At 36.8% G+C, this 254,591-nt stretch overlaps 8 protein-coding genes across 10 annotated transcripts; 1 reads left to right on the plus strand and 7 right to left on the minus strand.

Moving 5' to 3' along the window:
* Positions 1–5,178: 5,178 nt before the first annotated feature.
* On the minus strand, positions 5,179–30,451 carry LOC121312733 (methionine synthase reductase-like). Of its 2 annotated transcripts, XM_041244456.1 has the most exons (15): positions 29,136–29,442; positions 28,062–28,218; positions 27,471–27,624; positions 26,762–26,879; positions 26,213–26,606; positions 24,460–24,576; positions 24,153–24,306; positions 23,321–23,409; positions 22,705–22,885; positions 19,442–19,484; positions 18,453–18,648; positions 15,789–15,907; positions 8,790–8,882; positions 6,868–7,050; positions 5,179–6,055 (listed from the first exon to the last, which is right to left on the minus strand). In XM_041244456.1, the coding sequence occupies exons 2-15, from the start codon at positions 28,203–28,205 to the stop codon at positions 5,911–5,913; spliced, it is 2,130 nt and encodes a 709-aa protein (XP_041100390.1). In that variant the 5' UTR covers positions 28,206–28,218; positions 29,136–29,442; the 3' UTR covers positions 5,179–5,910. The 2 variants fall into 2 exon arrangements, with proteins under 2 accessions (XP_041100390.1, XP_041100391.1); XM_041244457.1 differs by lacking the exons at positions 28,062–28,218; positions 29,136–29,442 and adding an exon at positions 30,100–30,451.
* Positions 30,452–31,015: 564 nt separating this feature from the next.
* LOC121312734 (T-complex protein 1 subunit epsilon) lies at positions 31,016–38,571 on the plus strand. The gene is made up of 11 exons (XM_041244459.1): positions 31,016–31,252; positions 32,122–32,182; positions 32,266–32,430; positions 32,607–32,805; positions 32,987–33,179; positions 33,262–33,411; positions 35,733–35,852; positions 36,258–36,443; positions 37,224–37,361; positions 37,821–38,001; positions 38,288–38,571. Exons 1-11 carry the CDS (start codon positions 31,148–31,150, stop codon positions 38,413–38,415), a joined length of 1,626 nt encoding a protein of 541 aa, XP_041100393.1. The 5' UTR covers positions 31,016–31,147; the 3' UTR covers positions 38,416–38,571.
* Positions 38,572–42,788: 4,217 nt separating this feature from the next.
* Positions 42,789–52,667, minus strand: LOC121312735. The gene is made up of 11 exons (XM_041244460.1): positions 52,391–52,667; positions 50,968–51,313; positions 49,965–50,213; positions 49,246–49,476; positions 48,077–48,391; positions 47,781–47,863; positions 47,497–47,597; positions 46,673–46,816; positions 46,003–46,122; positions 45,082–45,351; positions 42,789–43,195 (listed from the first exon to the last, which is right to left on the minus strand). The coding sequence occupies exons 2-11, from the start codon at positions 51,207–51,209 to the stop codon at positions 43,001–43,003; spliced, it is 1,950 nt and encodes a 649-aa protein (XP_041100394.1). The 5' UTR covers positions 51,210–51,313; positions 52,391–52,667; the 3' UTR covers positions 42,789–43,000.
* A 2,720-nt stretch (positions 52,668–55,387) lies between these two features.
* LOC121312736 (inactive ubiquitin thioesterase OTULINL-like) lies at positions 55,388–73,629 on the minus strand. Its single transcript, XM_041244461.1, has 8 exons — positions 73,080–73,629; positions 64,897–65,053; positions 61,944–61,975; positions 61,756–61,847; positions 59,973–60,122; positions 59,560–59,688; positions 57,864–58,133; positions 55,388–57,254 (listed from the first exon to the last, which is right to left on the minus strand). Exons 1-8 carry the CDS (start codon positions 73,150–73,152, stop codon positions 57,075–57,077), a joined length of 1,083 nt encoding a protein of 360 aa, XP_041100395.1. The 5' UTR covers positions 73,153–73,629; the 3' UTR covers positions 55,388–57,074.
* A 4,313-nt stretch (positions 73,630–77,942) lies between these two features.
* Positions 77,943–88,361, minus strand: LOC121308171 (E3 ubiquitin-protein ligase MARCHF11-like). The gene is made up of 4 exons (XM_041240449.1): positions 87,473–88,361; positions 82,119–82,274; positions 80,293–80,485; positions 77,943–78,626 (listed from the first exon to the last, which is right to left on the minus strand). Exons 1-4 carry the CDS (start codon positions 87,827–87,829, stop codon positions 78,301–78,303), a joined length of 1,032 nt encoding a protein of 343 aa, XP_041096383.1. The 5' UTR covers positions 87,830–88,361; the 3' UTR covers positions 77,943–78,300.
* An 8,906-nt stretch (positions 88,362–97,267) lies between these two features.
* On the minus strand, positions 97,268–106,042 carry LOC121312737 (zinc finger protein 622-like). Its single transcript, XM_041244462.1, has 7 exons — positions 105,916–106,042; positions 104,005–104,604; positions 102,333–102,563; positions 101,591–101,753; positions 101,275–101,390; positions 100,700–100,843; positions 97,268–100,425 (listed from the first exon to the last, which is right to left on the minus strand). Exons 2-7 carry the CDS (start codon positions 104,600–104,602, stop codon positions 100,292–100,294), a joined length of 1,386 nt encoding a protein of 461 aa, XP_041100396.1. The 5' UTR covers positions 104,603–104,604; positions 105,916–106,042; the 3' UTR covers positions 97,268–100,291.
* Positions 106,043–109,671: 3,629 nt separating this feature from the next.
* LOC121312738 (reticulophagy regulator 1-like) lies at positions 109,672–140,030 on the minus strand. 2 transcript variants are annotated; one of them, XM_041244463.1, is made up of 9 exons: positions 139,710–140,030; positions 137,530–137,636; positions 133,400–133,430; positions 117,527–117,653; positions 116,277–116,361; positions 115,602–115,736; positions 115,036–115,100; positions 114,412–114,538; positions 109,672–114,079 (listed from the first exon to the last, which is right to left on the minus strand). In XM_041244463.1, the coding sequence occupies exons 1-9, from the start codon at positions 139,967–139,969 to the stop codon at positions 113,586–113,588; spliced, it is 1,431 nt and encodes a 476-aa protein (XP_041100397.1). In that variant the 5' UTR covers positions 139,970–140,030; the 3' UTR covers positions 109,672–113,585. The 2 variants fall into 2 exon arrangements, with proteins under 2 accessions (XP_041100397.1, XP_041100398.1); XM_041244464.1 differs by lacking the exons at positions 133,400–133,430; positions 137,530–137,636; positions 139,710–140,030 and adding an exon at positions 127,761–128,511.
* Positions 140,031–143,304: 3,274 nt separating this feature from the next.
* On the minus strand, positions 143,305–243,479 carry LOC121312739 (unconventional myosin-X-like). The gene is made up of 41 exons (XM_041244465.1): positions 243,082–243,479; positions 224,131–224,229; positions 199,967–200,125; positions 190,838–191,025; positions 185,710–185,844; positions 184,858–184,982; positions 184,429–184,442; positions 184,227–184,311; positions 184,013–184,116; positions 182,135–182,264; positions 181,713–181,831; positions 181,374–181,520; positions 180,974–181,074; positions 175,932–175,998; positions 175,639–175,731; positions 175,090–175,158; positions 174,828–174,910; positions 174,368–174,476; positions 173,571–173,651; positions 164,407–164,531; positions 163,740–163,854; positions 162,340–162,446; positions 161,061–161,279; positions 160,919–160,958; positions 159,906–160,784; positions 159,558–159,681; positions 158,587–158,830; positions 157,730–157,825; positions 155,026–155,119; positions 154,777–154,832; positions 154,337–154,479; positions 153,608–153,799; positions 152,961–153,118; positions 152,531–152,654; positions 149,371–149,668; positions 148,670–148,877; positions 148,316–148,452; positions 146,666–146,786; positions 145,749–146,204; positions 145,068–145,259; positions 143,305–144,786 (listed from the first exon to the last, which is right to left on the minus strand). Exons 1-41 carry the CDS (start codon positions 243,100–243,102, stop codon positions 144,673–144,675), a joined length of 6,171 nt encoding a protein of 2,056 aa, XP_041100399.1. The 5' UTR covers positions 243,103–243,479; the 3' UTR covers positions 143,305–144,672.
* Between the last annotated feature and the right edge of the window lie 11,112 nt (positions 243,480–254,591).

The following is a 254,591-nucleotide window of genomic DNA, read 5'->3' on the forward strand; positions in this document are numbered from 1 at the left end:
AATTGTTATCTATCATAAGGCAATGACAGAAGTGCAAACATTTTTTTTTTGTATTTTTTTTTTCTGCAAAGTCCATTCAAAATGGCTAAGGAGTGGCGGGAACAGGTGCTTGCCCTGGGTCACACCATATCCTGGGCAAGACATCTGGGGACTAGCAAAACCTTGAGTAAGATTGCTAGTAATTGAGTAAGATTGCTGGTGTTTTTTTTTGTTTGTTTGTATGTTTTTGGTCGAGCTTGTACACAGACGTTCAGGCATTTTGCAGAGCCTGTCAGGAATGCCAACTCACCAGTGGGAAGGCAATAGCATGTTTCACATTACAGCCATTGACAATAATACAAGTGCCTTTTACAAGGTCAGGGTTGGATACAGTTGGTCCCTTGGAGAGGATGCAGGCAGGGAACCATTATATTCTAGTAGTTTGCGATTACACTACTCATTACCTAGAAGCTTTTCCCCTTAGATATATCAAAGCTAGGCAGATAGCTTATGCCCTGTTACAACTCTTGTCTAGAGTAGGAATTCCAGAAGAGATTTTAACAGATCAGGTGGCTAGTTGCTTATCCCAGACTCTTAAACAAGTTTACTGACTGTTAGGAATAAGAGGTATTAAGACCACTCCATACCATCCCCAGACAGACAGTCTGGTCAAACATTTCAACTAAAACCTCAAGAATATGCTGAGAAGATTGCCCAGGTCGCCCAGAATGTTAAAGACTAGGACTGCTGGTTGTCTTTCCTGCTCTTCGCCTACCGAGAGGTGCCTCAAGCTGCTACAGGTTTCTCCCCTTTTCAAACTATTGTATGGGAGGCCTTTGAATGTACTTAAAGAGTCATGGGAGGGTTCGAGCCAAAAAGAGGGAATGAGCTTGATGGGTTATGTGCTGTAAAATGAAGCAAAAATTGAAAAAAATGAGAAATGACTCTGGAGAACTTAAGAAATGCCCAGCGAGAACAAATTGCTTGCCAAGTGACAGGGTCCCTATACTATTTCCCAAAAAGTAGGGACTGCTACTTATGAAAGAGTGGAGATGCCTGCAACAGCAACTATTTTTGCAGTCTACTGAGAACAACTAAGTTTATTGTGCCAAGCAGTAATTCCCGGGGATCCTAAAAGCAGAGATCTTGGATTGAGCCATCTTAGTGGACAGCAACAAAGAGTTGGAAGCAGTTATACTAGAGGGTTTATTCAATGAAAAGCCTGGATGCACCAATGTCACACAACAGACTGCTCCAGGGCTCCCAAAAATGTATTGGGTCCCAGAATGGTTGCTGCCAGAGCTAAAGAGAGAAGTTGAAACAATGAAGGAGCTGGGATTCATCTAACCATCACACAGTGAGTTGTCTAATCCTGTTTTGTTGGTCCCAAAAAAAGAATGGGAGCATCAGATTTTGTATGGACTTTTGAAAAGAATGCCCTGTCTACTTTTGATGCTTACCCCATGCCAATGAACTGATTGAGAGAGTAGGCCAGGCAGAGTATCTTACCACCTTGGACTTGTGCAAGGGTTACTGGCAGGTGCCTCCAGCCTGTTCGGCCAGTCCATATACAACATTTTGCACCCCAGCAGGCCCGTACCAATTCACAGTAAACTGTTTTGGTCTGCAAGGGGCACCGGCAATATTTCAGCGGATAATGGATTGAATGTTAGTGGGTAGCTATTAATTTGTGGCGGGCTACCTCGATGAAATTTTCATTTACAGCAGGACATGGGAAGAGCATCTGCAGCATCTGAGGTGTTAGTTCGCATTGAAAGAGCGGGGCTTACCCTACACCCCAAGATAATGCTCTTTGGCCCACAGGGAAACAAAGTATCTGAGCTAGGTCATTGGTCGGAGAATTATCCATCCCCAGCTGGAGAAAGTGGAGGCCATTCACAACTGTCAACGGCCATGTGAAAAGAAGAGAGTCCTGTCCTTTCTTGGGTTCATCCTGGACTTCATGTCCAGAGGAGCGACATGAACGGACCTAACAAGGAAATCAGGTCCCAATGAAGTAATATGGACAGAGGCCTGTGAGTCAGCCTTTAATGACTTGAGGGAAACATGCCAACAGAAAGACATACCATGGTTTATTGCCTGGGAAAAGATACCATTCACAGGTAATGCTATGTTATGTTTATGTGGTGAATAATGTCTCTTACTGGCTTTCTGTCTATGCTTAGAGCTAACTTGGATTTGGTTTTCATTGCAGCGCTCTGCAGTTTCAATTTGTCCGGGGCTACGCGCTGCTGTGAGTGAAAGAGGGCCCGCGTGCATCCCTGTCAACCTGCTTGAAGCTGTGGACGCACACACAATGTAAAGCATAGCATTAATAAGTATTGTACTTAGGAGAATATTTATGCTCAGATTTAATGAGGGTAATTAGCATTATTGGGTTATTCTTGTAAAAGTGGTTTGGCTCTAGGGAGGGGATAGCACTGGGGAGGTAAAAAAGTAGTCAGTATAGACCAGACAAGGGTTATTTTTGTTTTGGTGGAGGAAGTTGGACTGAGTGTCTGTATACTGGGAATAAAAGTAGGTCTTGTGGTGAAATAATTAACTTGGTAATCAGTCTCCATCTGTTCTTTCCAGTGGTGTAGAAAAAGGTATTTAATGCAATTTTCAGATATCTAAATTACAGGTACAACTCCATGTGACACAATGTTCTTGAAATCTGACTTAAAATTAAATGGGCAGAACAAATATTGATTTTATGACATGTTTTCGAATGAGTCTTGTGATGGAGTGTGACTTACTGTGGACTTAGTGGTCCATTTATTCAATGCTTGTCAGGCACGTCAGGTCCAATTTATTTTCACACTCGCTGTTTAATATATATATAGAGTAAAACAAGTTTAAAAGGCACTGCATGGCAAAAAAGGACATCAGTACTCATCTCCACCCAAGCCCCATCCCCTGTTCACTGTATTTCTCACATCCCTCTTCATAGTTTTGCACACTGATAAATCCTTCCCTGATCACTTCTTTGTGTTGTGTTCAGAGAATGTGAGCGGAGTGAAGCGGTTACAATTCCGTTCACCCCTCATAATAATATCCTCTGCTCTGCTCGACTCTTTCTTTCATTCTGCTCCGCTCCCCTGCGCCAGACAAAATGGTATTAAAAAAAAATTAGATAAGTAAATAAACAGCTGATTTTCCCCCACTGTGTTGCCGATTGCAGATGAAAAGATGTATTATACATTCAGAAAAGAATACCATTTAATTGTACTTATTAATCGCATACCTTGACCCAAGTAAAAAAACAAAAAAATCCCCAGCTATGACCAGCAAAGAAAAATGTGGAAAAACAGTGCTCAGAGAAGTTATCTAATTGAATTCAAAGATGCTTTCTCATTATTAGTGTTTCATACTGAAAAAATGCTTACAGTTCAAGCTTTGCATATGATTTGTATCAAATAAGCTTTATACAGGGCTTATTTGTATCTGAATATCTCAGAGGGCTCAAAGCAACCCACGAGCACATCAGTGAGTCGACTGGGGTGACGGACCAGTCTGTACTAGTGTATGAACAATCCTTAATTTAAGAGTTCAGAAAATATAAACCTGTTCACAGCGCTATATGGCGCATAACCGTAGAACTGTAGAAGAACAGTAACTGCAGAGATGGACACACACACACGGATGACGTTTCTCACAAAAATACAACCTCCCTTCATCTCCCTTGCAATGCCAACCCCACTTAGTGGTGTTTTACGATTGTGTTCTCCCTCTGCGCTGGATGCAAAGTTTATCCTTTTAATTTACTGAAATGCGTTGCATCTTTAGAAGTGTAAAGTCATTTTACAGAAGATGTCATTAGCAAAAGGGGCTGGTTGTACTAACAAGGTCAAACAATAGGTCACGTTTTAAAGCTAATAAACAGACAACTACCCTAATAAACACTGTCATAGTGTGTTGCTTAAATCATAATAACACAATATTCGTAATAAAGTTTAGTGCTTATCTACGTTTAAAGCTTAAGACTCGCTGACTGGAGCTTGATGTGGTTTACATTACCATCAGCGTATCTTAAGAAAAAACTCCACACTTCTTATATCAATACAGTACTGCTGACTGCAGTATTTCTTATATTACTCTACTTATTACAGTTTGTCTATTTACCATACACATTCTCAAATAGCTTTCCCTTACTTTATTCATTATTTCATGAAGTAAAAAAAAAAAGAAGTGAAAACAAAACATCTGTTTAAAGTGGTGTTATCAAACACAAAAGCCCAAGTTAGGAGAAGCAATTGGGGCAACCTTGTCAAGCATCAAGCAAACAGGCACAATTGGAAAGGTGCTGGGGCCCAACATTCACACAATTGTTGCTTCTAATTTGGCTTCTTTATCAGCTGAGTTTAACCAGATTAAAGATGCTAAGACACATGTGCCAAGGAAAGTGCTCAACAAAGACTGAAGTGTTCTTGGTTATCCTTATAAGCACTACTACAGAGAGAAAGACAGGCAGGGAATGGGAGAGACATCATCACAGGCGCAGACAAGTACGCTTTGGGAAGACAAACAGACAACATGCAGGTAAGGCACAGGTAGATCAGGGTACACATGGGCAGATATTTAGCCCATACATACAAGAATACGTGAAAGAGCATGAAGCAGTATATTTCCAACAATGACGCTGATGAACAAGACCAATAATGGCAACGAGTGTAAGGGACAATGAGAATGCAAGGTAAGTGTATGGGAAGTGACAGTTGATGGGGCAGGCATTGCAGATCCAGGGCTGGAGTGTTGGAGCCTTTTACTGGTTGTGCATTGTCAATGTTTTTTATAGCAGATGTGACTTTTGAGGTGATAAAGGAATGGTCACGTTTTACAAAGAGCATTTCAATGTAAAGTGGAGCAGTTAAAAAAAGACATGTTAGAAGCAACAATTGTGTGAATGTTGGGCCCCAGCACTTTTCCAACTGTGCCTATTTGATTGATACTTGACAAGGTTGCCCCAATTGCTTCTCCTAATTTGGGCTTTTGTGTTCGATATCACCACTTTAAACGGCTGTTGTTTTTTTCTAACTTGTTTTTTAATATTGACAATTGTTTTTGTTATAGCTATTTATATACACCCATACCAGTGATAGCGTACCACAGTTTATCCACACAGGGTACAGGTTTATAACATCAATCCAATATGAGAATATTGAATACAGAATACAGAACTCCAAGAAATGAAACATGTCAGGCACATCATTTTATTTCATTAAAAAGCATATAAAAGTATCTGTCAAAAGGAATTACCAGTTATGTTATTTCTATAGAGTATTACTGATTTGCATTAGATATTTATGCCACCACACCAATGGGGTTTACCATTAGATTGTATCACAAGACTCTTTTTAATATTGCACTGAGGACATTAAACGGGTAATGTCAAACTTACAGCGGAAAAAACACCCACAGAGATAGAAAATAAAATCCCAGCCACCACAGCATGATAAACATTCATAGCACGTTTTATTCACCCCTGCCTTCTTAAATGCCCAGTGTATGTGTACCAACGATTACCCAAATAATTGTGGGTGAAGAATGTCCTTATGTAGGACTGAATGTCTTATTGGGATAAACAGAACTTCATAGGACATTTTCACTACCTCAAAAACAAGACCATTCAACTGGAAAGCTATTACTATTCTTTATGGTTACTCATAAAAAGTGTCCCACATTAAAATCCAATATACTTATTTCCATACACCACCACACATTTTTATTATATAACGAACCAAAAAGCCTTTATCTCTCTGCATTATTTTTAAAAATTGCACAGTATTAAAAAACTTGTTAAAGTTGAAGGCTTGATTGAATTTCTGTATGAAATGTCATAGACTGTTAGGCAAAGCCTGTTTACTGAAGATATAACTATATATGTTATTTTGTGTTTTCAAGCAGTTATCTTCTCTTCATTATTGAATTTCAGCCCCATATATCTTGTAGGTAGCATTTCTTATCACGTAGACCTGCTACAATGTTCATAGCCTTCAATTTATCTACTTGCAGTTCTTTGACCATAATATCAATCAGGGCCTCGTTTACATCTTTCGCCATGTTCTTTGCATCACTAAAACAGGGAAAACAAAAGGATGAGTCAACAGAAAAAGATTTTAGATGATGATGATGACAAAATAATTCCATATTTTTTTCAATACCATGCACATTCATTTACTGGTCTCAAATGTGTCGTTCTGAAGGAACTAAGTTTTACCAAACATGTATTTCCATTTTAATAGTGTAATAGTCTTGAACTTTCCTACATCATTTTAATAAATTGCACTGGTAGAGGAGGGCACACAGTTAAAAGGATACCCATATATATAATATATATATATATATATCTATATATATATATATATATATATATATACTGCGATAGACTTCTTTTAGAAAAAAGGTTCTGTACTTCTTCTTCCTTAACCCTTTTGTACTGACTTCTGAATGGACAGAGGAGACCTACCCAAAATTTATTACCTTAACTAAAATCAACCCTATTATTGTTCTCTACACAGTCGACCCCCGTAGGTAAATAGGAACCTCAAATAACCACCCTTAATCTACGGGTACTGTAATAATAGATAAATCAAACGTCCGTTCGGTTCTCGGTGTTTGGTAGACAACCTCTGACATTATCTTATTTAGTTGCAGGCAAGCCACAAACCCATCTGTTAGTTCCACTTTGTCGACATTTAGAGTGGTTCTAACTGCATAATGTATTAAATGGGTGAAGAAAGACATATATAACATAAATAATACATTTACATATATAACATAAATAGCTTGTTATGATTTTCCTCACAAACTGGTATAGTAGGAACTTCAGCCTGACTTTTTATTTTATTTTTATTTTATTTTTTTTAAACTTAAAGACATACTTACCCACAAACATAGATGCAACCATTTTCTTTAAGCAATATTCTGGTGAGATCTTGAGCACAAAGTCTTAGATTGTCTTGAACATATTTTGGCTTTGCTTCTTCTGTACTTCCCAGTGAATCCCTGGAGAAGCAGACTTTCAAGTGGGTTAAGGTGCCATTTTCCAGAAAATGTCTCAGTTCATTTCTGCAACACAAGAGAAAATGATTCAGCAAAGAACCACAAGAGCACAGTCTACCTATATTGGCCACAAGCCTGCTCTGTATCATTGTTGTTTCAAGACATCATTAATATATTTCTGGACATGCAAAAATATACCAGCAATTTTGCATCCTTTATCGGTAAAGTCATCACTAAAATAACATTTACGACATCTGAACTGTGCTATGCTTGGAAATCAGGCTGCTGAATAGCCACTCAATACTATACATAACCTATTAGTGTCAGTGGCACTTGAGAGTTGAGATATTTCAAATAAGGACTTGAAAAGGATAAATATTTTTTGAAAAACATTTTCTTGTGACACTTGATCTTTAATGGGATGCCATCTGTAATCTAAATCTATGAAAAAGCTTTAACAAATTAGTAGGAGAACTGAGCAGCTGTCTAAAGTATTATCTATGTCTGTGCTTTATGGATTTGCAACTTTTTCAATAACACGCTGGCTTTGATTAAGGCTTACAGCATCCCATAGGAAGACACAAAGAACTTTTTTTGTAGCGATGACCTCCAATGCAATATTTTATTTAAATACCATTACCCTTCAGTGTTGCGTACATTCCCCCTACAACTTTTCTTGGAATCAATAAACATCAAAAAAAACTTTTCATAATAAACATGCGTGTACAAAGATTGCCTTTAACATGTCTTAGTTTGGCAGGTATTAATTAAAATATAGAAACTTGTTAAAAATGTGTTAATAACACAACAAGGAAATCTGCCATCCCCTCATTTGTCCTCATCTACACATCTGAGTACCAAGCAATGGCAATGAAGTTTTGCATCTGACAGAATTATCAAGCGGTGTCGTACTCTGAGAAAGTTGAAATCAGAGGTTAAATCTTTCCCTGGACTACAATCCCACAAATTCACTGCAGAGATGTTGCGCACATTGGGATGCATTTTTGGTGAAACGAGCAAAGTAAACCAGAAGTATTATTTTGGCAGATAAATCTGCTTAAATGCTCATTACTTATTCATTTAGAACAGCAGAAAATTCTGCATGAAATGCGATCAGCCAGCAGATAAAACAGAGGATCACGTTAAAAAATAGGTGGATATTTCAGCGGATTCTGTCGTTTCTACCAAAAATGAAACCCCTTTCGAAAATCAGGCCCATTATGTAGTGTTGACCTCTAAAGGAATATTTTATTTAAATACCAATACACTTCAGTGTTGCATTCTCCTCACTTTCCCCTTTTCAAAAATCAAACAACATCAAAACTATTTTCTAAATAAACTACTGTAAAATGTCAACGTCTTGCAACTTCAACACATCAGCCTGCAGAATTATTAGTGTTTTCTATGTGACTATATGTGAGAATTTTTTTTCTATGCAAGTGAAAACAGCCTAAAATAAAGGATATAAAAGTCTAGTGATAAAAATCATACAACACTGCCCTCCAACATGCCTGTGCTACCTTCATAATGTTTGTCAACACTATCCACCTTTTTTCGATTTATTTGAATAGTTTTATAGCAAGTCTCCATTCACTGCTCTATCATTTTGCTATAGGCCAGTTTAATTCAATCTGAGGAAATATGCAGCCACTTACTAAACTTTGTTATTAAATTACATTTCTGTTGTCGTATGATATGAATGTATGCAGTGTCGTTAAGACAAACACAGTAGATTTGTCACAAAGAATGAGTTACACACAATCAGTAAAAAAAAAAAGAACTGTTCACGTGGGAAATGCACTTACCTAAAAAGAAAATCTTTGTCTTTATGCCGGCAGCCAAAGAAGAGCCACGTCTCCCCGAAATGAAAATCAGGGTTTTCTTGTCTCTGCTTTTCCCTGTAGAACAAAACAGTCATGTTATACACTGTAATTAAACGAGGAATCAGAGAAAATGTAAAAGGTAGGGGATTTTGTGTGGACAAACCAGTTGTCTACAGGGTGTGCTTCCCTGGGAACTCACTAGAAATAAGACATCAGTCTCTTCTGAAGTATGACAGAGAGCAAAATAACAAAGGCATTGTATGACTTCTACATGTAAGAGTCCAAATTTCTTAGTAAATATGCAAATATGTTTAAAAATATTCAACAAATCTATGGTATCATCATTCAAATGACTTTTCCCATACTGTGAATGTTTATTTTTTCAGCGCTGGAATCCACTCTGTATCTTTCACCAAACATCTTCATCTATAGAAACCAGATTGATCGAATATTCATGTCTTTAGATTTCTTTCAATAGTCCCGTCACAGTATAGATATTCTCCGCATAAAAATACAATAAAAAGAACATTACAAGGTGAGAAAAAGTAGGTCTAATATTTCAATCCACAGCAGTAAATTACTAATTAATTACAAAAATCTCTGAAATAGGAATTTTGAGTCTCTTAAAATCAGGGCTATCAAATTCCATTCTCTGGAGGGCAGATAAGCCAAGTCCAAACCTTGGGGAGCCACAGGGCGCTCATGATGTCGTACCAGTGGGGGGAGGGGGGTTGTTTAAACAGTTATGAAAATCGGACTATCCAATCACACTTTACATAACAGAACATTGCACCTAATACATGTCAGAAATAACTACTTACAATGATACAATGTCTGATCACCATTTAATGATAAAAATAGAAAGCAAATATATTGTTCCTGATATTTTTCTAAAAACATTCACACGACATCTTGCAAACAAATATTTATTCAAAAGCCCACTAATCCTATTAAAACAGCATGCTTTTAATCTTAATTTTATATAAACTATACAATTCTGTATAGTTTATATAAAACAATAGACAATCTGCAAATTACTGTGAATCAAGCATTCAAGCTAACTAATGAAAGCACGTCAATTATGAATCACTTTATTCAGTCTCTTAAGCATCTGATTTAAAACCATAGCACTGTCTCTAAATATGTATCAACATGGTCTAACTCCAATGTGTTTAAATGTAAATGAAAAATTTCTAACTTAAATACATGGCATAACAAAACAGAGGGAAAATAAACTTAAGTGCATATTTAATGTGCCATCTTTGACAGTGCTGTAGGTGCATTTCTTACTGGTGCCAAACAGCTTGGTTTTTTCAGCTAAATTAGTGTGCTTGAACAGTTATTTTGTCTCACTTTCTCTGGCTGTTTGTTGCTTTGTCTGTATGTCTGACCCTGAATCATTCTTTAAAAGAAAGTGCAATCATAGTTCTCTATGTAACTAAACTAACTGTTTATCGCATTAAGTCAGGGGAGGAAGACACCTTAAGGAAGGGTTTCCTGGTCTTGAGGACTCCATGTGTCTTCTGGTTTTCATTCTAACTGAGTTTGCAGTTACTTAACTAAACCCTTAATCGAACTAATAATTAGCTTAATTAGACCTTTTTAATTGTTCTCAGCTCCTACAAAGTTGCAGAGTGCGAGTTACTGATAAAATGTTATAGCTAACCTGAAATATGCCACTGTTTAAGACCTGGAAACAAGTAAAAAGGTCTAATTAAGCAAATTATTGGTTCAATTAAGGGTTTAGTTAAGTAATTGAGAGCTTGGTTGGAATGAAAATCAAAAGACACAGGGGTCCCCAGGACCAGGGTTGGGAAGCCCTGCCTTAAGGATTGATAGAAATTACAGGAGAGGAGTAATTATTTTGAGAAGTTAAATAATAATAAATTGTAAAATAACATTCACCATTGGGTTATGGAATATACTGATACGAATAGGAATGAATGTGCACAGAGTGTCTACATAAACTAAAGTTTATTGATTTGAGGGTAGCTTGCATACAGTCAGTTGTAAACAAGGAAGGAGAAGGATTATTAACAGATAAAGTGCAGTGATCACTTGTTCCTGTACTATGGTGTGTTGCCAAAAAAAAAAAAAAATGAACACTTGTTAGCAGTTTTTCAAAACATAATCTGTGAAACAGTGATCCAGAGTTTGTAATCCTATATTTTGTGATCGAGATTAAAAAAAAAAAAAAACATTTCTTAATTGTAATTATTTGTAATCTGGATAGGTAATCCAGCATTGATTCAGACTACAAATTTTAAAAATAAGTAGATAGCAAAAACTCACCCACTTCTTCCTGAAAACCCGCCCAGTCAGGAGCGTAAATTATATCACAATCACCTCTGATGTTGTTTCCCATTGTAAAGAAATACTAAACTACACTATTTGCAATTGTACTTTTTTATTGTGCTTTATGTGCGTAATTATTAAACAGTCACCTGAAATACTAATCACTCATCATCCCCTTTATTTAAGCAAGTAAAACCCTTGAGAACAAATTCTCATTTGCAATAGTGCCTGGCCAAGGCTTACAAATGTATTGTAGCGATCCGTGCGTTTGTGTTTTGGTACTGTAATTCCTGCTGCAATCGTGTTCCCTTCCCACTCTGTATTTTCCGCCGCTGGTTTTGTGTGCCTTTGTCTGTGTCAGTTGTGCTGCTCGTGGTCTGTGTCTCCCCTGTGATTGGTCCTCTCTGTTAACCACTCGTGTGGAATTTCCATGCCAAATCTACCTTTATTGGATAACCAGTTCTTAATGCTTTTATAAAAAACGTAAGTGTAATGCAAGTTCATAAGTGTGATATACCCAACTCTCATCCTGATCATTTCAAAAGCTTATCAAGTGGGTACTTGTTAAGTTTGAGCAACTATAACCCAAACTGCATGACATGACATCTCTTATATAATGACAGACAGCCTACACCCAACTTACTTACAGAACAATTCTGTGACTTCAGACTCTGCTTGTTGTTAATATTGTATACCTGTTCCTATATCAACTTGTATTTTATTTCCCAGATGGATAGGCAAGCTTATTTTATTACTATATCATCTAAAAAAGCTCTGCAAATGTTTGTGATATTCTTTGAGCGCTGGATGCAGAAGCAGAACCTCCTTTGTTATGTCCATGTTATCGCTGCAGTGGACGGGGCTATCAGATACGCCCTTTTCTCGGCGTCATTCGGTTCCTATCGGTCTCACCTCGGCCCTTGAAAGGTTTTCTCTGCTTTTTCCGGAGAAAAAATGACTAGAGACCGGTGCTTTATGTCTTTTTGATGACATGGACAGGATCTGACATTGGACTGGAAAGGGAAAATTGTACTGTCGGACCTGGTTCGACATAGGACCTCAAAGGGTTAAAGTTCCTTAAGTCAAGAATTTCAAATATATTTTATATAAGAAATTCAAATGGTATGATCCTTATTTAATATTTAAACGATGGCAGTATTTAGATCAGCCACTGTTTTATATCAATTAAACAGACCACACTGTATTGATACATTTCAATCGGTAGGCCTGAAATATCAGATGGAACAGGTTTTTTCTTTGCAGGTTGAGCACATTAATCTTGTGCGTGACTCCTAATTTAGGCACAATCTAGTTTGATTGTACTTTGTTTAAAATTACGAAAAACTAATTAAAATTGTCAAGTGGAGCTGCTGAAAGCAAAATCATTATCCTCTTGGAGCCCAAGTTCAAATATGGATAGCTGAAACTGAAATGAGCAGAGTGGTTTCTACTCTGTCCCAAGGGCAAGGATATCAATATTAACACCTGAATTCAATTCTATGACATTAGTGGTGTGGAGTGGTGTTTTAATTAATACAAACTACAGGGCAGAAGTATCCATTATATCCAAAGAGGGCCCTGACAGAAAGTGTTTAGTAATATATTCAGAAACAGCTTAGACTGAAGCCATATAAGAAAAGAATTGTTACAAACGAGAGGCCATTAGACCCATCAGTGTTTGTCTGTTCCTAGTAGCTGACTGACCTCAAAACTGCAAGTGGAGTCTTAAAGGATGCCAATGATTCAGAATCAACAGGTAAATCATTCCATACCCTTATGACTCTCTCATTAAAGAAGTACCTTCTGCCAGCTTTCCTACTTCTATCTTCTCTTCCTTTCTCTGTCCTGTAGTTCTGGTTATTGTACTCCACTAAGTATTGGTTAGGGGTAACTGTGTCAACTACTTTTGGGATTTGATAAACTGTCATGTTTTTAACTTTGTCAATGCATGGCAATGAGACATCATTGTTGATTGAGTCAATGGACATGCCTATTCATTTTGCTCAAGAACTCTATAATTGTGTTCATTGGTTATGTCTGGAGAGGTAGACTGCTGCTCTGTATGTCGTGACATATTGTAAATGTATTGGCTTTCAATACCATGTAGTTTACTTTTCCTAAAATATGTTATATTGTGGACTATTTCCACTGGCCATTCCAAAGTTGTCTTTTATTGAGCCACTGTAATTAAAACACTGGTGCACAACTTAATCAACATTTAAAGCATTTCAAACTTATTTTGGTATCATCTGCTGTTCATCAGAACTCCTCTAACTTTGTGGAATGGGAAGGTGGCCGAGCAAGAAACCTGGAGCTATAATTAACCAAGACACATTAACAAGAATCACAGGTTTAATGTGCTGTCTGGAGCTCTACTAATCTACTGGTGTGGCATGCTGGGCCATGTGAAGATGAGTACATCTTGCCAGCAGGGGTTAACCAATAACATGTTGTTGCAGAGCACAGAATGTCAAGCAGACCCTGCAGCCAGCACACACCACTTACAAATAATAGCGACCATTTTCCATTATTACAGGAAGGAACCATGCTGTTAATTTGAAAGTGGTTCTTGTTCAATTCAGCATTCAGCCTGGCAAGCTGCATTTACAAAAGGGGGTTCACTAATCATTATCTAAAAAAGGAATATGAATCAGTCATGCTGTTAGATGTTAAAAGGTAAAATCTCACTGGTAAAGACTTTGAGAATATAGAAGACACAGCATCTTCTTTTACCTATTCTTTGTTTCACAGGGGACTAGGTAACACAGTAGGCTTACTAATACAATTGGATTTTAACTGTGGAATACAGTTAAATATAAGGAAAGCAGCAGTGCAGTTTCAGTTCACACTTGAGTATTGAAGGTTGATCTGTGTATGTTTTAGTATTGAAGTTCTTTAGTGGAGCTGGGAGATGCCAGTGTGCTGTTCCTGCACTGAGCCTGCTCTGTACTGGCCTTTTTTAAAGTTAAAGTCATACACAGTCGTAAACAGCATGAACTTGTGCCATTACCAATTTATCAGTCTCTTATCTACTGTTTTGCTACACTGTATTAATCATTCCCAACAATACAAACTGTAGCTATGTTCGTCGGGATGAAAAAACGAAAATACAAATAGAAAACACTCACTATGCAGATAGTGTTTTTTAGCTATGGTCGAACTCACTGAAATGTGCATCGTAACTCCAAGCAGGTCCTAAAGGACTGTGACAGCTCACATAACACTGAATGGCAAGAAATGCAAAAGTTTATACATTTTTTGTTGGATGAGTTTCGTCTGAAATGAATGGTAAAAAAATGTGCTTCCTATTAATTCTTTAGAAATGATAATTAGACAACAAATCAGCTATACAGCCCGCGAAGCACTGTGACTTACAATAATCTAACTGATGACCCCCAAAGGTTACCAAGTAAGACTTATCAGGATAACCGTTAAATACAAGTATTAACACTTAAACAAACATGACAAGTCCACTTGGACTAATTAGCCATCAGTAGCTTAACTCCATTAACAAATTAAACTTCCTTCATAATAGCTAATTGATTATGTTTTAACCAATACCTAGAAAACTTAATGACAACAAATAATAGTTTATTTATAGCAAATGCTGACACTTTAGTACAAAAAAGTATGTAAAAAGAAAGACTTTGCAAAGTTTGATCGGTTGGAGGTTACAGGTTGAAGAAAGCTAGAAATCGAGTCAATAATACATTTCTGCTTCACCTGTATTTACAATCCTTTGACTCATATTTACGATGTACTGACAGCTTCTTGGGCATATCATACACCGTGCTTTGGATCAATACCTCTCTTCTCCTTGTTTGATCTGTAATTGTCCCTTTAGTTCTTGCTGACATAAAAGGCGGCTTGCAGAATCCACCAATTTCTATTTCGAATGTGCTGGACATATATAAAAGAAAACCTTCCCTGACAAAGACTGGTAGTGTTAATCAATGAAGTCAGGCAACAGTAGAGCTGTCACAGGATTCAATTACAAGCAAGCAGGTGAGTGACTGCAAATCTGTGTCTACATAATTCACTGCACAAAGGGTACAGTAGCTCTCAGTGCATTGGTAAAACAAGTAGAAAGCAGCCTGGTTTGCACAGCACAAATATGACATTGATAATTCCACTCAAACCCCAGAGAACACTAATCTTGCTAAAAATCACAATTAAAATTATAAACACAAAAGTTTCCCATTTTATTACTAAATTCCTTTTTAGTTTTGCAGTGAAACCTCACCATTAAGTCAGTAAAGGGACCAACAACATGTGCCGCAAAAAGGAGGATGGCTATACTATACTGACGGCACATAGTCAAAACATTTGTCAAATAATTCTAGTAAGATTTTATTTTCAGTAGTAATGAGCTCATACGGTATATGAAAACAAAGTATGTTAAAATTGAAATGAAACAGTTGAATTTGGAGAATTCACCTGGTCTATTCTTTCGTTGGATTTAAATGAACTGAAGACAGATCCCGTGTGAGATCTGGTAAAAAATTATATTGAATATGAACAAAGTTGGTCAACTCTACAAATTTTGTTGTATAACATTATTTTATGAATTTAAACATATGCTAAAAACATGATTTAAATAATGTAAATTTTAATTGTAGTACTATGTTGCTGTCTTTTACCATATTGAAAGAATAAAAAAAATAAAAAGACAACACAAAACTATACCTGTGCTGGAGGAAGCCAATGAAGGGTGCGACCCCTGTGCCTGGTCCGACCATGATAAACGGCACTGACAGATCAAAAGGCAGGTGGAAAGTTGAATTTGGACGACTACAAATAGACACCTGGAAACAAAATCATCATTTAAAATGGTTGTAGCCAAGTACTTCCCTAAATCTTACCTGTCATGCACTTTCAGTCACTTTAAATGACACAAATGGGGAGTTTTGAAGGAAAGAATTTTGCAAACATGTTTTTAATTGTAAAACAGGACATCTGGTACTAGAATAGGTAAAAGAAAGTTCACAGTTTGCTAACCTTGACTTTCAAGAAATGTGTTAATTGCACAAACGTGGAGTTCAGAAGGAAATATGTGACATCACAATTTTGCAAACATTTTTTCATTTTAAAACATGACATCTGGTACTAGAATAGGCAAAAGAAAGGTCTCAGGCAAGTTTCAGGAAATGTGTTACACCTGCACTTCCATTTTTAGCTCACTTATCTCAGCAAGACTATCTGAAAGCAATGTCTGCAAGCAGAGATTTCCTAACATAGTGCAGTACCAGAAATCGTGGTTTAAAATGAAAATTCCTTGTTAAAAATTGAAACTGCTTCAAGTCCGCAAACTGCAGCTTTGCTCATTGAATTACATCTAACAAATAAGAACGTCAATTTAACTTAGCACTTTTTTAACTGTGCTGCAATGGACATATTTTCGTGTTCAATAATCAGGATATTACTTTACCTGGAGACTCATAAAACTATTACTGTATGTGTTGAATATGAAGCCATATCTCAAGGAGTTTGAACTTCAGCATAAATGAACCAAACAGTCACATGACCACATTATGGCAGCCATGTGTCACAAGTGAAAGGGTACTGTTAGCGTTTTCATTAGTGTTAATACAGTGTTAAACAGATGTTTGGAGAATATCAGACACAATTGACTGTTCTTAATATTGTGATCAGTAGGCTTTATCAAGTTTTTTTTTTTTTAATTGTTTGCAGATATGACCTCATATCAAAAGGTAAGGATAATGGCCAACATTTTAGAAGGTAATATAAATTGAGTTTTTATGACCAGAATGCATTTTACAGCAAATGTATTTTTAATGACTAATTTGCCATTCTACAGAAATATTGTTGTATACAGTAGCATTATTCACTTATCTCTGCTAAACGCCAGACCTTACACTGAAAATCAATAGGCTTCACATTTTACTAATGTAGGGGAGTTTTGTTTACAAATCCAATACACCATTGGACTGGGTTGACTTATTTTTACATTTTATTTTACATCTGTTGACTTTCATTTTGAATTCAGCAGACAGGCTGCTCCTTCTAATTTGTTATCAATAGTAATTGCATTTACAGTATGGTGCAATAATGCTAACACATCTGTAATGTATGCTCTTCTGTTCTTTTAAATACTCGTCACTCTGAATGGTTGGAAAAAGGTTTTCAAGAGCTTAGTGTGCAGAAGCCTATATACATTTCTGAATGAGTTACTTATGATTTACTTCCTTAATGATTCATCAGAACTAAATCATTAATCATACCTTATTAAAATGCTATACTGCTCAAAATGAACTTAAGAACATAAGAACATAAGAACATGAGAAAGTTTACAAATGAGAGGAGGCCATTCAGCCCATCTTGCTCGTTTAGTTGTTAGTAGCTTATTGATCCCAGAATCTCATCAAGCAGCTTCTTGAAGGATCCCAGGGTGTCAGCTTCAACAACATTACGTGTTGTACCTTCTTCCAGATAAATATCAATCTAGGCTTGCACAGACCTCCAAAGAAAGATCAACTCGTTCAATGTTGCAAAAAGATGGGGAAAAATCCATCAAGGGAGAACAAACAAAAAATATTTAACATCTTTGTATAAAAGCTACAATGTCTCACAATCATAAACAACTGTAAAGACTACTGTATTTCTGTAATGCCTATTAACTTAATTTGTTTGTCTATGCAATCTACTATATTATAGTGCAATCCCTTTTTCCTTTCTAGTTTATTAGCATTTTTTGATCCCCTGAAAAACTAGCATGTCACCAGCATTCATCCCTCCCACAGATGTAAGTTCAAAATGTAGAGCTATCAGCAGAATGAAAAATTGATTAGTGATTCTATGCACATATGCAAAATTGTAATTGTCCCCAGAAGCCAGTGTTTTCAATAACTTAATCCAAGTAATGTTAATACCAAGTTCCATGACAATTGTATAAACAGCTCTCCACATATGTGAAAATGTGAGTGTCACACACAGATGGACAGAAGTATGAACAGACAGACACCCCTCCATATTTGATAATCTCAATAACTTTAGCTAAATAATGGAAATATCATGTTTCATGAAACCTGAATAAGCGGTCCTCCACATTTATGCAAACTGTACTTTACAGACAGGCAGATGCTCCTCCATATCACAGACTCTCATATTCTCAATAACTTATGCAAAATAATTTGAATACTAAGTTTCATCACAATTGTATAAGCGGTTCTCGAGATATACGTGTGACATGAGACTTGCATAGTTCTGACCGCCTCCACTATATCCCCTTCTCAGGGGATTCCATCTCCAGCATGGGATAGTAAACGCAGAAAAGGAATACGTTTAATTGTACTGTTAAATTAAACTGTGCTTTGGGCAAGAAAGGCTCACCTTTGGAAACAGGGAATGGTCTTGTCCCACCTCAGAAAGCTTTCCTGGTGTCTCAGAGATCTGGAGAATTGGCGATACCAGCTGTGACAGCCAGCCTGTGCATACACCCCTTCTCGGAATAGGTCGCTCAGAACATGAGGGAAACTCCACAATATTAAACACAAAATGCAGTTTTCCAGGATGAAAGCTACTTGAACTGCAAAGAAAATAACAATATTAAAATATTGTTTCATTTATTCTCTCCATTATTTTCCTCTATGGCTTTATTTGGCTTCTTTTTTATTAATCAATCAATTCCTCTACCAAATTTCAAATACCAATTCAAATTTGTCTGGTCTCTTTGCACAAACCCTTCCATCTGTATCCTTTCTTTTATTATGAGTCCTCCTGAGACCCCTGTAGACCACACTTCAGCTATTTATTATTCAACATCTGAATAATGTTAAAACCAGATTTAAGACTTCTGAATTAACACTCAGAGCCACATATTTTATAACGGTGATTTCTCTGTGCTCCAAGCAGCTTAATAAGAACATCTGCTCTAATTTGTTTAAAGGTTGACATGTTGTGGCATCAGACACAAAATACTGCTGGGGGAGATTAGAATGCATGTGAAATCTTTAAAACTACTAAATAAAAGGATATAATGTTTAGGTGTTTCTTGCAAAATATGTAAGCTCCCAATTTGCCCCATTAAGACAGATTAGTTACTGTATAAAATCTTGGCATTCCTGAACAGGTACAATAATAGAATGGTCTTCAAATATATAGCGAACGACTGGGGTAGCTATTGCCCATTTAACACCAGCCACTTAAAATTAAGCAAATATTTTAATAAGCAAGAAGTGCAACAGAATGCCAAATGTTATTAAATAACATTCACTTTTTACTTTACCCCAAAAAGGGATTTCCTGAAGTGCTGACTATCAAGGCTGATTCAAATACAATATAAAACAACAGATGCACAGTATAATAAAGATTACCATTACCTGGCTGCTGAATAGGATCTGGGTTGCAATTTCGGCAAATGTTCTAAAAAAAAAAAAAAATTATAAGTGAAAAATACATTTACTGTTTTTGAAGACTTTAAAGATATTTAACAGTGCAGTAATATGACAGAATATAACTTGCAGTCACTATAAAACTGAAATAAAGCATACAGCCATGACCAAATGTTTTGCATCACCCTATAGAAATAAATCATTTTGCTTCATAAAGATGAATGAAACCTGATGAATAATGTTATGTTAACTAACATACAGTAAAATGTGACATTTTGAAGTCTAACATGGAATTCTATTATGACTTCCAGTAGACTTTTGCAATGTCATTTTGGATTATCTTTGACTAAATGGTGTTAAATAAAAGATCAAAATTATGTTCACATAGGTTTTTTTTTCTCAATCCTAAAACTCTAGGTGAGTACACCTAGCAACACATTCTTATGGATGCCTGCCATTACCACACTAAGCAGGCTACTTTATAGAACAGCTGTATTCATTTTTCATCATTGTGTTGAAGAAATGGTTCCACCTGCTAAAATAATCCATATTACATTGCTTCTGTAGTATAAACTGAACTGCCTGAAAATGCTGAGCATCTTAACCTTGGTAAAGTCTAAATGTCTGAAAACCTCACACAGCTGTATTAAATTAAGTATTTCCTTTTTTGGTTAATGAATTCATAGAAGCGCCTTATGCTGTGAATAACCCCAAATTAAAGCCATTTGTTCTTCGCCACCAACCTATCAAATGTCAGCATTAAATTAACCACTTTATATGTGTTAATCAACTTGTTACCATGACAATTTGCTTCTCAACAGTACCCTTTATACTGACTGCTTTATTATCTTTTTGCATAGTACAGAAACACATACAAAGAGAGAGCATAGAAGTCTGTCAAATTGGCTTGGCTTAGTAGTGCACCACAGTAATAATATCAAAACGATATCAAGTTACATTTAAAATGGCATTACCTAAATAACTGGAGAAAATAAAATAAAAAAAACTTCTTGCCAAAAAAAAAAAAAAAAAAAAAAAAAAAAAAAAGCTCTACAGTGCTTTAAAATGCTACCAAAATATAACACTGTAGCATGCTGTTCTGAAATAATTACTTATTTCATTACCTTTACTGATCAAATGAATAGAGGTTTAAATAATGACCTTCTGTTCGTTGTTTAGGGTTGGAACAAATATCAGGGTAATGCCTTTTTTTAATGGAATATTTATAAGTGTGTTAAATAGTACTTATACATTATGCGGAATTTTCCAGAAAACATTCCTAAAATAAACAGTTTTAGCGTGCATTACAGTTGATTGCTTTGTGTCTACTGCCCTCTCCTGGAATGTGTTTGTACAGCAATAAACCCTCCCAGCAAACCCTCATGGTGTTAGAAACGGTGTGCTTCAATTCTACATTACTAAAGCAATGCTCCTCTATAGTAAATATACCTAATATTTGAAAATGAACAGTTAATTACAAAGCTATGTGTTTACTTAAAAAATGTACATGTTTATTAGACTAAAAATGAACTCAGAGGATGAAGACTAACTACAAAAACAACCAAGCTAGCTTCCATAAGCACTCAGCCGAGACAGAGATGGTGGAAACTTTACATTGCATTGAGCAGGAAGCGGTACTGCACTGCGTGCGTGCGTAAAACACAATCTGTGTGCACACTGTGTACACTGGGAAGTTAAGAATTGATTTTAAACAATAAACTTAGGCTTTTAACTTTACGTCATGGTTCCATTTTGATAATACATTGGTAAAGCATGACTGGTTTTCTAACATAACACAAATATTGTTTGTAAAATTGAAAAAAACACAAGCTCACTGTAAAATAACTAGAAAAGTGGAACGTTGGACTATTAAACATTTTGACACAAGATATATATATATATATATATATATATTTTTTTTTTAACGTAAATTGAACGTAATTGTAAAAAGAAAACGACAAAACTAAAAAGAAAACACAGCCATATGGAAACGTCTAATATAGCCCAAACAACTTTGTTGCTTCATTATTTTAAACTAAACTACACAGTAAAGACATGAGTACTAACTATACTGCAGCCTATGCATCACACTGGGAAAATAAGCTTGTATATATCTGTTCCCAAGGCGTTGCTACTGTGACAAAGGGTAGTTGCATAAACAGAAGAGTTAACTTTTAATGGAAGGACAGGCAGTTTATAAAACTGACTTGTTCACCAGGCTACAGTCTGACGCGTGCGTGCCGTGGTACCTGCGTCCACTTCTGACACCAATGTAGCGATCTCGGTTACCGCAGATAGGCGCATCACACAGGGCGAGGCAATCCACACACATGCGCGGGGTGTGCGTGAACCCGGGACCTCTCGCACTGAAGCATAGCGCTGATACCGCTGTACAAGAGTCGGCTCCTTTGCAAGGAGCGTATATCGGGCTTATGTCTTTGTATGTGATTACGTCAAATACCAGCTCTGCTGCTGCCTTCCCCTGTGCACGCTACAATATACAAATTACAATAGGTGTATTTTTATAGTGGGCATACTGTTTGTTCTGGGCATCCACCAGAAATTTTAAAAAAACTGTAATCGATAGCTAAAAATGTCATTACCGTCCAACCCTAATACATTACGCAAACTCATACATGCCAACAGTTGCTATATAGTTGGGACAGTCCTGATTTCCTAGCAAATGCCTGATCGCCTTTGTCCTGATGCATAAGAAGAAAGTCCCAATATTTACCCATAGAAAAAAAAAAAATGTATTCTGCACAGCAGTTAGTGAAAACCGCACGCTGTGCTCTTCGTGCGGCTGACACATCTGCTGATCACTAACTTATACAAAGGTAAGAACGCTTCATTATGTCTATTTTTACTGTCATGATGGTCTTGTCGTGTAGAGTTGGGGGGGGGGGGGGTGTTACGTCTATTATATGATAGAGTGTTTTTTGCATATGACCAGAGTCACCCGACCACCTCCCGGAGACAAGAGTCCCGCTGAACAGTTTCTAAATGTTAGCAAGTATGCTAATTACAACCAAAAGTCGAAACGTCCTTTGAAAGTCGTGTCCCATACTTACGAAGAGAAACATTTCCCCCCTCGTCATAGCCCTAGTGCAGTCACTGCCACATAACAGAAAACAAGAAGAGTACGTTTATCCAGTGAATCAACATCATTATTTAAAATCCCTTCAATAATTCAAGAATCAGACAGAAGTGTAAATAGAACTAGGAATATAAAACAAAGAGGCGACGCATACCTATGAGCAGACGAAGTGGCGGGGCACAGGATGAGAAGACACGAAGTAAATCCAACACACACAGGCTGGGGTCTCTAACAAAACGATTATAATCTGCAGACCCCTGTTTGCTGCACAGCTCCTGAAGCCTTCGTTTTTCACAGGAATCTGTGGTGTACTCTACCAATGCTCGAAGAAATGCCTAGATGTGAAAAAAATTAAGAAAAAGTAATTATAGCTAACAAAACCTTCCCTGTTTTGCACGTCCATTATCTACATAGGCCTCAAATGTGTAGTTTTGAAAGAAGCAAGTTATAGCAAGTGTAGCATTTATCATGTTTAAAATAAGTTTACTCAGCCATGTCTCTCTTTCAAAACTACAGATCTCAGACCTATAAAACAAAAGGGAATGCAAAAGCATTCATGTGTTCGCTATGATCAGTGCAAGACAAGGATTTGCTTTACATAAGGATCTGTTTTTAACAGGTTTCAAAATAAAGATGTTATCTCATTCTTAATTTACTGTCAAAAATGTACTGTCTGGCAAAATAAAAAAAATACATGGTAAAAAGGTAATTCTTTATTAATCCTATTTAAATATTGTTTTTACAACACAAGAATGATTCAATTTGGGCACCTTCTTTGGAACAGCTCTTATTTCCAAACACCAGGTCAGAAGATAACGTAGCGTGCTGTTCTCAGGAATGTATGCTGGAAGCTGTGCCACTGTTGAGAGAAATCTCTAAGTTAATACTTATTTATATTATGTCTGGATGGATATTAGGGGAGGTAAATCTATAAGTAAAGATAATACAGCATGGTGTGCTGGCATTTAGATAATTTTCTGAATCCCTGTATAAAATGAATATGTATCAAACACTGGGGTCTAGGTCAGTGATCTGAACCGTGGTGAACTGAAACTCCAGCTGGTCTTTTCCTCCAGGGGTGATATGTTAAACTACTTATTAACATTAATACATACATAATAAACATACAATTCATAAAAAAACAGGTTATTAAGATCTGCCAGTACTTATATTATTAAACAGACTCACTGTGCCTTAAGTTATTTGGTTTCTGATTTTCATTATATCCTTAAGTTTGTGCTTAGCAAGGTTCATAGCAATATGTTCTCTACTGAAGACCATTACAATATGCATCTAGTTAGTACCCCACAAGGGCTTTTTGCATTATTAAATGGGAGGTAAGAGGTTGAGCAGATTCTTATTATCACCTCAAAACCTGTCCAAGCATCTCTGTACTGGAAAAAAAAACAAACATCAGACTCAACGCATCTCGTTAGCATCAGCAATTAACTCAAATAATGCTACTTTCGGCAGGGAAGCAAAGGTGTTGATGGTAAGATTCAAATTATATGAATAGAAAAATTAGGTGCTCCCTATTAAGTAATGATTCTTACAACAGGCAGACTTTAACTGTACTTGTACTTATTTTTTCCTACAGCATACCCTTCTTTTTGGTGTCTGGTTTAAGTTTTAGCTTAACACAGTAGTCCTTCTTTTCTGCAAGTTCCAGTCTCAAAATGAGTTGTTCCACCTCATTACTGCTGTTTGGGCAGATCATATTAAAGGAATCTCCAGGCTGGTATGAGATTGGAGTTTTCTGCAAAACAAATATTGTCCTTATAGACTATTCTTTGGGCAGCTTATTTCTGCTAGCATTTCATAAAAAGAAACAATGGAAATCTTGCAATGCAAACAGAACTACATAATTCTAAACTCAAAATATTTAACAATGAAACAAAAAAATACATACAGAAAGGTCCAGTTGAAGTAGTAGGGCTGTTTTCACGGCATCCTTTTGTGTGATTTGCTGAGCTCCAGTAACTGGGACCTGGTATACAGTTTCCTGGGTACTCGGAGGACAAGCTTCCTACAAAAGTAAACACACATCAGATGAAGAGGTACTGCTTTTACTATATTACTGTACTCTTCGGGGTTAACCATACAGGAATAACATTCTTTTTGCTGGCTCTTATTAAAGTGCTTGTAGCTGTTGGAGAAAATGGGTTTTAGATTGAGTTAGTATTTGGGTTTGAGTTAGTTAGACAACTTTGGGTTTAATATTGCTTGTTGGAGCAGGAAAATCAGACGGTAAGAACAGAGCTTTGAAGTGCACCACATGGCGATTTAAAGGGGGACCCTTGTTTTCTCAGAGATAACATTCTGGGGCTGAAACCTTCAAAAGAATTACAATCTCCCTCCTTCCTCACATTATGGTTTCCTGAGTAAAACATCAAAGAGGCTTTGATGTTACATTCACTTACGGTAATAAAAGGAAGGTGGACTGATATCACTGGTTGATAAAAATATGCATCAGTATGTAACTGTCTTTTCTGATAGGTTAAGGAATAAGTAGTGATGTCATAAGAGAAGCTACATTACATTACATCTGAACATGTGTATCAATTGTTGATTCTATTATAACTTGTGCTTAAGGAAAATAGAGCATAGTTGCTCTACTAAATTCGGAATCACAATAATTTTATAATCACGGATGCACAGCGAAAAAAACAACATTAAGAAACGTCTTAAAGGGTACATAACAACCTTTTTTATTTTATTGTGTTACATGTTCCCATGTGTTACTAGAGCTGTTTATGTAAGGTGTGTGCATTGTTTTACATGTTGACCACTTTTTTGGAAAAGGATAATGGGAAAAGCAGTTCTGGAGAGGTCCATGTGGGTATACGGGAAGCTATCTTGAGGCAGGGAATGCAATTTAAAAGTTTAAAAAAGTGGTCAAAATGTAAAAATAATAATAAAATAATAATAACAATAATAATAAATAATAATAATAATTAAAACACACACCTTAAGTAAACAATTGTAGCAACACATGGGAATATGTAACACAATAAAATAAAAATGTCCTTTGTATTGTACCCTTTAAATTTCTACAACCAAATAGCTTAGTAAATCTTACCCGCCGTGCACTCTTTCATTATGTAGGTTTTAAATGTACCGTTTTGAAAGAAAGGCATATCAGAGCACTCACTTTAATTTTAAAGCATGACATCTGCTTCTGCACTTGGCTAAGAAAGTTACCAGTTTGTTTGCCTTGCCTCTCAGGAAGTGTTCATGCTTTACTTCCTAGGTCATTTCACTCAAGTGGTCTCTTGGGAGTTAAAGAGCATATGACAGACTGTAAAGCACTGTGGTTAAAAGGGGTGCAGCTAGTTCTTACACATAGGCTTTAAAGGGGTCAGACAATGTATGTTTACTGCATGTCAAAAACCTGAGCTTGTGAACACTATTTTTTGTATCAATAAGTTAATCTATAAATGTTGGTGGAGGAGTGTCAAAATGCAAAAAAACCAAAATGGTCCTGTATGAGTGTTTAAAATATGCAACATGTTTAATAAGCATAAAAATTCTGGCACGCTGTGCAATCCGTTTTGTTTGTCATTTGCTATTTTTATTTAATGGTTTACTAATCGGTATGGCAAACAATTTACAAAACTGCAATACCTTTTTATATTTTAAAATATAGCAATACAATACCGTACCTGTTCCGAAGCAATGAGAAACTCCACATCCAAGTACTCTGCTGGCACTGCAGGAACATTAAGCGCAGACTCTGCCAGTGGTGGGATAGATCTGGACAGAGAATGCTCTGATGAGGTTGTTTCAGGCACTGGTTTGGGTTTGTCCGAAACTGGCTCTGGAAACTTGGAACCCAGGCCTCCTGAATCGTTTAACTTCAGTAGATGTAAGTTCAAATGTGTAGCCGAGTTATCCACAGTCTCTTTGTCAGCGAAGGTTTCACGCTGTCCGTTTGGAACCACACCTGCATGGTCGCTTGCCTCCATTTCGTTCAGGGCAGCAGAAATGCTTGATGTTAAGGCTTTCTTTGTTGCACTCCACAGCCCATCAATCCAGGGCTCAACTACCAACTCCAAGCTAATTGGACAGAGGAAAGAGAAAAAAGCCCCCTGGATAATGGTTCTGCATCCCATAGTGTCCAGCAGTTAACACTGGGCACAACGTCTTGCTAAGCTACCCTACTTACTATTTAATGTCAACAAAATAATATGAATAATATGTTCTTCTCTTACCCCACACCATCATCTGCATGCCCTGTTGCATAGAATCGCTGAGCTCCCAGTTCTTGAAGACGCCTGTCAATGGTTTTTCCACCGTTGCAGAAATTTGTATAATTTGAATCTCCCAACCCTTGACAGGATAGAAGTTAAAAAGTTAAAACAAATAAAAACGAACATTAATCTACCTACCATATGATAATTACCAAGTCTCTAGTAGCTAGTAACCAAACTAATTGCTGAACATGTAAATAAAGCAAAGTGATTCACCGTAATTCATTTACTGTACCTATTCTGTATCTCACTATACTAGTTTGCTGATAAAAAAAAAAAAAAAGCCTTGCGCATTATTGTATGTTTAACTACATATATGGAACCTAATTACAAATGTCTGGCGTACAGAGCAACACCTCCACTTATCTTCACACTCTGATACCCCCAATGCCATGTGCTCAATAATGTTAATACCAAGTTGCACTCCAATTGGATAAGTGTTTTTCCAGATATATAAAAAATGTAAAGTGTGGCGGATGTAGTGATGTCCAGATCTACCTACAGCAGCTTCCATTAGAATTGCCAAAGATTTCACCTTCTGCTTTTATTCTGAACTTAATGACAACTAAGCTTACAACACAAACAGTAGTGTTCAAATCATTGGGGTAGCACTTATCTAACAATAATAAAAAGAACACACAAGCTGGTCACCAGAGGGCATACATCTTACCTAAAAGAGCATAGCGCAGATGTGCAAAGTGATCAGGAGGGAGCGTCTTGGCCCTTATGCTCTTTACAAACTTAATGGCTGTGTCTGGTGGTTCACCATCCCCAGTGGTAGAGACAACGATAACAACAGGTGAGGTTTCTTTTTTCAAGTTGTACTGTAGAAACAAAGTAATCAACGTCATAAAATAGGGGAGCAAGTCTCCTAAATGTTTAAACTTTAGGATCTAACACATTTAGCCATTTAAACTTTACAACCTTGCAAATGAATCTAACCAATCAAAAAAGCAATCATTAGAAATTATTGCAACATGTATCTGTGTTCTCAAGTCCAAGAATCCAGGCAGCATTGAATTGTATATAAAAGGACAGTGATGAGATGTTGAATATGTGAAGAACAGTGTCAAATCTAAATACAGACACTTCTTCATTACAATTAGAGATCTTTGTGTCCTTGTATTCAGAAACACCGTAGTTTAGATCAATTGAACACCCTTCAATTATCTAGAGCAGATTTCTGCCAATGCACATATGATGTGGAGTTACTGGTGTGCAGTTCTGAAAAATAGAAAAGGGTGGAAATGTACATGATTACCTTTTCTTGTTGGCTCATACAACAAATATCAGCTACAAATTTATATTCATTTGCTTTTTCGCAAATTTCTTCAGCAATTGCTTGAGCCTGTCCACGCTGTGAACCATACAGCAGCAAGAAGCGGTCTTTCACCTCACATGGCATGACAGGAAAACTCCTATACAAGCAAACACAAAGTACTGACAACACAACTATCTACTTTTAATACAAAATACAAAACACTGCATTACTCACTAAATGATGACACAGCAACAAAAACAAAATACAGCATTTTAAATGGTACAGGACGAATCTAAAAAGGACTCCACTTTTTAAAAAGGAAAAAAAAAACGAAATGTCATGGTGCAAAATAAGAAATAAATAACCTAACTTAATTAAATACTTGCTATGCTTATTTCTAGTTTTCTAACTTTAATGGGTGTATTTACTCATTTTACTCGAGTAAAAGGCTAGGAAAAAAGAACATTTTCAGTCTTGGAATGGAAATCTTATGTCAGTCCTACAGGCTTTGTACTATAGTCTAGCAGGCAGTAACACAGCGCCATCTGCTGACAAAAACAAACATACAGTACAACATATTATGCAAGCGTGGGACACCACTCCAACCTCACCCCCTGGGGCTACAGTATCACCCCCAAGATTCAACTACGTAACTGGCACGTGTAAACGGAGAAGAATTATTACCCCAAATGAAGGCCAGTGTTCTAAATGTAATAGCAAGGTAGTCTGTCTGGATCAGTCTATAGCTTTGATTCAGAACTGAAGTTTCAAAGGAAGTTCTTACAAATAACAATACGCTGCTTAGTTAAAAGGACTAGTTTATGATTTCACATTTGAATTTCAAAACAACCCTATACTGCTGTTAATATTCTAATTTTGCCTTGTTGTCAGTCAAACTATAGTAGCCATCAGTGCTTACTGTGCAGTGGAAACTTATTTTAAAACCAGAACCATATAACGCTGCAATAACTTACAACTTTTACAATCAAAATGTAAGACATAAATAATCACGCACCGTAGTGCAATCGCCTATAATATTAATCCAGCCGGAAAATAGCAAAAATAAAATCTTACCAACAGTATCTAAATGTGCCCAACTGCGGAACCACACTACTCCTGACTGTGTTGTAATGTGGCACAGCAGCACTGTAAAGCGGAACAGCACACGCTGTTCTTCCGATTGACGTACGCAAATAACATACTAGCCAATCGACTTTGTATAGAGGCGGGATGAATGGCTAATGACATCTTCCTGTAATAAAAAAAAAATGACGCTAATCTCGTTCTTGTCATAGGATGAGAAGAACAGTCTGTCACTTAAATCCTAGGGGATTTTGGCAAATTATTTATTTTTATTTTTTTCTGCAATTTAAAAAATAGCAAATGCAACCTTTGTAGCGTTTTCAGATATTTTCTTTTGCATACAACACACCGTGTACCACCCTAATGTCTTTCAGTGCACTTTGAGTTTATACTACGTTTATATTGTTTTTTTGTGGGGTTTTTTGTTTTGTTTTGTTTTCATGGAACTAATTTTACCATCACAAGCATCTACCACGTACTAGTATTCAGTTGTCTCAGTACCATGTTCACGTTTACAATAACAATACAGTATGCCAGATGCTTGCAACAGTGGCATGTTATAAATTCATAGACAAAGTCAATAAGTTACATTTCTATATATCAATAAAAACAGTGGGAGACAGGGCATAAAAACACGTCCACATCGATCTGAGGCAGATGTAACCAATGCATCCCGGTATGACAATATTTTTTTCTTTTTTTTTTAACTGCAATTTTGCGCAGAACTTTAAAGACATGCGCAGAGGGCAAGAGCAGTCAGTACTGTACAGTGTTTATCGGGAAAATGAACAGCCTGCAGTTTGAAGCCTATTAGTTTGTCAGATTATATTTTGAAATAAAAACAACAGATTCTGAAGCGTTATGATAGTTAAGACTAAACTGAAGTAGCTATTTTAGAGGTATACAACTAACATAGCTTCATAAACGTACGTTTACAGTGCATCACTCGACTTACGCCTGTATAGCATATCCCCTCAAAGATCTGCATCCCTGCCGCATTGCGCATGAATAACATGAGATCGTCCCTCTCCACCTCTGATTCTTTTTCTCCTGTCTGAGGTAAAGTACGAGAGATGTGTAAGCGCAGCACTTTCGTCAGGATGGCGTGATTTATTTGTGATGTGATAGTCAGCTATGGTCTGTTTTCATTAAAAACGTCTTTGACTTGTTCTTTAATACGCAGCTTATCACAATGATCTTACTTGAGCAACCTGTTGAGTTTTTTTTTGGCAATACAAGCCAACATATTACTCGCAGCTAACAATGTACTTATGAGTAACGAATTAATTTGTAGTGAGTTAACTATACAACCGACCTGTTATATAAACAGATAATATCTGCTGTTTAATATCTGCTGTTTGAAAGTACAAAGTATATATATATATATATATATATATATATATATATATATATATATATATATATATATATATATATATAATATATATATAAGTATCGTCATTATCTTAAATTTTATCTTTCCTTTTCATCATTCCATATTTACAATCAGAAAATGAAAAACTTTTTTTTTTTTTTTTAATTCTCTGCTCAAAAACAAAAAAGTAAAAATAAGTCAGTTTCCCATTTCACATGAACACAACATACACTACCCAGGAGGAACACAGAATCTCACAGACAGCGACAGACAGACCATTCGCCACTCCCCGCGATAGAGGATCAAACCATTTCATATTGCACAATTCTCTTAAATAAGAAAAACTTCATTTTATTTTATTAAACAATTCACTAGCTGTACAATTAGTTTACTTATACCACGATCGTGTCAACAAATTGTCGATTATATCAATATATAATGCAATTAAACAACTTTTAAAGACTGTACCACCCCCTTAAATGTCATTGGCATCGCCGCCCAGCCCAATGACTCTTCCAGAAAGTGCCGGTTGTTCAGCGCGGGGAGCTGGCGGAACAGAGTGCATAGAAACAGATAACTGCACTGATTTCAAAAAGATAGAATAAAATCAAGTAGATTTGCGTTCAGTATGTCTAATTTGGGGACTCTCGCCTTTGACGAGTATGGCCGGCCTTTCATTATCATCAAGGACCAGGATAAGAAGTCTCGACTGTCGGGCCTGGACGCACTGAAGGTACAGCAGATGAAGTACAATGAGAAGGAGTTTTCTTGTTAGCCTGCTAGCATCATATTTATTTAGTTCATACTTCTCTGACACAGTTAACACTAAAATATTTGGTATAATAAAGATGTATTTTATGACATAGATGAAAGATACGAAATAGAAGAGCAAGTTAATTGAATAATCTGCGAAAAGCAAAGAGAGGCATTGTACGCAGTACCACAGTAGTGGCTTCCTTTCTTTTGACAATAGCAAAAAAAAAAAAAAAAAAAAAAAAAAAAAAAAATGTTCGAACCGTAATTTTGCACGTTATTAAAGTTTAGGATGTAGCAGGATAAAGTGCGTTTTGGAACTGTGTTTTCACACCAAATATGGAGTTTTAATGTGTACTGCGCTGCTGGCTGTTAACCCATGTGCTCACATTGTCACAATGATGGCTCTGCGTGCTGGCCTAGTAGATCAGTCAGTAAACTGACTGACTCGCTCCCGCCCCCTTTGTGTGGCTGGCGTGCCTGTCTCTATCATGTTCTGTCAGTTCATGTAAGATAGAAATTCGTTTATATTAAAAAAAATAGTATAGTCATTTTTGTAACTGTGCTATATTTGTCACCTCCACTATTACCAGTACACATATTATGACTTGTAACTACTATAATTTTCTTGTATTGATTATCAAGTGGTTTTTTGAAGCATAATTTAATAGTGCAATGTGATTTTCAGTGCATGTGTGGCAACCAATAGCTGAGTTTAGCTAAAATATATTCTATTTGGACGTTAGTTGAAGTTCTTTAAAAAATAAAGTGATTTTTAGCATTTCAGTCATACATTGTTCCATCCAGGCAGTTTGATAAGTATAACTAACTTGTCTGTTTTATTTTCAGTCACATATTATGGCAGCCAAGGCAGTTGCTAATACATTGAGTACATCGTTGGGGCCTAATGGTAAGAGTCTGTTTGTGCTTGTGCAAGAATTGTGACGACCGTATGAAAGGTAGCAAAATATTGATTGCATATTACTGTTTCAGGACTTGATAAGATGATGGTTGACAGGGATGGTGAAGTGACTGTAACCAATGATGGTGCCACCATTCTGAGCATGATGGATGTGGAACACCAGATAGCAAAACTAATGGTTGAGCTGTCCAAGTCCCAAGACGATGAGATTGGAGATGGAACCACTGGTGTTGTAGGTAAGGGGACCAGTAGAAGTACTTGTGTTGTAATTAATGTATATGTTGCTAATTTCATAGTGATATACCAAGAAATACATCCTCTGGGCTTGAAACTCATTAGCAGCCTCCATTTGTCCATACCTGCAAAGAATGCATTCATTTTAAAAAGATAATTTTTTTGTTTGTTTTCCCAGTTCTTGCTGGTGCACTCCTGGAACAAGCTGAGCAGTTGCTGGACCGTGGTATTCATCCCATCAGGGTAGCAGATGGTTATGACCAGGCTGCTCGCATTGCTATTAACCAGCTTGATAAGATCAGTGACAGCTTCCCAGTTGATCCCAAAAACACAGAGCCTCTCATTCAGACCGCTATGACAACACTGGGCTCCAAAGTGTAAGTACTGTGAAGATTCTAATGTGTGTGTTATTGGTTCTAATCTGCTGTTTGCCCAAGTAATTACATCATACAATTGTATTTGTTTACAACCTTTTTGTGACACACAAAAACAGGTGCTACTTAATTTTCTTTAAACTAATCAGGCTTATTAAATTTTAATCATTCCCTGTATTTTCAGTATCAATCGTTGCCATAGGCAGATGGCAGAAATTGCTGTAAATGCCATCCTTACAGTCGCAGATATGGATCGTAAAGATGTTGACTTTGAGTTAATCAAAATGGAGGGGAAAGTTGGTGGAAAAATGGAAGACACACAGCTTATAAAAGGAGTGATTGTGGACAAAGAATTCAGCCATCCACAGATGCCCAAGGTTAAAAGTTGCTTCCCTTTCATATAGAGATCCTGTTTTACAGCTTTCTTGGATTGCTTTTAATTCTCTCTGTACTTCCCAGGTTTTGAAAGATGCAAAAATCGCAATTCTTACCTGCCCGTTTGAACCACCCAAGCCCAAAACTAAGCATAAGCTTGATGTGACATGTGTTGAAGAATACAAAGCCCTGCAGAAGTACGAGAAGGATAAATTTGAAGAAATGATTCGTCAGGTCAGTATTGTAGGGCCAAATCATTATTCGGCTTCCAAGCCAAAGGCTGGAAACCCTATTGTTAAGATTTTTTTTTTTGGTGTTTTTTTTATTATTTTTTTTCTTCCCAAAACTTTAAACTGCTGCTGCTTCGAAGCTGTGTGACTGATCAGGCTCTGAATTGGCAGCTAACAAGCTGGATATTTTGGCTGTCTGATACTGAAAATTATTTGCTGCTGCTTCCTTGCAGTTGGCGCCGTGACACATTTTTCGATAAAACCTTTCAAAATCTTCTTGGGAACCGATGAAGCGATTTGTCTGAAACTTGGCATATATCATCAGCATCCAAACCCGCATCAAGTTTGCGAAGCAGAAGTTGCTGTGATAATGTCAAAATGGCTGCCATAAATCTTATCGAAACATGCCCCTAAAAACAAACTTCTGCTGTTTGAAAACAGTTTGTCCAATAAACTCCAAAATTGGTAGTTATCGTCCCAGTAACAATGTGATACAAATATGTGAAAATGGTGATGTTTTATAAAACAAAATGGCCACCACTTATTTGTTTGCATTTGAAATTTAAACCTGCGTCAGTTGACAAACGATTTACTTTACTAACTCCAGACTTCACAAGCTTCTTCCCTGATACTATATCAATACAACTGACTTTTAAAAAATTGTGTTGACCGGAAACGAAAATGGCCATTTGATGCATTTTTTAGAAAACTTTCGAAATCATCCTGGGAATAGGTGAAGCGATTGATCTGACACTTGGCATATATCATCAGTATCCAAACCCGCATCAAGTTTGCGAAGCAGAAGTTTCTGCAATAAATAAATGTCAAAATGAATGCCACAAATCTTATCAAAACGTGTCCTTGACAGCAAACTGCTGCTATTGAACACCGTTTTACCAGCAAGCTCCAAATATGGTAATTATTGTCCCAGTAACAATGGAATACAAATGTCAAAATGGTTAGGTTTTATAAAACAAGATGACCGCCAGGTGTATGTTTATATCTGAAATTTAAAACTGCCTCAATTGATAAACTGTTTATTTGACTAACTCGAAACTTCACAAGCATCATCCTTGACACTGTAGCAATACAACTGACTTAAGAAACTTGTGTTAAACAAGATGGCTGCCTGGCACATTTAAAAAAAAAAAAAAAAAAAAAAAAAAAAAAAAAAAACTTCAGTGGAACTGCTGAAGTTGCTGATTTTAAACTTGGCACATTGAGAACTAAACACGCTTGGACGGGTACTGATACTGGGGCTTGGGAGCAGTAAAATTGCCTGGCAGTTCTAGATTATTATTATTATTATTATTATTATTATTATTATATTATTATTATTAATGTTTCGCAGAGTCATAAAAATGAATACGTAAGTAGATGCCTATGTGTGGACAACCAGCCTGGCGTCCCAGAGTGGAAAAAGTTCACAGTTTGGCCCCTAGGTTAGATCTCTTGAAAATACTGGACAATTTTCAAAACTCTTGTCAACAAAAACAACTTAAGATGGAGATCTGACAATGTCAGCATATAGCGCATGAATGACCTATAAAAAGAAAACGTTGAAACGAAATCAATTGTACGATTGGTTTGCTTGGTTTTCATAACCAGTGTTTCTTCTATGCAGACCACTTGCTTTGACTTAGGGGTCTTATAGTTGTCACATATCAATAAAATATAGCAAAAGCTGAAAGCACAGAACTTAAGTAGCTAAGGCTAAATCGTCATTGCTCACTGACTTATTCACATACCTTTTTAAAATAAAAGTTAACAGCACATTGATATTAAAACCATTGTTTTGTAAACGGGGGTATTTCAGAATGAAAGAAGCTGCAATACCCATAGCTACCACTGTAGATGGACTGATCACTATAATTTACAATGGCACAAAGCCAAGCACATTTCATCGAAGGGTTTAGATGAGATCCAACCTCCTGGTAAAATCTGGCAGCCGACAATTCTCTTAATCATTACAAGAACTATGGTGAATCGCGTTGAATCACTACCAGTTAATTTTGAAAACTTTTGTATTTTGTTGTTCCTAAATGACATGCTACTGCTGGAAAAAGGAAAACAGTTTGATGCATCACAAACAGCTGCAAAACGTCCTTTAAGAAATTTGGGGACTGACATATTGATGAATAGAGCCCAGGGTCTTTTCAAGCTGTATTCTGTTCTCTTGTTAGATAGATTACAAGTTGTGTCCACTAAAACTGCCACATTGCTTTTAACCTCTCTGGACATCAGTGCTACAGATGTCTGATTTTTTTCATGTTTGCAAACTATTTGGTTGGTTTTTGTATTAATATTTGACCTTTTGCTTTACAGATTAAAGATAATGGGGCTAACCTAGCAATTTGTCAGTGGGGCTTTGATGATGAAGCAAATCATCTACTGCTACAGAATAATCTACCTGCTATCCGCTGGGTTGGTGGGCCTGAAATTGAGGTGAGTAGAATACTCCAGTTTATATAAAGGGATGAAAAAATGTTCCTGCATTAAATAGGAATTTTCCTTACTACCAAGCCATATATACCTGTTCATAAACTAGACATCTTAGTAATACTAAAATGAGCTTTGCATAACATAGTTTAGCCTAGATTGTAATATCCATCAATCAGGATTTACAAAGTTTATGCACATTGATAAGAAAAAGCACTGCATTCTGGATTTGGTTGTGAATTATTTGTACAAGTTGCCATACAAGATGCCAAAATAAATACATTGCATTATGCAAATCGTAATTAAACCAATCCCTACAAATAAATACTTAACTGTTATCCACTTTTGATAAAAAGTGAAATTTGTGAAGTGGGGCTAAACATTCTTTTTTTTTTTTTTTTTGTCCATTAGCTCATTGCTATTGCAACTGGTGGACGCATTGTTCCGCGATTCAGTGAACTCACGCCCGAGAAGCTTGGTATTGCTGGAATTGTCAAGGAGATCACTTTTGGTACAACAAAAGATAGAATGCTTGTAATTGAGGAGTGCAAGAACTCAAGAGCTGTAACCATCTTTATCAGGGGTGGAAACAAAATGGTAAGAGGTTTTTGTTTTATTCCCTTGTAAACCATTAACCCTTTGCAGTCCATTTATTCAGTGCTTGTCAGGCGTGTCGGGTCCAGTTTATTTTTCAGAGTAAAGCTGGTTTAAAAGGCTTTGAATCGCAAAAGGACACTCGGTACTGTATCTCACGTACCTCTTTATAGATGTGCATACTGGTAAATGCTCTCCTGATCACTCGTTTTATCACCAAACTCCTCAATAATGCGATCCAAGTCATTATTTTATTACTACAACATCTCAAAGTGCTGCAAATGTCCGTCATATTCTTTGAGTGCTGGATGCAGAAGCAGCTATCTCCATTGTTTATGCCCGTGTTCTCTGTGGTGCATGGGGCTATCAGATATGCCCTTTTTGTTTTTGGCTTCTATCGGTCTCACTGTGCCATTGAAAGGTTTTCTTTGACTTTTTCCAGAGAAAAAATGACCTGTGCTTTACGTCTTTTTGATGTTGGATAGGGTCCAACATCAGACTGGAAAGGGAAAATTGTAATGTTGAAACCAGGTCCGACATAGGACCGCAAAGGGTTAAACACGTTGCATATTTGTTGGATTACCGCTTTCCTGGTTATCCATAGTGGCCTACTCTTTTAAAGGGTATTTATTGGTAACCAAGACAAATGTTTTAAGCAGTCTTTTTCATTTGTAATTAGTATTTCTAAGTTTAGCACCACTGAGTGTTTCAGTAGTTGTGGATGAATAATCTATTTGATATTTAAAACATTTGCATTTCTATGTCTCTCTTTTCCCTGCCCAGATTATTGAAGAAACTAAGCGAGCTCTTCATGATGCTTTGTGTGTAATCCGCAACTTGGTCCGTGATAACCGCATTGTGTATGGAGGCGGTGCTTCTGAGATCTCCTGTGCTTTAGCAGTTAACCAGGCTGCTGACAAGGTAAAGCTAGGGGATTTCTAAAATAACTTTCTTTGTTCTTTGGTGTAGAACAAAACCGTGCATTTGAATTGTTTGGAAACTAATTACACTTGAAGACATTTTCTAAAGAAATTGAGTGAATTTTGAAACTAACATTCAGACTAGATAATTCTATGGTATATTTAATCAGAGTGAAAACATTATGAAGAAAACAAATCGTCAGACCGTCATCTGCTTGGAGAGGTACAACACACTGTACTTTAGGTGGATATTTGCCTGATAGAACCCTAGTCATAGTCGGACCTCAAAAGGGAAGCATTTTCAGTGTGCAGAGTTAAATGTCATTTATTGGAGAAGATTACTTTGCTGGAAGACCAAGAGATTATCCTCCTATATATATTATTGTTTCTTGTAAAAGGTTATCAGCATGGAAAGGAACACATTTTTTCTTTTTGTCCCCCCCCCCCCCCCCCCCCCCAGTGTCCTTCTTTAGAGCAGTATGCCATGAGAGCATTTGCTGATGCTTTAGAAGTCATTCCGATGGCACTAGCTGAGAACAGTGGCTTGAATCCCATCCAAACGATGACTGAAGTTAGAGCCAGGCAGGTGAAAGAAGACAATGCTGCACTTGGTATTGACTGCTTGCACAACGGCACAAATGGTACGCTTTGATGTTTATTACGGCTTTATTAACATTCTTAAAATCTGATGTTTTAAACGTTGGATTTGTATGCATATTCATTTGTATGTACTTTAAACACCTGAAAATACCATGTTTTGGTGCATAACTATAATATGGCAATTTTAATTTTATATGTGACTAATGAACTGTACAAATATGGTATTTGGTGGCATTGCTATATAAATTCACATGTCTGACTTTTCTGGATAGTTCTGTAACGATAGTATCTTCCCTTATTTTTAATTGGACTATTTTTCCCATACAGATATGAAACATCAACATGTGATTGAAACTCTAATCTGTAAGAAGCAGCAGATTTCCCTGGCAACTCAGGTGGTAAAGATGATCCTGAAAATTGATGATATCCGCACCCCTGGTGAATCTGAGGAATAATAGCACACAAGCCATTGTCAGTTTTAAGGCTGCTTTGTCTTGAAGCGCTTCTGGAGAATTGTCAAACCAGTACAATTATTTATTATTTGATACTGCAAGTTGTCTCTCGGAAGAACTGTAATTGTACTGACTGCATAAATAAAACATTGATCTGTTCAAGAAGTTTGTCTGATTTAATGGTCATCAGTAAAGGTTTATGGCTGCTATCCTGGATTTAGCATGGTGACTAATTTATCATATTTACACTACTCGGATTGCAAAACTAGTTGTGATGTTAGTAACCTGAGGCATTGTGAGTGTTTAAAAGTGCTTTTAGTCACCGGCAGGAATAGGCTTAAAATAAATTATTTTAACCCTAAAATGTAGGTGAATAATGTTGGTAAAGTCCCACAATGCACATGTACTTGTAATAATGTGTTTAACAAGATTTGAAAAACATTATTGTTAAGTACCTATGTTAAATGTTATGGCATGTTTTCATAACCATACGCTACTTAACATTGTACGTTATAAGCCAGCATTGTCTTATTTCTGTGGCTGACCTGAGGTCACAAGCTAGAGCCCTGCAGCAGGACTGGGTTCCCATGGAACCCACGGAACCCACGGACATGATAGGAGCGGGGAAAATGTACTTTGTTGCAGGTGGGCACTCATTTCAGATCGCAGTAATTTGCAGGAACAGATTAAATATCACCTTTTTACAAAGAGTAGGCTAATCAGAAAATTCCTTTTGTTTTGAGCTTTTCTTTTGTATAAGTATTTAGCTCCCGCACTCTGAATCCGGGTCTCGTTCTGTGATGTTACATACGCAGAAATGACTAAATATTGCACAGTCAATTGATAGCTGATTGAGTTAACTGGCTCTAAGAATATAAAGTTTACACTCCTACACATAGTGAAGATGTCTTACAGTAGCAAAGCATTTTTGTTACATGGTTTGAGCAAGATTTGTTTTACTTTGTACCTGCTTGCTAAAACATGAAAATTCAGCCTGGATCCCATTTGTTAAACTGATTAAAATAAATGAGTAAACCATTATGTAGTAGTTTTTTTTTTTTTGTTTAGAAGAAAAAAAACAAAGTAGTATCGGGAAGATATTTGCATTTGGAGAAAAAAATGTGGGAGTGGGTTTTGCAGGGCTGGCTGGACTAGTTAAAGGCACTTTCACTTGAACTGCCCAAGGTATGAAAAAACTGGAACGACAGCATGTGCTGTTGTGCCTAAAAAGTGTTTTTATTTTATTTTTTAAATCTAAAATATCTGTTGGAACGGATCAGGAAATGTTAAACGTCAATGGACGTGGATGTTAGTGCTTGGAGATTGGTGTGAACTGGGGAATGCAATTAGTATGAACCCAGCATCACTTAATGTAAATTTTATTTTCTTTTAAGCTCAGCAACAACGTCTTACTTATAAAAGTTGCTTGCACAATATTTAACAAACTATGTAAATAACAACTATGCTAATTGTTGAAATCATTTGTAGTGGGATTGACTGAACCAGGCAATTTTAAAATTAATTTCCAGCGCTTTCAAATTTGCTGTGAGTTTGCAATTTACACTGAAATGACTCAAAATACTAGCAAGGGATCTCATGTCACCATGCATCTGAGGAAATTCAAATAAAGGTTATTAATCTATCAACCCTGACAACAGAGAAGATACACCTCCCACGTTCTAATAATAATATACTTTTATATTCAGCGCCTGATACCTCTATTTAAATAAAAAAGAAGTTCCTTGCTTTTGGCTCTGCATGCTTAATTGTGACTGCAATCAGTTATCTTATAATAGTGCCTGTTATGTTGAGTGCTGTTTAATGAGGTCCTCAGCAGGACTAATATGTTAAGCCACAATGCCTAGATTTGTATAAAGTGCATGTTGGTATTGTAACTACAATGTACAGGCCTAAATATAAACTGAAAGTAAGACTTTTTAATTTTGTTTTTAAATAAGCTGTAAAGTCTATACTTGCTATAATACGATTAAACATGTAATATGTTTATTATTATGTCCATAATTTGTGCTGGGTTGAAATTATGCTTCACTGAATAATGTGATGTACTGTCTATTTTCCTCTTTGTAACACACATTCATTGAAAATGACCTTGAAACTTTGCTTAATGGTTTATGCTCAACACTGTTTGGTACACATATTGTTTTTACAGAATACATAACGAAATCCAGTGGTCAACTCATATTTAATTGCCAAGATAAAGCATTATGGTATATATACTACTTAAGATGTCACACTATTAAAGTAAGTAAATTATGCTTCAATACCTTTTCTTTTATAGTTCTGACTGCACAAAATTGTAATGGTGGCCAGTAAAATAAAGCAGGTCCTGTTTATTATTATTTAGATCAATCCTTAAGTTAATATGGGTACCAGCTTGTATGTAGTTTACAGTGGTGGTATAGTTCACAATACTTTATGATTTCAGGATCATAAAGCTGCAGTTTAGTAAGCACAGAGACCTTGGCTGCATTAATTGTCCTTAGTTAATCTTTGTAGGATGAATTAAGTACCTACCTATAAACCTCCTTTAACCTTGTACATAAAACAACCACAAATGTACATTGATTTTAAAATTCTATTTATAATTTAGTAGTAGCAATATTCATTAAGTAACGTAACAGTTCACAGCTTGTTCATTGAATGTTTTACAGAATGGTTCTTAAGATGCTGCAAGATATAAAATTACGGTTTTTAGTATCATGAAAAAGTTGATCACCATGACCTACATCTACAGTAGGTACAGAATAGCATTTTTTTTAAAAAAATGGAAATGCACACCAAAACACTAGAAAAGGGATTCCCAATATATAACCAGGTGCCTCCTTAAATCCCCATATTTTGATATGCTCAATAACTTGTGCTTTTTAATTACAAAGTTTTCTAATTACAATGCAGGCGTTGAATACCCACATACAGGTGCCTCCATTATATCCCTGCGTGGGATGTTAAAGCACCAAGTCAAGAATTTTGATGTTAAAAAATATTTTATTGTCACTGAATCATTTAGAGTAAATGTAAACCCATCCACCTTAATATACATAATCTTAAGAGCAATACTTTACATTGTTCTGTCAGATTGTGCAGTTGAGAGCTTATTTATTAAAGCTCCAACTGTTTTTTTTTGGAATCCTGCTTCAATACACACACCTTGTCTGCTTTTTAGGAATACAAAATGCAATGCAGCTCAAGCCATGCTAGATTTAACCCCCCCCCCCCTTTTTTGGATGTACCGTAGGTGAAAAATGCATCAGACCCCGTTAACACTTGTGATTTAAAGCGGCCATGGGCGGCTTCAGGGTCGCCTTTTCTCATGTGAACGCTCCAAAAAAGAAAAGCAAGCCCTGGGCCCGCCTATATTTAGGTCGCCATTTCAATGCAGCCAAGGGCCTGCAATGCAGGACCAGGGGCGGCCTTTACAGAAGTATGAACGCAAAGCAGACTAGGGCTGCCCTTCTATCACATTACCAATTTGATTTTCATGATGTTGGAGCTTTTTTTGTTTTACATTTGGAGAGGGGCAAAAAACATGCAAGAATTTTTTTGATTGTTTGAGAACCAAGTCAATACAAGTACCATATATAAACATTTAACACAGTCAAACTTGTTTTTTTTAAAAAAAAAAAAAAAAGCAAGGAACTAATTATTACATTTGAAGTAAAAAAAAAAAAAAAAAAAAATGTATTTTTTTTTTATTGATTAATGGCACTGGTAAGCTTGTAATTTGCTTAATCTGAAAGTGTAACAAATTGTATTTTCACTAATGTGTAATTTCAATGCCTCTTATATTGTTAGTCTATAGCCATATGTTCAGTAATATTCCAAGAAAAGGGGTAATGCTGATGTTCAGTCTTTACTTGTAACGATTAGGAACTAGAGCATAACAACGAGTAAACAATAGAATAGTTCAACGATCCATGTTTGTAAACAGACAGTATTCATGCAGATTAACAAATACATATAAAAATGAGAAGAAACACAAATAATGTATTTAGCATTATTTAATGCCATGTCTTTCCTCAGGAGGAAGCAGTAGTACCAATAGGTGGTCGTGAGTTTGTCTTGTAAATGTCAGTCATTGTGTACAACCTGGTAGTCATTTGCAATCCAAGTGAAGTATCCATTACAAAAATAAATATTTATACCTGCGAACACTAGCAAGTTGCTGTTTCCCGCATTCTAAATACCTCTGTGTTCTTGAGAGAATAATGTGATTGTGGGTGGGGGTAAGCGCGGCCCGTCACCCCGTCACACAAGTCATTTTTTTTTTTAAAACCATAAAATTGCTTCTGTGCGGCACTGAAAAACAAAAATTAAAACAAACATCTGCAACAAAAAGGATTACTGTATATCTCAGTAGCGCTTCCATTCTGAGTGCAGGCTATCGTTCCATAAAAAAAAATTAAAAAGATGTTTGCCACATTTTAGGCCTACTTTTCAGTCACATGTGAATGCGCAAAGTCGCCTTAAAAAATGCAAATGAGAACAGGGTTGCAGACCTAAATATGGGGCAGGCCAGGGCCGGGCCAGTAGTGTGAACAGGGTTAAAGTTGTGAAGGCCCAGAGCTGCCTATAACCTTGTTGTATTTTGCTTTTGGACCGGGACATTGTAGTGTCTGTCATCCTCTGTGATGAGACACACAGCTGGCCAATCTTCCTTGTGATCATCAGGGTAAAATGTGATAAACTCATCAGTTTCAAATTTGTAAAGCCTGTACACATGAATTGTCAGTTCCAGCGCGTAGCCCAGGAGGAACATCTCGACCTGTAAGAAAAACAGCATTCTGTTATTAGATCAATGCAGCAGGTGCTCGGTCTAATTGCCCTCAAGTGCTTTACTTTTGTATATAAAATTCTGTGCCAATTGAAATGGCTTTTATTTTATATATATATATATATATATATATATATATATATATATATATATATATAAATTACACTATGTAACACAATTTTTGTTCCTGGGTAGGACGTGTTATTTCCTAATTGCTTATGCCTCAAAAGTATAGAAAATGGCTGTTATTCCCCAAACTTTGCTTTTGTGACCAGAACAGTGATATTTTGAAATATCACTATTTCCAATGGGAAAACGGGCAAATGTGTGTCTTTTCGTTCACATAAAGTCAGAAAAAAACACATGAATCCAAATTAACATGTATTTATACTAAAGTAATACAAAAATGACTACAAAAGATTTAGAAGTGAGTAGTTTTGAGAGTTACAATTATACTGTATTTACGGTGTATATAGACATGACATACTAAATAAAATGAAAATAATTTCATTTCTGAGTTTCTCCTGTTTGTTTAAATAAAATAAAAATAATTTTTAAATTTCTGAGTTAGTGTGCATCATTAAGGAATATTAGAGTGTGTGACCTTAATGCAGAATTGCTTCAACTTAGTGACATTTGTGGGTTTTCGAGCATAAACTGCTCGTTTCAGGTCCTGCCACAACATGTCAATGAGGTTTAGGTCTGGACTTTGACTAGGCCATTCCAAAACTTTAAATTTCTTGTTCTTCTACCATTCTGATGTAGACTTGCTTGTGTGTTTCGGATCATTGTCTTGCTGCATGACCCAGCTGTGCTTCAGCTCACGAACAGATGGATGGCCCGACATTCTCCTATAGAATTCTGATACAGAGCAGAATTCATGGTTCCTTCAATCATGGCAAGTCGTCCAGGTCCTGATGCAGCAAAGCAACACCAAATCATGACACTACCACAACCATGCTTGACCGCTGGTATGATGTTCCACTTTTGACTCATCTGGCCATAGAACATTGTTCCAGAACTCTTGAGGATCATTCAGGTGTTTTGTCAAACTTCAGACAAACACTCATGTTCTTAGTGAGCAGTGGTTTCCACCTTGCTACTCTGCCATGAATCCCATTTTTGCCCAGTGTCTTTCTGATGGAGTCATGAACACTGACCTTAGCCAAGGCGAGAGAGGCCAGTAGATCCCTGGATCCCCCCCCCCGGAGGTCTTAAGGAATTTCTTTTGATCGTGGCATGATGTGCCCCTACAACCTGTATGCTGACAACTTCACTCTGATTGCAAGGGCTAAAGTTAGTCAGATTTATATTGGGCAGGGCTGGCCCAAATCAGGCCTGATTGTTAACCAAAGCACCAAACTTGTGTCATTTTTTCTCTCAGACTCCCTCTATATACTACTACAGACCATAAAAGATCTGACCAAATTCAACATGAAAAATGTAGAAAAGTCAGACAGGAGGCAAATACTTTCACAGCACTGTATGAGATGAGATTTTAATTGGCTCAATTCTTTTTTTCATCATTTCAAAAATGTGGTTTGTTTACAACATTCATACATTTGTCTTCTGCCCACTCGACTTGAACAGAAGGCAAAGTTTGCCTGTATTTCTCAAATAAGTATGCTCTTGCAGCAGAAAGAGGTTGTACATTACATTAAATTGTTAAGTTACTCAAAAATTGGAGATGGGAATCTGTTTCAAAATGCTTTGTTTTACCATTTTGTTAAGAAACACTGGAACCGATATGAACATTTTAAATATAGAAAAAAATATAGAAAATATAGAAAAATACCCTGGGAGCTCAAGATGTTACTGATACTGCAGATGAAGGAAGCAGAGAAGTAAGATTAAAGACAGATAGTAGCCTGACTGACCTGCTCGAGTCCACCGCTGAAGCCCACTTGATTGAGGTGGTTGCTGAGGAATGTGCAGGGGGTATCAGAACTATCCCGAGCAAACAAGAGCCAGCAGAAAATGGGCACATCCTTCTCCTGCTGCATGTCATTGTACAGTTCAATAGCAGTATTCAACATCAGCAATTTCACAGCCTCCAGCAAACTGTACTCCTCCTCTTCATTCCTGAAGATCTCATCACACACGGCTTGTCTCTCTTCTGCACTGGAGGATTCCACCACGGCCAACCACTTTACCATGGAAAAATAAGAGAACATGAAGGAGCTTTCTGTGAAGATCTGAGGTTTTAAATACAGTAGGCCTACCATTCAACTTTTTGTGATGACATTTGGGACATCATCACTAGCTAAATTAACCAATCAAAGCACTCCATTTCATAGTTCTGAGTACAGGTGATTTTTTACAACACAGATCAAAACCTCACAGGTCCCATGGTTTTCTGAGCCCCGAGTTTAAATTTTAAAATTATAACAATTAAAATGACAAAGAAATGGAGACACCTACAGCAAATGTCAATACAGGCATCACATTTTGGGGGGAGGGGGTTACTTTATGGTAAATTTCTGAAATGGAACAAATCTGATATTCATATGACTTATAAAAAATGTTTTGATTTTATAGTGTCTTGCGCTAACATTGCCACACTTGTGACTACAATAACATAAAAGAACAGCATTCAAAATGAATATCAAACAATATAAACTTTGTTTTCATCACCACTAACAAGAAAACAAATTGTATGTGGCCAGAATCCTAAAGAAGTTTATCCTATGCTACTGAAAACTGAAACAGAGAACTTATTTCTTCAGAAATATCCATCTTGAAACTATTAGACTAGATAAAAAAGCACCATCTTAGAAACATTAAGAACACTTTCTTACCTTTTTCTTTAGAAGCTGCATATGTCCTCTTAACAATTCCACCAAATGTCCATTTTCATTGTCTTGTGTAAACCTCCACTGCTTCATCCAGTCATAACAGGAGGCTAACTTTTCAGGTAGCTGAAAAAAGGCAGGAAGAAAAGTTGTACAAATGTCATCATTGACCACTAGATTGATCCACAGAAAACTAAATACATTTCCATCCAAAAGGCCAGCTAAAGTGTGATAGTTTGGGCAGCACCTCCTGCAGGAGAGGAGTGAAACCTGTCACACATTCAGAACAGCAAATGCTGTAGAATCAACACACAGAACATGCTGCACTGACTGCCCTGGTTGATCTCCCCAAAGCCACAGTCTGAGTCTTACACCATGTATGGATCGTCCTAACAGGCAATGCTGTCGCAGGATACCACATCCTGGCAGTCTGTAGGAATGGAAGGATATTGTCCGATTCAGGCCCACTTCAGTAATGCAAGGACAGTGACGGATAGTAACTCAATAAAAAGCTGTGCATACGTTTATCTTCAAAGTGATTTATATTAGCAAGGACATGGATATCAACAGCAGCCACTAGGTAAAAATCTTAAAGTAGTTTCAGTAATCACTACACAACAAAAAAATGAAGTTTGATTTGAGGTACAACACATTCTGTACGTATACTGGCTCGTACCTGGATAAAGTCTTCTCTCTGAAGCCAGGCTGGTGCTTTGTTACTCTGGACCAATGCCTGGAAAAGCGTTGCTCGCATCGCACAGTAATTATCTCCTCGCACTCTCCGAAGCCCACTGAAATTTGTATAAACTTCTTCATATCCCTAAAGATAGGAAAACAGACATTTATTTGGTCATTCAGGACTTTTTGATCACTGACAAAATATAAATCTCGAAATAGATAAATGTGAAATAAGCTGTTCATTATACAAACAGTGTACCAAAACAATTATCCAATAGTTTAGCGCCTCATCAGGGAAAATACAAGAGCTGCTTTTGAATGAGTCCCCCAGACCAATTCCAGACACAAGCCAAGTAACACTGATGCTGATACTGTATACAACGGGGTACATGCCTGACAAATAATGCTTCTTTGAGGGTCTGCCAATAAAGCAGATGGGTATGAGTTATGGATTGTCTTTACAAATGGGCACAGAATAAAAATAATTAACATTTGCTAGTCTTGGCATGTTTAATCAAGCTCAGACATTTCCACTTGCCAATCAGTTTTAAATAGCTTCCAGTTCTCATCTGATGAAGAGATATTTGTGATCTTCATAGCCTGTATAGTTAATACACTTCAGCTAACCCTATTAAAAAGTCTTCTGTCAGCTTTGCATTTACCATATCTAGATTCACTGGGTATTGCTACAGAATAATATAACCAAAGTGCAAGACATCTACAAAGTTCTTGCAACTTATTGTGGAGCAAGTGTATATGGCACCCCAAAGTAGCTTTGCCAATTGGTCCCTACACTATATATACCAATTCTGAGTGGCTCACCTTTTTAATCAGTGCACTTTTGGCTGTGTTTCCTCTCCACTCATTTTCACTGTACTTTAACATGTCCACTTCTGGACAGATGCTGCACTTATCATGAGAAACTGAAAAAAAAAAGAAAAGAACTGAAATTGAGCTGTAATTTAAAAATAACACTTTCTTCAAAAGATATAATTTATATTCAGTGATCAAATATCACATTGGATCACGGAAGCAACAGAAATAAGCATTGAGCTATGAGTAAGTTACATTTTGGAATACAATTAAAATGCTAAAGAAGCACTCACCCATCAAATCAACACATTTTGCTCCATTTTTTTCCAGCTGATCCTCTTCTATCTCTTCAGCACCTCGATATAGATCAACTTCACTGGGAGGAAATCAATAAGGCTTATCAAAACAGCAGAGAGTATGGTGTCCCAGTGGTCTAAGCTAATTGGTAACAAAGCATTCTCCTCAGATGTATGTATTTATGTATTACACTGGTTTCACTAGCTGAAACGTGTGTCCACTACTAATTCTTTTGTAATGCCTTATTCAAAACATTAAAACAGATTATATCATATATAAAAGGCATCAATACCTTGTGTTATCCTCATCTTCAACAGCAGCACTCATTTCTCTCATTGGCTCTTCATTCAAAGATTTCACAGGTTTTGGGGCACTTGATTTTTCTTGGGTTTCACTTTGGCTCTCCGGTTCCATCTCTATGCTGGGAGTCCTTTGTGCGTCTTTCTTGTCAACAGCACTTTCCTCAACTTCAGCTTTTTTGCCTCCTTTGGTTAGATCGTCTCCAATGTCTTCCAGAGACTGTACTATATTTATCTCCACAGCACTCTCCGGTTGATCTTGACTTTCAAACGCTTGTGTATCTGCAGTGTTTTCTTCCTCCATGCAGCTGGGAATACAAAGCTTAGTTTTAAATGAGTAAAACACTAGACCTGTGGCTGAACAGAAACTAAAACTGCACATGGTGTTTCTATGGTATTTATATTGGTAAATTCTGCTGGCATAGTCTTCAGACGGGCACAGCTTATTGCTATGAAGACAGATACAATGTTGTGCTTTTTGCACAATAAATATATAATAAGGTTTCTGTTAGTATAAATGGATTGTCACAAGCCCCCAAATATTCTGCTGCAAATCTTTGTTTTACACTGTGTGGTGCTTTATTCCCAATGGCAGTGCTTGATCTGTGCTCTGTACTAACTTCCAGCGTTACAGGGAAAAGGAACCCTCTGACCTTACATATTTTTTTATGAGTAGCATATTACATGAGCATAACCCTCAGCTGGATTGCCTACATTGCAAGACAAGAGTGAAACAAATGAAATACAATCTGAAAACAATTAATATATAGTGCTGGGACAAATGTTTTAAATGTATTTGTTATGTTCTTCCTATCACTATCTAAATGCCATAACTATTACCTGTACTTCCATTAGTTACACAAATCTCAAAAGTAAAGTTTTTAAATAAATACATGTTTATACATTACAGAACTACATAACGAATGGAAGTACGTAAAAGGTAGAATTTATGGAATTTTGTTAGCTAATGTTTACATATTTTGTAAACGTTTTCAAATCTCAAAAGTTTCTAGAAGCTTTTATAGAGTTTCTCTATAACTTTGAGGTGGGGGTGCAGATACTGTGAAGATGGACAACAACATTTTAAAGCAGCAAAACCCCAAATCGTTGAGGGTAGGATTGTGTGTAGTTATTTTGTTAAACCCAGACATTTTCAACATACCTCTCACTCCTCACCGACTCCTCTGCAAGCCTGGGTCTCTTAGCTTTGACATAAGAATTGATGGCCGAACTGCTATTATCTTTACCCTCTGTCTCCGTTAAACCTCTCTCGTCTTCCTGCACTGCATCCTTGACTAACTTTCCAATTCCATTTTTCACAGTCTGCTGCTCATAATCAATGCAAGCAGGGTCATTGATTTTCTCTGTGGCAATAGTTTTCTTAGATTTAGTCCTGTAAAAAATGTATACAAATAAATACAAGTGTGAGAACCTCACTAATAATTGTTAGTATACCTCTACACTACATTAATATATATAGTGATTTGTGAAATAAAACATTTCTTAATCCTTAAACTTAAACCTGTATACCCAAAAATAAATCAGTACATTATAAGTGGAATGAGATTAGGTGGTCATAGGGCTTCTGTAAAATTGCTGGTTCTTTGGTTGTTGTTTTACAATGTATGTATTTAGTATATGACCATCTAATGCCACATTTATCTTAATGTGAAGTGTGCACCCTAATAAATTAAAATTAAAAATAAATTCTGATTGATCGTTCAAGGAGGGAGTTCTCCCTTTTTTGTGTGAAGCAGCAAACCAGTAGAGAAATCCAAGGAAAGAAATCTCGAGTTCCATTACCCTACATCTCCCTTTTTTATTATAGAAGGTGAAAGTACCAGCCCATTATAAAATAGACCGTTTACAGTTAAACCTTACTCTGCATTGCTGGCTGGCTGCTTTTGTTCTTCCTGGGTTATCATGGCTTTAGTAACACTTCCTGCAAAAGCTGTATGTGCTGTGAGCTCCGGGTCAGCTGCCAGTGTCTCCAGCTCTAGCAGACGGACAGATTCACTCTCCTGGTGCACAGCCACAGCCTCCTCAGCACACGTTTCAGAGCACGGGGGCTTTACTACACCACCCTCTAGCACCCTGTCGACTGGCGTGACTCCGTGATTATTCTCCTGGCTGGGAAAAACAAAGGGGTTGTCTTTTGAGTCTGACAATCCAACTGAATTACTTATTCAGCACGTTGCAAGGAGTTGATACATTGAATCCTTAGTAAAATGTATTTTGGAAGTCACACTTCAGTTTGGTACACTTTTGTACTGGGTACATACTACATTACAACAGCTGCATCATACTTAGGCCTACAGTCTCAGGCAGAATGTAGACAACAAAACAATAACATGATATATTGTGACATTACACTAAATTGAGAATACTCCCTTAAAAAAAAAAAAGATTACTTTAAAACTAAAATTAAATATAGCCTTCCAATGAATAACTTTTTTTTTAATCCTTTTAAAAACTACAATCCCACAATGCTCATTCACACCGTTCGCTGGCCTTACACTTCCCTATTGCAACAAGACAGCTGTTTTTTTAGTTCATTTTGTTTTACAAAGTGTTTTTTTTTTTTTTGTTTAACAGTATTTGCTGCATAAATTCAACCATCACCCAATTCTTTCCAAAAAAACAATAACTTGCTACAAGCTACAGCTTCTTTGTGGTAAACAATATAATAACCATAAACAAACTACACATTTAATAATAATGGATCCATAATGTCATGTTCTTACATTTCTCTATATACTGATGATAGATTAAATATATAAACTGTAACAATACAATCTAATACATTCCACATTTATTTTTCAGTTGTAAAAACAAACATGAGTTAAAGTTTTAAATTGTGACTTTTAAAATTTTACTTATTTACCTTTTGTACACACCAACACCAGTAGAGACATTTGGAAGGACCTTTACAGGCATTCTAGTGTCTTTGAAGTTCCCTCCTGCTTCTGGTTGGGTCTCCACAATATCATCCTTGGTGATGTAATCTTGCTTATTTTCAGCTTTATGCAACAATTCTTTTGTTTCTTCCCGCTGGTGAAGTTGGTGTGAACAGCAGCTTCCCATTTTGTGTTGCTGTTTTATTGTGTTCCTGTGGGTTCTTTTCATCTACCAGAAAGGGGCGTGGGTCTTAACTTTTCAAAGTGTAGGAAATGGATCGATGGTGTCATGTCATGACATAAGAACTTTACTGCTCGTTTCCGGGCTGCACACTTAAAAGAAAAGGAAATAACATTGTAGTTTGACAAGACCTGCATTGCGAAGATCACACTGATGAAGTAAAAGCGCTTGTCTAGTTTATACTATAAAATATAGAATAAATTGTATTTTCTTCAGGAAATAACGATATATAAACGGCAAATTGTAAGAAAATATAAAAGTAGGAAACTAGAAAGTAATAAGTCCAAGTCATTTCTAAGGAGTACACCTTTAAAAAATTGGTTTATGTCGTTGAAAATATTTGCCTTTTGCCCCAAAGAGGTGCGGGTGAAGCGACTAAAATGTTACAGGTATGATTATGTTACAATAATTTATTAGATTAAAGAGAGAAGTCAAATTGCTCTGCTCTATGAACTGTCTCACACACACACACACACACACACACACACACACACACTACGCATGCGCAGTAACTAAACAACACCTTGCCAGAACTACAGTAATTCTCCAACAGAAATTCAATTCTATCTAGTTTTAACAAAGACAAAACAAAGGTAAAAATAAAAGTTTTCACATGCATAACTCATTCGCCATGGGTCAGGCCACTTTTGTGGTCAAACTATTTATTTATTTTTTTTTGGTTTGTTTGTTTGATATTTTTATGACAAAACCTGTTGTGTCTATTTTACAAATTGCTGCAGATTACTGCACACGTTTCTTTAACATTACGTTTTATATTATTAACAAACTTAATTGATAGTACAAATGTTTATATTTAATTTATAATGTTGTGTACGTGACAACCTCTGTAACCAGTACACTTCCCAGACTTATCCAGTAAAATCCCCTTTCTCCCATCTCAAAACATTTCCTAATCCTTGGGAAGTGTGACGTACGAAAATAAGAATCTTAGAATAAAAATTATGATAAGAAAAAATGTAGTGTTACAAGCCACGTCTTTCTCTATACCTTATCAAATGGAAAACACACCCTGTTCTTAAGTACTTAAATGTGGCGTGTTCGATCTGCATGCTTCTGCCGTTTCAGCAGATTTGTTAATTACTGGGCAACACAAAGCAACAGGACTTTGGAAGCAACTGTAGAAATAAAACAGTTTTTTTTTTTTTTACCTTTGTATTTGGTTATGGCGCTAGCGGTTCTTTCCAAATGCACAGGTCAGGAAGCACACCGAGTCTGCTTTAGTTTCACTTTCCTTATTTATAAACTGAAGTGTGATCTGCAAAACACTGATCTACAAATCACATGACGAATTCCCAGAAGCACATCAAACTGAGGTCTGCTGTTTAAACATCATCTCATTATCACGTGTAAGAGAGCGTAAATAAATAATTATTAGTATTATTTTAACCGAGCCCCGTTCCTCATAGTTGGTTACGGCCTTGAATATCCGTGGTCAGTTCTTTTGGGTCAAAGCACGTGAGTCAATAACGGAAGGAAGCAGCTGATTGGTTATTGACAGGAATGCAGCCCGTTTATGAAACTATTCTGTCATCAGCCACAATTACTTTAAACTTGACATATTTCATTGTGAATGCCTTAAGAGGCTACTTATTCTATCAGATTGAACACTTTACTTGCAAAACCTTATGATTCATTTATTGACCAAGGTTTAAGGACTCTTCTGGACCTAGCAACTCTTGCCAGCACAGAACTGCTTACCTAATCAACCCAGGCATTGCTAAAGTTAGTCCCTCGTTATTCTGAAAAACAAGCTGCCATACACTCTACTATCTTAATTGATATGTATGTGGCTGGGTGAGTGTGTGCGCATTTAATCGCCTATTAGTACAGTGTACGGCTTTCAAATATGGCGTTCATTATGCTACAGTGTTGTTACTGATTTCTAAATGATAATGGATGAATGTATAATGTTATACCAACAATTAAGCAGGCTAAGGTTGTCATTCCTGAAGATGCAATTCTGCAATAGCAATGTATAATTTATTTCCTGACTGAGGTTTGAGACAGAGTAGCAGCATATCTCTGCAGTCATTATCCAACCAGCACCAGTTCACATTCACACGACTCACCTGTAGTTCACCATTTTACCAACAGGTGGCACCGCAGCAGTATAAAGCGCATATGGGGGAAAAACAATATACAGCATTCAATTGATATTAAACTATTTATCAAAAGCTATATCCCACTGAAGGACTGTACCTGGATTTCTATCAAAGCTCTGATATGAGTTGCTTGTACCCTTTCAGTGTTTACAGCAGTTCTCCACTACTGAGATTTTTTTTTTTTTTCATATAGCAATCTCTTTCTGGCTTTCAGCTTACTGCAGGGATGATTGGGGGATTCTAAGCAACTGTACTGTAGGAGCACCTCATTCCTGAAAGCCATGGGAACTGTGAACTTCATTCAACTTAAAAATAATGTCAGCCTGTGTTTTTACTGGGTTGAATTGCTAAGAGAGGCTGGTACAATGGTTCTCCTTTTTAGTGCATCTAGACTTTTTAAAAATGATTCTCAAGTTGTACAGTATGGAATGACTGCCAGAAAACACTATTGTTAAAAAAATAAATAAAAAGAAACAATGGCTCCATAAGCACTCTATTGAGGGGGCATCTCTTCCATCTGAACACACAATAGAAGAACTGAGGAATCTTTTGTTTTTTTTTGTTTGGCAGTTTTACATTAATGAATTAGAAATCAATAACAGGCAACATGTTTTTTTTTTATTTATTCATATTGTGTAATATAATTCATGTAGTACTTGTATACAGACAGAACATTGGAATTTCAAATATGGCACACACTTCTGTTTTGTGTTTTGTAAATGGTCTGTCCTTGTGGTTTTCAAATGCAATCACTGGCAATATATAAATGTTGCATCTCCCTGTTTTATGTCAGTAGACACTATTTTGTGTGAATGTAACCATAACTGCCTATAGCAGGCTTACATACTTGGTCCAAATGTGCCACAACAGTTTGTTAACAGTTAACTGGTAAATAAATGACTTGACATAGTTTGCAGAGCCCACATAGTTTTATAAAGGGGTTTCCAAACAGAATGCAGTTTGTAAACACTGGCTTATGTGGTTTCGGTGACCAAAAAGCTCTACATCTAATTTTGTATTTTTTTTTTTTTTTTTGCATCAACAGTTTAATTTAAAGAACACAATCTGTTTTGCCCTTTTAAGATTGCCCTATGGTACGGTACAATATTAAAACAGACCTTCTTGTTAGTATAGGGAATCAAATCTTACACATTTCCTCATCATGGCGTTTACTACAAGTTAGAAATAGAGAGAATATTGAGAATATTGAGAAATAGAAAATGTGTTTTATTGGAATGCCAAACCCACATGTTCTATTATTATTATGACTATTATCACTACTACTCCAAGGGAACTCAAATCCGGTACACAATGTTGTATTTAGGATACCAAGGCATTTTAAAAACAACTATCTTACAACATTATACTGTACGTAGGAAAATATAGCAGAATTGAATATTCCCATTGTTATCAATGGCTTTATTCCAGCCATGTAAATGCTGGACTTAATCTGACAGTACTGAATACAGATACAGCACAGAATATCGTGATAGAAGTAAACTCCAGAAAGCATTATGAATGTCATAAGTATCTTCAGGTATTAATGATATAAGTCCCTTGAGGAACAGTACAGTGCTTGTGAATGAATCACTTCGTATTTGAGAAATATGTAGTTGCCACGGTACCCTAGAATTCAATACCCAGGACCGCTGTTTGCTGTGATAAGTTTCTGAAATTAAATGGAAAACTTGATGGCATATAAGATGTATTGCCCTGAAGGCTGAGATAGTTTGCACCAGTATTTCATTATGTGTGACATGTGATTCAAATTCAGGGCACAATCCTGCTATGCTTAGTATAAATAGTACTGGTTTACAGTTTACAGCTGAGGTTACGGAATACTAATACCCAAACCCTTTCTCCAGGCTTCCCTGGTACTCAAATTACGTGATTTATTTCTGATAAGTTGTCAATAGAGAATGAGGGTCTGTTTTTTGTGAAATGCTGGACTGTGTGTACATAGGGTACTGCTTCTGCCATCAACATCACATGCCTTAGAGACTAACACTTGATGTGTTACTACTGAAAACACACACAGCAGTGGGCAATACAGCACATATTTATTCAGTTCTCAAATGTGAAAGCAAAACAGCTGTAATATATTACATCTGATTAAATGCAGTTGGTAAAAAAACAAACAATACAGTGTGATGCGCTACAGGAACATTTACATAAACATCTAAATGTGTACTAACATGTCAATAAAGGGAAAACACGGTTTTAATGCACACTAGTAAAAACAAAAACAAAAGTACATGTATGTTTCGGTAATGTTGTAGATTTGGTCCCTAACGACACAACAATGTCATGGAGTGTATTTAATGAGCGTTTTCTAGTTTCAGAAAACCTGGGACTTTCAGTTTTAATGTTTCAGTCATTTTTTGTCTTTTTTTTCAGACACAAGATGAAATTAGATAATGAAAGAAAATAACAAATCTGTGGTTTAAGGCATGTGGACACTTGGCCTTGTGCCTCACAGCGCACCAAGACATTCCCTTAATCACAACAACACATGCCATGTTGTGGTTTACATTTTTCACATTATTTCCTTATATGATTAAAATTAATTAACATTAAAAAACAAATCAGAAAACATATTTTACAGAAAATAAAATAAAATGCCATCCACCACTTCCACAGTGCACAGGGTAAGCATTGCTCCATAACCCCAAGCAAACTTACTGGCTGATCAATTCCAATGAAAAGCTTCAAAGTCTATTAACCTGTCACTGGGATGAAATGCCTTATGGCCCCTGAGAATTTTTTTGCATATTTAAATGAAAAGTCAAATATTGACCATTAACATTTATAAAGGGGATCGGAAGCTTTCCAGAACGGAACTCTTTGAATAAAATCTCAAATGATATTCATGCGCGATACAACATATTGGACTCCATTCAAATGATCTAAACGATGGTGGAACTACTGCTGTCCATTAAACAACTAAATGCTGTATGATGCTCCCTGCTACTGTACATATTTTTACAGCCAGAGAAGCACATGCACTGTTAGCTGTTCCATTTTCAAAAATAATGTCAGTAACTTGAGAAGCAGCTTTTTTTTTTTTTTTTAGATACGCCACTGTTTAGATAAACTGAATGGACCCTGTTGTCTAAAAGTCCAATCACATAAATGACTCTTTTTCTCCCTCACTACAGCACCTATGTAGGAGGTTGATAGGAAAGGTTAATTAGTACCTGTTCTTTATGGCTCTCTGAGTAATGACCCCCTCACTACTTTAATATTCTGTATCATAGCAGACCTTCTGATCAAAGGATCATTCCCATTAGAGATGCTTTTAACAGCAAGGGCTTGGACTCAATGACACACTCACTGCTGGAGTATGTGGCACTCAGTTAAAGTTATTAAAAAAGTTCAAATCAAACTGGATACTATTAATTTAGTATTACTACCCTCAATTCAAGTGCATTACCTGTGTTTTGTTTAAAATATTTAACAGCATTTTTTTTTTTTTTTACACTCTCCTTTCCAAATATATACATTATGACTTCATAGTCCTACGAAGATTTGTCAAAAAAAGATTCCTATATTATGTGGTTGCTACTGTACCTAGCAGGAAGTGCTGCCACAAGGAAATGTTTATAGAACCACTATATTAAACAACTTAAAAAACAAACAGGGCTGTGACCTGCTCCATCATGACTCAATACTGACTATCACCAGCACCAAGCATGATTTACTCAGAGGCTCTTGTGGTTTCATCCTCTACCTATTGATGGGTAACAGGTATGTTATAATGTCTGTCATCTTCTGTCAGGAGGGTGATCTTGTGCCAGTCCTTCCCACATACATCAGTGAAACTAACTTCAAATTCCTCTGTGCCATACTTGTACAGTCTGAAGGTTTGGATGTGCAGCTCTAAGGTGTATCCAAGAAGAAACATCTCAATCTGTAACAAAAAAAAAACAAACATCCTATTTGTTTATTACATTAACAGATTTAAACATTGACATGTTTTTCAAGTTTTTTTTTTTTGCATTTTATAAAGCCAGTGAGTTGGGGAGGGGGCAAATGGGTAAATCCCACCTGTTTCTAAGCAGAAAGGGTTAGTGCTCTTTACTGAGATTTCAACTGGGAGAGCTGGCAGCTTTTTAATGATTTGATCGTAATAAAGTACATGAATAGTCATGCATTTCAAGCAAGTGGAAGTAGTTTCCAATTTTGCTGATGTTACCTTTCCAGGGATTGTGTAAACACTAGAGCCAGGTTTTAAGTAAGCACAATCGAATCAGGTCCTTTCACATTTACATCGACAGAATGCAAACTTGGGTGAAGCCTTAGTGCTACTGCTGGAAATAAACCTTACTAACACATTTAAAGATGAGTGTAAAAAAAAAACATCCATACAAAAATTGTTATGATCATATGAAAATTAAAAGGGATATTAATGAAGCTTTTAAAGTAAAGTTAAACCCCAAAACAACTACTGTATGCCAAGTCACTCAATCAGTTTGGAACTGTGAATGGATTGTCTGGTTTATTTCAAAGCTTAGTTTACCTGCTCAAGTCCACCAGAGTCACCAATGGTGTTCAGGTGGTTTAGCATGAAGCTAAAAGGGTCTAAAGATGTGTCCCTTGAGAAAAGGATTGCACAGAAATTGGGGACATCTTGCCCGTGCCTCATCCCCTCAGACATCTCAATGGCCTGGTAGAGCATGAGGAATTTCACTGCCTCGTACATCTTGTACTCGTTTGCTTCATCCATGAACAGGAGCTTGCAGGCCTTTTCACGTGCCTTCTTATCCTTGAGTCCATAAATATCAGCCCACTATGGACATATTAAAACATTACAACAATCCCATGAAATATGTAGGGGATATCCAGCTACATACAGGTTGTAACCCTCTTAGGATTTAAATGCCCCTTACAGGAAAATGTCCAACTAACAGAATTTGTAAATGGGTGTTATTTCCCACTAATACAAAACAAAGCTGTATTTATTAATATATTCTATATAGTTAAAATGGAAAAACAAAACAAAAACACACAATAATACATACACTGACTTCACCTTGCTAAAATGCAAGTATGCTGATAACACCAGTACACTTGTACATTATGCATGTGCATTTCTGTGGAAGTGTCCAAAGCTGCAGTAACATGTGAATCTATCTACAATGTAGTGTACATTTTACAAATAAAGTGCCTTAATTACCACAACTGCATGGGAAGTGTAAAGTTACTTGCTACACTTTAAGTGACTGTTTAGAACAACCATTCAGTGTTTCTCTGGGGGAATTTCTCTTGAGGAAACACTGAAAAAATATGAGTGTATTAAACATATCAAGTCTGGACATGCACATGAATGGAGAACACCACTTGCCCTGCACCCAGAAATGTGTTTCTATAAGACCCCTGCTGAGTCTGGTCTGAACTAAAAGGTAAACTGTTATCCCTCCATGACTGCATTATCACACAAAATAAAGAGGATACCCTATTCACACTACCTACAGTACTGGACATAACTTCAATTAAAAATGTAATAATTGTGCACTGTTTGAAACAAAATGGACAAACCATTTCAAAATATTTACACACAATAGAATTTGTCACAAAATAAACAATTTGTTGTAGCTTTAACCATTTACATATAAAACAACAACAACAGTTATAGAGGGTTTAGTGACAGCCATGCTGTCTTCCAGACCAGGGATTCTCAAACTGGGGCCCGGGGATCCCTAGGGGTCGGCAACATTACTCTATGGGGTTCCTGGAAAAATCTGGAATCTGCTTCTTTTGTACAAGAATATGCAAATGTTCTTTCACTGTAGTCGTGAAAGACAAGCCTTGGGATTTTCTACATAAAACATGGACTTGTATTTTATCAATTTCTTGACTTTATTCTACAGAGGTCTGACTGTTGTGGTGGTGAGAGAGGCCTTATGACACTAACAGACAATATTCCACTCAAAACATTTACATTTATAGCAGTCCAGTATGGCTTTCTTGTTTGTGATTAGCCTTGTCTCCAGTCTTCAGTTGGGGTCCCTCCCTATTCAAAATAGGTTTTAAAAAGGATGTCCCATAAACAAAAACGTTTGAGAGCCTCCACTGTAGACCACTAATTGTCTGAAAGGTGTAGTTTCTGGTTGTCTCTATTTTAGAATAAGCTTAGTTTGCTTTAAATCTGTAACATTTGCTTTAAAACTGTAACATCTATGAACACAACTTTAGTAAAAGGCCATATAGATTACCTGAAACTTCAACATGTCTACGCATTTACGTAGCTTATAAAAAGCTTTTGGTCCTGTGTATTTTTCTGGTCCGAAGCTGTACTGCTGTATCCAGTTGCAGCCTTGTGAGTAAAACAGCTTCTCAGGGAGCTGCACAGCACCAATAGAACAGGAGAAAAGAAAAAAGTTATCCTCACGAACACTATAGTAAAAAAAGGAATACCTCATACTACTGTATCTACAGTTTCATTAATACCTCAGAAAATAATTCCAAAAACTAAAGTTTGGTTGTGGTTGAAAAATGACATTAGTTAGTAAGACCAGGACAAAAAAATCAAACCAGAGACAGCTTTTTAAAACACATATAATAGTTATAAAAACAGGTATGAATTTAAAAAAAAGGAATATGAATATGTACCAATGTAAAAAGATACCTTTGTGATATCTTGTTCTTTCATCCAGGATGGAAAGGGGATGCCATTGTTGAGCACCTGAAACAGTGTCGCTCTCAATGCACAGTAGTTGTCTCCACGAACTCTGCAAATGTACCTAATATTATGTACCCTGTAGATTTCTCCATAGGCCTGAAAACAGATCAATGTAGAATCATGGAGACCACAATGATAAACAAATGATCATGTACCTAAAGCTGTATTAGAGGGGTTCAATAAAACAACAAGAAGTTGCAGTAAATCCCCCAATGAAAATGTCATGAATTACAATAACATGCACTCTAACTGCTACACTAAGATTGCTTCCAAGCACCACTGGAAAAATGCTCAAATGTTTGGTGGGTTCTTTTATTTATCATCGACTCCCTCATATACATGTATGGTAAAAACACTGCCCCCATTCGCCCCTTTGTGCTACTGACAACCTAATTCCAGTTTGTAATAAAGGTGTTAGGTACTAAAGCCAGGTTGATATTGGGCTATTTTTTACTGTGGAAACTTACGTTATCATCCCTGATTATTGACAAGAGACACGACTCATCTGAAAAATGTTAGTTACATTGCACTTGTTAGATAAACAAACTCCCCATGAACGTTCATAGAGTAATGTGTTTATATTACTGAAGATGACCAGAAAATAGCTAAAGCCCACCTCAAATAGCCCGACTCAAGCCGTCCCGACTCATCTCATCTGAGTTTGCACAGATTCTGTGATCAGTTGTGCTCCGTTTTGGTTTCATGTCACAATTAAGTTTTTCCTGACTGGGAGTCGCACACTACTAAGACTGAATTAGACTGACCACAACTAGATACTGGTGATTACTATGTATGAAAATGTAATTAACACTGCCCTGTATACCTTTTTGTATTAACGACCCTCATATTATGCATGGCAACGTATGATGACTAGAGGGCAGAGATAGCGCCGCGAGGCAACCAAAAAGAAGCACCTAGCCTATTCATTTAGCTATTGACCATTTAACTGTGCAAACGTTTCAGGCAGTTCTTGACTTTTTGTATGGTTTGTCTACTGCACTTTAGCCTTTGGTAAATACAATCCAACCTGTTAATTTTTATTTTACTTTGGCGGGGTTTTTTTCTCAGTTTGTGGATCTAGGGGCTTGTGATTTGTGACCTATTGGAGATCGGCGCACCGGTTACTTCTGTTTTAGTACAGTAAGAAAATATAGGCTGCCAGTAGACTGATCATAAAAAGATGAATTGATCATTTACCTTTGATTAGTAAATGTCTAAAAAAACTATTCAAATGTGCACATATCTGGTATTTTTCAATTTGGAGCAATTCAAGACTAATGTATTTTTCCCTGTGGAACTAAAGCTATCAATATTTTGCCATCTTGTAAGACAAGTCACGTCACTTAAACCTGCTTCACCATTGGTTGACACCCTTATGACTAATCGGTCCAAGTCAGTCTTGGTCAGCAAATGCCGCACACAGACAGACTGATCACATCTGAACGAAACTGGGTCTGAAAAAATCTGAAGACGTCCCGACTGAAATCTTCATAATCTTGGTTTTAAGGGCATGCACACTGCTACCATTCATGCAGACTGTGTACAGTCAGTTGAGATGAGATTAGATGAGTCGGAACGGCTTGAGTTGGGCTGTGTGCGGCGGGCTTAACTCACCCGGTTAATCGGTCATCCACATTCATGGTATAACATCAGTGAACTTTTAGATAGTCATGTATTTAATGGGTTATATTTGAGTAGCATGGAAAGGACTCTGTAGGATTGTTTATACCTTCCTTATTTGATCAGCATGAGGTGTCATTCCTTTCCATTCCAGTTCACAGTATTCTAGTAGATCCATTGCTGGGGCTACACTGAGACTTTCTGACACCAGAAGAGAGAACAAAACACTAAAGTACTATACAGTATAAATGCAGACACAGATACACAATTGTGAGTCATACATGAAAGAATTCTTACTTTTGGTCATCCCTGGGAAACATCCTTTGTAACTGAAATGAAAGAGGGAAAGACTAAGTCAATACATCCCCATACTTTACAATCAATATACAATATGTTGTGGTGAGCAAGGATGTTCTGGGATTTGGGTAATTCGGGACCCTGGCTTACTGTAAGATATATTGTGAAGTATCTTGTTTGGTTATAACACATTGCATGTTTTCTGCCCTTAGTGTCTACTGTAAATCAACTAAACAGCATCAGATATAATATATTTAAAAAATGTATTTGTACAACAAGATATACCGGTAATGTTTTTTAATAGGATATGAACTATAAAAAGTACAGTGCCAATATGAAAAAGCAATCCCAGTAAATATTGACAATTATGCACAAAGAGCTATCAAAACCCAAAAGGCCTATAAAAGGAATTTTGTTTTTTTAATGACGTCACTACAAGGATTTGTTTTGCTTCATGTATCATCTGGGACCTGAGAGGAATGGTCATAAAGTGGAATGTCACAAGTAATAAAATACTGCTGTAAATGTTCAGTTTTTAATTTATGGCACTGAAATACCATTGTTGCCTGTGACACAGCTCCCGAGTGTCTTCTGATAGATCCTAGTAGCACTCACATAAGACATGGCAATAAATCAAAAGGAAACTTGTTGTGTATTGATGATGATGTTGTCTGGCTACGCGTTAGGATAAGGATCTACTGTAACATGGGCAATACATTATTAATGTAAAATAACAGGTTTTAAGTTGCAGATATTAATTAAATGTAATAAAGTGTTCCCTCATTTGCCCTTGTCTACACAATTATTGAGTGCCAATAAATAACAAGCTGACAGTGAAGATTTAATTTAGAAACCCAAACTAATCAAACTAACTAAAATCACTCATATGGTATTTTATACATAACTACTTGTATAAAACTTAACTTGATTAACACTGGAGTTATCATTTACAAACTTCTGAAAATCCTACCCATTATCTCTTAAAAGTGATTGCAGCTTAAAAAATAATTCCATAAATGTCCCCTTCAATGTACATCCATTCATTATATGGGGCTCAAATGGTAGTTTAGAATGAAATCTATGTTTTAAAACACATGTACAGGTATTTTCATCTTAAAACATGCTTTCCAGAAGTACAATAAGATAAATAAATCTCAGTCTGCAGCCTTGCTTTCTGACTGTCTTGCACTTTTATAGTCATTTCACCTACAGTAACCAACAGCTGCTTTTCCTAATAACTGACAATGCTTTGCAGCCAGTGAGATGCTTGACTCAAAGACACTGTTGAGGTCAAATGGCCCAGGAAGTGTAACAGATTTCCCTAGAAGGGAAGACAAGCTGAGAACTTATGTTTACCTACTGTAGTACCAGATGCTATGCTTTAAAATGAAAACACATGCTTGAGATATTATGTTTCTTCTGAAAGTGTACCTGTGAGACCTGAAATTCAATGGAATTGCATGACAGGTAAGATTTATTAAAGCATTTTGTTAGCTACAACCACTTTAAGGTAGGGCTAAGGAAAGGTCATGTATATGCAATGAATCATGCCACCACTAGCAGTGCGGCAGTAAAAATGTCAGTGCCGCGGATGAGAGAAAAAAAAGTTCATTGCCATGGATTGGTACTCTATTGTACAGATGAGGACAAACGAGAGAAAGGCAGCTGTTCTTGTTGAGAAAAAACACATTTTTAAAAGGCTTGTTTCTGTTTCATTGAATCCTTGCCATCAGAAAACATTGTAAAGGGAATTACTTGTATTTTCCCAGTATTGGTACAGCTCTCACTATACTTTGTTGTGCTTATGGAGTCTTGTTGTACATGTAGCAGTTTTAGGAATGTTTAAGAAAGTTATTTTCCTTAGTGCCATTTTCAGGCTAAACCCGCTTTCACAAAACCAATTGAAATACATTTTATAAAACTCTTTTTATACCAGCTTCAGAAAAAAATTGCTCTGTGAACTTAGTACATTTCATGAGAAAGTGACAACTTGTTCTTTTGATGAATGGGGTGACGTTGTTTATACTGGTATTTCCATAAATCCACTGAAGCATGTTGAAATATACAATGTAAATAGATAAATCCACAAACTGACAAATGTTGTGCTACAATGATCTTTTAATAAAATACTTTAATTTCCAAACCAAAGACTCATCTGGGATACTTGAAGAGACCCTGTGAATTTGAGAAAATGAAATTCAAACTAACTATGAAGTACTGTTTTAAGTGCCTCTAATTTGTTCTTGTGACAGGAAGAACCCTGTCGCTGGTTCTTGTGCAAATGTGTGCAGCTGGGATGCAGAACAGGAGACAAGTTGCTAGGCAACCAACTGAGCAGTTTGGCTTGCCTCATGCTAAGCTGATTCGGATTGGCTGGGGGGGGGGGGGGGGGGGGGGGGGGGGGGGGGCTGTGTGCATCTCAAAAGCCGTCTGCAGGATTAACTACTACGAACCCTTCAACTGCAAGGCAGTGCCTGTAAAGCCTCTGTCCAGCCAGGACAGTCGCAATGACCCGGAGTCGCTGAGAGGCCGGGACTTTGGGAGCAGCAGCAGTAGGTTAGTTTAGGGAATATTGATCCCAACCAATACAGAGAGGGTTACCGTAGTGTAGTAGGTTCCTGAAGCGGTCTCTTTTAATGAGGCTAGCACTCGCCTTGTGTGGCAAACATTTACTTTTTGATTTGTTTTCTTTATGTAATCTGACACTTGGGCTACCATTGCTGTATCCTAGTGACAGCCTGTGTGTTAAATAAAATGTGTGCGTCTGTGCGGCGTGTCAACACCCACTGCTCTGTGTCTGCCTCATTATTATTCACACCTAACACTTCCCATGTTACACTCCTATTTCTCACCAAAAAATCTATCATATCTTGTATTATTTATATAAAAAAAAAAATGTTACCATAAATCAGTCATAAAGGTAAGCCACCAATGAAAAACAAAATGTACTTACTGTTTCAAAAACCGCCCTATGTAAACATACGGCTTTCGGATAAAAAACAGACCAAGTACAAATCCAACTCCTAGTATTAGCCGTCCTTCCAATGTCTGCCACAAAAATCCAGACAACCAGTAGACTGTTTGCCTCACGGACTGGAATCCACTTTTATCTAAAAGTATTAAGGAAAGAAGGATCAGATTACAGGACACTTACATATTACACATTATATTAATAGTGTATTGCATACATATGAATATTGTTGGGTTACTGAATTGTCAGTAAATTCACTATGGAGTTCTTTAATCTAGGCCTGTGTTATAACGGCATACTCATAAAACTGCAATTAACAAAAACAATATGTGGTGAATGAATACAGTAAATGAACAGTAGGGTAGAAAATATGACCAAAGTCAGGCACCTTTCATCAAATAATATAAAAAATCTGATCAGCCCACCTTTCTACAGGGATCTCCTCTCAATAAAGTCTGATTGAATCCACTCAGCCGGATTGGGGGAATTGTAGTGGAGATAGAAAACCTCTAATATGGTTTCCATACAGCCATATTAGATAGTAGGTCAAAGACAAGGTCACTCAACACATTCCTCAGTAATGGTTGTACAGTAATACTGTACCTTCTAGGTTCCAAGTCAACACAACAAATAGTTTCTGAGACACAGCAACATCCTTTTTATTTATCTTTTAATCTGTCTTGTTATGTGCACGAGAATGCAGCAGCTTACAAACTGTTGCTAGATATTTTCATGTACTGGCTTGTTTATCTGCAGTAGGGGCATACTTGCGAAAACACAGTCTCCTTACTGTGTATATTCATATGAGGTATTCTTTTGATATACTACTACCTGTCTTTAAATCACTGCATTTTTACTATCAAACTTATACTAAAGAGACTGGATGTGAGATGAATACTAAAAAGCTGTGGTATTAGGATTGGGTTATTTTCAAGTAAATAAATTATCTGGTGACCTTTCCAGTTGCAAAGATCCTTAATGTTAAAAGTACCTGATGCAGTGGGGAAACTGCTTTGTTTCTATTTGTTAGATGTTGTCTGTTTCCAGAACTGTTCTCCAACAGTGTCTGTACTGTGTCTTTTGTAAAATGATGATGACAACATTCTTCTTCACTATATATGCCAAGCAGATTAGTTCAGCCTCTAAATACTCATTCAGCTTTTGTTTTCTCTTCAAAATTAAGTATTTGTTCGAAAGCCAATAAATATCCATATTCCAAATACTACAGCAAATGAAAGAAAGCAACATACTCCACCGCTAACCCAACCTCTACCCAGCCTCTACTCTGCTGTCTGCTTTTGTATGCAAGCCACCCTAAATGTGTTTAATTAACTCAGCTCTTTGAATGTCTAATATTTACGATCTAGGTGGATGGAGTTCCTGTTACACCCATGCGTTTTTATAAAAAAACGCAATCATCAGCAGAATGTAGAAAATGGCAGCCCTTTTCCTCTGTATGTTGAATAAATGTGAACATACAGGACACAGAGTTCCACAAGCAAATGCAATGTCTTTCTGTAAATTATAAATAGGGCTTCTAGTTTTCGTTTTTTTTTCTTTATCTCACCCTCCCTTTAAACCTTAATTAATAGTTGTTAAGCCTTAACTGAATACCAGATTGTTTAAATTAGCGATGCACTACTAGAAATTAACACAGTGGAAATTGATAAGCTGAATTAGGCTATTAGAGCCAGTACGAAATGCAGGTTCAAATAGAATCAGGTGAGATCAATGCACGTTGTTTGTTAACTCAATCAAGATATGAGGGTAAAAAGAAACCGCTTCCTTTGGTAATTAGTGTTTGATTAAAAAAGCAAAATCGGCTCAAAATATGTTTAAAGGGACATCAAAAATAAAACCTGAAAACCAGAAACCCTAATTATACTGTGTACTTCGTTAGTCCTGCATAAATACTTTAACCCCAAATATCACATGAATACAAAGTGCATGTGTAAGCAGTAAGATGTTACAGTATGGATGGGTAAAGATAAAACACTATTATTCAACTTGATACATACTGAACATTAGTATCCAAACCCTTTTAGAAAACCACAAGGTGAAAGTAAGTGAGTGAATGCACCTTAAAATAATTGAAAAATGTCACCAAGTTCTCAAAGCTTAACAAGTTTGATATACTGTACAGATAAGTATACAGATAGATATGTACAAATATGTAACAATGAATACCAAACTATTTAATTCACCAAACTTGGTAAAATGCAACATTCGATTTTCATTAAATACTATATAAATGCAATACTTACAGTTCTGCACTAATAACTGCACAGGCACTGAATACAGGGAAAACAACAAGCACTCTAGCTACAATGTGGGGCTAATACAGCCAGTACAGTCAAACGTTCAAGACGTTCTTTACACAGATTTTAGAATATCTTTAATTGTGCCACCAATCTCCCGAACGATACTTAACCACAGTACATTAACAGAGTGTTTCAAACACCTGCTTTATTTCTACCATTACAAGTTCATTTTTAGATTACATACAGAGTAACAGACTGTTTGAGGTGGTTATTCAGGTATTACAGATACTGTACAGTACTGAACATGATCTCACCTCTCTACTAGGATGCATTCTTAAAAGGGAAGATTTAGCTGATTTGTTTGCTATTCAAATGAAAGCAAGATTGGCAGTTCACTGACAAAACCAGCTGTGAACAGTAGTTCCTCTATAACGCCAGCCTGCCATCTGCCCCATTTACAAATATAGGGGATTTTATAGGACATAACTTGAACATTTTATATTTATGGATATTTAATACCAAATACAGTATACTGCATTACATTTGGTGGATTACGGCAAAAAGTGTATAGTCTCTGCTCAATGCCCCGACTTTCAAACTGGCAGATGAAAAGACCTACAGGCTTACAAACCTGTATGGATTGTTACTGGATTTTATTAAATGCCACTCTAGACTCATCTACAATGTTCAGACTTATAAAAAGCATGGATTTTTTGGGAAACAACACAAAAGGATGGTTTTGTCATTCATAACTGTGGACGTTCAGCACCATACTGTACCAGCACCATAGAAAGCCATCTCTACATACGTGCCGATTCATATTCTAAATAACTTGTGCTAAAGAATGTTCTTACTGAGCTTTAAAAAAATTGAATATGCAACAAAACAGATTGTTAAAATGTGTGCTATGCATATGTGCAAACTCACAGCACCTTCATGCTTTCTCCCATTGCAGGGACATACTGCACACCCCGATGAGGGCAATGCAAAGCCATCTGCAAAAGGAGTGATTTCCATAATAATGAAATTACCAACAGTAACACACATCTCCTGCCATCTCAGTCACACTGGATACTGTACTTCACTGGAACACTTTAAATGTAGATCGATTATATTCATAGGCATGTGTACTGCATAGGAACTTTAATATAAAGGGCAACAATCGTCTAACGGTTAAAATAAATGTGTCACTCACCAGTGTTGCATACTTCATATGATGGATGATTTTGGATCCAAAGACTTTAAAATGGCAAAAGGGAAGCTCATACCATTTACCAAAACGGTAACATTAACAAAAAGCCACTCAGACAAACAGACAGACCGACCGACAAACACTATCAGCGTACTGTATAAGGGTCCCCATATTTTGAACGAGGGCCCTAAAAAAATCAAATGTATCAGATTATAGCCATAAGCTACCTGAAATAGGAGGTTAGAGGAATGTTTTTTTGGTGAAATACTGTGTTCTCCATGTAGTGTGACAGACAGAAAGACTAATGGGCAGACACGATCAGCGCATAAAGGTCCCCATTTTTTCAGCTCTAAAAATAACTCCACTTAATGCAGCACATACAGTTAACCAGGCTCAGGCTTGGGTTCACCCCTATAGTTTATAATATATGTACAACTTATTTCCTTAGAAGACACTGTGGCCTTTCCCAATGCGCATGGCTTTTTAAAATGTATTTAAAATAAATAAAACTATTCTAGAAATTTGTCTACAAGTAAAATAGAAAGATAATTTAATCAGGATGAGGATTAAAAATGCAAATAAAACTTGCTTAGAAAACCCCTTATCAACAGGGTTAGACTAAACTACCTACAGCATTTACTGGAGCTCCCACTTTAAAATGGAGATTCCTCGAGTCCCTACACATCCGTATTGAATGTTTCAAGTTCTGCACAATATTCAACCTGTAACTCAAACTCCCATATTAAAACAGAAGCAGTGATCTTCCACTGGACACAAAGGCAGCAACAGTACATTGTGATAAGAATGTTAGTGCGTTTCATGAACTGAAGTCTCAGTGTACTGTATATATACCAGAGAATCACAGCCGAAATACTGAGGATATGAAAAAATTAGAAACTGCAACAAAATATAAAGATGGTTATGGTCACACGTCAGTCAATTTTTATCCTATCCTCCAATCCGAATCACAGTAGGGAGCCATGAGCTTTGGACTAGATGGAACGGAAGGTGTGACACATACAAAGATCTTGTTTAGTCAGAAATGCTACGGTACAATAAAATGCATCAGTTTATTTGATGGGTTTGTGTATGTTAACTGCGGATCTAAACGATTGCTAGACAGTCTGACTCAAGGGGTTAAATGTACTTTAAGATCTTGGAACCACCTATAACACCTGAACGCAGTCAAATGAGCACTAAGCCTCTTCACAAAGTAGTACTCTCTCCCCTCTCTCATTGTGGAATGAAAACCATTTTAAGGACGTCGGTTTCCCCAGAAACGGCATGCATGTATTACAAAATTCAAATGAGACATTTAGATAATGATGTGGTACAAGGCTATCTGGAAGATAAACAAATTAGGATATGCGGTAAACAAATGTGATAAATAACCCAGTTACACCTTTAAGAACCCAAATAACATAATATTTCACATTTTCACAATGTTAACAAGTCAAAAAACAACTGAAGTCCAGGTCAACCTTTTAACATAGCATTTACAGCACCAGAAGAGAGACTACTATTTAACATTACGCATTTTTTAAATGTATATATCATAACATATAAAGAAGAAAGTCTGCCTGTTTCTTTATGGATTCAGACCCTGCAGGAGCCAGTGCAACCAAACTTTGCATGGCCTCCTCTTTCATCCAGGGGAAGGTCGAGGCCTATGTTTGGATCCAAACTTTTGACCCACAGTGTACTTTATTTTAAAAAGAACAAAAATTAAAAATAAAAAAAAATCCAGGTGAAAGCTATGATCCTTTATTGATGTAACCTGTTAAATCCACTTCAATCAGTGTAGATGAATTGAAGACAGGTTAAAGGAATTTTAAGCCAATTGAGACATGGATTGTGCATGTGTGTTCAGAGCGTAAATGGGCAAGACAAAAGATTTAAGTGCCTTTGAATGGGGTATGGTAGTAGGTGCCAGGCGCGTAGGTTTGAGTGTGTCAAGAACTGCAATGCTGCTGGGTTTTTCACACTCAGCAGTTTCATGTGCATATCAAGGATGGTCCACCACCCAAAGGACATTAAGCCAACGGCAGGCCAGTGGGTCAAAAACGGCTCATTGATGAAAGAGGCCAAAGGAGGCTGACACGAATTGTGCAGAACAACAGACGAGCTACATTTAGTCAACTGACAGTCCAGTACACCATTGTTGCCGAAAGACCCATAAAAGAATGCACAACTCACTGTACCTTGGCATGAATGGGATATGGCAGCCGACGACCTAACAGAGTTCCACTTCTTTTAGCAAAACACAAGAAACTGTGGCTGCAGTGGGCTAAGGAATGAAAACACTGAACACTGGAGGATTGGAAAAACATTGCCTGGTCTGATGAATCCCGGATCCTGCTGTTTCACGCTGATGGGAGGACTAGGGTATGGAGAAAACCACAAGAGTACATGCATCCATCATGCAGTGTGTCAACATTGCAGGCTGGTTGCTACTGCTAGTGTGTTGAAGTTGAAATATGTTTTTGACACCTTAACTTTAATTGGTTCAATCTGACCCCATAAAGCAGTCTTTCTTAAGACTCATCTTCCTTCAGACTGAAGCCTCAGCTAACCAGTTTAAGTGGAAAGCTGCAATTGACTCTTATAGATTCTGTTTGCTCCCTTTTCTCACCTAACATTTGAACCCGAGACGGCTTCACGGAAAATGATGCAAGCTTTTGAAGAACTCCACCACCCAAACTTGATCTCTGCTAATTAAATGAACCAAATTAATATCACGTGAATGTGCACAAAAAAAGAAAAGGGTTACTAAAGAAAACTTAAGTATAGCCTAAAATATGCACACACAGTATTAGACTTACAGTATAATAATATATACTATTCTCAAGTTACATGTAAAAAAGTGTAACGTTCACATGGGCGGATGTACAAACTACACAAAATAAAATGTCAACATAGTACCAAGATTTAGCATAATTTACTAAGCGGTTTTCAAAATACTGTGTGCAGAATGTCACATACAGATGGACAAATGTACAGTAAAGACTAATATTCACCCCCATATTGTAGGCCTGTACCCCCAGAGTCTAAGAAAAAAAAAAAAAAACAACAAGAACGCAGCTTGAAAAAAGAGTCTGAAAGAAGCTTTCAGCAGCCAAAATATGTTTTCATTTGTCAGTAAAGAGTAGAAGTCTGCTAACAGAAATGCAGAGCCTATGTGCGACAGTAACCTGTGATTGCCATGTGGGTAATGATGTAATAGTTAGTATTACAGTAGCACCTGGCAAAACAATTTTCCATGCCACTGCATTATCAAGCTCTGCAGTTAATACTGTAGACTTGATAGTTTCTTCCCAAGTCTCCAACAACCGGTTTGTCTGACTAGAACTCCAATCACCCAAACTCTGCCAGGCTTTTTTTTTGCTGTACTGTCTGCCTATATAGCTATACAATTTAATACATACCCCTGAAAAGTGTGTAACGTCTAGCCAGCTTTATAGTCATGGACTCAAACTTAGGATAAGTGTCCTTTTATTATTAAATGTGTAATCCACAATAAACATTAAGCACTGCACCACTTTTAAGTGTGGAATTTTTTAAGTGGGATTTTCATGTGACAATTTGGTCATGTCAAATACACAAAAAACAATGTAAGTGTAACCTCCAGTTTATCTGCAAGCTGGCATATAAATGGAAACCACCCTTTCATGCTTCAAGCCACTTAGGGAAATTTGCTTAAAATGTCCCCTACAAGAGGTTTCTTGAACGTTTCTTGAAACCTATTCCCTGGTGATAGGTGAGCTTTACAATTCCTTACCAGACCATCTTTTAATAGCTTTCTTCATGTACTAGCATCCCAGGGTGCTTACAAGGTGAACTGTAATATTGCTACACTGCTGGGTACAGCTAACTTACATTCAACAAGGTTATTCTGCTGGGATCTGAATAAAATTCGGGCAAGTTATTAGCCTACACATAGTTCAGGACCATTCCCTAAGCTGAGCCTTCAAGAACTCTGCTGTAGCTCAGTCGGAACGATGGGCTGACATGTTCCAGCGCCGCTGATTGAGAGACTAATGTAGCTGAAACCCTTGTATTCTTCAACGAATAAAGATATAATCACTTCAAAAATACAGAGTAACTTTAATTTCGTTGATTTATTTTCACTGCCACAAATAAAAATAAAGAAATACTAATAATACCAACATGGAAATGTAATAGTAATTTAAATAAATAAATACATATAAAAATAAAGCACAACCCAGTACATCTGCAACAAAACAAGAACGTTAAATTAAACTGCATAATTCACACCCGTATATTATTTTCAACATCCTGTATGCATATACACAAGTACTCTGCAGTTCTGCAGCAAGAAACAGAGATTTGTATCACTTTCCTCCAATATCTGATACACCAGTGCACTATTTTGTTGGAAAAAATAATTTGAATGATATTTTTTGGCAAATCAGGACTGTCTGGAATAATGTGTTGCTTCTGTTTTCTGTACAGGCGCACTGCATCGGCTGTCCCTTGGTGTCAACAGAACAAGCATTGAAACCGTGTAGACGTTAGCTTTAACGTATTAGAAATTACATTTTCGACTGGAGACACTCTAGTTGTGTATAATTTAGTAACATGATATCTTTCTTGCATCTGTATAGAGATGCTACGGTACTACAGAACTGTAACCAGTAACCAAAACTAACTTTGTAAATGAAGTATTTATTTTTCACAGCGTTCGTGCTTACCTGTCAGAGCAGATGGAAAATTGTCATTTTTGCCTTTGGTATGACTTTCCATTTTGCTGCCAGCCTGCCCCATACCACCATATTCTGTTTTTACAAAAGCTAATATTAAGTTTCGCTTTACACGGTTATCAGTCGGATCCAATCAAATTGTCCGATTCAGAACTGAACACGGAAGGGCAGGTCTTCTCCAGTAAACGAGGAAACAAAAGTAAACTAGGCTAGAGCTGGCAAGCAAGGTTTTTTTTTTTTTTTTTAAACAGGCGGATGTAAGTGCCTGAGTGGAGCTTCCCGTTCTTGATTAAAAACGATTGTTTTTCTAAACGTATTTATTGCTTCGAATGAAACATTTCGCAACTTCGTATTAATATTGTATTGTTATTAAATGTGCTCGCTATCATTTACTGTGAGATTTGGGTACATTTACAGTTTTAAAAGTTCCTGTTTCTTTTTTTTGTTTTAATTTCGCAGAAAAAATTTACATAATTGACGTTTGTTTGTATAAATTAAGAAGGCTGTACCGTACATCGTAATACCGTGGGCAAGAAATGTTTGTCCAACATTCTCACTGGTACAGAACGTTTTAATAATATCCATGGAAATGCACAAACAAACAGGAAGAGGTTTACAATTCTAGAGAATCCTGGAAGTTGTAGTTTAAAGCGTTTAAATAACGGTGTTTTTTTTTTTTTTTTTTTTTTAACGCTTTAACTAAAATTTCCAGTATTCCCTGTAATATTATAATTGAAGGTAAGGGTTGTAGGTTTGGATTTATACATGTATTTATACATGTTTGTACACAAACTGTAAAATAGTGCGCTGTACCTCAATCATCATGACTCCCTCTAGTGGTCAGGTTCAGTACACCGAGGGTGAGTTCCATAGCAGAATACCAGTTGTTGGAAACCCTATATGGAATCATATAGATTCAAACGAGTTAGATGGCTATAAATATACAAATTTAATTAACAATTTTGAATAACTGTCTGTTTGTTTATTGCATGTTTGTGCCTCCCATAAAACTGTCCAAGACTGTTGTTATGTAGGTTTCTTTAATAACAGTCTGGAACAGTTTAACACCAAACTATTTTTTCATTAAAAAGATTAAAAAACAAAAAAAACAAAACAAAAACAAAAAAAAAAAAAAAAAAAAAAAAACACTCTTTTAAATAACTCATGGTTACAGCTTTGTGATTATATGTCAGTATATCTTCAGAACTAATGGAATCTTACTAGTATGATCCTTTGCAAAGCAGCATTATATTTGACTAAAATATAAAAATGTTGACTGCAGAATTTTTTTTTTTTTTTTAATACCCAATTGCTTTGTTGGACTTGTTAAATTTCAGCAGTCATGGTGTTGAGTTTGTCTTGTTAAATTTCAGCAGTCATGGTGTCGAGTTTGTCTTGTTAAATTTCAGCAGACATGGTGTAGGGTTACAGTATGTTTTCTAAATTATGTTTAATTGGACTTGGAAATGAATGGAACTCCTCCCTATTGGCAACGCATCTATTTACATTATTTGCTATCAGGCATGTTTGTGAAAATGCTTAACGGTTAGCTGCCTCCTCCCCCATCTTTAAAAAAGAAACAAAAATTCATAATCTCAATCTGTCTTGAATATATGAGGTTCAGGGCGTGAGTTGCTGCAGCTCTCGGAAGTAAGTGGAAACTGGCTCTGCCTGTGCCTGTTTAATACACACGTTATCTGTCAGCTTCATCACAGTAAATGAAAAGACACAGAAACAGCCTCTATTCTAATAAGTTCTGGTTTACAAGGGCTCTGCTGCTCTGTATCTGTTCTATTTATGTTCTGATATGTAACACAGTTTTAATCCAGGTTGCTCAGACAGTTTGCCAATGCGATGCACTCTGGCATTGTGTCAAGTAGAAAAAGGTGCTGATATTGCGAAACTGTCACTAAGTCAGCTGATTAATGGTGTCCATATTTTGACACAGACATTTTGTCAACAGATGCTAGTCACAAGTGACACAACCAGTGTCAGCTGGTACAAGTGTTTATAGTGTAGCACATCCAGTGCATCAAGTCATGTAGGTGTCCATGTATAACAACATTTCCAGGGCACCCCCTTTTTTTTACTGTAACTTGTTCTTGTTAAAGGTGGTGTTAGTAAGGTTTTATATTCCCTTACCTCTCCTTAGCTTCAGTGGCATTTTCACTGCTCCCCTTAACAAATGCTTTCTTATCTCATTAGCAATGTTAAAGCCTTACCTGGACACAGCACTCATGTGTGAAGAGGCATTTCCTGGCTTACGAGAATCCAAATTTACCATATAATGTTACAATTTTTGGTTGTGACGTGAACCTTTAATGTTATTTCTTATTTATTTATTTTTCTTTCATTTTCTGTCCTGAACATATATTTGCATGTATACTGGATTCTAAGAACTAATATACAGGTATGTGTATATATATATATATGTGTGTGTATGTGTGTTATTTGATGACTCTTTGATGACATTTTGCAGTGCTCTCCTCATGCTTCCCCATATTTAACTTCCGCTTAGATCTTGTTTCTAAAGACAAAACAATCAGGGCCAAAATGATGCAATGGGTTTATGGGGAATATGGGGTTATCATTGGGGAATGGATTCAAGTAAAAATGTGTTTGTGGCAGAAATGGTGTGTTTCTATTTCCTCCTGCAGTCAGAGACCTGTTAGAAAGTGCATTCATAGACCATGACTAGAAATGGGAGTTTCAGTGAACAAGAACAAAGCATCTTGGGGACAAACTCTAATGGGAATGTAATTTCAGATTGAATGGGTTATAAACATGAAGTAATTTCAGATTGAATGGGTTATAAACACGAAGTAAAATGAATATGTCAAGGCATATTCTAATGGGAATGTAATTGCAGATCAAATGGGTTATAAACATGAAGTAAAATGAATATGTTAAAAGGAACTGGATTTGTCATGTGTCCTGTGGAACTGAAGTGGTTACTGTGTAGTGGACTCCATCAGTAATGGAATTTTTTTTTGGAAAAATTAAATAGTACAGATGTGTACAAAAGATAAAGTGTACAGTCACTTCACAGCAGAATCTTAAAAAGTCAGCCATATTAGGTCAGCAGTTAATTGAATCACGTTAGGCATGGATGATTTCTGTAACCTTGCACATATGAAGTCATTACCTCAAATGGTTTCTGAGATATGAGACTTTGACTCTGTGGCTACGGAAGCTTTATAAAATAACTGACATGATTTCCATGATCAAACTTCACCAACAGAATCACAGAATACAGCTGTGTACTGACTATGAAGCCTATAACTCAAAATGCTAGGGTTTTTATTTTTATCATCGGGAAAGCAAATTGCAATATGGCATCTAGGGGTTAATCTTTTTGGGACTGGACGATCATTGCACTTGAATGATCTGTTTCTATTCCACTATTCTTCCATCTTGGATGAGGACAAACAGCTAACTCAGAATGGCTGAAAAATGAACAAGGCACATTTACACAATAGGCAGTGTCTGTGGCTGATAAGCAGGCCATCTAAAACACCTTGAACAAATAATCCTAGTACCAAAAAACATTTTGAATGGACTTTGTTTGTTTTAACATACAACATAAATGTAGTTATTGCTTTGCCTTAAGTCTACAACTGCATTTTTACTGTTGAGTTGGCTTGCAGTTGTGATAGTTTGGTTTTGTAACTGCTATAAAGTCTATAAACCTCAATATCATCAGACTGGAAATATACTGTATAATAATAATAATCCCTTCTTTCTAGAAGAAAGGCTACCTGCTGATTGTGACATTTGGTACACTGTAAATCCTTAACAGAGGAACTGTCATTTACCAAATCTATCAAAGGTAATTATTTGCTTTACTGAAATGTATTCTTCTGGTTAACATGGACTAGAATGAGGGCCTTTCCCAATTTAAAATGTGTCTCAAGTGCTTTTGAACATGTAGCTGTTTTTATTTTCTTTTCCTAGAAATTCTGGTTTTATTTCTGAGAAAAGGGAAAAAGGCCCAAACTTAATCAACCCCTTAGGTCATATTTTTGTCTGAAGATTTATTTTGAAGGGTTAAGGCAGAGGTTGGACTCATCTTCATTTTATTTTTTTTCCAGCAGTGTCTTGTAAGCACCAGATTCTCAAATGATTATTCAAACTGTTTTTCAATTTCATGCTGTAATACAGCAGTAACATTGCAATGTTGACCTGCTTATGGGTTAATCTATTCAGCTATTCTACTTGGTGAGAGAACTAACCATGGGGAACAAAGTCTGCTGTTGTGCTATATTTATATATTTCTCTACTTGAAAAGATTCAGGTATTGCCTATTACTGATGGGCACAAACTCAAAATACAGTATTATCAAATTCAATCATTTTAACCCTGTATTTAATTGCCTTTACTTATCTCTCTAATGTTGTCTATGTTGGAAGACATAAGAAGGATACACTTCTTATCACCAATGGTAAAAGCTAATTGAAATTTTGACACTCCTAACTGCACCCAACCATGGTGATATATTTTGTGTATACAAAATAAATAAATACATGGCTTAATAGATTATATCCTAATTAAACACTGGATTCTATTTTAAATTTGAGGAATATACGTTAATATATGGTGTCTCTTATTGTATAAGAGATGTCATCTTGTGTTATTTTGGGGGCGAGAGGACCTAAAAGCGAAGCTGAGTTCTTCCGGCTGCTCAAACTGTGTGCAATGACGTCTCTTATACAACACCTTACACACAGTGTATTAACTTACTATACATCACAAACATGAAGACTGTAATCAGCAATATCTTTTAAATGAAACATATTTTTTATTTTTGTAAAACATAACTGTATGAAATGGAACTATGGGTAGTCTACTGTTTTTACTCCATATTTGTTTCTATGTTCTTGGTTAATCTTTGGTTGGCAGAATCTGATTTGTTAGTATTATATATATATAATTATCATGTCCGGATAAGTTTGTGATATTTGGTGTGTAAGTCCTATAAAGAACATGCTTAACACTATGCCCCAATTATACAAAAATGTACATTCACCGTAGTCATTTTTATAAAATGTATTTGGAATTCAATGACAATATAAAAGAAATCTCTTCATATAAAATACATTAGCTTGTATCCCTCCCCATCCCAAATGGATTCACTTGTTTAATAATGTCAAAACACACTCACTGTAAGCACTGATAAAGGCATTCATTTTTAAATGTGGTAATGGCAACATGTTCATACTGAAGTTACTCTTATCACCACCTCTCCTGAGCTGTTATCTTCAGTGTTGACTTCCTGGCTTGTCGCTCTGGAACACAGGTGCAGTATGGAGTATCCACAGTGAGGTCGATGAGACCTTATTTGGGTCGGGGGGATGGAACTTCTGGGTCTGAAGCTAGTGAGGGGTAACCACAAAGTCCTGCTGGCGGAGGATTCTCCGTGGCTGCTATTTTCCTCCACGTCTGTAGTCTTATCATAGTTCTGCATGTCCCAGTGAAGATTAACAGCTCTCCATCGCTTGAATACATTGTAAACTGCAGCTCCTTCATGAATAATTAAACCTGAAAGAAATCAATAAGTTAAAAAAAAAAAAAAAAAAGGTTTAGATGCGCACAATTTAAATCAAACGCAAGTCCTTCTTCAGCTGGATCAATTCTAAACTCTTTAACCTTGCTGTTGAAATGTAGTTCATGGTCTTTTATTGACAGTTCCTGGACCCATAAAACACCTTGAGAATTTATAGATCAGAACCCACTACAAAAATGCTGACTAATAGTAAGGAGAGGTTCTATCTGGTGTTAGCGAGGATTCCTGTGCTGGTGTTCTTTGCTCTTTGTGGCCCCATGATTGCAACCACTGGTACAGGGTGATAAAGTAAGTTTTGATTTTCAATGTTGGGTAAGTGATGGTATTACATTTGTGTAATGTTTGTTAGACCATATTACAGACTTCTTAGTTTGTAGTGAGTATTTTCATATTACACATGTTGGATAGCCTCACTCTACCTTATCATGAGACAGCTTAGGTGGATATTGCATTACTTTTGCAATTGATCAATCAATATTTTCATCAAAAAAGAGCTGTACTATTTATTGAATAGATGATTTTCTTAATATACAGTTTCACCTGTGGAAAATGATGCAGAACATGAAAATGTGGTCACTCCATGTGTGTTTGCACATGATCAGCATTAAGTTCAGTGGCTCAGAGACAAATCAGATGTTGGTTAAGGAGGACATAAACAGGGAAAAACAGGGCAACTCAACACCATATCGCTCAAGTTTTTAATGTGTCCCAAAGTGTGGTCTTCCGTATCTGGAGTTGATACCAAACCAGTTGCAATATCATGGGAATTTTGATTTTATTTGGAGACTTTAATTAATGGCCTAGGAACCGTCTTTTTGTTGTGTATAGTTTCCCACAGAAAAAAAACTGCATATTAGCACAATCAGCCATTCAATAAATGGCAAAGTACGGTTGCAAATTGTGTTCCTCATTCACATTTAAAACCAGTACATGAGAATAATTTCAGACAAGTGACCATCTAAAATGCAACATCTCATTTTCATTGGATTTTTATTGTTCACATATCAAAGGTAAAGAAGTTCTTGTAAACTGCCAACCACATTACACTACCTTTGCGCTGTCCATTGTTGTAAGTATCACAGCGTTACATTTTTAAACATATTAATGACTCTTTATATTTTTTTAATTACATATGCTGGTTAATAAATCAATGGAGCAACAGATTTCTCAGCATTTACTTGGGAGCGTTTTCCTAGTGAAAAACAAAATGTCTTCTAAGGCCGCAGTGTATCCAAATCACGCTCCCTCCTGCAGCAGTGCAGGTTTTCTGTTCCCACAATGCACCACTCATTTCAATTAGTGCAACAGCACTATTGCCGGAGGGAGCATAAACTGGACACACTGTGATGTTAGGAGAGATTATTGGAATATGTTTAAAAAATGCTGCGATATGGAAAATAGCAAAGGTAAAGTAACATGTTTCTTGATAATACTGCAAGGGGTTTTATAACACTTTAAGGGCTCTTCTAAAAGGTGACACATTCAACAGTGTTCTACCAGGTGTCAATTGATGATCAAGGCCAGTCTTTCTGAAAACAGATAAGATACCTAGAATGGTATGGCTGCAGGTATTTGTAGAGGAAACCTCTGATTACAGCAAAAATGTCCATAGCAAAACTTATCATCAACAAATATTCTTACCTATACACACTAAATCCATAAATCCATACATTCCATAGCAGATCTGAAACAGGACATCCCTCCTTTGCCACACTGCATTAGGACTGAAAGCAGACCACAGGAGCCAAGACACACTTGCTACCAGGAACAGGGAGCCCAGGAAGACAGCAATTATCTGAACCTTCTCAACCAGGGTTATTGTGATAGCCTGCCACTGAAAAAAGAGGAAACAGTCAATCAGCATCCTGTGTGGCCTGCCAGAAAACATCTCTGCTGGTGTCTTGTGTGGGTGGAGAGGATAGAAACATGGTGAGTTTTACTTGACCACCACTGATGTTTTTCATTTCTAAAGTTTAAAATGAATGCAATAAAAACAGTATTCTCTGCAGCGAAGTTGATGGATCTGTTTCCATGTTGATTTTCAGTTGTTTTATTTTTATTTTGTTGTTCCAACCAAATCAGTTCAGTTCAATTTCAGCAAGCCAGCATTATTTAAAAGGTCAATCTTCCTGATGTATTGAAATCAACAGTTTTACCGTGTTTTTAATAATATAGAGATGCTGGGGGTTGCAGTATGGAGGAAGTGGTTTTTAAAATTTAAAAGGACAGTTCTAAGATTCTAGGTTTGTAATGAGGAATAACAACCACTGTACTCAGAACCTGGCTGGCTGAGACAAACCGTAAGGGTTGTTATATGCAATAATCCAAATTTGGATACTTATACAAATGAATGTTTAATGGGTTTTTGAACAAACATGCAGCAATTATAATCATGTTATATTAGTACAAATATTTCATCTCTCAACTTTCTGAAATTAATTATGTACTATACTAGTTCTGTGAATACACTAAGAATCACAAATGATATTTGGATCGCTCCCGGTAAAAATACATATGTGGAATGTATATAGACTACGCTGTCTCAAAGGTCAGCTTTTTGATAAAATCCACTGAATCCCAAGCTATGGTAGAATGTAAAAGAAACAGCAAGGAATGATATTTTATTGCAAAACTGAATGTGATTCTGGATTGCCTGTTTTATAGGGGATGTTGCTTTTCATATTTTCAGTATGTATTATTTTCAGAAATTGATTTAATTTAATAAAAAGGAATTGCTCACAAGAGAAGTTATATCTATTATATTATTCCATCGTTCTACCAATGACACTGCTGAGGTGAACAGCCTGGATAGTGGTTTTCAAACCTGGACCTGAAGTACACCCAACAGTTCAAATTCAGTTCAGTTCAGACTAAATCTTTGTTTTCCAGTACATTACAAAGCACAAAAAACAGCCTCTTTAAGGCTTTAGAGTTTCTTTAAGGTTCTGTTCATCACAAGACTGCATTAAAAAAAAAAAAAAAAAAAAACAATATAAATAAAAATGCTCCACCTTATTCTTCTGTCCCAATCATGAGTTAAGAAAAAAAAAAAAACATACTGTACATTGTGTTCGGTTCTAGACTTGAATTTACCAAAAGTTATATTAAAAATAATATATTGCATCAAAAATATATAATACTATTTATTCTCCAGTAGGTTATTGGTTGTTTTATTACCAAGACTTTGGAAAGCTTAAGGCATTTCATAATAATAGCTTTGGCACCATACCGTTATCAATTTGGTGGTCTGTGGTCATTCTTAAAAGGGCAAGTCTATAAGTCATACTGAGGACAGTAGCCATTACCAAACACTTGGCTTAAACATGAGAACTTTAACATTTTCAGATCAATACTTTTCATAAACAATGAGGACTATCATGCAAGCAAGCAGCAGGGCATTTTGTTCGTTGCGCTTATGTGTTTTGGTAATGTCAGGATTACAGGTGATAGAATCACACTTTGGTTACCTGACATGGCCTTTTCATTTTGATTGCGATTACTTGGTATCTGTAACAGCACAGCTCACATGTCCATGACCCCCTTTCACTGATCCATTTTAAAAGACATTGCTGATGAGTGTATCTCACCGACCCATCACAGCGGCAAGGATTCAGCAATTCTCCCTGAAGACAGAAAGACAACCAGTGAAAACAAAAAACAGACAATGTCGAGAATAAGATCATCAATCATCAATATCATCATCAAACTGTATCTTTAGAACCTCTCATTTTGCAACGGTTCCAGTTTTTGTAAACAGTAACCAGTCTCTATTGAGTGTAAATCAACCCTAACTTTAAACAATATGGATATAACTGTAGAAAAGGTAGCAGTTTCTTTAGGCAAACATGTCTGCTTTTTGCTTTTATTTGTGAAGCTATACATTGATTCAATGTGACTGCATAGCACATATTCCCAATTTCTCCAAAAGAAATAAAATTCAATTAGTCAATAAATGCTAGATCTGCCAAGTCTCACAATTTGGGAGCAAGAACCACGGCAGCTTGATTGGAGAATAATACAAATCCCACTACGAGGAAGAGCAGGCTCACATTGCATTACAGACAGAAAAATAGAAATCTGTCTTGAAAGCACTTACCCCTCAAATCTCAGTCTTGTAAAACTGACAGCTACCTTTTTATAAATGTATTATAAATATACTGTTAGGGACAAAGCTCAAAGCTCGTTATCAAGAATTCAATTAACTGTTTAGAGGGTGCATTAATGTATTCTAATTTCTCATGCTGTTGCTTAAATAAAGAGAATATCTTAAAAAAAAAGAAAAAAAACTCCTTGAAGTTTTGTGAATAGGGCCCATTATTATTTCTGCAGTTATTATACATTATACACTGTCACAGCCTTTACAACCAACCGCTCTGTTGCCATTTGATATGTCACCATTCACCACAGCTTACATTTCTGTAGTGTATGAAATGGAAGTAGTTTAAGCTGAAAAAAAAAAGTTTTCAATCACTACTGATAACTAGAGAAGAGAACAAAGTAAAAACAATATGTTTTAATAATATATTTTATTCATAAAGTAATGGTGTATAATAGCGATGATTTGTTTTTAAGTGCAGTGAGGTAAATGTTCTTGTCGTTTATTCAAATTCAGATTGCTTACCTCTTCCTACACTACACTTAAAAACAAATTATTGCTTATTAGAAAAATTTCAGTACCATCAGCCAATCAGCTTCCAGCTCCAGAGAGCTTCTATCAGAGAAACATTTTTATACAAAGTATGTTAGTAAAGTGGTCTTGAAAATTAAATGCTATATTAATGTTGTATACAGTGCATTTTTAAACATATGCTGGCAGTGTGTAATATGATGGGCTACTTTTCTCTGTTGGCTAATGGAGAAAATAAGTTTAACAGCCAAATTGGAGTCAGTCAGAATAGAATAATACGATTCTACTGCTACTGGGGGCTTAGGGGACCCCTAGCCCTCTGTCTTTATTCTGTCTCCCCATTTTTTTTTGGCCAGCCACCACTGCATAAGCTATAATGAGATCTTTCTCTCTTTCACCCCTCACAGTTAACCCTGCTGTACAATGTGTTCAGATGTTGAGTGAAATATATTCACTTTGTACATTGTGGAATCTCTACTCTATTAATGGAGCCTACTCTCCCTCCGACCCAAGATGTGCCCCCCCCCCCCCCCCCCCCCCCCACCTCCAGATGCTCTTGGAATATAGGGAGGCGGGATTTGCATAAACTGAGTTCTCAGCTTCAAGCAATACCAAATACTGTACCTATTTCTTGGTACACATGTACAAAATAATAAAACATACACAGGTATATTGAACAATTTTTGTCCACTATTCACTAAAACAGACTAACTAAATATTTAACAGAAAGTTGTTTTTTTTTCATTTATCTACACATCCTACCCCACAACTTCCAAGTGAAAAAAATATTCTAGAAATTTATAGAAAATTAATTAAAAATAAAAACTGAAATAGCTTGCTTGGATAAGTGTCCACCACCTTTGTAATAGCAATCCTAACAAAGGAATTTTCAAAAAACAGATTGAAACTTGATAAATAAGGGGCCAGTATCTTTTACAATATTGAATCACTGAATTTATGAAGCAGTTTATTTAAAATGAATATATTTAAGTTAGAGATATTTTATTTTTGCTTTTCACTGAATATGCTACTTTAAGGATGCCCTTGCCAAAACACATCTCTATCCATATGGTTTGTGCAATACATTTTTGGCACAAAAAATGAGGATGATGTTGGCAGCTAAGTCTCCTGCAGACAAACCACAAGATCACACTGACGTCTAAAAATGTCATGGTCTGTGCTGACAAAAATGCTGTCTTTGATTCGATAGAATCAAGGTTGCCCACTCTACAGTGACATTTTTAAATAACCTTGTGTAACTGAAAGATCCCAGGATGTCAGCTTAAACAAACAACACAATGGGGACTTTGATCCTTTACAGATATATGCAGGCAGACCATTATTTGAGAAATGTAAAAAAAAAAAAAAAAACAACCAAATAAAAATGACAACTGACACTTAAACCTAATAAAACCCCTGCAGATTTTATTATTATAAAATGTTTAGAAACTCTTTAAAATGTAATTTTCATTTTACTAAAAAAAGTCAGTAGGCCTACATCATTAGATTTTTTTGGGGAAAATGAGTATTTATTGTACATTAAAATGAAAAGATTAAAGAAATCTTTAATAAGAATGTTTAGAAAACTGATAATAAAAACAAATTATCAATGACTAGAAGTATTAACAGGGTGCTTCATTTTATCAAACATATTATTCTCCACTTTGATGTTCTGTAATTACCTTTTCTTGTCTATGAACCACATGATCTATTATACATTGTTCCATGACTTTATTGATTAAATAGATGCTAAGGAAAATATCCCTTTGTAATGAAGTATCCCATTAAGACTGAAGAAAATGGATTTTCCATCTAAGTACTATTTCTCTTGGAGATCTAATGACAGCAGTTTAACTTCTTCCACCCCATTGAATAGCTTATTTCAAAGTCACTAGCAAACAAGGATGTTTTATTTATCATTTGTTGTATTTCTAACATCAATCAAACTCAGTTGAGCAGTTGAATCTTAAGATAAATCCTCCAAATTCATTATCAGTGCTGGCACAATGTGTCAACAGCCCTCTGCTCACCACCTGCAGTCTTGTGCCAAGGGGCGCTGGAGCTAGGGGTGCTTGGGGTGTGATAGCACCCTCTGGCTTTGCATGGCTTCCATCATAAACACGGGTTACAGTTTTGTTCAATGGTTTTCAGCACCCCCACTTTAAAAATTGTTCCAGTGCCACTGTTTGTGCTGCCAGTCTACAACCCAAGACTCATTATGAAAGCTTCTAAATTGTGTTTGTGCTAGCCTGTGATAGGGACAGAACTTCACCCTGTAGGAACATGACATAATCCTATAGCCTAGTACTTTGAACCGGTAAAGCCAGTGCATTCTCAACTAGGCTTCCAGCTGCCCAAGTCTTTCTTGCCTCTCATGGGCAGTGATTAAATGCAGTTTCTTCACAAAGCAGTCAGTTCAGTTTTTTGTACTCCTTCCTTGAAACCAGCCTTCACTATTCTCATCCTTCCACTGTAGTGCTGAATCATGGGGGCCCCAAGCCATAACAGCAACAAACCACAAAACTCAAAACATATCTGAATCTGGCCTTATAGTCCTTGTATTTCATATTAACTTGGTGCTAAACCAGAAGTCATTTGTCCATTCCTGCATGATCTTAAAAAAAAAAGCACTATAGAAAGCACTATAGAAACTATGCAAATACAATAAACATCAAATAAAGCATAAGCCAACATAAATAACAATAGGATTCCCAAAATATTGTGTTGGCATTTAGTTATGAAATAACATATTGAAATAATACATGATATGCTCTTTGTGCTTTTTGGTACACTTATGGTGTTCATAATTTTAATCAAAAAGGCTTCTCCTGTGCTGTGCCAGGCCAGCCCCACTCTGTACCATTGCAGTGGAAAGAGGTTTAAGCAGTAAGATGAGACAACTGTGTCACTCTGAGTGGTTTTATTTATATTTCCGGATACAGTAAAGTCTGTGTTAAGCTGCTTTTATCTGAGTACAGGAGCTGCTCTTCAGTTATAGTTGTCTGGCATAAATATATAAAAGTATCCCTGGAGCTTCACCTAAAGAGAATGAGTAAATATTTTGTATAAACTCATTCTACTTTTGTTCATTAACAAATAGACTGCACATCCAAAGAGCATGCTCTTTCATTGTAAAGTAATACTTTTGATTGGTTTATAGGCAATACATTACAGGCTTTTAGTCATTTTATGATTTGGAATAGTGCAACAAGTGAAAGGCTTCAACTGATTATCCATTGAGACAATCAGTGGAATCCGACCAGTTAACTAGGGTTCATTGCAATGGAAAATAAATGAAGAAGACACTTTAAATCAAGGTAAATAACATTTTAAGGTTAAGAAAAAAAGCAAGGATTATGTCTAATCAGGAGCTACAGGATGTGATGCTCTGGCCTCAGCAGTCTACTCTGTGGTCCAAAAAAAAAATCATATGGTGTCAGCTTCCTTGTTTAAACAGTGAATGTATTTTAGTCCTGGTGTCCTGGACAAATTCCAAATACAGAATATAATTCTGGACTAGCTAAAATCCTGCTAATCCAAATTCTCAAACAAAAGCACAAAAGAGAACATCGGCATTCCTATAAATAAGGTGCTGAATTTCAATAGATGATAATAATAATAATAATAATAATATAATATAATATAATAATAATAATAAATAATACTGAAACCCCTGTACTGTAGTTGCTGAGCTACATGCCTAAGTACTACAGTAAATGCATTACATAGGAAATGCCTAACCCTAACCCTATTGTTCTTTCAACTGTTAATTTTATTTTATGTGTTGTTGTTTTAGTTTAAGAGCTTGTGAAGTCATTCGGCTACAGCACGATGAAACATGTCGCTGTGTTGTGTACATTACGTTATAGTTTGTTAGATTTTGTAAATATCTTTATACTTTAGAAAATATGAAATATAGGCGTACTTATAATATAATATATTATATATTATATATATATTATCCTATATATATATATTCTTTTTGAGAATATGACGTACACATTAATCAATCTGTTATGATTCAAACAATATGAAACCGATGTATTCGTTAGTTAGGAGCTAATTAAAGTGGACGTTAGCTTTTACTAGGTGCTGTCTAAGGTACTGAAAAACTCCTCGACTATCAGACTCTGAGTGTTTAATTAAACTGTATAAGAGACAATCGCCCCCCTATTAAAAAGAATGAAAGAGTACCTGCTCTGAGCCTTGAAAGCAAATTCTGCAGCTTGTAGATGGGCTGCTGTTCTCACTGCTGCAGTCAGAGTGTGATGTGTCCGCCTTACTGGGACTCTCCCCACTTTCCTCTTGCACCTTTTCACCACTGTGTGCACAGCGACACTTGTCTTTCGAGTCGCCGCATCCACTGCGCCCCTCTCCCGGGTTTAGATCTACACCAGACCCTTCTCCGGCATCTTTCTCGTTCTCTTGGGGAGCCCCGGTGTGGTACTCTTCTTTCAAATCACAGCTACTTTGATTTGAATTTGTAGCACCTCCCTGCGGGTCTGGTTCTGTAGCGCTGCAGACCGGACCCGCCTCTGCCTCAAAGCTCATATTAGTAAGAACACGGTTAAAAAATAGCACATCCCAGGGTTGCAGAATCCAACAGAAAAGCCCTTAAACGTTACAGCAGTTCGTCAAAGTTATACAAACCGACACTCACTTCCGATCTCCTGGCAGGTTCATATCCAAACAGACTGCAGAGTGCAATGGAGCGCTCGCCGGAAAACCGACATCCTTGGAACGCGAATGTCTTCACCGGAGTCGCGTTCCCAAGGAAACATGGAAATTAATAAACGCAGAAACTTTCCAAGCACGGGTACACGAGCCTGTCACACAAGATCAAAATGCTCAGCCCAGCCTTCTGCTAGGCTCACATTGCTGCGAAACGGTTTGAGGAAGGCAACAGATTGAGCTGGGAAGCGCACATACCGGGCTGACCGTAGGTACATTTTACTGGAACCATCTATGAGTGCAGGGGGAGGGTCTGGACAGTTCCCGGGACCGGTCTGCTACTGACCCAATGACACTAATGGAGGTGTTGTTCTGTCTGTGTGTGTGGGTGTGTGTGTAGAGGGAGAGGGAGAGATGTAGAGAGAATAATGAGAGAGAGTAATGAATAATGAGAGAGAGAGAGAGAGAGAGAGAGAGAGAGAGAGAGAGAGAGAGAGAGAGAGAGAGAGAGAGAGAGAGAGAGAGAGAGAGAGAGAGAGAGGTCTGTGCATGTGGTTAGGAGGGCGGGGTGATTGATATTGGATATACTTTAAAAAGCAATCTATTTAATTTACGTTATATGGACACAGAGACTGGTTAAATCAAGCACAGATGGAAAAAAATATGCATCTGGCATACTGTTATTGTCTGTGACACCATACTGAGCATGTCATTTCCACTAGAAATCTAAAATAGAAAGATAATTATAGAAAACAATATGCCTTTACAAAAAATATCTATACAAACTAAAACATGTACAGTCATTTTGAAAAAAAAAAGCTCTTTAAAAGTAGACTATAGATATGCCAATCATAACTGAATTTGATATAACTGAAGATATATTTACTGCAGAAGCCTAAACAAGTTGCTATATAGAATTTACAAAATATTTCTAAATACTAAAACTTTTTTCTCTCCTACAAATCTTTGCATGACAAGATATAATATATGCCATATTTATGTAATGCCTTCAGATATCTGTAGTTTTCTTCTGTTGGATTTCTAAACAGCTTGCAAAGCTAAATCTATAGAAAATATCACCCCCCCCCCCACACACACACACACACACACACACTAATTATTAATCTAATGTGGTCCCTTCTCATACATTTCCCAGATACATTCACTTGGAAAAAGCCTTTAAATAAACTGGGATCACAGTATTACTTTCCCTTCAATCCCATTAAAGAAACACACATTTCAAATTGGACAATTGGACATTAGAGATAAAAGTCTGGGCATCAGCTGAATGGATGTTCTACAATGTAATCACCCGGGTCAGGTAATAAATATAACTAAGAGTGGGAGACTGCTGAATCATTCACATCCATTTAAAGCCAGGTATGATGTCAGCCTCTCCCTGCAAAGATGCCAAAAGATGCATTGTTGCAGCAGGGTACACATTGTGTTACCAGCAGGTCACAGACACCTGTGTATTCACTGTGGATACAATGTGCGGCATTAAGATTTAACAGAAACCTTTACAATAAGAGATATACATATTTCCAAGATTAAATAATCAGTGTATATTGGAACCTTGCTCACTGTTAGCCCAGTTGCAAACTCATGTGCATTTTAATGGAGTTTCATAGGATGGCATTGGAGTAGCATCTGAATAACATATGTTTTGTTGTGATTTTCTAATTAGGTGTGCAGTCCTGAAGATTGGAAGAAAAATTGGCCACAGATTGCATGTAATGCATTGGGATTTATATACTATAGACAAACCCAACTGTGCATTAATTTGTGGTCACAATCATAATTCTGTATTCTGAAGACATTACCATTCAGATCTGTTGTTAAATTAATACAGTCCTTTAGAAAAGTCCTCTTCATGAAGCCAAAAGGCATCGCGTAACAAAACGAGTCTGCAGTCCTCTGTGGATGAGTGCCATTTCCTGTCAAAGTACTGATAACATACCTAAGCCTTGCCACATGACTTAGCTTATTATAGCTACTTGCTTTGTTTTCAAATTGCACTCAAGTTTCTTTAAGTCTATGGCTGTTCATTTGTGTACATAATGTACATTTCTATCACCACATTTTAACTTATTTTATTTACAGGGGATTAAGCCAAGTACTTTCCAGTTGAAATGTCTATGCTGTCTGGAAATACATTGTATGGCATTTAACAAGTATTTAGCGTGAACCTGGCATGTGTGGATATGTGTAACGCACAAAAGAACACATTAGTCAAATGCTTTTTGAGCTGTGTGCTATTTTATAAAAAATAAATAAATAAACGCATTCCATGTTTCAAATCAATAATTTCAGTAATTACATATCCCAACTGAATCGTCTTGATTATTCACATTAGCACTTTCTAGTCCTTCTTAAATTATGAAAAAAAAAATAGGGAAAAAAACTCAATTAATTTGTTGTGCAGACCATATCCTTTGTGTGATAAATTAGAACATAACTGCAAATAGTAAAATATATATATATATATATATATATATAGAGAGAGAGAGAGAGAGAGAGAGAGAGAGAGAGAGAGAGGAGAGAGAGAGAGAGAGAGAGAGAGAGAGAGAGAGAGAGAGAGAGAGAGAGAGAGAGAGAGAGAGTGGGTAAGTGAGAGAGTAATGAGTCAACTATTCGAACTAATTGGGACTAGTTGCATAATCGATTTGTATGGATAATCGAACAGGAATTAATAACAATGACTGTACCTTTAATAATGCATAGAATAAAGTTAACATACAGAAGTACCTACTGATGATATATAGCTAGTAACCTATTCTATCACATTAAGTATGTACAATTACAAAGCTTTACAAATCATTAAATTAATGCAATCCAGTAAAATGCTAATACCTACAGTTAAGGTAATGAAATGTTGTAATTTACAGAAGCTGTATGTAATACACATAAGTTATGTTACACATATGTTATATATTTAGGCCATCATAAATAAATATCTTGTTGGTATTAATATTTGTAAAATAAAAAATAAAAAACAATTACTAGTTTACAGTTACCCAATACTGTAGATAGTTGGTAGCTGCAATACATCTTTAGCAAAATCAACATCTATACTATTTCTACAGCATATATCAATATACAGCAAACAGAGGTTCATTTTGAAATACAAAAGACTTACAAGGCACTATAAAAGAGCTTATAAAAAAAAAGAAATACAAAAAAATGCATGCCTAGGATAAAGTCATTCAACTCATTTTTTTTTTTTTTTTTTCCATAGCTGGTTAACTGGCTTGCCAACTGATTTTAGCAAAGGCTGCTACAGCAATATGTTAAGTATTTAGCCAGTTATGAATACCTGGGAATGGCAAATTATTAATGCCACAGGTACGATGGCAATGCACATGTATATACATGTATGCACTCTCAACCCCTCGGTTTTTAGTTTGTGGATCCAAAAAACATTTTAGTACAGCGATGTACAGAGATCTCTTACAGTTTGTACTTTGTAAAGTGGAGGTGGAATATTGATTACATTATGCTTTTTAAGAGGATTTTTATTGTCAGAGTAGTGACTCTGACTGTAACCCACAACTGATAGCGGTCATATCCCAAGCTAATCATAATAGCATCAAGCTCTATATTATTATGATTAGGGTTTTGTCATGTTAATTCAGTCACTGTATTTGGAAGAGTTTTTTTATTATTATTATTTTATTCATAATTCATTCATGTAGGTAAATGACTTATGGCTAAATGCTAATAAACCATTTAATGATTGTTTTAATACCAGTACTGTATATTTACATCCCTACGATACAATTGCCAAAGCTGGAACTTAAAGAGTATTTATTAGCTGAACTAAATCCTAGACTGATTTAAATCTTACTTTCCTAACTGTCTATAAAGGCTTTACATGAGAAACTGGTGTCATAGAAATAAATATGAAGGTCTTTATACCAGTATAGTATCACATTTTTTGTAAAGGAATATTACAATGGAATTACTCCTGTTGAAGTATGTGTAGACAGTCAAACAATATTTATAAACATTAGATATTATGCCTTAAATCTATTTTTCTGTAACACTTCTATTCTTACAGTTTCATATATACAATAGTGTTGTGTTTTCTGAATATTGTATAATAGGGACAGGCAGGTAAGATTTATACATAGAAGTATTCAACTGCTATGATCGTTTTGGATTATATTGATTGTAGATACAGTTAATACACACAGCAAATAACTAATGTCAGGATACCTTTTCCAAAGCTCCCAGGCCATCATTTCCGACTGTGAGATCCAAAGGGTTTTTAAAATTGCTCTTCCTCCATTAATAACTTAAAACTTTGAGGAAGAAATTTAAACAAAACCTATGGATGTGGAAAGTTCTTACAATATGAATCTATTATTATGTATCATCCATAACATAATCACTCAATAAAATCTGTGTAAAACATTTTATGTTTATATAATTATAGACAGTTTTTCTATGATTCAAAAACCTCACTAATAGATATTATATGGTTATTTTCAAGCATGTAATAGATAATAGAAAAGAAACAAATCATGAAAAGCCTTCCTTAATCCATAGTTTATGACGGCTACATATTATGAAATGTTTACATTCCTTACTTTCTGTTACTTGAAATATCAATATCTTGTTTAATGTTAATATTTAAAGCTTCCAAAACTACAGGAAGCCTTTTACATACATATTTAAAATCTCTGTAAAGCATGAAGATTGGTGAGACCTTGGAGTGATGCCTGACTCTAATGGGCTGATCATTTTACCAGAGCAGGATGTTGCCTTGTTCATAATTTCTAAAGACCATTCTGAACTGTAGGAGTAGGTAGCTACTGCTTTTCTAGGTTTCCAAAGCCATATGATTAAAGCATGGCTAAAGCACACAAACAGGCAACTTAATAGGGGGATCTAAAGCAGACAATTATCAACTTTTTTCAATATACACCTATGGCCAAAAATGTTGCATCACCTTATAGACTTAACTCACTTTGCTTCGTAAAGTCGAATGAAACCTGCTGAATAATGTTACTCTGACATAATGAATTACATACCGAAGTTTTCCATATACTGAACAAAAAAAAAAAAATTGAACCGGCCAAAAATTGAAAAATGTGACATTTCAAAATGTAACATGAAATACTGTACCACTATGATGGCTTCCGGTAGACTTTAGCAATATAAATTTGATTATGCAATGTTAAATAAAATATCTAAATTCTGTTCATAGAGGGTTTTTTTTTAAATGCTGTCTCAATCCTAAAATTGTAGGTGATGCCAAAGTTTTAGCTATAGCTGTATGTGTAAAGTTGCATTATCTGATGATGCAGAACTTGGTGCACTCTAAGACACATTAGTTGGTATTTGTCTTTTGCTTGAAAAAGAGTTGCAGTGAAGTCTGACAAAGATATAACCTTGAGTTTGTTCATGATAGTGTACTGCAGCTGATAATTAGTGAATGAGATGCAGTTGCATTTATTTCTGGTGGCAATGATTTAACTAAACAGTATCTAATTTTAAAATTGTATGAAACGTATATTAGCTTGCAAGGCTCGCCCTAGATGAGACTAAGGTTTGGCTAAATATAAGGTCAGTTTAGTTCACTGTGGTCTCAATTAAAATAAGATGAGACTACTTGTGCCTCCTTGGGAATCACCTCAAGAAAGATCAGGATTGAATAAAACAGGAAATTGGATTGCCCACTCATCCTGAGGAAGTCTGGCACTCCCAGGTAATGCTTAATGCACAGCGGTATAGCCTAGAAAGTGAATTACTGCTCTTGCCCACATAGTACCTGATCTAAAGATTGATACAGGTCTTCTTTCTCTAAGGTTTTTAGTAAAGCCCCCAGAAAAGCCCCACTTAAATCAAATACAATTGCAGCAGCAAAGGTCATTCAACATGATCTAGAGAGCATTCAGAACTGGGCAGACACATGGCAAATTACATTTAATATAGATAAGTGTAAGGTACTGCATGCAGGCCATAAAAAGTGCATTATAAATACAATGTGGGAGATACTGAAATTGAAGAAGGAATCTATAATAAAGATCTAGATCTAGGAGTTTACGTTGACTCAGAAATGTCTTCATCTAGACAATGTGGGGAAGGTATGAAAAAGGTCAACAAAATGCTCGGATATATAGTGAAGTGTTGAATTTAAATCAACTGATGTAATGTTAAAACTTTACAATGCATTAGTAAGACCTCATCTTGAATATTGTGTTCAGTTCTGGTCACCTTGCTACAAAAAGGATATTGCTGCTCTAAAAAGAGGGCAAAGAAGAGCGACAAGAATTAATCCTGGCTTAAGGAATGTCATATGCAGACAGGCTAAAATAATTGAATCTATTGTCTTGAATAAAGAAGACTACACGGTGATCTGATTCAAGCATTCAAAATTCTAAAAGGTATTGACAATGTAGACCCAGGGGGCTTTTTCAACTTGAAAAAAGAAAAAAGGCCCAGGGATCACAAATGGAGATTAGATAAAGGGGCATTCAGAACAGAAAATAGCAGGCACTTTTTTACACAGAGAATTGTGGGAGTCTGGAACCAACTCCCCAGTAATGTTGTTGAAGATAACACCTTGGGATCCTTCAAGAAGCTGCTTCATGAGATTTTGGGATCAATAAGCTACTGACAAACAAACGAGCAAGATGGTCCGATGTAACCTTTCTTATGTTCTTAGGTAATACGATTTTATCTTGATACAGTAGTTTTTCAAACATTGCTGAGCCAAAAAAATAAATAAAATCCTTGATTTAAAATGAAATGCTTTTTATGGATTCATTAGCCATGACATTAAAGGTTTCCAGACATCATTATCTAAAGCAATGCACTATTGTCAAGTTGTCTAGTACAAGATGATAAGGTTAAAATCTTTCCACATACTTATGTATTTTATCGGTCAGAGCTGTAGTTGGGAAGGTACTGTATGAAGAAAACAAAATGTGAATAGAAAACCAGATTTATAATTGCACAATTCCTTTCCATGCCATCTATGTGCACACCTTAGCACACAATTATAGTTATAGGCATAAAAAGCAGCTTAGATACTAGAGGATGCATTATTTACCCCCCCCCCCCCCCCCCCCCCCCCCCCCCCCCGTTTACATTAGCATTAATGGGAACTGTCATTTTAAGCTTCTGTGGGTTTTCTTAGCCAGAGAATCTATTAACGCATTGCCCTTTTAGCTGCATCATCCGTCTGCATTATTTCCCCTGCTAAATATTCAAGTGATGTAAGACTGTATTTGCAGACTTTTCCTGGCTGAGTGCCTAACCAATATTTAGAAATACATTGATCGTTAAGGAAGTGGAAACTCTGCCGAAGACAAAGAGGCCATAACCAAATAGAATGATTAATCTGTTCTCTTTGTATTGTGTGGCAGCACAGTAACAGCTCATCAGTCCCTGCTCCACCACAAGTTGCAGTGTTCAATTTCCTCCACTCATTTATTTATTTATTTATTTATTTTTCTTGTCGTGTGTTACTGTTTTAAAGAGTCCATTCTGTTTTGAAAGATTCAGAATGTGTCGATCTGGCCCCATTCATGCCCTCTCAATACAGCAATGCCACTGTACAAGCTTTCAGTAAAGCGCAGTCCTGTGTTTATCATGGTTCACAAGTAGGGATCTCAAAATGTGTATGGGGAAGACAAGTGGGCTGAGGTTAATAAAAACATGCTGCAGCACTCTGAACTAATTTCTGTGAGCCGTAGTACCTGGAAATCAAGCATAGAGTGAGTTACAATAATCAGTTCCTAAAGATACGAAATCCCAACATCAAAAACCAGACACTTTCTTCTCCTTACCAACTCTTAAATGTTAGGAATAATCCCAAATGTATAGTGTAGTAATCTCCAGATACTGAGTGATATAGTGATACAGCTTCTATTGTCATTGTCCTTCTTCTATTTCCCAGATCCTTTTTTTAAAACGCCATACTTTCATATAAATCCTCCCAGTGTTATCATTAACAGCGGGCAGCAGCAGCGGCATGCTATCATAATCACTCAGGGTAAGTGCAGACCTAATCCATACCATAATGTGCTCTAAAGTCTAGCTGTAGCTGATCCTGTGCATATATTCAGCTGGGAAGCGATAGTCTTTACAGTAATTATTTTTTTACTGTGCCATGTACTGCTATCCCTACTCTAGCTTTGCAGTTGATGCTATCCAATGATTGCTTAAGAGTATTATTTTGAAGTCACAAACTAAACAGTGACAGCTAACAAAGTGTTTTCAGGATCTTGCTGTTCAAGGAAGAGAAGGGGCGAGCTGTTTGGACAAGCTGACTGGGATGAAATGTTTGCAATTATTTATCGCTCTTTTTGTTTTTTCAAAATGTAATTATGTTTTTCAAATTGAATACTCAATAAAATAAACCAGTAATATTTAACTGCCTGTTTTTATTGGCAGTATATACCATGCACATAACCATAGCACAGAACTACATTTTCACGTTTAGAGATACACAACATTCTTCTACTGCATCTCTTTGACCAGAATGTTCAATGGCTGACCCAGGGACCCCAAGGCAACTTGAGCAGGTGTTTGATTTGTCTGCAAGTAACAGGAATATTTAGCATGTGGGTAAAGTCTTTGTAGTCATAGCTCTACTAAATTCAATCTCATCTTTTAGCATCAGACTCCAGAAATACACTGCAGACAGTCGTTTGCCCCCTTTAGTCCTGTTTTTAATCTTGGACAGCTTGGTTCCACTATAAATACATAAAAAATGTTTTCTTCTATTTTTTTATTTCACGTGTGCTCGTGTTTTAGTAGAGGTAATTGCGATCAGTACTGATAAATCTACTATTCAAGGCTGGTATAATGTTTGTCCACATGTCCTTTGGTTTATCTGGGGTGCTGGAAAATAACTTAATTGGCATATGTGAAAGATACCTTAAAATTAAGTCAGTCCAACTAAGATTATCCAGTTGGAAGCTTTAGCATTAGATACCTGCCTAGAAAAGACGCAGGATTTTGTTAATGGTTTTGTAAATTTAGAGAGAAAAATAGAAAAATTGGTGTTGGAGGCTGAAGTTTACCTTGAAGTAAAGTGAGAGATCTATGGAACATAAAGTCAATGTAATGAAAACATGGTGATGTTATATGATAGGTCAGTGCTATTCTGTCATGTTTGTCTCTGGAGCAGAAGACGAAAATGTGTTATTACAAACTGATTATAGAAAAAATGGAAATGGACTGTTTACTTCCACTGATGATTCGGCAGAAGAAAGGGATTCTTTTACAGTGCTGCTTTTTGATAATCACGAGAAACTCTACAAACTAGATTACATGAGGACAATAACACAGGCCTGGAAAATGTGACAGTTGAAATAGATAAAAACATCTTTATTAGGAACTATTAGGAAATAATGTTTCACAAAGGCAATGAACCACACGACTTGTCAGTTTGTTTACTATCTGATGTCATTACCCTCTGCAGCTGTTGCCTTCCCCCACTATTTGTTAGCTGTGGCACAGTGATCCGTAATTTAAGTTGTAGTATGGAATGTATATGCTATGCACAAGTCAGGCATTCACTATCATGGCTCTTTCAAACTATTTCATCGTTGCTTCTATCCAGGCATTTCACAATCAACTAACAAATGGATAACCTTCATGAATTTATTACTTTATAACAGTTTTCTGTGCTATCAATTGCCCTTTCCATTATACATTTTGGCATGTTATGAATTTGATGAAAGTGTTCATAATAACCCCTATTCAACCCTTATAATATAAAGTTCCAGAAAAATTCCAGAAGCAATATCATGGACAAATAAGTGGTGCCCACATTTCCATCTTGAAAAATTTTGAGGATGTTTGAGTAGAGAACAATGGATCATACTGAGCCAGAAGAGAATATGCAGCACTAAAAATACATATTTTGACATCACTATAAAATATAGCTCTGTTCTTTACTATTTTCTAAATTACAGAAATAAAACCAAATTCTCATCAATGCATTCTAGAGTTGTATTGGCAGCAGGAACATGTCCGTTTGACCTGTGATTTAAAATTTAACAGCTATGTGTTTTAGTCCATCTTAGAGACTGCCAACGCATCTTTGACTGTAATAAGCATTATTGATTTAGAAACAGAAATCCAAAGAAGCCAATTTTGTCATCTCAATGTAAAATGTGACAAATGCAGAACAAAAAAAGGCTCCCAGAAACAGAAGCAATTTAATGAAAGAATGGCTAAAATTACCTGTTTTATAATATAATTAGTATTTAATGTGCCTTCCTTATCAATTGCTCCTTTGCATTCAGGGAGCTGCATTTATTATTGGATTCAGCCTCAGGGTTTGGTTCCAAAGTTCTACACACGTACAATCTAGGATCACATTTACCCGTTGACGCTATCTCCACTTGTCCAATTCAAAACATATAAAACAGTGGAAATGGCCTTTCATGTTGAAATCTGAAATCCACTCCTGAAGCATAAAGTTTGGAAAAACCGCAATGGGTGCATATTTGGATGCAAATCTTGCATATCAGCCCTAAAATATCAGGGATAGCAGTGTTAACACTTCCATACAGGTCCCAACAACATTCTCTCCATGAACAACATTAAGTGTCAATTAAAGGCCAAAGTCATCATCTTATTTCTCTAGATTCATGGCATAATAGGTGGCATGTTTTACTTTTTATAACTGGCTTAATATATAAAGTACTACTCTAAATATACAACTGTATTATTGTGAATCCCAGCTTTTTAAAACTAAATCATTTGAATGGAAAGATAGTGGCACTGCAATGTTTAGAAAGAAATGTTGGCACAAAGGCAAAATATTTGTTTCAGGCATTGTCAATGGTGTGTGTGTGTGTGTGTGTTTATATATATATATATATATATATATATATATATATATATATATATATATACACACACACACACACACACACACACACACACTTTTCAGGTAATAAGCAGGCATTGTAAAGTTTGTACTTTAAAACATATCAAACTTGGTGGCACTATATTCATACTAAGAGCAGATTAATTTACATATTATTGTTTCTGTTTTATTCAGTTGAGACAGACAGAGCACATAGCAGTACGGTCTTGACATCAATATCACAAACACAAGGTCAAACGTGTTATTCGGAATGCCTTGGATAGAAATCAGAATTGATCTCTGACATTTAATATTAACAGCAATGGGGTTCGTCAACCAAATTCATCAAGCTTTGCAAAGGAAGCTGTGAACTGGGGTGAAAGCGTCTCTTTGCAATCTGGCTTGGGAGCTAATCAATAGTTTGGCTTTGGCACAAAACTAAGATAATGTTTGATATTAAAGAATGAACTGGTCGGAATTAATGGATCACTGTGTAAACAAACAATGCATTAATCTGCTGAAAGGAATTAAATACATTGAGAAAATATGTAATTCCTAATGTACTCTTCTTTCTAAATACACTTGTCCCATTGTTTGTACAAGTGGCTGGATGGCAACAGAATAGTGCTTTCAATACACCTTCCTCCAGATCCTCACATCCGCACACCCAGATCTGATGGCTGATACAATGCACTACTGGCACATGCTGTCCAGACCTTACCAGTTTAAATCAAGTATACATACAGTATACTGCATTAGGTCGTTCCAGATTAAATTAAACCACCTTGTACTCTACATATACATTTAAGGCCAACTACTTGTCAATAGGCATTAAAATATATTTTTGGGGGATTCGATATCTTAGCGGACATTGCAGATTCTGAGATGTCTAATATTACATGGCCACAGGCTGCTAAATTGCCAAATACATACTTTAGATTTTTTATTTATTTATATGTACAAAAGGGAGCTTTGCCTTTAAAGTAGTATATTTGGTATCCAACCCTTGAATTTGAACATTGATTCCTTAATTACAGGTATTAGACATATAATAAAATTGTAACCCACAAGGTCTCAATTAAGAATGACCACTGGAATCCAAAAGTGTTATCTTTGTAATGGTAAACCGGATATATATTATATTGAAAATATTACTGCAAGCAATTGCACAATTTCAACTTATCAAGGATTCTGCAAGATGTGTACCTAATCAATATTGGAATGTAAATCAATTTAAAGAGAGAGGGTTTATATAAAAGATGCTTAGTTTTTGCAATGACTAGTGTGATAAAACTATACTGTACAACTCTTCTTTCCATCATATAGAATTTACAATAAAACCGTTATGTAATTTCAAAAGTCATACGGCATTATTGATCTGAAGAACTTGTCACACTGTCATCATTCGCACTATAATTTTTATTAACCAATTTGCAGTGTGAACAGCACTTATTAGTCTGCACATGTGCAACTTCATGCAGTTGATTTCAGTGCGAGTCGCAAGCTTAGAATCTGACTTGTGCTCTGAAATGCATCTGTTTGGTGGAGTTATTGCTCATTCCAGACTTCAACATCCACTTTGACTTCATCCTCTGAACGTAATGCATGTCTCTTTGTCTTGACAGCGATGCATCTTTAGCTGAGGGGGAAAATCCATTAAAAATGTTTTACTCTTCACATACACGCTCCAAATATTTGTATGCCCAGAAGTTATTTTGTTTAATATTGATCTCTATTTAGAATAACCAGTTCACTATTAAAAAGGGGAATAGCAGAGCAAATTTCAAGTATTTTATTTTTTTAAGTTAAAACATTTTATAATCTCTTCTCTCAATCCTGATCAATACTTGGGACCAGGCTTCAATTTTCTAAACTGACCAATCCATACCAAGTAACAGTAATGGCACACTTACCCATATCACTGCTCCAACCCAAGGCTTTGTACTGGCGCAATACCCTGCCCACTGCATTCCTGTTGCCGGCAACAGCTACGACTCTTGATACACCAAATCGTTGCTTGTAGTACCTCATCAGAGAGCGGTGGCCAATTTTTGCCCCTGGTACAAACAAATAACTTGTCACACATTGACTCAACAAGCAGGATTGTATGGCATAAATAACAACCTCATACAAACTCACATTCATCTGCTTGTTCTGTTCTCCCATTCAAAGCTGTGCAGTTCCTCCCACAAAGCTGTTAGAAGCCATGTCTACAAGGGTTTTTTTGTTTTGTTTTATTTTTTAAAAATCTGTGGCAGAAGTCATATATATTAAATGGCCAATTCATATGTTCTCAAAAGTGATTGTTACCACACAGATACCAGCAGAATCATACATTCTTCCACTGTTCATTTCAAGCACATAGTCTCCTGAGGAATGTGTTCAAAATCATACAGAACCACCGAGATGATAGCTCCAACTATAGACAGAAGACACTAATAAAAGGTGCCCATGGGTTTCCACAAGGACTGCTACAGTATATGCCTACCTGACGGGAGGATCAGCTCCAATGTTTCATCATCATATTCAAGATTACTTTCATCTGGCAATTCCTCATCCTGCATTTCAACATCACCTCCCTCTTTCTGGTCAGGATAACTACTCCTAAACGCAATACAGATACATTTAGATTAGTACTTGGATGATGCATAAGTTAGTGGCAACACAAAAGAACTCAAGAACACTTCCAGATGTTCTGCTGGATATGACAAAGCACATGTTTATTTCATGTTCTGCCTTTTACTCTGCATTACAATTCCATGTCAACAAATTCTGTACAACAATGTATTTAAGACCTTTCTTACCTGAAATCAAAGAAATCTGCAAATTCCAGAGCTGCATCTCCCTCTGTGAACAGTTTACAGTGGCTCTTGTCAGTCATGTGAGCCTGAACTGCCTCAGCTGAGTAGAATGACCTACCCTTTTCATTGCACCAAAGGCAGACATTTCCCACTCCAACCTTTTCTCCTACAAAAAATAAATAAAATGATCATACTTGTCACTTCTAGAGTGTGTGCATGTGAACACACAGTAAATGACTAATAAAAGCTTTTTTATTTTTGCCAAGGACATAAAACGGTTAAAAAAAAAGTTTGCTCTTTAACCCTTTGGAGTCCATGTATTCAGCGCTCATCAGGTCAGGGTCCGACATTGGACTGGAAAGAGAAAATTGTAATGTCGGACCTGCTCAGACATAGGACTGCAAAGTTTTAAACACCGGGGTTAACTAATTAGATAAGAATGGTGTCTCACACACCTGTGACTGATCACACAGAGTGCATGATAAACTATTCTAATATCAGTTTTCCTAATTATTTGAATCGTTTTGAAAGGATGCTGAAAGTTCACTTTTCAAAACAGTAACTTTCTTACTAGTTGAGTAATGTGTTTTGTTTAAGCGTTTAAAACAGAATTCTCAATATATTAAATGTAAAAATTCCAACACCAGCGTCTGCAAAATCAGGTGTGTGCTATTCATGAAGTAAAAAGCAACACATTAAAATCAGAACTTGATGAATGACAGAAAGAGCCTGGTTTGACACTTACCAAGATACCGGAGCAGAGCCCTTAGATCCACCAGGAATTCTATATCAGGGATGAAGAAACTGTGGACCTTGGTCATGTGGGCCAGGTTCTTCATGAGGGAACGAGAGTGATGGGAACAGAAGAGACAGTCTGTAACTGCTATGACACCAGGAGGCGTGTCTTCTAAATGTGTTGACTCGGACTCCTCTTCCATTTCCTCATCTTCCAGATCTTCCAAATCCTCCCATGTGTCTAATGCAAAAGGGAGATAATACCATCGCAGTTTAGAACTAGAACATCCAAGTTCTGCTTCGTGACAAATTCCCTGCCAAGGATGTACAGTTATGGTCAAAAGTTTTGCGTTACTCTATTGTGACTGGGAACTGCCCTGTCTATACGAATGTGTTTGGAACTGGCAGGGAGGGGGTTAAATTCCTCCCTGCCAGGAACACATGTGAGAATGTGGCTGGAGTTCTAATCGAATGATTAGTAATTATTGATTAACTGGGCTCCAGCCACTGGGGATAAAAGCCAGGGGAGAGGCCCTGGCTGAGGAGGTGTTTTTCTGTTTGGTAGTTTGTTCTGTGTTGAAGAGTTTTTGTGTTTGGAAGAAAGGAGCGTCTTGTTTTAAAAGACTTGGAACTAAACCATTTATTTTGTAAGTTTACTTTGACTATTTGTGTTTGAACTTCTTTTTGCTGACCCTTGTGTCTGTTAATTTGATTACTTTGTTTAATAAAGAACTTTATTTTTGCCTTTACTCTGTCTCTGAGCCTCAGCCCTCTGTCATCCTGTCACAATAAAGTTGAACGAAACCTAATGAATAATGTTACGTTAAAATATTGAATTGCATACCTCTTTGTCGCTTTCCACATACTTAACGAAAAACTGACAAATTGAAAAATGTGACATTTTGAAATCAAACATTAAATACAGTACCACTATAATGGCTTTTGGTAGACTTTTCCAAGATCATTTTGTAGATCTAAATTATGTTCTATATATATATATATATATATATATATATATATATATATATATATATATATATATATATATATATTTATAGGGTGATGCAAGAGCAGTATACACAACCAGAGAGCCATTAGTACTGTGCAGAAAAAGAAAAAAAAATAAACCATCACATCACCATGACATGCGACAACACGTTATTTAATACAGCCACAGATTCTGGTTATAGCATTACATTACAAATTGTTGATTAATCAGTTAAGTTAATAAATCAATGAAACTACTGAATTATACATATACTGCCAGAGTATGTAAAGGTAGGTCTAGCATTTCCCATAGAGTACTACCATAAAACTGTATACCCAAATGTTTTAAAGCTTGAGAATGTCCATCAGTAAAAGGGATATGCCTGGTAATCATTGTTACCAAAAAAGCTTTTTAAAGAGATGCTATTTGTAGTTGTGCATCAGAATCGAAACTAAGAAAACAAATTGAACACAGCTAATGAAAGTACACGTAAAAACAAAATGTTGCATCCGACAGTGTGCTAACTTAATCTTTTTAATTTATTATTGCATCCACAATATAAAAACATATTATCAACCGACTGGCTGCACAAACTATGCAGGGTATCGCCTAGATGATGTAGCTCAAAACTGTGGAGTGGGTCCTGGAAAAAAAAAAAAAAAAAAAAAACCTGAAGTTCTTAAGCACCTCTTACCTTCCTCTTCAGGGACATCTTCCATGGCTGCCTCCTCCTCTCCCTCAATGTGCTCGTTCCCTAGTTTCTTAGCCTGTTCCTCAAACCACTGAAGCCTGGGTGGCTTGTCTGGACGTTTCTTTTCCTGTGATGAGGGCTGGCTCTGGCTGGCAGCTCCTGATGCCTGAGCAGGCTTACTCTTGAGCGAACCTGCCTGTTGGGCCCTGATGGCCTGCTGGATGGCAGCGTTCATGGCATCATGATCCAGCCCCTTCTCCAGGTTCTTCTCATTCAGTCTCTCCACTTCCTTCTGGGCAGCCTGCGATGCCTTCTTCTCAGCGTCCTGGTGCCTCCGGGACTTTATGTGGTTGTCAAAGGCGTTGACCGTGGAGAATCTCTTCGCACAGATGCTACACTGGGTGGTTGCGCCCTGGCTCTGAACCTCCACCGCTGCCCGCTGCGCCATAACCCTCTCCTGGAAGTTTTCGGCCGTGACAGGGGGCATGTCTGCCACCTTGCGTTTCAGGTTGTACCGGTGCCAGTCTGTCTTGTAGTGGGCACGCTGTATGTCGCCATCAGCAAACACCACCCGGCAGCTGATGCAGGTGTAAGAGGACATGGCTGCAAATTAAAAGGATGATGTGTTACTGAAGTGAAGCGCTGTTTACTATTGGCATTATTGTGATCAAATTAAGTAAATGCAGACTGGAGTACAATATTTAGTATATTGTAGAAGATGGTTAATCACTAGAAAATACACACACAACACCACACTTACTAACAGTTTAAATTCCAACATCATCATTATTCATAACAAACACTGCCTCCATTGTTCAATAACACTTTGTCTTTGGCATTATTTTAATTACCGATATCAAAAGCAGTCAAGTTGTATGTCATCTTGCAATTAGGCCTCGAACACATTTCTTACGGTAGAACTCTTCGAAGAGCTTAAAAGGCCAGTGTGTTGCATAAAAAAAATGAAAACAGGCTATTTTTTTTGTTCTTTATAGATTTACAAAACCGTACTACTGTTTTCCTTTTTAAATTATAGTCGTGGGGCAAAGCGTGGCCTATTGAATAACAATGACTCTGAGGCTGCAGGCTGAGCTCTTCTGTTTCACTGGTCGCACTAAGGCCTCAAAACGACAACTCAAAAACAATTGTGAACTTGTATATCTCTCACAAATCATCTGAAAAAACATGTTCTCAACACACAAGATCTATCAACGTATAAACTGTGAAACCCATCTCCGCGAACAATGTTATTTTAATCTTTTTTTTTTTTTACCCTTACCATCAAATTTATATTTTAAATTGAGACAAATTGGGAACTGGACGCTGGCGTCAAACCTGAGAAATAACTCGTAAGTAGTTGCAAGGTCTTATTAAATATTAATTTCAACAACTTTGAGTATGACGTCAGGGGGCATTAACCTTAATATTTGCCTACCACAGCTATTACTTGAATGGTCTGCAAACTTACTGTACACCTGACATGACTTGTGAATCACGGTGGTACAGAAAACATTTATAATAAATAGGATTACAGTACCACCAGTGATTATTATCCTGACCTGATCAAACAGCTTCCATTCATAACAGACAGGACAGTCAATAAAACATACATTTTCCCATCATATAAAGTCATATGGTTTAAAAAGTACCACTTTTTTTTTTTTTTAAATCACAGTATTTTGCAGCGACCGCTCTGAAAATGTAAAAGAAAACAAATCCGTTAATTTGGCATATATAGATATTCTCGTTATATCGAGCCCTGCAACAATAACCCGAAAACAAAAACAATTTACAGGTACATGGCAAAGGAGATTAGCTGCTACGTAGTAATCCCTTTTTTTAGTCATGGCAAGTCAATGCTTAATTACAACTGTTACTATAGTACAGTATTGCTAACAAACAAACAATACTCACCAACTGTAAAAGTTCTTAACCAACCCTGTAGCTACACAAATTTGTGTTGTCAAGTTATATAACCACAACACTCAGCAACAGCACGTTTCGCAGTCTCCGTTTCCCCCACATATAACGTCTTCCGGGTGGTAACCCTAGATTCAACTCAAGGCCCTTTGCAAGAAAAGTGACTTCAACTACGGAAAGACTGTCCCCTACTGGTGAGGATGGTCTTTAACAGACTTCCATGGTCTGAGAGAAAAAGGAATGACACACTAAGGGTGAGCTTCAGCGACAGCATATCTAATATGCAAATATATTGAATATACTATGCTGTTCTAAGGTACAGTTTTTTTCTTCTTCTCCTGTTAGAAAACCACATTATCACAATAATGTCCTTAGGTGAACAGTTTGACCTTATACTATTACTCTATATTGAACGGTCTGCAACTGCAGGCATTTTTAACAATAGATATGAGGTATAGTGACTCCCATTTAAGTGCTAAACAGAAAATAATACATACGTTGTTTTTATAATTAAATGAATTAAATTAAAACTAACTTGTTAGTTCAGTGTGTTTTGAAATGGAAGCAAGTGAGTGTAGGGGGAAAGAGAGTGGGCAGGAATCTCTTCAAGGAAGACCAGCACAGTGGCACTGGAACAATTTTTAAAGTGGGGTTGCTGAAAACCATTGAACAAAACTGTAACCCCTGTATATGAAGGAAGTCATGCAAAGCCAGGGGGTGCTACTGCACCCCCAGCACCCCTAGCTCCAGTGCCCTTGGACCAGCAGGACAACATCACTCTGCTCGCACTCAGGGCACATCAGTCACTCCACAGACAGACTCTGCTGTTCAAGCGCAGGGTCCAACATGAGCTGTAAATTGCTGTCTCAATATTCTCCAGGATAGCTGACCCTGGGGCAGGCATAATCGAAAGCCCCCATTCCTGTAGGGCCTTCTAAATGGAGCACCAGCTCATCAACAACTCAGGCCATATCCTTGGAGCTATAAGAGATAAAAGCACTGTAGAAGGACACTGTATCAAAGCCCACTGCTTGATCCAGGCACAGCTAAAAGCAAGGCAAAATAGATCCAGGAGGGAGGTTGACAAAAATAGATAAAACAGTACTGAGCCATTTACAGTTTGTGATGTCAAACTCCCAAAAGAGGGCAGGTGGCGGTAGGTTCCTACAGCCATAGCTGCATATGAACCCCACCCAGACTCCCAGTTTTTGAGCAGGTAGTAGAACAGAAACAGTAGATGGGATTTCCACGGGCATCCACTCTTCTAACATATGCAAGTGGTTGCTCTGAACATTCAGATATTCCATCCCCATTGGTGCCTTGATATCAGAGCACCTCAGAGGTACCTCAGGGACCTCAGTCCTAGACAGGGGCCGGGTGCTTATACTACGCATTTACTATGCCTTTTTACATTTTTTATACCAAACTGTATATAAAATAAGTAAAAAAAAAAAAAAATAAAAAATAAAAAAGGGAGTACAAAAAACATAAAACTACTTTTTTTATTAAATTCCAGACTAAACTCAATTGGCCTGTAGGGCTGCAAAACTAAAATGTGCCCCAATCACAAAAGGTTAATGTATTTTCCAATTGATTTAATGTCGTTTTATGTGAAGAAAACACAGGTTCATTTTCATAAACCCTTTTTTCACTTCTTTAACAACCCTATATAATAGTGTTTCATGAATATCAAATTTAAAACAAATTTGCTTGTTTAAACTCGAGTTAAAGCTATGTAAATTGGGCCATGTACCTCTGTCTCAAACCCTTAACCCAAATTTTCTCTTTTTTCAAAAGTAAATATTTAAAATGCTCTACCTTCAAATGTATCTTATCAGAGGCACAGTAGAAGGCTGTTTTAATCTGTCTGCCCTCATGGGGTTACTGTGACTTATAAAAATAATCTGTGAAAATGTTTTATATGTTAAAGGTATTCACAACATTTGAAATATTTTTGGTGCAAAACATACAGACACGGACATGCAATTTATTGTGCTGCATTTAATTTAATGTGCCTAACTGTGGCTGACAAGGTCCCATTTGAGGTGGATTTGATCTTGATCTGCTGATGATGGAAATAAACAAGTCAATTCCAGTAGAAGATGGAAACGGAGCTGTAGGTATTGTACATTCACTAACCACACAACCATGACTCTACAGGAGCATGAAACTTTTTTTGCATGTACACAAATGGTTTAAATGACTAAAAAAAATGTTTTTTTTTTTTTTTTTAATTTCAGGATGTTTTCGGACAAAAGCCCTTCTTCAGTTCATCTATCTAGAACTCATTTTTATTCACTCTAATTGTCATTCAAGAAGACAGTGTGGTCCAGTGGTTAAAGTCCAGGGCTTGTAACCAGATGGTTCAATTCCTGCCTCTGCCACTGACTGTCTCACTGTGTGACCCTCAAGTCACTTGTGCTCCATCCTGCTGATGAGATGTTAAATCAATATCCTATTGTAAGTGACTCTGCACGTAATGCATTTCACAGCCTACCTCTGTAAAGCGCTTTGTGATGTAGGTCCACAGTGAAAGGCGCTATATTAAGATATTATTATTTAAGAGCAGTTTGGTTTTATTTTTGGTTTTTAAAGAATCATTAATCCATTTAAATGGTATTGAAATGTATTCAAATGAAGAAAAGTGCATGGAATTGGGTGGGGATCTGGAATACCAAGCAGGTGCAAACATTATAATGAAATTGCTGATCCCTCAAAAAATTTGCACCTCCACTTATAAGGTGCAAATCATTGTAGAAGTGAGTAATTAAGAGCTGTATAAAAGTACACACCTGCAGAGACCTGTCATTTGCCTCATGATGGCTGCTGTGGTACACGTCCTGATGCGGCAACACTTGGCTCTTGTTGAGGACAGGCAGGAAAACCTTCAGAGGAGGGCAGCAAGAGAAGACCTTGCATATTCAAAGCCAGAATCACTTAGGGATGCCAGAGGATGCAATGGTAAGGCATAATCATCCCACTCCGCAGGTCGTCCTAGACCTACTAGCTGAATTTCACCTTTTCATCACCTGGTTGACTGTCCTGGTAACACTAACAGCATTGATGTTCTCTACTATAAAAGGACCATATGGCCTCTTTTGGTAGCACAACTGATAATGGCTGAGGCTTTTCCAAATAAGTCAATTTCATGCTGAGTGACCTCAGCCTTAAGGACTCTCAGCTCCTCCTCAGAAAATATGTGACCATTTAAAAGAAAAAAAAAAAACTAGAAACTACAAAACATTAGTTATTCAGATGGGTACTCCAATGAAATTAAAATGTATGTGAATTAGCAGCTATTATTTCTAAGCTTTACCAGAATGTTTCCTTTGTTTTAGGTACACAAACAGTTTTTATTGTCTATAGAAATGATCAAAATGTACCTTACTACATTTTTTAACAAAACCAAAGAAGTCAACGCAGTCAACAGTTGTCAAACGTTTTACCAGTGAACATCACATTTTTATTCACAAACCAAAAATGAAGTTCTTACATTACATTGTACGTAAGGACTGCAGCCGCTGTATCTGCTACTGTTGTTTAAATTTGAGTTTCTAAAGTATTCACACTTTGAGACCTAGTATGTTTTATAATTATCAATATGAAACAGACAGCCTACTACACACAAGTAACAATTGCAGCACTTCGTAAAATGGGAAAAAGTCTTCGGCAGCTCTGAAAGGTTTTTCAAAATGTTATATTTAGACATTTGATTGATGACATAATAAATGAACTTCAACAGCAATATTCCTAGTAGTATTTTATTTCTCATTGTTATTCTCATTGAATAATATATAAGAGCGTAATAACACTATTTATAAAAGAAAACAAACAGAATACAGTGAAACAAACTCAAAAACAAAAACTCCAGCGCTAACATTCTTAAACAAAATTTAAATGCTGTACATAAAACGATGAAAAACACACTTACATCCCATGACAGGGAAACAAATCAGCAAACACAAGCTTTCTTTATTAAATGCCAGTATGTAACTGTTTCCCCACCATCACAATATCCTATCAATTAATAAGGTACATGTTTTTTGTTAAAGTGCCACTCATGGATATAAAATTCCAGATTGTGGTTAAAATAGGTTTGAGATTTAGAATACATTTTGTAACAGCAATTATTTTTTATTTTTTACCACATTGATAAATGAATTATACATTCTGTTTGAAACAGATCTCATTCCTGTAAGTGCAAAATCAACACAATTATAATGTAAGTTTTATAAATTAAAAAAAAAAAAAAAAATTATACCATACCAGCAAGAGGGGGTTAGTACTATTATTAACAAAGTCCCAGGCATTTATTACTGGGATCACATGTTTGATGGAGTATCCTGTATGGCCTGACAGTTAAGAGGCAACAGTGGATGGATGGTGTCTGGGTTAGTAAAATCACTTCTCAGATTTACAGTGTGGTGTAGCTGTACCAAAACTATAGTGTTACATATGCAATCCCGATTTCACAGTGCTGCTTGCCTAAAGCTGAACTGTCATTTGGATTAAATTAATTTCAAACAAGGAGCTTTACAAGAAAAGAGATGGTGTGATATCAGTTATGAGGGCGGTATTTTCGATATACAGTAATATGTTTTTTTAAATCCTCTTACCTATTTATATTCATTTGTGTTCATGTCTAGAAAGTGAATTCTCTTTTCAAATTTCATGAAGGCATTACCAGATGTTAATACATTACATACATTCTGTGTTCTGCGTATGTAGTTTAGGTCTTGGCTTGTATGGTATTTTTCCGTAATTAATTCTTGGCTGGTTTCACAGAACCTGATTAGCGCTAATCTTGGATTGCTAGATGTTACTTTAGTTATGGAATCCAAGATTATAATGCTAACTGGGGTCTGTGAAACTAGATATATAAAAAACCAAGGTCAATACAAGGCACTTTACTGTGGAAGATGAAAGCACAAACAGAAAGCCAGAAAAAAAAAAAAAAAAAACACTTTGCTGACTGCACACTAATAGACATCAGAAACTGTGAATTGTGAAGGCTAATATCTTCAGCAGATAAGATGCTAACTTGAGGGGAATGGTTGTAATTGCAAAAGGCAATGAAAATATGTATTAAATAAAATGAAATGAGCAAGAACAAGTCAACTTTGAACTGCGTTTTAATGCATAAACATGTTTTGAATCAATTGTCAACTGTTAAATATTCAACTGTTCCAGATGCATATGCATAAGGTACCAATGTCACTTTACCAGAAGCAAGTAGATAGACACAAACCAACACATAGGCTAGTATCTTAATATCAAGAACCACAACACATTTAAAAGTGTGTTGTTTGAATGCAGCTTTTTAAATAGTTTTAATAGACTATTTTTGCAGTAAACAATAGACTTGGCTCCAAATAAAGACAATTAAGTAATGAATACCTGGAAATCAAATCTACCTAGCATTAAATTCCAACATATTTCTGTTTGTTTTAATGCAAGACTATATAAAAATGGAATTCTCGTCTATTGAGTGACTAATGATCAACAGTGTTAGGAAGTTGGATAGTGAAGACAAAAATAAAGGGGACCTTTTTGACTACTGTTCCATTAGAGAACTGGTAAGGTCTCTGCTTTATTGATCAGTCATCAATTGGATGAAAATTAAAGTTGAAAAATATGGTTTAATGAAACAAACATGAATATATTGGAGTTCTTGCTGTTAAGAATCTATTAATCATTAATTACAATTACTTTATTAACTAGGACTTAGTGATTAAGGGTTAATACATTAATTAGGTTAAACCTGTTAAAACTATAGACTAAAAATATAATGCAGATATTCCTATATCAATTTAGAAATATTTTCTTCATCTTGGAGTTACAGACTGTATAGCAGACATGAAACAGAACAGCAGATTATCAAAAATAGCCCTGTGACAATGAAACCCCATAATCAACAAGTGAAAGGCCAAACACCATTTCCTTCAGTTGTGCTGCTGTCCGCAATGGACAACTCCTAGGTCTTGTATCCTACTGGCACTACAGTGAAAAAAAATTAAGAAATTACTTAAAATTAGTAAACTGACCCAGTGTCTTTGAGACCCGTGGGTCAATTTTAACGATCTAAACAGAAAAATTGCAGGATGTTCCTGCAAGCTTAAAGTGCATATTTTAAAATTATTGACACATTTTCAACAACTTTGGCTTTTATGAAGTTAGGCAGGGATGTTTCATTCAGTATGACAGCTGTTTAGCTCATGAAACAACCTCACTGCTGTTTTTCCATTATTAGCCGATAAGCAGATAAGTGCTAGGTATGAGTCAATAAATGTGTCTCACACAAAGGGTTACTTCCAAAGCATATGGCTATGGATCAGTGGAACAGCCATTACAAAATCAGTATACTGTACCACTCTTTTTGATACTCAACAAAATACGCCATATAGTACTGTGGCAGGGAGAGCCCTGTCGCTGCTTCCTGCGCAAATGTGTGTAGCTGGGACACGGAACAGAAGATGCGTTGCTGGGCAACCAATTAAGCAGTTAGGCTCGTCCGATGATGAGCTGATCGCAAGATCCGGACTGGCTGGGGGGGGGGGGGGGGGGGCGTGCACTGAGCGAAAGCTTGCGCTTGTTGAAATCGAGGAGGAGAGCATCCGCTCCACAGGATTAACTACTACGGAACCCTACCACTGCAAGACGGAGGACATGAAGGTATTGCCCAGCCGAGGCCATTTGAAGAGCCAGGAGTCGCTGTGAGGGAGCCAGGACTCCAGGAGCGTAGAAGTAGGTTAGTTTAGGGGAAGATGATCCCAGACAGTGTATAGAGAGGGTTTTCGTAGTGCAGTAGGTTCCTGAAGCGGGATGTCTCTTTTAGTGAGACTAGTGCTCGCCTCTTGTGGAAAGCTTTTATTTTTAGCTTTGTTTTGTTTTGTTTATTAAATCTGGCACTAGGGCTACCGTTGCTGGTACCCTAGTGGCAGCACTTGTGCTATGAAATCTCCGCCCCTGTGTGGCGTGTCAACACCCAATGCTCTGTGTCTGCCTCATTATTATTCAGTGACGACCCACATATATAACACTACACCCTGTTACCCTATGGGCATGTGATCCATTTACACAGTGTAACAAATGCAGCTTTTCATTAAATTACTTAAATAAATAATAAAAAGTGGTTTAAAAGTATTTGATTGTCAACATATTACCCAATAAAGGTTTCCTAAATTTACGTACCATACTTTAGACATTATATCTATGCAAGCATTCTTGAGGAAGTAAAATGGTTTGAAATTAGTTTCTGCCAGTTCATTGATATATGGATACAGAGTCCATGATGTTTACATTTGGCAATGGAAGCAAACAAACATCCATTTGGTAATTAAACCTGTGAAACCACATTTGCATTATTTAAATTCATGCTATTTTAACAAGGCATAGTCAGTTGCAAAATGTTAATGACATTCGATGGCATATTCATTATACTCCCAAATTGTTTGAAACACTATGCCATTCTTTAAAACAGAGATTGCTAAATCTACACATTTACCATTCCTAAATCTCAATAATTTCTAATATGATTCAGGCCTGTGTAAAACAAATATATAGCAAGCGTATTTCTTAAATGTCTAGATATTCTTCTGTGGGGTATGCATGGTCACTTCACGTTTTCCCTCGTAACCCTCCCTCCCCCACCTGCATTTATGTGATCAATGGCCACCGAGTAGATTGGAAAGAAAGCCTGACGGTTTGGCTTTTTTCGTCTCTGCCTCTGTCTGTGCCAGTCCCAGCTCGCTCTCAATCTGCTCCAGCTCAGACTGGTCCAGTAGTTCAAAGTCGTCTGCATCCTCGGTGTCCGTTTCTTCGCTGGAGCTGACGGCCGGTGCGGTGGGTTGAGGGGGCGTCTCGGAATGGGAGGGACGTAGCTGTTCCATAATGGCTGCAGACACCGCAGCAGCAATGACCTCTCCTGCCATGGCATTGACAAGGTCAAGGGTCCGGTCGCCAGTCGGAGGTAATGAGAATTGCCCGTCGTTGCTGCTTGTGTGCTGCCGCCCTGGTTTCCTGGTTCGGCTGCGGGGAGTGGGGAGGCCAATGCTCAAGTCTTCGTCGTCGCCATTCGTTCCTGCTCCATTGTCCAGAGATGGGAACTCGGAGAGCCCACTGCAGAAGATTTCTTCATGGTCACTTGGACGGTCAAGATCTGTAATCCACATGAGAGTCACAGATAAGCAGACTAAATACTATCAAATCAAGGTTTAATGCAAATCCTTTCTGTTTTGGCAAAACAACATTGGTCAACAGAGAACAGCAGGCTAGGGAACAGCATCAATGGTTAAAATAAAAAAAAAAATAAGTTTATCGTTTAATTCAAATTTCTTACTTACATATTTAGCACATCTGGGTTTTATTAATGATGCGCTTCCAAATTTCCATTAGCACTGGCTTGGGTGATCTCCTTCTAATGATTCATTCAGTTATTATAAAGATAATAATAATAATACCAAGTTAAAAAAAATTTTAGACATGACTTACCATCTGAATTTTCTGTCTGAGGAGTGTGACCCTCCGACAGGTTGAATGTTCCATTGTCGGTCCAAGACATCTCAGATGCCTCTGTGTCAGATACTGAGAGCTCCTTACACATGGTTAAGGGGTTCACCTACACAGTGGAGATGTAGGAAATATTTACATAGGTCCCATTCTAAAGATCCTGCTGTTAAGAACGCAGGCATGAACAGCAACAGTAATCTGTATGTTGCAGGGAGGAACTAGGGGTGCAGAGAATCACTAAGATTACAGGTGCTATATATTTATCAAAGTGCTCAGTAAATGTAGCCTTGACTGTAATAAATAAATATAGAAATAGAAACACTTGTGATAAGAAGCACATTTTTGTATTAATGGGATGACACTCACATGGCTTATTAATCTGTTGTACAATTGTATTCTGTAATATACAGAAGCACCACTTGTCGGTTGCAAGTTCAGTCACGATGAGCACGACAGCAGATCTGACAGACATTGAAACAAGTAAGACAGGATGTGCTTGGTTTGTCAGGTGTTTCCCTACACAAAGCTCCATAAATGGCCGATGCTGCACAAGGAACGGTTTTATCTGGCTGTGTTAATATATTATCAATTCCTTAGAATACAAACCTCAGGACAAAGGGCAGATATTTCAGCTTCACTGTTGTCTTCAGTACTTTTGACATTTTGTTTTTCTAAAAGAAAAAAAATATATATATATATAGTACAATAGGATTTGTGGAATTTGCTTGTGTGCAGTATACAGTATATGAAGTTTTTGAAGAGTCTAAATCTGTCTAGAAGACGATAAGCAGAAATTCAACTGAGACTATTGCAATCTGCACAAGGTAGCCCCCTTAGAACACATTTACTTCATAATAAGCCCTATTCCCATTTGGTCATTTAAGACAAGACACTCAAGAACACTGGAATCAGTTTAAGAGCATACTGTCAAGAAATAAAAAATAGTTTACAGTTGACAAGAGCGAATATCAAAGCAATCACTAATTTCAGAAATCTGACTGCTGAATTTCTGACTGCTGCTTCCCGGGCACCAGAAACAGGATGGATTGTACCACTTTGTTATTTTTGTTTCTCTCTTGGACATAAGAAGCCCTTGAAACCAGTATGTTCCAATTTATTACCGATGCTGCTTACAAACATGTAGTTCAGCTTTAACCAAGTAAAAGACTCACCGTGTCTTTCTTTTAGCTTCTTGAGAAAATCTCCCACGCCAAAATCCAGCTTCTGCAGAACTGGTTCGATCCTACTGTACAATTTCTGACCAAATTCATGAGATGACAACAATGGCCATACAAAGGCACACAGCACTATGAAAATTAGATTTAAAAAAACAAAAAAAACAAGAAGAAAAACGGTTAAAACATTTTTAAATTGAAATATTTAATTTAAATGGACATCCTAACCCATGTTCCATGTAAACTTTAACAAACAAGAAGGCTTGGGTTGTACTTATCTGATGCGTTGTGAGGCACGAGGTGCAATCCATTCCTTCAAGCGTGTTACTGTGCATACACTATATAACAGACTGCAATGTATGGATATGGCAGTGGGATGTTCCTGACTTGAATGAAATGAGATCCAAGCTACTGGTTGCACTCTTTAACCATATTGGATTGGGATGTCAGCAGCCAATCAGAATGCAGTAAATTCCCAAGCCATTTTATAATGAATATAACAAGAGTGTGCTGTAGATAGTTCATGTAATCAACTTTTCATTTTTATCATGTCAGTTTTTTTTTTTTTTTTTTTAGTAAACCAATTGTTGTTCAGATATCTTGTTAGTTTCAATACTATATGTACATCAACTGATCGATACATGATGAATCCACACTTAAAAAGGTACTTACATACAAAATAGGAAATTAGAACTCCTGGAATGCAACGACCAAGGACAGCGAAAAATGTACACAAGCTACAGGCGAGAAGGCAAAACTGAAGAGACAAAGAAAAGCTGGTTTTGTATAATACATGTGTGTAATGTACTGTACCGTGTAAGTTGTGGAAAGTCATGGGAAGTCTCTATCTAAACAGCAGTTTACATATTAAACAGTCTAGAGGTGAATTAGGGCATGGCATTGTACACGTGAGTTTGAGATGTTCAAATTAGTTTTAATTTCTTAATGTTTAGACATGCACAGCTGATGTCACAGACCCTGATTTGCACTCATTTTGGACTAATGTAACATTAGAAAGTTCTACTGCAAGAGGTAATATTGGTTTGTGAAACCTGACTAAAGATTATTTGCAATCAATCATAATATATTATAAATAGATCTTCAAAGCAATGTGTGCTTAAAATGTTTTTAAGACAACATGTATATGTAAAAAAAAAAAAAAAAAACACCTTATAGTGTGCACACTCCACATAGATATGGATAACAACCAGTGCTATACAATTCATTTCTTACTTTTAATGAGCGTTATTAAAATTATTAGTCATACCAAAAGATAATTAACAGACTTTGAGGAGGTCCAAGCGTGATACTGTTAATGCTAATAAGAGGTAAGGGCATGGATTTAACACAAACTGTGCATTTCCTAATCAAACACATTATTTTGTTATTTTTTACTTCTTTTCTATTACATGTAAAAATGTAAGTGCAACACACCTATGTGTGTAAATATGGACAGGAGCCTCTATTTATCGCCATAAAATGTCCTTACCAAGTTTCATCAATTTGAGTTTGCGGTTGTCAATGTAAAACAAAATATGAATGCGACATACAGTACACGTTGCTTTATAGCCCCAGATTATGATACTGTCAGTAATTTCAAGTATTTTCAAAATAAACAAATCTAATCCAGATTATATTGTTAAATCCAGTAACCTACAGATTGGGTTTTGAACGAAACTTGTTGTTATTTATGTTTTTAAATAATAAATAAAATAAATTGCTATTTAACAACTTAAAATACATTTGGGTGATGCTATTTACATTACGCTGTACTTCAGAAAAGAACAACAATCCTACCAACAGTATGTATATACTTTTTTAAAAATCAATGATTTCTTTTTTAAAATGACACCTCCCCCTTCCAGTACAGATACAATGGAATTTCACTGTAAAGAAATCGAGTGGTGTTGCTTAGGACTTACCTTGCCAGGGTTTTGTTGTTTAAAGGAGGACATTTCCTGGAAGAATAAACTACAACTCATCCATGACTCAGAAACAACTTGAATGTCTCCAGATCTGCTGTCCTGTCTGGAATCGATTACTTCCCAGCTGAAAACAACAGCAAAACAGCACAATAAGTGAAGAAAAACACAAAAAAAACATAAAATAAATTCCTAACAGCAACCAAATTATAAAGTATGACCGATGATTGCAAAATATTTTAAGTCAAATGAAGGGTTCTTTATGCTACTTCACATCCCCACATACAATAATACAAGTAATGATAGCTTTAAATAAGTAAGTAAGGCTAGAGAGTGTTATCCATCTGCCAGGGAGTTGGGGTATTTCAGCTACGATGTTGACAATTGCTACATGCCTACGCCACTGTGAACCCAGCTCTCTTGATTTCCCTGATGAATTCAATTGACAAATTGATGCTAAGAGTTAGATGGATGGCCAGACACTGCCAAGAGATTTGCTGGACACACGTCCAGTTTTATGAATGGTACCTTATAAAAAATAAAAGTAGTCCAGACATAAAAGCTGGAATCTGGAATGGGCATTATAAACAGAAGACATTCAAATCAGTACTGGATGTCCTTGAAATAGCCATATAGTGACAAAGCTACAGAACTGTTAAGTTCCCTACAGAGCTATTCAAAACGGATTATGGAAGATGTTTGCCCAAGTTAAACTTTTTAGCAATTTGTAACTTTCCCTGTTGTCCAGCTTACTTGATCCGTTGTTTACAGTAATGTCCACACGGAAAGGACACATGATCCCTTAGCATTAACTGGATATGTTCGTCACATTGATAACAGACAACTGGTGCAACTATGACTTAGCTTGATTTGAAAGTATTGAGCAATAGCTGGGACCGCTAAAGGTGCAGCAACCTGTCTATACAAGCTCACAAACACAGAATACTAGCCTCCAGCACACTACAGTAACAAAAGGTCATCCAACATCAGCCAGCCAACTTCACAAACAGCTATATTTGGACAATATTTGTTGTTGGTGCATTATCTATGTGGATCATACTTAATATTGATTTAATCTGCCTTAAGGAGCTGCTGATACCCACTGACTACTGCACTAGTGGGAGTGCCACTGTAAATTGAGGTCTCATTTTACAAAAGCATCAATATACCGTCAGGAACAGTTTGAATAAATTAAGCACAATGGCTATGTAGTTAAAACATTCTGTATAATAAGGTCAGGAGAAAAAAGAAAGCAGTTATTTTGACAATATTGGAAGTTATGTTCATTAGAATAATTGTGTACAGTGAATACGTTGGAAAGATGTGCATTCCACTCTACCTAAATAACTAAAAATAAAAAAAAGACTCTTTTGAAGTTATAGTAGCCATTCCTCTGGCTGGATCATGGTTACAAACATATAACTTTAAAGATGAAATTAAAGTGGTGATACAAATGGCTGTGAATGTCCAAAGAGCTCTTGAAAATTCTCTGCCTTGGAGCAAGCACAAGATCTCCAGGAATCTGTAAGGCTTATTAATAGCAACACGCAACAGAGAGAGCATGCGTATGGAATCTGACAGGATACTGAAAGCTGAACTAAAACTGTACACGGACACTGCTATTGTTCTACTGCTGTTTATTGTTTCTTGAGTTAACTCCCAAAAGACGTAGTTACTGAAATATAGCCGAGAATTCTAAGACTGGCTTCAGGTTAAAACCAACTGAAAATGAAAGTTATTGAAAAACTAAAATGTAATATTATACTGTAGGTCTCAAGAAGATGACAAATTATCTGATAACTGAGTATGACATGACTGATGTATGTCCAGTCGCCACTATTCACTTTTTTTGTTTGAATTATTATTAAAAGGAGAGGTTACCGACTTTTTCATACATGTATTGTACCTCTTATTAGCATACCAACAACCTCACTTGTCATTAATTTTATTTTCACTCAGGTGATGTAATTTTTTATGAAGCAAACTATACGATATTTTCACACACTAAGGTTCCGACTCAAACACTAAGATCTTAGTATATCTGCCAAGGACCACTGAGTATTGACAAATGAATACACTGAGAATGCTGGAAGGAATTACACAGCCTCTTTAGATTACTAGGCAAAATAGGTGGTGAGGTTTGGCTGAAACAAATGTACTGTATATATATATATATATATATATATATATATATATATATATATATATATATATATATATATATATATATATATATTTAAATCAAGTGTAATAAACCTTTACCAAACTCTGTATTGTCTCCCCATGGGACTTTTTTGACTATTGATATGATAATCAAAGATAAACTAACTTTTAAATCATTGTTTGCTTCTCCAAATAAGATTTTTCATGGATCAGCCAGCAACTGCCAGATCCCATAGTAACTGGATGACTTAGTCCTTCTTGTATGGTTATTCTCATTTCTAAAACACAGAATGTTTTTAAACTGATCTTACATTAAACCAGGCTTAAATGAAAGTATAGCTGTCACTGCTTTACTTGACAGTAATAGTTCTATATTTCTGTCAGATTTCACTGCATGATTTTTGTTCAGTTGCATTACTCTGCAGCAGCTGTTTTCAAAGTAGTCTGCCTGAAATAGCTGCCTAATTTACACCCTTTGAGAGCAAGGCAAGTGGTGTCATTACCTTGCCATATGTAATGACACCACTGCTATATTAATATGCTGCATTTAAAATTCCCACCAGTTAACAGTTTGTTTTGTTCTTGTGTTAACTTGAAGTACATATTTATGCAAGGGACTAGCCAATTAATGGCATTTATACGTAACTGAAGGAATAATGCGCAACATTGTGTGTGTTGTGCTGGGATAACATCACGCCTTGATGGGGGTTCAACACTCAAGAAGTGATGTTATTCCAGAACAACACACAACCTGGAGTGCATTCCTATTATACAATGTCTCACACTGTAAAAAACAGCAAATAAGACTCTTTTCATATGTTTAAAAGTGATTTTAAAATTAGACAAATGTGGAAATAACATTCCGCCTCATAAAACAGTTCCTGTTTTCCATTTGCAACTGTAGTAAAGTATTAACTATGATGTTCTAATAGATATACTAACTTTGTATGGATTATGTACCCCACCCTTAAATGAATTCATGATAAAGCTCTCTGAAGAGACTAATAGACTCACAAGGGAAGCTGTATGTGGGAATTGTAGAGTAGAAAGGCGCAGCATTTGCCCAAACAGTTTTCTCTATTAGAGGTACTTTATACTGAATTCACTTCCTTCCTTTTAAAATATTTTGTAATAAACTTAAGGCTTGGTTGAAACATAATCAAGTATGCAATCATTAATTTATTCAGGGTGTGTTTGAATTTGAATGGCGTATCTTGGATATTTATATGATATAACTTGTACTGTAACTTGACTACGTAAGCTGCTGATTGCTCTGCCCTTTTATTGTTGTGTGTATTTGTAATCAAACATTCAATAGGAGGTTTTTCCTACAGTTTAGAGTAGAAGTAATATGGAGATTTATTACAGTTGTCATGAATATCTGCCCGAGGACTGTCAATGGAAATTAGCCTACAGGCTAAATTGATAATGCAGTGCATCTTGTATGTGATAATACTAATCTATGTAATAATTGCACATGTCCCTGATAAATAAGTACAACAAAACAAAGTGCTATTTCTGTTTAAAGTGAGTTAATAACAATAGGACTTCAAGTTTTGTATATATGTCGAACACACACATTGACAGTATAGTAATGTTATGGCTCAGGAGAGGTTCATTTAAGTCCCTGTTTAAGCCCGCTCTGAGCCCCATGTAACTGCTTATGCCATACAGCTCTCCGGAGCTATTTCGTAGAACTGTATTAGGGTGTATTTAAATAGTCGTATGAACTGTGTTAGGGTGTTCTAGCGTGACAGTTTTCAAGTCTACATTTGTGTTACTCTCACTCACACAGTCACAAAAAACCTTGACTACCCAGTTAGTTTCTCATTTCGTGGATGCTTAATTTCTGTCAGATTCTATCTTGTCTAGTCTCTCAGAGTCGATCTCCATGTGTCTTTTTTTCAAAATTGAGAGATGCTGTCTGGTCTCCTAGCTGCTCCGTGGTTGAAGGCTCTTTGCCAAAAAGGTTTCCACAGTTGTCATGTTTCTTAAGGTAAAATTCACTTCAGGAATTGTGTAATTCATTCTGTGTTATTGACAGTTGTCGTGGATTGATATGTCTGTCTAGGTCTTCAGTGAGGAGGTTGCCGGTACTAGATCTGTGATGTTATGCTGAGATAACATCACGGGTCTAGTGCAAGGCTGACCAATCAGAGCTCAGAAATTTTTGCCATTGTATAAGGTTTTATAATTAGTAGCTTCTTTGTATTAAACCAATTTACTTTTCAAGATGCTGGATTTTGTTTACAGCAATCACATCCAATTCTGTATGCAAGCTTGTTTACAACTGTTTCACACTGTCATGTTTGCTGCCAGGCTTTCTGCCTGTACTGCTGATATTCTACAAATGTTTTATAAAAGCAGTGTCTACGCCTGTTGAAATCAGGACTCAATACAAAGAAGGAAGAACATTTGCGTTGAATAAGATTGCGTAATCCAGCATACTTGTTTTGAGTTTCAAATTATAATACTGGTGGACTAATGCATCAAGTGAATGACCACTCACTAAAGCACCCCCCCCCCCCCCCCCCAAAAAAAAAAAAAGAAAGTCACAAGGAGTGCATTACATTGTGAAGGATTTTAAGTCACAAAAAACGTGCACATTTTCTTTTATCTGATCAAGAGGCATTAAATATACTGCATATCACAAGCTTTTTGGAACAGCAAAGGACAAAAATGATTTTCTTAGTGCAACAGTTAGTACATAGCAGAACAATTGGAACAATTCGATAAAGCTTAGAGAATATGTGCTGTTAATGGATAGCAGGTAGTGTTAATCTCCAACACTGGTGCATACAAATCCTGTAGAATACAAGAGTGAACAACTTTGCAGTAAGACTGACCCTGGTCAGGTTTACAGAAGTGAGAACAATATAAAAATAACCCTTCCCCCTTTTCCCACAGTGACCAGCAAAGAATCAACCAGGACTAAAACAGAAAACCTCTATGGACCTCACAAAACTTGTCAGTAACATTCTTAGGGTTAATCTCCAAGCTAAGGCCAATCTATACTGATCAGAACATGTGACAGAATCACCTACTTATCTTCAGTTTCAGGTGCTACAGTAACTTAGTACGAATTAGAACTAAGAAGATGAGGGGAGTAGGGTGGAAGTCCTTCCATCTTTTTCACTTCTACAGACTCTCATTCCAGATGCCTCTTATATTAGGATCGTTAACTAAGTCTTAGTGTGACCGCCACTGACACTGACAAACAGGTAACAGGTACTATAATACTATAATAAACAAATGATAACCACCTCAAACTCAGAAGTTATCAGACCGCTCTCTTTTCCAGGGACTGGAGCATATTATTACACAGCAAGAAAATTCCAACAACATGCAGTTACAGAATGCCTTAAATAATATGCTAAAGAGAGGCAGCCATTACAATGTTTCAATAGTGTGACTTGAGTTTGTAGAGTAAAAAGACATGGTGAATGACGCTCAAAATGGAAAGCAGATTCTACTACTGCTGTGTATTAGTCAGAGAAGACTTTTCATAAGCATGTAACCAAGGAGACTTATCATGAAATATATAGGTGGTTCTGAAATATGGACAATTTTATACCAATAAAATCCTTCAAGCAATTCATTTGGTTCTCTAGAGAAAGTAGCTGGGGCACTTTTTGGGGAATTTTTTAAAGAAAAAGTTTTTCACTTACATCTTATAAGTACGAAATGTTTTACATCTGCAATGTATTTACTGTAATTTGTTACAGTTGTTAGCTGCTGTCTGTTATAATCACGAGTTTAAATTGTAGCAATTCCTAAATGTTCAAGTTTTTAACCAGCTGTAGTAAGCCAGGCTTTGGTCAAGTCAGATTTCGATGATCCCTGTCAACATTCTTTATTTGGCAAAGCCACACCACCAAACTCGCAGATGGTGACTGCTCAAGGTAAGGGCCAAGTACAATCACATTCTGTATAGCACAGTCTATGGACTGTATATTCAGAAGTCATCTTAAAGTGTCACAGAAGTGAGGAACATGTTACTTTACCTTTGCTATTCTCTGTGCTGTCAGTATTTTATTTATTTTTTGTATTTATTTTTTTACATATTCACAGTAGTTTTGGTATGTTATTTTATTCACACATAAGTAAATAAACTAGCAAATTTCTTTTTTTTTCAGTTTTTACTTGGGAACGTTAGCCAGGACAGATATTTTTTCTTCTAAACATTGCATTGTATCCAATTCATGCTCACTCTGGAAACAATGCTGGCCCTCTGACTGAAATGACTGGCGTACTGTGGGAACAAAAAAACAGCATTGTTGCAGGAGGCAGCGTGATCTGGATACACTGTGATCCTTAGAAGACTTTTTTTTGTTCTCTTTCTCCTGGCAAACGCTGTTGAGTGACTCTTAAGAAATGTATTGTCCAGCTGACTTATGAACCAGCACAATAATGTCAAAAGAAATCAGCAATTTGTTTAAATATATAACACTGCAACACAGATAACAAGGGGCAAGGTAATGTAATGCATTTCTTATAAAGTTTGCAGGGTGTTCTGTTACACTTTAATCCAGAATTCTCAATCTATCAACATTGTGTACAAAGTTTCACAAACGTTGGTGCCTAAAGGATTGAAGCACATAGTAATGGATTAAGCAGTGTTGGTACTGAAGATTAATGAAAAGGTAAAAGTAATACAAAAATATTTGCAAATGTCGTTTCAGACTCGACTGACTGACATCAGAAAGCCTAGCATTTACAGCAGCCTTTCTTGGTATCTCTTCCTCGTTTTCTGGCAGCCCAGTGACATCAATTAACGCAAGTCATCTCGGCCCTCCTCCTTAACAAATCATCACTCTTGCAGATGTGGAGAAGCAGGTGCTACAACTCGTTTCTGTCACACACTTGGCCCTTTCCCTTGGATGTGACACATGATCGCCTGCTGCTCAGTGCACCTGAACCCTAGAAAGTGTTTCTGGAGGCAATCCCTTCTACCACATGACAATCTTTCTTCATCTTACAGATTTCAAAATGCAAGGGGTGTGGCTGTACATGTTTGTGTTTGTAATGCACTGCTACATGTGGGTGGGGGTGGGGGCATTTAAAAAAAAATAAAACATGTGACAAGAGCACTCAAATAAATGTTTACGACTAATAGAAAGTAGAACTTGCTGTGCTAAATACAGTCATGCATAACCCTCAGGGTTGTAAACAGAAGTAGCCAGTTAACCCCAATATAAACAAACACAAACGATTCCACAGATAGACAGCAGGACATAAAGCAACTGGTAACTGTGTTACAAACTATGCAATGTCTTCACAACTGGACTCCAGCCAAAGACTACATCAAGCTCTCTACAATAATACAATTGACTTTCTGTACTGTTTGGTGGCACAGGGTATCAGCAAGAAGAGCAAGCTTCTAGACCATGTAATGCAGCAGACAGACCCAGCAGTTAACTTCAAACTACTAGACAGAGTGTTCGCACGTGGAACTGAACCAGTGATCTCTGTTAAAGAAGGCTGTTTGTTGTTCAGGGTCTGGTACCCTTCCAGCACTCACGCATCTGGCCACTCTGTGTTTCACATGCGCATCAACAAGTACAACCTGTTGAGAACAGAAAGGCTATGATTGGCTGTGCTTATCCAGCTTGTTAATAAAACATTCCAAGCCAATCAAGCCCTCTGTCCTTAACAATTATGGCTTTGATGTCCACTGATTTGCTTTCCATTGATTTGCTGCGCTTTTAAATTTCAAGATGATATTCCTCAAGAGGCTGGTTTGAGTTACACTAGGAAAGCAGTATTTGGAATCTGTGATTTGTACAGTCTGCCCATCACTTTTCTAATGAATAGTTTTTTCTGCAACAAAGAGGCGACAACTGGACTTGATAACATCACAGACAGTTCTAGTACTGAGCTTTCTCCACACTGCCTCCTGGAGATACACACTACAGACCCAACATGAAAAACGTCAATTAAGAAACAAACTTTGAAACTAAAGCTGATTTTCTGAACAGGGGCTGATCTCTCAATCAGAGCATCATCTACTCTCGATATCTCACTTTTTTTCATTACTCTTGTCGCTTGCTCAAACTCCTCCTCCCATCCACCACCCCGCAACATGTTCACAGTGGAAGCTTAACCACCAATCTAACAGAGATGGTCACTCATGTCCTACCACCTAATAACTTTGCTAAATCACTCCCAATTAGTGTAAAGTTCTGAAGAACTTTCTTTCTGAATAAAACGTAAAAGGAGTCTTCTCCGAGTTAACAGCCTGCTCCAACTTTAATCAATCTTTTTATATAGCACCTTTCACAGTGGACCACCATCACAAAGTGCTTTACAAGATGCAGTAACAACAAGAAAATCCATAATACTTTAAATACAGATCCATAACACTTTAAATATAATCCATGATACTTTAGAAACAGAAAGGGTGACACGCAGACACAAGTTTTTGTTTTGATTAAAGTTGAAAGGCTGGTTTGAAAAGTCTCTTGTTTTTTAACACAATGATATGCATATCGTGGAACACCTGATCAAGAATACATTTACTGAGTTTAGTATAGAGTTCTAGGAAAGAAAATGGCTCAAAACACAGACCACTTTTGAAACCCATTAATAACAATTAAGGGTTTGTCAACATTCCAGTACATCTACCCTGTTTACAGATTTCATCCTGTTCACAGAAAAACCATCAATATTTGTATTTTAAAAAAAAATAAATAAAAATACTTGTAACAGTAAGAACCATTTTATGTGATGTTTTATAAGTTAATGTCACATATAAGGTGTCTTTTAAAAAAAAAAAAAAAAACATAATTTGCAGTTAGAGAATCCAGACCCTGCCCTGCACAAGAAGATGCCACTCTAAGTCTAATCTTTACCGCCCTTACCTGTATGCGTCTTGGTCCTTGTGTTCTTCAGTTTTGATAATTAAAGTATCAGAAATAGATAGGGCTTGGATAAACATGTTTGCACTGTCAAAAAGCTATTTCTCAGCACCCTTGTTGATAACATTATTAGGGTTATCATTTATTGTCCACGCTAATCTTTAGTTTGTGATTCCTGCTCCCAATGGGATAGTGTGTACTACGGTCTTCTCCATCGCTCTGAACACTACACCTACAGATTCTCCTCACAAGTTCTTGCAAGTGTGGAAGTCAGAGGTCAGGCACATCTGCCTTTTATGACCCAAGTCACTGTGGGGGCTCACAAAATGTTTTTCTTTTAATACTCTGTTTATGAATTGAATGTCTTATTTCACAGATCAAGTTCAGATGGGTCTTTTAAACCGTGGATTTATCAGACAGTAAGCCTCCTTCGTCATTTAATGTTTGGGTTCATTTTACAGTGTAGCTGAGACTGCAAAATAGATTAGTCAAATACAGTATCTCATTCGAACATACACACTTGGGCAAACAGATCTGATGAATAAGCCTTTATTACAGTAGCCCTACCAGTTAGAGCAGAGCATGTCTATTCCATGTTCCATCACAACTGTATGAACGGTTCTTAGGATATAGCTTAAAATGCAGATTTGTGACTGGGTGGTCTGTTTTGATCTCCACCCACAGTTAATTCTTGATGTGGATCTAACCAACTTGGTCGTCACCCAGCAGCTTGGTCCCAAAGCTATGACTGGAGAGGATGCCAGAACATTACTCACAGCCTGTCAGTATTCATAAACTTAATTTTAGTTAGAAGGAAAGCATAAAACAAAATATGAACACAGTTGTTTTGTGCACATCTAGATTTCACAAAAACAAAGTAGCTGTTTTAGTTTGTTTTTAATTGACTTCTACTGTAATCCACCATAAAAACATAAAATGTACCAAACTAAGTTGGGTACTTCACTGCTGCTAGTTCACTAATAACAACAAAATATGCTTTGAACAACTGGCTATGACATCATAGATAACCTCCCTTCTGGTCATCTTTCTGATCAACTGGATTTTAGACAGAAAGGCTACTCCTAGCTTTTGGATAAAAAAGCAAGTGCACTAAAAAGATATGTAGAAACTTATCTTCTTCAGCTGTAATATTCATAAAAGCCTTTACATTAGCATTCTAGCACATGCATAATGTCACTAACGTCACAGTTTACCTCACTCCTTCTCCAATGTCTTCACCATCAGACATTTCACTGGCTCTTGGTTTATTAATTAATATATAACAGTCTATTTTAGTAGAAAGACAGTATGGTGGTTCTAGGTATCCCTTTCTCGCTTCTGTATGTCTTCTTTGGACTTCAGTCAGGATTTGAAGTGGGAGTCCTCAGAAGGGTTCTTGACAGAAAGTCAGTGTAGCAGTATAGCAGACTCCAGCACAAGTGTTTGTCTTCAATGAAGCTCAGGCTTAGCTATTTTGATTGGCTGCTTCTATAAATAAGTCAGTCACGCAACATTCCAACTGCACTGATGAGGCAGACAAGATAGGAAAGAGCAATTGCAACTGGAAAGTATTCCCTCTGTGTAAGTTTGACAGAAACAGCGCCTGGACTCCACAGCAGTGCCTTTGTTGGCAAATAAGGCTTCCTCTCAGCAGTATTTTTTTTTTTTTTTGGGACAACAAACTCAAGGGTGACAATTTAAAGAATGAAATGATACAACTATTCCTGTGTAGTGCTATACAATGTTCTGGTGCAGATTTCGCAAGTGAACCTACTTCTTGTTTACTGAGAAGCTATAAAATACTAACCACATATTTAGCTAGCCTGACTACAAGGCCACATCTGTTCCCTCCCATGTTGATTTTGTAATAGCCTCACAATAACAACTTCCTCAATAACACTTTGTTAATACTCTGTTCAGAATATACAGTCTTTCACACTGCCTACATCTTCAATTATTAACTACCTATATTAGTAAGAATTAAATAAACAATATGTATTGTAAATGTACGATACAACACAATATAGATTTTAACATAGCACAATGGTAACTTAGGACAGTGAATAAGACTATATTGTATCTAAAAGAATATGCTGAATATAATATACACATGTTTGAGGATATGGGAACTTGGCTGTCTTTCAACTAGCCTGGGAAAAATCAGCTATCAAAATGGTTTTGTTTTTGTTCAGTAGCAATGCTTGCAGGGAAGCCAGAAAATAGCACAATGTAGCAGGTGAAAGTGGGACACAGTTTGGTGGGCTGTTTGGCAGGTAGTGCTGGCCTGCCACAATTAAACACACTAACAAGTAAGAATGTATGTATAACATAGCATCTCCTGGAAACATAAATACCATCAAACTCATAATCTGATTATAAGGGACTATCTGTGGGGTTAAATACTAAGGACAGGAGTCTGACTAATAACCATTCTAGGCACTTCCTCAAAAGAGTCAAAAACAGTTATACTAGGGGTTCCCAAGTGGCACATCCAGTAAAGGCGCTCCACGTGGAGTGCAGGATGTGCTCTATAGCCTGGGGATTGCAGATTCGAGTCCAGGCTATGTCACAGTTCCCAGGGGGTGTCGCACAACTGACCAAGCTGCTCAGGTGGGGAGGGCCTAGGTCAGCAGGGGAATCCACGTCTCACGCGCATCAGTGACCCCTGTGGCCGAATAGGGCGCCTGTGGTTCTGCGGCACTATAGGTCTGGTGGCCTCGCTGTGGATCCACAGTGCGAAAAATGACGGATTGGCAGGAGCACGTTTCGGAGGATGCATGCTCCAGCCTCCATTCCCTGAGTCGGCAGGGGGGTTGCGAGCGGTGAGAGGAGGATACAGATAATAATTGGGCACACTAAATTGGGGGGAAAACTGGGGTAAAAAATGGGAGACGATTAAATTTAAAAACAACAACAAAAAAAAAAGTTATATTTATTATATATATTATATATATATATATATATATATATATATATATATATATATATATATATATATATATATATATATATACACACACACACACACACACACACACACACACATCATTTTTTTTTTTTTTTTTTTTTTTTACTTAAGGTTGTTATCTCATCTGTGTTTTAAAATATAAAATCTATAGGTTTTTGTAAAAAGTATATCAATAGAACAAAAGAGGTTGAATATCTTTTTTTTCTGGACCAATGAAGATTGAACTTACCATTCATAAACCCACACTGCTAAAAGTAGCAGCAAGGGCAGAGAAGGGTAAACTATGGAAACAGACACCAAAGAATTTGACGTTTTGAAATTATTTTTAAAAGCATGATAAAAGCATCCAGGAGCGAAACTCTCATGTTGTTCCTCTTCTCATGAGTTAACAGGATTTTTCCATGATCAGTTTACAAACCTAATACATCAACACCAACCAGGACCAATCAGAGGCATTATAAGGAGACATGCCCTCAGCTGCCACCCCATCTCTGCGCCTCAGTCTGGAAGCAGTATCAATGAAGAGAAACTCACAGTACACTGCTTGGTCACTCAGTTACTAGAAAGATTTCTAAGAATATGACTTGTCATGTGCACATAAGCAATCAGTGAAAGGCCTCATACAGGTGGCAGGCAGCAGTCCAGAGAACGTTTCATAACAAAACCAGACAAGAGCAGAGTAAACAAGAACAAGCTTGAGACACAGTAATAAACAGATCCTGAGTTTACATCATGGTGATTCTGTCACTGCTAGACACAGTAATAAACACAGATCCTGAGTTTAGATCATGGTGATTCTGTCACTGCTAGACACAGTAATAAACACAGATCCTGAGTTTATATCATGCTGATTCTGTCACTGCTAGACAGACACAGTAATAAAAACAGATCCCGAGTTTACATCATGCTGATTCTGTCACTGCTAGAAGGTTCTAGGTTCCAAATATATCTTGCATTAACCTGCTTATTGTCAATTACAATATCCACTTAAAATGTACATAGGTGCTACCATAATATTAAAAAAAAAATGCAACCATAAGTTTCTGATTGATAAATCTTCTTTCTAAATGATGCAGGAAAACTGAAGAGGTACAACTAAAATGGCTAAAAGCACAATAGAAAAGTTGCTATAACTATTCCCCAAGTCCCCTATACTCAACTCAAGGCAGCTCTGAGGGCTCTAGCTAAGGTTTGTATAGTGCTTGTACTCAGCAACCAATTGACTTGAGTACTGGGAGGGGGTGGTTAAAAAAAACTATTAAAATGTGTCAGCAAATAACGCACTATTGGGATGAAACCCCCCCAAATGCACTTGTTTAATTTATAGGTCTCCAGGATATCCCTTGTGAGATGCATCAGGCCAGAAAATGAATGCAAGACACACAGCAACTGTGAGCAAAACTGAGGCACAATGGTGCTCAGCTCTTTTACTAAATAAACAAAATAAAAAGGTTTAACAAACACAAAAACACTGAACAAACAAAACGGCACATTGGCCAAAATAAATAGACAAACAAAACACTGACCCAAACATGTACCGGGCTGAGGTAGTTTAGCACCAGTAGCAATTATTGTTATTATGAAATAATAACTCGCTCTCTCCCGTTCTCTACTCATGAACACCCAACCCGAGTGAGTGACTCATGCATCTATATATACAGTTGTGCCAGGATTCAATTAATAATGAATTATTCACTTGAATCCCAGCACATGAACTAATTTGTGCAATCCCCGTGCTCACATACTATTACATACTTTGTCTGCACGTGAAGTGATTGTGCAATCCCTGTGCCTAAATACAACTATATATTTTAAATCACTTGTGATACACAGACCCATTTATATCCCGCGCACCACTATATCCACATATAGCAGACAACATGAAGCACAAGAGATACGCACAGGGGCGGGGCACACTGCCACAGATGGACAGCTTGTTTACAGATGGTTACTGCCTCATGCTTTATGATCTGTATTTAGCTAAAGTATCTAACATTAGAACACAATTCAAATACTTGCCATTTCCATCTCAGTAGACATACAAAACCACAACAGCTGTGTAGCGGTCCTAACAATAGACCCATCAGAAGATGAGACTAGTTTTACATGTTGTTTGTCATGTTTTGTTAAAACATATGAAATACTTCACTGATAAGATAAAAAAAAAAAAAAGCTTTATTTTCTTATTGTCTCTACAAAACTACTGGTTCTCAAACAAATAAAGACATAGTTTCTCTATTTGAAATCCCTTATAAAAAACAAGGCATGTCTCGTAGAGTTTGCACGTTTTATTTTATTTAACGTTTCACATCGTGTTTTGCCTTGCATCAGTTTCTAAAATGGCGATGTGTGGGATTAACATAAAAAGCAGGATCAACAAAGCGTTACTTCAGATTTGGCAAGCGAATCAGAATCAGGAGATACAAATGTAGGTACGTCACTCAAAAATGCTTAACGCTTTCCCAGCAGTGGCCCAGCTTGCAAGGTAAATGTTAAGTATAGTGATCAATGCTTTGTTTTGTTGCGATCCTATTTTCTGTTATGAGGACAGTAATAAAACAAAACTCACCATTTGGTTTCTTTGTACAAGCCCCCTTTTCCACGTGTATTTTTTTGAAGTTTATTTTAGTTAAATTTGACATTTTCCCTTTGCGTGTTGAGCTAAAAAATGTCATAAGTAAATCTCAGTAAAGCCATTACTTTATGAAAATGTGTCTTTTGCTAGTTTGTTTATTGCAAAGAAACTACAATGGCAAGGACTGAAAAAAAGTGACGTCTACTGTCGTACTTTTTCTGCCTGAAATACACACAATACAAAATGTATAACTTTAAATATTCGGTGACTTCATTTGCTTTATAGTTAATTCAATGGGGGAAAGTAAGGCCTTCACAAACTTTTATTGTGGAATATTACAGTTGTACATGTAATTTTATGACGTACAGCATTGGAAAGAATCATAACGTTCTAAATTAAAATACTTCTTCAGTTGAAAATATATGTGCCAACAAACCCAATACAGAACATCTAAATGGAAGCCTACTTATTTTAAAACACAGTCTTTTCAGATATGTATTTTTGATATTGTATCTTTTTTGTGTTTCCTGAAAAACGGACAAGGGTTGGAATGGGAGCAAAATGAAATGATCAGATATGCGTCACACACGTTTAACTGTCACTGAAGTCAACATTTTATAGGGTTGGATATGTGAGTGCTGACTGTATTATAATATGCTAGGCTCAGAATGTGACCAAATATCTTGGTACGTCTACAGTTGTCTAGATTAAGATTTTTCTTACAGGCAATGATCTCATAGTATTTGAAAAAATAAGTTCTCACATTTTCTCAGTATTTATGTATTGTGTTCTTAATATCCAGACATATCCTCAATGCAATTAAATTAGTTTTATTTTTATACCAAGAACATCCTTGTCCGACACAGGAAATGGGACTAATCATTATTCAAAATGCACATGGTACATTTTTGGGGTCGTGTTGCACCCCATTCAAGTTTCTGATGGTTGCAAAAAATAAAAGAAGCAACCATCACAGCTCCTGCTTACTGTCAGAATAGATTGTTGGGAGTTGCAGGGATGCAATATGCTCACGAAACTGTAGCTAAATATCTTTCATATATTTTCACCTTCGCTGCTATTTATTTTTTCATGTGTGGCAAATACGGAACCCATCTTCTACATTTCACTGCTTTGACTTCTGGTGTAGACCTAGTGGGACCATGCAAACGATTTTCCTATTTTAAATGGAGTGAAAAAACTTCTCTGCCATTTTCTCAAGTGCAGAATACCAGTAGCGCTGCCGGATGCTGCATACCGTTACACCCCTAACCACAACATGCTTTGACTTGAAACCAAAAGGAGGAACTTACCTCTCACTGAGACTCCGCCACAACTGAGCACCTGTGAAAATCAAGAATATGGATACTTTACTTAAAACACAAAACCTTCAGATTCTCTTTTCTGCAATTGCAATGAGCTTTGTCCTCCAACTCTAGTGAAGGAATTGAAGGCAGAGTGAAACTGAAAATCCAACGTCTTCCACTTATCAGCAGTCTTCAGTGCCTTATGGGTTTAACCGTCCTGCAGCCGTCAACAGTGAAAGCTTAAAACTTCCCCATATTGTAATCACCCTACATAAATATACCACTTGCTACCTCTATCTAGCTGTACGTGACTGATAAACATCCATGAACACCTAAACTCCTTTAAACAGAAACAGTACACTTTCTTTATTTTTCCAAATGCACTGTAAACAAATACAGCGAGACTGTGGTTTCTATTTTATAGTATTCATGTATGTCTTTTCAGACTACATAATGAAGCTGTTTATCTGTTTGTTTTCAAAAGCATTTGAAGTGCCACAGCAACTCTAGTTATCTAATGATACATAGTGTACTAATGTATCTGCTGCTGAGAGGAACATACTAATCTGATACCCTGGATTCAAGGCCATTTGGATATTATGCTGTACACAAATCTACTGTACTAATGTATTGGTGGTTAAAAGATTTAAGGAACAAGACTTACTGAATCAGTTCCTAAAATAATTAAATTCTACTATAAACACCAGGCATAATATAAAAGGCCAGGTGGCTGATGGTGAAATGATGCCTATTTAGTAAATGTGAATATGCAGTAAAATATCGAAATGTCTTCTGAGTAAATTATAGCACCTGTACTACTTTAATACATTCCACAGTATGATTAATCAAACTATGTAATCAGTGCTGCTTGAATCCATTAGCTTATGTGTTTATATTATTGATAAACAGAATTGGAAAAGTATGGAAATACACACAAAGCTATGCAAATAGCTCATTATTATTAATGACAAAACATGTGTTTGTTACAATTAAAAACACAAAAAATACATGGTTGCTTAAGAATCTGGTCCGCAAACGTTATAGACAGCTTTATTTTTTTCTCAGGGAACGAGTAATTAGAAGACCTTTCTTTGTCTGGGGTACTGTACTTACAGTTTGTATCCCAAAACCATTAAACACACTAACTGTCAAAAGTAACTAGCTTTTGCTTTAATATATACAATGCCTACAGAAAGTCTACACCCCCTTGAACTATGTTCACATGTTGTTGTGTCAGTGCCTCAGAGTTTCATGCATTTAAATGAGGATTTTTTTCCACTTATCTACATACCATATTCCACACTGTTAAGGGGAAAAAAGTTTTTATTTAGAAAAAGATTATATATTAAAAATGCAAAACTGAAAGATCATAATTGGATAAGTCTCCACCCCCCTGAGTTAATATTTGGTGGAAGCACCTTTGGCAGCAATTACAGCTGTGAGTCTGTTGGGATAGGTCTCTACCAACTTTGCACACCTAGATTTGGCAATATTTGACCATTCTTCTTTACAAAACTCTGGATGGGCGCTTTGGGTCATTGTCATGCTGAAAGGTGAACTTCCGTCCCAGTTTCAGCTTTCTTGACAGTCCATGCCGATGTGGAACATCCCCATAACATGATGTTGCCACCACCATGCTTCACAGTAGGGATGGTGTTCTTTGGGGGATGCGCTGTGTTGGGTTTGCGCCAAACATAACGCTTTGCATTTAGGCCAAAAAGTTCCATTTTAGTTTGTCAGACCACAAAACTATTTGCCACATGGCTACAGAATCTCCTGAGTGTTTTACTGCATACTTCAAATGGGATTCAAGGCGGTCTTTCTTGAGTAAAATAGAGGCCAGATAAGTGGAGTGCTTGGGATATTGTTGTCACATGCACACTTTGACCAGTCTTGGCCATAAGTGTCTGTAGCTCTTGCAAAGTTCCCATTGGCCTCTTGGTAGCCTCTTTGATCAGTCTCCTTCTTGCTCGGTCATCCAGTTTGGAGGGACGGCCTGATCTAGGCAGGGTCTTGATGTTGCCATACACCTTCCACTTCTTAATAATCATTTTGACTATGCTCCAAGGGATATTCAAGGCCTTTTATATTTTTTATACCCATCCCCTGATCTGTGCCTTTCAACAACTTTGTCCCGGGGTTCTTTTGAAAGCTCCTTGGTGCTCATGGTTGAGTCTTTACTTTGAAATACACTACCCAGCAGAGGGAACCTACAGGATCTGCTGAATTTATCCTGAAATCATGTGAATCACTATAATTTAATATAACTTGGTGTGTCATACTTAAGGTGATTGGTTACACCTGAGCTAATTTAGGGTTGCTATTACAAGGGGGTGGACACTTATCCAACCAAACTATTTCAGTTTTTATTTTTAATGAATTTTCTACAAATTTCTAGAATATTTTCTTCACTTGGAAGTTGTGGGGTAGGATGTGTAGATAAATGAACAAAAAAAAACAAAAAAAACAATTTGAATGCATTTTAATTCCAGGCTATAAGGCAACAAAATGTGAAAATTCTGAAAGGGGGTGTAGACTTTCTATAGGCACTGTGTGTGTGTGTGTGTATATATATATATATATATATATATATATATATATATATATATATATATATATATATATAGTTTTTATTACTCCCCTTAACTTATTTTGCTTTTATCATATATATATCTTTCTCATAATAAAATTTTACTTAAAGATCCTATTTTGCCCAGGGCGCAATGCTCTAACCCAGGCGCATAGCCCTCTGGCACCTGATCAAAATGGTAAGAGTTCAGTATGTAATTCTATACCCATGTTTTTTGTGATCTCTAGACCTTTGCACCTTGGACAGGTGTCAACAGAGATTAAGGGCAGTGGCTGCATTAACAGAGAGTAAAGAGTAAAATACATTTCCAATATATTACATTACAATGTGTATAAAATACAACGTGCCTTTCCATATTAATATATGTTGGAAAACATGGATCGAAAATTGATTAGCAGTTTGCTATGCATGTGGACTGGCAGAGCTATACTGGTGTTCTTTTCTGAAAAGAGACTAATATTGCAGATAGCAGACTGTTTGGTTCAAATTGCATGTACTGCTAACAATTGATAGAGCTCTTGCGTCTACAAGCTTCTTGCCCAGCACTGACTGCAAGGTAACAAGATAACAATGCTGTCGACCAGAAGGGGCAAGGCTCTAAGACTTTTGGAATACAAAGCATAAAGGGGCTAAAAGGCTCCCAGGGACTGGCGTTGGACCCAAAGGTTCTCAGAGAGATCCAAAGAGATAATGCCACTGGAATCAAATGGTCTCAAGAAGATGACAAAAAACAGATGTATGGACCTTTTGGGCACCAGGGGTCTGAAGAATGCACTGAGTTCAGAGGTCGTCACACTAGACTACACACACAGACACACATACACACACACACACACACTAAATTAAATATGTGGTAACAGAATAATGTGTTGTACCTTTGCTATTGGTTAAGTGTCAGAGAAAGAGGAGGTGGACCATCTATACAGAAGGGTATTTAATGTCATGCAAAAATTGTAAGGACGAGTACTCTGTTTGTCCTGTACCTGGGACCAGACTCCCTGCATATTTCAATAAACCTAACAACTGATTGATTGCATTTTCTTGAATCTACTTACTCACCATCCATTTTTTTCAGTTATATCAATATACAAAAATAAACGCTTTGTGAGAAAATAATAGTAAACCCCCCCCCAATTAGGACATGTATTTTACACTTATATATGAACCTGATTTGTCTTCAAAATGTCTGTCATGTTGAAATAAACAAATTATATGTCCTTAACTGCATCAGGAGAGATGCTCCATGTAGAAAAAAAGCAAGTTATCTCATTTACTTTTAGAATTACATCTGGAGAATACAGAGAGCTTTAACCTAGACTGTTACAAGCCAGTCAGTTTGGAGCTTTTGCTTCTTCTCAACATTCAAACTAACTTGCTTCTTTCTTCTTACAAGGAATTTCAGTGACAGATCACTGATCAACACGTTCCTCCTTCCAGTTTCAATGCAACCCTTTTTTTGTAATATGGGGCTAGTTGTAACTTTAAATTATCTCTTGACACAAAACCGACATGCAGTTAATGTGTAGTTTAGGAGTTTACTTCTTACCTCTTTTTCTGGACAGAGCAATATCCTTCACCATTTGCACTGTGAGGAGGGCAAGCAAAGCTAATGCCATCAGGTAATATACCCTCCAGGAGGTCAATGCCACAAACCTGTGAGAAAAAAGAAATTATGAAAATGACAAATCAGTTTGCCACATATCTCCATCACTTCCACATGCCTTAGTATAAAATGCCTGGCTCAGTACAGTAACGTCTATGTGGTTGTCCCACAATCTATATAGTGTACATCGAAATATTGACTGGATCTGTATCACTAAACAAATGTGCTGTACATGTAAGGCAATTGGGGCATTTCTAAATTTTAAACTTATTGACAGTGAAATGATTTCTGGTAAATCAATAATTAATTTAAGAAAATAAAGTCATCTGAAAAGTTGCTGCTTGGACAAAACAAAGCTAAGCCACTTTAGAACAAAAACTTTGTTACATATTTCAAAGTGAATAAAATCAACTGCAAGGCCAAAGACATATATAACTGACTGAAGTATTACACTGCAGACAGCCAGTGGATACTTCAACACCTTGCTGTTGGAGAGTATTTTTCAGAGGCTGACTATTTAAAGACACATCCCTTGTTACTGTATGTCTGAAGTCTATAAATAAGTTTCAAAAATACATCACATAGCCTCCCAAAATACAGAACCAGTATGAGGAACGATCTAATAACTTCCAGAGAGCCACAACAGTGGCATGATACTGACACAGTAGAACACGCAACTCCAGGCAGCCTACCTGTACGTATACCAAATGCACTTCACAATGCATTTTGTATGTATTAATTATAAAAGACTATTGTTCATTCATCTGCATTGCACAGTAAGACTGATTTACATTACCGGTATTAAAAAAAAAAAAAACGTACAGCAAGCAGGTAACCAGGTAACAGATACAACAACAGCAGCAAACTAGAGGCATGGATCAGACTACTTGGTTTGATTGCTAAAAAAAAAAAAAAATTGCTTGAAAATTGAACCGCTACATTTTAATGTGATAGATTTTAAGAATTGTTGTTTATCAACACATTTGTGTCCCAGAAAAGAAAACAGGACAAAAAATTATCCAGAAGATTTAGGCTACACATAAATCATGTTGGAAGCCTGGAATTATTTGGACACCCTAGCTTGGACTAATAGAACTACAGGAAATGTACATGTGACACGGGCAAGTTTTTTAGGTTTTGTTTTTGTGAAGATGAAACTTAAATTGAAATGATCACATTTTCCTGGCACACAGAATGATACCGTAGTAATGCCCAGTTTCTACTATTAGAACTTGACTGACAAAAAAATGCAGTCTTATTATTGCTGGCTGCAGGGATGGAAAATGTTGCTCTAATTTATATCCCTGGTTTATGGTTCCATAAGGCCGCAGCACACAGCACTACTCTCATCTGAAAGACCATGACACCTGCCAAAGCATTGCTTCCCAGGCTGGGGCTCCATTTATTTACATGCAAGCTGTCCTGCCACTGCTTCTGTATCTGAATTACACATGTACTTCATTTGGTCATGTAGTCTTAAGGGTACTGTATCAAAACACTGATTAGTGATTTTTTTTTTTTTTTACACAAAATGCTTTTTATGTACCAATGTGGTAAATGAAAATAATCGACTAATAAAATGATACTAACACAGGTTGATCTGAATTGCCTTTACAGCTTTCAAACCTGAAGGGGATTAAAACATGGATAGAGAAAATAAACTTGAAGACTAGAAACACAAATCTCTTACATCACATATTCTAAACTGTTGTGCCCATTCTTTATTGTAAGTTTAAATAAAATGATAAGCAACAAGAAAGTCTGATTAAAAATAAAACTGATAAAGACTATATAGCTAGTGTCTGGGCTGGCATAAGGCAATACTACTAATGATAAGTGTGTACTGCAGATGTCAAGCATCAAACTGGCACATGTAACCTTAATAAACACGTTCAAAACACGTTTTCCTTGTTTCTACTTGGTACAAAAGACCAAGTAGCAAAATATTATGATGTACGATATAGTTATGGCAACTAAAAGAGTCTCTTGCTTGGAACCGCTGAATGCAATGTTTGTACAGTAACCGTCATCTCTATTCGTTTCAATCGCCTTGGTTTAAAAACAATAACAATATAATATAATATGAGCTTGTTCCGTGCACTGCAGAATCTACTGAGGCTTACCAGAAGAGTGAGTTTGTGCAGATGAAAAGCACTATGCTGTACAGCGGTCTCTGCCAGGTTAGTGCGTCTGCAATGTGGCTCAGCAGAGAGCAGTGACAGTGGAGCCAAGATACAGAAACCGACTCTTTCGTTTCCTCGGCTTTCTCATCTTCCATTTCTACATTGCTTTTGGTTTCAGTGCAGACAGGATCTGCTACGACGCCATCATGTTCTCCATCCCCAGTATCCTTCCCCGTTTCTTTCATCTCAAGGGTCGCCATAATAAATGATCGCAACGCGACTTATTGCTAACTTGACGCCGCTTGTTGTTGTTATTGGATGGATGACGTCACTCAGGCAGACCTTGTTGTTCAGAGGACGATGACGTCATTTGTGACTCACAGGAGGGGAGGGAGCCTTGGGCCAACAAGGTGATTTAAATATTGTACGTTTCTTTTGAATTTAAGTTAAGGTGAACGCATAGTGTATTGTTAACGTTTTTACCTTTTTACTCATTACTTAATGTTACTGTTTCATGCTGCAGATAATAATAATAATAATAATAATAATAATAATAATAATAATAATAATAATAATAATAATAATAATAATAATATCCCTCGTGACTCCAAAGGTTAGCACCTCAGTCCTACTTAATGCTATTGGATTGATAATTATGTGGGAATTCAGTTTTATTAAAGATCAGTGCTATATCCTGAACCAGAATTATTGGAACATCCTTGCAACCTGTCAGCCTGCCAGTAACGCTGGAGTTCCATCAACCTGTCATCTCCAGCTGGCCCTACTGTATATGATAGTGGCCTGTTTACCATGGCAGCACATCCACCACTGCCTGTTCTACCACCAGCAAGCCTACAAGTGTAAATGATGTTCTGAAAGTCATTAAACTAAAGTCATCAATTAAACTTGAGACTACATTTTACAGGATTCCCCCTGGAAAGAGTCTTAAGAAAAACTATTGGCTGCAGTTATTTTAAAAACTATTATTTTATACACTGAAGTGATCAATATGACATTATCACAGATTTGATAATGACGAGAGGGATTGTGGGAAGATACAATTATTTGTATACAGCTGTGCATTAGTTCACTGTTTGTATACCCTCTCAGCCAATCAGAGTGCAGGAATTGCCTCTGTTTTGTTGTGCTCTACCAGGTTATGAAATCCCAATGGAAATCCATTAATTTGCATGTCACATCTACATGTTGGTATTTATCAGCAGGACTGATTACCCAATTGGCTTGAAACTTGTTATTAACATGATTTAGCAGAAATTATTTAGAGAGTTTGGATATACATGGAGGTATTTGGCTGTCAGTTCATTCATCAGTCTGTATGTCACTAACATTTTAAAGTATGTATATCATTTTATTACTATTTGCTGAGATTAAATATGTCATTGCTAATTCTTATTCTATACCACAACCACTACATGTTGTCAGCTATTAAAAATAAATAAATACAAAATAGTATTTACTTTATTTCTATTTAAAATACATTACTAACAACCCTTTTTGTGATTGTATTATTTTCTATTTAAATAGTTTCCTTGATTATTTTGCCCGTCCCTGATCTTTTTATGTCTGTGTTGAATTTCATCAGTTGTTTTCTTATTTTACAGCTGTGTTTGTCATATATGTTGCACCTGACTCAGTGTCCAATTATGTGTAGGCTCATTCATATTAATACTAGAAACTGGATATATTTTAGCTTGAATTGGTATTAGTTGGATGATCTATAGTTGTCTTTTCTTTATACATCCTGAGCCATGTACCAGTGATCAACAGTCATCTACATCCAAAAAAGGAGAATTGGATTGGGATGAAGACATTTATTCAGATTTAATGTGTTAGGGATCCCGTATCAGTTTATTATATAGAATATTTTGGTAAATTGTCTAGCGACATTTTTGATGACTTTGTGAGGTGCAACTACATTACTGACATCTGATGTCTTTTTGAGATCCGTCTGGCAACATTCATTTTCTGGAGCTGGCATCGCTGGTGTTGAGTTATTGTTGGGGCTATTGGAAACAAACAGGATGTGACATCATCCACCGCTGGGATACTGAAGTCTGAAGGCTAACAGACCACAGATGAAACCGCATTATTGATGGAATATTGAGGAAAACACAGCCATTTTCTAATAGCAACAGAACCCTCATACGAGGGCTTTGCTGTCTGGTAAGCCCTGACTTGTGCTGTTAAATGCCTGAGTTTATTTAAAGCCTCCTGGTTTTGTTAGAGTTCAAGGGCATCATGCCTTTGTTATTAAGATAAGCAGATATAAAGTTGCTGAAAGTAATCAGTCTGCATCCAGTTGATTGATTTCTACAACTTGTCATTCAAACTGGCAGCAAATACTTTTTTAAAACAATTTTCTATTCTAAATTTATAATTGAACGTATAAGACAGCGAGGAAGCAGACTTAGTCTACATTGACAGACAACATTCAGAGGGCATGTACTAGAACAAAGATTGTCTTTCATCAAGCAGAAAAAAGGAAAAATGCATGAATACTGTATTTAAGTATTTTCCAGCAGATTGATTTAGAAAATAAAACATTTTGAACGATAACATTCAAAGGTTCTTTGCCAGCGATTAATTTTCTAATAGTTATTAAGTATCAAGGAGCAATATTGACAGTGATTCCAAGTGTGAAAATAAGCCACTGTGCAAAAAACTGTGCATCTTTTCAAACACGTCTACTGTGTGCCTAAAACATAGACTTCACAATGCAAATTAAACGTGAGTGATAAAGTCTTGTCTTAGTTGCCTGCATTTTAAACTCGCCACAAGATGGCAGTGTAATACCAACATTTATTGAAGGATGGCAAAAACAAAATTGAATACAAGTGTACATACAAACATGATGTGTCATGGGATAATTATCAGCAAAAGCAGAACAAATCTTAGCTATATTCCTTATCCTAACAATGGCACATAGCAGCACAATGGAACACAATCAGGCTGTAAGATTTTCTGTACCTCTGAATAAAGAAGCAATATACCATAATGAAAAGGTTATGCAGGTTTGTGCAATCACTAGTACACCCCCACCCTTAATTTAAACCTGCCTTTGTTACACAAAGAGTCATCTGCTAAGAGGCTGGAGATCTAAGGGACTTTCATGTGATTCAATTTAATTCACACAAAGGATTACAGTACATCATGGACAGGGGTGTCTATAATTTGATTGAAGTTTGTGTATTCTCTGCAACCCAACAGATTTCAAAAGATACACCTGTGGGGAGTTAAAAGAACAAAAGAATATCATCTTATTTGTCTTTCAATAGATGCACACAAATTGGTTTTCTTCATTACAAACAGTTAAAGTGCATTACTGAAATTATGCAACCAAAATAGAATCTGCATTGTTCAATTGGGTTGATATTCAATTCCATGTTCAGCCCCTTTTGCTGTCATTATGGTCTCCAGACCCTCACAATGACATTCTGTGAGGTGTGCATGTTGACCTTGTGATAAAAGAATGGAGTGAGATGGCATGCTTCTATCTTTTTGCTTTGACAGTAAATAATGCATGTGTCGTTCTCTTCATAAGAAACTCAACACACACACAAAAAAAAACTACATAAACAGTAAACTTGGTTTTATTTTGGACATTTGGGGGAAACAATATTTGCATCTTGTAACACAACTTGTAACACATGTGAATTATTTATTCTGAATCTGTTCAGCCAATCAGGTGAACATTTACAAACGACAGGAGGCCATAATCTCAAAACTTTGGGTCCCAAGGATTGATTCAGTATTCCTGCCAGAAAATAATTACAGTACCATTCCTTCATATGAAGTGTAATTATTTTTTACAATATGAAACATATTTATTTACCCGTTTCTAGAAAATGTAATTTGCTTTATATTTTACGCTAAAGAAGAAAATAGTCTGCCAGTCTGCCATTTTAATCACACTGAAACTACAAGTGCAATATTAAGAACTATATTTTGTACCCAAGTCATTTACACAAACAGAAAAAGTTAATGTTACTATGGGACACCATAGATATTTATTTAATGGCTTGTTTGCTACACATACTGAAATGCAGAACACAGATAATACAGAGAATACAGAGCTGCTACAGTTTAGTTTAGTTTTTTTTTGCTGTAAAACATCTCATTTGGCCATCTATATTGTTTATCAGTTTTGAAAAACGAGTTGATTTCATTGCAATATATGATTATTGGAGTAACAGTCCGGTTTAAACACCAAAAATTCATATGTATTAAAATATGTACAGCCACATATTATATAAAACATTGCACGTTATCATCTTTGCAATAAAACATTCTTAAAAATATGGATTCAAACTCATGTATACATATATTACAAAAAAAGCACAGAATTAATTAGGGATGAAATGTAATGCTTTTGTTAAGGAAGGCCGCCAGCAGCATTCCAAGACAGGCTGAAAGAGAGAGGGAGCAGGAGAACACCTTCGTGCACACCAGGAAACACACACTGTAGCACATATCAGGACGGATGAAGCCCTGCAGTCCTCCTTTAACACCTGCCCTTAACAATACAAGTGCTCAGAGTTTAAAGCAGTCCCACTAATTCTGAGCTTTTGTGATCTCAGCTTAACTACTATATAAGGCACCTTAGTACTGCCTTATTGGCAGTGCACGATTTGTTTTAAATACTATTCAACATAGCAAAGCTTTGGAGGTTTACATAGGGGTAAATCACAAACAGTCTTTAGTCTTCAATAGCAGTATCTGGAAGTTAGTTGTAGCCAGAATGTTACGAATGGATTTCACAGATCAATCTTCTGTTACGAGTTAAAGCTAAAAAGTCAATGTAGGTTTCATCTTATTGTTGCTCTTCTGGATTAATGGTTCTTGGAGGCTTGCAAAAGCCAGTCTCTGCTTGTTCTTCAGCACCATGTCAAACAGGTCTCCATTAAGCCACCCGATTCGGTAGGTCAAAAGCGAGCCGACGATCTCACCTGCTGCTGCTGCACTGGCTGCCATGGCTGCTGACTGAACGAGAGGTGCTGTAACGCTTCTTTACAATCATACTGATGTAGGCTTTCATCAGCTTTGCAATGTCAACCACCTGTAAACAAAATGCAGTTCAATGTCAGTGTTTACATACATTTACAAGCACTCAAATGCAAAAGCATACATATAACTGATTAAAATATGTGGTTAAGTGTTTTATTCTGAAAAAGGGCACATTTCACTGCAAGTGTTTTATAGAAATGTTCCTTAAGCTAACAGAGATCTGGAATAAATTCACTGGAGTAATAAAAGAGTACATTTGTCAAGTGCATCTATCCAGTTCACAAGGTATTCCAGAAATACCCAGGACTATACATGGGTGAGTGTTTTCCATACCTGGATTGTTTCAAACAGCAGCTCTCTGTCATCCACCACCATTTTGTATGTGTTTGAGAACGGGGTTCCGAATGACAGAATGTGCTCATACTGGAAGATCTCCAGAGGCCTGGGCTCCCCTCGCTTGTAAACTGAAACCGCAGCACCACTCACTCCCAGCCACAAGTCTTTTGGAAAGCCACCTTCCTTACACTGAAAACAAAGCAAAGCAAAATTATTATTTGGAAGCAATGAGATTGTTGGTCAAATAAAAAAAAAAAAACAAACACACCAAGTTAGAATGATCTCCTTCCACATTTTGCCAACTGCCAATTTTCACAAGCACTGTCTGATTATTTACTGATATGAATCAAGATTATAAGCAGGCTGCATAATTCCCTGATGAAACTAAATTTGCTGTGTTTAGTTTTGGTCTAAGTACAAAAATTCTTTGAAGAGAGTCCAAAGAAGAACTAGACTAATCCCAAGTGTCAAGGAAATGGGATAGGAGGAGAGCATGAGGGAACGAGACAAGAAAACAGAACCATTCTGTGAGATGATTAGACATTTTTTTTAATTCATAAAGGTCACTTTTTAGCACAGAAATAGGAACCAGGTGATTATTTGGAAGTTAATTTATCTACTGGTAACCAGACATGCTTTTTCTTCTGTTCTTATATATGTTTTACATTGAGCTCTCACCTCCACGTCAAAAAGAGTGGAGCCATATCCAGGCCATTCCTTCACCAGTGCCATGTATTTGACCATGGCCTGCTCCTGAGTCATGGACTGCAGTTTCTTCCACTTGTCCATGACGTTGGTCTTAGCAGCAGTGATCTCCTCTTTCACCCACACGTCCAGCATCTGTTCCTCCACCAGCTTCTGCTTGCTGATGGAGCCGCCACGGAAGCTCCTGCGCAGGGTCCCCTCCAGGAAGCTTGAGCGCTTCCTGTCGCACCTGTCCTGGGTCGGGGTGAAGGTCTTGGTAGACTGGGTGATCCGTGCCTTCAGCCTCTCCATTGGGTATACCTCTTCCATCTCAGGCATGGTGGTGTGGGTGGTGAAGTCTCCTTGCAGATACTGAAGCCGCAAGGCTGCCAAGAACTGGAGAGTCTCCTCTGGGGCTGGATAGTGCCCTCGGATGACAGCCTCATGAGCCTGCGGCAATGAAAAGCAGAGGTATATCCTCCTTAATGATCAGGTTTTCAATATGTCAACTAGACTGCAGGTTTATTAACCTTTTAAGTTACATTTAATTTTCATTTGATGCATATTTGATAAGCAAAGCTTCTATCTAATCAGTCAATGCATGTCAGATATTTTCAGTCTGTATATGTGCTATGAAAAAAGATAGCACATACACATGAAGTCATGCCTGCCACTGGTGCATGCATTCAAATGTTGGTATTGCAAGTTAATACTTTTCCCATGAGAATACTAGTATTTTGCCAATCTGGCTTCAGGTAGTGTTTATAAATAAAATGGCAAAAATGAATTAATCTGCCACACACACAATCAGCCCTCTAAATAGTAATAAAAAAACCCCAAAAAACCAAAAAACTGTAGGTAATTCAACTAAAAAAGAAGTGCCATGAAGTAAGCTCTGTCTAAGCTCTTACCTGCTCAAACATAAAAGCAAATTCCACACTATCTTTTGGCACATTATCTGTGTCCAGGAAGCAGTAGAGTTTAAAATAGAATTTCCACTGATTACTGCCTTCCTCTGTGCTAGCTGCAAGCCTGAAAAAAAAAGTTAAACCACTTTCAGTGATCATACTGAAAACCAGAAACGTTATTTTAACATTCTAACTTTAAATACTGCATTACTTCAATTTGGCGCCACCCTCGAATTAAAGATGCCCTCATATTGACGCCACAGTCATATATCTGCTCTATAATAGAGGCCGCCCTTGAATAAACGCCGCTATCAATAAAGAAACACGAAGGTATTTTTTTCTCTCTCTACTAAAAAAACCACACAGTAAACAATTAAACATGCAACACTGACTATGTACATGTAACGCCCCCGAAGAGACGGGAGACTCAGCCTAGCACACACATTACAAACTACTGTACACAGCACATTTTATTTTATGGTAGTACAGTTCTGAAAGAAAATCCACATACAGAACAGCAGTCCTTCTGAAGTATCCGAGTAGGATAGATTGAGTTTTTACAGAAATCAAGCCGATATTCTAAGGTAATTTTTGGTGCAGAAAAACATCTATGTAACACTCTTGGATTTAATCGCCACGCCAGCATTGTCCCGCCAACCAATACACACCCCTGATTCGCTGGTACAGTACTCCCCTGACAATACCAACTCCCACCTAATAGGCTCTTGGTAACTGTCACCGATAAATGTACTGTAGTCAAAGTAGGTTAGCCACACACGCTGTTACATGCAGGTAGGCTACCATATTACAGAAAATAAGCAACCGTGATACTTCTAAAATATCAGAAATCATGTAATAAAATACTGAAGTATTTGAAAATCGTAGTATTAATTATAAAGGTCGGCCTCGTATAACGGTTGCCCTCTTAAGTCCCGCAGTCATTTTGATCAATTTAAAATAAACGCAACGGCGCCAAATTGAAGTAATACAGTAATTACAGTTACGCCAACGTCTTTAGAAATTCTATGGATCAAGAAAGAACAACGTTATCAACCTTATTCTGCAAAAAAGCAAAGCGTCCACCGAATACTATAAAGCCAGTCTCATCAATTAGATTTCCATTGGATCCTCACTGACTAATTTCATGGAGACATATTTTTGGGTTTGAGTTGTACGTCTTCAACCAAAAGACAAAAAAAGTCATTTTAACTGACCCATGTACTCCAAAGACAGCATGGACCAATTAAGCCAGCCTTGGCTCAATTGGCAAATAGTAGATTTCAGTTCAATCATGTTTTACACTGATTGGGCAAGGGCTGAAGAATGCAATACCATGTAATTTTCTAGTTATTAAGGGTTAGACGGGTCCACAGTGGTAAAATACTACATTACTTGTAAATGTTTTTAAAACATTGTAATTACCGTAACTTATTTCTTAGATGGTATAAAACCATGACCAAAATCATACTAAATTTTAGGTTTAGAATAGAAAGAAGATTAAGTAGTTTCCATTTCAGGACTAATATAATAATTTACAAAACTGTTTTTGGTTCACAAGCACATTTAAACAGCTGGTACTTTAAATATCTAAACCAAGGTGTCCTCTTTCTAATGTCCTATTCAAAGTCAATAAAATTCAGTTTTGTTGCTTACTTTTCAAACTTGGACAGGATGTCGGCAACAATGGTCCTGCTTTCAATGGCTTTGTCGGTGGTGCCATTGTGCTCAAACAAAGCAAACATGTTCCTGCTGTCTTCCATTGCCAATCCACGAATCAGCTTTTCAACAATCTGAAAAAGCACAGCAAACACCTTATTAACTACTGAATGTGTAGTAGATATGCAAGACTCATAGAACGTTACATGCTAACCAGCTAAAACTCTGATTCTAGTACAGTTTTAGACTTGATAAAATAAAAGACATGTTTGCTGTTTTGATATTGAACCCCACAGCAATTACCCTTCTGCTTGATTCTCGCCACTGAACAGGTTCCACGATTCCTCTTACCTCTCCAGCAGAAGTGTGGGAATTGATTGTGATTTTACAAGAGCCTCCACCATGGCAGTAAACTGTACTTGTCATTTCTTCCCGACTGATCACAGCCTGGATTTCCTCCCGGGAGGGCACAAACTCCCTGGACTTGGTTTTCTTCAGTGACTCGCAGGTGAATGCTGCGTACTTCTCCATCTCTGTGCCTGGGAATTGTTCTCGAGTTCTAGAAACAGGAGAAATATTCATTTGAACAAGATGTATATTATCTTTTTTATGCTTTTAAAATGGTGTGCTTTAATTTCCACGTTAGCAGCCTAAACACAATGTTCTATCTTCCCAAGGGAGATTGTGGACCAAATAAATGCCTTTTAATGAATCCTCTTGTATCTGTTCTAAAATGTTCCAGTTCCCATTCAACTGGAATACTGCAGTAAAATCATTTTAGAGTACTTGCTTTTTCAAATAGTGTTTATGTCACAGTACTAACAATATCCCTCCAGTGCCACATTTCTGACCTTCTATCTACCGACACATGCAACACTTTAACCAAATTAGAAAACTGCATCAATTTCTAAAGATAGCATCTGACAGGTCTTTCCCTATAAACAAACAGTTTCTAAAGGTACACAGTTATGTATCCTATAAACTCTGCAGCATATAATTGTCTCCACCAGCTCAAGTGTTGCATCTAAGAAAGCAAGCCCGTTCTGCTGTACCTCTTGAGGTGGAACTTCAGGTACTTCAGGATGGTTCGAGACGGTACAAATGTGCAGCTTATGCAGGTTAGGATCTGCCAGTTGCGCAGGTTTCCTACACTCCCTGTGTTTGAAGTCTTGTTGGTCTGCTTAATGAGCTGGCAGTAGATCTCATCCCGCAGAGGTCGAAGGTCATGCCCCGTCTGCAAGATTCCTTGAATGATGGGAATGGGGTCGGGAACAGATTCAATCTGCTGGAGGGAGTTGAAAATCTTGATGGCTTCGTCCTGTAGAGTCGTGTAGCCTTTGTCTTTCAGCACTGTGCAAGAAATAATTTCAGAACAGATTAATTTAGACAAACGACAGTGTAGGAACAATTGCTAACCTAATTAGGAAAGAAAAGGGGGGGATCCAAATCACGATTAAGGTGTGATTGCCTATAATTTCAATCAGAAATAGTCAAATCGTACACTGTGTATGTTCAAATTGACATAACCCAATTGTTTTTATGAGGAACAAAAATAACACTGTGTAACAATTTTTTATTTGTTTTTGTTCCTGGGTAGTTTAAGTGTTATTTCCTAATTGCTTATGCCTCAAAAGTATAGAAAATGGCTATTATTCCCCACAAACTTTGCTTTTGTGACCAAGACAGTGATATTTTGAAATTTACCTATTTTCCAGAACATTCCAGATAGATTCAGCGCTGAGTAAACTTGGAGTAACTTTCCAGTAATATAAATAGTAGTATAAATACAGGTGCCTTAAGCCCACCAGTTCAGTTTAGTTCCAGCTGCCTAAGTGGATACATATCTGCATTTTTCTGAGATGGCATCAAGAGGCTGCAAGCATCCGGCAGACACATTTTGCTATGTCTGCGGCCAACTTATCAAGACAAGAGCGAAAAAGTACTCCGTGGAAGCATCTGCTAAGATGTCTGTTCGAGGCAATCGGAATCACCTGTAACCAGAATGAGTGGCGCCTCTTCATTGACAGCTCATCCAGGAGCCTCAAAGCCGTGCTGCTCCATAATGGTAACAAGTACCCGTCTCTTCCCCTGGCTCACTCGGTGCACCTCAAAGAGGATTACAACAGCATCAAGACCTTGCTGGACGCCTTGAAGTATGATGAGTATGGCTGGGAGGTCATAGGAGACTTGAAAATGGTGGCATTCCTGATGGGTCTCCAAGGCGGTTTTACCAAGTTTCCCTGCTATCTTTGCCTTTGGGACAGCAGGGACACCAAGGCGCACTACCACAGGCGAGACTGGCCACAGCGGACCGAGTTCTCTGTGGGGAGGAACAACGTCAAGTGGGAGCCACTGGTGGACCCCCGGAAGGTGCTGATGCCACCACTGCACATCAAATTGGGCCTTATGAAACAATTTTTCAGAGCTCTAGATAAGGAGTCGGCAGCCTTCAAATACCTTCAAGACTTATTCCCTAAGCTGTCTGAGGCAAAGGTCAAAGCCGGTGTCTTCGTCGGACCACAGATAAAGAAGATCCTGGAGTGCAAAGAATTCCCCAAGAAGCTCACTAGTAAGGAGAAAACGGCTTGGAACAGCTTTGTCACAGTGGTTCGGGGCTTCCTGGACAATCACAAGGCCGAAAACTATGTGGAGCTGGTTGAGACTCTGGTGAAGAACTACGGCACAATGGGCTGTAGGATGTCCCTCAAAGTCCATATCCTTGATGCTCATCTTGATAAATTCAAGGAGAACATGGGAGCGTACTCGGAGGAGCAAGGCGAGCACTTCCACCAGGATATACTGGACTTTGAACGCCGCTACCAAGGACAGTATAACGAGAACATGATGGGAGAATACATTTGGGGGCTGATTCGTTAAAGTGATTTACAGTATAATCGTAAATCTTGAAAAACTACTCACTTCTAAATCTTTTGTAGTCATTTTTGTATTACTTTAGTATAAATACATGTTAATTTGAATTCATATGTTGTTTTTTTCTGACTTTATGTGAACAAAAAGACACAAATTCGCCCATTTTCTCATTGGAAATAGGTACATTTCAAAATATCACTATCCTGGTCACAAAAGCAAAGTTTGTGGGGAATAATAGCCATGTTCTATACTTTTGAGGCATAAGCAATTAGGAAATAACACTTACTACCCAGGAACAAAAACCGTGTTACATAGTGTAATAAAAAAGATGGCTAGATGAATGAGATGGAAAAAGTAGAAAATAATAACAAAAAGGAAAATATATTTTACAGATAGTCCAGAACTGTACTGCAGATCCTCTTCCTTTATAGGTAGGTGGTTTACAATAAACAAGTACTCTCCTTGTCAAAGTCACTGTTTTCTTCTTGTACCGTAATTGTTGGTCTTTAGTTTCTCATCTGAGAAACTCAAAGCCATTAGCTTAACAAATTCATTTTGCAGAGATGTTTCTAATACTCACAAATGCTAAAAAAAAATCTTCCTTATAGGAATCAGCACGCAGGAGCACTCTCCCCCTTTGTGTTTGTATTCAGTAAGGCTGGCTACCCCTACAGGATCCAGTTCCTGAGCATAAAACAAGCAGCAGAGACCAAGTCCTTATCAGGAACAAACGGGAATCCGCAGGGTGATAGAAAAGGAATAAGGCTGAAGGCGAGTCACAATTATGAACAGACCAGAAATGTCTTGTTCCATGTAGTATTTTTCCACAGCAGCTTCATTACGTAAATCCCCCTGCTTACCAGACAACACACCATAAGTCTCATCCCTTTAGATGTCCCATACATTTTCACAGAAGACTTGCTGTCCTTTGAATTGAACTGAGAATCCAACTTCCTAAAAGTTTTCAGATTCCAGTTTCACATTCACATTCTAAAATAAATACTATCTGAATAACATGTTCGTTTCATAAAACAATGTTTATCTGTCAATTTCTTAATGACAGGTTATTTAAGGGCCTATGTAACCACAATGTCTTAATGAATAAACAAATATATAAAATGTGGTCCTGTGGTTAAAGAAACGGCCTTGTAACCAGGATGTCCCTGTTTCAAATCCTGGCTCACTCACTGGCTCATTGTGTGACCCTGAGCAAGTCACTTAACCTCCTTGTGCTCTGTCTTTCGGGTGAGACGTTGTTGTAAATGATTCTGCACACACCCTAGTCTCTGTGAGTCGCCTTGGATAAAGGAGTCTGCTAAATAAACAAATAATAATACTCACAGTTTAGGTGTATGTCACCATAGGGCAATGGAAGGAGTGGTGAGTGCAAAGGATGGTGAGTGTAACGAAGAATTGGGTTTCTCTTGTATATTTGCTCCACAACTTCAGTATTCAAGCAGTTTTCCTAAAATTGGAGAAAATAAAGTAGTTTTAAAATAATAATAATGACCAGTTATGACCAACATAGACATGTAATTGTATGCACGTTTCCTGAAACATGAGCTGTATAGAAACCAAATAGATAAATTGATGTTTAAATCTTTTCTTTTAAAAACTTTCCTGAGCAGTGTTTACTATACATTACAAGACTTTTTGCCATGATCATTTGGTTACAGTTTTGGGCCCTCGTCTGCTTAGTGATAAAATCAACGGTCATACTGGAACCCAAACGGCTATTCTGACACACTTTGATTTTCAGAACAGCCCTTACCTTGATGTCTTGAATGAGTTGCTGCGTTGGTGTGTCAATGGGTACCTTGGTATCAATGACATTCTGGATGGCGCTTGACCATCTGGTTGCTTCATTCAGCAGTTTTGTATAGAGGCGGTAGCAGTGCTTGCGCCCATAGACAGTGATATTCCAATAACCTGCAGTCATTACAGACAAACAGAGGAATAGAGAAAGAGAGATCTTACATTTAGTTAGTTTACAATAATACTGGTGATACAGAATAATATTTTCATTGGGCATGTAATTACTTCAATGTAAGGTTAAATGTTCTTTGTGGCAGCCAAGGGAAATTGACAGAAATATGTTTGCTATTCTATACTTATAACAAGTATTTTCTTTCATACCATTTATTATTTGTATTTTTACTATGATGGCACTGTAATATCTGCAGTGGAGTTGTCCCAGTGGGACTAAAAATGCAAATATAATATTTGGTCAAAACCATTGAATGCTATAGCACAACAAATGGAGATGAAATGCATTGAAACTTGTTGCCCGGTCTAAAACTGTCCTATTCAAGAAAAAAACAACAACTACTGCATGTAAAGCTTAATTTAATAAACTATACAAAGTAAAAAGATACCATTAAAACCAAGACCTGTTCAAAATGTAATTGACTGTCTTGCCTGTTTCTTTGAAGGTCTTTTCATCGGGTGGCACCACAGAGCAGAGGCTGTTGAGCACCTGAGTGCCCAGTTTAAGCGCATTTCTCTCTGAGCTCTTGTAGTAATCCAGAGAGTTGTGTGTCAGCACAAACCAGCGCTTCTTTAGCTTCATCGAAGCTTTTGTGCTGTTCTTCATCTCTTTGTGCAGCCATCCTGCAGATCAGTAAAGTGTTACTATGGCACTTGGAAAAGCTAAGGCTGCCAACAGTTCCTAGTTTCAAGAGGAGCTCTCATAGGATTGGAATTTATCAATAGATATGACTGAATGTGAAGTTGTGCCTGAACTTCTGGCTCTTGAAAGAACTTCTAGAATGTTAATTAAGGTATAAGAATTATTTTTAATTTAACCTACTCTGGTAGCAAAAGCAAAAGGGTTCAGGAAACTTGAAGTGGAAGAGATCAATATAAAAAAAAAAAATCTGGCACCAATCAGGAGATAACTCGTTTATAAATAGACTTAACAAAATACTGTATTGAAGTCAGTGAACAATTGAACCATAAAATGAGAACTCCATAACTGCAGCTTACGTGGGAAAGATTAATACATATGTAAATACCTTATCCACTGCATTTAACATTATGGTTTAAAATTATATTTTTAAAAGTAAATAAAAAAAAAAGATTTGCCTGCTATTTTTAATTAAATGGATTGTCCACCTGCCGACGGTCACTACTGGTCACTCTGCCTACCTCTCACTAGGAACTCCTGTCCTTCAACTCTGGTATCTCCCTTTGATCTTTGCAGGAGTGTAATCCAGTGATGCATCTCCTCTGGAGTGTCTGCGTTGCAGTGTAGGACACGATTGGCTGTGATGATCACAAAAGAGTTGGGTCTAGACAGGGAGCAGATGCAAACCGCACGGAAAAAAACATTAATCCTTGAATAAATATTTGGATTCTGTTTACACAACAGCGATGTGTGGTGACGCAGGACAGCAATAAAAAGAACATCCATTTATTTACTACCAACATCTAGAAACTGTACGGTCTGTGTTTACTGATGCTTTACTTTCAAAAGAATTAGTGTTCATATTTAGTTTGGGTTACAGACCCCTCAATAGCCCCATAGTTATGAAATATAAAATAGTTTGTAAAATGTTAACCAGTTAGACTCCCATTTTAACCCTTACCTCTCTGGATTGTCAAAAGCACACACTGAATCAATTAGTCCTACATCAATCGTACCCTAGGCAAAATAAAAAATAAAATATTAGGAAAATACAGACTGAAAACATAATAGAACTTGATCATAGATACAGTAGAAAATGTACAACATGCTGAATAAATATTTCCAATAGACCTTCCCTGCTGTTTTAAGCCAGTTAGTCTTTCCAGAATTCAGCTTCTAATTCGGCTCAAATGATTACAAATATACTTACCACTGCATTCTGTGGGTTGGCTTGTTCATCATGCATTTCACGAATCTCCTGCTCTGTGGATCCGTGGACCTGGCTCAGGACACTGAACCACTGGCTGCAATGATAAAAGTGGAGAAAACCAACCATGACATCACAAATCTCAGACTGGCTCTGCCCTCATCCGGACCAATGGCTTTCTGTCAAGGTCTAGTGCAGCATATGCTTCAGACAGGGGAGTAAACAGATTCCCTACGCAGTTTGTGGCAAAAGCATACTTGCTGGTTGTATGACAAAGTCACTTATATGTAGCAGCTTCAGAAAAAGAGAAAGCCAACCGAAGAAGCTGAAACCTACACATTCCTGGTAGCACTGCATTCAGCAACACAAGCAGATCAACACTGAACTGAAGACCAGTAACCAGCGCAAATCATTAAAAAATGTGTTTCTCAGTGCGGGTGGTTAAAGTAATTTATAGATTCTTTATTTATGTATTTAGTTTAAGTACAATATAAATTATAAACTAAGGCAGTGTGGCTCTTTGCATTTCAATTTATTGTAAGTCTCTCAGTGTCTCATCTTATGAAATGCAATACCAGTCAAGTATTTAAAAGGTTATTCAAATCCATATTAGGTTACATTTTTGTTATAGATGGGGTCATGGTGCAAACTGTTGGACTGATGAATATCCCTGGTTGATATAAAAAAAAAAAAACCACAAACACTGTATACTGTTATAACATTCAGTCTACTCTTGAACATAAACTCAGTGACAAAAGAACAAGTCTATGCACGTTTAATCTCCAACTCTACTAAGCTGTTGAGCGTATCATGAATCACAATGTGCACGAAATGTGAAACTGGCACATTTAAGGTTAAGCTTGGAAGGTGTTTTATGTACTGTATAACCAAACAGTCGGCACAAAGTGCACAACAGATTACACTGACAGAAAAATTAGAAGTTAATCTTCCTTGTCATTAGATAATGCTGTATATAATTCCAGGTAGTATAAGGGTGTGTAGTGAGTTTAGGAAAATAAAAACACCAGCTCAGTTTAGGGTGGAAATGTCAAGATGGTTGAAATAGGGCTGCCACCTAAGGACACACACAGATTCATCCCTGTCAGAAAATCTGTGAGTGTAGAACACCCAAAGGTGCATACGATAGCGTATGTCTCACTCCTTCTATCTCTCAGAAGTGTGCAATGGAATTTGGACTGGGAGTAACAGCACCACTCAGACTGGTGCTGACCGAGCAGGAGTAAAGGCTCAATTGAAAAAAACAATACAGCCAAGCAAAGTACAGAACATACCCTGTTCCGTATTACCTTAAAACAAAACTGTCAAATAAGGAACAGTTCTGTAAAATACAGAACAGGTTTAAAGCAAGTTCATGAAAATATCCTACATTTCATTAAGCCAGCCTATATACCGGTATTGGGTTACTAAAATGGGTAGGTCTCCCAAGCAGTGACTCTTAACTCTGTATGATGCTATTATACAACATGTGTTCTTGTCAAGTGTGTTCAAATGAATGCATTTTAAAACACACTTTTATCCCAGAAGGTCTTTTCACCAAAGTGTGAATCTTTTCTTTTTATTTTTGTGAAAGAAAAATGCAACTGTTATATGTTAGAGGAAATACTGTAGCAAAACAAAAAGCACTTGGTAACAATGCATTTTGGAGTTTTTAACACATTTTTGTCTTTATTGTTATAATTCACAGGGGTCTGTCAGGCAGTGGAGTCTATTTTAATCGTCAAAACAGTCTCATCTCATCACCAAGTCTCATTTTTTTTATTGTCTTAAGTGATGAATGACTCAACCCTGAAGGAAAACACCAGCAGGATTATAAGGGCAGCAATATTGATATCCATCGCTGTTCAGAACATTGCAATTGATACTCCCCTATGTGATGCACAGTCTGGTAGCAAGGTATCCTACATCTATAAAGAACATTCCTACAAGGGACAGTCTTACCTGTACTCATACTTTCCTTGCATTTCAGTGCAAATTAAAATCTTGAGCAATTTCACACTCTCTGTGTGTTTTTCTGTGGGTCTGTCTCACCCAGCTGCTAAACTGCCTCACTGGGTGCTGTGTAATCAGTTCAAACATACACAGGGACGTGACGTCCCTTTAAAAGTTATACTGAGTCGACTGTGTTTCTTAATTAAACTCTTGGAAAAACATTGCTTGTGAAACGAGATCACTTTTGTTTTCTCGCCTGTAACTTGAATGAGACTGATGATTCTGTTTAATTGATAATGTAAACAAAAAAAAAGGCAGCTCCTTATTTTTAATTCAAACTGAACACAAAAAGCGAGTTCAGATAAATAGCTTTTCCCAGACTTAAAATCTTAATGACTCGTTGCAAAAAACGTCACAACCTGTTTTTCCTCTTAATTACGATTTAATTAAATCAATTAAACTTCACTTGCTGTTTGCATTTGGTTTGAATTAAAAATAAGTAGCTGCTTTTTTAACATTATCAATGAAACAGAATCATCATCTCAATCAAGTTATGAGAGGAAAAACTAAAGTGAATGTGTTTCACAATCAACACTTTCCAAGAGTTTAACTGAATGGAGTCGGCTCAAAAAAAGGGACATCACGTGATCGAAAATAAAAACCAAAAATGAATCAGATGTCAAGAGACATGAGACCCTTAATGTGCAATGCAATGCATTATTAAGGTAATATTTAGTAAAACGGAATCTTCACTTGCCTGGCATCCTCGGCGCTTTCTGCAATCAGGTGGTACGTGCGTTCTGGCATTACTACATCAATTCCATTTTCTTTCCCGGTATTGTCAATAACTTCCCTATAAATGAGAGGATGGGAAATTCTATTAGAAAAAAACAACATAGTGGTCAAATATACTGTTGAAGACACACTGCACATAAGGATTGCTCATTAGTATTATAACATCACATCTACAGTATTTCCCTATTGTCTGTTGTTTAAAGACATGCTGGCAAACTCTATTCTTGAAGAATATGATTTCAGTCAAACTTTGTTTACTTAAACAAAAACTGACTCTTGACGTTTTTGTTGAAGAATATGATTTCAGTCAAACTTTGTTTACTTGCACAAAAACCGACTCTTTGTGTTTTTGCTTCCAGGTGTTTAACTGTTTGTACAGTAGATATGCACTGCAGATTTCTTTAGATGTGTTTAAGATAACTCTTGCCACGAGACACCTCAGACTAGCAAGAGGACTTCACCCTTTCAACACCAAGTACTAGTACAATTAAACTGGCAAGCAACCCCCAATACCCAGTCTTGACACCACTTGCCCTGGATGTATTCGCTAACTATTGGATCTTCTAGTACTGTGCACGTGCATCCTGTGCACTCAAAACTTGCACATTTCATCCTTCTATCACCCCCTCATTCAAAATTCTGTGAGGGTCTCCCCTAAACGACACTTTCTGATGCTACTGGCTTGTGTGCAGCTATCCATTATACAAAGGAACAGAGACTGTAGACCCAGAAATGGACAGAAAACACCTATTTCAATTACTAAATTAAAAGATGATTATGAGCTTTCAAAAGAACTCGGTGTTTCTTTTCAGCACGTACTTTGCAGCCCGCATGTCAAGAGTGCCCTTTAGCTTCTCCTCTCCATCGTTCTCAAAGTACATGAGCTTGGTCTGGCGCAGGACGAACCAGCGCCTCTTCCAGTTCCGTCTGGAAAGCGTGGAGGAGCCACCACCTTTCTTGTGCAGCCAGCCCTGCTTCAAGGCTTCCTGCTTGGAGCGGAACCACAGGAACGTTTCATCTTTTAAGACACACCAGCGCCTCTTCCAAATGTTCATCAGACCCCCTATTACAAGGAAAAGGAGGACAAATGTGGCTTTGATGTGAGAAACAACCAAAAAAACTGATTTAGGAACAATACGACATTACTGCAGAGCAACACTATCACTTTTTACTCAAGTTACCCAACGGTCCTTCTCCAACATTGGGGTTCCTAACTGGCAGAAGGAATGCACTTTTAGAACCCTTGACTTTATAGAACATCACTTCTATTTAGCCCACAGTAATTTTTTGTTTTGTTTTGCGTCCTTCAGGACATTCCAGAAGCACTTCCAAGCCTTGGGATAAAAACAGAGTACAAGAGAATAAAACAATAACAGCACTGTGCTCCATTTGACAGGGCTGATTAGTTCTTTGCATGCTATGGCAAAGTTAATATATAATTCAGTAATCCAAGCTAGGTTCCAATTAGCAACCATGGGAAAAAATATATTCTCTTTGTGTGTGTTTTAGTTTTAGAAAGTCAAAACTGTGATTAACAGGTACATGGTAAAATGTAAGTAAGTCATAAGCTAGTGTTTCACATTTTGCTGCATGTGATTAAAAAAAAAGTATATGTATAGGGTGGGTTATCAAAAGTGAAGGGAACAGGATTGAACAGGCATTGCAGGAACCTATATTCAAAACATTAAGACTCATTCCTACAACCACGCCCAAAGCTGCTTTTAATAACGTCATGCCTATGTTACTGCCTTGTGATGACAACACTCTAACTGCTTTAGAAAAGTATTCACCTTTGATAAAAAGGAAGCTGTGGAAATAGGGAAGGCTGACACAGCTGTAGACAGAGTCTCTGCGGTAAGAGAGCTCATCATCTGTGTCAAACCTGCTGTCAAAGTCGTCTTCGCTGTCTTCAAACTGTGAAACAAAGCGCTAGGTTAGTAACGAAACACCCTGTTCTTCTCACATACACCACATGTACAAAATGACATATTTCCAACTGGGAAATACATTTTTAACAATTTATTTTTCATTAGAAAAAAAAAAGATGTCTATCCCAAAAAGGAAATACTGAGTTACTGGATAATGAAAAAAAGTTATTGTAATTTATTGTAAATCAATTGGACAAATGTATTACTCACGGAAGACTGTGCTCCTTCTGAACTGAAGCGATAAGCTCCAGAGCTGTTGTAGGTCCCCACAGAGAAACGGTAATCTGAAGACCACTGGCCACTGCGAGGGTTGGAGAATGCCATGCTGCTGCCAGAGGCAATAGCCCCATCATCATAGTCATCCTGGTCATAGTCAGAGTCTTCATTGGGTGGGATAAGCTCCACAGAGTCCTGGGGACTGCCACTCATGTTGTCACCAATGCAGTAAGCCAAATCCTTGCTGGTAGACATGTTCATGTTGAGAGAGTCTTGGATAGGAAGCAGCAGAGCTGTGATGGCCGGACTGGGGAGGGTGGTAACCACTGTGTCATTCATGTAGGGGTCCTCCTCTGAGGAATCATCACTTGTCCTAATACCGCTGGTCCTCTGGTCTGAATGACCATGCTCACTGGAGCTGGGCGAATCTTTAAAGGCATCATCATCTGCTTCAAAGCCCTCATCCACCTCCTCCTCTGGGCTGGGCTGACTGAAGTTGAAATTCGGCTTATCCGTGATGACAGCTTCTCCACTGCCCACAGAGAGGGAGCTCTCGATGTTGCGCACACACTCGTCAATCTCGTCAAAGTTCAGGGACTCCAGGAATTCCTGGGCAGCCCGGGAGGCCTCCTCCTCAAGGCGCCTCAGCTCGTCATCACGGAGCAGCTGCAGCCGCTGGAGGGAGGCCTCAGTCAGAGAGAGCTCCTGCTGCTCCTTCTGGCGCTGCAGGTCCTGAATCTCTCGCTCCAGTCTCAGGATCTCCTCCACCTGGGTGGTGTCCTGAGGCCTCTCCCCTGCCCGGCTATGCTCCACTTCTTCTTCTTGAGCTTTTAGGAGGGCTGCCAACTCCTGCTGTTTATGGGCTTCCTCAGCCTGCATTTCAAAGGAATTCATACAGATTAATATCCAGTGGACAGTTTATAAACTGCAGTAAAATTTCAAGCCAATCAAGAGAAATTATTTTGTCTTGCTGACTTTAAACATTACAACCACTGAAAAACTCATACCTGCTGTGCAAGGCGTTCAACTTCCAATCTTTGTTTTTCTCTGTAAAAGAAGAATTTCACAGTGAGGTTTTAGAAGATCTTCATTGCCAAGTCATGTATTTTTCTCTCTACCTTTTTGTTTGAAATACACCCCCAACATTACCTTTCTTCCTCTTCCTCTCTTCTCTTGCTCTCCTCCTCTTCCTTTCTTTGTCTCTCTTCAAGCAGCTGGCTGTAGATCTTGCGTGCCAGCTTTCCTCGCACTTGCTTCTGGAAGGTAATGGCAGCTATGCGGAGGTGGAGGAACCTTCTCCTCCAGAAGAAAGCCCGATAGTTCTTCTGAATCACCACAATGCACTGCAGGACCTTTCGATACTGCTTCCTAGGTTACAAATAAAGAAAGCAAGAATTTTACTTTAAAAGAAAGCACTACATTTTAAAATCGAAGTTACTTTGAAAGAAATAGATATTAAACAGCTGCAACAAAATAGCTTTAAATATATTTTACACCAAAAATAAATATAGTAAGAGTTAAACTAATTTGAAAAATGTAACGTTTTATTCTCTGACATCAGACTCTCGTTGAATTGAGATGCGGCTAAACCATTTTTGTGGTCTTACCTCTACAGTAACTATAAAAACGGCAATTATGGCATTAAATATTTCAAACCTGTTCAGTGGCTGTTAAATTTGTTGTCTGAATAAAACATAAAAAACTGCCCTAATTATGCAAACCATTATTCAACAGTTATTTGAACTTATTGAAAGAACTGCAAAACAAACAGATGGGCTGCTACCGATCCATAATGCATGGAAAGAACACACCACATAAATCAATTTGGCATTATATCTCTGTCACCTGCTTTTGATTGTTCTTTAATTTTGTTTATTTAACTCTGTCACTTCCCCTTCTTTGTCCTCGTGACCTCTCTTGTAGTTGCTTTGTTTGCACCATTACAGAAGCTATTTAATCAGGCTTACACAAGGCCATATTAGGGGGTCTAGTTTGTATGACCTGCCTCAACATAAATGATCCTTTTAGAACAAAACCAATCAAACAGTCATTAATAATCTACGACTATAAAATAGATAAGGGGATCAGATACAGCTCAGAGCTAGCCCTCAAAACAACATGATTTGCAATGCATGTTGGTTGAATAGACTGTCTGTGGGTTACAGCAACAGAATGCAAGGCAGATTTCAAAACTTGTTGCACTAATATATATATATATATATATATATATATATATATATATATATATATATATATATATATATATATATATATAACACTGCAGTACAACTAGGGTAAACGTTTTTGATAACAATTAAGTCTAAATGTGTAATTATCTTATTTTTCTGCATAATTTTATAAAGTGAAGTCCTTTTATTGCTTGAATAAGTGGATGATTAAAGCTTAATTCATTAATATTTCTACTTACCTTGCCATGTAACCCATTACACGAGCTTGGATGATCATGGCTGCTTTGTAAACCTCAACTTCACGCTGATTTTCCAGCTTGTGTTCAAGGGACTCCCGAAGAAAGACCTGGCGTCAAATAAATAAATAAATAAATAAATCAGTTTGATTTACTTGTCTCTTATGTAGGTTTTGATGCATGCCTGGTTGAAGTAACAACTTGGGATCAACAGCTGTTGAAAGCAGTCTGAACTGTCAGCTTCAGATGGTTCTTTGCTCTCAGGCACACAGCTGCTGCTTCTTGCTGATGGTAAAGCTTTTCCTTATTGCTGCAAGGGTTAAGCAGATTTTCAGTTCTACATGACAGGACACAAACGGAATTGTCTGATGTAGTGAAAGTGATAACTGAAGCAGCAGTACGGATGTGTCTCATTTGCATTACTGTTAGAAAGTAATTAGGATCGAAACTATGACGAAGACTATCCTGTCCTATCACAAATCAATTCCTTCAGAAGCTGTCAACACTTTAATTTTTTTTTTACATTTGCCTCTGACTAGCAAGCTTGTCTTTTTTTCTGTCTGCTAAACTGAATCAAATCACAAATCACAGATGCTTCTGATTGTATTGTTTAGCTACCCCCAAATTCTGGTCGGCTGTCTTATGAAATGTTGTGTGTATAACACTTGTCCTTTGTTATTTAAAAAGAAAAAAAATGTTACCAATTGCAAGCCTAAAATAATTCAAATTTATCAGGATCAGGCTTACTAGATTATACTGTATGCATATACTAGTAACACATCCATTGAGTAAAACAGAGTTAACTTGTGCATTCATCTTTTCAGGGGATGAAACACTCTGTTTTATAATAAGCTTTAAGTGATTCCATTATCTATACTCCCCGCTGTTATCTGGTTAGAAGACAATTGATTTTATCAGCATGGTTCCCTACTTAGCAAGCACCTCCAGCTGTGTCACATGGTCCATTGTGACTCCTGTCGCTTTTAATTAGAGTAAACTGGGACATATCCCTTTCTTAGGCTGTTCTGCATAAGTACATTTTGTCCACACAATGGTATAGAGAAAGTGTAAAGTAAATTCATCACCAAGGACCAAATGGGTGTTCTTTTAAATGTAAGAAACACCAGTGAACATTATCTGGATATCACCAGGTAACACAAACACAAAATACATATTATAAAACAAAAGCATAATGCCATTAGTAAGCTTAAAAGAGATGATTAATAAAAAAAAGTGTAGAATAGATAGGAAACTTAACATGGTACAATTATATATGAACTGATGAAAGAGAGTATAATACAATTGTGTGAGGGTCCTTCCACTGTATCCAACTTCTTGTATAGGTAACCATACTTGCCTAAGTTCATCTATTTTGCTTGCAAGAAACCCAGAGATACACTTACCTTTGTTTTCCCTAGTTGCCACTCAGCACTTGTACTGTCATATGTATGAAGCAGGCTTCTACATTTCTCCTTTACATCTTCAGGAACAGTCATGTTCTTCATCAGTACTTTGTATCTAAAATTGAGTGGAGAAGTATGTCATTTTAAAATGTAGGTGCCCTCACAAGCTGTTAAAGCCAGAATATTCTGTCTGATGAACTTTAATGTGTCCACTTACTCCCTGGCTACTCACTTAGAACTGGCAGTAAAATTAATTAATACAATGTGTCTCTATGAACATGAAAGCATTGTGTCCTAACTTGAGCTCGTCAGCTCCTCAACAATTTTTGTAAACATTAAAAACCCTTATTATTAAAACAGCAGTTAACATTTTAGAATGCCTGACTGAAGATTGTAAGGTCTTTCCCAACATACATGTCGAAAAGAACATTGACTGATGCAAGGCAGATTGATTACCCATCCAAAATGTCCAATTAGTATTCAGAGTTAAGCAATGTGGCCTTCAAATCGACAAACATAATCCTTTCCCTTTAAAACTTCAGTAATGTCTGAAACACACTCTAAAAGGCGGCAGTAGCCTTTGCTAGTATTAAGGGATTTTGCTGTGAAAGTGTTTCTCTTTTCTGGTGACACTTCAAGTCAAAGGGTTTAAATGAAATAAAATGACCTTGTGTAAAAGTCTAGGAAGTTTCTTCTGACAGGAAATCCAGCCCGTCGTATCCTTACAGTCTCCAGCATTCCAGAATACCTCAACTGGTTTAGTACCACTGACTGGTCAAACTGGTCTGGCATCTAAACAATATTACAAAAAAACAAAAACAAACAAACACATCTGTCAATCCATTTATGTCTTTTATTGTAACAAACGTATATAATTCCGTTGACATTTTTATGGGTTTGTCATTTAAACTTATATTTTAACTTCAAAAGATCTTATTGATTGTATTTTGTCCAAACCAGGATTACTTTATTACCTCTTCCCTAATTTAGCATATCGCTTTTGACCTTAAATATAATTTTTTGATATATGTGAAGCCAAAAGCATGATGATGTGCGTGAAGCAGGCAGTTTATTCACTCAGGGGGTCATATTCAAACGTAGTTATATTCCTACCATTTCATGTGTGATTCTAGTGGCAGTCAAGCCACTGAAACAAAAGTACAGACTCATAAGTGATAAATAAATAAATACATAACAGTTTACTGCAGCTAAAGAACATTACAATTGGTAAAAAAATAAATAAATAAATAATAATAATTCTCTACACATTACAATGGGGTATTGTATTATCGTGGGGCCACAGGTTTGGTTCGTGGCCTTACAGATCTGGGTGCAAAAGAATATTAACCCTGGTGGGCTTTTGCGATGAATACCCCCTTTTTTCTATAGGGTGAATTTAAAGAAGTAGGGTACTGTTACTGAAGACCACCACAGTTTTGTCTCTGTATAACCCAGTACAGTACATGACATTTAAACATGGACTTGAAGATTCATACACAATAAGTAGTCTACATTAAGTAGCTGTCTGGAATTAAAGGCCAGATATGAAATTTGCATAATGTTGTGCACATAATGTCCAATGACTGCCATCATAAAGCAGTCCGTCAGAAAGCCACTTTTTGAAATGGTTGCTTTCTTTCCTTTTATATTTCGATTCCTACGATATGCGATCACTCAGGCAAACAAAGGGATTCGGCATTTGAATCAGGATGACAGAGGACCTTTGTCGGGGGGGGGGTTGGGTGTATGTTACTCCCAGGAGAAAAACAACTCTTGCTGTCAGTCACAAAGAATAAGTTACAGCTTTTAGAAAGGAAAACAAAAAGATACTTGATCTGTTAAATGTTTTATTTTCTATCACAGAACGAGAGAGAGTCGATTAAATTGTTACCATCACTTAATATAAAATGCTTTGGATAAATATACTTATTCCATCTCACAGATTACACAGGAATATTCTTAATCCCACCTCTAATCCTTGCAAACAAAAAAATATATATAACAAAATGTTTTTATTTTCAAAGTCCATTCTGTGCAAGCTGGGTCTGTCTCTTTTGCTTAGCACCCTAAGGAGTTCTCGAACTTGACTCAGCAAACAACCTCTACACACATTAATACCTTTACACGCTTTTAACTAACTGCACATCTTCTTAAATCTCTTTGATAAGTACTATAAGGCTGCAAGGTTTACACTTTTGTAAAGTGCATAAACTAACTTCTACTTTTAACAGATAGATAATATCAATTTTTCAAAACTCAAAATAAAGCTAACATTCAGAAATGGTTTGATTTACTTTACATTCCTGATTACAAAGCTATACATTATATACCAAAAACAACTGGGTGAAGCAAATATATAACATTTTATGAGTTTAGTGGGTTATACATATCTGAGTTTAGTTCAACTGTTTAGCAAATTTACACTAGCATGTGGATGTTACAGCACCCTTACTGAAATCTATTTACATGGATTCTAATATAGGTATTCATTTTCTTATATTCCTGTGGCAAGAAATCTTTGGCGGTCATACTGTATATATAGTCACCGACACTGTTTTACATTGCAAATCTTTGCATTGTCTTGCAATAGATGCTTACATCAACCTTACCTTTAGTTTTTTTCATCTATTAACAACACTGGCCTTTGTAATATGAAGAATAACTACAAATACACAAATACCCGTACACCCTCTTATGAATAAACAACAAGCTTATTAAGGACTTACTTAGTAGTAATGTATAAAGTACTCACGTTCATTTAAAAAATAAATAAATAAAAAAAATCTTCAAAATATGTATTATAAAGCAAATATTGAAACACACATACATTTTTAAAAATAAGCACACATTAGAAGGCTCACTGTTACAATGCCTAAAGTAACTGGACTCATGATTATATTACATTATGTTACATGCTATATTTATCTATTTGCCAATCTTGTTGAAGGCATACAGAACTTTGAGTACTTTTTTCCCCTAATAATAATTCACAACTTGTGCATATCAAACACAACAGTGCAAGCTGTTAGTTCCTATAAATGCTGTTCTCTGTAACCACCACAGAGCAACTTCTCTGCAATGCTAAACAAAATAAGATTCCTAATCTGCAAAGAAAGAGACTCCCATATTAAAATGACTATTGGCTACAGCTCTACATTAAAATGAATACTTTCATACCAGACACACTTACCATACAATGGACTGTGTATTTCATCTCTCCCTTTACTCAGTGCTCAAATCCAATTCCATACAGAGGAACAAACTACAACACTGATCTGCTCTGTTTAGAGCTAAAGCCACACTGACTGAACAATACAGATTCTGCCACTCAGAGTGACCAGTTTCTAAGGCAACGCGTCCCATGCCGAGGCTAATTTGTGCAGTGACTTGTAGGGCCCATAGGGTAAAGCGCAGCAGCAGTGGACCAGCAGTTTAAGGCCTCAGACTGCCTACGTAGTTTCAGCTCACCCATAGAGAAATGCCAGCTGTAATTTTCACAGTAATTTAATTGGGATGGAGGGGGAGGTCAGCCAACAAAATTCACCCTGCATGAGTGTGTGGCCAAAGTCATGGCTTCATGTTTTAGAACAGACAAAACAGAACAAAATTCACAGGAAAGGTTGTCTGCTGAAGGCGTTTACCCATTGTAATGTATTTACTGTACAATGTATCCTTTGTATTTGTCACAATGTGTGCTAGACCTTTCACAGCCTCATACAACTCTAAAAGAAAGAACTTTGATTATTTTACAAAACAGAGTAAGAGTGTGTCTTTAAACAAATAAAATAAATATATAAACAATAAATAAATACATTAACACATATACACTCTAGTTATTTTACAACGAGACACACAGAGCAGAAACAGAAACGCAGTATTTTCATGATTGTTCAGCAGTAAAGCCCTCAGTGATCCTGCCGACCAAATGTGTTCCATAAACATATTTTAGTGCGGGCACGAACACAGGATTTTCACATTCAGATACTTGCTCATAATTTGTATATTCATTTGTTTTTCAAAAATGTAATAAAAGCCATTATATTGCTCTGAATGCAGGTTGAGACAGCATAGCAGCAGAGGCAGGGGGTGTGGCCCCTGCCTGTGTGCCTTTATTTTAGCAAGACCTTACAATATGTAACACATTAAAATAGACAAGTATCCCAGGAGTAAAGAATAAGTTGTGTAGGACTTGCTTTACCCCAGTGAATTGACTACAAAACAAAGGATGCCAACTAGCAGTTCAAATTAAACTTTGTTTTGTTTATTCCAGAAATAAATAGTGCATAAAGTTGACAACACATTTTATTTATTTTCTTTTCTTTTTTTTCCATTCCTTGCCATTGCCGTTTCTTCACAGTAAACCAGTGGCCATTGACATTCTGTGCGTTTTTATATTAAATGTCACATATCACACAGAGCTCTTTTTCATTTGCCATTGTTTTTAAACTGTCGCGCAAATTCTGGTGAGATGGTAAACAAATGCAAGGTATTTTTGTCAAATACGAACATCTGATTTTTATATCCGAAAAGATGTCAAAAATATTAGTTTGAATATTCCGATATTTGTCCCAGAACTAATATATATATAGATAGACACACACACACCAATGATCGAAGGCAAAGTTACTGATCATGTATTTAAGCATGACATCAGATGAAGGTAATGCTGAATAATGCTAAATTGACAATATATTGATGGAATATGAGACACGATTTCCCTCAGGCCAACTTCTACACATTGCAGTCCAATAAACAGCTGCCAAGGCCACTCCACGAGAGAGTGCTGCACACAAGCCATAGGCACATTTACATTGAATCAAAATCAGTCTGACGCTGTTTAGTTGTGAGAAAGCTGTAGTTTGTACCCACATTTTCAGATTTATTTGTCAATAGTACTGTATCAGCATTAGTGTTTATCTTACATTTTTTACCTACTGTTATCATATTTCCAACATAATATTTAACTTAAAAAAGGAGGAGTGCTGTAATTATTATTTTTTTTTTATATGGACTTCTGTTTCCAAGAATAACAATTTCATTCTAAATCAAAACATGCGTTGTTCCAGCACTACTTCCCACCCCGCTATTTTCAAGAAGAAATATTTCAGTCATGTGCCTTGTACTCTAAGGGCTGTGGGAATAGATATCCAAAGACATTTTACTTTAGCAATCAGAAAACCTCCTCATACTTTATACTTTATCCCATACCTGAGCTGCCGTCCGAATCCTTCTAAAGTGCTAAAAAGCACAAACCATATCACAGGTTTAGGATCCTCGGCAAACTCCAGCTGAGGACCCTTGCAGATCCTCCTCCCAACCTGTGAGTGTTCCATTATACTCTCCCTTCAATTATCACCTCCTACTGCCATTGGACCACACCGCCAATCAATCAGGCTGTCATGTAGAGACTCAATTTTCCATGTAAATGGTATTCGAAAGTAATTAAGAGACAGCTGTCCTCCCCACCGATTCCTTGTCTGTCAGCCTTACTTGGGATCAGGGTTAGCACTGTTTACTCCATTGACCAGGACTCTGACATGTGCCTGAAACACAGCCTAATTCACAAAGGACACAATGGCTAGTCACATTACTACCAGATGCAACTGCAGCAATGATGCCACAAATACATACATTTGTAAATTAACGTCAATGCTTGCCTTAATAACAGCAATGAATTCACCCTCAAGGCAGATAATTGGCGAGTTTTTCATTATGTATCTATTTCAGCACATAGTACACAATTCCCTTATTCTGACCCCTATAGATGTTCTCTTTGTGTAACACGCAACTTTGGTCTGATCTTTAAAACAGACATTACAGCAAAAAGAGAGACCTTGTTTGTATTCAAACTGTAGCTGCATTATCTTTCCTGAGCTTTATAAATGTCTTAAAACTGACTTGAGTCCCACATTAAACATGACACAAATCCTTGAAGGCTTACTATTCATGGTTAATGTTCTGTCTTGATAGATCTCAGACATTTAATTGAAATGTTCTTTTTAGTCAGAGTGCACAGCAAAAGAAGCACATATATATGTTTATTGCAGTGAAACAAATATGTTTTTTCTACATATACATACATATTCTATATAGTTCACAGGCTAACTTTTTTAAACAAAATCTAGAAATTATTTTAATGGTTTAACAACAAACAGTCTAAACTGTATTTTATACTGCAGACTATCAAATGCTAAATTACAATACTATCTAACACTACCTCGTTTGACGATTTTTATACAATTTGTGCCCTGTACAGCAATGTTTTCTGGGTGAAAGGAAATGTCTGTACATACCTGTGCCATATCTTACATTTTCAATTTACATCTGTAAACGCCCTAAACCATTCAAGATTTAATGTGCAATACAGTTGACCATTCCAAATCGTTAGTGAGCTACACAATCTCGTGTCCACAATGACACTTCCTTCTCTTATTATCTTTGGAGGACATTACTCTGGAAGTCGCCATCGGAATCGAGCCAAGCCTTGATCACAGCCAATATTTGATATGTGTAAATCAGAAAAGCCTCTAAATATTCCCCTGGACTGTTTCTTGTTGCTAGGTAACCAGAGGTCAGGCAGCATCCAAAGGCCAGAGTATTCCCATCCTCTGTGAAACTGATTTTAAGTGTGCAAAAAGAAACTTTGTTTCCTTTCCACTGCCCATTTATCAGTGTTTTAGTCAAGATCTAGCTGCTATTTTTAGCATTAGTTTTATTATAGATTCTCCAGATCTATAGCCCACACTACTGAAAATGCCACATAGGAGAAAAAAGAGGCCTGTTGCATGAAATAGTTTCTTAAAGCATTACAGCGATTTAAAATAGTCTATAAAAAACATTTACACATGTAATTCAAGTTAAAGAGTAAGGAGGGGGTCCACATCATGGATCGTTATTGCTGTGTTTCCTGTCTGACAATGTGGGCAATAATCCTGACGATATCAGTGCACTAGAGCAGCCATTTTGAAAATAGCTTTGAAACAGACTTTAAAGTTATAAGTGTAAAAAGCTGTCAGGATGTTAATAATGAAAATATAAAATGACAGGTACGTTATTTAAACAGTTGTAGCAACACGTGGGGGTGTGTAACGCGATGTTTTTCAGAACCCCGCTTAAAAACTGTTAATGACTGTTCTGTACTGCTGCTGTACTTGTATCCTGCCAGTTTCAAACCACAACCAACTTGGTATAGTTTTAAATGCATATTTAAAAAAGACATAGTTCCAGTATTTGATTGTATATAGACAAGAATGATATAAAAAAAGAACTGACCTTATGCATTCTCCCAAACACAGCCGGTACAGACGTTAGTACTGGATAGCAAACTAAGCAAGGTTGTCTTTCTTTACTGACCCAAATTTAAACTCCTTTTTGGAATACTGTTTATATCTCCTTGTTTTCAATGTGAATAATCAAGACTAAAAAGAAAACTTTTTATCACATTAAAATCTCAAGCTACTAGAGATCTCTTAAAACTTCACATAAATGTTGTTGAAACCTACCTCTGGTTTCCAGTTGTCATCCATATTTCCAGCCTGTGCATTTGTGGTTTAGTTCAGTACATCTCTGTTGTTGCACACTAGTTTTTCAAGTATTTCATCTGATCTCACTTTGGCTGTTCTACTTGAATTCATTCCTGCTTCTACTCAAAAGAAGTCATGTCTGGTGAGGCTTAGCTTTGTGATAATGGGGGGGGGTTGCGGTGTGTGTAATACTAAGCAACAGAAGACTAATCCGACAAGCTGCTCATCAAGACTGTAAACAGTTCTACAGTTAGTTATTCTTGGTCTCCCAGTTTAACTGCAAGGCTAGTACAATTATACTGCAAAACCACACCAGAAATGGTTAAGAGGAGAAGGGGAGAAAACCAATGCAAAACCCAATGGAATTCTGGGTAATCTATCACTGATGTCAGAGGTAGGCTGCCAACTGGTGGCGCCATCCTTAAAACAGCTTGTTGGAAAGCAGCCACATGTTCTTTATGACAGGTTTAAATGTGGTAATAATTGTCTCCTACTTCTCCCCTTTTTAAAATGGCTCATACTCAATTAAACAATGACTGGTACAACTTTTATAAAAGGTATTCTGAAATGGGGGCAGGTTTGTAGGCACCTTCTATTGTTTCTTCTACAGGTGGCACTAACAAAGACTGTTATTACTGTGTAATTGCCGTCTTGATCACAGTAATTAAAAGACATTCACACATTTTTTTTTCAAATTATAGTCGTTAGCACAGAAGAATGCAGGTGATCAAGTATAAAGAGAGACTATCGCTTCAGACAGGTAGGATCAATTTTAAGCATCCAAAGTGGTTAACTGCTCAGTTCACAAGCAGAATTCTCCCTGTACAATATTAAAGTAATCCTTTGCTTGGTTTTGCTATTCTGAGTTGATACACATGAGTCACGACAAGTTTAGGCAGATGACATCAACAGACATCTTTATATGCTGCACTTGTTAGGAAGCTTTTGAAATTCTGTGCCAGAACATTTACGTTTGTATTTCTTCAAGTGACATACAATCTATACTATCCAAAATCAAAAAAAAAGTTTCTATATAAATACAGCTATAGACACAATCTATGCAAATACGCTGGGCCATCAGTCCCATAACAGCACTGGTGCCTTCCCTGCACTACAGGATACTGAACATGCTTACTTCAGAAACAGTACTGTATCTGCTTCCTTCTGTTCCTTGACAACAAAATGACAGTTATAGGGCAAATAGTAATTAGAAAAGATCACATTTCCCAAGTGGAATCCCTGCCACATTGGATAATCCAAATATATAGCAACTACTCTGAGCAGAGCACCCCATTTCAGGGACCTGAGACACAGATTTACTGAGCTGGCAGTTGATCTGAAATTCTCAAGCACTGCACTTTGTCTCTATCAGAACACCTCAGAGTGACTCATACCCACTGCTTTCTGATTAAATCCCCCATTTTACTCAAGGGGAATATGGTTTGTTAGTCCTCTTCAGACGAAACAACACCTATTGGAATATAACTAGTCGCCACACCTCCCTAATCTCTTGACAGGCCTGTGCTTCCTCCCTGTTCTGTTTCACAATAGGCAAAAAGAGGACTATTTGGTAAACTATGCATTCTCCTGCAGTCATTAATCAATCATGAATCATGGTGCCCTCTGCTGCCATGCATTCATTTAAATACAAATAAAAATCCACTGGATACAGCCTCCTTAAAACGACAGACCACATGCATTCCTGGGATACTACTGCAATTCACATGCAAATGCAAACCCAGCACCTCACCTTCAAAATATACACACAACAGGCAGCTAGAGATAGCCATATATCACTTTAATATAAGGCAGTATTTAAATAGTATATAATATTACAGTTCTTTCACATACTTTAGCACAACTGTCCTCACGCATTTATTAGATATGCATTTTGTTATCTACATCACATTTGTTATGTAGCTCAGACAAAGTAAAATACAATGAAGCAATGACCAACTGTCACAAATACCGATCACATTAGATTAAAAAAAAATCATTTTAAATATCCACATGCTTTCCTTGATATTTCAAAGAAAGAGCTGTTCACCTCACACTAAACCACTGACACCAAGGTGGTTATTTTCAGAATGTGGTTAGTGGATTTTAAATAAATGTACTCACTTTCATGATTTTCAGGTGTTCTTTGCTTTTTGCTAAATTCATTTATGTTTCTTGTGTAAACCGGCAGAACATATGATTTTCCTTTTAACAAACATTACCAAGACTGAAAAGAACCAACTTAGCGTGCATGTCTGAGAAACTCGAGTTAATGAAACTGCAGAGCTGTCGGGCTGCAGTCCAGTCTTACCTTCTGGGTATTTGGTTTGATGCAGCGGACAAAGAAAGGATTTGATGTGCTTAGAGTGGCCATCAGGGAATGCAGGGAATTCTAGAATGGAAAACAACGGTGTATTTAAAAGATATTTATGGAGTAGCATAAATGTGCCTTACAGCACCTGAAATACTGCCATTAATACATACAGGTCCTTTGTTTAGATTTTCAGGTTGAATTTTCTCTGCAGTTCTGAAGTCACATCACATTATGAGTGCTATACCAGTACCATCACTCATCTCAGGTATATCTGAACCTAAATATTGAATTTTAGCTTGCTGATGCATTCTGCTTACCGTTTAACTTATGTTCATGTTCTATGAGAATTTAGGTGAATTCAAGCTGTGGGGACAACCACTGGCATGCATGACACAATTAGCATGTGTGCATGCCACAGCTTGCCCAACTCACTCACCACAGAGGTCTCTGGAATCAATACACTCTGACCTTCTGAATGATAATATGGGAGGGGAATTGGAACACGGTTAACGGGATTCAAGTCATGGCAAGCAGAAAAAGACACCAAGGTTATCTGCTATTCAGCTATCATTTGTTACGTGAGTAATATCATGGATTAGCTATAATACTTAGTGAACCCTTTCAAACTGTGTCTTTCTGGCACACTTTCTTACCACTCAGTTGGAACATCTATCCATTCATTGATCACATTCACATGTGAAATATATTCAATATGCTCTTTTAGTGTAACATGACGGTTTGACTTGGAGTTTCCCTTTGGCTAGTTTGATTTCCTCTTCCACAGCATGACTGACCTTGAACTGCGAGCTCACAGTTGGTTTCCGATGTTTGGATCCACATTTCAGTGTATCTTGATTGTTCCAACATGAAACATGCTCAAACAGATCATAGACAAAATCCAGCCTAGAAAATTTGAGAGATGAAGAATTCAATCAATACCAATCACCTCAGACAATGTGTCTCAGTTGGTAAACCTCAATTTTTCTCTAAAGTAAAGCGGTGTTGATTTAATTGAACTTTAACACTGTTGTCGAAAAAACGTTTTTTATTCTGTTGAAGACAACTTTTCTGATCTATTAACAGTAGTTTTTGACACGTTTATGTAACACCAAATTGGTCGTAGTTCTGCATTTATTCATTTGGCCCCGCACTTAAAGGGAAGTGTATAACATTCACATGTCCAATGTTGGGAAAAATACTTCAGACTGTATGTAATAGAATATTGTGACTGAAAGAATGCAAGAATATACAGACCTGCTTTCCTGCAGTAAGTTAAGAATATCTTCCCTGAATGTATCTCTGTTCTTCTCAAGAATGCCCCTCACATCATATAACACCTAAACAGAGATGCGGTAACACATTAGTTATAAACCACAGCTTATTTTACAGGCCTTCAAAATGTAAGTAAACATACACACACAGACACTGACAGCCTGCCTGCCCCCCCCCCCCCCCCCCCCCGATAATGTTCTTTTACATGAGCAGTCTACACCATTTTAAGAACAAGACTAAATACCTCTCCAGCATAGTGTTTCACTCCAAAATTGTGTACAGCAACCCGGGGCTTCACATAGAAGGGATTTTGCTAAGATGACAAATAAAAGAGTTAAATAAAACATATTTGCTCTTGTGAAATGCATGTCCTTTCAAATTGATTGAATTGTTTTTACTCTGCGATAAAGTATTGCATTAGACCAATTCACAGATCCAACCGTGCTTGCTAAGGATAGACATTCACTCATTCCTGCTCTTTTAGCATAACCTGCACATCCTGTAATATATAACAGATTTCCTCTTTCTGTCCCCAAGTTAGTAATCTAAAAATCACACAAAAAGCACACTGGACACACAATCACAGAGAGTATGATTGCTGATTTTCCGAAACTTTATAAACAAAATACTTGTTTAGTAATCTTAACATCAGTAATGAAATCCTCTTTGGTTTAAAATAGACAAACTCCACGGTCTTTAACTGTTGAGGGTTGATGCACAAGCACTTTCATATGCTGTGCAACAACACAAGGATATATTGCTATTGCATACAGAAGAAAAAACGACCACCTACCGAATGCTGACAGTGCAGTTTAGCCAGCAAAGTGCTGTCAGTTGCCTTAGGAAAGTGGCTCTCTTCATTAATAAGGGCCAGTAGTCCCAGTTTCTATGAAAACACAAACAGAAACATCTTTATATTACTGTGTGTTTTTTTTTTTTGCAGCAGCACATCACAGTTTCAGTTTAGAAGTGACAGTGACAGCATTAGAAATCAACCCTATTGTAATTTAAAGTGATATTGCTAGATTATGGAAAAAAAAAAACTAATGTGTGTGTACTTGATTCCATCAGGATTTTATGATTTACCTTTTCGATTAGGTCCAAACACTCCCCATTATCCATCCAGTTTATATCTTCCCAAACCAAGCCTTCCCTGGTGAAAGAAGCAGAATGATAGTTTTTGCTAACAGAACACATACTGTTCATTACAGCACTGTTGTTTCAATGGGATAGCTACAGAACCCTTCCACGTTGCCTTACTGAGTTACTTTACAAAAATACACATACAAATTTTATAATGTATTTCTACTGTATTTAAGTGCACCGTTTTTATGGCATGCTTACCCACAGTGCACCTTTCCACATATATTTCATTAACATTTATAAAATGTGAGGCGGGCAAAAAACATAATACTATTATCATAGCATATGTCCTTGGGGGATGTTGCATTAAACTATCTTATTGAAATTATTCTTCTTATTTTCCTCTGGGTGTCTGCGCTTGAAATTATTCTAACAGTATAACAACGGGCTGCTCAGTAGCTATTGCTAAACACAAGGACCTTTCAGTCCCATCTTGTGGGACTCTCATCAATCAAATCATACTAGCCTCAGTGTACAAAGATTTAAAGAACACAGTCATATCACAGGCATATAATGCTTTACTTTGACATTTAAAACATGCCATGATGAATTATGCAGACAATGACTGAATTCAGCAGGGTCGTATTAGGACGGAAAGAAACTGCCAGATGAGATTCCCTGCAGTAATCGAGAATTATATCGCACAATACATGTATACCATACTAGTGATACATATTCATTTCTTAGATTTTTTAGAAAAGAAAGTAGACTCATTTCTTAGTAATGCTGTCCATAATAGTGATCAATAGGACTCTGTAATACTAAATGCTTGAATGTTTTATGTCTAAAACAGAAGTAGGAAGTAGATGAGAGATTGAGACTAATTTGATTATTAGTCTCACCTTTAACTGCTGTTCAAACTTGACTTCCGCAATTACCTTGTAATTAGCTGGTTGAGTTAATTGCTACAAGCTGCATGAGTATGTCTGTTTTTCTCTCACACTTACAGTGGCTTGCGAAAGTATTGCCCCCCCTTGGCATTTTTCCTATTTTGTTGCCTTACAACCAGGAATTAAAATTGATTTTTATTTGGATTTCATGTAATGGACATACACAAAATAGTCCAAATTGGTGAAGTGAAATGAAAAAAATAACTTGTTTCAAAAAATTCTAAAAAATAAATAACGGAAAAGTGGTGCATGCATATGTATTCACACCCCTTTGCTATTAAGCCTCTAAATAAGATCTGGTGCAACCAATTACCTTCAGAAGTCACATAATTAGTTAAATAAAGTCCACCTATGTGTAATCTAAGTGTCACATGATCTGTCACATGATCTCAGTATATATACACCTGTTCTGAAAGGCCCCAGAGTCTGCAACACCACTAAGCAAGGGGCACCACGAAGCAAGCGGCAACATGAAGACCAAGGAGCTCTCCAAACAGGTCAGGGACAAAGTTGTGGAGAAGTACAGATCAGTCCACCAAAACTCATGGACCAGGCAAGGAGGGCATTAATCAGAGAGGCAACAAAGAGACCAAAGATAACCCTGAAGGAGCTGCAAAGCTCCACAGCGGAGACTGGAGTATTTGTCCATAGGACCACTTTAAGCCGTACACTCCACAGAGCTAGGCTTTACAGAAAAAAGCCATTGCTTAAAGAAAAAAATAAGCAAACACGTTTGGTGTTTGCAAAAAGGCATGTGGGAGACTCCCCAAACATATGGAAGAAGGTACTCTGGTCAGATGAGACTAAAATTGAGCTTTTTGGCCATCAAGGAAAACGCTATGTCTGGCGCAAACCCAACACCTCTCATCACCCCGAGAACACCATCCCCACAGTGAAGCATGGTGGTGGCAGCATCATGCTGTGGGGATGTTTTTCATCGGCAGGGACTAGGAAACTGGTCAGAATTGAAGGAATGATGGATGGTGCTAAATACAGGGAAATTCTTGAGGGAAACCTGTTTCAGTCTTCCAGAGATCTGAGACTGGGACGGAGGTTCACCTTCCAGCAGGACAATAACCCTAAGCATACTGCTAAAGCAACACTTGAGTGGTTTAAGGGGAAACATTTAAATGTCTTGGAATGGCATAGTCAAAGCCCAGACCTCAATCCATTTGAGAATCTGTGGTATGACTTAAAGATTGCTGTATACCAGCGGAACCCATCCAACTTGAAGGAGCTGGAGCAGTTTTGCCTTGAAGAATGGGCAAAAATCCCAGTGGCTAGATGTGCCAAGCTTATAGATACATACCCCAAGAGACTTGCAGCTGTAATTTCTGCAAAAGGTGGCTCTACAAAGTATTGACTTTGGGGGGGTGAATACTTATGCACGCTCAAGTTTTCTGTTTTTTTGTCTTATTTCTTGTTTGTTTCACAATAAAAAATATTTTGTATATATCTTCAAAGTGGTAGGCATGTTATGTAAATCAAATGATACAAACCCCCAAAAAATCCATTTTAATTCCAGGTTGTAACGCAACAAAATAGGAAAAATACCAAGGGGGGTGAATACTTTCGCAAGCCACTGTATAAACCAAATTAATAAAAAGGTAGGAGAACTTAAAAAAAACGTTTTACTACATTTAAAATGTTAACCCTTAAAATTACAGAAAGTACTGAGGAAAAACTCCTGACCTTGATTACCGTAAAAATCGTTTTATAGGTCGCACTGGCATAAAAGTAAAAGCGGTAAAAGTCCGCCAACACCCCCCCCCCCCCCCCCCCCCCCCCTTTTTTGAGACTACAATTTTAGGAAAACACCTTTCTGGGTTTTTACAAAAATCATAGAAACAATGTGGCACGCTTTCATAACACAGACAGAACAATGCCAGCACGGTGCTGCAGGTTTGTAGAAACGAGGTAACAGACACCTGCATTATAATATTGCATTGCAGTTACAACGAATGCAAGACTTGATAAGTTTACTCAGCTTTCTGACCAATAGCTGTTTGCGACGGATCCTGGGGGCGGATTCAGTCTGAATGCTGACAAATCAATGGTTCAGGAGTGTGGGAATAAGGAAATTCATAGAGATGGACAGCTATTCTGTTAACAGTGTTGAATTTAAATCAAGGGAAGTAATGTTAAAACTGTACAATGCACTAGTAAGACCTCATCTTGAATATTGTGTGCAGTTCTGGTCACCTCGCTATAAAAAAGATATTGCTGCTCTAGAAAGAGAGCAAAGAAGAGCGACCAGAATTATTCTGGGCTTAAAAGGCATGTCATATGCAGACAGGCTAAAAGAATTGAATCTGTTCAGTCTTGAACAAAGAAGACTACGTGGCGACCTAATTCAAGCATTCAGAATTCTAAAAGGTATTGACAGTGTGGACCCAAGGGACTTTTTCAGCCTGAAAAAAGAAACAAGGACCAGGGGTCACAAATGGAGTTTAGACAAAGGGGCATTCAGAACAGAAAATAGGAGGCACTTTTTTACACAGAGAATTGTGAGGGTCTGGAATCAACTCCCCAGTAATGTTGTTGAAGCTGACACCCTGGGATCCTTCAAGAAGCTGCTTGATGAGATTTTGGGATCAATAAGCTACTAACAACCAAACGAGCAAGATGGGCCGAATGGCCTCCTCTCGTTTGTAAACTTTCTTATGTAACAGTAGCTATATTTTGTTTTCTCCACTTACACGTGTCTGGGTCGACAGGAGGTCAGTCAAGAGTCTCAAGGCTTGCATTTAACATTCAAAATGACTAAGGGTACTGACATAACTAAAACTTTTAATCAAACCAGTGGTTTTGTGTTTCTACCCAGCAACATGACACGAATGCTGTAGATCCTGAAATAATAAAAATCGGGTTGTTGACAGATAATTGTTGTTCTATGTCGGACCAGGTCTGACATTACAATTTTCCCTTTCCAGTCCGATGCTGAACCCTGAGAAGCCGAAAAAAAAAAAAAAGGGGCGGACCTGAGCAATACACAGAGGCCATGCACCACAGACCTAACACAGACTTAAAAAAACAAGATAGCTGCTTCCGCATCCAGCGCTCAAAGAATATCACAGACATTTGCAGAGCTTTTTCAGATGTAATAAAATAATGACTACGATCGCATTATTGAGGACTTTGGTGATAAAATGAGTGATCAGGAGATGACTTATCAGTATGCATGACTATAAAGAGGTATGTGATAAATACAGTGAACAAGGGGGTGGGTCTTGGCTGGAGATGCAGTACTGAGTGTCCTTTTGATATGCAGTGCCTTTTAAACCTGTTTTACTGTGAAAACAGGGCGTGTAAAATAAACAGCGTGTGTGAAAATAAATTGGACCTGACGTGCCTGACAGGTGCTGAATATGTACCGCAAAGGGTTAAGTTTATGTGAGCCATAACCGTGGCTGTAGTAATCCCATTGTGGCTCTGGTACAGTAGCTGAATATTAGACACACCAGCACATACATTGCAGATGTATTAATCACTACCCCCTTTTTAGGGCAACCCAAAAATGCATGTTTTGGTTTTTTTTAACGGTAAATTTCTCATTGCCTTATTTTCAGTAAAATAATGTATTCCCTGTCTATTAAAACAACTGCCTGCTGTTGGCTTTTCTCTTTAGGGTGGCTTATGATAAGCTTTGCAGGTCAATTATTCCCTTGAGGAAATGCTACTTCTGGTTTCTAGTGAACGATAATGAAGAGGACGATGTGAAAAATCCTGACAGGAATGCTGAGACCAGCAATGAGTTAACTGGATTCATTTACTGATTTCATTGGGTATTCGTACAGTGCTACTACAGCTCTAGCATTTCTGACCGCTCAGCACAAATGACATCTTTAAATTGGAATATTTTACAAATAACAGATAATTCTGTTTTAACACTGTCAGTTATTTTTAACACTGCTGTTTAAATTCAGGGAGGTTTTGGAAATAGTAAGTGTGATTATTGCTATATTAAACTGTACTTTATATTTCAGTAGGCACTGTACAGCAGCTCTTTGTTAAGATCCAGTTGTTATCTCACCACAAGTTAAATCAGAAGGCAAATCTATTTATTTCAGTAACAAAAGTAACTGTACAACTTACTTATTATATTCCAGTTGCTCCAAGGAAAAAATGTGCTTGTTGAAGTATTCCTGAAGTTTTTCATTTGCATAGTTTATACTGAATTGCTCAAAGCGATTAACCTGTAAACAGACATATGGCAGGAGAGGTCAAGTCTAGTTTGATCAACATTTTCAAGGCATGACTGGCTTCATTACCAGTGACCCCAGTGCAAGTCAATTATAGCATATGAGTAGGAACAGGAGTTAATAGAACTGAAGCAGTGCAGAGTGTTTACAATTATACTAGTACAATCAACACAATTTCATTTACAATGTAATTAGTAAAATAAATAAATATTCATGAAAGCCACTGTATATCCAACCTTCAGTTTGAATCCTTCAACGATATACAATTCAATTAAACTTCTCAAAATACCTACCTCAAAGTTTTCAAATCCAAATATATCCAAGATTCCTATAGACTTGAAGTCTTCCTTGCCTTTTATCCTGCTGTTGATTTTTTTTATGATCCAAGAAAAGCATTGGGAATAAAGTGCCATGGCCATTGAATCTCTGGAATCTACTGCCTGCACGGGGAACACAGGTTTGTACATGCAGCTTTCATTAGGTAATATTGTGACGGTCTATGGGCAACATGAGGTTTTCAATAATAATGAACTATAACAACTTTTTTAAAACCCAAGCTTGAATGTCTCACTTCTACTACATAAGCCAACTGTTTAATGAAGTCAACATTTTCTCTCAACCAAATCACTTACCTGCTCCACAGTCAGTGGTGTGGAGATCTCCTCTCCCCTGAGAAGCATAGATTTATGGGTAAGAACTTCTGCAAGCTGCACTGAGTCCAGCCCAAGCAACTCTGATGCTCTTCCCAACGCTTAGAAGACAGAAAGATGGCAGGTAAATCAACCACAGGCTCTCTAGGAGTTCTAAGCAGTAGTAGATGTGGCACCTTTATACTACTACTACTATGACTACTACTACTACTACTAAAAGATCAGTCCATGCAAGTACATTCAAAGCAACAAAATATTGCAACATGTAAATACAAATCTTGTAAGTTCTACAAACATCTGAATTTCTCAAATCAAACCACACTTCTATTTATTGGAAAAGGTAGACAGATATTACGATAAGACAGGACAGACAGACAGACAGATATATTTACAGACAGATTTACCTGATTTAGAGGAGACCTGTGCTCCGCCTGCAGTCATAAATTCAATGTTTCCTAAGTGTAGAACCCCTGCCAGGAGTCTAAGGATCTCATGGATGTCCTCATTACTGAACTGCATGACCTTCATTGCAGTCTGAAAACACAAAAAAAATAATCAGTTTTAATGTAATCACAACATTTACTCATTACAGCATTACATAACATTAAGAAATATGTCTTTAACAAAGTAGTAGCTATGAGTACTCCCCTCGTTACAAAATAAATAAAGACACATGAAAGGGTCACATTTCACATCAGACTTCTCCATCAGAGATCACTTATGAATGTAAATGTTAGCGCTCAACTCTCATTTTCTATTTAGTATATGCAGCTAAGGATCAAATCGCTCTTCTAATTTAATGTGTCAAGATACTACCTTTTGGTGACCATGGGTATTGATGTGATGCAGGCAAATGTAAATAGAAGTGATGTGAATAAAACTGCCATACTGTGACTAGGAACTGAACCACTGCAGCTACCAACATATGTGCCTGAAATCACAGGTCATCCAAGCAGAATCTACAGCTCTTCACATAATTTACCTGTTGAGTAAGATCCAGGAAACCATACAAGAGATTATATTAAATAAATAAATAAATAAATAAATAAATAAAATGGCTGACTCAGACTGTCTTCGAAAAGTAACTCTGTATTGCCATTGAGACCAGTCTCCTTAAGAGATTGATACATATACAGCACTGTATATAAAACTGTACTGTATATAACACTATACTGTATATAGTTTAGCTGATACATTTTACAATTATCATTTGTTTCCAGTCTTATGACAGTCAGTACAGTATTTGCTTTCCTTTTTGAGTTTCTGGACCGACATCCACTTACCCATTTACCCTGTGACATTGACATTGACATTGCATACAGCATATAGACTTTGTTGTTGTTGGATAACTTGGAGAAAATACAGTGGACAAACAGAGTAGTTCAGGAGTTCTTGTAAGTACCATATAGCATTCGTATTAGTGTCTTTGCAGTTTTGTCTACATTTGGCTCCACTGCATTAACATCCACGGTTACTAACAGGAAATACGTTGACACACACTGTTAAACCAGAAGAGCAGTTGTGTGCATGAAGCGAGTATCAAGAATACTTCAGGTGGGGAAAATGTGGAGTGACCCAATTAAAAACTGTGTAAACAAACCCTAAGAACGGGCACAGAATGGTACAGAATGTAATAAAAAAAAAAGACATCTAAAAAAAGGTATCAATTTTAAATGACATGGTAAATTAAGTAGATTTAGCGGCAGTCAATCTAAATACAGTTACCAATTGTAGTTTGGTTTGCAATATTTTTTATAGATTTTCTTGGACTCAGGTAAACAACTACCCCCCCCCCCAACTTCAGTTCTTTACTCAGGCATGTTTAAATGAACAATCTGTATAAATATCTTCAAAAAATGAATGACTTGACTAACTTGTCGTGGGAGCGAGTTCTAGTATCCATGGCCACATGCCAAGTGCACACATACATATTGTATAATTTATAAAACCTCCCAAAATTACCAATTATTCACCTAATTCCCTTTGCTGCAAGCAATTGCTAAAAACCTCCTTGTACATTAGCACAAGGTGTTTCCTGTATTTAAACTTAATGGGAACAGAGACAATCTTGGCAAAATGTCCAGCCTTGTTATTTCTTATGACTTGTAGAAACTAACAAGCTTTAAAAACGCAATGCTGTTTAGTCCGTCCTCCATCATTAGCTTTCAAAAACGCATAACAATTGAACACATTCTAAGGCAGCTGGGAAATGCTCCCACTGGCTTCCCTGTTAGTTATCCTGTACTGTATTTAACAGAAGCAAAGCTGTCAAAGGGGGTTACCATGACATCCTGGAAGGTCTCTGTGTCATTGATTGTTTTGTCCACTGTGCATCCAGATTGTTTCAGGTAATAGTAGTTTTCGGCTTGGGATAGATGGAATTCTTCTGCAACATTAATAAAAAATTAAAGGTGTTATTCTGTTGAATGTTACGAGGGGATTTTTGTGAAGTGCATAAGGAATCGTAATACCCCGTATTCTCCCTCCCCACCTTACCTTTTTGTTCCCTATCAGTTCCTGTCAGCAGTGCATAGAAAATGTGGTAGTTCCTTTCACCAGGGTTCTGTCTAACTACTCGGTTCTTTACAGGGAAAAACACACAAAACAACAGTAAATACAATCATTGAAATTGATTTGAATAACAAAATTAACAGCTTGAAAATGACATATATGCAAAAAAATAAATAATACAACATACCTTTTCTAATAAATCTTTATAAAAAAAAAGACAACTCACAGTTAAGGCAAATGACTAGTATTTTTTTCCCCTTTAAGGTCTAACCAAAAAAAGTACCCTGTTCTTTGAGATTATTTAGATGTTTGCACCTTGCGGTGGTTTAGAAATGAGATTTGAAAATATCTTAAAGTGCAGTAAATGGTGTATTATCAGTGTAGTATTAAAGAACTAAACAGTTCAGTTTATAGAATAGCTTTAAGAGGTTGTATGTAAGTGATTAACGTTCTTTCATGTTACAGCCTGCCAATGACACTTCCCCCACGTAGTTTCCAAGCAATTCTGGATGAAAAACGATAGAACTGTGCCAGCGTCTGTATGAGCACTTAGGTCTAATGCTACATGTTAGCAGTTCCTATTCTGTCAACAGATGGCATTGTGTACAAAGGATACAATCTACAATTTTTCCTCCCTGAATGTTCCCCTTCTGACAAAAGTTCAGCTGAACAAATTTCCCAAACCGGCTGGAGTTGTTATTGTAAACTGTTTTGGCATTTCCAAAGGCTTCCATGATAGGGCTATAGGATATCAAGAAAAACAAAAAGTAATTAATTAGGACATTAATTAACTATACCCTGTCTTTATTACACATGTGCTGAAACTGATTTCACAACTAACTAGAAACACAATGCTATCCCTTAAAAGTGACTGTCACACAGTGAAGCTGATTACCATTGGAAATCAGGATTACAGTAGAAACACAAAGCATTTATTGCATAGCTTTGTATGTTATATTTGTATGTTCAACTGACACTAAATAACCCATCGCAAGTTACTCGTGTTAATAGTTTATTTTTGCTTTTGCCAAAGATTTTGGTTTGATTAAAATCAGTGTTTTTCTTCAATTCTCCCACACAAATGCCTGGGCTTACACCTGCTACAATAACATATCTCCACCTCATCTTTTTGTTGACATTTTCTTTTTTGTTTTCATCTTTGGCGATGTTGCTATCTCATCTCAGCTCTGTGTTTAAACATGGCAAAAATACAAGGCACAAAATAATGAGAAGACTGTGTTTCAAGAGCAGAGTGTGGATCAGTGTTTTGATGAACGTTGAACACAGAGAAATTACTTCTTCCAAAGATATTGGGTGAGTGATACTTTCTCAAACCACAAGAGGGCAGCACTAAGTTACATTAGCAATACATTATGCCAAACAACTGATCATAAAATCCAGTTCTGCCTGTTCTTCGTTAGCATACAAAAATAAAATGAATACAGAAATGAATAAACAAACACCGCACCTGCTTTCCAAGATGGCCTGTTCCACGTGTGATATTTTATCTTCAGACGTTACCTCCAGTGAACGCTGGCTCATGGCTGAGAGGAATCTGAGGATGAGCTTCGTGCTTTCTGTCTTCCCAGCTCCACTCTCTCCACTGAAAAAGAAAAATCAGAAAAAAAATACCAAGTTTAATTTAAATTAGTTGAAAAAAATATTAATCAGGTTTTAAAAAAGCATGTAAAGTATATGATCATTAAATTGGTAGTTAATAACATTTTATACAAGCGATTCAAAATTATAGAAGAAATGTGTAGCAGAAGAGGTGGCCAGCAGAGGGCGGTAAATCCTTTTTAGACCCTAAAACTACCCTGGCATGTGTCATACACAGAAGCGAATTATTATTATTTTTATTATTATTTAGTCCTTCAGCAGACGCTGTTTTCCAAATTGAGAGGTTTCATTGAGACTGTAAACTAGCAAGAAACTGCTCAGAGCAAAATAGTTCATCAAACATGTGTTTCTGGTTAGTTTTATAACACATTATTTGTTTGATTTATTGTAACAAATGTGCCTGTGCCTTCATAATAGGTTTAACAAAACAGTAATGAATAGACATACTAAAAACAAATGTTATCATTAAGACTTATGAGCATTACAATTAGTCATTTTATTGATCTGTATTTGTTCAATAGTAAAAACACTACTTCTAATATAAATTTAAGCCGACATTTAATTAAAAATGTATCAGAACCTACCATGGTTAACCCAATGTACCTGTTAAATCGGTTTGAAAGAGCAGAAGACACCCGGTCCAAAATAAAAATGCTATTAAAAGAGTGGCAACTATTTGGTGTGCAGTCAAACAAATGGCAACGCTCTTTTAACTAAAGAACCTTGTAAACGGCATTTCAATGACACGAAGCGCAAGTTAAAACCATTCAATAGACGATCCATTAGAGGTGACAGCAACCCCTGAGGTCTTCAAAGCAGAACCCTAAAACCCTCTCCCTGCAAGTGCTGCCTTTTGCTTACTGTTCATGAGCAAAACAGAATACATTTCTAAAAAGTTCTGCTACTGACCTTTGCTGTCAAGACTGATATGGAAAGTTGGCACAATTAACCACATTGCTTTTTTCTGTGGGGGCTGCTTTCCAAGAAATTATTCCCTGTGAAGGTTTTGCATGTTTTATACTTATCATGCATCGCTGAAATTATTTATGAGCATAACAGAAAACACGTCAGCAGAATAATGAAATGAGCTCTCTCAATGAAGAGAGTGGTATGCTTATCGACTGCTACACACTGTAGGACTTTCTCACTTAAAGTAAAATCGGAGAGACTCTCAGGTTCCCGTTACTGAATGTTGCAAGTGCAATATGCAAAACTCTACAGTACTTCACAGAACTACAAGTGGCCACCGTGATGCAGACCTTATCTGAAGCTGACACTAAACATTTACAACGACTTCAACCGTATTTACATGGACTGCTTTTGCTTTACCATGATTTTGCTAAGCCTTTACTTGTGACAGCTGCAGATGTGAGTGCCATTGTGTATTCTACCAATGACTGAGTAATGGCTGGTAACTCGTGCTTTTGGGAACATCTGCTACAAATGCTGTTGCCACAAGAGGTTGCAAAAAAGCTGTACTATGATGCATTTTTTAAATATTATGTTGTTTAAAAAGTTTACTAAACTCAGCAAACAGCTCCACAAATAAACAATACTAATGTTACATTTAGACTTTTTTTTTTGTGTTGAGCGAGTGCATCATGTAATGGAATGCTGTCTATAAAGCAGCTTATATTAAACACAGATGAGGTGGTGAGGAGGGGGGGGGGGTGGAAACACAACATCACTTACTGACACATTCTTGTTACAGTCACTGTGTTCTGTCAGAGTAAATGTAACTACAAATCATGCAGTGCCTCCTTGGGTTGCAACATGCCTTTCATGCACAGTACAAAAAAAAAGAGACTTTAATATTTTGAGGATGTTTAAGCCAACAAAAAAGTAAATAAAAAAAATAACAGAGTAACAAACAAGCTGTGATGGAAATTTAAAAATAATAATAACACTCATAAAATACTACACTTTCTAGAAATGGTTTCATACACCCCTAACTACTTTCCTGTATTGTTTGGATGTTTCTATTGTTTCCTACTGTATATCTACACTGATTTCTCAGATACAAGTACACTGTAGAGATGACATACATTTTCATTTAACTCTACACATGTGGAAACATTTGACATTATGTGATTTTCTTACTGTAAAGTAGTAGTCAGTAACATTGGGACTGGCATGTAAAAATGGGCCATATTTTCACAACTATGTTTTAACAACTCTGACTGCCAATTTCACAAGTACATTAGAAGCCCTAACTTCTAGAATGCTTTTATTAAATTAGATAAGTGAGCTGGCATTATATCAGCTCCTCTGTTCTCTTAAGAACAGTTACTTTTCACTGACTGGGATTCCTTCAATATGATTTATTAATATCATATATATATAAATATGATATATTAATATCTTTATACAGAACCCATCATCACAGCTCTTATTGCATCATTTTAACAAATTAGCTGCCACGCAAACCAATTTGACTTAATATCAGGGCCCTATACCCCCACATTCTCAATAAACTACAGTGTTAAAGAACGTCCTTACCTATAGTTTCCTACACAACTCAATAAGCAGTATACAGGCACCTCCAGTACATTCCCATATCAATGAGTATGCACTCCCAGGAGGGGATAATAAGTGGATGTAATCCACGTCTGCCAGACACAGGGTTTAGTACGAATAACTAGGAATCCAGTATCACAGTTTACTACCAAAATATTTGTTAATTCACAATTGCATTTGAGTAACTGACATGTTGAAAGTGTTATCCTAGAAGGGAAGTAAAGATTTAAACAAAATTGTCATAACTTTCTCTTGCATTAGAAAAACACATACTAGGGTTAAAACTGAAAGATTAGCATTTGCAAGCAGCCTTTCAAATTAATTGACATAAAGCCTGTATTTCGTTAGATGGTCCTACATTTATTTTCAGGTGTCAGAATGTTGACAACATGGTGTCCCCCCTGGTAATGATAATTATAGATGGGAATGCAGGTACTGTATGCGAATACAATGTGGCTGCCCAAAAACTGTTTCTGAAATTTAACATTTTACAATACCAGTACTGAGAAGCTGAACACCACAGAGTGAAAGGTGGTATGGGAACAGGCTTGTAGAAGAACATGACACCTCAGGAGTGAACCAATGACAGCATCTGACTGTTCGTGACTTGGCTGTGGAGCAAGAACTACCACATTATGAAGCTTTAGTGTATTAGCAATATTACACAACGCCAATGAATCAGCATTTTTGTGTGTAACTGGACGAGAGTTGTATTGCCGTTTTAAATGGCGACTCCTCTTGAAAGTTTTTTCATTTGCACCTGGGGGTTTAAAGAATGTGCTGCATGAATTGAATGAGCAGGCCTCAAAACCATTTTCTTCTCAGCTGTGGTTTTAGCTTTTATTTACCCACTGTGCTCAAGCATGGGCCCCTTCTCTCTCCTTTATTTCACATCCAGGGGCTGCTCAAGTCTGGATCCCATTACCTGCATGCTTTGGGGTCTTTCTCCCTTCCTTGCCCCAGTTAAGGTGCCAGGACACAATTTATTTCCATAAACTTTTGATTTATTAAACCATTCATCTACTGTTGTTTGACCATTGATACACATTTGTGATACACTGTGAAGTAGAACTAGCATTTTAAGTAGTTATACAACATTATTATTTACATCCATGCAGCTTAAACTGTTTTTCTAAAAGCATCAATAAGAACTGGCAAGATTGTAATCAATGTAACATTTTTTTAATACACCTCAAGCATTCATTTGGTAACATCACTTCAGAAATTCAGACTTAAACAACAAGGGACAATTTTGCCGAAAGTGTTTTATATAAATAATTATCTAAGCAACAGAGAATTACAAAACACATTGTAGAATACTGAATACTGTAGGTGAGACATTATTATTCTAAAAAGTAGATGGCATAAAACATGCCTTTAATCTCAGCCATTTGTACACATATATCATAACAATAAAATAAACATTTAAAAAAGCAAAACAATTTCACTTTAAACAACCATTTGCATTGACTGTTACTCCACCCACTCTGCTGTATTTTAATTCAACATTAACTGTATCCCAACTAGCTGTTTAAACCAACAAAAACATATCCCTGCTAATGTATCTGTGACAAATTAACAGAGTGCACAGTCTTCCTGTTCAAACTCCTCAGAGAAAGGAAACCACTTGAGGTAACTGCAGCAATTTAATACACATCACTGTGCTGGCTTCATGTATATTTCACTACTGCGCCGCTGGCATCTGTAATTAACATTAGTCTGGTGTTGCAAAAAAAGTCTTGTCATGTGTTCAAGCACCACCTCTGAAGCCATCAGGATTGATGATGTCTATTGAAAAGCACTCTATAACTCAGTATCCCCCAATGACTGCTATTTCTTCAAACAATTAAAATGTAAATTATTCATAAGAGAAACATTCTCGACATTAAAGCAAACAAACAAGAACAAACCCAAAACACACAAGGCAAACTTGAAACACACACACACACGACAAACCCGAAACACACACACACGACAAACCCCGATACACACACAAGACAAACCCAAAACACATACACGACAAATCCGAAACACACACACACACACACACACACAAGACAAACCCAAGACACACACACACGACAAACCCAAAATACACGCACTCACACACGAAAAACCTGAAACACACACACACGACAAACCCGAAACACACACACACCCGACAAACCCGAAACAAACACACACACACACAAGACAAACATAACTTACAAATAAGAAGGAAATAAAATACTTTGTACTAGTTGATATTGTAAGGGTTCCATGACTTTGTCAGTATTTGAACAGTGGTGTGTGCATTTTTCAATACATCCAGAGGAAAGAAAAGGTGGTGAGAGCAGAGCATCTGTGTAAGCATTGCAGTGCTGTTGGGCCCCATGTCAATTAGAGGCTTTTAATCGATCTGCTAAATAATAACAAGCTGGCAACTCCATTCTAAACAGTAACATACACACACAGCTTACCTGATGAGAATACACTGGTTTTCAAGACGTTTCCAGAGACAGCGGTAACACTCATTAGCCAAAGCGAAGATGTGAGGGGAAATTTCTCCTAGATGATGTTTGCTGTAGGACTCCACTGTGGGACTGTCATAAAGGCCTGGAATAATCTTGTAGGGGTTCACAGAGGCTAGAATGGAACCTATATATGTCTGTAAAGAAGAAAAAAAACAATAACTTAATAAAAATGAAATATAAATGAATAAATTAAAACCTTACAACTAAGTGAGAAGAAAGGGACCCTCTTACAGAAATCAAGGGGTCAGTAGTGGAACTTACTAAGCACCTTACACACGTCTTGCCCAGAGTACCAATAATGCCCATTTATTTAATATAAATCAATCTTTTAGCAACCATATTTAAATGTAGGTTGGTGAATAAACATTTCAATGTTGATTGGACTTGTCAGTTTGTGTAGGGTGTCTCTTAATACAAGAGACATTATTCTGCACCAATAGAGCAGCCAGAACAATTCAGCATTGTTTTTCAGTTCTCACACCCAAAATACATCACTTCTACAATAAAAGCCACCCTATACACAACATACTTTATTACAGGATGAGTTACCAGAATTGCAGGGACCCTACTGCAATGTTATTTGCAATCTTGTTGTTGTGAATGATTCTGTAGCCTCTGACCGATTCGTTAATGGTGGTTCACAATAATAGAACCTATGCTAAATGCAAGCAATAAAATCCCCCCCCATACACAAGTATTATTCCACATCTCCTAGATGCCTCTCAACCCACACTGGGGCAACTATTCTCTCGCATTGCCAGGTTGACATTAAAAAAAACAACTGACCCAAATCAGCTCTTTACAAGTGACCTTCATGGTCTGTAAGTAGTGTATGGGACTTCATTGCAAAAAGAAACTGATCTTAAACTGTAACACTCCACAGACCCCGTTTCTATCCCATCCTGTTACTCTCATGTTGGAGGGTGGGGGGTGGGGTGCATATACTGTAAACATATGAACAGCTGGCAAGGGGAGGTGACTCTGAAAAACCAATTTAAAAATCTATTTTTGCAAAACCATTTGGCCAATTTACTGTTAATTTTAGAATTTACTGGGCAGTATGGGATAATTCCACAAACCACGTCCAAACATAAAATGGTTCAGTAAAAAAAAATACAGGAGGCACTGAGAAAACCCAGCCATATTTACAGGCAAAGTATTTTTTTTTTGCTCTCAATAACTATAGACTAGTTTACTACTATAACCCATTAGAATGTAACTTGGTAGGGTGAGTTATAAGGACAGAATACCCTACGTGGTACTTGTTGCTGCTGATTTGAGCTCCAACACTATTACACTCAATTAAGTGTTCACATGTGCTAAACAACTCTCTCATTCTTGTAGTTACCACCCTTCCTGTTTGGTCCAAGTCACCATGATTGAGGTTGAAAAGGAGCTAAATACAACAATAACCTTCCGTGGCCACAAAAGTTTTGAATGGACAAGGTTTAAAATAATAAACAGCTTCATTCTGAAACTCAAATACAATTGTCGGTTCACAAACCCCTAAAATTACATATAAAATCACCTGTACAGTTCCAGTTTACAACATATTCTATCCCAAGAATACTAATTAATAAATTAAATCCCATAAAACACTCGACAGTAAAAACATTGTGTACTACTTGTAAAAAATGTATTGAAAAAGCTTCCCACCAGCAAATCAAATATGACTGAGACGGATACGATACAGGTTCTTAATATACTGTATTGTATCTATTTGTAAACAATGGTTCTAGCTGTTAACCATGTCTTACAGTGTCCAGTACAATACTGAGACATCACTGGAAAAGACTCAATGAGTTAAACATAAATAAACCCAATTTCTATGCAGATTTTGTTTTGTTGTGCCTAGCTGCTCAGTGTTTACCTGAGAACAAGACCTCATTACAAAAGCTAGCTGGCAAAACATTCCAATCCCAGGAGCGTCACCGCAGTATAGAAACTTTCTCAAACCAATTGAGTACTGTTCCAGCAGATTCCAGATGCCCAGTAATTTTTTCAGTGTAAACAGAAAAAAAAGCAAGCGCTTCGAGATTTTTGCCGGGTTGTACTAATGACGAGAACCCACTGAAAAGCAGCTATTTTTTTGCATGGGCCAGGCTCCTCCCAATAAGACTCAAGTATTAGGTAGGAGAGGACCTTTACTTTCATGATCTACGACTTTTTTTGCACCAGTACGAAGCAGCACTAATGACAAGTGCAGATGATTTTCTACATTGAACATACATCAAAGTCTAACTTGGGGTAAACTTTTCAGATTAAAAATTGATTCTCAGAATAACCCTAATCAACAAAAAATATACAAAAAGACAGATTGTAACCTGATGTCTTTTCACTTTTTATAATAATAGTTTCATCCAATTACTGATTTTACTATAAATATTGGCATTTTGCCTGTTGGGACCATTAGGGTTGTAGTGTTTCACAGTCATGGTTTCCTTCTTGAGGACAGTCAGCCAGGGCCCTAGGATCAACATTCCTGCAGCTTGAACTTGTCTGAACTATAGCCAAAATAAATGACTGTTAAAAATGATACTTTATACAAATAGTTCAAACATTTTGCTTTACAGTGAAATAGGAACTAAATAAACAAACAAACCAAGAACACAAAGATGTCACAGATTCAATGTCCTATTTCGGTCACATACAGCACCACACATGCTTTAACATAGTCTAATTACTGTAAGTGACACATTAAACAAAACTGTGATTGAAGGTAGCTCTATTCCGATTAATGCTGCCACATTTTGTTCAGTTTGACAGATGTACTGTTGGCGCCGCTCTATCTGGACACCTCGGGAGAGTAAAAATATCCTGAATAAGCTGCTGTCCCAATTAAACGAGAGGTCAATTAGTGCAGTGCAAACCCGGTGACCTTAAACCAACTACAAAACGTCTGTGCTGAAACCCAGGCATGGAAATGGTTCCTGCTGCCTGTCAGTGTTGAGAACATACTGTATCAGTGATCTGCAAGTCTTTCTAACAGAGAACTTGACTCGCTTGCCACAGTATATCTATGAGATATATCCAACACTGCTTATCAAAAAACAGTTTGTTGCCAACAATAAATAATTCTTGAAGCAAACCACAATGGCTTACATTGACCAAAGAGACCCATTTTACCACTGTGGGGCATCAATAAAGAGGAAGAATGAATTCATTGTCTGCAGCCAAAACAACCAATGGAACATCAGTAATGGATCTGACATGAGCTCTACAGATTTAATCAAAGAACAATGGGATTGACTTGAGAAATTAAATACACAGCTCATTGTTTTTCATGGTAACTATGTTTTAATTCATGTTTGCAATGTTAAACAAAGTGCAATATTAATACTTAAATATAATTTGTTATAAGACGATTTTAAGCTTGAAAATGTAGATTTAAAACATGTATATCTTTATCAAATGCAAGTGTTAGTGTCGTGCAGCCTCTAAATACCTCTAATTTAGTAAATCCACCCATCAATGCCGTCACATGCTATTGGATTTACCAGTGCTATGCTCAATTCACTTCTTGTAGGATGTATTACCTATCAAAATATATACAAATACAATGTTGGTGTGATGTGTTCTGTTTAAAGCGTAAAGTGCACAGAAATCCTGGTTAACAATTGTGGTATTAATAATGAAGAAAAACAGGTATCGAAATCAGTGTATCCTTAAATCCCTGTTCTAAAAATGACAGTAAATCACCACTGAAGGAAAACCCCAGCAGTAATACTGTTGAGTGAAAGGGTATTAAGATCTGACACTGTTTAGGTCATTAAAATAGACTTAACCCAGGACCTCCTGTTACATAGGCCTATACTTAAAACAGCTACTGGCAACGACTGTATAAAACAGCTGTGGTGATAATATCTACAACAAATTACATGAATATGAGATACACAAGGCTGTTCTTAGTTCCCAAGCTGGGAAAGGAACAGCCACAATTTTAACTCAACACCACATACAACGTATTAGAATAACACAGCATTCATGCTTTTTGTACAAACTCCACAATGTTTATCTTGCTTACATCAAGCCTAATATTTCAACTGGGGCTATACTTAATTGTCAGTCTGTTTCATGTAGCTTTATCAGTATCTAATAGCAATTCAAATGTAAATGTGTGTGTCTTCTAAATTACATTTTTTAAGAATCACTGCAAAGAAGACCGTCTGTTTATATTTTCATCCGTGTTATTCTGTCGTTCTGAAATGTGGCAGAATCTGCAGAATTCAGAGAACAATTTCCTTTGTTCAATAAAGCAATAGCATCACTCCACCTGACTGACTGAGCAGAGAACAAAGCTACCACACTATCTGCATAAATAAAAACCCAGCTTTATTTATCATGCCTTGAATAATAATTTATTTGAGATGTCATTAACCATATATTGAAGTTCAGTTCTGAGAAATATCTATGTTTATTCTTTTTCATTTAAAACAAATATATTTTCTGCTTCTAGGGTAAAGGCTGAGAAGATCATTCAGACCGATTACTTGATTGAACAGTTACAATATATGGTGCAATTACACCATTTACTCTGCTGCTCTGCCTGATTAAAATTAACAACTTTAAAACAAATTTTACCATCATTGCCTGAAATATCTGTAAATCCCACTACAAATGTATTCCAATATTTATAATATAAATGGAAAACATATATCAGTTATTTGTTTTTAATCGATCCCTGAATGAAGCACACACAGAGGGGTGACAAGTTGAAGGCCACTCCAGCAGGGCCAATTGCCAGCACAGATGGGAAAGGACCGCAAACAGGTTTTTATTTTTTCTATAAAAAATGGATTTGGACATTGAACATGTGACCTTCTTCAGTTCAAGCAGCGTGACGATTCCCAACAGTTAAGTGGCAAAATACAACAGGCTTTGGTTCTAAAAAGAAACTGATAATATGTTAAACATGAATTTGTCTGTCAAACCACTGGTTTCAAGCAATTACAAGTTGTAAGCAATTCTGGTTTCACAAAAATGAAAGAAAGAAAGAAAAAAGGTTTTCCTTATTGCCCCTGGATGCAGTATACCTGATGTGAAATTTCTGCAGGAGAGATTTAAACGGTAAGTCCCTCACTCTGGGTTAAGGGATAAGAAATAAGGCACCAGATTGTTACCATCAAGGACAAGGGGCTACATTCTCAATTTAAATCTTTATAAACATAGGCTCATTTCCTTTCTCTTCAAAAGACTATTTTCTTGAAAACGTATTGGCTGCCAAAGGCAAGGCCCAACACCCAACACCCTGAAAGCAAAACTACTCCCCATGCTGTCGGGACCAGCATTTTAATGACAGGCAAATGGCAGCTAAACGCTTGCAGTGTCAAAGCTTGCTGAACCCAGGAGGGCTTTAAGTTAACCGAACTAGTCAGGCAAAGGAATGTCCAGAATACCAGAAGGGAACAAATAAATAAAACCTTTCGAAGCTCATGATTTATACCAGTATGTGCATGCGTTGAAAGTCTCAGTTTCATGAGCACTTTCAAACAGTGAAATATATTTCCTTGGTGAGTTTTGAAAGCGCTTCTAAAAAAAACAAAAAAACACAACAAGACACCCAGTATTTCACATCGACTACACACAATAATTTCGATGAGTGTACTAATTCTGATTATCATGTCAAAAAAGAGGCAAACACCATTTTGACATTAATACCCAGTTCAAGAACAATACACATATGTTCCCTTGCAGAGATTATTCTTTGTTTTAGAAATAAATAAACCTTTTTTCAACATGTACATGAAGTTCCCTTCAAACTTAGAAGACCTCTTAAAGAGTAAGTAGTGGGGTTCTGAAAAAAATAAAAATATAGTGTTATACGTCCCCATGTGTTGTTCCAACTGTTTAAATAACGTACCTGACAACCTTTTACACTTATAACTTTAAAGCTCTTTTCAAAATGGCCGCTCCAGTGCACTTGGGTTTGAGATCCGTCCTCGAAATCACTGCAGGAAGAGCGATTAAAAAACAAACAAAAAAAACATAACAAGTGCTCTGGCTTTTCTGTTTCGTAGCAAATCATGGATCGTTATTGCTGTGTAACCTGTTTCACAATGTGGGCAATAATCCTTAAAGTACACTAAATCAGTGCACTAGAGCGGCCATTTTAAAAAGAGCTTTGAATCAGATTTTAAAGTTATAAGTGTAAAAAGTTGTCAGGGGGTTAACACTGAAAAGATAACTAACAGCTAAGTTATTTAAATAGTTGTAGCAAAACGTTGGGAAGTGCAACGCTATATTTTTTTTAACCCCGCTGCTTACTCTTTAAAGCAAGCACTGTCAGCTGCAGCCATTTCTGCTGCCAAGCTTGGTTCAAGAACAAATGTGTTATCTGCAGATAAAAATTAAAAAACAACTCCAGAGCTAAAAAACATTCACTTAATGGGTTTGTGAATTTCCTAGATGAATATCTTTCAATGACGATCACTGTTTATATTTTGTTTGTTTAGGATGGTTTTGGTTTATCAGTATATTTCCTTAGATAACCCAAGATAGACTCATCAGGCTCGCACATGCCCAATGTGCTGTAACTGTTATCAGAGCATGGATTGAGTTACTTGCAGAGCAGTTGAAATGCTTTGGCTTCCCACACAACTGGACAGAGTGGATAAGATAACCAGACTGGAGTTAACGGATCCAACTGACATATCCTCCCCCAAGGACTACCAGCACTGGAGGGAATTCTGAAATGCCTCATCACTGAAGCAAAACTGGAAAATAGGTTGAAGGGGAATATCATTGCTTTTCCATCAGTTATTCATGGTGCATGTTGAAACAAAGTCCCCCCCCCCCCCCCCCCCAGCATAACAAAATCATAATACACTTTACACAGAAAAGCTGTAAAGTGATGTGTCAGCATCTGCAACATATATTTATTTCACAATAGGGCACAATAGTAGAGCAAAGTGAAATAGGTGAAAATTGTGAATGAAAATCAAGGTGTAATTTGGTGCTGTGGCAGGCTGCCCACCCCTCTGCATAGTTTTTGTGTTTTATGTTGTATGTGGTGTGAACATATTGGTGCACGGGGTAAGTGGGCTATGTAATATGAATGATTTCAAATGTATAGTTGGCACAGGGATTGCACAATCACTTCACGGGCAGATAAAATTTGTATTAGTATGTGGGCACGGGGATTGTACAAATTAGTTCATGTGGTGGGATTCAAGTGAATGATTAATTAATAACTGAATCCCAGCACAGCTCTATATATAGATGCACTAATCACTCACTCACGTTTAGGTGTTCAGGGTGAAAGAATGAGAGAGAGAAGGAAGAGTAAATTAAAACTAAAAAGCAATCAATACTTGTGTGTTTAGTGTTCGCCGTGTTTTGTCTATTTGTTTTGGCCAAAGTGCCATTTTGTTTTGTGTGCAGTGTTTTGTTTAATAATTAAAACGCACAAGACAGCTTCCCACACGTGCATACTTAGCATTGTCTGCTGGATTCATTCTTAACCTTGAATATTTTTTTACTGAATTAACAAATGCCAAATAGTAATATTATATTTTGATGTAGATAAACAGGCAAATGCTGTTTCTAAATCTACAATATTGGTGCATTTGCATTCTGACTTAGTTTTATTGTTTTTCTCTCAGAAGAGTATTTTTTTAAAGCTTAATTTACACATATACACACAGACTACAGTGAAACCTTAAACTGAACATATTTTGAACAACAAAAAATGAATAGTGTGCACTATGCATGTATCACCCAGTTGCACAAAGTAATCACATAATCAATCTGTAGGATGTGGAGCAAAGCACTGTGTTACCTATATGACCTACAGCATAAGCAATGTCATGCAGAGTCACGTGAGAGCTAATTTCTTCATAATAAAGCAAACGTTGTGCTTAAATCAACTGGAGTCTTACTGTATTGTGTGGTACGATAACAGGGTTCCAAGAACACCGAAGTTGAAGGATAAAAGGTCCATATGACAGAATAATGAATTGTTCACTAAATAGCAAAGGGAAAAAAACATGGCATAGAAAGAGTGTGGGTGCTTCAAGCAAAAACCAATGGACTGAGTTAATGGTGACCTTCTCTTTTTATTCACTGCTAGAGCAAGCATGTTTGTGTTAGAAGTGGGTAGTGCACGTCATCTGTCTCCACTGTTTCCCACTGATTCTATGTTCCTGGTATAGCTCAGAAACCACAAAAAAAAAATGTTTCTGATAAACACCTACATTTCAAATGAAAATAGATCTAAAAGGACAAACTTTCACCCAACAAGCTATTTCTCTTGGTTTTTAAACAATGTCCACATTGAAAGAAGTCCGACTCAGACCCTGAAAAAATTAGAGAATGTCTTATTTCAAATAGTAATGCTGCCAGTTCATAAATGCTAGTGGTGTATGACAGCGAGTTGGTTTCCATTCAAAATGCTGCCATGTGTATGGCTCTCGAAACAGGATTTCACCAAGCCTAATAGTATAAACCAATATTTCCCATATAAAGTTTTCCACTTTAAAAGCAATGACATAAAGGTCATATTTCAGGTACAACCAGTGAGGAACAGACAGGCACATTTACACAAAAGAATGAAACTCCAACATTTTGACAGAAATTTGACACACATGACTGAAAACCAGGTGTCCTCAGAGTTGGTCAAATGCAGATGATGTCTGGTAACTTCACAGGGTTCGTTTTTATCAAGGAAAGTCAGTAAATTCAAAATTAAATGCAATGCTGTGGCCAGAGAAGGCACTTTTGTGCATGACTTGTAAATAATGAACCAGATGTAAATGACTCATTCTGTTGTACCTTCTTTTTCAAAGGCTACAATAACTATTTTGTCTTTTGACTGATATTTAGTTCCATACATACTGTATCTTCAATGCTCCGTTAAAAGCATTAATTTTATGCTGTCGCCAATTGTTTTGTATTTTTGGCCATCCACAATCTGGTCATGCCCAATCGTATTGTTTTAGTGAACTGTAAAATCTCAGATCAGATCGAACCAATTTTTAATATATATATATATATATATATATATATATATATATATATATATATATATATATATATATATATATATATATATATATGACAATGTTATTCAAGACTTACATAAATGATGTTGTGTTGATATCGTAGGTACAGATTATGCATGATTGCCCCTTCGTGCAGGTTACCCAGCGCTGCCATATCTTCCACTCCTTCAATACTGGTTGAATGCATGGCATTCAACTTTTGCGGAGTGAGGGAGTTAAGTTTGTAGGTATATACCTAGAGTAAAAAAAAAAAAACATGCAAAATTAAATACACAATCACAGAGAACAACATGTTATCCATAACTTTAAACACAGATTTCTAAATACTAAATTCTGAAGCAAAAAACTACGCTACACATAAATATCGGAACATTCTGTTGAAAAAAATGTGGCATACACAACCTAGTAGTTTAAGATAAATACATAAATACATAGCACAACACCTAATAAATAAGACATGTTGCAGTAGTTTTCGGATAAGAGAACATGCCTCGGGAAGCAAGCGAGAGCTGACCACCAGACACAATATGAATCAATAAATAAATAAATGTATTACTTGTCATGATGCACGTGCATCAACATATGAAATGAACTGAGCTAGTAAGAGAAAAGCAACAAGACAAGTGTAATTGTCAAACTAAATTACACAGCACCCCTACACACTTTAAATGCAGCAGCAGCTCTATATTAATTATGAATACATGTACAGGAGCAATATTCAAGACAAGCACAAAACGATTTAACAGAATGGTGAAGCAACTCACCAGAATGTAAACACCAAATTGCTCAGCAACTTGTGTCTGATTCAGGTTTTTTTTTTCACAGCTCGAACACTTTCCAACTTTGTGTAGCAAGAGAAACAGCGGCAATTGTTTGCATGTCATTTTGTAGCAAGAGAAGCACCAGTGTTTGTTTGCATGAGGTGCACTCATCGAAATCGGAATACAAAATGAGTCAATGATAAAAAACACCGGTTCTGGAAAGGCTGAGTAAACCAATCACAGTTCTTTCAGACAATCTCGCAATGACAAGTCAGTTTTGAAAAGACTTAATAAACCATTTGAATTTAAGTTTGATGATGATGAGTTATCAGGTTACAAAACAATACTATATCAATTGTGAATTAATCGCTCTCGGTGCCAAAAAAGATGTTCTTTTAAGCAAATTTCCTGATACTTTAGGCAGAGCACTTACAATGGGAAACATCTGATTCATCACAGTTGGTTCTCTTAGCTGTAGTCTTCTCTTAGGAGGTGTTCCTATACGTGGAGACTACTTTATTAAATTATGTTTGTTTAATAATTATGAGCACCGTAAATGGGATACAGCCTGATGTTGTTCTTACTGGGGTGGTTGAGGGACTATTGCCTTGCCATGTGACTGTGGAAACTACAAACTGGAACACCCCCCAACAGCACCCCAAAGTCAAGATCAAGCTGGAATGACTGGGATGGTTACAAACTAATTTAAACACAGGTAGAGGATCCCACCTGACAGTCTTTAATACTCATTTAGCTGATAGGTAAGTATCATGTGTTCTTGGTTGTTCATCCTGAACTATTGTTTTAAACTGGAAGGCAGGATCTATTTGTACATTTATCAGTACAGGGAATGTTGCTTGAGGTTTGCATTATACTAATGTTCAAATGTCATCAATGACACTGTTTTCACTTTGACCCCCCTCCACACAGACAACACTTTGGTTTAACTGTATGTGTGTCCTAATCAGTAGCAGGTTAACAAAGGCAATATTTCTGTCTGTGTGGATTATCAGAGCAGCCATCTGTTCCAAATCATCAAAATTTGCCCCATTTAGGTTTGCATTTACAACAGTGAGAGAACACGGCAAGGATTTTTCTTATTTTAAAATATGACATATTTTACATACAGTAAAATATGACATACATACAGTACATACATTAAAATTTGACAAGCCAGTATTTTTAGTTTACATTGTCTTATATTCTGCAAATGGAATTTTCTGAACATCTGGTTGTTTTTTTTTAGGTTTAAAAAATAAAATCTGTTCTGGGTGACCACTTAGGTATTAACATGTCAGCTCAGGGAATGTTAAAAAATTACAAAACGTGAAAAAAAAGATACAGCTTTTAGGAATAATTTATATGGAGTTGTGCGTCCTGAGCCGCAGGCGAGGGAGCTAACGAAAGTCTAGGTCAACTACCACATGGTAGAGCTTTAAATCAAGGAACTAGCGCTATTAGAAAACTATTTTTCTCATTATTTTCTTTAAAACAACTCTTTAAAATCTATGTTTACCTTTAACTTGTAATGATTCATCAGGTACCCTTCTGCTAATAGTCCCGAACATTTTCATAAAGGATCACATAGATAATATGAGAAAAAAAAAATGACAGAGTTACTTCCAGTTTATCTGGACAGTCCCATATACCTCCATGGAGCAATATTACTTTCTTTTGTTATATCATGAATGAATACTGGGAACGGGTAAGAAGCCAATAAAACATTTTGCTATTGAATGATGCTGTCTAGCTGACAGGCTGTGATTGGCTGGGAGTTGCAGGAACAGGACTGCTTTCATTGGTGGATAGTATTTATTGGTTGGTTTTGGATGGATAATAAAATACATTTGGACCATTTGTGTTTTAGTTTAGTATTTGCAGTCAAACAGATGTGAACGGAGCTTTCAATACAGCAAATAAAAATTAAAAAGCTGGTACTTGAGTGGATTGATTTGAAATTTGATTCACACTTGATGCTGTGACATAGCAGCAGGCTTCTACTGTCTAATCCTGGAAGCGATTGGCTGATGGTCCTGGATTGTTTTCTAATACACAACAAGCATGAGAGATATACAGTAGTATTGAATAACTTCCATTCATGAGGATAGCCGTAAACAACCCACAAAACTTATTCAGGGACGATAAGTTATTCTGCTATCCTCAATGTTAGAAGAACAACAGTACTATAAGAACGTTCATGGAGTGTGTGTGTGTATATATATATATATATATATATATATATATATATATATATATATATATATATATATATATGTGTGTGTGTGTGTGTGTGTGTGTGTATGTGTGTATATATGTGTGTGTGTGTGTGTGTGTATGTATGTGTGTATACACACACACACACACACACACACACACACACACACACACACACACACACATACATAAATATATAATTCTACTTAATTTATTCATGGTTTATACTCCTAGTAAGTGTGTTGTATATGATTCTGTCATGTCATTTTTTATTATGATATACAGTCAATTCCTATTAAGAAACTCGGATTAAAAAACGTTCCTGATGCTACAGATTTTCTACATTGTCACGGCCAAACTTAGCAGCCGCTCACTGGAAATTCCTTCTTAGAATACGAATTCACTCGACACAAATTTCCTGTTATTTAAAAAATATTTTAAAGCCCACCCCCTCAGGAAGAAAAAGCTGAATAAAATTAACTGCCGCAGTTCGAACAGCTGAGAGTAAAGGGTATTGGGAAATGTATTGACTTGTATCCAGATCAACGCCTCTGCACTGTATTTTAGTGCTGTTTTGAGACTATTGATCCTATAATGCATTTCAAGCTGCCATACACACAGATTTAAAGTTGCCCTAGTGCTCACACATAAATGCAATTTCCATGAAGCAGTGCAAGAAACATGCATTATCTTTGCAGACAAAAGTGGAGGTGTAGAAAGGGGTGATTAAGCACAGCTGTACTAGAAAATGAAAGATGTTGCTGTAGATTTCAACATTCCTACGAACACTGACAACCGTTCGGAAAAAAAAAACGTGATTCAATAACACAGGCTTATGAACAGCTAAACTGGGTCCAAGTCATCAGCGTTTCAGATTTTTAAAGGACTTGTGTATAACTTGTCAAGTGTTTTTCTACCAAAATGCACACAATATTTACAGTAGGCTCCATCAAATTCTGCAACGACAAAATATGTGTTTTCTTTTGTTTATTTCTATTATAGATATTTTATTTTATTTAAACAGTGTACAACAGCTCTTTTTCCTCATCTAACATCTTGTCCCATAATGGCTAACAGGAATACTGCTGCAGGGTGATCCTGGTTTCATACCAATAACTTTTTTTTTTTTTGAGGACAACATTTTTTCCCTGCACTACTCTCACTGAAAACTAAATACATACATGAATTAATACATAAACACATTGCCATGCGATTTACAGTCTGTATTGTATTTTAAAATAATAAAATATTGCACATATTGATATATATATTATATGTATTTTGGCCAAAGTAGATAGTAGTCTACTGTACATTCATGAACACATGTGCAAAAGTTTAAAAAAAACTGTTACAATGTAATCATGAGGGTCTTAACTGAATGTATCTTTGTGTCTTGAAAGACCCTCTTTGTACATCTATCAACAAAAGATTCAATCTTTTCCTGATGGGACCATGTGCATCTAATGTCACGTAGCAGGAAGTAAGGTCATTATCACAACGATGCAACAGTTCGGCAACATTCATAGCTGTCTCCATCAATAAGGTCTCAAGATATATTCAGACACCCAGTCACTAGCCTCAGGATCATTGAAACTAACACTCTGAACAGCAAATAATAGTGTAAGAATGTGGGACTATTTCATTTCAGACTATACACAGACTGAAAGTATCCCAGGGTGTGTGCCAGCTGCCTGAAAGACAAGCAGTGTCTGCCCCATATAGAGGCTAACATACCACCACAAGGGAGTATTTGGATGAATTATAATGTGGTATTTGCCCTATGTCTGAATTAAAAGAATATAATAGAGGACACTGAGTTACTGGATCTAATGCACTGTCAAAATTAATTGGCAAGAAATGTTAAAGATGAATCAAAACTGTATTTTAATCCTAAGAAAGCCAAGTATTGAGTCCTACTCTGTAATTTGTAGCATCTGACTCGAGCTAAACACCAAAAGCCAACGACCACCACAGGGAGGGAACTACTGGCTTCCAACACAAGATTATTTATGGATAAAATAGCAGCCTGTCATCATTTAAAAGGGTGTGTCCCCTCCAGCACACAACTCGAGACAAAAACACAATACTTTTCACACAAAATCAGTGAATTTCTAACAGCACCATAAGAATGTTAAACGATTGTCTTCTTGGCTTCTTGCCTGTTCTCAGCATTCAATCATGATATAACAAAAGAAAAAAAAAAGAATCAGGATGCTTTTGGTTTCCAGTGATAGGTTCTGTTGCTGGCTTTGTCTGCAGAAAATCTGGCTAGACTACCTGAGAAATATATTTGAAAAAACACTTTCACTCATTAGAAAACAGGCTAAAAAAGATCTACATTTCAGTTCAATTCTGTTTTAGGTAACAATTTATTCACACTTACACACCAACCTAAAATCTACTTTTTTTTTTTTTTTTTTTTTTAATTATTACTTCTTGGAAATGTAAAGGTGTGTTTTTTTTTTGTTTGTTTTGTTTTCTTTTTACAATAGCCAAACCCAAATCAGACCGCATGATAAATAGTACAACAGTCATTTTACACATTCTGTGGTTTAATGCAGTTTGACTACTTGCTATCTGTATTAAATAACAGGAAACTGACAAATCTTAAAACAATTCTATTTCATAACTATTATTTTTTTTTATCCAATGTCAACTGTGATCTGTACAGATATGCTGATAGCAAAGCATCTTACAGTACACAGTAGTTACTTGTGGTTTCATTAATGGTTTTGTATTAAAAAAAAAAAAACATACATACATACATACTAGTGTTTTTTGTAAAGTTTTGGTACAGTAATAACAAAATATCTCACACACAGTATATATATTTTTGAGCTGGCTCTTCTGAATGGAGACTATACAGGTGGAGAATGGAGGAGACTAAACTCCTTTTAGCTATCAAGATAATCATTTTAACTTCAAACTCATTATAGTCCTACTAATCCAGTTTATAGGTCTGCCATGAACATCATTTGAAATTGCACAACCCTTTTTACTTGTGCCTTTAAGTACAGCACATAGAATCTAGTCAGAATTGGGTCTTTCTCAGCCAACAAGCTTAAGCATATGGTGGGACCAACCTGCACAACTGTTCAAACCTTTTTTTTTTTTTGTTTTGTTTTTTACAGTATTTTACAGTTCATATTTCATGCATGACTAGCACAAATTGAAGAGGATTAATGTCATGTTTTGACATGTCAATCATGCACTCAAAAGCATTCTTTTCTGTGAGAACTTGCTGACTAGACTCTTATGGCAAGTTGTTTGTTAACCATTGAAGGCCTCACGTGAGAAAAAGGCCTTAGCACATATTGCACACATTCCTAAACAAACACAATTAACTTAATATATGGTTAAACTATCAACTGAAGTGTCAGGGCTTCCTCCTCCTTTTAAATTTACAGACAATTATGCCGATATAAAATGTTATTACCTAGAACGACCAGAGCTGTCATTTTGACAATAATAATAAATTTGTTTTTTATATAGCTCCTTTCACAGTGGACCACCATCACAAATAATGTTACAGTGGTAGGCTGTGAACTATATGCAGAGTTGCTTACAATAGGACATTGATTTAACATTTGATCCACAAGCTGAAGCACATGGCAGAGGTGGGATTTGAATCCATGACCTTCTGGTTACAAGCGCTGAACTTTAACCACAAGACCATATTGCCTCTCTGGTAAAAACAGTGGGTTTAGCTTAGTGCACATGAGATCGATCACATGATCAAGCTGCTGAAAAAAGGTTTGCATTTATTTTGTATAGCTACTACAGGAGAGTTTTTTCAGAAACGATTTATTAATCAACAAAATGAATTGACCAACACAACATAGGACTGCCCAGCAAGTCTTGCAGTACTGTACTTTCAGGAGTTATCAGGACATGAAAATGTGCAAGACCAAGACAGTGATGAAACTTACTCTAATGACAATGAGGTTAGTGATAACAAAAGTGATAAAGCTGCAGACATTTTGAGACAGAGACAAACACAAACTGTGGAAAGTGGGTGGCAAGTACACTGCACATGGACAGAAGTGGCATCGTGTTGACTACACAAACTAGACTCCACAAGGTTTGTTTTTTTACATTCCACATTTTGAACAGTTTTACCTTTCCATCTTTTGAACAGTTGAATAATCCACATTTTGACCAGTTATAAGTTCCATCCTTTGAGCTTTTGTTCACAATAAAACATTTTTTTCAGTCCTGTATAATTATATTGAAAAACAAAAATAATTACGGAATAATAATAGTGTAGCAAGCCAGCTACTGCAGGACTTGAATAGCCAACAGAGTCGAACTTGGTCTCAAAATAAAAAGACGGGGAAACAGAAAACACTTGTATAAAATAAAACAGTTAAACAAACACATCTCAGGCACTGTAATTCTTTACTGTTCCAAAGTCTTAAGCTTCCGCTGCATCCCCAAACTCGTCTCTGAGCTACTAAAGGTACCCCATTTTATAGCACATGTATTTGTATAAACTTGCAACATTCAATGCAACCAATCATTACCCCTACCAAAACCACCACAAGTTTTGTGCTGCAACAGGTGTCCCTCAAGTGTACCATGCAGCCTGCAAAAATGGTGTCACAAACATAATTTTAAGTAAAACAAACAATAACGCAGAACAGTTTCGTAGCGTGCGACTTGTATTATGCATTTTAATACAGTGGTTAAAAAACCCCCCAAAAAAACACTCCAGTAGTTCTAGTGTGAAAGATGTTCAAATCTAGCTGATGGGAAAAACTATTTTACTTTTCTTCAAATAAACTATTATCATAAAAATGTATCTGGCATACGTTAAGATTAGATGTATACATTTTCTGCTGACATGAAAACGAAATGCAAAAGAAAAGAAAAGTGAGAACCAAGGAAGATTTAATATCTTCCATCTCAACAGGAAATGCTGCTAATTACAGAGGCATGCTGCTGGCAGAAATGTAATGCAAATCAAAGCCAGTTCTGACATCTTATTCTGGCATCCAGCCAAAGCTGTTTCCAGCTGAAAGAATCGTCTGACCATAGAAATGACACTGTTTTGTGGTTGTCCTCACTCTTCACATTCCTCTCAAGCACCCCAAATCTTCTTTCTAGGAGGGGTAATATGCTGCTTTTTATTTATTATTATTATTTTTTGTATTATTGCATTCTCATGTTAAGCCCAGTAAAATAGAAATGGCAAATGTTATTAGAATGTAGTTACCAAATTCTGTATGTGATTCATCCTCTGTGTTTCTTTTACTCAAGCAGTAGATCTGTAACAATTGAATTTACACATGATAAATCCTGAAACCCCCATGTTTCCCTAAATCACAGCATAGAACATTTATACCACATCCCAGAGCCAGACTAGACTGGTAGCTCTACACAAGCAGAGAGGCATCTGTGGTTGTCTGGAAATTATTCTGACCTGAATTGAACAAAGTAGAATTCTTTCTCATACATGAATAATCTAACAGAGTTTTGTTGAGATTTTCGAAATTCAATTATAAATCACATGAAGGAAATGTTCAGTCTTTCAGAACTTTGTACAAGTCTTTCTCTTTTTCCCTTCCCTAAACAATCTAGAAGTCACAAATCATTTTGAATTCTGGCTGTTAAACAAAGCTTGTGTTATTATTTGTATAAAAGGTTAAACAGAATTAATTTTAATTATGTCAAACACAAATTAGGGCACGGGAATTTGGTAAATTTATAATCTGAATGTATTCCCTAAGTACATCCAATATCTATCCAAATAAATAAATACATACATTCTCCTGCTGTATACAGTTAGTATACACTTGCTCTGGTAATAATGTAAATGTAAAACCATGTTAATAGCCTCCACTACATCCCTGTTTCAAGGGTAAACCTTTGTGGGTATAAAAGCTATTCCAATTAACATTTAAACTTATATAGGTATACTATAAATAGGGCTTCTGATTTTTGGTTTTAACCAATAAAACCTGATAAAACTCCCCCAATACAAAAATAACGGAATCGGTGGAGAGCCAATAAACACTGGAAAAACTGGAAATGGTTAATCAATTCATAGTGCCTTTACCCTTTTCCCATTAAAAAAAATAAAACCTACTACAAAAATAATAATAAATACATTTCCCGGTACTGCCTGACTTGTATCTATCACTGATTCATTCTGAATACTTTAAACTCGTCCCAACTACTGAGTGACAGCACATTCCTACATTTCTATTGGAGACTCTGCTTGCAACAAGACTTAAAACAAGACTACAGTCAGGATGGAGGCTTGTTAACAGGATTTAAAGCTGTATTACAGTTAAAATACAGGATTAAAAATAGAATTGTGACTAAATGTACAAAAATTCCTGCATACAAAAAACCCAGAAGAATGTGCCCATGACCTAGGGATTTCGTTGTGGAAGACAGCAAAGGAAAGAAGGTACAACGGTCAAGCATTTTGGAAAGTAACCAAAAACACTAATTTCATACAGTATATCAAAAACAAAAGCCCCGAAAAAAAAAAAAAAAAACAATTTACATAAAACACGAAAACAGCTAAAAATAAGCATCGAAAAATACAATTAATAAAAGCCGAAAAACAGAAGCCCTAACTATAAATTACATTGTATACAGTTCTGAAGCATATTGTGTAAAGCTGTATTCAAAGCACACAAACTACACCTGGTTTAAGAGATAATAGATACAGTTCAGGGATTGCATCATCTCTTCTCAAACAGATATGGATTTAATCAGTTTAGAGCCACACCTCTTTAGTGGTTACTATATTCATGACTTTGGAACCGGTTTCAAACTCTGAACCGTGTTTATCCCATCCATATCTTCAGAGGATTTAAAACAGATGTTCTGTTAAATTTCCTGTCAGTAAAATGTTTATCCACTGCAGTTAGCGTGCAAGCTGTAAATCGGGGCATCTTGCAAAATTCAGCATCATCCCTTCTTATCAGCAAGAATATAAAGAGAATGTGGAACACCACTGGGACTAGAGGGTGTGGGTTTCTGCAACAGACTAGCTTTAAAAAAAAAAAAAAAAATTATTTCCATTATTTTTGGAAAGGAGCTGAACTGAGACCAAGACCCCCTCTTCCATGCTGAACTTGCCCCATAATATCACCAATTCGAAGGACAGCCTTAGCATCTTCCACAGCTTTCTTTACCGTCCATTTTCTTCCAGTTTTCAACACAGGTGCTGCCTCCCTTACTCATTTGTTGCGTGAATCTACTAATGTCATTTCCAGTTGGACTTTCATGCACTTAAACTCCTCGATTAGAGCAGAGACTGGTAGAGGCAGTATTCCTTTACTATAAAGTCACACTCTGTTGAGGCAGCATGGAACCCACAACCATTTCCTGACGTATGAACTGATTAAAGCTTCCAGCGTCTCAACTGAGAAAAAAAGACTACAGACCCTTTACCCATCTATAGCGAAATCGTAACTTCAAACCCTAAAAACCTGGACGCATTACTGAAGATCTATAGCACAGAGATGAAGTTTACTGCTTCTTTAAAGATGGAGGGGGCCGTTCTTATTTATTTAACCAGGAGATTTACCCATTACAATGCACAAACAACGATAAAAACATATTTGTAAACTTTCTTATGTTCTTATGTTCTTATATATGGTTCAGACTTAGTTAAATATGTAATCTCAAATGTAATAAGTAAACTAGAAATATTCAACAACTTTTGTAATTCTTACAACTTTTAGTCCTTTAAAACAACAGTAATAAAGAAAATTATATATTTGGTATTTATTTTAAAAATAAAACGTCACAGGCAGCTAATTAATGAAAAACAAATTCAGCTTGAAGCTTTTTAGTAAAAAACAGGGCAGCTGACTACAGTGTGTTTGTAATTTTCCCTTGATGATAAAACTGTATTTGGTTTCGTCTTATTATACTGGCCTCTTGCTGGGCCCATGCCTTTGAACTTATCCTTACACTAATCAGAGTAATTCTTAACTTTCCAATGAGACGTTAAATCTGCTGCAGTAACGAACTGGCTTCATATTAAAAAGAAAGTATAAAGTGTCACTATGAAAAACAAAGGCTGACTGCATACTAAAATGATTAATGAACAGGTAATAATTGCCAGTAGACTGCAGTCTTAAATCACAGAGACATAAAACATCATGCGATTAAGCGAAACCTCAAGAATTTAGTGCTGCTATGTGGGATCAATGATTGCTCATTGTTATTTAATATCTTTATATCCAATACATACCATTTGAAGATTTTCTATGTGATTCTACTAAACATAAAATAAACCAGTATTATTTGAAATCAACATTAAATATATTAATACACATTTTTTATGATTATTACTAATTTCAAATCAGATTTTTTTTTTCTTAATTAAAACTGTCCTTCTGTTTTAAATGTAGCTTACATTACTGTTATTTAACATGTCTGTCTTGCATAGTAGGTTTTTTTTTCTTTTCCTGTAGCAGAACTAAGGGTCATTTTCAGTGCTCCACTTTCCAGTCCACATAGATATGGAGTGTAAGCACTTTCACAGTCTGTGTTGCTCTGCACAGTTCACTTGAATCACAAATCAATCAACAAGCTCCACTATTAACTATTTCAGCTCCTACAGATATGAACGTATTAACAGGGCTCAGGTTCACTCGATCTGAAAACACAGTGTCTGTCCCACTTTAACTTCAGCACTGCATTAGAACATTAGGTATTTATCATTGCTAAAGATGGAAGAACACTAAGACCTTGTACGAGAAAGCATGCTACTAACATGTTAATAACAACTACTATAAGGGCCGTTTCACATGTACTCTATTTGGTCCTATTCTGAAATTTCAGACTCTGCGAAGCAGATAACAATTTTATAGTTTTAGTTATTGTTTCTTCCTTATGTAATAAGGGACACAACACATCAATTGTGCCTTTATTTAGAATGGCGCCCTTTCAATGGAGAAGGCCTTATCAACCAAAACATCTTTTTTTGTCTCTTCAAGTCTGTGTTGACTTAATGTCACTCATCTTCAGTAAATACATTCTCATGACACACTCTGAGTGGCATAATCAGATTATAATATTTTACATATTCTGTAGGCCTCGTATTCGCATCAAAACCACATCATTTGCACGTGGTGATCTCACGCTAATCTTTAAGTCGTGAACTGAACTTCATAAAAACAAATAATCATTGTTATTAAGAAACTCTCCAATAAAATCCAAGGGAAGTAAAGCTTCTGAATATCTTAGGAGAATATGGTTACTTTCTCTCATTCTTTCAAAACACTAAGCAAACATAATGGTGCAATGTGATTAGGCCTAAAATAATTAAAACCAAGCACGAGAAAGAAGATATTTCTTTCCATTCAAAAAATTAACACTGTAACTACACACCAAACCACTTAAAAAAAAGTAAAACTAGCTCTTATAGACCAAACAAACAATACAGCAGGTCAGCAACAGGCCTTCTTAAATGAGCTTCTTAGGCAGTTGGTGGATAGTCTAAACGGTTGGCTCAGCTACAGTAACCAGGTTTCATTAAAGATTATGCTCAACTTAGTTCTAATTAGATTTCCCAATTGGGAAAATGGTATCCCTTCATTACTTAGCAGATGCAGACAGTATTTAAGTGCTCAGACAAAACAAAGTAACTACTTTAGGACGTAAGCCAAAGAACAGATGCAGAATGAATAAACCTCTTCTGTCAGCAGCAATAAGGCTTGCAAAAACTGACCTAACTACTGTAAACCTTCAACAAGAAAGCAGCTATCATTTTTAAGATGGGTTTGCTTCCCATTACCCTTCTGAATTACAGAACACATTCATGCTTAAAGGTGATGGGTGTTAGAAATAACATTTGAGTCCCTGTGAACTTAGCCAAGTGGCTACCAAACAGAATTAACAGCATACTGTAAATTAAGCACTTAACAGAATTAAACACTGTAAAACCACGAAGTAACATTTACTAACACTTTTTGTAAACTTCTTCCTAACATTCTACACATCCACTCATTTTATACTACAGTTCGATTGTTCACACAAGAACCCCAATACACTTTTTCAATAAACACAATGTACTCTGCAAACCTCCCTACTAACACATACAGACAATTGTACCAAATAATTAGAACGCAAGGCACAGTGGTCTGCTGCAACTCAGAAAATTTGTCTCCAAATTAGTTCACAGATTATAATGAACATACAATCAGAAAAAACACAATATAGTGTATACAACATGCATTAGAAGAAAGGGAGAAAGAACAGTTATATACAGTAGCATACATTCCCTACTACCAGTAGATATATTCACAGGGCAGAGGGTCGGTGCAAATGAAAACCTTCTCTGAAATGAAAAGCCGTATTGGGATCAGTCCATGTCAAATCAATCACTTCAGGAAGGTTTCTGACCTGACTTCTTCCAATTTTGATGCTGCTTGGCAGGGATGTTGGTGTCATAGAGATGGAAGATTTTTAAGTTTCACGTCTCTAGGTCAAATGTTTTTTATGTAAGAGGTCACCAAATATTTGACCCAAAATGGCTCTCAGATCAGACCAATGACAAAAGTACCAATAATGTGTTTTTTTTTTTTTAATTATTTTTAATGCTACAATGAAAAGTAAACTATTGCTGGAAATAGCTCTCTGTGCTCTATCATAATTTTGACCTTTGACCTTAATTGACTTGTCAGCCCCAACATGGGTGACCAAAATCAAGGTTAGATACTGAAGCTCACACCACCCTCTAAGTTTGTACCAAAAATCAGCCTGGAATCCTGATGGGATCAGAAGGCTGGGATCAGAACTCCTCCTTACGGTCCTGGCACAGACTTTGCAGGATACAGCAGGCTGTAATAATTTGGGGAACAAGCTCATGGTTAACTTCAGTACGCTTCATTAGTACCCCCCCTCCCGCAATAGCCCAAACGCCTGTTCAACCACCACTCGGATTTGGTGGGATGATGTGTGAAAATCAGTGTGGGTGACAACACTAAAACAAAGTATTAAAAAAGCAGCAAATCAGATCTTTAATATCCATTTACATCAAACACAATGACACGTGGATTCTTTCTCATGAAACTGCTCTCTGCTCATGTAAACAGTATTTTAGGGACCTTCCTGTTTAACAGCACAGAGAGCTATGTCCAGCAATAGTTTACTTTTTATTGTAGCATTAAAAATAATAATACAAAAAAAAACATTATTGGTACGAGTGGAAGCGACAGCGAGTGAGAGAAGTACAGGCGTGGAAAAGTACAGAGCAGTTTAGAAGCAGTAAGGAGAAATTGCATCTTTAATTGCTTTAATCAGAAAACACAGGACATTTGGGAAACACAGCAGCAGCTCAAAGTCAAACAGCCGCGTGTGTTTTTCTGATAACAAACAAGCTGAAACTTGGAGCAGCTGATTCAAATTCAGCGCCGTTCTGAGACACGGGCGAGGGGAGGAGCCAACAGCACAGCAGAACAACGCAGTTAAACGAGGCAGTCTTCCCAGCGACAGCGAGTGGAAGCGACAGCGTGTGGGAGAAGTACAGGCGTGGAAAAGTACAGAGCAGTTTAGAAGCAGTTTGAAAGCAGGCTGACAGCTGCAGAAGAAACTAAACTTCAAAAAAAAAAAAAAACCCTCAACATGGTCTTCAAGCCAGTAATCTGTGACACCTGCTTGATGTGGGAAATCCGAGAAAACCCAGCGGAGCTAAACCAAGTGTGCATAAAGTGCTGCGTGATCCAGGACTTGCATAAACTAGTAAGTATGCTAGAAATGGAGCTGGAAGAACTGCGACAGCAATAGCAACAGAACTGACACACCCACAATTCATGGAAGTCTGCATCACCCCTAACAGACTGAAAGCCACCAGGGAGACAGAAGGTCAGAACAGCTGGGTTCAGGTAGGCAGAAGCAGGGAAAAAAAGAAACTTCGTCAAACACAACCACCAGAAATCAAAACAACCAACAGATTTGAGTCACTTCAGAATTTTGATGAGCAGAACCAACAACAAGAGAATGAAAGGAACAACATCCAGGACCCTATTGACAGTGGTGACCAGACAGCAAAAAGAAGGGAGGTCATGATTGTTGGGGACTCCATATTGAGAAACACAGCAAGTTCAATTCGCAGTTTGGACCCCCTTACTACAACAGTGTGCTGCCTTCCGGGAGCCTCGGTCAAGCACATCACTGAGAACATGGACAGGCTCCTAGAACGAACAGGAGACGACCCGGTAGTAGTCGTCCACATCGGTACAAACAACATTGGAAGAGACAGACCAAAATCCCTGCAAAACAAATTCAGAGAGCTAGGAAGGAAATTAAAAGAGAAAACCAAAACTGTGGTATTTTCTGGTATACTACCGGCACCTTGCAAAGGACCATATGGACAGCTGGAAATAATTAATCAAAACGCATGGCTGAAGACGTGGTGCACACGGGAAGGCTTCACCTATCTTGATCATTGGACCACATTCTACAACGAGGGCTAGCTGTATAGACGGGACGGACTGCACTTAAATAACAAGGGAACCAGTCTACTTGGAGAAAAGATCCTCGAGCAGGTTCAGAAGCATTTAAACTAGAAAGGAAGGGGGGAGAAATCAACAAAAAAACAGAAGGGAGACCGCATCAAAACAAGAACAACAACTCAGGTAAGACAACCATTAAATGTATTTATCTAAATGCTAGAAGTATCAGAAACAAAATTCTAGAACTTGAAGCTACTGCACTAACAAGTAACTATGATGTGATAGGTGTTACAGAAACTTGGTTGTCTGAGAGTGATGGGGACGAATATAATATTTGTGGGTATACACTGTATAGGAAAGACAGGCAGGACAGAAGAGGAGGAGGGGTAGCGCTATACATAAGAAACAGTCTTGAAGCCCAGGTGTTAAACCTGGACAAAGAAAATAAAGCCGAATCAATATGGGTCAGAATAACAGACAAAAATTCAAAGGGCATAATAATAGGAGCATGCTATAGACCACCAGATTCAGACGGTGAGCAAAATAATCTGTTATACAATGACATTAGAAATGCGTGTAGCAAAGGAGAAGCCATACTAATGGGGGATTTCAACTTCCCCCATATAAAATGGGAAAACCCGGTGGGTAGCACGAAGGATGAAATTGAAATGGTGGAAATGACAAATGACTGCTTCCTAACACAATTTGTCAAGGCACCGACTAGAGGGGAGGCATGCCTTGATTTAGTCTTTTCAAATAACGAAGACAGAATAACTAAAACAGAGGTCAGAGAACCACTGGTAAACTCAGACCACAACATGGTGTCATTTAAAGTGTTTTTTAAAACCCCAAAAGTAATGACTAAAGCTAAGGTTTACAATTTTAGAAAAGCAAACTATGAAGGTATGAAACAGAGACTAACAGAAGTAGATTGGAGTAAAATAGAGAAAACACCCACAGAAGAAGGATGGTTGTTCTTCAAAAATGTAGTACTAGAGGCGCAAAACAATTACATCCCTAAAGTAGACAAATCTAAATGTAAAACTAAATTGCCAAAATGGTTTAATAGATCAATTAAAAAAAAATATTCAGCAAAAAAAGGCACTTTACAGAGCATTAAAAAATGATCAAAAGAAAGAGTACACGGAATTGCAAACGCAAGTCAAAAAGGAAGTTAGAAAAGCCAAGAGAGAAATAGAAATGAACATTGCTAAGGGAGCTAAAACCAATTCCAAAATGTTTTTCCAATATTACAACAGCAAGAGAACATTCAAAGAGGAGATTAAATGTTTAAGAGATACAAATGGCAAAATTGTAGATGAAGAAAAAAAAATAGCAAATATGTTAAATGATTACTTTTCACAAGTTTTTACAAAGGAAGATACTGACAACATGCCCCACATGTCATCCAGTTCCTATCCAGTTTTAAATAACTTTAGCATAACTGAGGCAGAGGTGTTAAAGGGACTAGGAGCTCTTAAAATAAACAAATCCCCTGGGCCAGACGAGATCCTCCAAGTAGTACTCAAAGAAATGAAAGAAGTAATTTACAAACCGCTAACCAAGATCATGCAGCAGTCTCTTGACACAGGGGTGGTACCGACAGACTGGAAAATTGCAAACGTAATACCGATCCACAAAAAGGGAAACAAAACTGAACCAGGTAACTACAGACCAGTAAGCTTGACTTCTATTATATGCAAACTTATGGAAACTATAATAAGATCCAAAATGGAAAATTACCTATATGGTAACAGGGTCCTGGGAGACAGTCAACATGGTTTTAGGAAAGGGAGATCGTGTCTAACTAACTTGCTTGATTTTTTTGAGGATGCAACATTGATAATGGATAATTGCAAAGCACATGACATGGTTTATTTAGATTTCCAGAAAGCTTTTGACAAAGTCCCGCACAAAAGATTAATTCTCAAACTGAACGCAGTTGGGATTCAAGGAAACACATGTACATGGATTAGGGAGTGGTTAACATGTAGAAAACAGAAAGAATGGAGTGTGGTAACCAGTGGTGTACCACAGGGATCAGGATTAGGTCCTCTGCTATTCCTAATCTACATTAATGATTTAGATTCTGGTATAGTAAGCAAACGTGTTAAATTTTCAGACGACACAAAAGTAGGAGGAGTGGCAAACACTGTTGCAGCAGCAAAGGTCATTCAAAATGATCTAGACAAGATTCAGAACTGGGCAGACACATGGCAAATGACATTTAATAGAGAAAAGTGTAAGGTACTGCACGCAGGAAATAAAAATGTACATTATAAATATCATATGGGAGATACTGAAATTGGAGAAGGAATCTATGAAAAAGACCTAGGAGTTTTTGTTGACTCAGAAATGTCTTCATCTAGACAATGTGGGGAAGCTATAAAAAAGGCTAACAAGATGCTCCGATACATTGTGAAAAGTGTCGAATTTAAATCAAGGAAAGTAATGTTAAAACTGTAAAATGCACTAGTAAGACCTCATCTTGAATACTGTGTGCAGTTCTGGTCACCTCGCTATAAAAAAGATATTGCTGCTCTAGAAAGAGGGCAAAGAAAGCGACCAGAATTATTCCGGGCTTAAAAGGCATGTCATATGCAGACAGGATAAAAGAATTGAATCTCTTCAGTCTTGAACAAAGAAGACTACGTGGCGACCTAATTCAAGCATTCAAAATTCTAAAAGGTATTGACAGTGTCGACCCAAGGGACTTTTTCAGCCTGAAAAAAGAAACAAGGACCAGGGGTCACAAATGGAGATTAGACAAAGGGGCATTCAGAACAGAAAAAAGGAGGCACTTTTTTACACAGAGAATTGTGAGGGTCTGGAATCAACTCCCCAGTAATGTTGTTGAAGCTGACACCCTGGGATCCTTCAAGAAGCTGCTTGATGAGATTCTGGGATCAATAAGCTACTAACAACCAAACGAGCAAGATGGGCCGAATGGCCTCCTCTCGTTTGTAAACTTTCTTATGTTCTTATGTTCTTAAGTGGGCTGTCAGCATGGCTAATTTAAATCTGACCACCCCTCCCCCTCTCCTTCATTTGCATAGCATTCTGGGAAAAGTAGGCGTTCCAAAGGAAATGAGAGGCTTGACATGTAAACACAAAAAGGCACCATGCCTACGTTTATTTCATGAGACAAATGTCTCGAGAAAAGTAAAACACTCATGTAATGCGACCTATTGAGGATACTGTACTTGTGAGTCAAGTAGCAGTATACAGCTGTATGAACTTCTACTAAGTGAACAACAGCTGACTGAGTTATGAGCGAGGGGTTTGCTGGAACCGAAGTTGGTGTGTGTTGGCCACTGAAGAAAGTTCCTCTCCAATTATGCCAGCCTCCGAAAAACATGTTGTGACCCAAATAACTTACACTTTACCTAATGTATCACCCATGAAACTGCAATGACACAATGTACTGAGTGAAAACCTCCTGATCCCATCAGGATCCCAGTACAAACTTAGAGGATGGTGTAAACTTCAGTATCCAACCTTGAATTTGGTCATCCATGTTGGGGCTGACAGGCCAAGTGAGGTCAAAGCTCAACAATCCAAGGTCAAAGGGCAACATTCGGTTTTAACAGTAAATATAAACAATTACATATTTGCACAGAGAGCCTATAGAAAGAGAGGATAGAGAGCTTATACAAAGGGAGGTGATTGACTGACCCATTGGCTCTATTTTGCAACAAGGCTAAGGAAAATGTTCAGAGAACAGAATAAAATAAAAAACTAGCAAGAAACTACTCAACAATACATTTTTGCAAGTACGCAGCTTTTTACTACTTTTCTAATGGTACAATTGTTATATTCCTCCAAATAGATTGAACAGGGCTTTTCAAGTCAGAAACGGTTACTAGTTTGTTCACAACGACAAAATAAATAAATAAATAATACATAAATACAAATAAAAGTACAATTTCCCCAAACTCTGAATTGTAAGCCATATTGACCCATAATTTTGTAGTGATACAATGCCTTTTTCTGCACCAAATGCAAGAGTCTTATTTGAAAGCACGCGCAAAGGCCAGACCTAACTTTTTTTTTTTGTTTATATTACAAAACAACATATTTTGGTACCAAAACAAAATGCATTATAAAATAATTAAATCCAAGTTGACTTATTAAGGGACAATATGGCTACACTTTTCAAATTCAGTACCAGTAGCTCTTTTGCCTTTGTGAACACACTGTAGTTCAGATATAAAACGCTGTTTCTTTGTGTAGCTATGGCAAGTGTTGTGAATTGGTATTATTAATATGCTTTATCTATTGACATTAGTTATACAAGCTAGTTCTGCATGCCAGCTCTGCAGACAGATTTTTTATTTGACTAGAAGACATTTCCAAATGTGTCTTTCTTTATCCTAGAAGATCACATCTGACACGGTTTAAACACCCTTGCCTAGTGAGCATGGAAAGAAATGCAGAGTGAGGACCTTGGACACCAATTGCTGATGACACCAGGCACGGGCGAGTCACACTTTATTAGAGTGTATCTGTAAAATGATAATTCATGACCAGTCAATATCCTTCAGTCCATTTCTCATATCGTCTCATGAGTTTGCATGTGATCAGTTTGCATGTCAACTCCCATGTACTGTAACATTTATTTCACGAACATAATTATGAGACAACTTGAAATGCTTTTTTAGCAACCGTCAAACAAGACTCTGTGGTATCTAATTTTATATAGCGCCTTTCATTGTGGACCACCATCACAAAACGCTTTACAGAGGTAGGCTGTGAACTGTGCATCATATGCAGTCACTTACAGTAGGACACTGATCACAGGACGGAGCACAAGGAGGTTACGTGACTTGCTCAGGGTCACACACAGTGAATCAGTGAGTGGCAGGGGTGGGATTTGAACTGGTGACCTTCTGGTTACAAGCCCTGGACTATAACCACTGGACCACAATGCCTCCAAAAGGAAAAAACTTAAGTCCCTGGTATACAACCTATCAAGCCAAGTAGACATCTCAATAATATTTTACATAAGTATAAATACATACAAGTATCTGTCTTGTTTATTCATGCAAGTCTAACACACATATGGATTAAATAAAAAAAAAAAATTGTGTTCTCCTTTAATTTCTCTTCTCTGTGTAGAACAGCAAACCCTACTAAGCCTGACATGAAAAAAGAGCCAACACAGAATGCCTATGTAACAGCAATATTGGAGAGCTTTCACAATATGTTAAACTGTTTCCAGTGTTTAAAAGGTTTATAGCTTTCATGTCTTTTGTTTTCTGAAGGACGATCAGGCTACCCTCTTAAAATTCCACAAGACAGTTAAGCACATTTGATTTCTTTTAATCCAATCTCAATCAGAAAATAAGTTCTACTTTTATAATTGTATAAATGTTTACTGAAACTGGACAACATATCTTAAACAATACTAGAAAGAATAAAGTGCATTATCTCCTGTTTAGATGCCAGTAAGATCTGTCTCTACAAAGAGAGATCACTCTTTCAATGACAGAGCAGTGTAGAATTGAACATTAAGAAGTCTTCAGAAGTCTTTGTGTGCTGCTTTGCACAGCCCTCAATAGCTGTAGCTGTGGTTGATTCAGGAGGGATTCATATGTCAAATGTCATTAAAAAACAGACAAGAAAGCCACCCCACTTTATATTTGACATAATTACAGTATCTCAATAGATGTGTAGCTAAGCAGTCACTGAGGGACATTGGACAACATCTGGTCTCCCTACTCTTTTCAACTGCTTTGGTATCAACCATCTCCCAGTTAATAGGTGCCATGGTTTCAACTTACAAGGGTGGAGGCAGGGAGCTGGAGAACAAGACTGTGTGAACCCTGACCTCCGAGCACGATGGACACATTTCCAGGTAGAAACAAGAAACAAGATCACCTGATCACTTGTCCTTTGGAGAGAATATATTATTTTCATGGAAGCACTTAGATCACTTTTCAGTCAGTTACCTAATGTTTACGAACAAAGGCAGGCCTAGTTTAGGAGGCAATTTAAAAGGGTAGAGAACAGCAAAACAAACGCATATTTAGTTACCAATTTCAAGTTAAATTATACAAATCACCCTAGTAGAACAGTGGTATTAAAACTGACCTGAATTCCTTAGGAGATTATAACAACAAAAGTTGTTGCTTACCCTGAAAGAGGTTTAAATCTTTTATGAAGTGGGAGTCATACTTTAGAAATGTGTTGATGGAAGACATTAAAAGGTTGAATAGAAATGTAAGCATTAGTTGACAAACACAGCATTTTCAAGAGGAGGCAGCTAAATATAAGTCAAACGAGATGCTTTGCTGACATACTGCATCTACGATAACATCAACCTCCATCTGCACTGAGTAACATCAATACAGCCCTGTTCCTCTGGTACATGTTTAATAAACATGGTTTTAAAATCACATAAGGTTTAGTGATATCACATGCATGGCAGTGTTGTGAAGTGCCGTTGACTGTGTGGTTTTGTAAAAGTTGTTTTGATAATTATGATAAAGCAAGTCTAGATTGTTGTAGTTTGCAAAACAGGGGAGACAATGGTTTGGTGTACTTTTTCTTCAGTTATCACCAGCCTTTTCAGCTGGGTGTACAAAGCCATTGTTATATCTAGCAGTGATAAGTATATAATACACTTGTTTTCAGAAAGGCACCTCTATTGTAGAACTGCAAAATTAAACTTCCATTGTTAGTCAACTAGACATACCTATCCATGATGGTTTAAAAGTAGGGAAAAAAAAGTAATACAAAAAATATTGTTTTAAAACAGTATATGTGCTGGTCATTCAATGGCACAGTGCATTCAACCACTGACTTGAATTATCTTAAATCAGTGTGAAAACACACTGCTGATATTTGACCCACCTAAATTCTTGTTTTAAGAAAAAGATAACACTGAACATTTATACCACAGTGCTGGGTAGATCTAAACACACTGTGCATTTTGTTAATGCATGAAGCTATGGGGAACAGTTTTATAGCAGCTCACAGTAAATTAACCAAGTGATTTTCTCACATGGTCTTCAGCACTCTGCTTGGGCCACAGCAGATAAGGCATTGCATGGGTGGCTACCCTAAGCTAAGAGGCGTAATGCCAGCCCTCATTCTATTGAGTGACATGCTCAAAGCAAGATTGGTCTGAGTTTTCACCACAATATTAACATCACCTGCATCAATGATGATCTTTGCTTTCCTTCCCACAAGCCATTGGTCTTCCTTTTTTTGGATTTGGGGACAAGGACATGCTAGCCTATAATAGTAGGCTGTTCCTTCATGCTTGAGTAACTTTGTTTATACAGAGCATAACATATACCACCATGTAAATGTATGTAAAATGTTGCTCTCCAACCTGCTTATTGCTTTTGATTTGAACGTGAAGGTGTTAAAAAGAAATGTTTTTAAGCGTGCAGCACAAATTACTGTACAGTAGTAGTTATTTCCAAATGTCCTTGTTTAACTTTTTTATTAATTATTAATTTATTTATTTTTATTATTATAAATTATTAATTTATTTTCATGAAGTATGTGGGATTATATCCATTGAAAGAGATCTCAGACTGTTGACATATATTCTTCAAGGAGCACTGATATCTAAGCCAATCACGGAGAAATTAAAGTCACAGTTCAGTGCAGTCTTCCTGATGTACTTAAGTATTTGCAGGTGCCTTGGAGTATATGTGAGAAGCAGATCCCCCTTTGCCAACATCAATCAGTAAGCTTTTTTGTGGGAACAAAAAGTTTTTGAAACATCAAGGATAATTCGATTAGAACTCCACCATGTGTCGTTTAGACTTACTGTACTTGGGGTATCATATTTCACACATGTCTCGGGGTGTCATGTTTCTTTTACCAGTTCAAAAATATGAAACATTTTTCTGAAACAGACTGCTCAGAAAATTATAAAGCCATATCTGTGCTATTTATAGCAGATGACTGAACAAACACCCATGTCCATATTAATAAAAGTTGCTTGGTTTGCTAGTTATTGGTATGAGTTAATTTATTTACTTAGCTTTAGAAACATACACTTAAGTTAATATAAGCAAAGGAGGACAGGAATTCTGCTAATTCAGATACAGACAGTGTCGTTAACCCAGCTTCTCTGGACATGCTGCTGTAGATAAAAGCACGACTAAATGTGGAACAAATATATTCCTTATGAAGTAGCTTTTAACTAAAACAAATGTCATCTCGGAGGTGCTCATCTGAAATACGCATTTTGGAATAATTCACCTAGCACAGTATTCCCAATTTCTACTGTTCATTTCAGTGCATCACAGTGTCCTTGCTGAACAGCAATTACAGTCATGTAACCCTCCTCTAGACCTCCTACCTATAGAAAGCATATCGCTTAACTGTTGTTTCAAGCATGGATACTTTCTTTACAATTTAAAAATATGTCAAAGTTTTACAGTCTACCAGACGACCTGGCTGTATCTCACAATAGGATTTGGATGTGATGAGTTTTACTTGATGTAGAAGTCTAAATAAGCACTCTGGGGTAGTCTCCACATTGTAGAGGAGGGAAGTACTTGGGTCACAAACTACATAGCCACACAGAAAGAATTAAAGTATTCACTGTGTCCTTGTCAACAATAAAAAAGCATGATGTTTAAAAAAAAAAAAAAAAAAAAAAAAAAGATAGGTATAGATTTTTTTTTTTTTTTTATTCCACTATACAGCATACTTTTCACTGGTAAAATTATTCTTATTTTTTTTATATATTTAAAAAAATACAAGGTCATTGTAAAATTAATCCCCACACACAAATAAAACTCAGCTCATTTTAACTAATAATATTTTGCAGTTATGTTTTAAGAACCTGTTTTAAGTCTAAGTTGGCTACATACCTGCCCGTAGTCTGTGGCGAGCACCACAACTCCTGCTGCACAGGACGAGACTGTACTAGGTAGGTGCTGATCATTTTCTCTCAACCAGACTCTTGCTCCCTGTAGAAAAAAAAATAATAATAAAAAAACACTTAGATTATATACAGTCAATCTTAAACTTTACAGATTAAGAGTTCATAAATGATCTAACATTAGTTTAACCAGACTCAGCAGGACCTACATCGAGCATATTTGTGCCTTCACGAATTAGGAACTTTATTTAACACGCTATGCCAATTGTTTCCTTTCTGCTTAGATTAACTTACTTTCCATCACCAGGTAAAACAAAGCATTATTTATAAAGTTGTTTACCGGTTTTGTTGCAGTTAAGTAGAAGGATTAAGACAAATACATTGCCAGAAATCTTGTGGTCAGTGGTTAGTTGAATGAAAAACCCTGTGTGCAAAATACTATGCCTCAGCATGGGTGGTGGATTACTTGATGTGAAAAGCTTATGTGGTAACAGAGCTCCACTGTTATGAAAAGCAATGGTAGCTGCAGGAGACTTCTTTCTCCATGAGGGCCATGACCTTTGACATCAAGCCTTAGTTCGGATTTAATCAAAGTCATTTACAACCAACAGCATTGAAAGGGCTGACTAGAACACATGAGTTTTAAAGTGACAATCCTCAGTTTAGCACACTGATGTCAACATAACATAATATACACCATGGTTCACAGTCCAAAAAGAAAGTGTGAATACGTGAACCTAAGTGAGAGAAAGTGTTCTACAGTACTGTTCATTATTGCATTATTTTTGGTCCCACATCATACTGTAGCTACATTCAAACACAGACTGTCAAGATCCTGGTTGACCAAATCACAATATATACTGTACATGAACCTGTTGAGTAGCTTTTTTTCAGCCTTTCACAATAAGCAAGTATATCTTTGTTGATGCAACAACAGAAACCTGTGAAAAGTGACACCCAGGCAACCGCTTACGTGAAACTTTTAAACGAGGGCTGAAACTGACTGTATTATTAAAGCTGTATTCAGGCGTGTTAAAACAAATGTTCATATGTGCAGTACTGAATGGAAATAATGACACAGCGTGTGCTAGTAAACACGAAAGATTAATTGCACTTACACAGACAATGACTTAAAAAAAAAGCTTCAGCTTTTATATTATATTAATTTGTTCCATATGCAATTTAAGGCACCAAAACAAACAAACACACACACACACACACACACACACACACACACACACACACACACACACACACACACACACACACACACACACACACACACACACACACACACACACACACACACACACACACACACACACACACACACACACACACACACACACACACACACACACACACACACACACACACACACACACAGCTATGCATCTTCCTGTCAAAATAATGTATGACAGCAGAGCTAATAGGCACTAAACCACCTCAGACCGCTGGAACCCTGATGCTGTTTCTTTCAGGCGTGCACCACAAAATGACACCCTTTGTGTTGAGTCATTAAGCATATTAAAACAGGCACTCTGGCTCTTGTGTGCTAACTAGCTTTCTCCTCTAAAAGAAACCACCCATACACACAGTCTTATTGTTTTCATATAACCCCCTATGACAAAGTGCCCGCCCCTGTGTGTATTTTCTGTATATGTTGCGTGTGGTGTGTTAAATGTTGGTGTACAGGCATTGGTACACGGGATATAAACGGGTCTGTGTTTCACGTGTGTTTAAAAATGTATAATTGTATTTAGGCACGGGATTGTACATCACTTCAAGTACATTTAAAGTAGTTAATATGTGAGCACGAGGTTGCACATAATTAATTCACGTGCTGGGATTCAAGTGAATAATTAATTGGTAATTGAATCCCAGCACAACAGTATATATAGATGCACGTTTTACTCACTCAGGGTTGTTGGGTGTTCGGTGAGTAGGGAACGGGAGAGAGAGGAGGAGAAACCAAGTTTAATATCAATTGCTATTACGTGCTGGTGGGACCAGCACGATACTTGTTTATGTAAACTCACCGTGTTTATTAGTGTGTCTATCTGCTCACCGTTTGTTAAGTGTTAGTCCGTTTTTGTTTGTCTGTTTATTTTGGTGTAAAGTGCTGTGTCCTGTCTTTTGTTTGTTTACACCTTTTATTTACAATAAACCGGCGCAAGCAAGCGTCTTCATCATTTCACTTCATCTGTCCTGTTTTGTGCATTAATTTCCTGGTTCTGACGTCTCCACTCAGCCGTCTTTGTGACACCACCTCTGAATTAAACCCTCTCTACTACTGATACCAGCGAGAAGAAGGAAAGCACACAGAGAGCTGACATTTGCACCTGAAAGTCCAGTTAGCTAATTCACTTATTAAAGAAACAGCTGCTGCCTTGCACAAACTCAAACCTTTTCAGATTGTCTTTTTGTTAACACAGCTTGGTGCCTTTGTGGTTCTGTTAGCAAATGCTATCTGTATTTGTCTTGTAAAGCCGTCACCTGCTCTCACGTAACAATGAGAAATGCTTTAGTTGAAAATAAACAGCAAAGAAGGAAATAGAAACAATATAACTTGGCTAAGCAAACAAGGTCTCAAATCCATTTAGCAAAGCCTCTCAAATGTGCCTTTTCTACCCAGGGTATAACCCTGGCTAACACATTATACAGAATTGTATTTCTTGCTAATATGTCTGATCAAATATGCAAGTCCAGCTGTGTTTTTTTCCCCCTCAAGATCCAAGATCCACGATCTCATGAACAGACAAGGTTTAAAGTACAATAATTTAAAGCCTGCGTTACTCGCCATCAAGCTCCCCTCTCCCGTGTCCCTCACCCTTGTTGTTATCTATCGTCCACCAAAGAACAACACTGCTTTTATTGCCGAGTTTTCAGAATTCCTCTCCCTCGTCTGCACTTCTACTGACAAAATCCTACTCCTTGGTGACTTCAGCATTCATGTTAACTTACCTTCCTCACCCCTAGTGACTGACTTCAACAGGCTTCCGGACTGTCTTGGACTCTCTCAACCTGTCAACATCCCCACTCACACTGGAGGATACACCCAGGATCTGCTCATCACCAGGGGTGTCGATATCTCCAATCTCTCCATCTCAGATATCACTCTGTCTGACCATTTCTTAATCACTGCTAATATTAATCTCCATGCTCCTTCCTCTGCTACTGATACTGTTATCTATTAATTCTGTCCCAAGAATCTGCTGAATCCTCTGAAACTCTCTGAATGCGTCTCTTCATCCCCTCTAACTGGTACTCTTCCCGTCCTCCATTGACGATGCGGTGACCCACTACAGTGCCACCCTTACTTATATCATCGACAGTGTTGCCCCACTTACAACCAGAACCGTCAAGAAAGATCGAATCTGCCCACGGTACACCCTTGGAATTAGAGTGTTCAAGTCTGCCTGTAGCAAGCTTGAGCGCAAGTGGAGGTCGTCTGGACTAACAGTTCACAGAGAGATCTGGACCAACCATCCCGCTAGCTATGTCCCTGCCTACAAGCTGAGGTCCTCTGCCTCTGGCCTGCTTGAAACCCTCAAGCAAAAGTGCACCACACTTGGACAACGCTCATTTAGCTTCATGGCTCCGACTCTTTGGATCTCTCTCCCAGCTTTGATGTGTGATGCTTCCACCGTTGCTCACTTTAAATCAACTCTCAAGACCCACCTGTTCTCACTTGCTTTCCATGCTCTTTAAGCCTGATAGCTGCTGTATTGTTGCTACTATTTCATGTATTACGCTACTATCATGTATTATGCATTTTTCACTATACTTAATGTATTATGCATTTTTTTACTGTATATCATGTATTATACATTTCCCTGTATTTAAAGTATTTTGGATTTTCTTGTTACTGCATCTTGTAAAGTGCTTTGTGATGGTTACGGACTATTAGGGCTATTGATTTTCCACGATCGCAGAATCACGGACAGAATCGCGGAATTAGATATTACCTTAAATTAAAAAAAACTATTTGAAGAGCCCTGCATTAAACTAAGGCAACTCTATCTGTCCAGGGTATACGAGAAACACATGCGAGCAGTTTTACAGCAAGTACAGCATAAACCAGTCTGCATTGTTGCAGATGAAACTACAGATGGGAGAGATAAGTGTCCTGAACATTGTATTTAATTTGTAATTTTATGAAAATTGTATATTTTTGTAATATTGCCCCTCGTTTTCGACTGGTCTGTACATTGTAATGCAGGCAATATGCTATTCTTTCAAAACACCTTTATTTGTTGTCTGACCTACAGTACATTGTTACTAGTGGACTGCTTTAAGAAAGATTTTTCCTGAAAACTACAATATCACAGGGACTTAAATTAAAAAAAAAAAATTAAAATGAATTCAATAGATTCTTTTTTCATGTAAACATGTTAATTATGTTCAAATTACGTTGTTAATTCTTAAGACATTGGTAAAAACTGAAAAATCAGAATTGGTCATTTTGAAAAACAGAATTTGCCATTGCCAAGAATGGAAAATTAGGAGCTGTACACTATGAAAGGCGCTATATAAAAGAAAGATTGATTGACTGATTGATTGAATACAAACTCTTTAAGATATCTTACTTCAGATGACAAACTTGTAGATATTTAGGCTGGTCTTATCGAATGATACCATACACTTCAAATGGGCAGAAGATTAACAAAATATTTAAAAATAAAATAACTAAAATCTTTTAGGTTCGAATAACAAATAAACTTATAAACTTACTTGTATAAAAAATGTGCTGCCCGTACACAATGTGTGGTTTCAGATATCATTTCACATTCTAATTTATTACTGAATATTATTTAAATTAATTAATTGATGGTTTCACTATTTATGGGTACCACTGTGATTGGGTCTGAAGGTCAAGCAGGCAGCTGCTGCTGTGAACTGCTGACAGGTGTACTCATAAGTGGAAGTTTGCACTGCCAGCGTACATACTGTATAACCAGCTGATAACAGGCTTGCTTTTAGTATGACCTCAATATTCAAACAAAAACAATCTCTCTCAAATTTCTGGTAGTTTCATTTTATTTTTTAAATGTTAGAGGACCCAGGACAGTTCATTTGCCTAGGTTCTATTAATAAAAATGTTTACAGCATAATTGTTGAAATTCATCCAAGATTATTAAAACACCCAAAAAAATGTGTGAGCTCTTTTTTACTGCATAACTGCAGAATGATAAGAGAATCCAAAAAAGAAAGAAAAACAACTGAGTTCAATAACATGGGACTGAAAAATAGAACTAGCCTGATTGCGTAACATCAGACAAATCACCAAGCTGAAGCTCTGTAAACTGACTGTCATTCAAAAGACCAGTTTTTCCACACTCAAGATAGACAAGTGCATTATGGGTATATGAGCAGCAGCTGGAAGGAAGGTCAAACATACACAACTCATACAGTACCTCCTCCAGCAATAACAGTTTCAACACCTGGCTTACTAATTTAAAAAAAAATGTCCCTTTACTTGTTTAGACAGGTAAAGCATTAAACCAGCCTCAAATAAATTGAATATACACACTTCAAAAAACTTATTTTGTATCTTGAAGGGATCCCCCCCTGCCCCCCTGTGATGAAACATAGCTCGTTAAATAAACGCAAATGCAGTTGCAGGAGAAGGGAAACATGAACTACAGTAATCCGTCGTGTATCCACCCTTCACATTTTCATCCGCCCTAACCGTTTATCTGCCATGATCGACCTCTTCAGCAACGTTAGTTTATTATGAACAGAGTAGTTCAGAGGTTGTAGATCCTACTAAAGTTTTCGTACACTGTGTTATATGTATACCGTTCACTACCATTACTGGTAGTGTCATGTGAGCTGTTCAAGTTGGTACGCAGGGCGTATCAACTTCAACCTCTGTCTCGATCTCCTGCCTCTCACTCAGCAGCGAATGCACGCACCCACATGGCAGACAGCTACTCTGTCACAAGCATTAATAACCTGTATCTTCCTAACTATGGGATTTAGGGGAGCTCCCCAATAAAAGCTGAACTCAAAACAATAATTGTATGAATATAGTCATTGTTACAGCTGGGAATAATGGTGTTTAAAACAGGATTCATTTATCTTCCTTTTATATATCTACCCTTACTCTGGCCCCACCACAGTCGTATACACAACAGATTACTGTATATCCAAATCATTAGTTTAATCTTGTGTTTAAAAAAGATGGCACAAAAATCTCAATCCCAAACTAATGTGAAAGATTTGTCAAATTAGTGCCACCAATTTATTTATATGTGTGCTCCAAATCAGTAAGGTTTGAAAATCTTTGGAACCAGTGGTATGATCTGTACAAAGGCAGAATACGATCCCTCCCCTCTCTGATTGTAAAAAAAAAAGTTGAGCTGGTTATTATTTACACACATCTTCACCAGAATTAGATTGGGTTTAAATAACAGATGCACATCTCAAATTATGCCAATATGCTCTTTAAAATGTCCAATAAAGACAAATGAATGGCAATACACTTATCTAATTGAGAAGTAGTATTTGTTCCCCTTCGTTTACCAACTATTCATGAGGTTGTGACACTTTTAAAAAGTAATTTCTTCAAGAAAATACTCAAATACCCCTTTATCTAATGCTGTTCTGGTGAATGGGGGGAAAAAAGTTGCTTTGGTAACACACATGCTATTATCTATTCAGTTAGATGTAATAAAGAAACTGAATATATACTAATGCACTGGTAGTGAGATGAATCTGTTTCCTTCTTGAGCAGCAGCCAGTTTGGCATTTACATGCTACAATATTTAATGAACAGAATCATTTATTTACTTAGGTACACAGATAAGAATTTTCAGGACAATGGCCTACATTCAGAATCCTTTTATTTCAGTAAAAAGAGAGATGTGAAGGAAATTGTTAATAAAGTCTGCACAGGATCAAAGTCTATCATTTGAATCAGCAGGGTACTGTAACAGCTAGCTAACTTGAACCCTTGCCAGTTATGCATGTAAGTAAGTGTGCTGATAGAAACACACAGAGTAGACTACGTGCAGAAACAAAGGTGTCTGCATAATAGATGTGACGATGCGGAATACTCTGCTATCACATAACAGACAACCAAAATGAAAAATAGGACAGGTTTAGAATCCTTTGGTTTTGGGAGAACCTTTTCTCCATTATTCATCTAAACAAATGCAGCAAAAAAAAACTACACACAAGTCATTTTTAATTAACATGTGACATTTTTCCTTGCGAAATGCATCTTGGTCATTCTGGGTTGTGTGTAGTAGGAAACACATCTTTGCATTAACTTTGCAAATCCAGGGTTTGTTAATTAATAGTTAAAGCCCATAATACACAACACAGATGAGCCATATACATAAGATTAAATCAACAACTTTTAAACACTCAATGGTTGTTATTTTATATTAAACTCCAGTTTTCAACCATAATATCTTGGTCATAAGAAAATGTTCTGACCCCCATTCAATACAGCCATATATAAAAATGATTAAATAAAAAAACGGCAGTGAAATATAAACAAATGTAAATTAAAACACAGGTCCTGTCACACAGCACCTTGTGTTGAGAGTCATTTGTATTTATTTTGGCTTTAGTACTATCCTCACATGGGAGAATATTATGCCGATCCGGGAAGAACACCAGTGTTATTTTGTTCAGATTGATTGTTTTGAAAATATGCTTTTCAGAATGCTAGGGGGATATATGAAAGTTAAATCACATTAAGAAAAATGTTGAACTGTACGAACTTAAATTAACTGCATAAAGATCAAAAGGCGTGAATTTTGCTGCCTTTACAGATGGTTAAGAACAACATGCTCTTAAATATTCAGCTTTATTCATAATTATACATTAGTCTAACAGTCAGTAAACAGAATCGTATACATTTAAAGCGTTAACCAATTTTCTTAGATTTTTTTTTTTAATAGAATCTCGATCAGGTCAACTACAGTGGGAGCACCTTTGAGCTCCATGTTCTTCTGAATGCAGCCAATCAGCAGTTCCTATAGCCGGGGTAGAGCATGGCTGCATTAGACCCTTTCAAAGACATCATGTATGAAAAAAAGGAAACGAAAAACAAAATCAGGTTAATTTGGAAAGTTGGTGCAATAATTAATAAAAAAAACAAAAAGTTCATTAACAAATGTCAGTGTGTATTAAAATACAATAAACAGTTTTGTTTGAGTTGAGTTACACCCAGCAATCAAGTAGCCAAGCCCGTCTGAGCCTAACAGGTGGTAAGAACAAACAAAGGCTTGGCATTTAAACTAAACGTGCTACCACTAATACATATTCTTACCTCTGCCATGTTCACGGCTCCCTTATCACGGAATGCTACCCTGATTTCTTTATCTAGGCTAAAAGTCTAGCCTGGATGCAGCCGAGTTATAGATCGTATAGCATTTACTGACTTATAGCTCCAAACTGCACCACTGAAGTTAATTTAGTTATTTTTTTTGTAAGGAATTTTCTGACTTTTGTGGCTTTAAGCTTAAACCATAACTATTTTTTTAAGGTTTTTTTTGGAATGAATTACAATTCTAGTGCAATACATAACACATTAAAACTTCCAAATACCCAAATCATCAGAACACCAAATATTATAGTTGAGATGAACAATTATAAAAAAGAATCGTGGTCTAAATCATCATTCCCCTTTTTCTTGAATAAATAAACAATCACTAAATTCAACATTTCGTTTTCTCTTTCCTCCCCCTGCTTCAATTATACCACCTTACTGTTTAAGAAGCTTAAAACTAAAAGTGAACTGAAAACCTATGATGAGCCTACTGTACACCCTCTGGCAAGTGCTGAAATATCATTTTAATAATAATAATAATAATAATATAATAATAATAATAATAATAATAATAAATGATCGATGCATCACCTTAACAAGCCTCAATCATTGTCTTAATCACTGTTTGGAGTAATCAAATGTGCTCCATTACTTCCACACAATATAAAGTGTAGTTAAAAGTAAATGCCTGTATTATCTGACCAAACTTTTCAAATCCTTTGAAACGAACCACAGCTACAGGTGGAAAAGAAAATAATGTAATATTATTCAAATGAAACTCTTTTTTTGATAGGAATCTGTGAAACAATAAGCATGATGCATGATCTTAAACGAGCCACTCTTTGTCTTACACACTGTTTAGTGTGTATAAACAAGAAGACATTTATTATAAAGTAACGCTTCTGCATAACACCCACACCAACGGATCAGTTCCATTCCCAGGATAAGCTATACTGGGGTCTATTTAGAAATGCAGTTTTCAGCAATTCCCCACACTCATAGATATAATCCAAGGTGTAAAAACTAAACACTTTCATCAATTAAAAAAATAGAAGTGATTTTTCATTGTCACCTGTTTTTTTTGTACAAAATATGTTTTTTGCTGGTTTTTACACTACAGTATCTCGGGTAATTTGAGATGCACACCAGAAGGTTTAGATTTATAAGCCACAGCTCTGCAGCTCCACATGACATGGGAACAAGCAAGCAAGACTAACTCAGCCATTTACTGATAACTTCATGTTAAGTAATAGTCATGGAAAACATAAAAATCAACTCTTTACCAATTATCTGATGCCATTCTACTTTTACAAAGTCGTTTTTACATTCACATTGCTACCTGCTATACAGATGGAATAGAAAATAATGTAATATTATTAGAATTAAACTCATTTTTTGATGAATCCACGATCCAAAACGAGACACTTTTTCTAGTATAATGTTCATTTCAATGCGTTATAGTAGGAACAACCGCAAACACTAAACACCTCACAACATCTGTATTCACAGTGCAACACTGGGTGCTGAGAAGAGATTTCCTGGTCTCAAGGCCAGGTTGGCAGTGAACACCGAACAGTCAGAGCACCTCTAAAACACAAGCTGTCAGCAACACCCTTGTCTCTTACCACTTCCTCATTAACCATAATGTTAGAACACAGTAACTCCATCACCCATTGCTCTCCATTTAGCATGTAATAGTTTTGCCACTCAGTCACTTGGCTTACCCTTTTCTGCATTCATTTTAGCTAAAAGAGACCCTCATGGGTTTCAAGAAGGTGTTTAAATAATGGGTGGGATTTGGGACCAGAAAGTCATCTGGTTATACAGAGCCAGGAAGGACTTCTACTGGTTCCACTGTATCCCAGCATGCAGCTTCAATATAACGTTAAATAACTGACTCGGAACTGAGGTATTGAGGGCTCATAATATTACTTCAGCTCTGAACAATAAAGAGGACTGCTGTGCTACTCAAACCTGGCACTCCAGAAATGAGCATTAAACACTACTCTCCTACTCACTCAGAGAATGATTGAGGTGAACTAATGTAGTAAGGAATTTAAAATGTATGTCTCCTTTCAAGAGAGTCAGCTGTAAGTCATGGAACTCTGGGGGGCAGGAGCCTCATTACTGTACAGGAATTAAACTAAAAGCCATTTACTGTAAAACATTATTTTGTAATCTATGTGATTTGTGGTCATTCACATTTAATGAATCCTTTGGACTGGCTAATCAGCTCTTGTATTACTTTTGCCATAAGGAACTTTTCAGACTAATTAATCAACATTTAACTATCCAAGGCCAATAAACGAAACTGTACTGTACGAAAAGTATTTGAATGGCTCCATTTAGCAAACTAAAATGCTGGAGTTTAACAATAGTACAAATTTGCTGACATTTGTTTTCAAATTTCAGATTAATGTGGCAGTTTGTAGGATGGCTAGGAACCCGGTACAGTCTGGAAGCTACAGAAACTCAGTTACTAGTACCTCACTATGTATTTATTGATAAGACAGAGGAAGAACACATTTCAGTAGGAAGATAGGAGTTAAGTGGCTGTAAAGTGCAGCTGTTGAGGGAGGCCATCAGGTGAAGTTTTGACTTGCAAGCAAGATTTTAAAAAAAAGTCAGAGAATAAAGTGCTTTGAATCTTTAAATATGTGGTCTGGATGCAGTTTAACTTAAAATAAGTAAATCATAAAGGCTAACAGAAATGTAAAGGGGATATGAATTTTCCTGTATAAACTTAAGCCAAGAGCATTTAGATGTAACAATCTATCGTTTCTCTTTGTAAAACAGCATGGAGTAAACTTGTTTAGTTTTCCCGTATGTTCTGTGTGCAATTATACTTGCAACTCCACTACAAAATAAAACTTGATTGGAATGGAGAAATGCCTCCGTATACAGTATGTGTGTGTGAGAGAGGGGAGTGACAGATGTCGTCAAAAGATTGCATACTCCACTGTGTGGAAATTTACATTCGCTGGAGATTTAAACTGTTGACAACACTGTGCTTAAACACTTGTTTGTTTCTTTCTAAATAAAACCCAGTTTCTACGCAAATATTTATTCTTTCATGATACAAAAATCCACCCAAATTTTTCATTGAATAATTCTACCCAATTTTTAAAAACGCATTCACCCAAATTTGGAAAACAATTTCACCTGAAAATCAGACACCCAAATAAAAAATTTACCCTCAAATGCACAACACTGGTATACCAAAGCAATTAGAAATATGATACTGTATATAGGTTCACATGACAGCAATCTGTCACGTCTGATAATAAACTGTAGAGCTTGTGTTTTAATTACTGTAATATTCCATGTAGCCCACAGCTGAGTATAGGCTATGAAAGAATATCTGTTTATGATGACTTGTTAAATCCCAATTAATAAAACATGACATCAATGAGAAAACGTAGGCATTAGTCACATGGATGTGTTTGAGAAACAGGTACTGTAAATGATGCAGAGAGCACACCTACAACTGGCAGACACAGCTAAACAAGCACTCTCACTTAGCTTCCCTATGAGGCATAATACTGTAACCTGTTCATACTCGTCTCCCAACATCACTGAAACCAAGACAAATGCAATCGCTGAAACTAGAAGGTATCAAATGATATTCCTGTAAAACATAATTTCAGCACACCCTGTAACGCTGGCTCTAGGTCAAATGAGTATGTTTCTCAGTAAGATTTATGTAACCTTGAACAGGTGTCCAACTAGCCCCAAGAGAGCCTCTGATTATCCTATACTAAAAAAAATGTTAAACTAAAATGCAGCTCAATACTACTGCATATGTAAACCAACACAATTTTGGACAAATAATGTCTGTGTGTGATGATGAGAAAGTTAATTACCTGATAGCTAATGACATGTAGAGGAGCATGATTGACAGTTAGCCCAAACCATGACTTTAAGCCAAGTACTGAAATCAGGACCTGAGGACACAGGTGGAAATTAAGTGGAGGCATACAGAGGAAAGCAGACACTTCTTCACACAGAGAGTGATGACGGTATGGAATGGGCTACCTAGAGATGTTGTTGAGGCAGAAACATCTTCAAAAATCAACAAAAATCATCTTGTGTTTTTCCATTTCATTTTTTTTTTTTTAAGAAAATGGTGTCCGAGTAACCACATATTTAAAATTGCAGTTATATTTAACTCTTTCAACAGAGAAGACCTGTAATATATTGTTCGATTTATTTACATTAAGGACTCCAAACATATCTGATTATATGTAGTGGGGTTGACATGTTCTGGTTACTAGCTAAATTAATAATTTTGAAAACTAGAAATAGACCGTGTAAGAGACCATTTTAAAGTGGTTTTGGAATTGTCTGGAAAAAATAACACAGTATAGTTTTTTTTTTTTTTTTTTTTAATGACAATCCTCCTCATTATATCTGTAGTACTTTAAAGTATGCCAGACAGCTGTACATTTAAAATATTTCAACTGAGACCATATGCCTGTGAAAATACCAGATGTTCTTAACAGTATGTCCCTTTTCAGTTTTCTGCCCCTTATCCCTAGAATTGCCTGCTGCTTCAGTTTTTAGAAACCTGCCATTCTAACCTTCTTCACTTAAGATGTCTTGTATTGTTAATGCTGATATTAGACTCAGATCTAGATTATTCTAAACAGCTGTTCAATACAATGTGTTGTTCATATAGTTTGAGACAATACACAACACTATTAAAATGACTGCTTAGATTTTAACAACTACAATGTGTAAGACAGAGTTAATATAATCCAATAATATCAGCCACAGTAATATAACAGGTTATACTTGGTTGATTAATTAGATATAGGGCACAGGGTTAACATCTTTTTTTTTTTTTTTTTTTTGGTTTTCCATTATGGTAGCAAAAGTGCCTGGTATTAAATATGCATGATGGTTTCATTTCCTGTAACTACTATTAAAGAACACAGGGGTGGGGGTGGGGGTGGGGTATGAGGATCTATTGTCTGCTGCGATTCTTCTATTTTAAAAATGCATTCCAATGGGGAATTTTAAGGCAAAATTCAAATATTAAAATATTTCATAACTTTTTTCTGGTTGCTAAGCATAGCCAAATGTCAGAGTAGTGTGTATTAAATTAAACTGAATAAAAAGCAGCTAAAAAAATTACACAACCTGGTCCTGCAGAGCTAGCTACAGAGTCTTCTGGCTTTCTTTTCAGCCAAGCTCTCAGTTACTTAATTGAACTAATTAGTGGCTAAATTAGTCAAGATTAACATGTGGTACAGATCTTTAACCATTGATGATGTAAAGACACCTATAAAAGCTGCAGGAATGGGGCTCTCCAGGACCAAGTACAGTACCGTACTGTGTAATTGACAAGGTGCTGCCCAGCATCATTCCAGCAATCATTCCGTAATCTTGGTAACTGAATCATCTGACCATATATGAGCTAAGCAGATTACTTTGGGGTGGGGAAGAATTAAACGCAACAGAAAATGTGATATGCTTGATGGAACGTTTAAACAAATCCCCCCTAAGATTCTGTCATGCGCCCAACAGTGAGGTAGAAAGAAACAAGAGGACATGAAATGTTAAATAAAGAAACTGCCTCAAGCAAGGCAAGTCGTTTTGTAATTCATGGCTGCATGACTTCTCGGTTGGCCTATTAATGATGGTTAGCATAGCAACATTAACTTCATTACACTGACAAACGACTGCTGTTTGCAATCAAATACTCACTCCAAGGACCTTTAACCCAAGCCACCACATTCTTAGTTTACAGGACGCAGTGAGAGTCCCTCTGCCTGCCTAGCCAAAACAAGTGGAAATCTAAAGTTTAGGCCCAAATATGCAACAATATATTAAATGGATACATAACTTTGTTATGATAACTGACTTATTATCATGTTTGTATCTCTTTGCTAATACTGTCATCTTTAATGAGTTTCTGGTTCAAATCTATATATATTTTTCATTTTTTCTAAGCTTTCCTCAGAAAGACAGCATTAAAATTGCAGTTAAACTTCCTAATGGGCAAATGTAAGAGTTGCTTAGTGAATAGTCTAATAGTCTATCTGATAAATACTGCTAAAAATTTTGCATCACCTAGAATTTTAGGATTGAGACTAAATAAAAAAAATAACAAAACTATAAAACATCATTTAGATATTTTATTTACCATTATTTAATGAAAGAAACTATACAATGATATTGCAAAAGTCTACTAGAAGCCACAATAGTAGTACAGTATTTCATGTTAGATTGACATTTTTCACATTTTTCCATTTTTGTCAGTTTTTGTTAAGTATATGGAAAACTACAAAGCGGCATGTAATTCAATACGTTAATATAACATTATTCAGCAAGTTTCTTTCGACTTTATGAAGCAAAATTAGTTAATTATATATGGTGATGCAAATGTTATGGCAATAGTTTTACAACTGCATACTGGAATTTACATTTTTAGGAAGGACCAAGCAATGATGTACTGTAGCCTTCTGACAAACAAATCTGTCTGATCAAATCCCAATTAACAAAATGTTCTAGATTTGGGCAAAAAATTACTACCATTATGGACCAGTAAAAACAGTGCATTAAAATTAACAATTCAAACTAATTATACAACTGCTAGACTACAACAAAAACACCAAAACATGTGCACTTAACTGAATTCTAAACATTTATATATTTCCAGCTCATATAAGAACAGCAAGTCTTTGCAAATCCTACAATGGAAAAGGGCTTGAACATTCATAATGTAGCTGTTGATTCTTCTCTTAGCTTGTTTTTTTCTTTTTTTTTTCTTTTTACTTGACCGCTCACAATAAAAGTATTTTGGTTTTTGAAATGCATCACTGACCTCTGCAAAAACTACTACAGTAGAACTTTAGGTAGATTATGAAAAATACTTAAAACCTCACAATGGCAGACTGTAATCTCAGAATTTCTTATAGAGCATCATTATTTCAAGTCTGAGGCTGATGCTAGGTGTTGTGCTTCACTTAAACAGAATAATTTCTTGAGTTGTCACATGCCAACCTTGTGACTCCCTTAATGTATGACATATTAACAAAGGGGTACACTATTTAAACATTCTGGTGCTCTGCTGTATGAGGGCTAACAGGCTAGCAGTATCTAATTATTTTCCAGTGTTTTTTGTTAATGTTCAGCAAGTTCAATCACTGTGCAATGGTATAGACCAAACCCAGAAGGTCATTGTGTTATTGATCTTGTTAGTGCCAGCACTGTCCCAGTCAAGATACAATTGCACTCACTGGTGTTGTTAAATACAAGCATTTGTACTTACGATAATAGGATGCATTTTCTCCTAACTCACCCCTGGTGCATTTGATTCAATTTCCATCCCTTCCCTTCACCATCTCCAACCTTATCTTCCCACTGGTCCAATCTATTATGGTGGTTTACAACCCTGTCACGCCGGCCAGGTTTCACATTCATTCTGTTGCCTGAGTTTGTCCTTAACTATTGAAACGGTAAGGACTTACCAAGTACAGGATGGGATTCTTAACTCTATCTGCCAAGAACAATTAATGATGTTATAGGCCTTTCAGGCTTTCAATTAAATGCCTGATATACTCCTTAAAGATAAAGGCAAAATAAGAGACTGCTTCACAATTTATGAAAATGAATGCTGCAGATGTTCAGTGCTTTAATGGCCAAGATCTCCAAAAAGCACAACATTTATACTAAGCAAATGAATAATGCTTCAGAGTCTGTTATGTAGAAGTTTAAGAAATAGACTTTATTTCCCTGGTCTTTAAGCATCTAAAAGGTTTTAGAAATGTGCAATAGATCAGCCTGTGTTTCTGTGAAGAGGATTTGTCAGTCATCTTCACAGGTTGCAGATGTGATGTAATTGTGGATAAAGGGAATATCAATGGGAGTTCAAATCTTCCTACTTCCATTCGGTGCCATAAGCAATCCCAAGGGGGTGTCATTCAATACAGATACCTTGCCTGTTATAGAATAGGGGCACGTGCAAGTCAGCAATGGTAACAATTATCCCCACATCTGTAATTTACAAGATTGAAGTATTCTCCTTTTAAGTGCCTCAACAGTTACGCATTTTCTTTGATCAATAGCTGTCAATTAAACAGAGGTATTTATCGCCCTTAAATGTTTAAATTATGTTTGTAATTTTGAGATATTTTATGAAATGTGTACAATGGAAGGGTGTGGGGCTGTTGCTAGTTTATCTGAATGAAAAAGAGAGCTCTTCTGTTGTGATAAATGTATTATAATACAGCTGTTCAGTCTGCAACATATTCTTAATAAATAGGTTATGTATTATTCATTATAACTAGCAGACAGTACACAGTATTTAAAATACGTAAAGCATTTATAATCATTTAGTTGCTGAAGATGTAGGGAATGCTAATAGTAAGAGAACAGGAGTCACTGTCAACACTTAACTGAACAAATTATTTTAGGAAAATGGGATTTAAAAACCATTTAGGTTTATACATTACAGGCACAGAAACTGATTCATAACATAGAAGTATTCTGTGGCCATTTCATTAAACAGTTTTGTGTACAAATACAATAAACAACACAGCAAATTCTAAGGAAGATACAATTATTTTCGGTATGAGGGCATTTTAACAATAATCTTCTCCTATGAGAATTTGGAAAACAAAAGATAAAACTAAAAGCTAAATTTTCAAAAAATAGTTTTAGTTTAACTTTTATTATGCCCTATTTTCTAAAGTGCAAAATAACAAAACAAACAAAAGCTGTGATAGCATTAAATAATGGCACACAGTCAGCAAAGTTTTTTCTTATTCGGTCCTTTTTAAAAACCTCTATAAACATAGGAGAACCATAATTACAATCACAGCCGAGCGTTAGTTATACCCTTCGAGCTCCTGCTGGAAAAAGAGTACTTTTCTTTTCCATCCCCTAGCAGAAGTTCAAAGAGATGCAGGTTTATTTAGCCAGTCATCAGATATGGCCCTGATTGTACAAACACCAATACTTCTTTCAAAGCACATTGTGTATTTAAAACGTCAGCACTGCAGCTTCTAAAGATTTGCAATGCATTTTCTTTTTTTTTAATTTTTATAAAAGGCTCAATCTGCACTAGAACTCTGTAATAAAAAGTTGCAAAGCATCTTTGCAAAGTAACGCAAAACACACACTATGCAATATACTGTTAAAATGCAAGAAAACAAAAGCAGGCATCATAACTATTTAACAAATAAACATACACACATGTTTGTGCTTTCCCACAGGTTTTATGCAGCACACTCTAAGGCTCTATCTCTGAGTCACAAAAGAGGTGAAACTTATATTACAGCAATTTCTTTGTGAATAAATTACAGAAACCATCCCTTCATTTAGCAATTGCTTCTCAGGTGAGCAATATAATCATTTCACAGGATTAGTAAACGACAGGTAAATAAACATTCACTCCCTGATAGAGAGGCTGCTATGTGATTTGAATAAAAACAGGTATTTCAGCTAAAGAGTGTTTGCAGATAACAAGCAGTCCTAACCAGGCTGCCTACCACATTTTCACACCACTTTTAAGTGAGCATTAATGTAGCCAACATAATGTGACAGATGCTGCTGTATCTTTAGTCTCAGGGGAAAAAAGTGAAATTTGTGATGAACGTTCTAACTTTAGTCAGCCCTTTAGCTGAAAGACTGGTCCTTTGTTTTCATATAGATTAGTTAAAAGCTGTAGAAAGTATTTGACTGTTTGCAGTTTGGCAGAAAGGTGGGTCAGCTGTTTTTTGTACCTTCTGGACTAAGCAACAATTGTCAATAAAATTCTGAAAGGGGGAACGGTTTTGTGTTGTTTTTGTCATCTTACATTGGAATTTACAATATATTTTATCCTACCTTCTTTCTGGTCTATTTTACAAACAAAATCGAATTTTAAAATTGTCACACACAAAACAAACAAAAATATGCAAAAGTGTTCCCTGTGTAATTCATTACGGTTTTTTTTTTTTTTTTTTACACACTAGTAATCAGTCACTACAAACCATGCCTGAAAAAAAATAAAGTTTGCAGTTCCAGTGGCAACTAATAACTCTTTGCATAAGATGGACTACGCTTCAAGAAATGTTCACACAAAGATTCTGCATTTCGTATAATCTGTGTTGTGGCCTGGCGTCTCATGAATTTAAATAGTGATACAATTAATAGATCACACTGTATATGTCAATAGCAGTGTTGTAGCAGGATGGTTCAGTATGTTTCCAGCTGTATATTCTGCAGGAAGTCACCATTATCACAATTCTATATTTACCTGTAAATAATACAGGTGCATTACTGTCCAGCTGTCAAAGGGAATCATGCAACCAATGGCCGCTCAGTAAATTCAAATACTCTATACACGGTTTCAGTTTTGATATTTGTTTTTCAACCCCCCCTTTTAAAGGACATACCAGAACCATCGGGGAGCCAAGATATTTACCCAGACACATTATTGGTGGGGTGATGTACCTTATCCGACATGTCCTTCCTTCCTTGACCGTATTCACAGTATCCGTCAACACACAGAATGAATCGCGCAAATCTAGGATGTTATCAGCAGGAGCAAATGTCCAGAGACAGACAGACAGACAGACAGACACACACACACACACACACACACACACACACACACACACACACACACACACACACCGGCAAAAACAGTAATATCTTACTCACCTCCGTAAAAAAATTATCCATGCTTTTTTCTTAATCCAGATATATTACAGTCTGCAAAAGTCCGGCTGGATTATACATTAATGCTGTATATAAAACGTTAATGAAGAGTCATCTCCGACATTACCAGTTACTAATATTCTTCTCCAGACCAAAAGTCAGAACATAAAGCATCCACAAAGAATCCTTTGTTTCAGAAGTTCCTTATAAGCATTTACAAAAAAAAAAAAAAAAGTGGCACGTTTTGTTTCTCCCCCTATGGAACAATAGTATCCTCTCAGTGTTTCACACAACAATTCGATTTAAAGAAAAATAAAATGTTTTCTATAGCACTTTGTCTGACTACACTAAACACAGGCACACGTTCTCGCACTGTCAAGTACTGAAGTATATGTATGTAGTTCTCAAGGAAAACTCCGGGGCTGACTCTACTGTGCAACTTGGAGCTCCACCCAGGTCGTTTTGAAATTTAAACCAATCTCCTGAATAAGTTACTTTGCTCCGCCTGTGGGGAACCAGAACACACAGCTTCTGTTGCCTTTGCTAGGTCTGGGTACAGCTACACACGTCATCTATACTAATACTGTATAGAATGAGCAATTATACCTGTAGTACCGCTGATTCAAATGAGTTCATACTGAAAGTAAACAACTGCTATATTGCCAGCGTTTTCGTGTTTGCCTATATACATATTGTCTACGTGTTTATAAAAAAAAAAAAAAAAAAAAAAAAAAAGTAACGACAAATAAACCATAATTTGACTTCATCCCTCCCTAAACGCTACACGTTATTTATCAAAAATTGTGTTGCCAAAGACCACAATTTGTAACTCATATCAACGTTTTCCTGTCATGGCTTTTTAAATTTTGTATCACAATAACTCAACAAAACAATAACTGTACAGTATAGGTTTACATCAAGTAGATGCTTTTGGAAAACCATGCATGCAGTTCAAAGCTAATATACTGTTCCTGGTTTAAACAAAACCTGGACTGTTAGGAAGTGATTTAGGACAAGGATTGAAAACCTCTGAGATAATTAATATAATTCTGTGAGGGAAGGAGGTTATTAGTGACCCCTTCTGCTTCTCAGCTCCTTTAATTTGGTAAGGAGAGGTAAGTACCTTCCTACAAACTGCTGGTTTACTTTCTTTTAAGAATTGTAATATATTATATATTAATATATATCTATATATATATATATATATATATATATATATATATATATATATATACACACAGTACTGTGCAAAAGTTTTAGGCAGATGTGAAAAAATGCTGTAAAGTAAGAATGCTTTCAAAAATAGACATGTTAATAGTTTATATTTATCAATTAACAAAATGTGAAGAGAGTGAACAGAAGAAAAATCTACATCAAATCCATATTTGGTGTGACCACCCTTTGCCTTCAAAACAGCATCAATTCTTCTAGGTACACTTGCACAAAGTCAGGGATTTTGTAGGTATATAGTCAGATGTATGATTAAACAATTATACCAGACAGGTGCTAATGATCATCAATTCAATACGTAGGTTGAAACACAATCATTAACTGAAACAGAAACAGCTGTGTAGGAGGAATAAAACTGGGTGAGGAACAGCCAAACTATATATATATTTTGCATCGTACATTTTTGTCATGAAGATGGCAGTATGTATTTACAAATCTCAGACAAATTGGTCACAATGTTCAAAATATAGATGGGAACGTCTATATGATCAATTAAAACCTATTTAGGACCCATAAGATAGAGTACAGTAGAGGCAACATACAATGGATACATCCATTGACTGCTGTGAATAGTGCAGCTGGCAGCAATGGAAAGACCTCTGACAGGAGGAAATAGACTCCATTGGGGCTGGCAAGGGTTAGCTTCCCTTGTCGGCAGTATCCAGCTTTATGTTTTCCAAGGTAAGCAGGACGCTGGAGACACCCGCCCAAGGCTTCTAAAAAATTAAAGAGAAAAAATACCCCTAGAGTCTGCAAGAGGGGGGGCGCAAGATGACTCAACGTTGGATAACACGGTTTACAACTTAGGAACGGAAACGGATATGAGAATGGAGAGTACTTCACAAAAGACTAGTTCAAGATCTGCAGTTAGCAAAGACATGGAACTCCAGGTTTGTGTCTGCGGCTGGAGCAAGGTGACAATGGTCAGGGGTTTGAAGATTCATCAAGGGAGAATGAAATGCTTGAGCGAGAAGGGACAAGGGCCTCGTATTGATCAGTACTTCTTACGAAGTCAGTCAAGTCAGGAGATTTAATTCTTAGTTAGAGAAAGGAGGCAGCTGAGGAAGAAATGGGGAAGAGCAGAACAAAGTCAGAAGGAGGGACTCAATCTGTTACAAAGGGTCCTAAAAGAACATTGGAACATTGCACAGAGCTGAGCACCTATGGAAACGCTACAAAAAGAAGGAGCATGTGATAACTAACTTTTATAACGATCCATTCAAATTTGTAAAGATATTCACCAGTGGGAAAATTGACACACTAAAAGCATCTAAGTCTGAGCTGGAGAGATATTTAGAGGACACACATACAGATTCAAAATGGCAAAATTCCTTCAGACATTCCACCTATCAATCCACCAGAATACCAAATGGAGGACTGTGCATCTAAGTAGAAAGAAGTAGAGCAAGCTATGAAAAAAGCAAGGGTTTGACCTATTAAAGAACTGCTTTATTGACACTTCAGTACAAAAAGCTGGCATTCCAGGTTTCCCAGGATGCTTAGAACGCGTAATCTGGCAACAAATTAAATCCACTAAAAAGCAGAGGAAGGAGCTTCATGTGACATTCCTGGATTTGGCTAATGCATATGGTTCAGTGCCACATGAACTTCTTTGGGCGGCATTTGATTTTTTCAGCGTACCAATGACAATAACACATTTAGTGATGGCCTACTTTGGAGAACTTCAGAATTCAACACTACATGGCAATGGCTAGAAGTTGGAATAATGGCAGGATATACCATTTCTCCACTGGCTTTTATCATGGCAATGGAAGTAATTATTAGGGCATCAAAATGTATAGTAGGAAGAGAGCGCTTGGCTTCTGGAATGTGACTTCCACCAATTCGAGCATACATGGATGACATGAAAACAATGACTACAACAGTAGCCCGCACTAATCGGTTAGTGGGCAAATTAACCAATAATATTGACTGGGCACAAATGCAATTCAAGCCCACTAAATCAAGGAGCATCTCTATAATTAAAGGTAAAGTAGTAGATAAAAGGTTCGACATTAATGGTGAGGGAATACCAACAGTGTCCGAGAAGCCAGTGAAAAGTCTAGGGAGATGGTACGACGGGGATCTAAAGGACACAGTTCGTGTGGGTGAAGTTAGACAACAAGCAATGGAAGGGTTGAAGAGTATAGACAGCAGCGCTTTGCCAGGCAAACTGAAACTCTGGTGTTTTCAGTTTGGTCTTCTGCCAAGACTGCTGTGGCCACTGACTGTGTATGAGGTTTACTTGACAACAGTTGAGAAGCTGGAAGGTTTAATCAGTTCATACATCAGGAAATGGTTGGGAGTTCCACGCTGCCTCAGTAGAATGGGACTTTATGGTAAAGGAATACTGCAGCTATCAGTCTCTGCTCTAATTGAGGAGTTTAAGTGCATCAAAGTCTGACTGGACATGACAGTAGTAGATTCACGCGACAAATGCGTAAGGGGGACAGCACCTGTGTTGAAAACTGGAAGAAAATGGGCGGCAAAGAAAGCTGTAGAAGATGCTAAGGCTTCCCTTCAAATCGGAGCTATTATGGGGCAAGTTCAGCATGGAAGAGGGGGTCTTGGTCTCAGTTCAGCTCCTCCTTCATGGCACAAGGCAACCCCAGCTCAACGGAGGAAGCTGGTAGTCAACGAGATGCAAAAGCAGGAGGAGAGGATCAGGTGTGTAATGGCCATTTCCCAGGCCAAGCAGGGAGAATGGATGAGATGGGAAAGTGTGGAACAGCGCAAGATTGGCTGGCAAGACCTATGGATAATGGAACAGCGCAGGATCAGTATCCTCATCAGATCAACATATGATGTTCTCCCATTACCACAGAACCTAAACCTCTGGGTGGGTGAGGATCTCTCATGTCCTTTGTATTTATCACCTGCAACATTTAAGGCACATTTTGACAGGATGTAAGGTGGGTCTTAGCCAAGGACGATTTACTTGGAGCCATGACCAGGTGCTGCGATGTTTGGCGTTAGCATTAGTAGACAAGTACAACCTGATCAATAAGTTGCCACCAGTTCCATCAAAGCATTGCCCATAAAAGACAATATTCCTCCTTCCAGGAGAGCAACCACCAGGAAAAGGTGTTAAAACCAAGCCTCGGCCAGGACAACTGGAAGCTGCTAGAGACTGGAAGATGCTGGCAGATGATGTCCAATGGTTTATTTGGTGGTTAGTGGTGGCTGAGATTGCCACCACTAACCTTCAACCAGACATTGTCTTGTGGTCTGGATCAGCATGTCTTGTTCATCTGGTAGAGTTAACAGTGCCGTGGGAGGATGCTATGGATGATGCATATGAGAAGAAAAAACTTCGGTATGATGAAGCGTAACAGCAAGGATGGAGAGTCCGAGTTTACCCAGTGGAGGTGGGTTGTTGAGGATTTGTGGCACACTCTACAACCCGCTTTCTCAGAGATGTTGGGTTCAGTGGCTAAGAGTTGCATCGCACAGTGAAGAACTTATCTGAAGCAGCAGAAAGGAGCAGCAACTGGCTGTGGTTAAGATGGAAAGATTCTGGATGGGGATCTCAAGCACAATAGAAAGAAAGCAATGCTGATGTACAGGCAAATAAGGTGGGCTGAGTTGAATGGGGGATGTAGGGTGGTGATGCTGGGACGCCAGAGTCACTGTTGAGCACTCTTGAGGTGATTTGGGCTAGTCGACGAAACACAGAGGACAGAAGGTGCCCACTTGAAGACTCTAGAGATAACCCTACTTAGCTCAATCCAAACAGTTGTCATGCTGATGTGCTGGAGAGACCGCACTGTGGTTGATCGCCGGAGCCAACATTGCAGTTCAGCCATCAATACTAGGCAGAAGGATATCTACATCAACAGTTAGAAAGAAGCGCAAATGGATGGAGATGCAGATGGATCATATTAGTTTACTGTAAATATACGTCTTAGTTGGTGCTTATCTTGGCAAGAGCTGAGTTCAAATCAGCATGAACTTTTTAACATCTACTCTCATGTAATGGAAATCATAACATAAGGCACATGGTAGTAAAAAAACAACAAAAAAATGTTTATATCAGACAAGTAACGTTATAAAAACTAATATTTTCAGTGAATGCTATTTTACATATTTGTAGGGAATACAGATTTGTTTTTTAAACGTTGTGTTACTGTATTTTTTTAAATGGTAGAACTATTTTTCTCAAACTGATTTTTTCTTTGATAAAGACTTATCATAAAAATGTTTGTTTAATTTTATAATTTTCTGCTTACAGGGCTAAAAGAGTACTGAGAACTATACCTTAATAATGCTATACCTCTTAAACTATTCAAAGTCCACCCCCCCCCCACCCCCCACTTTTTAAAAAAAATTAAAAAATAACAGTGATTCCCTCCACTGTGTAGTGTGGCTGTTACATCCATGTCATCATAAAAATCAACCTACACAGTAACTACTTGTCAGAAAGGCTGGGAAACACCCATTTACAGGGAGACAGCAGGCCCATATAAAGATAGATAAAGGTATTCAATACAGTTATCTTCTCCTGGCATTCCATTGCATGGCTCCAAAGTAACAATTAAACCATTGCAACCTTTAATATATTTATTTGCATACTTGCCGACAGCATTTTTCTTAATTAGCAACATTGTTTCATAAGACAGAAACTTACAATATATGTCTATGGAATTCAAAGAAGAATTAACACCAAGATCTAATTACTGTAGCAGGAATGTTTACTGCATTAACTTGTTCATGGAATGACTGACCCTTGGGTTATATTTTGTTACCAGTAAGACTAGTCAGGTTAGGGTGAGGATGTACCTGTTGTGTATATATAAAAGAAAGCTAGGTCAAAGTTACACCCAACAAAAGAGCGTTATCCTAGCTAACATTTTTCATACCCTCACACTTCTAACCCGATCAATGTAGTGAATTTAACATTACATTCTCTGCTGCCCCTCGAGGGATAACAGCAGCTGGCAAAATAATGCATTTCTATATGCCAAAATGTTTCACCATGGGAAATAGTTAGTAGTGTTAATATAATAGCAAATCAACAATGCACACTAATGAACTACAGTATCTTGGGGACAGTATTATTATATCTACAAAGCACTAGGGAGACATCCTAAACAGGATATTGTTTCAATTGCAGGAGCTCGCTCTGTTATGCGCTTGTAACATGATAATCCCTGGAGATTAAAGACTAAAGTCAATCGCTACTTTTATTCTGACAAAATATAGTCATAGAAAAGGTTTAGATTTCACTGACTATGAGGTAAAAAAAAGGTAATCTGAATGTAAAAAAAATGGGTTTGGGCTAAAACAATGTTTTAAGGTGTAACATCAAGGTATCTGGGAGACCCCCTGATTTACCATCTCACATGTTAAGAGTATGGGCTGAATGTTTATCTTTGAATAAGTATGTGTTACCCTTGATTCAAACAAAAAATATTTAATTCAGAAATAAAAATCTTTGTAAAGACTATAATAAAATATTGTTCAAAATATGCTCATGTTAATGTTATTTACCAATATCACAAAATAAGTCTGAATCATGTGTCACAAGGGACTATACAGTAATTGAGGTTGTGCACATTACTCTTTGTTTTGCTTTTGTATTTATTATATTTAGTTATTTTGGCTTTTGCACTTGTCATGCTTCACATTTTATTTTCTTTATTACCCAAAGGGAGGCATGTTGTTGGTTATTTTGTATTGCTGTGTTATGTATTTATTGGTTTAGTATGTTTATTATTTGTAATACAGCACAAGTGAATAGAACAAGAAAATAGTCCCTTTTTTCCAAATGCAACCAGGTGTTTTCTAGCCCTTTCTGAATAGGTGAATATACTGGAACTACTGCTTCACCAAACTGCTGCTTATATTGTTCGAGTTGTGGTAATATATTGTGTGGAGTTGAATAATCTTAATAATAATATCCCCCGGAAGTCGTAAGTAGCCTGCTAATGTTCTAATGGTTTTACTTGGTGCACCCTTCTAGGTGTTTTTAGGATAACTTTTGTACTGGGATATACTGAAAGGTGTTTTGAAGGTGGATTTGTAAATCATCTCAAAGTAAGCTGTATTCAATTGTATCATTTCCTGTATTAAAGCAATCCATTTAAAAAAAAAAAAAAAAGGTCCGGGTGGTCAGTTTGAGTTCCAAAACAACCTGTGGGCAAAGGGTTATAAAGATAACTACTGTTGCCAGCAACTTTACAGCTTCCAGTAGCAGTACTAAACACTTTAGCAAATAGTGAAGAATGCCAGTACCAAACACTTTAATAAATAGAGCACAATACCAGTAACAGTACCAGTATGAAACACTTTAGCAAATAGTCCAGAATGCATACAAGGGTTACTATATGTGTTCCATAGAAACCATGAGCCTATCTGCACTCTCTCGGGGGTTATAAGCCAGGTTTACATTTGCCCTTTAGGAGAGGTCAAAGGTCACGGGCAATGACATTTTTTGATAGAGCATACATGAGTTACTATATGTGTTCCACAGTAACCGTGGCCTGATCTGCACTCTACAAGGAGCTATTACCAGTTTTGTAAGTTGATGATGTCATCCAATGTGGCAGCCATGTTTTTTTTTATTATAGCAACTTCCCTTGAACAGCGTTTGAGATAACCACACTAGGATCATGTGTGCCAATTTTTGGTTCAATCGGACTAGTGATTTCAGAGACAAAGCTTTTTGTAAGCCAGTTTTTTATGTTGATGATGTCATCCAATGTGGTCGCCTTGCTTTTTATTGCAGCAACTTCCCTTGGCCAAATCTTAAACAATCATACTAGGATCATGTGTGCCAATTTTTGTTTCAATTGGACTAGCAGTCTGGGAGAAGAAGATCTTTGTAGTTTGTGATTATGACGTCTGTACCATGTGATTATGATGTCATGCAGCATGGCAGCCATACCACACAACTTATCAGCTTCTTACGAACACCAGTTAATCTTGCACTAGCCATCAACAAGTATACCAATTTTCAGCACTGTGGCAGTGGTTTTCGAAAGACAAATTTTTACATTTAGGCAAAATGTTTTATTCAATCCAATATGGCGACCAAACCATTTGACCTACAACATATGTTCAATTAACATTTACCAACTTCCCTTAAGCATCTAACTTCTTACTGAATTTCGTCAGTTTTCAAGCAACTTTTGGCGGAAAGAATAATAAGAATAATCCCAGAAATAACAATAGGCTTCCCAGCCCTATGGGCCTGGAAGCCTAATTATAAAAGCATATACTTGCCTGGAATTAACAGTAGTAGACCATGACACATGTACACCTGTATTTTTCAAAGATCAGCTTCATCAATACAGTACTTTATATAGAGCACCCTCTAGAGGTCTATGCGAATATATTAGATAATTATGCTTATTTTTTGGCCAAGGCAAAGTCCGACAGCAGCAATTTATACTTCTATTTTACATGTGTGCAACAGTAAGTTGTCTTTTCTGAGTGACAACAGTGACCTTTTATTGCACTTCAGTACAAAATATTAAAAGGATATTATTAAAGTCTTTATTTTGTTTAGTCTTTTTAAACTTTAAGTTTAAGGAATTTTTTTCCTTATCATACTAAATTAGCAGTGACTCATTTATCTTGGACTACAATAGGAATTTTAAATTTGACAGTTATGCTGTTATGCAATGCTATATGCAGATACAGTTTGCAAATAATACATTTGAAAACCACTGGGGTTGATCTAACTGGAACAAATGTCATAAAGAATCATGAAGTTTCTAAATCCTTTATTGCTTATTATGATTTCTATTTCAAAACCAATCAGGCAGCCATGCACAAGCAAACATTACAGTATATAAATTTGATTCATTTGGAATAATAATATAAATATATAAATATATTAAAATAATGATATAAAACAGTAATGCATTGTATGGTGGTAGCGTATATATAAACAGCTATGCCGTTAATCAAAATCAGTTTGTTTTATGAATAGATTTTTATGGCAGATCCACAGATCGAATAGCAGCCTTTACTTTAGCTGTAAAGTATTTCATGAAAAAGCTATACTGAACAAGTATGGAAATACACCTCCATTGGTGTGTAAACTAAATGGAGTGTTATACCAAGCTTCACAATTGGACAAGTGCATCTTAAGACATTGTCGCCTGTTTAAAAGGTTCAACAATTACCGTTGTCAGTATGACAACTTGTAATATAATGAAAGATTATGGTCTTATTGAATGAAATGCTAAATTATACAACAATGGAAATAGAGTGGATAGTGCACCTGAAACAAAAGGACAATGTAGTTCTCATCAAGATCTATATATATAGATATATATATATATATATATATATATATACTATATAATATATCAAGAATTACTAACAGTTCTTGATGATTGTCCTTTTGTAAAGCGATAGGGTTCAGTTTGAAACGCATGCACGGCTATGTTTTCCTGCTAACATGACAATGTACACGAGAGCCAGGGTACTGTGCAGTACACAGCTGAATACTTGTATACAGCTTGCTCCGTTGTCAGTATGACCAGGATGTCCATGTCCATGTATATATATATATATATATTTAAGTTTATGATGCTAACGCAGGGGCGTCCAATCCTGGTCATGGAGGGCTGCTGTCCCTCCTGGTTTTTGTTCCAACTGTGCCCTAAATTACTTAATTGGACCAATTAAGTGCTTATTAGAAGCTTGACTGACCCAATTCATTAATTTAGGGTACAGAACAAAAACCAGGAGGACACCAGCCCTACAGGACCAGTATTGGACAACCCTGTGCTAGAAGGTTTTCAAGCATAATAATGGTCTTATTCTCAAGTGGTTAATTTCTAAAGAAATCATACGTTTATAGTTTTAAAACCTCATGTCTGCAAAAGATGAGTCCTAAATTATCAGGACAGCCGTCTTCATACACTATGCCACTAATCAAACTGTAAAATACAAAAGGTTGAGGATGCTAAAGGTTTATCAAGTATAATAAGGGTTTTATTGATATGTGGTTCATTTCCATGTATACAGCATATACAATTGTTTATAGTTGTCTGCCTATCTGTTTAAAGATGAGTCCAGCATTGTCAGGGTATAATACAACTCTTAACAAGATTGGTCTGCCTTGGGTATGAGTAATGTATTTAATATATAGGTTAGTAAAACTAAATCGAAAATACATTACAACTAAAAGTATAAAACAGTATTTTTGGTCCAAATCAATTACCAATTACATATTTCTTGTGCTTGTATTTAGTTTAGATGACTGTTTCACTGAACATGGGAAAGGCATGTAAGTCAACCTGAACATGGGAAAAGGTTCAATTACAAATGCCTCAAAACTAAACAAAAGTAATTAAGAAAAAAATAATCAATGATATCAACACCGGAGCAAATACAGTATGAGAGACAAGTGCATACAAGCTGTATACAAGTATTCAGCTGTGTACTGCACAGTACCCTGGCTCTCGTGTACATTGTCATGTTTGCAGGAAAACATAGCCGTGTATGCATTTCAAACTGAACCCTATCGCTTTCATTAATAAGCTATTCAGATAGCTTGCCACAAACTAGTACTGTTATCACGAGGAACGGTCTGTTGCCTAATAGTTCATACTTTACTAAAAGTTTTCTGGAAAGGACATATCACACAATTGCTGGTTTTGAATCTCAATCCCAGTAAAAAATAACCAGACTGACGCCAAACTTGCGGGATTGTTCCTTGTGAAACATTAGTCATCTCTATAATCCTAGTTACAGAAGCTCAAAGGTGAACTGCCCATTTGACCATGTGTTACTTAGCATAGGTGTTTCCACCAGGCCTGTAGATTGATATTACTTATAATGGAAAAAAAAGTAACAAAAGTAAAGAAATCGATATCAAAGTCTTAGATAAAGTATGCAGGGTTTATTCAAAGACAATGCACCATTGGAAAAAATCCAACATTGATGAATTACAGGACACAATTGCTAACAGTATTCTTGAATTGCGCAGAACATTGCACCAGTTTTATAAAATAATTTCATTGTACTTTGGCGTCACTTCAGCTCTTGCAGGAAACACATTAACCACATTGAAAAATACTTGAGCAATACATATTGCACTAGGCAACTATTTACATTTTTGTAACATTAATCTGGAACTTTTTTTCTACAGCTTTGGCCAGAATTTTAGCATAGCCTGTCCATTTTTTTAAAAAGCTTGCTTCCCTGTTATCCCTCGCTAGCAGCACTTATTTTATCTGCAATTTCAGTTCCTTTTATCCTCTTTGAGGAAAACATTACACGGTTGTTAATTTTACAAAATAGCTTTCCTTATTAATTTCAGTATC

This window comes from Polyodon spathula, chromosome 3 (assembly GCF_017654505.1).
Source record: "Polyodon spathula isolate WHYD16114869_AA chromosome 3, ASM1765450v1, whole genome shotgun sequence".
Lineage (NCBI taxonomy): Eukaryota > Metazoa > Chordata > Actinopteri > Acipenseriformes > Polyodontidae > Polyodon > Polyodon spathula.

Excerpts from the sequence above, each read along its gene's own strand:
- LOC121312733 (XM_041244456.1), bottom strand. The coding sequence starts at position 28,205 with ATGCCATGTGAGGTGAAAGACCGCTTCTTGCTGCTGTATGGTTCACAG. Across the intron at positions 27,625-28,061 it reads GTATGAGCCAACAAGAAAAG|TACAACTTGAAAAAAGAAAC; the intron begins GTAATCATGTAC and ends TTGTTTCTACAG. Across the intron at positions 18,649-19,441 it reads AGATCCTATTCAGCAGCCAG|TTCAAGTAGCTTTCATCCTG; the intron begins GTAATGGTAATC and ends TTTTCTTTGCAG.
- LOC121312734 (XM_041244459.1), top strand. The coding sequence starts at position 31,148 with ATGTCTAATTTGGGGACTCTCGCCTTTGACGAGTATGGCCGGCCTTTC. Across the intron at positions 31,253-32,121 it reads CGGGCCTGGACGCACTGAAG|TCACATATTATGGCAGCCAA; the intron begins GTACAGCAGATG and ends TTTTATTTTCAG. Across the intron at positions 33,180-33,261 it reads GCCATCCACAGATGCCCAAG|GTTTTGAAAGATGCAAAAAT; the intron begins GTTAAAAGTTGC and ends TGTACTTCCCAG.
- LOC121312735 (XM_041244460.1), bottom strand. The coding sequence starts at position 51,209 with ATGAAAAGAACCCACAGGAACACAATAAAACAGCAACACAAAATGGGA. Across the intron at positions 50,214-50,967 it reads GGTGTTGGTGTGTACAAAAG|CCAGGAGAATAATCACGGAG; the intron begins GTAAATAAGTAA and ends TGTTTTTCCCAG. Across the intron at positions 43,196-45,081 it reads TCAGCGGTGGACTCGAGCAG|GTCGAGATGTTCCTCCTGGG; the intron begins GTCAGTCAGGCT and ends TTTTTCTTACAG.
- LOC121312736 (XM_041244461.1), bottom strand. The coding sequence starts at position 73,152 with ATGGGGCAGGCTGGCAGCAAAATGGAAAGTCATACCAAAGGCAAAAAT. Across the intron at positions 59,689-59,972 it reads AAGAACAAGATATCACAAAG|CTCCCTGAGAAGCTGTTTTA; the intron begins GTATCTTTTTAC and ends GGTGCTGTGCAG. Across the intron at positions 58,134-59,559 it reads TAGACATGTTGAAGTTTCAG|TGGGCTGATATTTATGGACT; the intron begins GTAATCTATATG and ends ATATGTCCATAG.
- LOC121308171 (XM_041240449.1), bottom strand. The coding sequence starts at position 87,829 with ATGAGCTTTGAGGCAGAGGCGGGTCCGGTCTGCAGCGCTACAGAACCA. Across the intron at positions 80,486-82,118 it reads AAATGAAAAGGCCATGTCAG|TGGCAGGCTATCACAATAAC; the intron begins GTAACCAAAGTG and ends CTCTTTTTTCAG. Across the intron at positions 78,627-80,292 it reads TATGGATTTAGTGTGTATAG|GTTTAATTATTCATGAAGGA; the intron begins GTAAGAATATTT and ends GATTTCTTTCAG.
- LOC121312737 (XM_041244462.1), bottom strand. The coding sequence starts at position 104,602 with ATGTCCTCTTACACCTGCATCAGCTGCCGGGTGGTGTTTGCTGATGGC. Across the intron at positions 102,564-104,004 it reads AGATGTCCCTGAAGAGGAAG|ACACATGGGAGGATTTGGAA; the intron begins GTAAGAGGTGCT and ends CTTTTGCATTAG. Across the intron at positions 100,426-100,699 it reads GGGTTGGAGCAGTGATATGG|CTAAAGATGCATCGCTGTCA; the intron begins GTAAGTGTGCCA and ends TTTCCCCCTCAG.
- LOC121312738 (XM_041244463.1), bottom strand. The coding sequence starts at position 139,969 with ATGGCGACCCTTGAGATGAAAGAAACGGGGAAGGATACTGGGGATGGA. Across the intron at positions 115,101-115,601 it reads GAAGCTAAAAGAAAGACACG|AAAAACAAAATGTCAAAAGT; the intron begins GTGAGTCTTTTA and ends TTTTTCTTTTAG. Across the intron at positions 114,539-115,035 it reads TATCTGCCCTTTGTCCTGAG|GTGAACCCCTTAACCATGTG; the intron begins GTTTGTATTCTA and ends TCCACTGTGTAG.
- LOC121312739 (XM_041244465.1), bottom strand. The coding sequence starts at position 243,102 with ATGGATAATTTTTTTACGGAG. Across the intron at positions 173,652-174,367 it reads CTGTGAGCTCGCAGTTCAAG|AATTCCCTGCATTCCCTGAT; the intron begins GTCAGTCATGCT and ends TTTCCATTCTAG. Across the intron at positions 161,280-162,339 it reads GTAATGGGTTACATGGCAAG|GAAGCAGTATCGAAAGGTCC; the intron begins GTAAGTAGAAAT and ends TTTGTAACCTAG.